At 56.6% G+C, this 214,404-nt stretch overlaps 12 protein-coding genes and 1 long non-coding RNA gene across 22 annotated transcripts; 8 read left to right on the forward strand and 5 right to left on the reverse strand.

Moving 5' to 3' along the window:
• The first annotated feature begins 12,104 nt into the window (after positions 1-12,104).
• Positions 12,105-56,025, forward strand: Adgrl1 (adhesion G protein-coupled receptor L1). Its single transcript, XM_027955237.3, has 23 exons — positions 12,105-12,614; positions 27,728-27,892; positions 30,554-30,767; positions 34,347-34,456; positions 41,304-42,104; positions 42,949-43,263; positions 43,783-43,886; positions 44,181-44,366; positions 44,681-44,719; positions 44,823-45,006; positions 45,192-45,314; positions 45,839-46,053; positions 46,314-46,484; positions 46,914-47,123; positions 47,194-47,414; positions 47,607-47,673; positions 48,125-48,216; positions 48,833-49,001; positions 50,900-51,028; positions 51,218-51,314; positions 51,410-51,538; positions 51,705-51,722; positions 52,173-56,025. Exons 2-23 carry the CDS (start codon positions 27,823-27,825, stop codon positions 52,913-52,915), a joined length of 4,407 nt encoding a protein of 1,468 aa, XP_027811038.1. The 5' UTR covers positions 12,105-12,614; positions 27,728-27,822; the 3' UTR covers positions 52,916-56,025.
• An 11,345-nt stretch (positions 56,026-67,370) lies between these two features.
• Positions 67,371-77,707, forward strand: Asf1b (anti-silencing function 1B histone chaperone). Its single transcript, XM_027955218.2, has 4 exons — positions 67,371-67,769; positions 73,696-73,811; positions 75,993-76,169; positions 76,539-77,707. The coding sequence occupies exons 1-4, from the start codon at positions 67,661-67,663 to the stop codon at positions 76,743-76,745; spliced, it is 609 nt and encodes a 202-aa protein (XP_027811019.1). The 5' UTR covers positions 67,371-67,660; the 3' UTR covers positions 76,746-77,707.
• A 1,881-nt stretch (positions 77,708-79,588) lies between these two features.
• Positions 79,589-100,775, forward strand: Prkaca (protein kinase cAMP-activated catalytic subunit alpha). 3 transcript variants are annotated; one of them, XM_027955262.3, is made up of 10 exons: positions 79,589-79,885; positions 88,968-89,029; positions 89,480-89,608; positions 93,190-93,288; positions 94,616-94,698; positions 96,254-96,380; positions 96,469-96,564; positions 96,657-96,779; positions 98,677-98,841; positions 99,252-100,775. In XM_027955262.3, the coding sequence occupies exons 1-10, from the start codon at positions 79,840-79,842 to the stop codon at positions 99,375-99,377; spliced, it is 1,056 nt and encodes a 351-aa protein (XP_027811063.1). In that variant the 5' UTR covers positions 79,589-79,839; the 3' UTR covers positions 99,378-100,775. The 3 variants fall into 3 exon arrangements, with proteins under 3 accessions (XP_027811063.1, XP_027811064.1, XP_071458094.1); XM_027955263.2 differs by lacking the exon at positions 79,589-79,885 and adding an exon at positions 84,191-84,235; XM_071601993.1 differs by lacking the exon at positions 79,589-79,885 and adding an exon at positions 86,009-86,125.
• Positions 85,730-86,036, forward strand: Smim46 (small integral membrane protein 46). Its single transcript, XM_071601994.1, has one exon. The coding sequence runs from the start codon at positions 85,752-85,754 to the stop codon at positions 86,034-86,036; it is 285 nt and encodes a 94-aa protein (XP_071458095.1). The 5' UTR covers positions 85,730-85,751.
• Positions 100,776-101,935: 1,160 nt separating the features above from the next.
• Positions 101,936-104,896, forward strand: Samd1 (sterile alpha motif domain containing 1). The gene is made up of 5 exons (XM_027923435.2): positions 101,936-102,983; positions 103,403-103,697; positions 103,785-103,881; positions 103,978-104,089; positions 104,180-104,896. Exons 1-5 carry the CDS (start codon positions 102,036-102,038, stop codon positions 104,336-104,338), a joined length of 1,611 nt encoding a protein of 536 aa, XP_027779236.2. The 5' UTR covers positions 101,936-102,035; the 3' UTR covers positions 104,339-104,896.
• A 1,440-nt stretch (positions 104,897-106,336) lies between these two features.
• C1H19orf67 (chromosome 1 C19orf67 homolog) lies at positions 106,337-109,075 on the forward strand. Of its 2 annotated transcripts, none has more exons than XM_071609914.1 (6): positions 106,337-106,697; positions 107,352-107,496; positions 107,618-107,718; positions 107,795-107,980; positions 108,347-108,481; positions 108,900-109,075. In XM_071609914.1, exons 1-6 carry the CDS (start codon positions 106,363-106,365, stop codon positions 109,072-109,074), a joined length of 1,077 nt encoding a protein of 358 aa, XP_071466015.1. In that variant the 5' UTR covers positions 106,337-106,362; the 3' UTR covers position 109,075. The 2 variants fall into 2 exon arrangements, with proteins under 2 accessions (XP_071466015.1, XP_071466021.1); XM_071609920.1 differs by having other exon boundaries at positions 107,355-107,496.
• A 4,451-nt stretch (positions 109,076-113,526) lies between these two features.
• Misp3 (MISP family member 3) lies at positions 113,527-116,607 on the reverse strand. 3 transcript variants are annotated; one of them, XM_027955275.2, is made up of 3 exons: positions 114,748-116,600; positions 114,182-114,255; positions 113,527-113,908 (listed from the first exon to the last, which is right to left on the reverse strand). In XM_027955275.2, the coding sequence occupies exons 1-3, from the start codon at positions 115,313-115,315 to the stop codon at positions 113,891-113,893; spliced, it is 660 nt and encodes a 219-aa protein (XP_027811076.2). In that variant the 5' UTR covers positions 115,316-116,600; the 3' UTR covers positions 113,527-113,890. The 3 variants fall into 3 exon arrangements, 2 of the variants coding, with proteins under 2 accessions (XP_027811076.2, XP_071466031.1); XR_011707085.1 differs by having other exon boundaries at positions 113,883-113,908; positions 114,182-115,386; positions 115,499-116,607; XM_071609930.1 differs by having other exon boundaries at positions 113,527-114,255; positions 114,748-116,603.
• Positions 116,608-120,653: 4,046 nt separating this feature from the next.
• On the forward strand, positions 120,654-129,074 carry Palm3 (paralemmin 3). Its single transcript, XM_071601997.1, has 7 exons — positions 120,654-120,694; positions 123,056-123,104; positions 124,196-124,276; positions 124,875-125,017; positions 125,131-125,215; positions 127,019-127,064; positions 127,160-129,074. Exons 1-7 carry the CDS (start codon positions 120,654-120,656, stop codon positions 128,788-128,790), a joined length of 2,076 nt encoding a protein of 691 aa, XP_071458098.1. The 3' UTR covers positions 128,791-129,074.
• Positions 129,075-129,120: 46 nt separating this feature from the next.
• On the reverse strand, positions 129,121-144,401 carry Il27ra (interleukin 27 receptor subunit alpha). Its single transcript, XM_027955100.2, has 14 exons — positions 144,253-144,401; positions 143,747-143,864; positions 140,900-141,057; positions 140,657-140,814; positions 138,706-138,865; positions 138,532-138,605; positions 135,881-136,064; positions 135,604-135,792; positions 132,765-132,866; positions 132,533-132,691; positions 130,937-131,062; positions 130,429-130,522; positions 130,170-130,263; positions 129,121-129,877 (listed from the first exon to the last, which is right to left on the reverse strand). Exons 1-14 carry the CDS (start codon positions 144,344-144,346, stop codon positions 129,692-129,694), a joined length of 1,896 nt encoding a protein of 631 aa, XP_027810901.2. The 5' UTR covers positions 144,347-144,401; the 3' UTR covers positions 129,121-129,691.
• Positions 144,402-144,650: 249 nt separating this feature from the next.
• Positions 144,651-147,010, reverse strand: Rln3 (relaxin 3). Its single transcript, XM_027955270.3, has 2 exons — positions 146,642-147,010; positions 144,651-145,453 (listed from the first exon to the last, which is right to left on the reverse strand). The coding sequence occupies exons 1-2, from the start codon at positions 146,829-146,831 to the stop codon at positions 145,215-145,217; spliced, it is 429 nt and encodes a 142-aa protein (XP_027811071.1). The 5' UTR covers positions 146,832-147,010; the 3' UTR covers positions 144,651-145,214.
• Positions 147,011-157,923: 10,913 nt separating this feature from the next.
• On the forward strand, positions 157,924-186,195 carry Rfx1 (regulatory factor X1). 5 transcript variants are annotated; one of them, XM_027955380.3, is made up of 21 exons: positions 157,924-158,136; positions 165,354-165,713; positions 170,739-170,848; positions 171,075-171,158; positions 171,934-172,041; positions 173,351-173,467; positions 174,708-174,803; positions 176,263-176,357; positions 178,300-178,750; positions 179,674-179,855; positions 180,306-180,425; positions 180,505-180,620; positions 181,297-181,415; positions 181,497-181,606; positions 181,941-182,092; positions 182,169-182,266; positions 183,643-183,792; positions 183,883-184,091; positions 184,458-184,611; positions 184,692-184,737; positions 184,861-186,195. In XM_027955380.3, exons 2-21 carry the CDS (start codon positions 165,404-165,406, stop codon positions 185,028-185,030), a joined length of 2,997 nt encoding a protein of 998 aa, XP_027811181.1. In that variant the 5' UTR covers positions 157,924-158,136; positions 165,354-165,403; the 3' UTR covers positions 185,031-186,195. The 5 variants fall into 5 exon arrangements, with proteins under 5 accessions (XP_027811181.1, XP_027811182.1, XP_027811183.1 ...); XM_027955381.3 differs by having other exon boundaries at positions 178,369-178,750; XM_027955382.3 differs by lacking the exon at positions 171,075-171,158.
• On the reverse strand, positions 165,707-168,930 carry LOC139702051 (uncharacterized). Its single transcript, XR_011704616.1, has 3 exons — positions 168,647-168,930; positions 166,752-167,878; positions 165,707-166,247 (listed from the first exon to the last, which is right to left on the reverse strand). It is a non-coding gene; the product is annotated as an uncharacterized lncRNA (long non-coding RNA).
• Positions 186,196-186,289: 94 nt separating the features above from the next.
• Positions 186,290-193,931, reverse strand: Dcaf15 (DDB1 and CUL4 associated factor 15). The gene is made up of 13 exons (XM_027955383.2): positions 193,790-193,931; positions 191,935-192,032; positions 191,704-191,839; positions 191,017-191,123; positions 190,802-190,941; positions 190,547-190,717; positions 188,115-188,549; positions 187,936-188,027; positions 187,712-187,840; positions 187,542-187,627; positions 187,145-187,249; positions 186,952-187,067; positions 186,290-186,767 (listed from the first exon to the last, which is right to left on the reverse strand). The coding sequence occupies exons 1-13, from the start codon at positions 193,919-193,921 to the stop codon at positions 186,712-186,714; spliced, it is 1,803 nt and encodes a 600-aa protein (XP_027811184.1). The 5' UTR covers positions 193,922-193,931; the 3' UTR covers positions 186,290-186,711.
• Between the last annotated feature and the right edge of the window lie 20,473 nt (positions 193,932-214,404).

Raw genomic sequence — 214,404 nt, forward strand, 5'->3', positions numbered from 1 at the left:
AGGGCCTGCTCCCTGCAGGGGCTGCTCATGAGGGCTGCTCCCCCCGGCAGAGGGAGCTGGGTTGGCTGCTTCCCTGCAGAAAGGGGTTAAGGAGACCCTGGGCCTAGATGCTTGCTTTGGAGTCATCCCACCTTCTTCTTCTGGAACCTTCCATCTGCCCATCTGGAGTGATTCTCTTCACTTCTGTACCTAGCCTACTGGCCAGCGAGCTGTTTGGACCCACCCGTGGGCTCTGGGTCCTCTGGGTCAGGCAGGGGTTAGCGAGGAGGACCCCCAGAGAGACAGAAGAGAGAGGGTGGGGTCTTTATTTCCTAGTTTTGTCCTTCACCTTCTGTCCCCCAGGGCCATTGATCACGTTGGGCAGACCTCTCCATCCACAGAGCCTGCCCTGCCGGCAGGTTCTGGTAATTTCTTCCTCCCTGGCCTCAAAACCCAGGGGTGCTAAGAGCTCTGGCCTTTGCTAGCCCAGGACACAGCATGACTTCCTGTGTTTCCCTACGACCGCCCACACTTTTGTAAAGATGGCTCTTCATTAAACTCTGCCCATGTTAACCCCGGGCTGAAGAGGCCGGCGTTTTCCTGCCAGGGCACTGATATAGCTCCTCCGTGGGCCTCAGTTAACCCACTGGTTAAATGGGGACAGTGGCGAGCACCTGCCCCTGGAGTTGGTTTCTGGATTAAATGAGTTGATAGTACATGAGGAAAAGACCTCATGAGTACGGGTGGACGTCGGCAGTCACCTCCTTAGCCACCACAATCCCCGCCGCGCCCTACTGCCTCCCTGAGGCTGGAGTTGAACCACCGCCAGTGCTCGCAGTCTTCTTAACGCACTGCGTGGAGGATTTCAATCACCTCCTGTCCCCTACAGGTTGTGACCTGCTGCAGGGCCCCTTTGTGATGTCACTTTTGCTGTAAGGAGGTTCCCGTCAGCCCTGAACCCCACAGCCCATGTGACGGTGCCCATGGGTAGGCCCCTGCTCTTCCTCATTCCTCTCCCTACCATCAGCCCTTCAGGGCTGTGGCCGTGGCCAGCGGGGCCTGTGGCCGTTCCTAGGGCTGCTGGGACGCAAACCGTGTGGCTGAGAGCAAGGGAGGCTTATCCCCCCATTCGGAGGCCAGAGGTTGAAATTAGGGGTGAGCAGGCGGCGCCCCACCTCGGCTGCTCAGGGGAGAAGGCTTCCTGCCTCTGCCAGCTCCCGGTGGCTCCTTGGCTCGTGGTCCCCTGGCTCCAGACTCTGCCGCATCTTCACGTAGGTTTTTTCTCCCCCTTCGCCCCTTCTCCTATAAGGACGCTCGTCACTGGATTTGGGGGCCATCTTAATACAGAGGGAGTTCATTGCAAAATCCCACCTGCACAAAGACCCTCTGTCCACGTGAGGTCCCGGCTACGGCATGCATGTCTGCGTCCCTCCAAAGTCTGCATGTTGGAACGCGGTGGATGGGATGCTGCTCCAAGGAGGGACCCTTCGGAGGTGGTTGGACCCCGAGGTCTCCTTCCTCCTGAGAGGGATTAATGCCTTTAGAAGAGGGCCTGAGCAGGAACGCTAGTTCCTCTGCACCCTTCTGTCTCTTCTGCCATGTGAGGACAGAAGGACGCAGAACAAGACACCATCTTGGAATCTGAGAGGGATTCCCCACCAGACCCCAAATCCGCTGGTGCCTTGACCTTGGACTTTCCAGCCTCCAGTAAGTGCTGAGCAGTAAATTCATATGTGTAAAATCTCCCCAGTTCTGGGATTAAGCCCAGGAGCACTGTACCACTGAGCTATATTCCCCAGCTCTCTCTCTTTTTTTTTTTTTTTGCTAAGTTGCTGAGGCTGGCCTCAAACTTGTGATCCTTCGGCCTCAGCCTCCCCAGTAGCTGCAATTACAGGTGAGTGTCCCGGTGCCCAGTTCCCAGTTCAAATTTCTATTCTTCATAAATGACCCAGTTTGAGGCACTTTGTTACAGCAGCAGGGATGGATGCAGACACTCACGGGTCTTGTTTTGTGGACAGGGCCACCATTCAGTCAACTCCAGGCCTCTCAGTGTCTCTCTTGGCTCTTTCAGTGTTTTGAAGCCAGAGGAGATTCAGGCCCGGGCGCCCGCACTGCCCCGGAAGCCTGCTGGATGGAGCTGAGCGGTTGTCATTTCTCTTCCACACGTCAGAGCCCGCGTTCCTGTCAACAGCTTGCCTCTGGCCTCTGACCTGCCCAGCCGACATCTCTGCAGGGCTGACAGGTGGGTTAAGAGGGAGCGCTCCCCGGAGCCAAGACACACTTTTTGCCTCCAAGCTGCCTCAGCCCTCTGCACGCCGAGATCCGGAAAGCCTGCGGGCCCCTCCGCCTTGCTCCCAGAGGGCCCGGCCTCGGCCTCCTGTCCTCTCCCTCCATTTCCAAATGGCCGCGGCTCCAGGGCCACGCTGCGCCCAAGGTGGGTTTATTTGTCGAGTGTGGGTTAACGTTTTCCTGTTTTCTTTTGGAGGTAAAATCCACACAAGATTAACCCCACGTACAACCCAGGGTCTGGGCGGTGGCTGAGCGGGGAGCACACACTCAGGTGGTGAGGCCCCGGGTGCCATCCCCAGCACCCAAGTTAAAACGAAGTGCCACTCAATGGGTTTTGTGCATTTAAGAATTGGGCACCTATCACCTCTGATTCCAGAACATTCTCATCACCTCAAAAGCAGTCCTTTCCTGTTTCCCCTCCCCTCAGGCCCTTGCAAACCGTGATCTGCTTTCTGGATCTATGGATTTTCCTATCCTGAACAATTCACAGAGAGGGAATCAGGCAGTTTTGAGACCTTTGGTGTCTGGCTTCTGTTACTCAGCGTCATGTCTTCAAGCGCCACCCATGGGGTAGGGTGACTCTGTTATTGGGATGCCTGGAAAGCTTGAAAGGAAAGGCCTGATGTAGGCCTGTCATCCCAATGGCTTGGGAGGCTGAGGCAGGAGGATCGCAAGTTTGAAGCCAGCCTCAGCAAAAGTGAGGTGCTAAGCAACTCAGTGAGACCTTGTCTCTAGATAAATACAAAATAGGGCTGGGATGTGGCTCAGTGGGTGAGTGCCCCTGAGTTCAATCCTTAGTACCAAAAAAAAAAAAAGAAAAGAAAAAAAGTCTGTGGCCCTTGTCCCCACTCACCAGCTGCAAGATATGGACCAGAAAGCTGCTGTCCCCAAGAGTCCCTCTCCCAGTGCCTCTGATTCAGGGCAAGTATGCCTCCAACCCCAAGGGACATTTATCAAACTGGGATCTGGTGGGTAGTGACGATAATGTCCTATAATGCCCAGGACATACCACCAAGAAACAACCAGCCGCAAACATCATGGGTGACGTAGTTAGGACACCCTGTGCTCTGAACTCTCTATAGATTACTTCTGTCTGTCCTGGAACATCACAAAAGGATTCACACAGTGTCTTTTGTTTGTATCTTGCTTCTTTTGCTGAGATTCACTCACGCTGCATGTATCAATAGCCCTTCTTTTTCGCTGCTGCATTGTATTCCGTCTTATGAATACAGTATCCCAAGTTATTTTCCATTTGCCAGTTGATGACCACTTGAGCAGTGTCCAGTGTCTGGCGATCATGAACGAAGCTGCCAGGAACATCGGTGTTTGTGTCTTTTGAGGGACATAAGCTCCTGTTCCCATTGGGAATCAACCCAGGAACAGAATTCCTGAGTTGTAGCAATAAAACATTTGCAGATTCCTGGGTGAAGTTCACACTCAAGAGAATTTTGCGTGATGCTGAGGTGTGGATCTTAAATGTCCTCCAAAAGCTCAACACACTGGTACAGGTTCGATCCCCAGCTGGGCGCTATTGGGTGGTGGAGCAACCTTTACGATGTGGGACCTAGAGAGGGATTTTAGGTCACTGGGGGTATGCCCTCTGAAAGGCCTGTGGGACCCTCAACTTTTCATCTCTTTTCTTTCTCTTTCCCACCACGAGGTGAGTGAGCCTGTTCCCATACGTGCTTCCTCCATGAGGCGCTGCCTCACCACGGGCCCAGAAGCAACAGGGCCAACTGATCTTGCACGGGAACCGTGCTCAGGTATTTTGCCACAGTAACGTAAAGCTTACTAACACACAGCCACCCTAATTTCCAGCTTCCCAGATCCCACATGGTATCTGGAGTACGACTTAAGCCTTCACAGCTGCTGCCCTCCCCTGCCCCCCACCTCCCACGTCCCCCCTGATGTATTTTCATTCCATCGTCAGCATTTGGCTCTTCAAATCCTACAGGGCCCAGGCAAGGCTGGGAATCACCTCTGTCTTCCCGTGGCCACAGACTCAACTTCATGGCACCCATTGACATCCCTCATGCCCCTTTCCAACCCCCTTCCCGACCTCTCCATCCTGCAGTCCTGACATCCACTTTGACCCCAAACTCAGAACCCTGTAGACTCTGCATTGCCTCAGGCCCCACGGCTCCCTATTGCCCTATTGCAGTCTGGACCCTGATGGCATTTTTTCTTCACAACCTTCTCAGGACCTTTCAATTCACGGTTCTCAATGCTTAGACCGCAGGGGTCTTCTGTCTTGAGCCAGCAGCCTTCGACACCGCTCCCCAACACAGCCTTCCCGGGTCCCAAGCCAAAGAAGGCCTCTGTGCCCTCCCTCAGTCCCTGCCTGTCTGCCACCTCCCACACCTGCCTTGTCCAGGTGGAGCCGCGTGTGTCGCATTCACTGCTGATTTCCTCCAGCCCAGCTCACCACACAGGGAATCCCGGCTGTGACAAATGCCTGCAGGAAGTCGGGTGTGGTGGCACACGCTGGTAATCCCAGTGACTTGGGAGGCTGAAGCAGGAGGATCACAAGTCAGCAAGGTTCTGTCTCAGAATAAAAACTAAAAAGGGCTGCAGATGTCGCTCAGGTGGAGAGCACTTGCCTGTCATGTGGGAGGCCTGGGTTCAATCCCCCCCCCAACACACACACACAGGAAGGGAGATGAAACCAAGGCACAGAGGAGAAAGTGAGCAAGTGTGGCCCCACCTTCTGGGCTTCTAAGATGACCTTGGCAGGCACCTGAGAAGTCACATCCACTCCTGCCCCCACCAACGACATAAATGGCCAGGCCTGAAGAAGTCTGAGCTCCTTCTCTGGGATTCTCTAACCCACAGATCAGTCCACCCCTAATCGCCCCAGCGCTGCCCAAGCACTGTCCAGTCTCCCCCTCGAGCAGTCAGGGCAGGTCCCGGCGCTCTCCCTGCCTCCTCACCTGCTCCCCTGTCTTCTGGTCTCCCCAACTTTGCTCCATGCCCTGGGTGGCTTCCTCCCACCCCACCTGCACCTCTCTGCCCCTCACATCTCCTCCACCCCAAGCCCTGGTCACACCCCAGGCCCAGGTTCCTGAACTCGAGGCTGGCTCTCTCGGCCCCTGGCCTCCCCCTGCCCCCCTCTGGGCCTCACACCTGCTGGGAAAGCGCTCCCCCTTCTCACCACCCACCCTCCCAGGCATTTTCCACTCGGCCGACCCCACTTCAGACACTTTCAGTTCTCTCCCTTCACCCGCACTTCGCCCTCTCACACCCCAACTCTTCTCCCAGCTCTGCCTTCTTCACCGACCTTCCACCCGCGCTCGGGGCTGCCTTGCCTCCCGCGCACCTGGGGGGAGGGCGGGGCCTCCTCACCTGCGGCCGCAGAGCAGCGGAGCAGCGGCCTCTAGTGGCCGGGGAGGGAAGCGCCACCTAACTGGCTCCCGGGTGCCTAACCTGGACCCCCCGCCACTCACACCTGTCTGTGGCTCCGACCCGAACCAGGGCCACTCCTTCACCTTCTCCTGGACGCTCACTGTGTGCCCGGGGTCGTTCTGGGGTTGGGCACAAGCAGTGAACAAGAAGCAAGCATCCCTGGCCTCAAGAAGCTGATATTCGGTGGTGGGACAAATCAATAAACGCTCGAGTGGGTGAGGAGATCGCGGGTCAGTTTCCCGTCCTTATAACAAATACCCGAGGGCTGGGGACATAGCTCCGATGGTAGAGCGCTTGCCTTGCACGCACAAGGCCCTCGGTTCAACCCCAGCACCAAAAAAAAAAAAAAAAAAAAAAAGACATAAATCAACTTATAAAGAGGCAAATGGTTTACTTTAGCCCACAGTTTTGGAGGTTTCAGCGCATGATTGGTTGGCCCTATGGCTTTTGGATCCGTGGTGTTGTGACAGATCGTTGGCAGGGGACAAGGCATCCCTTTGTCCCATCTCTTTAAGGGCACACCCCCATGACCTAGAGACCTTCCAACAGGCCCCTCCCCTTACAAGGGCCCTTGGGGGACACGGAGAGTACAAACTCAGCAGATACGGTCTGTTCCAAGATGGAAATACTATGGGGGGTTGTGGATAAAAGGAGAGGGCAGTTGTGGAGCAGGGAGGATGACATTTGCAGTTCTCAATGGAGGGGTCAGGAGCGGATACCTGGGCAGAGTCCAGGGGATGCAAAGGCCAGGGGACACCATCCACTCTGCCTCTAAGGTGTGCCCCAAACCCCACCTTCCTCCCCAGCAGGCTGATCCAGGTCTCAGTCACCTGCCTCTCACTGGGTGACCATGGGGGCCCTATCCTAATCTCCCTACTCCCTCTCAAGTCACTCCTATAATTTTTTTTCTTGGTACAGGGATTGAACTCAGGGCACTCAATTACTGAGCCACGTTTCCAGCTCTATTTTTTTTGTATTTTTATTTAGAGACAGGGTCTCACTGAGTTGCTTAGCACCTCACTGTTGCTGAGGCTGGATTTGAACTGGTGGTCCTCCTGCCTCAGCCTCCTGAGCTGCTGGGATTATGGCATGTGCCACCATGCCTGGTGTACCCCTACATGTTTTTAAGCTGAGGTAAAATAACCATAACATAGAATTAACCACTACCCATTTCAAAGTGGACAATTCATGCTGTCTAGTTCCAAATCATTTTCTTTTTTTCTTTCTTCCCCTGGCTACTGGGGATTGGCACCTAACACTGAGCTACACATCCCCCCCAGCTCTCTTCTAATTTTTATTTTGGGACAGAGTCTTGCTAAATTGCTGAGCTGGCCTTGAACTTGCGATCCTCCTGCCTCAGCCTCCCAAGTGGCTACAACTGCAGGTACTCCTGCTTGCCACTGTATTTGGCTTTGGACTTTTAAAATTTACCTCATTTTCTTTTTCCATTCATCCACTGATGGACATTGGGTTGTTTCCACCTTTTGACAATTGAGAATACTGCTGCCACGGACATTCACATACAAGCATCTGCTTCTGCAACTGTTTTCTGTTCTTTAGATTCTATATCTAGAAGTGAAACCGATAGATCATATGGTAATTTTTGTGTTGCTCTTCTTGAAGAACTGTCCTATAATCTTTTAAATACATGAATAAGATCATGATATCCACCTGCTCAAAGTTCTCTCTAGGTTCTCAATGTCACTAAAAATACAATCTAGGCCTTTTCCATGAGCTTTGAGGCTGAGCTGTTTCAACCACAGGACTTTTGCACTTGCCATTCTCACATGACAGGTTCCTTTCTGGCTTTCAGGCCCCTGGCTCAAATGTCTCTTCCTCAGAGAGGCCCTCTGTGGCCCTCAGCCTAAAATCATGCTCACCCACTCCCTGCCTCGTGATTCCCCAGTATTTTCATGGCACAGATATCAACCTTTGAAGCTCTTTTCTTTCTTAAAGTTGCTTCTAGCTGGGGGCTGAACCTTATCCTCTCTCATCAAGTGCATGTCCTGGGAAGAGCCCTGTCCATTTTATTCAACCTCACACTCTGCTCAGGATAGGGTGAGCCGAATAAAGCAAAAAAAAAAAAAAAAAAAAAAAAAAAACAACTCAGCTATCAAGATAAATCATTCGTTTTCACAATATTTTAAAGAAATCAACATTCGTGCAGAAAAAAAAAAGACTATGATGATCAGGATATCAAAATCTTCAATTAAAAAACAAAAAACTGGCTTCAGTATTGTTTGTTGACTGTTCCCATGGGTTTTGTGTTTATATCACCCACTACAAGAGACGACCCTGAGAAGGCTCCCTGTCCTATTTGCCTTGTGCTAGGGCATCCTCCATGTCCCCCGCGGCATTTGGCACCTAAGAACAGTAAGGGGTGCTTTGTGTTTGAGGAATAACTGGAGGGAACGAATTCATGAATGGAAGGATCCAATGTCCATCCTGCACCCAGTGAACTCTAGGAAAAGCCGGGTTGGGGGCACCTCCTGGTGGGCAGGGCAGGCCTAGGCATTGCCATGATTCCCCGAGTCCAGAGGTGTACTTCAGCCCCACACCTGGTCTGCCCTCCAGTAAGTCGCAGGGCCCGGCCACAGATGCTCTTAGGACCTGAGAATCCTGGGGAAGAGGACAGGGTTCCAGGGTGCTAGGCCTGAGGCAAAGGGGTGCTGAGCCCTGGGGACAAGCAGGACAGCCAGTATGCAAAACACTGAAGGCACAGACCCCAGCAGAGGGCCCAGGGAGCCATGAGGTTTGGCTATCCAGAGGGCTAAGAGTTCAGAATATGGGGGTCCCCAAAATGCAGGGGAAGGGGAACAGTGAAGGCGTACAGTTCCTCTGGCACAGGGTGCACATAAGGTAGGATGCCCAGGCAAAGGGTTCACAGAACATGAGTGTACCCCAAATCAGGACACTCTGGGCATACGAGTCCATTGAGACCAGATGTACAGAATATTAAGTGTCCTAGCCGTGGCGCGCGTGGGGGGGGGGGGCTCAGCGTGGCGGTGCCAAGGCACAAGGTAGGCAGCGAGAGGCGCCCTGGGAGTAGGACATCAGAAGTGCGGGTACCCACCCAAGCAGTGCAGGGCACTGGGTGCCCGCGGGGGCTAGTCTGCGCGCGTGCGGACGCGTTGGTTCCCCGGAGCCCGGCGGCTGGTGCGACCTCCACTGCGACTGCGCAGCCAGAGGATCTGGTGGGTACCAGGGCTCTTTCGCGCCCTAAACCTTTCTTCATCTTTTGCCTCTTGAGCCCTCTGCCCACCAGTTCAGGAGGCGGCGTGGATGGGATGGAGGCTGGCGAGCCAATCCCGGCCACCACCAGGGGCGCTCGGCCGATCACCAGCATTGGGAGAAAGGAGGGGGTGGGGGGGGAGTGTTGGGGAGCGGTCCTGCTGGGATTTTTCCAAACTGAGCCCGGGGTCCCTTAAAGAACGCCACCGCTTCCCCTCATATAGATAAAGTCCACCTTTTCTCGAAGCCTCTCCGGAGCGCAAGTTAGAACCTCCTCTTACTCTCACTGTGCAGGCGGAGGTGGGTGGGCTGCTCCCGGGGCTGCCGGGGCTGGAGAGAGCAGGCTTGCAGCCAGGCGACTGCCCCGCGTTTCCTGGCCTCCGTGTTCCGCCTGCTTTCAATTCTATTGGGTTTTGTTTGTTTGTTTTGTTTTCCAGGGCTGAGGATGGAATTCAGGGCCTCACATAGGCTAGGCAAGCTCTACAACTGAGCTACACCCCAGTTCCAGTCCTGTTGGGTTTACAAAAAGCTGGCTGCCTGGGTGTGTGGGAGCCCTGTCCTGGTTGTCCCCCACTCTTCAGCACCTTGAAGCCCTCCATGGTTCTGTGGATATTTCAAAGTTGGAAACTGAGGCACAGAGAGGTGGGATCCCCTCCCCATCCCCAACCCATCCATAGTCAACCACAAATGGATGAAATCATCTCTGCACTCAACAACCTCTTCTGTGATACCCCTCTGGTCTCCCAGATCCATTCGTCAGGGCACGATCATTTACATTCAAGGTTCAACCTCTGCAGCCAAGAAGTCCTTGGGCACCAAGGGGAAATCATAGTGACCCACCAATGCATCTTGCCCTGAAGTTTTGGGGTTAGATTTGGCTAAGGTTCTGGGCTATGGGAATCCCTGCCCAGTGGAGGAAGGAAGGCTATGGTAGAGGTGGTCTCTGGTCACCCAGCCAGCCTCGAAGACTGGTGTCCCTGTCTCTCTTTCAGCCACCAGGACATGTTTCTTAGAAAGGATTCTTGGAGACCTGGTTAACTGTCCCACAAACACTCCATGGAGGCTTTTAGATACTCATTGTTCCCATCCAAGTCTGACCCAAGTGTTCTGTATTGCTCACCCCAGCTCTTTCCCCACTTAACCTCGAACCTTTCCCTATTCCCCAGCCATTCTGCAGACACCCTGGATAGCAGTACATTCTCTTTCCTGGACACAGAAAGCTTTTTCACTCCTGCCCTATCTTCAGAAATTCCTCTTCCTCTAAACTTCACATCAGGGTTTATGGGTCCTGCCGACTGGCCATCCCCTCCCCCAATACTTCCAGTGTGTTAAGATTCAGCCAGACTTTTAACTTTGCAGGAGCTGCCAGCTTCAATACTTAGGCCTCATTTGGAGGGACTCCCTTCCCTGAGGATCCAAAGCCTGGGTTTTGTTCCTTCCCAGCCATCAGTCTTAGAGTGGCACCCATCTTTCATAAAAAGGAGCCAGCAGTCTGGCTTCCAGGTCCTGTCTCCGGAGATCCTAACCGGATCTTACCTCTCTGGACTTTCCCCCACCCTCTCCCCTCCAAGTCTCAGCCTCCCCCTACTCCCTGCACTGAGTTGCCGGTGCTGCCCAAGTGCCTATTTTTGGCCTGGGGCCCGGTTTTATAGCCCCCACTGTGGGTCTTGGCAGTCAAGCTCTGGCTCCGGGGATCCAAGCCAGGTCGACAGCCTTCCCACCCCGGAGAGGGGATAGGAGCCTCCCTCTGCAGCCTCCGTCCGAAATCTGCCCCCGCCCCACTCAGCCGATGCTTGGGAACCCATGTTCCTTGCCCTACTTCTTTAAGTCTTCCAGCTTTAGTGCTATCTCGTGAAGTTCCATACCGGGTTTTTTCTCTTGCTGAGAACCTAAAATTCAATTTTCAACCCCCCACCTCCAAAGCCAGACGTTTGAGGCGTTTATAGATACTAACCTCCCCCTAACACTGCCCTCCGCTCGTGCTGCCCGGTCAGCTCCAAACCCCTGTGCGACTGCCAGGGATCTTCTGCTGGGGGTGGGGGTGGGAGTGGGGGTGTCTCATCCCACCCCGCAGGCTCCAGTCCTGGCTTTTCGTCCTTCCCTCGCCTTTTATTGTAGGTCTGGTCTCCCAGGGTAGCGATGCCTCCTCATCTCACTCCCTTCCCTTTGCTTCGCTCCTGTATCCAGAAACCGCTTTTATCTGCCCGCTCGGGTGCAGCCAGCGCGCCGGATCCCTTCATACAGAATCCAGCCCTCCTTTTGCCCCTCCCCCTTGCACGTCGCTGCCAGGAAGACAGGGGCAGCCCACGCCGCCTCAGTCACTAAGCAGCCCCCTTCTCGACGCCTCCCCCCCCAGCCCAGGTCTGAGGAACTCTAGGCCGGGTCTTGCCTGTTCCCACTGCATTAGGCCTGACGCATTACTCCGTCTCCCGAGGAAGAATCCGGCCCGAAATTTGCGTGCCCCGAGTGCATTTGGCCGTGTCGCAGCTCCCTCCCCCCACCCGATTCCTCCCCGCTCTATCTAATCCAACCCGGGTTTTGCATAACCCTTCCAAATCTCCCCATTTCCCCCCTTGCCTGGCTAGGCTCCTTTCCTTAGTACACTGCTGGAAAATCCGCTCCGGGTCGTCCTTACTCCTTTTCTCCCCTCCCCCACTGCCCGTTCCAACTGAGGGGTCTAGCACGTCGCTTTCCCTCTCCCCACTTTTGGGGGAGAGGGACGGGGGAGTGGAAGCGAAGAGAAGGAAAATCCAGCCCGGGTTTTGGGGACGGCTCCCGGTGCTCCCCGTCAGATTGCCGCAGCCAGTCCCGGGCGGGGAATCCAGGCCGGGTTTTGCGCGCGCCGGCCGCCCCCCTCCCGGAGCGGGTGCGCCGGGGAGCGGGGCGAGCAGGCGGCTTGTCATTGCTGGTGCCCGGCGCCGGCTCGGTCCGCGCGTCCTGCGGTGCCCACGGGCCCGGCCCGGCGCCCCCGCTCCGGCCGCCCCGGGGGCGCGACGCTGCCGCGCCCGCCTCCAGCCGCGCCCCCTCACCGAAGCTCCCTGCCGCCAGCCCCCCACCGAGCCCCTCGCGGCCACTGCGGGGAGCAGGAACCGTCGGCGCGGGAGCTGTCGGCGCTGCGGCGCCCCCATCGCGCCGTCTGCCGAGGAGGCCCCGGCGGATGGGGCCGCGCGGGCCCCGGAGCGGCGCCGCTGGGCGGCGGGGGCCTGCAGGGGCGCCCCGGCTGCCCCGTTAACCCCTCGGCCGCCGCCGCCGTCGGAGGGGGCTGGGAAGTCGCCTGGGCGCACACGTGCCGCCTCCGTCGGGGCCGCGGAGCTGCGGGGGAGATGCGGGCCGCTGCTGGCGCCGCCTCGGGGGGCTGCGCCTCGCCCCAGCCCCCGGAGCTCTGACGCCGCCCCCGCCCCGCCGCCTTCACTGCCTCCCACCCCGGGAGGGGCGCAGACCCACTCGCCCCCAGCCCCGAGCCTCCGTCGCCGCGAGGGGGCCGCCTTTGGAGCTGTGAAATCCGCTTTTTTTTTTTTTTTTTTTTTAATTTTTGGTCGGTGGCGGCGGTGCTGGGCCAGAGGAAAGAAGGGACACGGAGGCCGCCCTCGCCCCGCCACCCTCCACCCGCTTTCCCCCCGCCCCGGCTCCGGGAGATGTGCCGGGCGGGGGGCCCGGGTTCGCCGAGCTGCAGGAGAAACGCGCAGGCCCGATCCCAGAGAAGCTCTGGACAGGTGAGAGTCTGCGGGGCTAAGGCGAGGGGGACGCCGCACCTGGGCCAGGTGTGCGGGGCGGGAGGGGGGCGAAGGGATGGGAGCCAGGCCCTGTCCTGGCCGCGAGGGGGGAGGGGATGCTGGAGCCGCGGGTCGCCGCACCTGAGTCGCAGGGGCATTTGGGTTGGCACGCACCCCACCCTCACTGGTAGGGGCCTTAGAGGGGCTGCCCCCGCGGAGCGCCCGGGGCGCTGGGGTACGGATGGGCGGCCGCAGGGTGCCTGGCGGGGGGAGGGGGCCGCGAGTGTGCCCGCGCGTGGCTGCGTGTGCCCGCGCGCGCGCCAGCCTTTGTGGGGAAGTGGCGCGGCGGTGCCTGCGTGTCCCCGGTGCGTGTGCGCGCGGGTGCTTGGCGCCCTGTTTGTGTAGGTGTCTGGGTGTGAGCGGAGAGGGTGCGTGTGCGCGCCGCGCGCGGGCCGCGGCCCCCGGAGGAGCCGTGTCCGGGGGCTGGCACCGCAGGATGCTGGGCTGGGGGCTGGTTTTCTCTTGGAGGCAGTGGCGCGGGGGATGGGGAGGGGTCTGTCTGGGTGTCGAGCCGGTGGCAGCCCGGGGCCGCCGCTGTCAGGGGGCGAGGGTGCTGCCCAGCAGCATCTTCTGTCCGTGGTACCTGGCTAAGCACCGGAGGCTGTCAGGTTTGATCCTCTGGGATTCGGGTTTTGAGGGCGAGCCCTCTTCCTCCCCCCCGAGGTACGTTAGGTAAGAGCTGTGTGGGTTTAGTTGCCATCGTCCCATTTGAGGGTCCCGGGACTGAAGTGCGGGCCGAAGTGGGGGCGATGTTGTGTGTGCTCCAGCTATGGGGAGAGAATGCCCTCGCAAGGCACCGCTCCGGCGCGCCCCTGGCACCGCTCTGAAGACGGCACCCCTCTTGCACACAGCCCCCCACATCCCTGACCCTACACTTCCAGTCTAGGTCAGCTCACAGCCCCATCCCCGCACAGCACCTCAGAGTACCTTCCTGGTCCCTTTCCCCAGCCATCCCACCCCACCCCCAGCCTTGGCCGCTGCCGTGGGCGTCTCTCCCCCTGCGTCCGGGTTCCAGGCGGAGACCCCTGGCCAGCTCGGTAGGACCCCAGCCCAGTCTGTCTTCCCACATCCAAACATGTGGTGTGCTCCGGGTGGGGGAGGGGTTCAAAATGGCCGCCAAGATGGCTGGCCGCCTCGCTTTCTCTCTGGCTGTCTCCCCCTCTCTCCGTTTGCCCTGCTGCCTTAGCTGCGGTGGGAATCACCATGGAGAGGAAGTTGGACGGCGTGGAGGCGGGTGTGGAGGACACCTGAGGGTGGATGTCCGTTCTGGGCCTGTTGACCTCCAGTCTGCTTGGGGAGAGGCTCTTGGTTTCTGCTCCTCTCAAACACCCCAAGGACAGGCACGGATCCATAACCTGACCCTAGACCCAACTCCAGCCCGGCCCGTGCCTGGGGTTCCCTGCCCTTCATCTGCCATCCTGCGTCTGGCATCCTGAATTGATCACTGGGTTGTCAGGGTGCTCGGTGGAGGGTCCCCACCTCTCCTCCTCTTCTCCATCTGTCCCACAGCCAGGGGCCAGGACTCTGCTGGGACCTGGGTCAGATCCCAGCTGTCAGGGCAGGTGACTTCTTTCTCCCCACACCCTTCCCACTAATGCCGAATTTATTACTTAAAAGTAGGATGAAAACAGGGAGAATAAGAGAAGGAATACAACCTTCATTATCATATCGAGAAAATTATCCATGATTTTCCTAACTAGCAATTTGCCTGCCACGCCGTTCAGAACTGACTAGCCCATTAATTACAGAGATGAAAAATCATCTGGAAAGCGGAAAAGGGAACTGATTCCATGGCTGGCGGTGAGGGTACCCATGTTCCCAAGTCACCAGCCACCGACGTGTGCTCACATGCAGGTGCTGGCCCTTCTGCTGCCTGGCCACTATCTTCCTCCTCCCATGGTGACCTCCCACGGGGGCTCACTGGCCCTGCTGTGCCCATTGTTCCGGCCTGCCCGTCTCCCTCCCTCCTTCCTTCCTTCCACGGGGCACCTGTGTCGGCCGGCCCCCTCTCAGGGGGTCTTGGTACCCCATGACCACCTGCGCTGCTGCCTGCCCTTGAGTCTGGAGACAGGGTTGGGGAGGGAGGGGACGGGGATTGGTGCACCTGGGCCTGAGCCTGCAGGGAGGAGCTGGAAGGCGGGAGACTGAAGCCAGGCTTCTATTCCCAGCCTGCCCAGGGGAGCCCCTTCTCCTGGGGAGCCCGGGAGGACCCAGCAGACCGTGGGGGAGGGCCCGCAGGCGCCTGGCTGAGCCCAGTGTTTGTGTCCAGCGGCTGGCCCCCTGTGGTGGCCTCGCTACCTGCGCAGGGTGCTGTTGCCTGCTTCCAGGTGGCCTGTCCCCCTGCCCCGCCAGCAGGAGAGCCCGTGGCTGGGTTCGGGGGGGGGGGGCGGGCATCTCCCGGGAGCCCCTGGAGCAGGTGCCCTGAGACAAGCAGGAGGAGCAGGATCCCGGCCATCCCTGCCCAGTGGCCCGGGGACCTGGAGCTCCTGGGCTCTGCCCCCGCCCGCTGCCGGCCTCCCCAGCCAGACGGGTGGCCAAGGACGCGGGAGGCTCTGGTTTCTGTGTGGGCTCCTCTCATGCGGATCCCATTTCCAGACGCCAGACACTTCCCCTCCTCCAGCCCCTCCAGGGGAGGACAGGGAGGGGCTCCTGAGGTGGGGGTTCCCTGGTGACCCTGGAGGTGCCTGAGGTGCGACCTCCCCAGCTGAGGCAAAGTGCCTGCTGTTGGAGGGAGAGGGGGGTCTTTGGGGGAAGGCGGGGGGCTAGGCACCTGACCCTGGAGCACAGTTCTGTCAGATGTCTGTCTGTCTGCATCTGCGTGTACCCATCCAGCGTGTCTGAGTGGCTTGTCAGGCATGCGTGTGGCCGGGTGTCCACCGGGCTCATCCTGTGTTCAGAGGGGTCCCCTGTGCGCGGGTGCTGGCGAGTGGTGTGGAGGGGGTGACTGTCCGTGTGGCTCCCTGGACTCAGCTCTCTGCATGCACACCTGCAGGTGTGTGCTCAGGTGTGCCAGGACCCTGGAGCAAGGCTGGGCACACCTCTTTGTGCAGTCTGCAAACACTTGCCAAGCGCTTTTTCTACCAGGTGCCATTCTGGGGGCACTGTGGGGACAGTGGCCACATCCTGTCCCCACAGAGCTTGCAGTCTAGCAACACATAACCAACCCTACTCAATCAGGGACTCCTGTCACTGGAGTTGGGGAAAAGGCTTGTGTCTCCCCCTGCAGGTCCAGCAGGGGGTGGGACCCCAGATCCTAAGTGCATCCTCCCCATGTCTCAGTCCAGGTGTAGGACTGGATGTAGTGCGTGGTCTTCTTGGTCACCTCCTCTCCCGTGCCCTATGCCGCCTCACTGCTCCTCCACCAATCTAAAAGATTCCACCCCAGGGCCTTTGCATGTGTTCTTCCATCCACCTGCAAGCCTCTTCTTCCCTTGCCCCCTGCCCTTGTCGCCCCTGCAGTCACTTTTACCCCGTGCACCCTGCTGCCCTGCTGAGAAGTGCACCCTGCTGAGAACTGCGGCTGCCCCGCTGGCTTCCCCCCGAGCTGATGGCTTGCTTTCGCTGTGTTTCCTGATTTATTGTGTCTGTCTGTTTACTGTCTGTCTCCCTGACTGGAATCCAGGTGCTCCTGGATGTTGCTGCTTGTTTTGCTTTGGGATCCCAGGTGCTCAGAATTTTACCTGGTGCACAGGAGCTGTTCAAGAAGCCTTACCTGGCCAGGCGTGGTGGTGCACACCTGTATTCCTTGGAGGCTAAAGCAGGACGTCAAGTTCGAGGCCAGCCTGGGCAATGTAGGGAAGCCCCGCCTCAGAGATTAAGAGGGGCTGGGATGCGGCTCAGTGCGAGCAGGGCAGGCCCCGGGTTCCATCCTAGCACTGCAAGGAGGAAAAGGGGCAAAAGAAAAGAAAAAAGAAACCTCACCCACCTGAACGGGGACCTGAACAGGGCAGAGCCCCCTGCTGTGACTGCCTTCTGACCCCGCAGCCCCACGGCACTGAACTAGACCGCTTGGCCCCGCCCACGGGCACACACCTCTTAGGGACCCTGAGGTGTCTTCTCAACGCGGTGCCCAGGGCTATGGGGGCATCTTCGTGGGCAGATGGCTCCCCTGAGTGGCTGTGTGCACCCCAGGATTTAGAGACTGGAGAGGGAACTTGGGGACCTAGGAGCTCCTGGGTCAAGGCCTGAATAGCCCCTCCCCTTTCCTCCTGGGCCACGGACCCCAGCCTCTCCTGGGATGGGACCCTCACCCTGAGACCTACCCAGGCCCTAGGGGACTAGCTAAACCAGCCCCCAGCCTTTCCCACTTGAAAACTGGGGGAGACAAACATTCAGAAGGTAGGCTAAAACACCCCCAGCCAAAACCAGCCAGCGCCCCTCCCTCAGTCAGGATGGGCAGGCTGGGGAGCCCAGTATCTCCCTGTGTCCCCAGGAGTGCAGACAGGGAGGGCCCGGGTGGCTGGGCCCTCCTGACATGGGCCATCCGGGGTGCTGAAGGGTGCTCAGCAGCACCGCAGGTGGCTGCCCCCTGGGGCAGGGGGCTAGGGGTACAGATGGGCAGACTTCTGTGGCAAGGTGCTGATCTGATCTGCAGATCATTGAGGACTCTCTGGTCTGCTTGGGGCTGCCATGCCCGTTTGTCTTTCTCTTTTCAACACTTTAAAAATGTAAAAGCCATTCCCAGCTCACTAGTGGGACAAGCCGCAGTTGGTGACCCTTGCTGTACCCCTGGTGGTGAAGGGTGGGGCACTGCTGGATTCCCCCTCAACAGAAGGGCAGCTCGTTTGGGGAACATTGGTGCACGTAGGGTATGGTGAGTCCAGCAGCCTGCCCTGTCGCCTCCCTGCCCTCACCTCCTCCCAGTCTTCCCTTGAGCCCCACCTGGCCATCACACTGCCTTCCGGGCTTTTTCAAACCTGCAAGCACCAGCTAGCCCCAGGGCCTTTGCACTGGCCATGCCCCTGCCTAGACCATTTTCTCTTTCCCTGGTGGATTCTCCACCTTTGCAGGGCTTTGCTGAAGTATCACCTTCTCCTCTAAGGTGGCTTTTCTCCATCACCCTGTTTTAAATTGTGCCCCCCAGCTTTATCTTCCTCTACAGCTCTAATGTCTCATGGCACCCCCTGTGTGTGCAAGCACTTTACCACAGAGCCAACCCAGCCCTCGCCAAATATTGTTTCTGAACCCTCCAACCAAGCCACGCGGTGAGGGTCACTCGCTTCTCTCTGTGTGGGGACAGAATTCTGAGGAGGGACCCTGGCATGTGGCCCACAGCCTGGGCACACTGGCCTTGAACCTGGAGTGTGGGAGCAGAGCTGGCCCTGCCCCTCTTGCTCCACCAGACGCCTGCCATGCCTCCCTCCTCACTGTCCTCCACACTCTACCCCTTCTCTGCCAGTGTTTGGTGGCATCAGAGGGACCATTGTCCTGTGGACCCTCTGCCTGGAGCCCAGGCTTCTGGAGTTCTGGGCTTGCGCCTAGGGTTGGGGAGGAGCAGGGAGGAGGAGCCAGGCTGTGTGAGAGGAGGAGCCAAGGCCTGTGAGAGGAGGAGCCAAGGTCTGTGAGAGGAGGAGCCAAGGCCTGTGAGAGGAGGAGCCAAGGCCTGTGAGAGGAGGAGCCAAGGCCTGTGAGAGGAGGAGCCAGGCTGTGTGAGAGGAGGAGCCAAGGCCTGTGAGAGGAGGAGCCAGGCTGTGAGAGGAGGAGCCAGGCTGTGAGAGAGGAGGAGCCAGGCTGTGTGAGAGGAGGAGCCAGGCTGTGTGAGAGGAGGAGCCAAGGCCTGTGAGAGGAGGAGCCAAGGCCTGTGAGAGGAGGAGCCAGGCTGTGAGAGAGGAGGAGCCAAGGTCTGTGAGAGGAGGAGCCAGGCTGTGTGAGAGGAGGAGCCAAGGCCTGTGAGGGGAGGAGCCAAGGTCTGTGAGAGGAGGAGCCAGGCTCCTGGAGGAGGGGCTTCCCCTGCAAGGGAGGGGGCGCCCTGAGGTCAGAGAGAAGGCCTGGAGGGGCGGAGAGGGAAGGCCAGGTGTTCAGAGCAGCGTGGACAGAGGCTGCTGGCCTCAGTGTGAGTGTCCCCACACACCTGGGGGCTGCCAAGGCCTACAGAGGGGTCAGGGTCCTGTGCCAGGTCAGGACGTTTAGCTGGCCTCCCTCTGGCTGCAGCCTGGGAGAGCTGGGAGGAGAGAGGCCAGGAGGCTGAAGGCAGGGGTGGCCATCCAGGTGAGGACCGGAAACATGGGCTGCCTGGGGCCGTTGGCTTCAGAGCCACGCTGGCCCTGGCTCTGGAGGTCACTTCAGGATTGGTGGATGGGAGGGTGGAGATGGGGAGGAGAGCGGGGGAAAGTTCTAGTTTCTGGCTGACAGCCCAGTGGACTGGAGAAAATGGGTGGATAGGGTGGGGAGCACCCCCCACGCCTGGCACCCCCCCACGCAGTCTAACCTCCCTCTCTAGCCTGTGAACACAAGTCAGAACCCTCCTTCTGCTGCTCAGAACTCCCCATGGCTCCCATCTCACTTGGAGCAAAATCCAACACTCTCCCCAAGGCCCGGGGCCCACACGACTGGCCTGAGACCCTTCCACCCTCCTCACCGCCTTTCCCTCTCCTGGTCACTCCCCAGGTGCCAACCATGCTTCAGCACCTCTCTACCTTAGGGCCTTTGCACATGCTGTCCCCTCTGCCTGGGATGTTCTTTCCCCAGGTGAACCTAGCTCCTTGAGACCCCCTGCTAAAATGTCCCTTCCTGGTGAGGCTTCCCCTCGCCACCCTGGCCACCACACCGGTATCCTTTCCACGCTTCTGGCGTCTTTTCCTCTGTGTACTTGTGGAAACCATCACTGAATGGACGACTGGCTCTTTGGGTCTGTTTCATTTTCATTCACTAAACAAAGTAATAAGCGCCTACTCCCTGCCCAGAGCTGGGCATGCGGTGACAGCCAGACTGATCCACAGTGGGACTTCCCTTTAGTGGCCCTAGCTGGTCGGGAAAGACATGTCACAGCTGAGCCCAAATCGCACTCCGGGAGCAAAGTATGAAGGTCCAGGGTATCGTGAGAGTGGCTCTGACAGATGCCAACATGGTGCCAGTGGGCAGAGCCTGTGGAGGGAGACAGGAGTAGGTGCCAAGGCCCTGGAGCTGCAGTGGGAGAGAGAGGGTGGAACAGGCATCCTGGGGAGGAAGGCCACAAGAAGGTGAAGGCAGGTGGTAGAAGAGCAGGGCCTGAGAGGCCATGTTAGGGTGCCAGAGGCAATTGGGAGCCATGGAGGATTGTGGGCAGGGAGGGGTGCAGTTGAGGTTTCCTTTTGCAAAGGCCATTCTGGTTGCAGGGCAGCGGCTGGATGGGGCAGAGGTGGTAGATGGACGGGGGAGATCGGGAGGAGGCAGCCAGGGGAAAAGGATGCTCTGAACAGCTCCCACCCCCTGCAGTCCAGGGCTACTTGATGTCCAGGGTGACATTTTAAAGCTTCTTCACTGAACAGTTACCTATCAAGTTCCTCCTTGTGGTTGGTGCTGTGCTGGGCACTGGGGATGCCGCCGGACCAACACCACCCAGCCCTGCGCGGCACCTGGTGGGCAGAGGAAGTGAGCAAATGCATAAATGCACGGGTGCTGCGCCGGTGCTGGTGCCAGGGAGAAAGGAAGAAATGAAGCCCGGGTCGGGGCAGGGGCGCTGGAGCTGGCCGGGCCTCAAGTAGGGGCCGCGTTAGTAAAGACCAGGAGCAGAGGGTGGAGCACGCGGGTGTCTGGGGAAGAGGGAGCAGCGGAGGCCCCGCGGTGGGGCTGCTGGGGGTTCCCAGGGTGCAGGCCGCAGGGCTGGGGAGCCCGCAGGGTTCCGAGCAGGGGATGGGCTGTGACTTGTGCTCACCGGCGCCCTCTGGCTGCCATGGAGGGAACGTACTGTGGAGAGAGCGGGAGCCAGGGGTCCAGAGGGGAGATGATGATGGGGTGGGAGCCGGGAGGGACCCAGGAGCAGTGAGAAGTGAGCGGACTCTGAGGGGGGAGCCCCGGGTCCTGCTGGGGAGGGTATGGATGGGGGCAAGGAGGGGGAGCCCGTGTCTCTGTATGGTTCCTGACACCTGGGGGTTCAAGGCTGCCATCTGCTGAGATGGGGCGCGGGGCGGAAGGTGCAGCCGCCATCCTGGCTTCCCTGAGCGACAGGACCCTTCCTGGGGGGAAATCATGTGGCAGGCACTATCCAGGTACCTGTCCATCACTGCAAGGTGGACTTGTAAGTTCCTGATGGGGAAATGGGCTCAGAGAGGCCAAGCACCTAGTCAGAGGCCACACAGAAGATTCAGACCCAGAGCTCACGACTCCCAGCTGGCCCTGGTGCCTGCCACAGGGCAGCCACTTCCCCAAGTCACGCAGGGCTGCCAGAGGGCTTCCTGGAGGAGGTGGGCTCCAGGTGGCTGGGTCTGGGGAGTGGGCTGGAGGCAGGAGGCAGGTACAGGTGGCTGGTTGCTGCTGGAAGGGGAGGGGGAGGCGGTGAGGGGCCCAGAGCCCCCTTCTCAGTTCCTGCCCCCCCAGACATTCAGACTCCCACCCACTCAAGCACAGGGTTGCCATGGCAACCACAGGCTAGGGCAGGCTCAGGCGCCGCCTCTCCCCCGACAGCTGGCTCTCCTCCTGTCACCCATCCCTTCCATCCCAGGGCACGCAAGGACAGACCCTGCTGCGCCACCTTTGAGTTGAGACAGTCGCGGGACTCAGACACAGAACAGGCAGGTGTGTGGCCCATGGGGTGGTGCAAGGGGGACATCCGACCTGGGGGTAGGACACACCTGGGGTCCAGTTCCCGTCACAGCGGGAGGGCGCTGAGCCTCATTTCCCCCACTGAGATGGGGTCACGGCGACCTGAGGTGTGCGTTGGGGCAGACACAGGTGTAGGCAACCTGGTCTCATGGCTGCAGAATCCCCAGTGTCACCTGGAGGCACCCAGGTCCCCCGCTCCCTGGGCCTGGCCTGAGCCTGCCGGGGCTCAAGGCCCCTTGCCAGTTGGGTGCCCAGGTATAGATTTTCAACTCTGGAATGTTCTTCCTCTAACATGGGGGCAGAGGCAGCTGCCCTGTGGAGTTGTTAGGAGGGTAAGTGACATCAGGCACAAGGGCTCAACAGGCAGGCAGCATCAGCACTGTCCCTGTATCCAGGGACCTGTCCCCAGGATCAGGCTCTCCAAGCCACAGAAGGCCAGGGCCCTGCCTCTCTCTGCCTCCTGTCCCCTCGCCCCCAGGTGTCCTCACCCACATAGGAGCTGCTGAGGCTGCTGTGACCACAGAAAGCCCTCTCGCAGTGCTGGGGACCAGGGTCCACCGTGGCGGTATGGGCAGGGTGGGCTCCTTCTAAGGGTGTGGAAGGGAATCTGGTCCCAGCCTCTCTCCCGGCTGCTGGGGTCACTGTTGGTCTTCGGCCTCCCTTGGCTTCTAGAGGAATCACCGCGGTCTCTGCCCCATGGTCACGGGGCCTGCTCTCTGTTGCCTGTGTGTCCAGGGTCCCCTTCATGAAGACACAGTCCTGTTGGGTCAGCCCCTGCAGCAGTGACTTCACTTTAACTTGATCCCTCTAGACTTGCTCTCCATATATGGTCACATTCTGAGACACTGGGGGTGAGGCATCAACCTGTTTTCCCGGGGGACACAGTTCAATCCGTTACACCCCCTACACCCCAAGGCCTGGGGATGGTCAGGCCCAGACCTCCCAGAGGGTGTGGCCGCCTCCGTCCGGCCTTGCCATGCTGCCTCGGTGGCCCAGGGTGCAGGTTGAACTCCCCAGGACGAGGTGGGCATGGCCACTGGTAAAAAAACTGCGGCCCCCACTTCAGCCCCCAGAACTGGGCTGGTCCCTCGGGTGCCCAGTGCTTCCTGGGGGAACGCTCTGGGAGTGGGCTTCAGGTGTGGCTCCCGGGGCACAGGCAGGTACCCACCCCAGCGGCCCCCCATGCAGCACAATGTCTGGGGGACCTATTGTGTGTCCTAGGGCCTGGGAGACAGCAGTCAGGGAAACTGAGTCACGGCCTGTGGTGCTTCCATCCTTCTGAGGGTAGGTTACAGTGACCGCAGCCAGTGACGGACAGTGTTAGGGACTGCACTGTGTCCCCTCCATGCCCAGGAGATGAAGCCTGGTTCCCAGCGTGACTGTGACAGGTTGGGTCCTCACAGACTTTCGGGAGGTCATGAAGGTTAAATGAGGCCGTGGGTGGGGCCCGCCCTGGAGGACTGTGTCCCAGGAGAGGCGGGAAGGCAGAGGCCACGCGAGGACAGGAGAGGGCGGCTGTCTGCGCCGGGAGGAGCCTCCACAGAAACCGAATTTGTCAGCACCTTGAGCTTGGATTTCTGGCCTCCAGAACTGTGAGAAAGGAAATTCTGTTGTTGAAGTTGCCCAATCTGCGCTCCAGTTGGTGACGGCGGGGACGGTTCCAGGACCCCCGCGACGCCCGCCCTCCCGGCGCTCCACAGAGCAGCGCAGCCTTGCGGAGAACCCGCGCTCTCTGCATCCCGGTGGCCTCTGATGGCTTGGCACACCTGACCACGGAAGCGCCCACCTGGGGCTCGGACAGTGGGCGGAAGGAGCCCGCGCGTCAGTGCCAGCAGCCGGGTCGAGGGGTCGCTCAACCCGAGGACTCAGAGCGCCTACCGTCCTTGGTCACTGCAGTGAAGCTGACTGATATGTGGTGACTGTGATAAGGGATGCTGGGCCCCCTGTGTGCCAGGTGGTGCTGAGCGACTCCCGTGTAGGAGCTCATCCTGTCCCCAGGCTGCCCAAGAGGGGCCCTGTGTTGCCAGCCAGACCCGGTGGACAGTGACTGCTGGGCGCTGAGATGGTGGTGGACACTCACCTTGTCTCTAAGTAGGGCATGTCTGAGGCAGGACCAAGGGACACAGAGATGGCAGCACAGGGAGGCTGGAGCAGAGGGGCAGAGAGCGGCGATAGCGTGGCTCTGACGTGTCACCATCACCTAGAAGACCCCGCCAAGCCCGTCAAGGTGGCTCCTGCCTAGAGTCCAAGCTACTTAGGAGGCTGAGGCAGGAAGATGGCAGGTTCAGGGACAGCCTCAGCCATGCGGCAAGACCCTGCCTCAAAATGAGAAATAGAAAGGGCTGGATTGGGGCTCCCGGGCTGAGCGCCCCCTCCCCCATCCTTCAGTCCCCCTCCTGTGGGGTGGGAGGGGCCTCTGGTGGTGAGGCTGGAGGATGGAGGCTGCTGACCCTGCTCAGCCTCAGCCTCAGCCCGGAATCTGAACCAGTAGAACTCAGAAGGAGCAGGTGCAATGGTGGCCACTGGCTGGTGGGGTGGGCAGGGCAACACGTGTCCCTTAGACCACCGACTTGGTTCGAGGGTCAAGCTCAGCCGTGGAGCACTTGCCTGCCATGTGCAAGGCCTGGCTCCATCCCTGGCGCCAAAAATGCAATAAACCAACCAATGGTCCGACTCACCTGGCACCGCGGCACCTGCCTGCTGCCCCAGTTACGCGGGAGGCTGAGATGGGAGGATCGCTTGAGCCCAGGAGTTGAAGGCCACCTGGGCAACAGAGCAAGAGACCCTGTTAAAAAAAAAATAGACTTTCATAAAATGAGTCAGTTCTGGGGCTGGGGACATAGCTCGGTCGGTGGAGGGCTTGCCTCGCCTGCACAAGGCCCTGGGTTCCACCCCCAGCACCACACACACACACACACACACACACACTCTAAACGAGTAAGTTCTGGAGACGAGTACGCAGCGTGGTGACTGTCCTTAATAATGACGTATCGTATCCTTGAAATTTGCTGAGGATTCATGAGTCCCTCCCGTGGGCTCGCGCAAAGTGGTGAGGAGGGGCTGGATCTGAGGGTAGCCTGATTTCAGAGGTCACGTACAGTGTGCACGTATATCAACATCATGCCGTACACCCGAAACCTACAGATTTTATTTGTTTACCTGTCACATCTCAGTAAAGCTACGAGGGGAAAAGGAGGCCCCCTGGAGTCGACCGAGGGCCATCAGCCATGAACAGGTAGACCCGCATGTCCATCATACGGTGGAATATTATTCAGCCATAAAAGAAATGAAGTTTTGGAAATTTGAAGCTGAGGGAAAGAGGCCCAACCCAGAGGGCCCCAGAGTGTATGATCCCATTGATACGAAGTGTCCAGGCAAGTCCAGGGAGACAGGCGAAGGTCGGTGTCACCAGCGGCTGAGGCAGGGGAAGGGAGTGCTTGGGGGCAGAGCTCGGGCGGCCTGGGGTGGTGGGATGCCTTGGAACTGGGTAGAGGTGACGGCCGAGAACCAAGGCCAGTGTCATTAATGCCGCTGGGTCATTCACTTGAAAGAGGTGAAAATGTCTGTAAATGCCACCTACGGTGCGCTGAGGAGCGGTCTAGGGCTGGCGGTGCCACTCGGGCAGATCACACGCTTAGCCTATGGGAGACCCTGGTTCCCGCCCAGCGCTCCCCGCAAAGTAGTTTAAATGGTTAAAATTATATATTTTTTTAAAATGAAAGGGCCCCTCGGGCTGCCAGGGGAGCTGGAATTTGGAGGCAGGTGGGCAGTTGGGAAGCCGTAGGGGCCCTGACCAGAGGGGTAGTTGGCGAGGACAGATGGATGGGTGGATGGACGCTGGGGTTCTGGGGTGTAGACCTGGACTAATCAGGGCTGAGAGAGGAGTCCACGTTTGGACCCCTAGACCAGGGCCTGTGGGGCTGGGGCACGTGGGCGGAGCCCCCAGGGCTGGACCAAAGGTGCCCTGAGACCCAGATGGAGGCACAGACGTGGCGGGGGGGCTGCTCCAGAGCACAGGAGGCTGGGTGGGGAGGGGCCGTGGGGACCCCATGGGGGCTCTTCTCTGGGTGCAGTCAGGGAGGGGGAGAGGAGCCACCCCAAATGCCACCCTCTGATGGGCCCAATGCCAGCCCCGTGTTTGTGTAAACTGCTGGACGCACCAGAGCCCTGTAGATTAGCCACATGGGAGAACCAGCCCCGAGCCAGGGTCACTTCCTCCTGCCTCAGACACCTAGTGCAGCCGGAAAGAAAGAGCCAAGTCGGAGAGCACCCCTCAGCCGGGGCCAGGCTCCTCCTCGGACCAGACCAGGGCCAGGGGTGGGGGAAGTATAGACCTGCCCGGGGCACCGTGCTCTAGAGTGACCTGAGAGTGCTCCAGGCAGCGTCCGGCTGGAGATGTCAAGGGGAGATTCCTGGGGTGGGGTGCAGAGGGACGGGCAGAGAGCACCATGGACAGATGGCGGGGGTCTTCAGGGAGACCGTGGTCAGAGCTCGCATGTGAAAGGTGATTTGGGGCAGTGGGGAACTGAGTTACAACAGGGGAGGGGACTGTGTGGTTGGGGGGCTGGAGCAGGTCACTCTGCGGGGGTGACCTTGGAGTTGAGCTCTGAATGATGATCAGAAGCCGCCGCTAAAGTGCAGGGATCCTGGGGGAGCATCCAGGCTGAGGGAAGAGCCGAAAGACTCAGGTTCTGGAAGGTTCCAAGAGCAAGAGGGAAGAGGAAGCAGGGATTAGCAAGCCAGTGGCGCCAGATCACCTGCAGCCTCGAGCGCCCAGGGGAAGGTTAGTGCTCGGATCTACGTCACCACATGATCCCCCAGCTCCGAGTGGCAGTGGGTATGGGGCAGGCAGGGAGACCAGGAGCTGGACGGGGACAGGATCCAGGTCTAGCAGGATGGTGCCCTAGTCCTGGGTGTGGTGCTGGGGGGCCGGAAGTGGACAGGTGGGCCAGAGGCTTTGGAGACAGAGCCCACAGGACATGCGGGTGGAATTGGTAAGGGAGACGGCAGAGGGTGAGGAACCGAGGTTTGGGATTCATTCGACAAGTAATCCATCGCTGTGCGCTGGGTCTCTTCTAAAATATGGGGATACGGTCATGAAGAAAATAATCCAGCGATCCCTGCCCCGCGGGGGAGTTCATCCACCGCTGGACAGTTACGTTTGACAAAGACCTGAAGCAGCTGGCCATGGGGTAGCTTGGCAAAAGCTGTGTGTGAACAAGAAAGAGCAAAGGCCCTGGGGCAAGGCCTGCTCAGAGAGAAATGGGGTCCGGAGCCGACAGGGCCGTGGCAGGGGCCTCGAATATGGGGTAAAAACAACAGCTAGATCCTGGATGGAAGTGAGAGATCTGGGATATATCAGCATGGAGCCCCCAAGGGACAGGCTGGGATAAGGGTGGGCTCTCGAGGAAGGAGCCAGGGTTCCCACCCTGGAGGGCCCTTTCCAGAGAATTCGGGTTTCTAGCAAGTTCTTGGCAAGACCGATGGCACTGAGGGGGGGGCCGCCCCTGGAGAACTGGGCTGTCACTAGAGCAGGGAGCTGAGGGGGGATCTGGGTGCGCGTCTGGAGAGCGTCCACTGGGGTCGGAGCAGCGGGAGAGGTGAGACCACGGAGTGGTCACGGGGAGCAAGAATGGGTCAGAACCAAGCCTGCCTGGGGTGGGAGCGGCCACACCACACTCACCCCTCCCCGGTCCCTCAGGGAGCAGCACCCGCCTCCCGCCCGCCTGCCTGTCTCCAGCTTACCCCGAGGGTCCCCCAGAAGGAAAGAGGGGACTCGGGTGTCCCTGGTCCCTGATCTGTGGCGCCAGCCAGCTGGATTCTAATTAGCTACCAGAGCAGGAGAGACAGGAAGCTGGGGGCTGGGGAGGGGCCTGGATCCCTGCCAAGGCCAGGAGGCTGCGGGGCCCCCACCCGGAGGACACCCATTGCTCCCTCCTCGTGGTGAGGCTGCCTCCTGGCAGAGATGGGCTGGGAGGGTCTGGGAATGCAGAAGGGGCTCCCGGGTAGGAAGCGCTTAGCACCTGTGACGAACCCATGAGCCACCGAGAAGCTTCCAGAGGGGAAGAGGGGAAGTCCATCTGGCCAGAGGCGCTGAGACCTGGTGGGGGCTGGAGGCAGGGACTGGGCAGCCTCCCACCCGGGGGCAGCCTCTGTCGGATACAGAAGGTCCAGGCAGGAGCTGGACCTGGCCTCTCTGGGCTGTGGGAGGGAAGCCCTCAGCCGACGGCAGGAGAGAAGGGGAGTGGCCCCAATACCCACTTCCTCTGGGGGACACCCCTGTCCCCTGTCTCACTCCCCCTGTCCTCCCCTAGGCTGGTGGGCCAGGCCGTGGTGCCCACCGGGTGATGCGGGGCGAGGTCCTTCACACAGGCCACTGAGAGCCCAGGACGTACCCCTGAACGCCGCCATGGCCCGCCTGGCTGCTGTGCTCTGGAGTCTCTGTGTCACCGCCGTCCTGGTCACCTCGGCCACCCAAGGTAGGTGCTGCTGGAGCCAGAAAGGGGTCGTGTCTCTCTCCAGCCAGGAAGGCAGATGGCATTTGGAAACCTCTTCTGGCCACCTGGTAAAGAACCACAGCCCCACCCTGTGCCCAGGCCCCCCCCCAGCCTGGCCAGTGAAGATGGGTGACTTCATACCTTCCCCAGCTCCTCTGGGGGGTCCCCAGATCCCGCCGCATGCCCAGTCAGTCAGCCAGGCCAGGGCAACAGGGGCTGCCCCGCGGGGCCCCCTGGGATCGGGACACCCTTCCTGGGGGCGGCTGCTCGCCTCTCCCCCTCCCCCTCCCTCCCTCTGATTACATCGCCGAGACTCTCCCAGGGAGGAAGGCTTAATTAAAGCGTGCCCGCTGACGTTTATTTAAAAACAACTAATTACCCAGCTCGGCCCTGTGCCGGCCAGGGATCCTGCACATGCCACAATTAGTGCCCCGAGCCTGCCCGCCCACCCTCGCCATTACTCAATTACTGTCCCCGTGGTGGCCCCGCAGGAGCAAGGGGCAAGGCCAGGAGGGAGGCCCAGGAAATGGGTGTCTGGCCTTGCCTTGTGCCCCTGCTTGCCCACCAGCCCTGTCTAAAGGGCACTGGCTGGAATCTGCTCCCCTGGACCCTCTGCCTAGTGGCCCTGTCCTTTGGAAAGCCACAGAGGTGGAAGGGACAGTGTCCAGTTGTGCCCCAGGGCCTGGACCCTGGGCTGGCCAGCTCCCCGGCACCCGCGTTCTCTGCCCATCTGGGTTCTGCCCGGCAGTCCCAGCTGGGCCAGGAGGGGCCGCCTCCACCCCCAGACCCATCTGAGCCAGCCCTCCACCCCCAGCCTCCCTCCCAGGGAGCTAAAATTAGACGAGGAAGCAGATGGTGCTCGAGGGGCACATGTAGAGCTTTCTCCCAAGGGGACTTAACTCACCCCAAAAAACCCCAGGGCCCAGCCCTCGCAACCCCTTGGAGGCCCCGCTGCCTCTCTGCAGGGGGCGCTCCTGGCTCCACTGCCCGATGCACAGACTTTGAGAAGCCCCTCGCTGCACCCACAGACGACGTCCCCATCAGCATCTGGGTCACCCCGTGCATTCACTTCCCTCTGCACCCTCAAACCCTGGGCGGGACCAGTGTCCAGGAAGGTGGCTGTCCCAGGCTGGCCGTGCTGTGTCCTCTGGCCCGCACAGTCTGAACCCTTCCCCTCCCCCCCCACACGCTGCTTGCACACACAGCACCCTGGTCCCTCTGAAGGTCCTGGGGAGGGGAATTGTTTCCACTGCTCCTGGTGGGGGAGGGCAGAGGCCCAGAGACTTGGGTGGCACGGGGCCACCGGCCAGGCAGCCAGGCAGCCGCTAAGCTAGGATTTCAAGACAGGCTGTTTGGATCCTGAGTCCAAGCTCTTGATCCCAGACCCAGCAGGATGTCACCCCACCTGCCCAAGGTGTGCTCCTGTTCCCTCATCATCATGGTGACTGGGAGGGTTCCCAGGAAAACGGGCCCGTGGAGGACCAGCAGTGGCTGTCCAAACTTCAGCATGCATCAGAACGACCTGGTGGGCACGGTGCCCCAAAGGCTCCTGCTCTCAAATTTTGAGACCCGCCCAGGGTGGGACTCCTGGGCCACAGCGTTCCTGGTTGGGAAGTGGCAAAGCCAGTCTCTGTGGTTCTTCCAGAAACCTGAGCACAGGCCTGTTCCCCCTGCTCTTCCTGAGACCCCGTCTGACACCAGCTGCAAGTCTGGGGACCCCCATACCACACTTAGGTCTGGTAGTTCACTAGAAGGGCTCACGGAACTCACCGGAAGCCCATATTGCAGACAGAGTCAGACCAGCCTAGGAAGAGGCCAGGAAAGTTCCATGCTTGGAGCTTGCAGTGCCCCTCCCAGGGGACTGTGGACAGCACTGATTCCCCGGTCACAGTGCGTGACAGTGTGCACAGTGTACTGCCGACCAGGGCAGCTTGGTGGAGCTTGGTGCTGGGTCTTTATTGGGGCTCCGTCATGTAGACGTGGCCAGCCGACACCGTGCCACCTGACCCCCAGCCCGAGTGGCATCGCAGTGGGCTCGTTTGCTAGGGCTGCTGGAACATGGCACCACATCCGCGTGGTCAGCAGCAGAAAGGCACGCTCGTAGCTCTGGAGGCCAGGATGAAGGGGTGGGCAGGGCTGGTTCCTCCCGAGGCCCCTGGCCCTGGCTTACGATGGCTGCCCTGTCCTGGGTCCTCACACAGTCTGCCTTGGGTCTCTGTGCCCAGATTCTCCTTTTTTATAAGGACCCCAGTAGTATCGGTTGGGCATGGGCCCACCCCAGTGGCCTCATTTTAACCTGATTACCACTGTAAAGACAGTCACGTTCTGTCACATTCTGAGGTCCTGGGGATTGGGACTTCAGCGTGTGAATATGGGAGGTGGGGGACACAAATCAGCCCATAACAGCAAAACTCACCCCCTGGCCCCCGGCCCCAGGACAACTGGTGCTTCCTATCCATCTGGGTAGGCTCCAGGGACCTGGAGGGCATGGCCATGGCTTTGGGGCCAGGTTCTCCCCCCGGGGCCGGCCCGCGAGGAGCACCTTCCCAGTGCCATCTCCAGGACACAGCAGAACCGGAGGTGGTGCCTCCCGGGGACGGGGACCGCAGGCCCCAGTGTGACGCAGCCCTGCCCCCCCCACAGGCCTGAGCCGGGCCGGGCTCCCGTTCGGGCTGATGCGCCGGGAGCTGGCGTGCGAAGGCTACCCCATCGAGCTGCGGTGCCCGGGCAGCGACGTCATCATGGTGGAGAACGCCAACTACGGGCGCACCGATGATAAGATCTGCGATGCCGACCCTTTCCAGATGGAGAACGTGCAGTGCTACCTGCCGGACGCCTTCAAGATCATGTCGCAGAGGTGAGCGTCCCGCGTCCCCACCACCACCCGCTGGGCACCGCAGTGGCCTCTTGCACTCACACCCTGTCTCCTGAGCACCTGCTAGGTGCTGGCCCTCCACAGACAGCCAGTGAGACCTGCCCTGGCTCCGCGCGTTGGCCTGTCCCCCCCCCCCACGGGCCTACGCCCACGAACACGGGCTCGGGCCCCCCACCACCTGCCGCCATCTCCAGAAGCTCCAGTTGCTGGGCAGATGGGAGCTAGCACAGGAAGCGCCAGGGCAGGACAGGCTGGGACGTCCACGGAGCGGGGAGAGCCACGGGGCAGACCCCAGGGCAGGCAGGCTTCCCGGGGTGGACACCTGAGGCCCGCGTCGGGAGTGTGCGCGAGGGTGACTGCAGCAGGGTGCGGCCCTGTGTCTCCGAGCCTCTGTGTCTGTCACCTTGACGTGTGTCTGTGCATGCTCGTGATCGTGTGAGTGTGCGTCTGGGGGTGACGGGGCCTGTGAGCAGGTGTGTGTGACTGTGCCCTGTGTCTGGGCTCACGTGTTTCAGCGCGTCTGTGCTGAGCCTGCCGGATCGTGCCTGTCGGCAGGTGGACATGTGTCTGAACTGAATCCGTGTGACCGTGAGGGACCGTGTGTATGTGTGTGTGTGTGTGTGTGTGGCGAGTGCATTCGTGTGTGGCTGGCGGGGTTTCTTTGAGTGTACATTTTTGTGACTGGGGGTGTCCCAGGCGGGGGCACCATGTGAGCAAGACTGCACAAGCCACCCGGACCCATGCCAGTCCACCGTGGGCCAGAAGCTTTTCCTGTGACTCACACCAGAACCTCCCGCGACTCCCAGGCCACCTCTTCCCCGCGCCCCGGGAGCGCCCGCTCTCCTCACCGCCCTCGGGCTGCTGGTCACGGCGGCCGGCAGCCCCGGAGATCAGTCAGACCCCATCCCTCCCTGCCCAGCCCGCAGAGCCCCACCTCCCCTGCTGCCCCTCGCTGCTCCCCACTGGCCACCGTCCCTGGCTACGGCCATGCCGCCCTGCTCCCCACGAGCACCAGGCAGCTTCCGACTCGGGGTCCCTCTGGGCTTTGCACTTGCTGTGCCCTCTGCCTGGAATGCTGTTCCCTGACACCCAAACAGCCCTCGCTGTCCCTGACTGTGGCTTCCTTACCTAATGCCCTCAGCGAGGCTTGCTGAACCCCTCACCTGCAGTGCCCGCAGCCTCCCGCCCGGCCCTGGCCCCTGGCTCTGCCCGCCGTCCTGGCTTCCTCTGATATGTTGCCTCTGTGTGGCGTTTCTGCTGCCTTCACTGGCTCTCCCCTGGGGACAGGAGAGTTTTTTTTGTCCATCGCTGCTGAGCCCATGGCCAGGTATACAGCAGGCACTCACTAAATGTTTGCCAAATGCCCGAGAGAATCCAGGGTCCACTCCAGGTCCTGTAGTCTAGGAGAACAGGGAGGGAGGGCCGGGCCAGCTCACTGGGGAAGGAGTGTCAGGAGGTGACAGGTGCAGTCAGGGGACTGGGGCAGATGGGCTGGCTGGAGCTGCCTCCATCCTTGCCACCACTCTGACCCTTCAGTCCTGCGCCTCCTCCCTTCCCGTGTCCTGACGCTGCCCGTCCAGCCTCCGGCCTTTGCTCCTCCTGGGGGTCCTCTCCCCCGCCCTCCAGTTCTCCCCACTGACCTCATCCACACAGCACCAGCTTCGGGTCTGGTGGCCTCCGCCGTCTCCACTCCTGGCACAGTGCCTGCCTTGGTCACAGCCCCTGGGGTCACTGGGGCCCAGGGAGCGTGGTGGGCCTCCTGAGCCACGTGTGGGGGATGCGGCGCCATCTCTGCATCTTACCTCAGCCCCCGGCCGGCTGCTCTGCTGTCAGAATCCACAAGCTCGTTGCATTAGTTAGGGTGACGGGTGGAGCTGCGCAGCTCTGGGAGACACCCCAGGACAGCTGACCTGAACGGTTCCTTGTTGGGAAGACCCCGCGCACCTGCTTCCCCCGTCCCGTGCCTCTGCGCCCGGAGCCCAGCTCTGTACGGCACCCCTGCCCAGCCTCTCCTGGTCGCTTAGAACTTGGTCACGGGTCCCTCCGGTTCTAGAGGGGCCGGGGTAGGGAATCTTAGCTGGAAGTGCCAGGAGCACTTTGGTTTTTATCCTTTTAAGTAAGGCAGCGTGAGATTAACTATTTTATGCATTTATTTGCTTAGTTTATTTTGGGGGTGGGAATTGAACCCAGGATATCGCATATGCCAGGCAGGCGCTCCAACACTGAACTACACCCCCAGCTCTCTTTATTTTTAGCTGATCAAAATCAACCATTTTGAGTGAACATATTCAATGACATTTAGTACATTCGCAGTGTTTGTATTTATCATAAGACTCTTAGCCCTTTCTCTACTTAGTTCCAGAACATTCCATCACCCCAAAAGGGACGTTCTATCACCTACACATTACTGTCACTCCCCTTCCCTCTTACCTTCCGCTCCTGACAGTGGAGCAGCTTCCTCTCCCCGTGGATTGGCCTTGTTCTGGACGGTCCATGTAAACAGGGTCACAGACTGTGTGGCCCTGGTGTCTGGCTTCTTTCACTCAGTATCGCTGCCGAATTTCCTCCTGGTCACAGCAGGAATCAGCATTTCCTTCCTTTGAATGGCTGAATAATATTCCGTTGCCTGGATGGGCCACCTTTCATGCCTTGGTCCCTTGGTGGACGTTGAGTTGTCTCCCTCTTTTGGTGGATGTGGGTAGTGTAGCTGTGAGCGTGTCTCTAGGATTTGCTTGAACACCTGCTTTAGGCCCCCTGGGGTGCACACCTAGCAGGGGATTGCTGGGTGACAGGGAAACTCACCACTTTTGAGGCCAGTGTGATTGGACCCTCCCATTCCCTGTTCCTGCCCAGCCTCCCACCAAGACACTTAGCTCTTCCCGGTCACTGGTTAGGGACAGGACTACAGGGAGAAACAGGGCTCCGTCTGCTCCACATTATCATGAAGCCTCTCGATTCCTTCCTGCCCAGCCTAGACCTGGCCTTCTCTACGGAATGGGGACTTTCTCTCTTAGGAAAGGGTGCAGACGACAGTGAGAAACATCTTTGGTTGCTGTTGAACAGGTTTCCCTGAGAAGCCGCAGGGCGGGGGCTGAGCGTCTCTGCTGGCTGTCACTGAGCCTCAGTTTCCTCGTCCCAGGAGCACTGCCCGAGGGTGGGACGTGTTCATGAGGTGTGCTCGGCTACACAGCCACACACCGGGGCCCTTGGACGGCGAGCGTGCTTGCAGACCCGCTTCACGTGTGTTTCCCTTCCGTGAACGGCGCAGGGACTTTAACAGTTAACCTAGAGAAAAACTCCAAGGACGGAACAGAGCCAGAGCCAGGACGAGAGAGCTGAGGAGTGGCTCTGGGGTGACCCCTCCACCCCAGCCCTGAGCATGATGCTGAGGCTGAGAGGAGGCGCAGCGGGCGTGCTGGGGGCAGGCAGCGCTCGCGGGGGCCTCCAGGCCTGGCCTCATTCCCCTGCACCTTCCTGACGTGAAGGTGTCCGTTCCTCTCCCGACCGGACCCCCACCCCAGGTCTGGCTGCTCCCCCCAGCTCCTCCTCTCTCCTCCGCAGGTGCAACAACCGCACCCAGTGTGTGGTGGTCGCTGGTTCCGACGCCTTTCCTGACCCCTGTCCTGGGACCTACAAGTACCTGGAGGTGCAGTACGACTGTGTGCCCTACAGTGAGTCATCTTGTTCCTCACGCGAACGAACGTGGGCCCTTCCCCACGGAGCAGCAGCAAGGAGGTGCCCTCTCCAGCACACGTGTGCACATCTGGGAGGGGTCAGGCACAGGGTGACAGCCAGCCTGCCCCTCCCTTCCCGCACATGCGCACCTCTCCTCGACACGCTCATCCACACTGTGCCTGCTCCCCCGCCCCACAGACCGCTCCTTTTTCAACCGTTACCCTGCCCCCTCACCCCACTGCTTCCTTGTCCCTCGCCTGTTGAAGCGCTCCTGTGCCTTCCTGGCACACTCTGTCCCTCCTTTAATTTCTTGCCTCCCTCTTCACATCGCTTCCCTTTCCGACCTCCCTTATACACCTGCTCTTCCCTCTCACTCACCTCCCTTCCTCTTTCAACTTCCTGTCCTTTCTCATGTTCCCCCACATGCCCCAAGTCCTGCCCCTTCCCAGTCATGGAAGCTGGACTCTATCCCTAGAGACAGATTACCCTCTGAGACCTAGTGACAGAGCTGGTGTGAAGGGTGGGAGACCACTTTGACAGATTCCTATCTCCTGGTTGGTTTGCCCATTACAATGATAGCATTTCCTGTCTGCAAAGGAAGTGCTGCCATGTTGGATTGAGAGCTGCTCTCAGGAAGCCTGAGGAAGGGATCTGGGAAGCCAGGAGCCTGGCTATCTTGCACCTGGATAAGGGGAGCAGACAAAGACAGGGTCTCTCCTCCTCAGCACCCCACCCTTAACATAACCCTCCTTTCCTGCCCTCTCTCTTCCCTCCCTCCTCCCCATCACCCTTCCTCTCTTCCTCCTCACCTGGCTTCACAGAGCCAACCTGGAGATAGGGTCTCCAGGCAGAGGGGGGAGGAGGCAGGGCCACCAGGGTGTCTGAGTGAGGGAGGGCAGGGGAGCAGGAGACCCTGTGACTCTCCCTCCTCTCCCCTCCCACCCTGGCCTTCCTACCCCCAAACCTTTGATTTCTCCTCGCAGGTGACACACGCCGCTGAGGGAAAACTGGATCACTTATGTGCTTCCGTAACTTTCTTCTTTTAGTTCTCGCCCTTTCCTTTCAGCGCCAGAGGCCTTCAGCCACGTCTGAGGGGGATGTCCATCTGCTCCCTGAAGCCTCCCCACAGCACTGGGGACACCACCCACCCCCGAGGCTGGGGCAGCAGGGTGGGACGGGGGAGGCAGCAAGCGTAGAACAGGGGGGTGTCAGGTGGGCTCGAGGCTCAGCTGGGCTCTAGACTTTTCTGGCTCTGAAACCTGGAGCAAATGACTTAATTTCTCTGGGCCTCTACAGAAGGAGGCGTGAGTCCGGGAGATCGTGTGAGAAGCTCCTGGCCCCAGGCCGGCCACACGGTCCGCTCCCAGGAGCAGAGTTTTGAGTGCCGAGTGTAAGCTCCCCGAAGGCAGAGGCTTCGTCTTCACCCCCCAGCGCCCAGCCCTGTGCCTGGCTCCAGATGTGCTCAGTAATGGTACGACGCTCCCCCGCCAGCTGAGCCTCCTCATTCACCTATGACTCTGGGGGAGGGGGTCAACAGCTTCCCCAGTGCTTTGAGGAGTAGAGAGAATGTGGGAGTGAAGCCTCTGTGTGACCCAGGGCTACTGCTGACAGCTGTGTGGCCTGGACCCTGGGGTTTCACGTCACTAAGCCTCAGTTTCCTCATCTGTAGACAGGGTTTGTGAAGGACTGCCTGTGAGGCCCCCCCACCGCATACTTCCTAGCACCTGACACGTGCTGGACACCGAGGCATAGTTTTGTTGTGACTCCTCATGACCTCGTACCAGTCACTCTTACTGCTATGGCAATACAAATAGGAATAGCATCAGACGGTGAGCTCCTCCCGGAGCAGGCAAGATACAGGGCAGGGAGAGCTCCCCGGTCCAGGCAGAGTCCAAAGCAAGAAGAGGCCACTCAGGTACTGAGAAAAAGGGAGACCGCTACAGGGCCTGGTGAAAAGTGGGCTTAGAGATGTCCTGGAGCTCAGTGCCCGTGAGTGCGGTCCTGGGACACCACCCCCAGAGACCGGGATCCAGTGACAAGACACAGGGCAGGGGCAGCTGCCAGCCTGATGGGACCCCCTGGGTGTCCCGGGCAGGGCTGGCCACACGTGCTCTGGGCAAGCAGAGCTGGTGGGCTGAGCTGAGCTAGCTGCCGGCCCCAGAAGAAGGGGGCTGGAGTTTAGGGGCACCAAGGCTAAGTGAGAAGCCAGGGGGGCTGGGAACTTGTCCCCAATCCTTCCCTGAGCACGTCCTGAGTGCCAGGCTCTGGGTGAGGCGCTGGGAAGGGAGTCCAACTCCACTCCTGCTCAGGCCTTCAGAGGGGGCCAGGGACGCCGAGCCTGGCGGGGAGCAGCCTGGGCGCCTCGCGGCCCTGGGCGTCAGAGGCTGGGTGACTCCAGTGCTGGTGAGGGTGGGTCAGGGCTGGGTGGTAGGGGCTTCCACGGGGAGGGCACGCTGGATGTGTGAGGACCCCAGGCCACTGGACTAACGCTTGTTTTGCTTTGCAGCTGAGCACAGTCTAACCGTGCCCCTTCCTCCCCCAGGTGCCGCCCGCCCACCGAGGGCAGCGGGCAGGCGCGGAGTTCTGGGCTCCCGGGCCCTGGGTGGGCTGGGCAGAGAAGCTGAGCCTGGGGCTTGCCCCCAGGGGAGTGTGGGAGCGTGTCTGCCCCCCATGTCCTGCCCAGTCTGTGTCCTTCACCCCCAATTCTCTGCCCCTGTCTTGCCCACCCGGCCTCAGAGGCCTGGAGGCATCTGCCTGTCTGCCTCTCTGTCCTTCTGTGTCTGGCTCGGCCGCCCTCTCTCCGTGTTTGTTTCTGAGCTGTGAGGGTTGCGGGGAAGGCAGCTGGACTTGGGCGAGGCCTGTACTAAAGGGAAGGAGTTCAGCCTGTTCTCTTGGCTGGGAGGGGGTGCCCAGGCCCCAGGAAACACTGAACCCCTTACCCCACCGGGCCCCTGGTTCTAGCAGGAGGGCAGCAGGTGGGGTGGGAGGGGAGCCTCCTGGCCCCTCCACTCCCCAGTGCCCCCCAACCAGAGCCCACCTCCCAGCTGGGACTGTCCCCCCTGCCGCCTGCACTGGGTGCCTGCACTAGGTGCACTAGCTCTCTCCTCCGGCCTGCCTACACCCTGCCCTGTGTCTCTCTGTCTCTCCCCTCCCTGTGTCCTCCCGTCCTCTCTGACTGTCTCCCCAGCACCCTCTGGCCCCACTCTACCCCAGAGGAAGGGACTGGGGGGCGGGGGCTGAACTGGTGCTACTGAAGGGGTTGGGGAAGCAGGAGCGAGGAAGGACAGGAAAAGGGGGCGTGTGGCCAGAAAAGAAACAAAAGCAATTTAATCTCTTTTTTTTTTCTCTTTTTTCTTGCACATTTTTTTTTCAATTTGTTTTCTCTCTCTCTTCCGATGCTTAAAGTAGAAGTGGAGCAGAAAGGTAAACGCACTGTTGCCAATGCTAACCCCTAACTCACACTTTGTTCCACCCGTACCATACTCATGTGACCCGCCCCCTCCCGGCCCTTTCTTCTCCCCACCCCTACTCCGTCCAGTTGCTACCCCCTCCCCAGGGGGTCCTCCCGGTGGGGCCAGCCCTGGCCATCTCCACCCTCCAGATACCCGCGGCAGCTCCTCTCTGAGCTCGGGCAGGATCCTCTCTGCCTCCCTCTCTCTCTCTCTCCTGTCCCTCCTTCCTGGTCCCTGGCCTTTGCGGGGACCTGGCCTCTCTCACTTCTTTTGCCTCCCTCAGGAGAAGTGTGTAAGCATCCAGGGTGGGGGGGAGGGCTCCCTTCCCCAGCCCCCCACTGGGCACCGGGTGAACTCTCCCTCTCCAGTCTCTCTCTCCTTCTCTCCCCCTCCCCCTGGCACCTTCTGCAATGTGTTCCTGGTTCAGGGAGGTGGGCTGGGGGGGACACCTTGTTTTCCTCCTCTTTCTTGGGCTCCTGTGGCTTAAGATCTTCTGGTTGGCGTCTCGAGGCCCAGAGCTGTTGTGGAGCACGGAGCACCAGTCCTCCCGCCCCGTCCCACTCCCTGGCCAGCTGGGGTCCTGTCCCGGGGAGGGCTGTCCACTGTCCGCAGTCCCCGGCCCCGGGAGGGGGCAGCCTGCCAACACCGGGGAGGGGCGGGGGCGGGCCTCCTGGGGAGGGAGTGCGGGCGGGTGTTCTGTTTCTCTCACACTTGCAAAGCTGCAGTCAGGGTTTCTTCTGGGCTGTTGTGGTCAGAGGACCAGGGAGGGGGCGGGTGGGGGGCACAGTCGTGCACCGGGGACTTCCACAGGCACCGTAATTTCTTGCAGAGAGCTCCAGGTGGTCGGGGCTGTCTGTTGGGGGGGGGGGTGCTATGGCTGCAGGGTTTCCAGGGTGGCATATTGGAGATGATCATTTCCTCCCCAGGAAGTTTCTAGAAATTGAAGTTCTAAGGTGGATGGCAGAGGCAGGAATGAGAGGGCTTTTTAGGACCCTTTTGGCCTTGAAATTACGGTGGTCTGTGGAGCATCCCCTGTGAGGGAGGTGGGGGTCCCTCTGAGCTGCTCCCCTCCCCATCCCACGCCTCCCCCATCTCAGGCCTGGGCTGCAGCCGGGCTACCCCCTGCCCTCCCCCTCCTGCTCTCTCCTGGAGGCTCCGCCCACTGCACCGGCCACTCTTCTTGCAGGCCCTTGGCTTGGAAACCGCAGCACTGGATCTCTCCTCTTGCGGGGTGGGCTGGGATGGGGAGGGGAGAGCAGGTGTTGGGAGCTTGGTGCTGGGAGGGGTCCTTGCTGTCCAAGGCCCCAGGCAGACCCTTCCTCGTCTCTCCCCCTTCCCCGGGGATGACCTCTAACTGTTTTTCCTCCCCTGACCCCCTCTGACCGCTCAGGCTCTGAGACCTCCCAGCATCCCCTTCACACACACAAATACGTGGGCCTGGTTGCCACACACCTGGCAGGAGGGCTGGCAGGGGTCCCAGTCGGGCAGAGGGGAGACCCTGGGGCACAGAGGAAGAGGGTGAAGGCCAGGTGTGCTGGACAAAGGGTGCAGGTCCACCTGCCAGGACCTCAGGAATAGGAGGTGGCTGGGCCCCAGGACCCAAGCCAGGGTTGGTCTGGCTTCAGCCGGCTCTGGGCCCCAGGCTCCACTCCTCCACAGAGGGGATGTGCTCCTGGCAGCTCTGTGCCTGGGGACTCCAGAGCCAAGTGTCCCCATGCTGTGAAGGGAGGGCTGCACACGCCCCACCCTCGCTGAAGAGCCAGGGTGGAGGTGGACACCAAGGAACAGCTCCAGCCCCAGCCCCTCTGGTCACTGGGGTTGTCCCACAGGATGTTGCCAAGTCCTAGCCCTCCCTGTCCCCCTTGGGGCCAGCTGCTTTGGTGACAGGCCAAGCAGGAGCAGAGAATTCACTGCAGACCCCATCCCAACCCTGAGCCCCGATCAGCCTGTTCTGCTAGCAGGGGAGAGGCGGGCGCCAGCCTTCCTGGACGGAGGGCCATCTGGCCCCGCTGGACTCTGGGAGGAGGAGGAGGAGGGGCTTGGCCTCACTGACCCGCTGGATCAGTAAGGGATAGGCTAGCAGCAGGTGGTGCTGGGATGTGAGGGGCAGGGCGGGCAGGCCAGCGGTGGCCAACGAGATGCAGTTGAGGTTTTCCTCTTTTCAGGGAATGGGGGGGTGGGGCGGGGCCCCCCACCTTTCTGACATCAGCGCTGCCTTGGTCCCTCCTCCCGAGCCGGGGATGGTCGCAGGTAAATCGGGGTCCGGGCAGGGGAGGCGGTGGGGCTGGCGGGGGTGGGCTGGGTCTTTATCCTAGCACCTGGTTCCCTCCCTTGCCCCCTCCAAGCTGGACCTGGGACTGCCCCCCGAAGGGACCCTCAGTCGGGCCTGGGCCTTGGAGTGAATTCTCTGCTCACCCCTCTCTCCTCCGCCAGCGCTAACCCTTTCTTCCCAGGTGGTCTCCGCGCGCCTCCCTCGGAGCCAGGACTTCATGGAGCCCCCCTTGTCTCTCTTCCCTCCGCGCAGCTCTCCTCACCCCTCCCCTCCCCAACTCTCCCGGGAGTCCCGTCACTCTCCATGTCCCCACCCACCCCCACACCCTGTGCACCAGTGTCAGTGTCTGCTGCTGAGCCCAATCCCAAGAGAGACCCTGCCGGCTGGGGGCAGGGCTGGGCACCCTGAGGGAGGGGCTGGACTCCTCCCTAGCCTAGCCGGGACTGCCTTGGCTACCAACTTCCGGGGTACTGGGTGGGTGGGGAGCACAAGATGCATCAGGAGCTCCAGGACAGTTGGCGCCCCATGCCTCCCCAACCCTGGAGTGGGGGATGCTCCTGACGCCCACAGTGGTTATGGAAACACCCATCTACCTTGCAGCTTTTGCAGGAGGAAGAAGGTGTAAAACCAAGTAGTCTGTCCTGGTGTGGTTGGTGAAGGATGGGACCCCAGAGCCCAGCTCTTCCATGGGGGCAGGGAGGAGGGACAATGGCCAGGGGCTGACCCCTGGAACCGCAAGGCCATGAGCCACTGCCATAGGGAGAATCCCCCTCCCCTTCAATCACACCAGAACCAGCTCTGGGAGGGGTCTTGCCAACCCCCTCATCCCCAGCCTGTGGGGTCTCTAGCAGCCAGGAAGGGAAGAGGGCACTGCCTCCCCGCACTAACCCTGCTCTTGATGGCCTCCAGGGTGACAGCTCCAGGGACAGGGGCAGCTGGGCAGGGCGGGGATCCCAGCCCAGAAACCCCCTTCCCATCACCAGCCCTACCAAGCAACCATGACTGCAGCAGCAGGAGGGGACAGCCTGCCCCCCCAGCCCTGTGACCAACTTGCCTCTCTCTCCTCTCTCCCCCCTCTCGCCTCTGCTCCTCCATCTCGCCCCCACCTGCCCGACCCAGTCTTCGTGTGCCCAGGGACGCTGCAGAAGGTGCTGGAGCCCACCTCTACACATGAGTCGGAGCACCAGTCAGGCGCGTGGTGCAAGGACCCTCTGCAGGCTGGTGACCGCATCTATGTCATGCCCTGGATCCCCTACCGCACGGACACACTGACCGAGTACGCCTCGTGGGAGGACTATGTGGCCGCGCGCCACACCACCACCTACCGGCTGCCCAACCGAGTGGACGGCACGGGCTTCGTGGTCTACGACGGCGCCGTCTTCTACAACAAGGAGCGCACGCGCAACATCGTCAAGTACGACCTGCGGACGCGCATCAAGAGCGGGGAGACGGTCATCAACACCGCCAACTACCACGACACCTCGCCCTACCGCTGGGGCGGCAAGACGGACATCGACCTGGCTGTGGACGAGAACGGGCTGTGGGTCATCTACGCCACCGAGGGCAACAACGGGCGGATGGTGGTGAGCCAGCTCAACCCCTACACGCTGCGCTTCGAGGGCACGTGGGAGACGGGCTACGACAAGCGCTCGGCGTCCAACGCCTTCATGGTGTGCGGCGTGCTCTACGTGCTGCGCTCCGTGTACGTGGACGACGACAGCGAGGCGGCCGGCAACCGCGTGGACTACGCCTTCAACACCAACGCCAACCGCGAGGAGCCCGTCAGCCTCGCCTTCCCCAACCCCTACCAGTTCGTCTCCTCTGTCGACTACAACCCTCGGGACAACCAGCTCTACGTCTGGAACAACTATTTTGTGGTGCGCTACAGCCTGGAGTTTGGGCCACCGGACCCCAGTGCTGGTGAGGATGGCTCACTTCTAGGCCAAAAGCCTTGGTCCCAGGGTATGGGGGGCCCTGAGGTCTTGGGGGTCTGGAGGTGGGCTCAAACGGGAACCATGGAGATAAAACAAAGAAAGCACTTCACAGTTGTTAACTTATGTGATGCTCATGGTAGAGAACACAGGGATTGTTGCCCCCATTTTACAGACAAGGAAACTGAGGCACTGGGAGGTTAGGGGACTTGCTGACCTGAGGGTTCGAATCCAGGAGTCTGGGCTCCTAACCACTGAACTGCACTGCCTACGCCAGGGAGCTTGGGCACATTTTGCCTGGAGCCCTTGGGTCCCCAGTATCTATAAAGCGGGACGGAGTGGAGCTGCTGATGGTCAGTAGGGCCAAGGTCCATCTGCAGGTTCATTTCACCCCCCAGCTGTCCTGCTCCAGCCCTGAGCAGCCCTGGGGCTTCAGGGAGCCTTACCTAATCCAATTTCTTTTGCAAAAGGGCGGGGACTCAGGCCCCCAGAGGGAAAGGGGTGTCACCAGGTAACAGACCAGAGCCGGCTAGAACATGGAGGGGCATTGGCTGTGTTCAGCCCCTGGTGCCCCTCCTCCTGCACTCCTGTCTGACTGGAGCTTCCTCAGACCCAGAGCACATGCGTGCATGTTTGGTGCCTTTTGATGCTTGACACAGTCCCATGAATACAGGGGACCTCTGTGAGCACAGAGGCCAGGGGAGGTGGGCTCCCAGACCAGGTGGGCAAGACCTCCCACCTTATCAAGTGAGGAAGGTACTGGGATGGCTGGGGACGATGGGCCTGGGACCTGAGTCTGGGCTGACCCTGTCTTGTACCCCTCTGCCTTCCAGGCCCAGCCACTTCCCCGCCCCTCAGCACCACCACTGCAGCTCGGCCCACGCCCCTCACCAGCACAGCCTCACCCGCGGCCACTACCCCGCTCCGCCGGGCTCCCCTCACCACACACCCGGTGGGCGCCATTAACCAGCTGGGACCAGACCTGCCTCCAGCCACAGCCCCCGCCCCCAGTACCCGGCGACCCCCAGCACCCAATCTGCACGTGTCCCCTGAGCTCTTCTGCGAACCCCGAGAGGTACGGCGGGTCCAGTGGCCGGCTACCCAGCAGGGCATGCTGGTGGAGAGGCCTTGCCCCAAGGGGACTCGAGGTGAGTGTCGGGGCTGCAGCCACCTGCTAAGGCTGGCCAGGGAGGAAGGGGACTTGCAGCTTAGCACAGATGCACTTGCCTGTCTTCCCTCTGGAGTGGGCCTCTAAGGACAGGGCCCAGTCCCCCGACCCTGCGGGCACAGTAGCAGCTCAGTCAGGTGCCCTGGCGTCACCTGCAGGCCTGCGGCTCCTGGCCTCAGCTGAGGTGGAGTGGCCAGTGGCAGGACAAGCAGATGAGCATCCGAAGTGCCCAAGGCGGCAAGGACACATGCTCTTGGGACTAAGTGGGGGAGAGGCTTCATGGAGCCGTAGTAGGCTTTGCTGGAGGTTCTAACTCTGGTAGGCAAAGGCAGAAGAGGTGCTAAGGGAGGGGGGGGGGCTCGCGTCGCCGTCCGGCCTGCCTCACGCCTCTGTCCTTGCCCCTCACCTTCTCCTCACCTACCCACGCCCCACTGTCTCCTCCTCTCCCCATCCCCTTCCCTTTGGCTCCCCTGTCTGTCCTGTCCTTCTGTCCCTACAGGAATTGCCTCCTTCCAGTGTCTGCCAGCCCTGGGGCTCTGGAACCCCCGGGGCCCTGACCTCAGCAACTGCACCTCCCCCTGGGTCAACCAGGTGGCCCAGAAGGTACCAGCAACCGCTGCCCCTCAAAGGCAGGCACATTTACTCAGTTCCTGGGCCCTGGACAGTTGGATCCAGGGCCCAGCAGGGGTAGAGGGAGCCACTGGGGAGACAGAAGGGACGGCAGCCCTGGAAGGCAGGACTGAGGGCTTCCCTCCTGGACTAGAGATGGGCAGGGAGGGGCTGGCAGAGAGGAGGACCAGAGGGAGGGAGGAGGGGCGGAGCGTGTGGAGAGGGGATGTGGGGGCGTGGACAGCTCCTGACAGACCTGGGGTCCCTCTTCCTCCCCACCTCACGCAGATTAAGAGCGGAGAAAATGCAGCCAACATTGCCAGCGAGCTGGCCCGCCACACCCGGGGCTCCATCTATGCCGGGGACGTCTCCTCCTCTGTGAAGCTGATGGAGCAGCTGCTGGACATCCTGGATGCCCAGCTGCAGGCCCTGCGGCCCATCGAGCGCGAGTCAGCGGGCAAGAACTATAACAAGGTGGGGCCCCTGGCAGGGCTGAAGGAGCATGTCCCCAGGGGCTCCCGAAGTGGCTGAGCTGGTACCTCCAAGTGGGGCAGCAGCCACTCAGCACCTTGTCAGAGAGGAAGGACCCCAGGGGCCCTGGGTATCATTCCTGGGCTGCCCGGAGTGGTCCTAGGGGTTGTGGGTCTCTGGGGAATGTCTCTTACTGATGACCTGGTCCCAGGTTCGTGGTAGGGACAGAAAAGTGGGCTGCCTGGGCCCTAGTGGAAGAGGGTGGGGTCAGGGCAGTGGTGCCCGGGGCTGGCCTGACCCGCCTCCATCTCTCCTAGATGCACAAGAGAGAAAGAACCTGCAAGGACTATATCAAGGTGAGACACGTGGGCTCACACCGTGAGGACCAGAGGCTCAAGCTGAAGGGAAAGGGGATGGACGCAGAGAGGAGGTGACTCAGTGCTGTCCTCGCCCATGCAGGCTGTGGTGGAGACGGTGGACAACTTGCTCCGGCCAGAGGCACTCGAGTCCTGGAAGGATATGAACGCCACGGAGCAGGTCCACACGGCCACCATGCTCCTGGACGTCCTGGAGGAGGGCGCCTTCCTGCTCGCAGACAACGTCAGGGAGCCTGCCCGCTTCCTGGCTGCCAAGCAGAATGTGGGTGAGTGTTGCTGTCACCCCAAGGGCCAGCTTGCCTGTGAATCTTGTACCCTGGGGCCTGCCCAGCCCAGAGCCATGGGAAGAGGCTGGTCTCCCTGGCCCTCGACTTTGGGTCTCATGCAACAGCCTGAGCCTGTCTGGGGACAGACCTTAACAGTGTGCTCCCTGCCACCTCCATCCCCACAGTCCTGGAGGTCACTGTCCTGAACACAGAAGGTCAAGTACAGGAGCTGGTGTTCCCCCAGGAGTACCCCAGCGAGAACTCCATCCAGCTGTCAGCCAACACCATCAAGCAGAACAGCCGCAATGGTCAGTGTCCCTGACGGGGGTTCAGGTGGGGGGACCGCGCGTACCACTCGGCCCTCCAGCCCTGCGTTAGCTCTGTCAGTCTAAGAAGGGCGTAGGTCTGGAACGTCCATCAGGCCTTACGTGCTCAAACTGGCGTAGAAGCTCAGGGAATCTGTGGGCCCTTAAAGCCCTGTGGAGCCCTGGGTCTGCAGGGCTGCCTCCTGGGCAGCAGCCCACCTGGCCCTCAGAGCTCAGAGAGGACTGTGCCATTGGGGACTAAGACTCAGAGAGGATAGGGGCTCGCCCCAGGTCATACGGGGAGTAGGAGTGGGCCAGAGAACTGGCCCTGTGTGTCCTGGCCACCATACTGCTGCCAGACTGCCTAGAGCCGATCAGTGGTCTCGTGGAGAGGGCTCCCTGAACCCGCCTGCCTGCGCCGTGGCCTGCCTCAGCGCTCCCGTGGCCAGATTGGCCGAGGGCTGTGGAGCCAGTCGGGGTGCCGGCCGAGGCCTGCCATCCCGTCCCACTGTGCCTGTGCTCCCCAGGGGTGGTCAAAGTTGTCTTCATCCTCTACAACAACCTGGGCCTCTTCCTGTCCACGGAGAATGCCACGGTGAAGCTGGCGGGCGAAGCAGGCACAGGTGGCCCCGGGGGCGCCTCCCTGGTGGTGAACTCCCAGGTCATTGCGGCCTCCATCAACAAGGAGTCCAGCCGCGTCTTCCTCATGGACCCCGTCATCTTCACCGTGGCCCACCTGGAGGTGAGTGAGGCATACCCTCCCTCCCTGGACTGCACGTCCCTCCTACCGTGCTCACGGCCCCCCTAGGAACAAGCTGTAGCCCCCCTTGAACCGCCTTTAGACCTCCACCTTAGCAGCTTGGACCATTTCTCCTCCGAGGTCTGACCATCATCCAGGGCCCCACGTCCCAGGCACTTCTTCCTTCCTGGTCCCGTCCAGTGGCCGGGTGTGGGGGCTGGAACAGGACTCCCAGTCTGACCCCCGCCCTCACCACACCACAGGCCAAGAACCACTTCAACGCTAACTGCTCCTTCTGGAACTACTCGGAGCGGTCCATGCTGGGCTACTGGTCGACCCAGGGCTGCCGCCTGGTGGAGTCCAACAAGACACACACCACGTGTGCCTGCAGCCACCTCACCAACTTCGCTGTGCTCATGGCTCACCGAGAGATCGTAAGCTGGCCGGCGCTCTGCCTGGGGCTGGCCCGGCTTTGCATGGCATCCTAGAGCGCGCAGCATGGGCGGTGCTGGGAAGGCCGGCCTCGTAGGCGTGGGGGGCCGCCAGTCCTGCCTGGGGCGTGAGGCCAAGCATCTGGTTTTCTCTGGTCATGGTCCCACCTTCTCCCAAGACACTCTGGAGAAGCAAGTTGGTGTCACCTTTGTCATCTCTCCACAAGCCTTCCAGAGCATGAGGAAGTGAGCGCGCCGCCTGCAGAGGGGTGGGGCTTGCAAGGTGGCTGGGTGGACGGCATTGCAAGTCCCTTTGACCCACGACCTTGCCGGGACCTTGCCCACAGCTGGTGCCTGGCTGAGCCCTGAGCATGCCCCGTGGCGTGTGCAAAGCCAGAAGCCCTGAGCATGCCCCCTGCTCCTGTCCCCCAGTACCAGGGCCGCATCAACGAGCTGCTGCTGTCGGTCATCACTTGGGTGGGCATCGTGATCTCCCTGGTCTGCCTGGCCATCTGCATCTCCACCTTCTGCTTCCTGCGGGGCCTGCAGACCGACCGCAACACCATCCACAAGAACCTGTGCATCAACCTGTTCCTGGCCGAGCTGCTCTTCCTGGTCGGGATAGACAAGACTCAGTATGAGGTGGGCTGGGCCCGGGCCGGGGCGCGGGGGGGCACCGCTGGCACGCCCTCACCTGTGGTCCTCCCCGCAGATCGCCTGCCCCATCTTCGCCGGCCTGCTGCACTACTTCTTCCTGGCCGCCTTCTCCTGGCTGTGCCTGGAGGGCGTGCACCTCTACCTGCTGCTGGTGGAGGTGTTTGAGAGCGAGTATTCCCGCACCAAGTACTACTACCTGGGGGGCTACTGCTTCCCAGCCCTGGTGGTGGGCATCGCCGCGGCCATCGACTACCGCAGCTATGGCACCGAGAAGGCGTGAGTGTCCCACTGTCATTCCCTGGGTTTCCCCCGCCTGGCTCTCTGCTCAGCAGCACCTCTGGGCTAGGTCTCTTGGGCCACTGGCCTCTCTCCTGATGCTAGATGCTGCAGCCAGCAGAGTCTGGCCTCCCAGGGTCGGGGGGAAGTGCCTCTTGAATTCTCTCCACTCTGGTCTTATTTCCTTCACAGCTGCTGGCTGCGAGTGGACAATTATTTCATCTGGAGCTTCATCGGACCCGTCTCCTTTGTCATCGTGGTAAGTTGGACGGTAGCACTGCAAGCACTGGGGCTCCTTCCTTCATCCAGGCTAGCCTTGACCCCCGCCCTGAGAGGTGCTAGTTTGAAAGCCATGTCAGAATTGAGCAGCCAGGGGCTGGGGACATAGCTCCACTGGTAGAGGGCTTGCCTTATCCTGCACAAGGCCCTGGGTTCAATCCCCAGCACCACAAAAAAAAAAAAAAAAATTGAGCAGCCAGCCAAGAGCACAAGGCAGACTGGCAATTGTGATCTAAGCCCCTGGTGCGTGGCAGGCTGTGTCCTGTCCTCTCAGCGCCTAGGCAGTCAGCTAACTGCAGTACAGCAAGCACTTTGGGGTTCTCCAGCAGGAGGCCCTGAAGAAGAGGGGTTGAAGCTAAGGCTTGAAGGCCTCAGCTCAGTAGGGGAGGTGGGGAACCCTCACCAGCCCCTTCCCCTTGCACTGCCCCCAGGTGAACCTGGTGTTCCTCATGGTGACCCTGCACAAGATGATTCGAAGCTCGTCTGTGCTCAAGCCCGACTCCAGTCGCCTGGACAACATTAAGTGAGTCTCCTTTCCTCACACCCCTGCCCTGGGGCCCCACCACGGGCCTAACCTCTCCCAGGGTTTCCTGAGATGTGATTTTAAATATCAAGACGGATGGGTTCACTTTGTACCCATTTAATGAGAAAGCACAGTGATAGCCCTTCCAGCCCTTGCCATCGGGGGCGTAACTGCCAAGGCTGAGGCCAGGTTCAGAACATGAGTCCACTTGAAGGCAATTGAAAGAAAAATAGAGAGAGGGTGTAGCTCAGTGGTAAAGTGCTTGCCTGGCATGCTCAAGGTCCGGGTTCCATCCCCAGTACTGGGGAAAAAAAGAAAAGAAAAATGGGCTATAAAATATAGTTTAAGTGGTTTGGAAAAATGACAAATGATTCAACCATCCAGGGAGTGACTGAGGTCTGCACACTCCGACTTGGATCAGTGCTTCCCCACCAGGCCCGGCTGGGTTAGGAGCATGGAGGCCTATTCAGCCCCAAGCTGGATCTTTGCAAATAATGCCCAGCCCACCCCAAAGCCCCTCACACCACATGGGGGCATCAGGGCTCTGGGGGAGGCCTGGGCTACAGCTGTCTCTCCTGGAGGGTACTTTGACCTGTCTGTCCCCCCGCACCCCCAGATCCTGGGCCCTGGGGGCCATTGCGCTGCTCTTCCTGTTGGGTCTTACCTGGGCTTTTGGCCTCCTCTTCATCAACAAGGAGTCAGTGGTCATGGCCTATCTCTTTACTACCTTCAACGCCTTCCAGGGGGTCTTCATCTTCGTCTTTCACTGCGCCTTACAGAAAAAGGTGAGATCGGGGCCCTGGGGTGGAGCTCCTCAGACTTTTCCGGTCGCAGGCGAGGCAGGCAAGGGCGAAGGGAACTCAGGCACTTCTTTGAGCCTCCAGTGTGTATCACAGGTGCAACAGCTTAGGAGCGAGAAGGCAGGACAGACAGCTGGCGGGCTCGCTCCCACTAGTGTGGGGCCCACGGTGGGAGACCACTGGGCACCTTCCAAACGGAACGTCCCCTCTTCAGTAGTTCTAGAAAGAGCTGTGAATTCTGTGGTGATAGAAAGGTCCGTTTTTAAATAAATGTGTTAAAATCTGGATCTTAAAAAAACATATATGGAGGAGAGAAGAGCAGCGAGGGAGTTTGGAGATGGGCTTGTAGGCGGCAACTTCTCTCTGTTCATTCGAGGTGCTGAGCCGAGGTGCTTAGGCTGCACCCTGTAGGCAGTGAGGGGACATGGTCAGGTGGTTGTTGGGCTGCGGTGGGGGACAGCAAGGTCGTTGGGATAGTGGAAGCAAGACCCCAGAATCCCTGTACAAGGGAGGTTGACCCTCTCTCCGCTCTGCTCAAAGCCATCCCATGGGCTGGGGGCGGGGCTCAGTGCTAGAGCCCTGGCCCAGCATGCACGAGGCCCTGGGTTCCACCCCAGCCCACTAAAACACACACACACACACATACAGAAGCCTGTCGGATGGCTCGCCCAGACAATCATCCTGGAGTCCTTGCATGGCAAGGTCCTTACAGGGACCCCAGGCCCATACGTTGGGCCACCCCGTTGGCTCCCTCCCCCTCTGCCCTCACTCCCTTCTGCTCTCCTGGTCACCTAGATAGGACCCTCCTCCAGACATGGCCCTCTTCCTCCCTTGGCCTGATGTCCTTCCCCAGGTATCTGAGGGTCTGCTACTTATTTCTTGGCCAAGACATCTGATTCGTAATGAGGCCTCCGCAGTCTATTTCCACGCACACTAATACACGTGCCAGCACTGCCCAACCCCCTTCCCAGCTGCAGTTCTCTCCATGGCACCTGTCGCTGTCCGACACGCTGCACGGCATTCAGGTGCCCCTCTGTATCCCCAGGTTCTGCATCTGCAGATGTGACCAGCTGCCCATGAAAAATACTCGAGAAAAAGAAACTGCTCAACATGTACAAACTTTTTGTTGTTATGCCCTAAACAATACACTATAACGGCTATTTACATAGCACTCACATTGTATCCCAGTGTTATAAGTAATCTAGGGATGACTTAAATATATGTGAGAGGGCTTGGGGATGTAGTTCAGCGGTAGATGGCTCGCCTAACCTGCCTGAGGCCCTGGGTTCAATGTGTGTACATATATGAATGCATACGTGTGTGTGTGTGTGTGTATGGGAGGATGTGCATAGGTTATGCAAATACTATGCCATTTTATATAAGGGATTTAAGTATCTGCTGATTTTGGTATCTAAGGAAGGTCCTGGAACCAATCCTCCAAAGATACCAAGGAACAACTGGTGTTTATATTTTTATCCACATTCTGTCTCTGTCTGCTAAGATATAAGCACTGAGAGGTAGGGATTTGTTCCCACTGTGTGCTTTACTTTTCCAGGGGCCAAAACTCTGCCTGGCACATAGCAGATGCTCATTAAAGAGCTGCTGAGTTTGTGAATGAATGAATGAGAAATGGTTAGTGGAGGTGGAGAAAAGAAGATAGGCCCAAGTGAGAAGAGAGTGAGAGAAAGTGCGAACGGTTGGCTTTTGGGGGACAGATGACAGCAAGTTTTCTGTGGCCTGCCAGGCACTGAAACAGGGAACATACCCTCTGGGAGTTCAGTCTCTAGACTCCCAGGGCAGCCTGTTCTCCAGCCACCCTGTGGTGTCTGGATGACAAAGGAGGTTGGCATCTCCTGACAGCTGACTGTCCCCTCGTCCCCCAGGTGCACAAGGAGTACAGCAAGTGCCTGCGTCACTCCTACTGCTGCATCCGTTCCCCACCAGGGGGTACTCATGGCTCCCTTAAGACCTCAGCCATGCGAAGCAACACCCGCTACTACACAGGGACCCAGGTACTGGGGCAGGGCAGGGCAGGTCACCAAGCAGGACTCCCTGGGACTGAGTATTGGAACTTAGAACCCAAAGGGCAGGGGAGTGCCCGGCCTGGGTCTTCGATGGCATTCATCTGGAAAGCAGTCTCAAGAGTGATGCTGGAGGGTGGGTGGCCCTAGGACCCCCTCATGTCTGGGCTATGTTCCCAGAGCCGAATTCGGAGGATGTGGAATGACACCGTGAGAAAACAGACGGAGTCCTCCTTCATGGCAGGCGACATCAACAGCACCCCCACCCTCAATCGAGGTGAGAAAGCAGCCTTCTGTCCTGGTTCCTGTCCCTCAAAGGCTCTTAGCCCCAATGTCTTGGGGCTGCCTTGTGACCTCTGAACCCTTGGGCAGGTACCATGGGGAACCACCTACTGACCAACCCTGTGCTGCAGCCACGTGGGGGCACCAGCCCCTACAACACCCTCATCGCCGAGTCAGTGGGCTTCAATCCCTCGTCACCCCCTGTCTTCAACTCCCCAGGTGAGGGTGCTCTGAGGCCGAGCGCTGTGGGAAGGCAACAGCCCAGGGGGGCAGGCCGCCTGGGGTTTGGTCCAGAGGGGTCCAGTTCAGGCCCCTGGACTTGGGTTTAGACTCTGCATTCTAACTCACTCTCACCTCCTCCTTCTCTCCTGGTTGGCACCTGCAGGAAGCTACCGGGAACCTAGTAAGTATGACTCTTTATGGTAACTTTTCCAAAGCGGGCAGAGGAACAATTAGTGGCCTTCTCAGAGGGTCTCCCTTAGGGACGAGGAGAACTCACAATGCACCCCTGCCCAGCACAGTCTGTGGCGTGGCCGCCGAGTGGATGTGGTCATGGTTTGGGCCTTCCGGTGGGGAATAAAGGTGATCAGGTTCTGAGCACAGTTAACCAGGCCTCCTCATACTGCAGATTCTGAACCTCCAGTTGGGAGGGGCCCCCCAACTTACTGCCAGGCTGTTGTCCCTGTAGCAGGTGAGGAAGAGAGGCAGTGTGAAACCGAAGTCCCCAGGGGACAGGGGCGAGCCAGGGAAGACCCAGTCCAACCAAACTTCCCCTTCTCCAATGACTGCACCCTTCTCCCTGCCAAGGCAACCAGGCCCCTCGTCCTCCTGACCTGCCCCTTCTGCCCTGCAGAGCACCCCCTGGGAGGCCGGGAAGCCTGCGGCATGGACACCCTGCCCCTTAATGGCAATTTCAACAACAGTTACTCCTTGCGAAGTGGGGATTTCCCTCCAGGGGACGGGGGCCCAGAGCCACCCCGAGGCCGGAACCTGGCCGATGCTGCCGCCTTTGAGAAGATGATCATCTCGGAGCTGGTGCACAACAACCTGCGAGGCAGCAGCAGCGGGGCCAAGGGCCCTCCGCCACCCGAGCCCCCTGTGCCACCTGTGCCAGGGGGTGGTGGCGAGGAGGAGGCTGGTGGGCCCGGGGGTGCTGACCGGGCGGAGATCGAACTTCTCTATAAGGCCCTCGAGGAGCCACTGCTGCTGCCCCGGGCCCAGTCGGTGCTGTACCAGAGTGACCTGGATGAGTCGGAGAGCTGCACAGCGGAGGATGGCGCCACCAGCCGGCCCCTCTCCTCCCCTCCGGGCCGGGACTCCCTCTATGCCAGCGGGGCCAACCTGCGGGACTCGCCCTCCTACCCGGACAGCAGCCCCGAGGGACCCAGTGAGGCCCTGCCCCCACCCCCACCCGCACCTCCTGGTCCCCCCGAAATCTATTACACCTCGCGCCCACCGGCCCTGGTGGCCCGGAACCCCCTGCAGGGCTACTACCAGGTGCGGAGGCCTAGCCACGAGGGCTACCTGGCAGCCCCAGGCCTCGAGGGGCCAGGGCCTGATGGGGATGGGCAGATGCAGCTCGTCACTAGTCTCTGAGGGGACCTCATGGACCAGGGGCTGGTGGCCCAGGCCAGGGAAGGAACCTGGGCGGGGCTCTGGTGGGAGAGGAGATTGATGGAGGCAGTGGCTGGTGGGCCACTCTCTCCACGCACCCCTCGGCCATGGGCCCCACAGTCCCCTCAGTGGGCTCTGATGTGGAGGCCCAAGGTGCCAGGGTTACAGACAGGGTTTCCCACCAGCCACGCGCACCAGCTCTATTTGGGGGAAGTGCAGTGAGGAGGAGCCCAGAGTCCCCCAGGGAGTGGGGAGGGAGATTAGCAGGGTGCAGCCCACTTCTCCTCCCTTCCCCCTGCTCCTCCTGTCCCCTGGAGGGAGTGAGGTTGGTTTCCTGGGTGTGGAGGGCAGCTTCTGAGGTTGCCAGAAGCCCCACTGGGTCCAGCCCGCCAGCTGCTCTTCTCTGGCTGCACCAGAAGGGAGCAGAGGGGCAGAAGGACAGACAGGCTCCTCCTGCACGGTGGTTCCCTGCTCCCTGGATGTGGGCCTCTGGCCCAGGGGAGAACCCCGGCCGAGGAGACGGGCAGTGGCCGCTGGTGGTTTAAAGGTTGAACTTTCTCCGAAGCTCCTTTCCCCTTGCTGTTTGTCCCCGCCTCCCAGCAAGCCTGCCCCCTCAGCCCTCCAAGAGTGCACCCAATGACCCCCTCCCTTGGGGTGACTCCTGATGAAGCACAACTCCCCGCAGGGCCCCTAGCCCACAGGGGTGGCCATATTTGGGCAGTTCCCAGTCCTGTGGGCTCAGCTATCTGGGGAGCAGATTTTGGGTCTGGATCTCCCTGGGGAGTGGGTCCTGGGCTTGGATCTTTCCCTAGGGGGCCCTCTTACCCGTTCCTCTCCTCCTCCTCCTCCCCCATTGCTGTAAATATTTCAACGAAATGGAAAAGAAAAAAAAGACAAAAAAAAAAAAAACACAAAAAACAAAAACAGAAAGAAAGAAAATCTCATCACTTGAAGCCACCGGGCACCTGCGGCCCAGGCCAGCCCGGACTTTCTCCGGAGCAGAGCAGCACCGCGGCCCGGCAGCCAGGACTTCTCCGTGTATGTGCATCCCAGCCGGGTGGGCGGGCCGCCAGAGCAGCTTTTTACAATCCAGAGACAGAATTCTAACAAAATCGAGAAGCAACAGCGAAACAAAGAACCCGTTTCCTTCCCGGCACCCGTCCTGTCACCTCCTTTCCTGCTCTGTCTGCCCCTGGCATCAGTCAGCCCTCCTGGGGCGTGTACCTCACTGCCTGCCCCAGGCCAGAGGCCTGTCTCCCCTCCCCTCCCCACTGGCCCGGGGGAGACACCCTCACACCCAAAGATGCTTTTGCCAAGATGGCTGCGCTACCCCTTTGAGTTCCTGCTTCGTGTCTGTTGCTTCTGGGACTCAGGCAGGCGGGGAAGAGGAGGCTGACTCACCATCTGGAGAGGTGGATGCGGGAAGAGCCGGGGGAGTAGAGGACAGAGGGTTTGATGGCGGAGGTGTGGCTGAGGAGGGAGGGTTGGTGTGAGGTGGTTTTCTCTCCGGGGGAGGAGGGGACAGGTGAGCCATCACATTCCCTTCCCCCTGCAGGGGAGGCAAACCAGGGACCAAGCCTGGGGTCAGGACGCCCCTGTCCTGAGACCTCTACTGCACACTCCTAGCACCCGGACGCTCCAGGCTTGGGATACGTCCTGAGTACCTGCCCCGTCCTCTCCAGCCCGTCAGCCTGGCCTCCCCAGACCCCTGCCCCAACTCTTTGGGGGTAGCGCAGCCCCATTGCCACACTAGCGCAGCCCCTCATTGCCATTTCCCCAGAGGTGGCCCCCACCTCTGCTCTGACCTCTCTTGCCCCTCCCTCTTTTCTCACAAGTGCCATGAGTCTTCAAACATCTTTGGGTCTCAGCCTGCTGCTGCCATGAACTTCTTTGGGTTAAGGGGGAGGGGCTCTAGGAAGGAACTGGAGGGAGGGGGACAGGTAGGTGGCTGGAGGGACCCTTTTTGCTGCTAGAAAGCCCCCTTCCCTCTCCTGGGGAGCTGGGGCTGGCTTGTCCCCATCAATTAGGGGAGAAGGGGTCAGACCAAAGATGGTGGTTTGTCCCATGTAGGGGAAGAGATGAGGGGAGAAGGTGGGGTCGAGTTCCATCTCTGGCTTTTTCCAGTAAAAAGTCTTAACCCATTTCACCAGAAGAGCATGGGTGAGGGCTAGATGGGGACCGAGAGGGAAGACGGGGACAGCGCTGTCAGGCAACTCCAGGAGGAGGTGGGTGGACGGCTCCCTGGCCCTCGCTTGACTTCACCCGGGCCTGGGGCTCACTCTGGAGGGCAGCTAGCGTCCGTGAAGGGCCGGCCTAGGGGAGACGGAGTTGGCCCAGACCAGGCCTGAGACTGCCTCCACCCAATGCCAGTGAGAGGGCTGGGAGGCCAGGCGGCGAGGTCGAGAGCGCCCAGAGGGGCTGGGAAAGCATAGGAGTCCTGCTTCCTCTCCCCTGGCCAGCCCTCCCCATCTCTCCAGATGACAATCACAGGGAGAGAGGGTGTAGCTGGGCCCTTGGTCCCCCATCCCAGCTGGAATCAGTCACCAAGGTGGATAACGAGGCCTCAGAGCTGTGTGGCAGGGCCCCCTGGTGGGGCTGGACACCACTGCAGTCCAGCGCAAAGCCACCCAGACAGCCTAGGTGTCCCCCCACCCCAACCAGACCTGGTGCCTTGACGCCCCCACGGTATAGAGAAGGGTCTTGGTCTCCTCTCCTCCCTTCCTTGAGCTCCTGAATTCATTTGCTCCTAAATCTTATCAATTCTTTCTCTCTGGATTTTCCTTTTGGGTTTCCAGCCCTCCCTCTCTTGTCTCTGCCTCTCTCCCGTGTCTCTCTCGCTGTCTCTGTGTTCCTCTTTCTACTCTCATCCTCAACTTCTCTCTGTTCATTCGGGCCTCCTCCCCCTCCCACACCCCCCAGTCCTTCCCTCTTTGGTCTCCTTTTCGATATGCCAAACCAATTTTGGGTCGAGTGCATTTAACGAGAACAAAACAAAAGGCTCATAACAAGAACGTTTCAGAAAAAAACAAAAAGTTTAAAAAAAATTGTTGAGTCAAAAAGTCAAACAATAAAGAAATTAAGATTTCTTGGAATGACAAGAGTGGTGTGATTCATTGACGAGGGTGAGGAATGGATCCAGGGGACAGGTGTGCACAGGGGCATCCTCCAGGGCTCCGAGCCCCAGAGCCTGCACTTCAGCACTCCGCACCCAAGGCAGGGGCCTGGCCCTTCAGAGTCCCCAGTTCCCGGTCCGGCTGAGCATCTCCTGTGTTTTCCCTTGGAATCCTCACAAGTGCTCCGAGGAGTGCGTGGCTGTGAGAGCCCCTTGTATAGGCCTTTCTTGGCCTGGATGTGTCTGTCCCGACTCCAAGTGCCCGTCCTGGACTCCCACAAGCTACTGGGTCAGTGAATTTTCCCACCTGACAACATGGTGGCACTGCACACCTGCATTTCATAGTGTCCAAGCACACCTGCCGGTGCTCAGAAAGAAATGGCTGCTCCAGCAGCGAGGGGGTGTCTCTGCCCCTCAGCTTGACACACCTGAGTCCAGGTCGCCTCACTCCCCTGACTCTTCCCAGCCCAGCCCTCGGCTACTCCTTACCTGCCTCCAGGGCTGGCTCCTTCCCCACTCCTGGCCCCCTAACCCTGGCTAGCCCAGGGCCCAAGCCTTTGGACCTTTCTCTGCTAATACTCGCTCCCTGGAAGAACTCACCCCACCTCCTGCTTTTAAATGTTACCTATGTCCTGTTGATCCCCCAGTAACCTCCAGCCTGAACTTACACCTCCAGGTTTAGACCACCCCCCGCCTGCTCCTCACCTCCCCCCAGTGTCTGCAGATCTCAACCCACGCCACACCTAGCTCCCCCCAACCCAGCCCCCGCAGCTCCTCCCAAGCCTTCCCCACCTCAGCGGTGAGTTCAGCCACCCTCCACTCAAGCTAAGACCTGGGCGCGTGTCTGAATTCACCGTTTCATATCCCACGTCCAATGACAGGAAGTGCACTGCGGCCTCTGATTTCTAAACAGCCAGAATTAATCAGTTCCCACCACTTTGGTCCAAACCTCCGCCGAGCACAAGGAACACTCCGACAGTCCCCTGGCATCTAGCTCCCTCACCCTCCTCCAGGCTCTTCTCAACACTCAAGCCAGAGTGATCCTGGTCCTCTCCTGGGGGTTCTCAGAGGAAAGGCCACCGTCAGCACGATGGCGGACGAGGCCCTTCACATCCAACCTCATTCCCATGACTCCGACAGCTTCCTTCCCTCCAGCCTCACGGGGCTCCTTAAGGTCCTCAAACATGCAGGCACCTCCTGCTGGCCTCAGGGACTCCGCACTAGCTGATCTCTCTGCTGGCTCACACCCCCGCTTCTGCCCCAGTATCCACTTCGGCAGGACTTGTGAAGATCACAGCTTCCCAGCAGACCTTTCCAGTCCACCCCATTTAAATTGCAACTGTCCACTCCAGAACTTTCTAACGCTTGCCTTGTTTTGTCTCCAATACTCCATAGAACAAACTAGTTTTTACTTATTTATTTATTGTTTGCCTCCCCCATAGAATTAAGATTCCATGAGGGCAGGGGTTTGGGTCTGTTTTTTTTTCAGTATTGTTCCCAGCGCCTAAGAGTCTGTTACTTAGTAGATACTCAATAAATATCTGTTAGAGGAATAAGGGCTGAACTGAGTACAAGACCAGGATGAGCATGGCATAAGAGTGATGGGAGGTGTGACTCTGCCTTCCCTCCAGTCTCCTGTCCACTGAAGTCCAGGAAAGTCAGAGAATGGCCCCACATTCACTCCTGCCCTATGGGGTTAAGAGATTAATTCAGCAAGGCCCCAAAACCTCAGTTCAATATTTCAGCTGATACTCAACCAAAAGGAGGGAAATCTATTCCTATGCCGGAGGATAAACTGTTTCTACTGAACTGAGAGATGCTCTATGGACAAGTTCAGAAATTTTCTAGTTTTTAGTGGCAGGGGGTGTTGCTGGGGCTGTACCCGGGTCTTTGCATATGTAAGCTACACCCTCACTCCCTAAATTAAGGGTAGCCCATTTTAACTATTTATGATTAGACCTCGTGCTCTGTTTTGAAATCTAATCCTAGCATAAAATGACGTTCTACAGTAGCCAGTTCTGCCTTTGTGACCCGTACTCTCCTCTTCACTACACACAGTCTAAATTTGCTGTGCCTGACAATGTCAGACCCTCAGGTGGCTGTCAGTAGCACCTGCACATACCTGGGGCAACGTGCCCAGCAACATAAATATATGAAGACATTTATCCCTCTATTTAACATCTTATCTTTCCTACATTTTGTCATTTAATACTCAGAAGTTACATATTATTATCCCTATTTATCACAGGAGGATATTGAAGTTGGAAAACTTAAATGACACTCAGAAGAGATTACTAGGAAGTTCCATATGTCCTACACCCTGCAGATGCTTACACATGCTGCCCAAATTAATCCTTTCAATGATCCAGTGAAGCAGTGCTACCCAGCCCCATTTTATAGTTACAGAGGCTGAAGTCCAGGAAAGTTGGAGAAGGTCCCCACATCCACTCAGCTAATAAGGGACAGCTGAGCAAGGCCTCCACCTTGGTCTTCCATCCCAGGGCTGTTTCCATGGCTGCCTGCACTGCTGCAGTTGCCCACTGCCCACCAACTCCACAGGCACATGATAAAGAAAGCTGACAAGCTGGCTGTCAAATGTCATAAAAGGTGGCACACTCTGATAGTCCCCGCCCACCTACTATTTTAGGCCATCCACAGTCGACAAACAAGTCAAGCCAGGGGGAGGCCTTAAAGGCAGAGAAATGGCGGATCTACAGTATATATTTCCCTCTTCAGATCACGCAGGAGTGGAAGCACTGGGACTCTCAGTCCTTGAGGAAACCATTTTTCAGTGACCCTTGGCTACCCTGGGCAGTGGGTGAGGCAGGTCCTCCATCTCCACCACCACACAGGCTTATTCCCCTCCTCCTGCCCCTGCCCTAGAGCGTCAGTCATGAAAACTGGCGGTGATGCCAGGACTCTGCGCCTCGAGGACTCTCCCTGACTGAAACCCTCGTACTGACTGCTCGCTCCTCTCTCCTGTCCAGCTGTCGGCCACAACCCTTACCCCGTTCAAGTGGTCCCAGCCCTCACTTTGGGCCTCCTAGGAACTGATCCTAAGGAATCCCACATGAGCATGAAGACTCAGCCGCAAGGAAGTTCCTTATTTTTGGTCCTGGGGACTGAGCCCACCATTGAGCTGTATCCCCAAGTCCCCCTTCTTCTTCTTTTTTTTTTGAGATAAGGTCTTACTAAGATACTGAAGCTGGCCTCGAACTTGTGACCTTCCTGCCTCAGCCTGTAAATCGAGGGGATTACAGCATGGGCCACTGCACCTAGCTAGCTGGAAATCACTTTTAAGTCAGGCTACTAAGAGTGAAAAATGGAACAATCCAAAATTTCAATGTAGAAAATGATCTCATAAATCAGGTACAACCACATAAACAGAATATCATGAAGACACTAAAACTGATGATACAGAAGAACATGAAGAAGCTGGAAAGATATAATAATACTGAATATAAAACAATAGATACAAAAGACAAGGTAAAGTAAGACCCTATTTTTCTTTGTTTTCTTTAATGACACATATATGCAAAAAAGTATGTATACATATATATTGTATGTGTATACATGAGTGCATGTATGCAAATATGAATTGTAAATATAGCATATAGAGAAGGTAAAACTGAACACCAGAATATTAACAGTTTATCTCTAGTGGGTAATTTTTTACTTTCTTCTAACTCTGTCCTATTAAAAATTTTTTTGCATTGAACATATATTACTTTTGTATTATGTTGTTTGATTATGATGTGGGAACAGGTAAGACAATATGGTGCTGGCCCAGGAAGACACGCAACCCTGTAGGTGCTTGTGAATAGACGGCAGCTTGCTCTGTGACAAAGGCAGCACGAGGAATCACGAGGGAAAGGACAAACTAGCCCAGAAGGTCTCTGGGATGGGGTGCAGCTCAGGGTGGAGCTACACATGCCTAGTATGTGCAAAGCCCTGGCTCCATTTCCAGCACTGTGGGGCGGGGGGGGAAGTTCAGAAGGTCTCAATTTTTTTTGCCTTTGTACTTATTTGTCCTCTTAAAACTCAGTGAGGATGCTTAAGTGCTATTATTTATGAGGATTATACCTACTGATATTTACTACATTAGAAATTAAATTAAAATTTAAAAGTACATTAGCTTAAAATAAATAGCTGGGCACAGTGGCTCACATATTATCCCAGGGGCTTGGGAGGCTGAGGCAGGAGGATCTCGAGTTTTAAGCCAGCCTCAGCAACTCAGTGAGACCCTATCTCTAAATAAAATATGAAAAGGGGCTGAGGATGTGGCTCAGTGGTTAAATGCCCCTGGGTTCAATCCCCGTACCAAATAAATAAATAAATAAGTTCATTAAAAATTTTAACATACATACCTATTTCATGAAAAATAATAATTTTTGTGAAGTTTCTCACTGTCTGCCTTAATGGAAGATAGCTGGATTTTTTTTCCCCTCCAGTACTAGGGATTAATCCCAGGGGTACTCTATCACTGAGCTACATCCCTAGCCCTTTTTATTTTTATTTTGAGCCAGGGTCTCACCAAGCTGCCCAGGCTGACCTGGCAACTTGGTAAAAGGTCAGCCTGGGCAAAACTCAAACCTGTGATCCTCCTGCCTCAGCCTTCTGAGTCAGAGATTATAAGCATGCACTACTGCGCACCACAAGATCACAGAATTCCTACTTATGCTGCAATCAATCTGTTGCAATAGGCTGTTCTGGGTTTGTTTTAGATAGTTTTTAGTTGTAGATGGACACAAGGCCTTTATTTATTTTTATGTGGTGCTGAAGATGAAACCCTCACACCTGCTAGGCAAGCGCTCTACCACTGAGCCACGCCTCCAGCCCTATTTGTTTGTTTTTTAATAATACATAGTTGGAAAAAGTCAGAATGTTTTCATAACCTTTTCGGATAACGGGATATAGTGCTTTGTTACTGCACTTAACAACCAGCAGCAAGTAGTTGCAATGTGGACTCTGACACTGTATCAAAAAACTTTCATACTGTTACATTGAAACTTATTGTCCATCTTGGTTTTCTGGGGAAAAAAATAAAAAGTTATTATGTTTTGCTATATCATCACTGATATGATCAGAAAAGTATTTAAACACTGAATAGTTGTTAAGCTCATGGTAGTAAGATTTCTAAATTTCTAAGTTTTGCTTGAAAGCTCAAATTTTGTCGTTGGCAACAACTATCAGTGTTGGCCTGAAAGTGACCACCTCACTTCATTCTTTTCTGAGAACATATCTGTCAAAGAGTCTAATCTGAATAACCACAGCCTACCAGTCATTCTTTCACATAAAAATGATGTTTCATGAAAAAAATCCACTAGTTCTGCCTCAACTCAAACAACTAGGTAAGTGCTCTGAGACCTTCCCATCTCACCATGCAGAATATTAAAAAGATCTGCTCACAGGGCTGAACTTCGTTATAATTAATATTAATTAATAGTCTTCACTGCTTCTTCAAGGACATTCCTAAGTGAAGTGTTTTGGCACTGAATGTGTAGCAATAAGGAATATAATGACACCAGTAACTACAGCTTAGTGACAGCACCTTGATTCTTCTAAGGTGCCAGCAGGTTTGCCCAGCCTGACTTCTGTAGTGATAATACAAACTCAGCGCAAATGAAAAAGGCAAAGGCTCTGTAGTGGGCCCCAAAGCTTCCTGTCCCCTCTCAGGGAGTCGCACTTTGAGAATCACTGAATTACCAGTAAATGGAACTGGGAAAATGGTTAATCACATCAAAAAAATTTATAACAGCCTTATCTCACATCATATACAAAAATAAATTCCAGGTGGATTTTTGTTTTGTTTTTATTTTTTTTAAGGTACAGATGGACACAATATGTTTATTTATTTGTTGTTGATGGACCTTTATTTTATTTACTTATTTACATGTGGTGGTGAGAATTGAACCCAGTGCCTCACACATGCTAGGCAAGTGCTCTACCACTGAGCCCCAGCCCCAGTCCCTTATTTATTTATTTTTATGTCGCGCTGAGAGTCAAATCCAGTACCTCACAGGTGCTAGGCAAGCGCTCTACCATTGAGCTCCAACTCCAACTCGCTCCAGGTGGATTTTTAAAAGCCAAATATGAAAAGTAAAACTTACAGAAGAAAACACAGTGTGATTTCATACTGACCTCAGGGTAGGCAAGACCGAAACCCACACACTGTAATAGATTAATTCTGATGACATTAAACTACAATAATTCTTAAAAACTCTGAACATCAAGATACCATAAGAATGTAAAGGCAAGTTGAGGACAATCCAGAAGAAAACTGGGCAAAGATACACAAAAGTAATTCAGAGAAGAAAGGCAAATGGTCCACATACATGAAAATAGTGCAGCCTCACTAGTAAACAAGGAATAATGCAACTAAAACCACTAATCCACACCTATCAAGACAAAAATTTGAAACTCTTACAGTACCAAGGGTTGGTAAGGACACTGAAGGATAGGACACAATCAATGGGAGTGAGAGCTGGAGATTATTTTGAAAATCATAACTGGCAATATCTAGAAAGGGGATATTCTCATAGCCTATTGTCTTGCAATTCAATTTCAATTTATATATAAATCCAAGAGAAATTCTTGCACATGTACATGAAGAGATATACACAACAATGTACATTGCCCACTGTTTTGTTTTTTTGGTACATTTTTTGAACCCAAGAGTGCTTACGCATTGAGCTACTTCCCCAGCCCTTTTTATTTTTTGAGACAGGATCTCACTAATTTGCTCAGGGCCTTGCTAAGCTGCTGAGGCTGGCTTTGAACTTGTGATCCTCCTGCCTCAGCCTCCTAAAATGCTGGAATTATAGGTGTGCACCACCATGCCCAGCTGTACACTGTTAGTAACAGAAAACTGAAAGCATCCTAAATTTCAACTAAGAGGTGAAGGGATAACAAAAGTTTCTGTGACCATGGAAATGCTCTCTAGCTGTACTGTCCCATAACCAGTAGCCACAGATATCCACTGGACACGTGGACAGGGACTAGTGTGATTGGGGAATTTAATTTTTCATTTTGTTTAATTTGAGTCTAAAAAGGCACATGTGGCTACCTTATCAGACAGCATAGCTAGGAAACAGTCAAAATAAAAGAACTAGAGCTACATACATTTTTCAACACAGATAAATTTCACAAACATAATGTCGGATTAAAAAATGAAAAGTTTCAACTAGGAAGGCTGGGACTAGGAGGGAGGGTGAAACAAGAGAAGTGACCAGGGTGGAGTTGGAGGCACTCTCAGGCTGGGGGTTGTGCCAGCTGCGGGCTGGGTGCTGCATGGCCATGAGAATACGCAGCTCCTTAAATTTTAAGCCCCAGGGGCCTTTGCTTGCCTCATCACAGCACTGGCTCTGCCAGAGAAAGCCCAATATGGTACTACCCCAGGGATCCAAGACCACCAGGAGCTGGAATGACTCACCAGGACTCACAGGGCTGAGCACAGTGGACTTCGCACAGCCACGACCTAGAACAGTGAAAGGACCCAAAGCACAAAGGGAAGGTGCATGGGGTGAAGTACAAAGGAAGCCAGGCGGACTCCTCTTTGAGTACACAACACACTTAATTCCCATAGCAGATTCATGACTGCATGCGTGACACGCTGCCTGTCAGGGAAGCTCACTGGAGTCTCAGGGACCAGGGTATTTTTGAGGGCTGATCATGTACCAAAATTCCAGACTCCAGAAGGAAAGCAAGTATTATTAACATAAGGCACATGGTTTGACCAACAGCTGAGGCCACCGTTATAGAAAGGTGGGAGCCTTCCTGAGATCTAGGTTCCCAGGTATCAGCCAAGGGCCCAACTTACAAAGAGGCCTTTCTAAGGACAGCCAGCTCAGGCCTGCTAATTAAGTGTTCTATGCATAGACTTGACTTATATAAAACTGTAGAAATCACAAACAGTACCATATATTGTTCAAAGACACACACACACAAACATATATGAATATGTACAAAACAAACAATGGGTGAGGACAAGGGAAGAGGAACGCATTTGAGATAAGGGTATACAAAGCCCTATAATTGCATCTCTAATGTTTTATGAAGCTAGCAATGAGGGGGTATTTTGTTATATTTTTTTTTCTTGTACTTCTCTGTGTGTGTACTTGAGGTGTTAAGAAGACTAATGAAGACTTACTGCTTATTACTATGGACTACTGCAACTTGTATTTGGAAGGGTACTTTTCACACTGCACAATGCTGAGCCCTTTATACATCTCTTAAAAAGTCTACTGAGACTTTCTTCGTGCCAGGTCCTGTGCTGAACTCTGGAGATAAATCACTGAGAGGTGCAAGTGAGCCAGGTTAAGATCTCTGTTCTCAACCATCTTCCTGACCACTGAGGGCTGATGAGATGATGAGCACAATTATTGAAAAACCAACATAAATGCGGATTCTGACATGTGCTTCTAAGATAATAAAACAGGGTGAGTGGCGAAAAGGTGGACTGGAAAGGCTTCTTTGAGAGGGACATTGAGCTGAATCCTACCTGACAACGTGGCAGCATACAATCATGTGGGGGAAACACATTCCAGGTACAGGGAACAGCAAGTGCAAAGCCTGGCAGCAGGAATGAGCTTGGTGTGTTGAAAGACAGGAAATAAAGCCAGCAGGGCTTTGAGTGGTGACAAGAAGGAGGCTGGGAGACGAGGCCCAAGAGTTAGCTGAGGCCACTGTGCAGGGCCTCCTAAGCCATAGTAAAGATCTTAGGTTTCATTCTAAGTCGGATAAGGCTTTGAAGGTTTTAAGCAGGGTAATGACATGATAGGTTTACAACTGAACATCAACTAGCTAGCTGTATTAAGAATGCATTATGAACAGGGACATTTTCTTCATTAGCACCACAGACATAATGCTTATGGCTGATAAGCTTTCCTGGGGGTATAAAAAGTTTGAGGCCAAGGATAAAGGAAAAACATTCCACAATGTAAAAGGAAAACTACAAAGTTGCAATGAATAAATGTTTAATTAAACGTCTAGAAAACATCATGGCAGCTTCGTTCACCATTCAATCTAGTACTCAGAAACAAATGAGGAAATAATTTTTAAATGAGATAGTATGTCCAAGATTACCAAGAAATCAAGGCAATTAGAAATGTGAGTTTTCTTTCAGCCAAAGTATTTCAAAAGAAAAAAAAAAATGTCTAAGAATTCAAAACATTTTAACTTAAAATGAGATGTAGATTTGAAAAAGAAAAAATGCCTAGCACCATGAGGCCTTACACCCTAGGGAGACCACACGAGTCCAGAGAAGAGATGACAGTGGCTGGGATCGGTGCTGCTGAGGTTTACACCCTGTAAGGAGACAAGGTTTAGGGGGTACTCTGGGAAGTGGACCTCTGATCAGAGAGGCCTAAATGAAAAGGCTAACAGCTGGGAGAAGAGGTTCTGGGTAGAGGCTCTGCATTGGGAGTGGTCTGTCCGATTTGTAACTATTTATTTTATGGTCTACCACTGAGATATGCCCCTGGCCCTGCCTTGTCAGATTTTTAACAAAAAGGTTAGTTTGGCTGATTTGAAGTTGGGGCCAGGTGGTGAATGGGAAGCAAGGTCCTGAAGACCATGTCTCATCCCAGGAGTGACTCAGATCAGCACTGTCCACTCCTCAAAGGGGCTCATGAGCACCCAACTGGGGCTAGTGAAACTGTAAAATGAAACTTTCAACTACACTTAGAATTCTAACTAATTGAAATTTAAATTATAAAAACCTACATTCAATTTGAGCTCACAGAAGACTTTCTAAGTTATGTTGGGAACAGCTGGGGCACATTACATTTTCAACTGTAAATTTTATGAAACCTAAAAAGCCACTATTTCCAATGAAAATGGAGATTCACATGCCTGATTACAGTTTTGATATAAAAGACACACGGAACTGGGGAGTGGTTGTGACGCTACGAGTTGGAGGCCAGCTTCAGCAATGTAGCAAAGGCCCTAAGCTATGTAGTGATAGGCCCTGTCTCAAAATAAAAAATAAAAATAAAAAGGGCTGGGGATCTAGCTCAGTGGTTGAATTCCAAAAAAAAAAAAAAAAAAAGAGGACACATGGGATCTCAAAGACTTCCCCTTGAGTAAAAGGATGCAAGACATCTTCATCAATATTGTTTAATATTGATCACACGCTGAAATCACATTTTGGTGATATTGGATTAAATAAAGTACGAATTTCACCTGACCCTTTTCTTTCCTTGTACACATATGTGATTACTGGGGCTGAGGGGGTGGCTCCGTGGTGCAGCGCTTGCCTTGCACGTGGGAGGCCCGGGGCTCCACTCTCAGCACCGGGTAGAAGCAAAATAAAGGTCTATCAACAACATATTTATGTGTATATATAAATATCAAGAATATTTTTTAAAATAAAAATATGTGATTACTAAAAAAAAATGTAATATTGGCGTTACTTGGCCACTGGTCACCCGTGGGGAGCCTGGCAGGGGGCGGCGGTCCGCCCAGGCCAGCGAGGTGCAGCCCCGTTTCTGGTCGCATTATGCAGTCATGAAGCCTGCGGTGAATTTTCACTGTCGCCCCTTCCCTGGGCAAGGAAACGTCACCTCGGGAGCGGACTGGCAGAGCCCAGTCTCGAACACTGGTGTCCCCGAACTCGAACTCCAATTTTCAGTACTGTCCACCTGAAACCTCCCAACTGCCCTCGAGGGGGATTCGAACCCGGCCCGACTCCCGACGCCCCGGGCACCAGCGCGCTGCGTTACCCCCGCTCCATCTCCCCCGAGGGGTGCGTCAAACGTTCACAACGTTCACAACGGACTCCCAAGCAGCTGGGCCTCCGGGCAGGAGACTCAACGAGCAGACCCCAGCTGCCATCACCTGCAGACAAGTGCCGAGGCCGCCGATATTCCTCCCTTTTCACACCGCGCTCAACTTCGCCGGCGCCCAACTTCCGCTCCCCTCCGGCGAATCCCTAACCAAGCTTTCCTCTATTCCCGCCCCCCTCAGCCAATCGAGCCAATCAGCTCCCAAAAACCTGCTTTATGCTCCCTCCCACTCTCCTTTGCCAATCACCGCGAGCGCGAGAACCGCCCTTCCCGCCTTCTTTAGCGAGCGCCGCGCGCCACCGCTCGGCGGTTGGCGGCTCTGCTCTGCACTGACTGCGTCTTCCGGAAAGGCGGGGCGAAGGGCGGACCACTCTACGCCGGTGCGGGAACCCTCGGGATTGGCCGAGAGAAGTTCCGCACTCTGACTCCACCCACCCCTGCGCTTGACAGCCGAATCCCAAACACTAAGGATTGGTTCCCGGCGGAGACTCTTAGAAGTCTAGAGTTGGTCCCGCCTCCCTAGCCCGACGCGAAGAGGGAGCTTCTCTCATTGGTGTGGGGAGTCTGGGCGCGCGCCGTCCCGCGCTCCAGAATTGGCTGACGGTGTGCTCGCGCCGCCGGGGAGCGTTGACGCTGATTGGTCGGAGGGTGGGGCCGGCTGTTTGAAGGCAGCGCGCGGACGAGGTGCGCTCTTCAGTCGGCGGAGAGGGGCGGCGGGAGCGGTGGCTTGTGACTCTGCTGACTGCCTCCCGTCTACCACCCCCCCGCCCCCGCTCAAACCGGACGCAGACGCGAGCTCCGCTGCAGCCGCAGACGCGGCCCGGCGAGGTAATGGCCAAGGTGTCGGTACTGAACGTGGCGGTGCTGGAGAACCCAAGCCCTTTCCACAGCCCCTTCCGGTTCGAGATCAGCTTCGAGTGCAATGAGGCCTTGGCGGACGGTGAGGCTGGGCCTTGCGGAGACCCCCCCACTCCCCATCCCCGGGCCGACCCCGACCTCCCGTGAAGAACCGCCCTAATGGCCAACCCTATCGCCCCTTGAACTTCCCCCCGCCCCCACAGCCAGCCCCACCTCTCCTGGGAGACCACACCCCCACTCCCACAAATTCTCACCTCCCGGTGACCACCTCTTACCCCATTGTCCACCCCCGCCACGGTTACCCCTCATGTGGAGACCTCATCTCCCACCCCACCCCATGGCGCTCCTCCGAGGCACCAATCCGTTGTCTCCGTGGGGACCTCAGCCTCCGTTTGTTAATCCGGAGACACTCAGCCACCCCATCATCCCTATGGCAAACCCCATTTCTCACCCAACTTCACTTTTTCCCCAAGTGAGACCCTCCCCTCCTGTCACCCCTTTTTTCCTGTGAAGACCCCTCTTTCCCATGGCAAGACCTTGTTCATCCCAGAGATTCCTTAACCAACCTGCTAATATTTATAAACAACTCCACCTCTTTCCCCAGATAAGTACTGCTTGTTGTCTACCCCAGTGTGTATATCCCAGTGCATACACCCAAGAACTAGGCTTGTCTCGTTAGTCTGGTCCGATCCCCCATACACAAGCTTCTCCTGGGGAGGGATGATGGGGTCTCTAACTCCAGTCTTTTAATGCCTTGGTCTCCCCAGCTTGGGTGCTTTCTGGGCTCCTCTCTACCTATGGGCTTGGATGAACACCCTCAAATCTGAAGGGTGGCATAGCCAGGCAGGCAGGCATTAGGCAGAAATTAGCCAGTTCCCAGAGGTTTCCCCCCCAGGTTCCAGCTGACTTACTGCAAGCAATTCTTCATAGTTTTTGATGGTCTGACCTAGTCTGGGCAGTGGGTGGACTGGACCAAGCCAATGTGATTTAGCTTCAAACAGTCAGCTGGCAGGTCACACCCTTTTGTGCATCTTTCCCAAGGTGCTTTCACAGAATGACTTATTCATCTATGCCACATAAAGGTGGACATGGTTCTCATCTCACAGATGAGAAGAAAGGAGCCACAAAGAGCAAAAGATCTTTGAAATAGAGGTCTATGCACATCCAAAATCTAAGGTCACCTAGGGAGCCTTGGCACCACTATAAGGCAAGTCCTGCTTTCAGGAGGAAGGACTCCATTAGACCATCTCACTACTGGTGGCTAAAGAGGTAGCAGGTGAAGAGGTGGAGATCTGTGAGGTTGCAGTGTACTAACTAGCACCTCTCTGTGGCAGGTGGTTGGTTTGTCAGAAAAACTGAGCACTTGGATTAACTTGGAGCTGGTATAGTAAAATGTGTGTGCCCTTGGGTAGGCCAGTTGGTAAGCTTCTCCCTGGTTTCTTTCACTCCTTTTTAAATTAAGGAGTCTGCTTGTGACTAACTATAGAATAAGCCCAGTTAAATCCTTTCTGGAACAAGGCAGGGTGTAAATAAATAAATAAAGTGTAGAATGACACTGTGGAGTAAGATTTAATTTAAAAGCCAGGAGGAGATGTAAGGAGCTAATAGGTTAAGGGATTCACAGTTCCCAGATGGCAGGAGATCAGGTTTCAATCAGCCTGTTTGTGCTTCTTGCTTTTAAAATTGGTTGCATGGTCATTACATAGTACTTTTATTCCTTATTTATAGAATCAGAGCAGGGAAGACTACAGTCAACCTGCTGATCATTTTTTAATAGAAACAGAGTGACTTCAAGTCACCCAGTCTGTTTGGAGATGTGTTGACACTAGAGCTTGCTGTGAGTTTTGAGTCCAGATTCTTTCTGTTTAATCCTGGAAAAGGAAGAAAACATTCATTTCTGGGAGGGGGGTACTGAAAATCAAATCCAGGGTGCTCTACTAGATACTGAGTTATATCCCCAGCTCTTTTTATTTTGAGATTTAGTTGCCGAGGCTGACCTAAAATTTGTGATCCTCCTGCCTCAGTCTCCTGAGTCACTGGAATTACAAGTGTGCACCACCACACCCAGTTTCTTTTCTTTCTTTCTTCTTTTTTTTTTTTTTTTTTTTTTTTTTTTTTTGGTGTTAGGGAATTGGACCCAGGGCCACATGCATATTAAATATTAAGCACATGCTCTATGGCTGAACTGTATCACCAACCCAACATTGCCTATTTTAGAGGTGAGGCATAAGTAAAAATGACCATAAAATTTCTTGCCAAATCAAGACTCTCAAAAGACATAATAAAATGGGGTGTTATTACTAATTAAACTTGGGCAAGAAAGCTTTTCCTGGGAACTTCCAAGTGGGAATCCAGACTCTCTAGTTCCAGCTCTCCATGACTGACCTACTGGCTTGTTTTTTTCCTCCTCACAGTCTTCTTTCCATGGAGTATAGAGAACCCATTTCTTTCCTTCCTCTCAGTGCTATTAACTGAACTCTTAAAAAAAACTCATCCCCAGTTGGGGAAGGTGGCACAGAACACCCAGTGAATCAAGAGGATTGTGAGTTCCAAGCCAAACTTTGCAGCTTAGCAAAACCCTGTTTCAAAAAGTTAAAAAATGACTGGGGATGTGACTCAGTGGTAGAATACCCCTGGGTTCAATCCTCAGTACTGCAGAAAACCCTCCAGCCCCTAGTCAGGTGACTCTCATTTCCCAAGAGCTCTAAGCCTCTTATGCTCTCCTCTCAACATCTGGAAATGGATGGCTTCAAGGCATATGTCTATGTTTAATACATTAGGTATGCTTTGTCCCCCTTTTGAGAAATTCAATAGGCACTAGCTGAATAAGTCATAGAAACCAGATGTTCTGACCCAGAGCTTATACTCTGTGGTAAGACATAGTTTCATCTGTGTGATTAGGAACAAAGACAAAATGATAAACAGAAAAAGGTTCTACTAGATAACATTAAAAAAAGAAATAAAGCCAGGTATGGTGACACATACATGTAATCCCAGATACTCGGGAGACTGAGGCAGGAGAATCACAAGTTTGAGACCAACCTGGGCAATTTAGGAGCCCTGTTTCAAAATAAAAAGGAGTGGGAAGGTAGTTCAGTAGTAGAGTGCTTGCCTATCGTGTGAGGCCCTGGGTTTAATCCCCGGCACCACAAAAGAAAAAAGTAAGAAATGAGAGTCTCCAACTAGTTTAGCCACAGTCATTTTTTTCCATATTGTTGTTTATATTGTCAACACTGGTTTTGTCTTCATACGTAGAGGAGGTGTATCTTGTGCAGTAGTCAGCTCGAAAAGTTAGAACATTGAGACAAAAGGTAATCCTGCAAAGTTACCCTTCAGCATTGTTCTGAAGCTTAGGTATACACGATACATGTCTGTGGTTGTATCCTATATTTTAACAAGTATGAGTTGATGTTACGTGAGGAATTCATATCCCATATCTAATTCTGAAGAGAGTTTATGTAATCTTCCCTAAGGGTTGTTTCTAGGACCCACTCAGTTACCAAAATCCACACATGCTCAAGTCTCTTACATAAAATAGTGTAATATTTGCATAGAACATCCTCCATATACTTTAAATAATCTCTAAAGGATTTATAATACCTAATACGTTATACATAATATGGAAATAACTGTTAATGCTGTATTGTTTAGGGAATCATAGCAAGAAAGAACAGTCTGTATATATTCAATACAAACGTTTTTGGGGTGTGTGTATTTGTGGTGCTGGGGATGGAACCCAGGGTCTTGTGAATACTAGGCAAGTGCTCTACCACTGAGCTACACTCCCAGACCTCAATTTTTTTTCTCCAATACTTTCCATTTGTGGTTGGTTGAATCCATGAATGGTGAGGGCTAGTTGTATTCAGAAATGAAGTCCGTTAAGTATGCCCTTGCTTAAATCACAACAGTGAAGGTAAGACAGTTCCATTCAGAGCCTCTCATGGCAGTCATCTCCTGCCTTCCATAGTTGGTTTTATCAGCGCATCTCACTTGGAGTTGGTATTTCTCTGTGGCCTTCAGTTCATTCTCCTGTTTCTCTCTGGCTTGTGTCATTTGCCTCTGGCCCACCATACATTCTTTAGATCGGCTTCCACTTTTTTTTTTTTTTTTTTTGGTACTGGGGATTGAACTCAGGGGCACACGACCACTGAGCCACATCCCCAACCCTTATTTTGTATTTTATTTAGAGACAGGGTCTCACTGAGTTGTTTAGTGCCTTGTTTTTTGCTGAGGCTGGCTTTGAACTTATGATCCTCCTGTCTCAGCCTCCCAAGCCGCTGGGATTACAGGCGTGGGGCACCTGATCTGGCAGCATCCACGCATTCTTTGTTTAGGTTTTGCTAACACGTATTGATTTGGATTCAACATCAAGTACCTTCAGTGCGTTGGAGGCTTCTCTATTTCAGGCTCCTTTTTGCCTAATCCTTGCCCCAGCACATTAAATAAATGCATACATATATGTGACTCCACTAGTAATGGGGAAAACGCTTGAAAGAAACCAAAATAAGGGGCTGGGGCTGTAACTCAGTGGTAGAGCACTCGCCTAGCATGTATGAGGCACTGGGTTCGATCCTCAGCACCACATAAAAATAAATAAAATAAAGGTGTTGTGTCCATCTACAACTAAAAAAAAAAAAAATAAAAGAAGCCAAAATAATAGTGTTAGAGTGAGAGAGCACTAGCTTGTTTTTCTGTCCTTATAACAAATTTTATTCCATTCATACTGCTACACAACAAAAATAAATCCTGGGGATGGAGTTCAGTGGTAGAGCACTTGCCTGCATGTGCAAGGTCCTGGGCTCAATCCTCAGCACTGCAGAAAGTAAATAAATATAAGTCCATAAGCTTAACTTCCTCCCTGCAAATAATAAGAGGCTGACCTTTGAACCCCAGGAAGCCAAATGGTCACCCATATTACACAGACCTAGGGTTCCTGAGTAGAAGGGACTGGGTGAAACTGCAAAGGGACAGGAAGTGGGTGTATCGAGGAAGGAGTTGGGGCTCAAGTGACAAATCTCTGTAGTCATGGCTTCCAAAGTTGGATGTTTGTGTGATGCTGGACCAAGGGACAGGGCAGCTTCCAAGAGTTTGCTTCCTGTGAAAATCACAGCTTGTGAAACTTCCCCCAGCTGCTGGAGCTGTGGGTTGTGTAATTTCAAAGAACCTAAAATAAGTTTCACGTCTCCTGCCAAGCTTCCCTGTACTAGCATGACCTTGCCCCTGATACACTTGGACCTCCTGCAAAAGGCAATGGTCACTGGGACTTGATTGACAGGCAGGGTCTCCTTAAGTGTTTTTCTTTAAACTCTTCTGATCATACTTGGGCATCAGATCCTCCTACAGGATGGGATGCAGAGAGTTAGGACTGGAGGTTAGTCCTGTGATGCCACATTTACTGACTGAACCCTGTCACCCAAATATCCATAAGTAAGCATGACTTGACGCCCAGTCTGGAAGACCTGTAGATGGGCTGGCTCCCCTAGCAGCTTCACCTTGCCCCTCCTGCCTCTTGGCTGTCCTGCCAGATTGGAATCTGCTGCCCTGTCCCAGTTGTCGAGGGATCCACTCTGTTCAGTGGCACCGGTCCCTGTGTGTGAAAGAGGATGCTCCTTCCTATCTCAGCACCCAGTGGGCAGGGCCCTGAAATGGCCCAGCTCCCTGCTATTCCCTTCTCAGCACGCCTGGGTCATGTGGCTCTTAATTCAGCCTCTGCCATACGGGTTCACTCGCAGGCTCTAAGAGACCCAAGTTCCCCCAAAGGTCCAAAGTCAAGGTCATCTGGCAAAGCTAGACCCACAGGAGAAATGTCCCCACTGGAAGTAGAGTTTCAGTCTGTCCCAGCATTCAGTACTGTAGTGCCTGCACTTAGTACCCAGTGTATACCAGTTCTTAGAATCTTTGAATATGTAAGAATCTTTCCAAAACTAACATGAGAAGACCCTTTTCCTGCCTTCTTGTTGTTGAGCTATATCAGTTCCTTAACCCTTGTTTCCGCCATGTCCTTGTAGACCTGGAATGGAAGATCATTTATGTTGGCTCAGCTGAGAGTGAGGAGTTTGATCAGATCCTAGACTCGGTACTGGTTGGCCCTGTCCCCGCAGGAAGACACATGTTTGTCTTTCAGGTAAGAAAGATAACAGCTTAGCCCTTGACTTTTCGAGACATGGCGGTAGGGGGTGCACTGATGGAACCCAAGGCCCTACACATTAGGCAGGCACTCAACCACTAAGGTCTACCCTCAGTTTAGAAACATCTTTTACCTACCTGAAAGCACACAGTGTGATTCAGCAGTCAGAAGTTCACATCCAGATCCTCACTCAGCTCTTAGAATCTGTCTGACCTCTCAGATGTCCTACAGACAACTCCTTCCTACCCACCTGTGTGTCTCACTTGTCACCATGAGCCACTAATTTATAGTCAGTTCTTTTTATTCACAGCAGTCATGAATAAAGTCACCAGGAATGCTAAATCAGTGAATACCAAACTCTTAACCCTAAGGGGAAATACAGACTTAGGTTCAAATCGCATTTCATCAACTTGTCAATATGTAACCTTGTTTCATGTGTTTTTGTTTTATCATACCTTATTTAATATATATTGTTGATTCGTTCATATGTAACTCAAACACTACTATAACTCATGCCTGAGTGACATTTAATACAAATTATCTTCATAAGACCTTCTTACACCCTAGGGGGCATTTCAACACTGTATTTCAGGGTTCCAACCCCCCTCTGGTATTAGGGATTAACCGCAGGGCCCTGTGCGTCCCCAGCTCTTTTTTAAAAAAATTTAAGACAGGATCTTGCTAAGGCTGGCCTCAAACCTGTGATCCTCCTGCCTAAGCCTCCCAAGTAGCTGGATTACAAGAATGCACCACCATACTCACTTTGGGGGTCATTTTAAAACAGCAAACTCACACACAAAAATATGCAGAAAACATGGCACCAAAAGGGCTTCCATAGGGCTGGGGATATAACTCAGTGGTAGAATGCCTGCCTAGCATGCATGAAGTTCAATCTACTGTAAAATAAGGGCCCTCATTCTCAGTAAGAGAACTAAAACAAGAAAGCAAGAGTGTTATCTCATTTGGCCTCAGGTTGGAACATGGACATTGGGTGACTCCAGTTTTTCCCTGTTCTGTGTGTGTCTGCAAATGACTGTGAAAGCACCACAAATGTTGGTTTTGGGGTTACAAATAACTTAACAAGTAGGCAAATTAGCAAATACAGAGTCTGTGAATATGAGGATGAATGGTAACTCCCAAGTAGCCCTCTAATACAGCATCATCTAACTTGTCAGCCATGCAGATTCTAAGCTCTCCATATGATTCTTAGGAACACTAACGTTTGAGAATCCATTCACTTACCTCCCTTTCAGCTATTACCCCCTAATCCAAACTGCCACATCCCTTAACCCTCTCATACACCTCTACTAAATCAACCAACAAACTCATCTGTTCTACCCCAAACCAGGGCCAGCTTCCTGGGCATGTGTCCTGGGCAGTTGCACAGGGACCCATGCTTGTAATGTTCTGTCCCCATCTGAAACTTGAATAGTTTTTGTGTAAGGGGCCCCTGTTTTTTCCTTTGCACCAGGTATAGCCCGTCCTGTCCACAGCAGCATACCCTGAATCTGTGTGCTCCTATCCTTCTCCATAGCTGGGTCTAAGCCTGCTGCCTTTCTCTCTCAGGATGACTCCAGCCTGGCCTCCCTGCTTCTAGTACAGCCCTCTACCTATTCCACATCCCACACCACCAGTCTTCTGTTCAAACCCAGTGTAGTGATGTCGCCCTTACCTCTTGCTGAACAGTGCTCTTTTCTAGGCTCCCAGTTGGTCCTGCAGGCACTGGGTGGCCTGGTGTCTTCTGATCTCCTCCTGCCACTCTCCCCTGGCTCATCACTCTCCTTCTGGGCACTCCTTTCTCTCCCTATCACAGTCACTGTTATTTAAATTGGTTTATTTTTGCAGTGCTGGGGATGGAAACCAGGTCCTCATGCAGGCGAGCAAGTGCTCTACCACTGAGCTACATCCCTATTCCAGAGTCATCAATTCATTGTCATTTCTATGATCAGTTCTGTCTAATCCCATTCTAGTGAAAGCCCCTAAGGGCAGAGCGCTTACTTTTCTGCTCAGTAAATACAGGTCACTTGAGGGTTGGGTATATAACTCAGTGACAGAGTGCCTAACCTGCATGAGTCCCTGGGTTTAGTCCCTATCACCACAAATAAAATAAATATAGGTCACTTAGGAATCTTCCTATTATGACTATGGAAGTGCTAAGACACAGAATGTCTCCCTCAGGCTGATGCCCCCAACCCCTCCCTCATCCCTGAGACTGATGCTGTGGGCGTTACTGTTGTCCTCATCACCTGCACCTACCACGGACAGGAGTTCATCCGTGTGGGCTACTACGTCAACAATGAGTACCTCAACCCAGAGCTGCGGGAAAACCCACCCCTGAAGCCAGACTTTTCTCAGGTGGGGCCTCCACACTTCTTGCTGCAAGCACACCAGTTCCCTTGCACTGGAGGGGAGTTGAGTCATTAGAATTGGGAGCCAAAGTTCACTTAAGTCTTTGTGCTTTGTTCTGCAGTGCTGAGTTGGGGGAGAGAGAAAGGTCTTTGCAGCTCAGAGGCATGCCCTACAGAATTAGGACCAGATGGGTCCCACACCTAAGCACTGGTGTGCAGGTAGTCCCTGGAGTTTGACACAGGGTCACTGGAGGGGATGGAAGAAGTAAAGTCCGCTTCTTCTGGGCTCAAGGCAGAAGTTTAGAGGGTGTCCTGGCTCTGTGGGAGGAATGAGGGGGCATGATGACAAGGATTGACATTCTTCTTCCTGCCCCAGCTCCAGCGGAATATCTTGGCCTCGAACCCCCGGGTGACTCGTTTCCACATCAACTGGGACAACAATGCAGACAGGCTGGAGACCATAGAGAACCAGGACCCTGTTCTGAGCTGTGGTCTTCCCCTCAGCTGCACCCCTGTCAAAGGCCTCGGCCTCCCTGGCTGTATCCCTGGCCTTCTCCCTGAGAACTCCATGGACTGCATCTAACTGTGGGAAGCCAGGCCCTGGCTGCACTCAGCCAGGACCACAGCCAGTCACCTGGCATACCTGGAGGGGGCCCCCAGGCCTCCCAGAGTGTCGTGTGGGGTCATCTCAAGGACTTTGGAGCCAACCACTGCATCCAGGCCTGTCAAACTTGGCTCCAAAGAAAGAATGGGCATCAGGTCTTTCCAGCCTCTGCCCAGAAGGATCATCTCACCTCCACCGCACAGGCCTGTAAGAAGCAGGTACTTCGTTGTTCATTCTTACTGACTCGTGTTTTTCCTCTTCCACACACACTATAAATTCCACCTGCAGGCCATTGTGCCACTAGCTCCCATGAGTGCTTTTGATCCAAAGCTCTTCCTGCCTTGAGGCTCTCGGTCAATCCCTGGCAAGGCTGTGGCCCTGTTGGGCTAAGGGTGCTGTCATTTCTTTCCCTCTCCAACATCTGAGCAGATCAGCTTTCTGGTGTCACAGGCAAGGAATCCTGGTTAGGGGATTCAGATAACAATTTCTGTCCTTCTCCTGGGAGTATTTTTAGTCTTTAAAACCCAGCAGCCCCTAGAAAACTCGTTTCCCACCGGTGTGATCATCAGGATGCTGAGGAACAATGGGTCTCTCTCTAAATCACAGCCACCTTCCTGTCATCTCCTAACTTGTCTGGCTTGTCTTGGAGGCTGCCCTAGGAGGATGTGTGCATTGGAGGGCTTGCTGTCTGGCGCAGGGTTGCTCTGTAGACCTTCGCCCCTGGTTGCCTTGGTCTTCTCTCTGCTAAGACTCATGCTTTCATAAGCCATAGAGTGATTTTGGGCAAGAGAAACCTTCAGCATCCTGAAAACATTCCCTCCCTGACCTATGTCTCTGTCCCTCGCTGCTATGTGGATGCTGTTGTGATTACAGTTTGTATATTAAAGGGTTTTTATATTAAAAGTGTTTGGTTGCTCTAAAAATAAAAAGCACTTCATCTAGACTGCCTCTTCTGCTTTTGACTCAGGTGGGCTGAGGCAGCTTCATTTCCCTCCTCATGTGCTCTGATGGGGCCTCTTGTTCTGTCCTATGGGGTGGCTGGCCCTTCTCCCTTTGCTCAGTGTCCTAATGTCAGTCTTGGAGTTGTATCCCAGACTGAAGGTCCAGGAGGGGTTTTTCTTTGTCAAAACTTAAGCAAACCAGCTGTTCTGTACATAGGTCATAACCAGTGATTTTTCAGACTTAGATGTTGACTGGCAAAAAGAACAACATTGGGATCCAAGGATATACACACAGACCCATTTTTTTACTTAGCCTCACTGTGTAACAGAAGTGAAGCAGTTTGGTTGGTTAGCCATCGCCCTGTAATTCCCAGAAGAGCCCCTACTTTTCCCTCCCTGGACAGTGGTTGACCTGGGGACACGGGTGCAGTCCGTGCTGGGTAGAGTGCAGGTTGTGCAATGCTAAGCGGGGCAGTGCATCAGCTTGTAGTTGGGACCAGCTGCACTGAGTCCGCGAGACCAGGCTCAAAGTCTGTGCTTAACTGGGTGCGGTGGGGGCACCCTTAGAATCCCAGCAGCTTGGGAGGCTGAGCCAAAGGGATCCCAAGTTCAAAACCAGCCTTAGCAAAAGCAAGGTGCTAAGAAACTCAGTGAAACCCTGTCTCTAAACAAAATACAAAATTATTGTATTGAGTTCCCTGGTACCCCCTGCCCCTGTCAAAAAAAAAGGTCTGTTCTTAGCTTGTCCTGTTCCTCCCTCTGTTCCAGCCTCCCTCTGCTAAAGTGGTTCTCCACGGGGGCGGGGTCAATGATTTTGCCACACACCCCCTTTTATAGCAGAGTCTGGAGGTGGTTTGGGTTGCGGCGGCTAGAAGGAAGATAGAAGTGCTACTGACATCTGGTGGGTGGAAGTTGGGGGGACTGCTGAACTTTACTGTGCCGCTGAGAAACCCGACAGTCCTCAGGTAATGTGTATATTAAGGAGCTGTGTCTTTTCTTTGCTCCTCTAGGGCAGGTTCCTTTTGCATTGTCCAGACAGGGATTAATTAAGAGCAGGGAATCACCCTCGCTATCTTCTGAGTCCTCGTCTGTAAAACGGGCACGATGATCCCTGGTAGAGGTGTGATGCCAAGTCACGTACTAAACGAGCGAGGATTCTTAACTACTAGCATCAGGCCAGGGTTGGGACCCAGCAAAGGAGTGGACACTGAGCGCCTCCTACAGCCTCCACTCCTGAGGCCCAGCATCCCCCGAAGCTCCCGCAGTGGCTAGGGGAATCCTAGTAGGGAGCCCCAGCCTGGACCCCAAGCTGCGCAGTGCCAAGCCTTATGAATGACGACGGTCAGCGGCCGGGCGACCTATGACCCGCGGCGCCGGCTGCGCCCCTCCCCCGCTGGCAGGTGGACAGCGGCTGCGCCGGGAGGGCAGTGGCGTCAACCTCGGCTGGCAGGCGGCCGCTGCCGCACTGGGCGGGGGCGGGGGACTGCGGCGCACACGGGGCCTGCCGGGCGCCCGCCGGGGCCGCCTCTCGGGCTTCGGAGCGCGGCGCGGCCGCCCGCCAGCCTCAGCCGCCCCGCCCGGCCAGCCCGGGCCGCAGTCTGCGCCTCCGCCCCGCCCTCTCACCCCGGGATTGACACTGAACGTTCTGCCGGGGGCTTGCCTGACAGCGCGCCTCGGCCAATGCGCGGCCTCTCAGAGCGAGCCCCGGACCCCGGCCGGCGCCTGGGCAAATCACGGGCGCCTGCCCGCCCAGCTGAGACCTCACGAGCCTGTGAATGGCCAGGCGTCCTCGGCGCGCGTCACGGGGCCAAGGAGCCTATGGCGGCGCGGGAGGGTGTCGGAGGGCCAATGGACAGCGCCGAGGCGCCGTCAGTCAGAAAGGCCTAGGCCAATGATCGGCGGGTTGCGGGGGCGTCACGGACGCAGCGGACTTGGACTGAGGATCCCGGGCGGGCGGGCGCGCGCGGAGAGACGCGGGAAGCAGGGGCTGGGCGGGGGTCGCGGCGCCGCAGCCAGCGCAGCCAGCCCGAGGGGCCGCTGCCTCCGCCGCCCAGCGCGCTCCGGGGCCGCTGGCCGCCTGTAGCACCCGCCACACCGCAGCTCCAGGACCGGCCCCGGCCGCCGCCGCCGCGATGGGCAACGCCGCCGCCGCCAAGAAGGGCAGCGAGCAGGAGAGCGGTGAGTGCCCGGGCCGTGACCCTGATTTCGGCCCCGCGATGCCAGCCCGCGCCCTGTCCATCACTGCATGGCCCCTCCCCCCCATCGGGCCCCCCCCTTTCCTCTCTGCTCACCCCCAGCTCCCCTTCCCCCTGCCTGTCCGAGCCTGGGGCCTGAAAGCCTGCATAGGGGCCCTACCTCCACCTCCGTAGAAGCCCTTTTGCAATGGCCGGCCGCCCCCCACTGCAAAGTCTGTGCCCCCCCCCCACCCAGCTGTCACTGCCAACCATGGCACGTATGACCGCTGGGGCCCCACATGGGTCCCTGTCATCACCCCACCCCCTCCTTTCCTGACCCCTCTCCCCAGATTCTAATCCCCCCGACTTCCTCACTCACCTCCCTCACATATGGGAGCCACTGCCTGACCCTTACCCAGGCCTCTACCAGTGCGGGAGTGCTGTGGGGTCTGCCTCCACCCCGCAGGGGCCTTGGCCACTTGATGACCACACCCCTCCCCCTTCCAGCCCCCGCCATCTTTCTCCTGCCCTTCCCCTCTTCACCTTATCCACAGTCCCCCCTAGGCCCACCCTACCCCCCCCCCCCCCCCCCCCCCCGCCTTTGAGCATTTCCCAGAGCCACCTCCAGCATTGTTTTTCCCTTCTGTGTCACTTGGCATGGGGGACAAGATCTTTCTGGGTCCCTCTGTCCCTCTTGCATCCTGTCACTTAGACTCTGCTTGTACTCCCTCCTCCAAGCAAGCGTCTGTCCCTGGCTGGGGTAGCAGACTGTTTATGAACCTAGAGAATGTCTTTTGGGAGCGCCAATGCTTCCAAAGCCAAGTTTGAGCTGCTCTTGCTAGGATCCATTGCTCCTCTTTCCTGGATTGGGGGTGGGGGGTGTCCGCATAGCCCCCTCCCATCTCCTACCCTGCTGTGGGCTGTATGCTCCTTGGTGGGCCTCTCAATAAATGGTGTTTCACAACCGAGGCTCCTCATTCACCTAGTCCCCGGGGCTTCTTCACCTGTTCCTGGCTCCTGACTGGGAATGAAGTGTCGGGTTGGTGAGGCTCACTCGCCTTGAACTGGGATGATCAGAAAGAGGACTTGGGGAGGTGGGGAGGTAGTCAAGGAGAGTAATGAGTGACATCTAGTGATTTGCTTTGCCAAGGGACAAATGGATTCTCTATAGACCAGGGCTCAGAGGAGGCTTTTCCTACTCCCTAGACCTCAGCTATGTTGGCCTTTCCCATCTTGAGAGACAGAAAGATTTCTGTGTTTGAAAATGCCATCAGAAATGGCCTTGAACCCCCTCCCCAATTTCCCCCAGCTCTTAATTGTTGTCACTGAAGCCCTAAAAGTGGGCCTCAGCTGGGAATCCCCTTCCAGTCACCCAGAAATATTCCAAACTGAAAAGGAAGCCACATCCAACTATGCCCTTCCCAGTTCTTGGTCTCAAACCTGAGTGTCGGAGTCCCAGAATGCCCCCCCCCCCCCGAAAAATATGAAAAAGCTACGAAGGCCTGGGAATTTCTGCCTGCACACAGTCAGACGGCAGGATTCTGAGTGGTGGAGCCTTGAAGAGGCCCGGTATGTTACCAATGGGCGGGGGACAGGAGCACAAATGCCCGTAGTTGAGTGCTTGATGACAGAGGAGCAGGTGGGCAGTGTCCAAAAACAGCCTGGGCATGAGCTTGGAGGGGACTAGGCAGAGGGGACAGCCAGGCCCCCAGCAGGTGAGGCAGGCTGGGAGGTGGAAGGTAGACGCAGGCAGCTATCTATTGCAATGGCTGGGTTGAAAGTTGGGGAGATGACATAGTCCTGGAAGACCTTCAAGGCATTCCAAATGCATGCGGTGGGGGGCGGATAGGGAGCCACATAGGGGAAAAGATCCCCAGAAAAAGATCAGAGGCTCCGGAAGGAACTGCTAATTCTCTCAGCACGCAGGCCAGACACTCAGGAGTGAATGATCACAATGAGATAGAGCCACTCTATGGGGCAGCTAGGCAGGCTGGAGGCTCCATAGACATATCTGCTCTGGTAATTTTCCTAGTGGGCTCTTATTCGAATTTCCCAAATGAGCCATCTGAGTTTGACGTGGACTACATCATGGGGACAGGATTCACATCCAGATCTATCTACCAGCAATCTTCCTGGACCCCAGAATTTTCCCATTTTTTAAAAAATATTTTTTTTAGTTGTTGATAAACCTTTATTTATTTATATGTGGTGTTGAGAATCGAACCCAGTGCCTCACATATGCCAGGCAAATGCGCTACTGCTGAGCCACAGCCCCAGCCCCTCATTTGTTTTTTAATTTTAAAAAATTGTCTTTTATGAGACAGGGTCTCATTAAGTTGCCTAGGCTGGCCTTGAACTTGCTATCCTCCTGCCTCAGTTTCTGAGTTGCTGGGATTATAGGAATGTGCCACCATGCCTGGCTCTTCTTTTTTGGTGCTAGAGATTGATCCCAAGGGTGCTTAACCACTGAGCCACATCCCCTGCCCCCCTTTTTTTTGTGGTGCTGGGGATTGAACCCAGGGCTTTGTGCATGCAAGACAAGCACTCTACCAACTGAGCTATACCCCCAGCAGTTCCTGCCTTTTTTTAAATATTTATTTTTTAGTTAGAGGTGGGCACAATGTCTTTATTTTACTCTGTATGGTGCTGAGGATCGAACCCAGTGCCTCATGCATGCTAGGCGCATGCTCTATCTCTGAGCCTCAGCCCCAGCCCTCCTCTGCCCTTTTTAAATTTTTTTTTTATTTTGAGATAGGGTCTCACTAAGTTGCTTAGGGCTTCACTTAGTAGTTGCTAAGGTTGGCCTCAAACTTGTGATCCTCCTGCCTCAGCTTTCCGAGTTGTGGGATTACAGGTATATGCCGTACACCCAGGTGCCAACTGACATTCTTAAACTGACCCCCCAGATTTTTATTCTATTTGCATACTGTATATACTTTTTTTAAACAAGATGTACTTTTAATCTTTATTTTTTATTTATTTGTTTTTATGTGGTACTGAGGATCGAACCCAGGGCCTCATGCGTGCGAAGCAAGCGCTCTACCACTGAGCCACAACCCCAGCCCCCCCTGTGTATATTTTCTTAATCTAAAATAATAAAAGCCAGGCATAGGGGCACCCACCTGTAGTCCCAGCTACTAAGGACACTGAGGTGAGAGAATCACTTGAGTTGAGGAGTTCAGACCAGCCTGGGCAACATAGCAAGACCCCATCTCAAATAAAATAAAATAAAACATTTACTCATTTCTGCTCAGAGGTAAGCTATGGTCCTATCCTAGGGAATAATATAAATGAAATCATAGAATTGCTATGCCAGTTACATTCTCTTTGATACACATTAAAAAGCAATGTAACTAGATAAATGAAACATCTCTAAAATAATTTCATGTTCTGCCAGTGGGACCATGGCACGCTTTGGAAAACAGGCTGAAGCCGTGTATCCTCCCAGAGAAGGAACTCAATGAGGAAGCAAGCTCCTCTCTGCTTCAAGACACTTTGATTCTGAAAGGATGGAGTTACACAAAATTTGCCCTCTTATAACCAGGGTGGGGCTGGGGCGGGGGCAGTAGCCAAGCCATTCTGCAGAGGGCACCTGCATTTCATCTGGCAGATGCCAGCCCAGCTTGGGTTAGGAAGATGCCCAGCCTTAGTAGGTACTAATTAGGCATCCTGTGCCCCCTGTGTGCCATCTCTGTGCCAAGACAAGAGGGTAAAGCTGTAGAATGGCATCAGGTGGAGTGGGATGGGGGAAATCTGCACCCAAAGATGACGAAGTCATTGGCAGGGGCCAGGGTGAAAAGCTGAGGGCTGAAGGAATTGAGAGGGCAGAACCCCAGGAGGCTTCCAGGACAGACAGCCAAGTGGGGCTCAGGTCTGAGCTGACACTGGCTGGAAGACACCCCTGGGAGTTGGCCTACAGGGAAGGAGAAGCTTCCCAGACCTCCAGAGACAAGGGAATCCAGGCACTGAAAGAAAGATACACACAGGAGGTCCCTGGATGGGAAGAACTGTTGCCCTCTAACATCCTACAGAGGCTCAAGAGGGTCAGAAATCTTTTGTGCATTGGCAGTTGTATGGGTGCCAAGGAGGTTCTGCCAAGACAGCTTTGCCTTTAGCCCAATTGGGCCAATAGCAATTCAGAGGGTTCTATCTACCCTTTCCCTGTACCCACTGGCCTCCAGATTGGGTTTCTTCCTGCTCCTATCCCCACCCCCAACTCCTTGTCTCCCTCTCCAGGCAGGGCTCTAGGGATGGGCAGCCAAGCTGGTAAGGCAGGTCTCCTGAGCCTTCCCAGCCACCGTAGTCCTAGTGCCCTGAGAGGAAGACTGAGTGATGGCTTCCAACTCCAACGATGGTGAGGCTGAGTCTGTTGCTATAGCAACTTCCTAAGCGCTCTGCCCCAAGTCAAGGAGGGGATGCAGTTGGGTTTGGGGGCGCAGGTGGAAAGCAGTGTGTAGACCCTGGCTGTCCTGGAAACCCCTCCCTTACTAACCTCCTTGGGCTGTGGGGCTTGGGGAAGAGCAGGGGGTATGAATGGCCCAATTCAGAAGAGGGGATGGTCCCCCCAGAGTGGGGGTCCAACTCAGACTGAGACAGTGGGGCAGCCAGCCGAGTGTTGGGATTCGGTTCAGGTGAAGATTGGTCCAGCTCAATGTTGGGGTCCAACAGAGACTCGGGGATCATCTAGTCCAGGATGGAGGGTCCAGCTCAGAATGGGGCTAGGTCCAGTCCAGAGTAGAAGGTGGTACAGCCCAGAGCAGGGGATCCAGGAGGATTAGGCCTGTATTGGGGCTCCCAGCCCAGGTTGGGCACCTGCCCCAGAGACCCCAGGACTGCCAGGTATCGAAGTGGAGAAGGGCGGAGGTTACTGTCTTGGGGAGAGAGGGCCCCAAGGTGGGCTCCTTCCGCGGGATCCCTGCTCCCTTGCTCAGTTTGATGTTCTGCTGTTGTAACTGCCCAGGACAGATTCAAACCCAGGACAGATTTCTAGATTTCTGCCTCTTGCTGTGGCCCTGGCTTTTCAAGGGGTACCTGGGTTTTTCTCTGTGAGTCCAAAGCAAATCCCGACCAGAGCGGATGCGGTGGCACCCACCACTGCCCCCAGTGTGGGAGGGGTGGGCGAGGCAGCAGCCAGCTAGGTTACCCACCTAAGCCACTTCCTGTCACCAGCAGGGAACAGAGTGTGGGGTACCCGCAGGGAGCCTGCCACTGACCCTCCGCTGCTTTGGGGATCTGGAAAGGAGGGGGAAGATGGTCAAGGCTGCTTCCCCTCCCCCACCCCGGGGTTTAGCCATTCATTTCCGGTTTGGACTTTCATGGCCCTGAGCAGAGCCAAGCACAGGGCAAGGTTTGACAGAGGCCAAGGACATCCCGGGACGCTGTTCCCCTCTCCGCCCCCACATAGGAACAAGACAAAGAACCAGATGTGCCCATTTCTTTCTTGGGGGGTAGCAGGACTTGGGGGCTTCACATTGAAAGGGAACTCGGGAGGAGATAGGGTGACTCCTGCCTCCCTCCACCTTTCTCTCCAGCTGTTCTTCCAGCTAGTTAACAAGCTCCGGGGCTCCTTCAGCCCCCAGGGAGTCTCTGCCCGTTGCTTAAGCCAGGGCCTTAACTCCTTCCCCTCTGCCCAGTGGGCACTGCTCTGGGCACATTGATTGCCTGCTTCCAGTCAGTCTCGTACCCACCCGGGGAGGCAGGGCCTGGCATCTTGGGAGCAGTGAAAGTCCCTAGAAGGGGAAGTTAGCTTTAACACCCCGCCCCAGGACAGGCAGGCCGGCCAGAGGGACACCCTCGGGAGAATCTTCCCACCTCCTCCTGCCAAGGAGAGCCTCTGCAGACCTCGGCCAGCCTGGAGCAGGTACCTTTAAATGCCTCCGTGGCAACCAGCTCCTCCTCCCTGGTCCCCTGAGGCCTTCCCAAGGAAGCCAGCTCAGAGGCTCTGCATTTTCCTGGTTCCCCAGCAAAGGGAGGATTCCAAGGAGAGACCAGGGAAGCCTAGGATGGATCTGGGGTCCAGCAGCAGCCAGGGTGGGGGCTCAGAGATCACCTTCCAGTTGTGGCTGCAGCTGCTCCTCTGGGCCCACCTGGTTCTCCGTTTCCTGGGCTACCTGCGTCACAGCTTCCAAGGACCTAAGCCGCAGCCAGCACCCTGAGCCTCCCTGACCAGGCCCGATGGGCCCCAGGTCACCCTATCCCATCCAGCCCCTATGCCATCCTGTGCCAGGAAAAACAGGAAGCAGAGGTGAGTGTGGGGGCTTCTGTCTGAGGCCCAGCTCCATGAACCCTCTTATCTCCCTGCTCCTCCTGGCATTGACCCCTCATACCTGTCCCCAAGCCTGACGAGCCAACAGGGCCCGGTGGCACAGAGAGGAAACAGCCCAGGCCCTCCCAGGCTTCAGGATGCCAAAGAAGGTGGGCCAAGCAGCTCATGGAGCCCCACAGCAGGACACTAGCAGCAGCCAGAGCCACCGAGTTGGGGAAGCCCAGGGATGGCTGGGAGCAGGAAGCAGGACCCCAGCCCAGCCCTTCTCTCTCTTGTGCAGGCCCAATACAGCACCCTCTGCCCGCCTCCAATCCAGAATTCTTTGTGGGTTGTTGAGAGGTCTCCAGGGAAGGCATGATGTCTCTGAAAGGTTGTGCTGGTGAAAGCACCAGATGTGTGCAGCCCCCAGGCTCAGAGAGGTCTCTTGGGTCTGTAGCCCCATCAGGCAGAGCCTAGGGGCTACAGCCATTCACTGCCCGCCCATCTCGGCCCACTCGCCTTTTGCAGGGTCTTCCTAGCTGGCAGGCTCCACTCTAGCCACCATTCTTCTAGTCCCATGAAGGGCTTTTCTCTCTGAATACTGTTGGAGAGTCTTGGGGACAGTGGGGAATGGTGGCTACTCAGCAGGCCATGTGCTAGGAGGCAGATGACAAGCAAGGTCAAAGAGCAGGACTGTAGGGCCCCTTAGGTTGAGGACACCTCTGTACCCAGTAATCCAGTGTCTGAGTTGGTAGTAAAGCAGATAGTCTCATGGGCAGTGGGTCAGACAGATGATCTCAGGACTGATCGATCTTCTCATCTGTACAGTGGGAAGAAGAGCAACTTTGACCTGGCAAAGTCAGATTTTTAGCATCAAAAACACTTAGCCAGGGCTGGGGTGTAGCTCACCAGAAAAGCACTAGCCTCCCATTCACAAAGCCCTGGGTTTGATCCCCAGTTCCAAAAAAAGAAAACTACTTAGCCAGGTGTGGTGGCACATATCTGTAATCCTAGCGACTTGGGAGGCTGAGGCAGGAGGATCACCGGTTTGGGACCAGCCTCAACAGCTTAGTAAGACCCTGGGGATGTAACTCAGTGGTAAAGCACCCCTGAGGTCAATCCCCCATGCCAAAAAATTTTAAAATATTTTTTAAAAAAAGAAAGAAAAACATTCAGTTCAAGTCTGGCACATAGAGAACAGTGCCGGGCCCTGCACAGTGGTCCCAGGGTGAATCTATAAGGTCAGAATCCATCAAGCTGTGCAGTGGGGATCTGAGCACTCAGCCAGGTCTGGTGGCATGTGCCTGGAATCCCAGCTATTTGGGAGGATGAGGCAGGAAGATCACGTGAGCCCAAGAGTTCGAAACCAGCCTGGGCAACACAGCCAGACATCATTTCTTTATTTTTCCAGTTGGGGTGGGGGATTTAGCCCAGAGGCACTTCACCACTAAGCCACATCCCCAGCCCTTTTGACTTTTTATTTTGAGACAGGTTCTCGCTGAGTTGCTTAGGTCTTCGCTGAGTTCTGAGGCTGGCCACGAACTTGCGATACTCCTGCCTCAGCCTCCCAAATTGCATACACCGCCTCTGGCAGACATCATTTCTTTAAAAGATTTGAACTTTCAATGAATCTCCCTGTATTTTCTACCCACATTTCAAAAATACTTCAAAAAATTGTAGGTGACATTTTCCTGGCATGAACCGCCCCCCAATGCTGGCCACTGCGCAGTCGCCACTCTTCACAGCCATCCTGCGGGCTCATGGCTCTTGTTATTCCAATTGTTTTTTTTTAATTTTAGTTGTAGATGGACACAATACCTTTATCTTATTTGTTTATTTATTTTTATGTGGTGCTGAGGGTCGACCCAGTGCCTCACATGTGCCAGGCAAGGGCTCTACCACTGAGCCACCTCCCCAGCCCCTTATTATTCCCACTTTACAGATGGGGAAGACTGAGGCCTAGAGAAGTGAAGTAGTTGTCCAAAATCACACAGCTCTTCAGGGACCAGGCAGGCATCTGGACCCAGTCTCATCCACAAGTCCTGGCCCTTAACCGCTTGGCTGGGTTGCCTCTCGGTCATTAGGGGAGCAGTTCAAGCCTCAGTGTCCTAGGCCGTTAAGTGGGAAAATGGATAAAAGAAGGATTGTGGAGTGAGTCGAATGAGAGAGTAAGACAAGACAGCCGGCGCAGGGGTCCACCAGGGAGGTGTCTGTTGGGCGGATGTGACGTTGGCCTCAGGGTACTATGGACCATTGCGGGGGCATCCAGTAAGCCTTCCTCTGAACCAGCACTGGACTAAGGCCCCACGATTGGCAAAGACAGGTACAGGGCCAGCTGGGGGCCAAGGTGACAGCTGAGCCCCCCAAGGACGCCTGCTACCCGAGCCTCAGAGGCCTCCACCCCAGGCCCGGCCTCCCCAGAGAAGGGGCCAGAGGAGCAGCCAGACCCAAAGGCTATAAATACCTCGGCTGGCTGGCGTCGTCCCTGGCCAAGGAATGCTGGTCAGAACTGGGGCAGGCAGGGGTGAGCTGGCCCTGGCGTTTCTCCCTGTCCCCTAGGTGCAACCCCTGAGTCTCCCTGTGCCCATTTTGGATGGACTGGAAGCAGGTTCCCACTTCTCTGTGGTAGGGGGTACCCAGGCCCCAGCCCATTTCAGGATCCCCAAAAGTTGCCTTGGAGCTCAGACCCGGGTGCTCAGAGGTCCTGGGACAAGGTCAGGCTCTGGCTTTAAGAAGGTGCACCTCACTTTCCACAAACGGACATATCCCAAAGGTAACCCGATCCGCCCCCCCCCCCCCCAGGCCGGAGTCTCCATCTAACCCTCCCCTCTCTTCCTTTCAGTGAAAGAGTTCTTAGCCAAAGCCAAAGAAGATTTTCTTAAAAAATGGGAAAATCCCGCTCAGGTAAGCCCTTCCAGGTACAGAGCCCCGCGAGAGTGGGCCGCGGCCGCCCCCACCATCCCTGCCACATCCTTGGAAGTTTAGGACCCTGGGGGCGCGGGGCGGGGGGCTCCAGACCTGCCCCCCTCCTTCCGCACATGCCCATGGTTCTACCTGATTCCCCCCAGGCTCCCCACCCCACCCACCCTTTCCACTGGCAGCCCTGCTCCCCCACCCCCACGCAGCTGCCAGCAGCTCCTGGGCCCCAGGCCAGGGCCGGATCTGGCCCCTGCCACCGCCTGGAGGAATGTGCCCGCCACCATCTTGCTGTCCAGCCCCCTGTCTTCACCCCCCTCACTCCACCAGCTCCCAGGGCCCCCTCTGCCGGCAGCACAGGGGACACCCCAGACCCTGGTCCAACAGGCCGCAGGGAAGAAGTGTCCCTGACCCCCGGCTCAACCCTTCTACCCACAGAACACAGCCCATTTGGATCAGTTTGAGAGAATCAAGACCCTTGGAACGGGCTCCTTTGGGCGGGTGATGCTGGTGAAGCACAAGGAGACCGGGAATCACTATGCCATGAAAATCCTCGACAAACAGAAGGTAAGCCCCCTGCCTGCACCCACCCCACCCCCAGGCTGGGCCCGTTGGGGTCTTTTTTGTTGTTGTTTGTTTGTTTGGTACCAGGGATTGAACCCAGGGATGTTTAACCACTGAGCCACATCCCAGACCTTTTTCTTTTTCTTTTTTTTAAATTTACTTAGAGACAGGGTCTCACTGAGTTGGTAAGTGCCTTGCTAAATTCTGAGGCTGGCTTTGAACTCTTGGTCCTCCTGCCTCAGCCTCCCGAGCCGCTGGGATTATAGGTGTGCGCCGCCGCGCCTGGTTCTGGCTGTTCACATTCTGAGCCCACTACCTGAGTGCTTTTCTTGCCCATTCATTCACCCACTCACCAGCTAGCCTCTGCAGGTTCTACACGCATGGATTCCGACAATCACAAATTGCAAATGTCCCCCCTATAAAATTTCTAGAAAGTTCCAAAAGGCAAAACTTTTTTTTTTTTTTATATTTATTTCTTAGTTGTAGTTGGATACAATACCTTTATTTTATTTATTTTTATGTGGTGCTGAGGATCGAACCCAGGGCTTCACATGTGCTAGGTGCGTGCTCCACCGCTGAGCCACAACCATAGCCCTTATCTTTATTTTAATGTGGTGCCAGGGATTGAACCCAGTGCCTCACACATGCTAGGCAAGCGCTCTACCACTGAGCCACAACCCCGACCCCTTTTGTGAGTCTGTGTGTCCTGCTGGGGATTGAACCCAGAGCCTTGTGCATGCGAGGCAAGCCCTCTACCAACTGAGCTATCTCCACAGCCCCAGAACTTTTAACTTCCCCCATGCAAAGTGCTACCCTGAATCCCCATGAATGAAGTGACACTTAGACATTTTATTAGGTATTGTAAGTAATCTAAAGATGATTTAAAAGTCTGCAGGTTGAGGGTGGAGCTCAGTAGTAAAGCATTTGCCCAACATGCTCCAGGCCCTGGGTTCCATCCCCAGGATCATGGAAAAATAAGTCTATGGGGAGAAGTGCCAAAGTTCTGTGCAAATACTGTGCCATTTTATGCAAGGGACTTGAACATTTGCAGATTTTGGTATCTGTAGAGGATCCTGGAACTACCCCCCTGTGGACACAGGGGTGACTGTTCTCCCTGAGCCCCCTTGCCATGCGAGGCCTAAGGACTAGGAGAGCTCTGCACGGCTTTCACCAGGCCAGCCCCCAAGACTGGCCACCAGTGACAAAGGATATACCAGGTTGTGTAGAGGAGAGCACTCTTCCTGGAGGGTGTAGTTTTGTTTTGTTTTTGTTGGATATCAGGGATTGAACCCAGGGACACTCGATCACTGAGCCACACCCCAGCCCTACTTGGCATTTTATTTAGAGACAAGGCCTCACTTACTTGTTTAGTGCCTCACCACTTAGTAGTGCCATTGTTGAGGCTGGCTATGAACCCGAGATCCTCCTGTCTCAGCCTCCCGAGCTGCTGAGATTACAGGCGTGCGCCCCTGCACCCAGCAAGAAAGTGTCTTTCCATAAGATCTTTGAGATGCTACTTGATGTAAGGCACTACTGTCACACAGCACACTATGTAACAGAAATGTAATAAAAAGCACAGAGGAGATTTTGTCTTTTCTAGTTGCCCATCAAAAAAAGTACAAAGGAACAGGTGATGTGGGGTGGGGGAGCGATACAAGGGTGTTGAGCCCTGGGAAGCTTTACCACTGAGCCACATTCCCAGCCCTTTCAATTTTTTATTTTGAGATAGGGTCTCACTGAGTTGCTTAGGGCCTTGCTAAATTGTTGAGGCTGGCCTCAAACTTGCAATCCTTCTGCCTCGCCTCCAGGGTTGTGGGATTCCAGGCGCGGGCTACTAGGCCCTGCGGTTTGTTTTCCTTTCAGTAGTGGAACTCAGTGTCCCAGTCTAGGGCTCTACTGAGCCACACCCCTCGCCCCTCAGATTCATTTTGGCCACATGTTGTAATTAAGCCAGTAGGTCTACAGTATTATCATTTCCATATTTTTTAATATTTATTTTTTAGTATAGGTGAACACAATATCTTTATTTTTATGTGGTGCTCAGGATCGAACCCAGTGCCTCACGCATGCCGGGCGAGCGCTCTACCACTGAGCCACAACCCCAGCCCATTCCGTATGTTATCCATGTAAAATATTAATGAGACACTTTACATTTTCTTTCCCTCAGTAAAGTGTCTTCAGATCCACTGTATATTTTACACTTACAGCAGGTCTTCATTCAGATGGTCCGTTTTCCCTGGAAAGACGAGATTCTCAGGCCCACGTTGTTCAGAACATCCGTAAAGGTCCTCCCGGGGGCTGGAGTGGAGCTCAGCGGTCGTAGGCTTGTCTCGCATGCATGAGGCCCTGGGTTCTGTCCCAGGGCTGCAAAAGGGGAAAATCATCCAGTATCTACACCGAGTGTCAGTGTTTAAGTTTTCATTTTAGATACTCAAAATTTTAAATTGGGTTCCCTGGTCAGCTGACCACATTTCGAGGGCTCATCAGCCCTCCATGGCCAGCGGCAGCTGCACTGGACAGCACAGGTGTGGACCCTGAGGACGCGGCTGTGTGGGCAAAGAGGGGGACACCTCAGCAAAGCCCTTCCCAGCTCACCCAGGAGCCCCGCTGCCTGAATGTCACACTGGCCTAACAGTGACCGACTGTGACGTTGAACAAGTCCCTTCCCCTGTCTGGGCTTCCAAACTGCCCTGCTCCCAGCACGACCTTCTCCGGGCTTCTGTCATGATTTAACAAGAAACTGTGGGGCTGGATGTGTGGCTAGCATGTGCAAGACCCTGGGGTCCATCCCCAGCACCACAAAAAAAGAAAAAAAAATTAAAAAGAGAGGGAGAGAGAAACTGTTCTTGAGACGGCTGCTCATGGCTGCTCATGGTGTGTGCTGTTAGGGAACAGCTGAAGGCGAGGAGGATCAGCCCAAGGTCCTGGTTGATGTGCAGTGGCGTTCTCAACCAAGAGAGGGCCATTTCTAAACTCCCCACCCCTGCAGCCATACCTGCCTGTCTTTCCAGTTCCAGCCAAGCTGCCCCTTCCTCCAGGAAGCCCTCTCTGATTCACCCTCTCCTCAGACTGTACCAGAGGCCTTATCTGGGTATCCACAGCCCAAGCTTCCACACACAGTGGAGCCCCCTAGGCCATGGGGCTGTGACTCCTGTGTTCTTTGCTCTGGTCTGTGTGCAGCCTCTGGCCTCCTCCTCGCTGTGTCCTCAGTACCCAGCCTGGGGCCTAGCAGGCCACGGGCACTCCAGTGGTCCTGGCTGAAGGAAGCAGCCCAGCTCTGGCTTCCCTAGTCCCAGGCACAGGTGCCTGGGCACGAGGCTCCTTTCTCTCTGTTTGTTTTTGGTACCAGGGATTGAACTCAGAGGCACTCGACCACTGAGCCACCTCCCCAGCCCTATTATGTATTTTATTTAGAGACAGGGGCTCACTGAGTTGCTTAGGGCCTCGCTAAGTTGCTGAGGCTGGCTTTGAACTCGTGATCCTCCTGCTCAGCCTCCAGAGCCTCTGGGACGACAGGTGTGCGCCATCGTGCCCGGCAACCAGGCCCCTCTCATGGCTCCTCCACCCACCTCTTCTGCCCGCAGGTGGTGAAGCTGAAACAGATCGAACACACCCTGAATGAGAAGCGCATCTTGCAAGCAGTCACCTTCCCGTTCCTGGTCAAACTCGAGTTCTCCTTCAAGGTGGGCCCCCAGCCAGGTTCTTGTACTGGTCCCAGCCACTGAGTACAGCCCCCAGGGCCAGGGAGCAGGACATCTAACGGCGGCCCACTTCTGGGGAAGATGGATTTCTGGAGGAGGGACAGACACAGGGACAGGACCAGGCCAGGTCTCTGGTAGGCCCAAGCTCAGCTCCTGGGCTCGCCGACTGTAGTTCAGTGACCTTGGGCAAGTCACCCACCCAGTGCACAGTCAGGAGCACAGACCTACCCTCGGCCGCCCGGGACCAACTCCCAGCCCTGTCCTTCCTCAACTGTGACCCACACAAGGGACCTCATGCCCCTGAGCCTCATTTTTCTCAGCTAAAAAATAGGAACTGCAACAGTCCCCACCCGCTGGGGTTGTCATGGCAGTTTTGAGCCCAGAATGAGGCCCTTGGTGCATTACTCTGGGAGCCATCAGAAGCTGTGGCTGCAGGACTCTGGAAGGGGTACTCAGCACCATCTTCGTGGTCCTGAACCACAAGCCAGCAGTGACAAGAGCTTGCCATATAACACAGTCCACGCTCGGAGGGGCCTGGGTGACCCTGTGTTGCTGTCCTCTTGAAATTTGCAATAATATTTTTTAAACAAGGATTATCACTTTTTGTTTTTTAAGAGATGGTTCCTTGCTATTTTAAGAGATGGTTCCTTGCTATGTTGACCAGCCTGGTCTCAAACTTAGGTGATCCTCCTGTCTTGGCCTCCTTAGGGGCTGGGACGGCAGGTGCACACCACTGTGCTCAGCTCATTTTCATTGGGAGGAAATTCTGTAGCCTGTCCTTTGTCTGTTTTCCCCAGTAGTGGGGGATGAACCCAGGGGCGCTTTGCCACTGAGCTACAGCCCCAGCCCCTTTTTTTTTTGGAGACAGTCTCATTTAGTTGCTAAGACTGTTCTCAAACTTGCCGTCCTCCTGCCTCAACCTCCTGAGTAGCTGGGATGACAGGCAGGCATTTCTGCGCCTGGTTTAGTCCAACTTTACAGATGACAAAACCGTAGCCCTGGAAGTTACTCAAGCTCCCAGTTAAGTCCTCTCCCTCAAGCGGGGGCACACTGCCCAGGTCCCTTACACCCATGAGCTGGCCGCATGTCCACCCTCTGTAAGGCGGGTAATGGCCGTCCATTCTTCCTCACCGGCAGGATGAGTGGCAAGGCGTGGTTCAGCAGAGAGGGCACCTGGGATTGGAATGTTCTTCCCCGGGAGCCCGAGTTGTCCTTTTATGTCTTTAACACCTGTCCTATAAGGCCACTGAGGCGTTAGAGGGGCCCAGGGCTCTGGAAATGGGGTCTTGATCTGCTCTGCCTCCCGCAGGACAATTCAAACTTGTACATGGTCATGGAGTACGTGCCTGGAGGGGAGATGTTCTCCCACCTACGGCGGATCGGGAGGTTCAGGTGAGCAGCTGCTCCCACAGCCCCGTCCACCAAACCATCTGGGGACACGGAGGACTCCTGCATGCTGGGACATGGAAGGGGTGTCTGGCGCCCATGGGGATTTGTTTCCAATGTGCTGAGGAATCTGTGATGTTTCGGCTCCCACAGAGCAAGACGAGCAAGTGGTTATGGCAACTAGGGGTCAAAATGTAGGCCGGCCGGGTGCAGCCCAGGGGCAAGGGCAGCCCAGGGGTGAGGGCACAGGCTTCCCTGTGTGAAGCCCCCAGCACCAAAAAAACAGTTTTTTGGTTATGATTTTGAGACAGGGCCTCTCTCTGTTGCCCTGACTAGTCTGAAACACCTGGGTACAAATGATCCTCCTGCCTCAGCCTTTCAAGTAACTGGGACCACAGGCATGGGCCACCAAGCCCAGCAAGAAAAAAAAAAAATGTTGGCAATTTCATGGATTCTTAAGATTTATACTATTATTTTATTTGATGAATAAATATAGATACATTTCACATACAATAATGTGCATATAGGTTGTTAGTGTTCCATTCCATAAGTTTTGACAATTATATACATTTTGGTAATCTCCACCTAAAACACTATCAAATACTTTTGTTACCCCTGAAAACTGGGGGTGGAACCCAGGGCCTTGGAAACTGTCCACCACTGAGTCACACCTCTAGCTCTTATATCCTTTTTTTTGTACCAGGGATTGAACCCAGGGTCACTTAACCACTGAGCCACATCCCCAGCCCTTTCTTAAATTTTTTTTTTTTTTTTTTTTTTTTGAGACTGGGTCATGCTAAGTTGCTTAGGGTCTCACTAAATTGCTGAGGCTGGCTTTGAACTCTCGATCCTCCTGCCTCAGCCTCCCAAGCCACTGGGATTACAGGCAGGTGCCCCCACACCCAGCACTCATATCCCTTTCTTGATAAATCACCTCCCGTGACAGACAGTTGTCCTTTCTGGTTTCGAGTCCCCATGAATTAGTCTTGTCTGGGTCTGGACCCTCTGGGCATGCACCCTGCAGTTTGGGTTCTGTGCGTCCCTGTCTTCTGCGTTAGTTACATTTGTAACCAGCCAAGCTGTGGAGGTCATTCCCGGCTGGTCCTGATGGGTCGGGTGGGCGCACTCTTCCATAGGATTCCATCCCAGTGTGTGATCCTGTGGGATTCTGTGGTTCCTTCTCCTGTTGCTCGTGTGTGGTGTGTGTGTGTGTGTGTGTGTGTGTGTGTGTGTGTGTGTTTGTGTGTGTCTGGAAATGGCCTCTCACTTGCTAGGCAAGCCCTCCACCACTGAGCTGCACCCCGGCCCTTTTCAGGTGAGCTGTGGTCTCCCTCCATATTGCCCAGGCTCGCCCCAAGTTCCTGGGCTCCAGGGATCTTTGCGCCTCAGCCTCCCACGTAGGTTGGACCCAGCGCTGCTCTGTGCTGGCCTTGCATGTGCAATTGGATAGCTGAACTGGGGGTGTCCTCCTCTGCAGGTGGCTCTGCAGACCCAATGGTGGACAATGTAGGGGCGTGGCCATCATGCTCACCCTCCCCTCTCCTTCCTCTTGTCCCCTCAGTGAGCCCCATGCCCGATTCTACGCGGCGCAGATCGTCCTGACGTTCGAGTACTTACACTCTCTGGACCTCATCTACCGGGACCTGAAGCCCGAGAACCTCCTCATTGACCAGCAGGGCTACATTCAGGTGACCACCAGGCTGGGCCAGGGGCAGCCTCAGGGGGCCATGACTTGGACCCTCCCTCCCAGCCAACCGCTCGTTCTTGTGCCCACAGGTGACAGACTTCGGTTTTGCCAAACGCGTGAAGGGCCGCACCTGGACCTTGTGTGGGACCCCCGAGTACCTGGCCCCCGAGATTATCCTGAGCAAAGTAGGCGCTCCCTCCCCCTCCCCCAGACCCACTCAGCCCTCACCCCGTCCCCGCCCTCTCCCCTCACCCCTGCCCCCTCCCTCTTGCTCCAGGGTTACAATAAGGCTGTGGACTGGTGGGCCCTCGGGGTTCTCATCTATGAGATGGCCGCTGGCTACCCGCCCTTCTTCGCTGACCAGCCCATCCAGATCTACGAGAAAATCGTCTCTGGGAAGGTGAGGCCAGGCATGGGGGCTTAACCTCGTAAGAAACAGGAAGGCCCCCCGACCCGCGTGCTGGTCCCTGCTTGTTGTCAGAGTAAGCTAGAAGCTCACCGAGTCAGGCCGGCGGGTGAAGCTGGTACCCCGGCCACACGGAGGCCAGCACCTGGAGCAGCCTGACTGTCCTGCTCACCACAGCAGATCCCCAAGGGCTTCCAGAACCCTGAGCCCCACGTCCTCCAGCCACAGAGAGCGTGCCACCCGGACACAGGCTCTTCCTGCCTCTAGTTGTGTCCCTCAGTGTGAATTTTCACAAGTTTCAAAGCAGAAGAACAACTGTGTTTGGTTCCCAGGGAGTGCCCGTGACCCCTCCAGGGTGCCCCATCCTATGACGTAGGCAGAGAGCCCCTGAGCTCCTTCCCAAGTCCTTGTGACCCGAGGCTCAGGTAAGAGATGCTGGAGCTGTCTGACTCAGGTCGACAGAGCAGGTGAAGCACCCGTCGTCCCCGTGGGAGAGATGCAGAAACTGAGGCTCAGGAGGAGGGTACGTGTGGCCTGAGATCACACCTCCCGGAGTGATGGGGGCAAGGTGGTGGGTGCTGAGGGACTGAGGGTTTAGGGACTCCACCTGACTGCTGCCCTCCGCTCACCCCTGGCCACCTCTGGCCTGGCCACCTCTGGCCTGGCCCAGCGTCTCCCACCAGAGAGCTCCTGGCTGCCTCGGAGTTCCCGCGCTGTTTGGCCTGGCGGTGGTGGCCTGGTGGCCTGCCACCTATGGGCTCTGAGGCTTTGAGCAGTCAGTCTGCCCCTCTGAGCCTCATCTTACCTCTCTGTGGACTGGGGAACCCACCATCTCCCTCTCCTGGAGGTTGGAAGGAGTCCCGGCCGCAGCCCGGGCTCCTCTGGGCCAGCAGCATATTCAGCATCTCTCAGAGGGAAGGACAGGACCAGGCAGAACAGCAAGTGCTAAGATGGTGGCCCAGAGTGGAAAAAAGAAAAGTCCAAAGAGATTCCAAGGGGGGACGAGGGGGAAATGAGCATAATTCCCTTCTTTGTAATGGTTTGCAGTTCCCACGCACCCTCAGTGGTGTTATCTCCTCCACATAATCCTGGGATGTGTGCCCCATATCAGAGAGGCAGGCGTTGGCCCAGAGAGGTTAAGGGTCATGGCCAAGGTCACACAGCATGAGAGAGGCAGAGCAGGGACTAGAAGTCAGGTTTGGTTTGGTTTTGTTGCCCAGTACTGGAAATTGAACCCAGGCCTTACCTCACATATGCTAGACAAGCATTCTACCACTGAGCTGTATCTCCAGCCCTAGGTGGAGCTAATAGAAGTCAGTTCTATGGCTGTAAAAGCAGTGACTGCATACAAGGCTGTGGGGTTCAGAGAATTGGGGGGAATGCTTCCAGAAGAATTGATCTGAGCCTTAAAAAACAGAAAAGTTGTAGCTGTGTTTTGCTCATAAGCATGAGTTTCCCAGAAGTCCCAAGAGCCCCACAGAGACGGCTCAGAAGCAGCAGCTAAGCATATAACCCCAATGGGCCTGTAATGAATCACCCTTCCCACTGCTCCCTGTGACCTTGGGGTCACTATTTAACCCTTCCAAGTCTCAGTTTCCTCTTCTCTGAAATGGAAACCCTCATGGCCCTAGCCTAAGAGCAGAGGTTCTGGAAGAGGTCCCCGCTCCAGCAGCACCAGCATGGCCAGGGAATTTGTTAGCGATGCAGATTCTCAGCTTCACCCAGATCTAAGTCAGAAACCCCAGAGTGGACCCAGAGCTGTTTTCACCAGATTCCAGCAGGCACTCAAGTTTGGGGGCCTCTGCCTACCATGACTGCTGAATGGAGAAAGCAGCTTTCCGGACCTCTCAGGCTCCACCTCAACACCCCATTCTGTCTGTCCCCCCTCCAGGTACGGTTCCCGTCCCACTTCAGCTCTGACTTGAAGGACCTGCTTCGGAACCTTCTGCAGGTGGATCTCACCAAGCGCTTCGGGAACCTCAAGAATGGGGTCAACGACATCAAGAACCACAAGTGGTTTGCCACGACTGACTGGATCGCCATCTACCAGAGAAAGGTGAGCCCCTCCCGGGCATGCCAAGGGTTCTGGAGGAAGCCAAGAGCCAGGGATGACTGCAGTGGAGAGACAGAAAAGGAAGGGGGTCTTGAAAATCGTCCCCAGGTTCAGCATCAGTATACACTAGGCAGCTTTGAGCCAGGGAAGACTAGAGATACAATTCTGGGGTCCTGGGGTTATTTGGCCACCCTGTGGCCTTGGGCAAGAGATGCTGCTCTGGGAAGTAATTTCCCCTTTGGTGAGTTGGCCATAATTCTAGACTTGGGTTGCTAAGAAGAATTCATACCATAAAGCTAAGAACAGACCTGAGTCAAAGTAAATATCTCATGAATGTTAGGCCGTTCGCATTTATTGTTGTAATGATGACAGTGATGGCTGCTGAGGTCTGGGTGGTTCTGATCCCTCTCCAGGTGGAAGCTCCCTTCATACCAAAGTTTAAAGGCCCTGGGGACACGAGTAACTTTGACGACTATGAGGAGGAAGAGATCCGGGTTTCCATCAATGAGAAGTGTGGCAAGGAGTTTGCTGAGTTTTAGGGGTGTGCCTGTGCCCCCATGGGTTTTCTTGTCTTTCTTTTCTTTTTTTTTTTCTTTTGTGGGGGGTGGGAGGGTTGGATTGAACAGCCAGAGGGCCCCAGAGTTCCTTGCATCTACTTTCACCCCCCACCCCACCCACCAGGGAAGGGGGAACAGGAAGCCCAGATATTTGGAGGAATGGAAACACCAGCTGCTCCCCCACTCCCTTTGCCTTCTTGCCCCTCCCCCACAGGTCCAACTCCACCCCAGCCCACTCTGCCAGTTTTAAATGAGTTTCTCAGCTCCGGGCAGACCAGGTCTTACTGGTGTGTCCAGGCACCGGGTGAGGAAAGAGGGGTCCAAACTTAACTCCAGTCCCCCAGCCCCACCCTGCCTCTGGCACTGGGCACCAAGGGCAAATGAATGAAGAGCTGGCCTTCTCTGTGGGGCCCTCCTGCCTGGGAAGGACAGTTTTTTGTGACATGTCATTGGGCTGCTTGCTAGAATTTTTCTAAAATATGATTTAAAATCTTATTTAAGTTCCACCAGTGCCTCCCTTCCTCCTTCCTCTGTCCCCACTCTTCTTGTGTCCCCCTCCCACTCCCCAAAACCATTTTAACGAGGCTGGGAAGCAGACTGACTGAACAGGAAGGACCTGGGGTTTGAACTTCTGCCCTGAGCTGCTAACATCCCCACCCCCTTCCCCAGGGGGGCGGGGAGGGGGGCTTCTGCCAACCTTCCTTACTGGGGTCCCAGCCTCTGTAGCAAGCCCTCCCCCTCTTCCCCAACAACACATCTTTCTTCACCCTGGAGCTTTGGGAGCCAGACGAAGCAGCTGCCCCTCTCCCTGCCAAAGAGGAATCGTCCCCCAAAAAGATAGAGGGGGAACCCCAAGCCCAGGGTCTCTCCTTCCAGCAGCAGCCCCCACCCCAAGCTCCTTAATTTTACTCTCAGCTAGATTTTAATGCCCAGCCTCCTTCCAGCCCAGCTGGGAAGGCAACCCTACAAAAGGACATGGAAAAGTCCCCCACCACACACAAGGCCCAGAGTTCAAGGCCAGGGTTGCTGGGGAGAGGCTGCCTGTCTTATCCACCCAGCAGCTTCAGCGCCCCCCATCTTGGGTGCCCCTCCTCTAGCTTAGCTGTCAGCTGTCCATCACCACTTCTCCCCGCCCTCTGTCTGATTTGTGCTTTTCTCTCTCAATAGAAAGATGGGGAGCCACCCCGTTTATCTCCGTATTTGTCCCTCTCAAAACTTCTCCCTGAACCCAGAGGAGCTCTCAGGCCTGGGGTGGGGCCCCAGGTGGGCGTGGGGGCCATTCAACCTGTGTGCTGCGAAGGACGAGACTTCCTCTTGAACAGTGTGCTGTTGTAAACATATTTGAAAACTATTACCAATAAAGTTTTGTTTAAAAAAAAAGTGTCGCTGGTGTTCCTGACTTCGGTCACCCACCCACACACCCCCAGGGGGTTGGAAAGCAAATTTCGGACTTGGGCATCCAGGCTAATCAGGCCCTGGCCTGGACGCCTTGTAAAACCAGGTTTCCCTGGAATTCCACCACTTCTTCCGCCCCGCTAGAGAAGGGGGAGCTAACTGCCCTTTGACCCCGAATTCGGGGTCCCCAAATCTGTGGCGCGCCCCTCTTCGTCCGGCCCAGGACGGAGAGGGCGCTCTAGGGAGACGCTGGGGCTGGCGCGCCGGGAGGCCGAGCAGCGGCGGGGGCGGCTCTGGCAGGAAGAGTAAAGGGGGGAGCCCGCGCGCGCCCCCCACCCCGCATCTTCTGCGCGGGGCCAGACGCACCAGAGGGGCGCAAGGGCGGCGGCGGCCCGAGGGTCCTCGCAGCGCTCCAGGAGCGCAGCAGCCCAGACCCGCGGGCGGCGAGTTCCCGGTAAGTGCGGTCCCGAGAGCGGAGCGCGCCGGGGAGGCGTGGAGAGGGGGGCTGGGCGCCGGGGACGTCTGGGTCCCGCGCCCAATGGCTGGAGGGCGGCCGAGCGCCGCCCGCCCGCCCTGCCCGCCCCCTCTCCCCTCCCCCCGGCGCTCCCCTCCCCCTCCCCCGCCCGCCGCTTTCCCCCGCCCCCGCCCCGGCGCCAACTCCGCGGCGCCTCCTTAAAAAGCGCGCGGGAGTTGTAAGGGGGGGCCGGAGCGAGCCGGAGTGAACGAGAGCGCAGGGTAAAGGGGGCGGGCGGGGGGCCCGGGCTCCACCTTAAAAGCGGGCGCGTGGGGGTGGGAGGGAGGAAGGCGGGCGGCGGGGAGGAGGGAGGGAGGGAAGGAAGGGGGGCCGGAGTGTCCCGGGCGCAGGGCGCGCGTGCGGCGGCGGCGGCGGCGGGGAGGGGCCGGCCGCGCCGCGCTCCCCTCCTCCCTCCTCGCATCCCCGGCCCCGCGCGCGCCCAGCAGAAGCGGGTCTGTGTGTGCGTGCGTGCGAGTGAGTGAGTGTGTGCATATTTTTTTCTCTTTTCTTTCTCTCACTGTTTTTTCTCTCTCGCTCCCTCGCTCTTTTTTTTTTTTTTTTTTTTTTTTTGCAAAGAAACAGCAGCGCCGCCGCCGCTCCGCCGAGGCGCTGCGCCCCCCGGGGGGGGAGGCGGAGGAGGCGGGCAGCGGCGGAGGGAGGAGAGCCGGGGAGGGGGGCGCCGCGCTGGGAGGGAGGCAGCGCGCACGGTGCAGCCGGGCCGGGCGGGAGGCATGGCGGGGCCCCCGGCCCTACCCCCGCCAGAGACGGCGGCGGCCGCCACCACGGCGGCCGCCGCCTCGTCGTCCGCCGCTTCCCCGCACTACCAAGAGTGGATTCTGGACACCATCGACTCGCTGCGCTCGCGCAAGGCGCGGCCGGACCTGGAGCGCATCTGCCGGATGGTGCGGCGGCGGCACGGCCCGGAGCCGGAGCGCACGCGCGCCGAGCTCGAGAAACTGATCCAGCAGCGCGCCGTGCTCCGGGTCAGCTACAAGGGGAGCATCTCGTACCGCAACGCGGCGCGCGTCCAGCCGCCCCGGCGCGGAGCCACCCCGCCGGCCCCGCCGCGCGCCCCCCGCGGGGGCCCCGCCGCCGCCGCCGCCGCGCCGCCGCCCACACCCGCCCCGCCGCCACCGCCCGCGCCCGTCGCTGCCGCCGCCCCGGCCCGGGCGCCCCGCGCGGCCGCCGCCGCCACAGCGCCCCCCTCGCCCGGCCCCGCGCAGCCGGGCCCCCGCGCGCAGCGGGCCGCGCCCCTGGCCGCGCCGCCGCCCGCGCCCGCCGCTCCCCCGGCAGTGGCGCCCCCGGCCGGCCCGCGCCGCGCCCCCCCGCCCGCCGTCGCCGCCCGGGAGCCGCCGCTGCCGCCGCCGCCACAGCCGCCGGCGCCGCCACAGCAGCAGCAGCCGCCGCCGCCGCAGCCACAGCCGCCGCCGGAGGGGGGCGCGGCGCGGGCCGGCGGCCCGGCGCGGCCCGTGAGCCTGCGGGAAGTCGTGCGCTACCTCGGGGGCAGCGGTGGTGCCGGCGGCCGCCTGACCCGTGGCCGCGTGCAGGGGCTGCTGGAGGAGGAGGCGGCGGCGCGGGGCCGCCTGGAGCGCACTCGCCTCGGAGCACTTGCATTGCCCCGCGGGGACAGGCCCGGACGGGCACCGCCGTCCGCCAGCGCCCGCGCGTCGCGGAGCAAGGTGAGCGCGCGGAGGAGCCGGGACGCTGCGCGGTGGGCAGGTGCGGGCGAAGTTGGTGGAGGGGGCGGGAGTCCCGGGTGGAACTGGGCGCCGGTGGCCGGGGGTTTTACGCGCTTTGCGCGCGTTCCCTGCGGGCTCCGCGCGTGGTGACCTTGGCAAGTGGTTTAATCTTGCCGAGCCTCAGTTTCCTCGGATGTGAATGCCACTTGATCACAGTAGCGACCCCTTGGGGTTGTTGAGCGACTTTAGTGAGATTTGGCTAGTGAAGGCTTTATTAACACAAAGCCTGGCACGGAGTGACTGCGTAAAAGTTATCCGTATTGTTATTAAAGGTGGCATTGGGTACACGACTCGGCCTGGGATCCCAGGATCTGGGTCCAGGATTAGAACAGCTGCTATGCTTCTCTCCCTGGCCCCAGAGAGGTGGAGAAGAACGAGTGCTTGAGAAAGAAGAGGAAGAGGAAGATGAAGAAGAAGATGATGATGATGATGATGTGTCTGAGGGCTCAGAAGTGCCCGAGAGTGACCGTCCTGCGGGTGCCCAGCACCACCAGGTTAATGGCGAGAGGGGCCCTCAGACTGCCAAGGAGAGGGTCAAGGAGTGGACGCCCTGTGGACCCCATCAGGGCCAGGATGAAGTGCGGGGATCTGTACCTGGCAGTGGCAGCCGCCAGGTGTTCTCCATGGCCGCCATGAATAAGGAAGGGGGATCAGGTAAGGACTGCTGGGAGGGTGTTCACTGGTCAGAGAGGAACCCCAGTCCCAAGACAATGCCACAGGCCCGTCCTTTTTCTTTCCTAGCCTCTGTTGCCACCGGGCCAGATTCCCCATCCCCTGTGCCTTTGCCCCCAGGAAAACCAGCCCTACCTGGGGCCGACGGGACCCCCTTTGGCTGTCCGTAAGTTGGGGCACTTGAGACATGGGGGTAGTGCCCAGGTGTATGTAACAACTAGAGGGGCATCAGTGTTTACTGGTACCCTCTGTTTTGATGCAGTCCCGGACGCAAGGAGAAGCCGACTGACCCCGTGGAGTGGACGGTGATGGACGTGGTGGAGTACTTCACGGAGGCAGGCTTCCCGGAGCAGGCCACAGCTTTCCAAGAACAGGTGAGTTCCCAGCCCAGGACTTTATACACATATGCACAGAGGACCATGGCAGGGATAGGCTCTGAACCTCCCTCTCTCTGTCCCTCCCAGGAAATCGACGGCAAGTCTTTGTTGCTCATGCAACGCACAGACGTGCTCACCGGTCTGTCTATCCGCTTGGGCCCCGCCCTGAAAATCTATGAGCATCATATCAAGGTGCTTCAGCAAGGCCACTTTGAGGATGATGACCCGGATGGCTTTTTGGGCTGAGCACCCAGCCTTGCCCTACCCCCACCCACTCCAACCCCCATCTTGCCCAAGACCCCCAGAGTCCATGAGCTGGATTGGATGGGGACACCCTCAGCCCTCATAACAGACTCCAGTGAGGGGTGTGCCCTTCTCTGCTCTCTCTCCCCTTTGTCTCAAACACACCTGCTCCCCAACACATGCCCTGCTCTACAGTAGTAGAGTATGGGGGGGACTGGGCCTGCTCATTCACCCCAAAAGGCCAACCCTCCCCTCAACCCAGGACATTTTTGAAAAAAAATAGGGGGGCCTCCCATCTCCCCAAGATTCAGTTCAGCCAGATGTTTCTTATATAAATGTTTTGTTCTGCCTGTTCATTTTGGTGGGTGGTCTTTCCTTCCTCCCCCACCACCCATGCCTGCTCCCAGCCTGCTGCCCCTGGCCTCCAGCCCCTGGGGAGCATCTGGGGTGGGTCCCTGGGTCTTCTCTCCTCTCCCTTCTGTCAATCATTGCTCCAGCTGGCTGTATTGCTTTTTAATATTGCACCGAAGGTTTTTTAAATAAAATTTTAAAAAAAGAAAAGGGGAAAAAAAAAAGAGTCCATTTTATGAATGGAGTGGGGGAGGGGTGTTGAAGAGCCTCCTAGGTACACTTAAGCAGTTTGAGGAGGAGAAAAAGTAGTGATCTGGCTGTCTGGACCGTGCTCTAGTCATTGCTCAGGGATAGCTATGTTCACCTAGCACACTGGACTCTGGGTTTGATTCCTTAGCACTGCAGAAAGAAGGGAGGAGGAGTAATCGCTGTAGGAGAATGGGAATATTTGCTTTATCTTCTGTCATTTCCCCATTCTCAGAACCTCCCGGCATACACAGTAGGTGCTCAAATATTTGTAGAGTGACTGTTAACTCCATGTTTTATGAGCATTTTCTTGATTGTCCCCTCAGCAGTCCCATGAGGCAGAGAGCTCATAAAAACCCACTTTATAGGTGAGCCGTCTAGCTCAGCACAGCAAAAGATGCTCATGGTCACATGGGGGAGATCTGACACCTGTTGACTTTTTTTTAGTGGGGGTGCTGTACTTGGGATTGAGTCCAGGGGTGCTTTACCACCGAGCTACATCCCCTGCCCTTTTTTTATTTTTAATTTTTTGATTTTTTATTTATTTATGTTTTGAGGCAGGGTCTCGTTTAAGTTGCCCAAGCTGGCTTTGAACTTGCAATCCTCCTGCTTCAGCCTTCCCAGTCACTGGGATTACAGGGGTGCACCACCTCACCCAACTACCTGTTGCCTTCTTTACCTAGAACCTTGAAATGTAATTGATGTACGTGGCTTCATAGCTAATGTTCTATACTGCCGGCCTTTGCATGCGGTAAATAATCCAGTCTACAAGTGTTAGGGGCAGAGATCTGTGCTGGGAGCAGGGTATGAACAGAAGCCACCGGCCATCAGATGAGGTGATGGAATAGGGAAAATCTTCCAAGCAAAGATTTTTTTATTGTTAGTAGGGACTTGTGATGTAGTAGTTGTCACTACCACTAAGTTCATGTGCTGTTTCTCAACTCCATTCGTTTAAAAATAAAAGCCAGGAAGCCACAGGGGTGGAGCCTGAGCATCCCTCTCTGCTTTGGGACACGCGTTAGAGGCCCCTCCTGCCTAGGAAACCAGCTGGGAGAGAAAAAGGTGCTGATCCTTGGCCACACCCCCAGGATGTAGCCGCCCCAGCGGGGCCTGGGTCTCCGCCCTCGGCGGGTCCCTCCTCCCCAGTGCCAGGTGCCGGGAGCGCGCGGATGCGCGGGGGCCCAGCGGGTGCGCAGCGCGGAGCGGGCGGAGCAGCGCGCCTCTCCCGCGTGTTGAAATTCAAACGAGGCGAACTCCGCCCGCCCGGCGCGGAGCCGGCCGAGAGGTCGAGGCAGGGCCGAGTTGGAGGCGGCCGCGCTCCCGGTCCAGGCAAGTCCCAGGCTTCCTGGGCTCCTGGGGCGGGATTGAGCCCGCGGCCAACGTGAGCTGCGGAGACTTTTAAAGAGTGCGGACCCCGCCCCCGGCCCCTGATGGCGTCGGAGCAGTGGTTCGTGGGGCCGCTCCCCCTGGGCCCTGGAGAAACGCCGCCCTTGGACGACTTGGAACCCCGGACGCAGCCCTGCAGAGATCCCTCGTGGTCAACGCCGCCCGGCAGGCCTGAGGACCCAACCGAGCTGGAGCCAGAGGATGCCCAGGGGCAGTTGCTGGAGGTCCCTGCCTCCATGCCTTCCCCCGAGCCTCCAGCCCCTGACCGGAGGCCGACCCCAGCTCGCCTACCCCTGGACGCTATGTTCAGCCCCATCATGGAACAGCTCCGCTACCTGCTTAAGAAGGCAGATGACTTCCAAAGCTACTTGCTCTACAGGTGATCTTGGATGGGGTCCTAGGTCCCCAGGCTTAGGGAGATGGGAGATGGTAGATGCTCCAAATCAAAGACAGGGTAGGCAGCCCCCACCAGGGCCACAAACTCAAAAGCATCAGGAGCCAGATGGAGAAAGTCAGTGAAGCTGGTTGATCAGGCATACATTTCTGAGAGTGAAGAGGACCGTAGGACTGGGGCTGGCGACTGTTAAGACCGCCCAGAGGTTGCCAAGTCCCTGGAACTTTTTCTCCCTAATTTTAAATGAACCCCGGGGCAGCTAAACAAAACCCAACTTAGGCAGATTTGGCCCCTGGGCTACCAGTTTGAGACCCTAGAGGACAATGTGATTCCCAGACCAGGGGAAAAGGGACTCTGATTGTGTCATTGCCCACTGGAATCCCCTGGGAGTCTTGTTGAAACCCTAAATCTCTGAGCTTCATCCTACAGGGAGTTTTGAGCAAAAGTCAGTTTGTGGGACTCAGGTGTCAGCATTTAGCAAGTGCTCCAAATCAAAGATTCCCTGAGAAAGGCCTGGCCCTGGGGGGGGGGGGGGGGGATAACAAGGGTGGAGGCCAGGGATACAGGTGGGGAGTGAATAGGATGGCAGAAACTGGGGGCAGGGTGTGAGGGGTCCTAAAGGCCCCCTTCTCCCTTTAGCAGGGACCGAGTGCAGAAGGAACAGCTGGCAAAGGCCATGCCCACCTTCTTAAAGATGTGTGAGCCTTACTTCTTATACCTGGAGGCTGCAGCGAGGAGCATGCCCCCCATCTATGGAGCCCTGCAGGAGCTGGTTCGAAAGGGGGTGTGTGGGGCCGTTTTCCCAGTCCCTGTGCCCCTTTCTTCTGGAGGCCCCACACAGGCCTGGGGGTGAAGGGGTTGCTTCTGGCGGGCCCTCTCATTATGCCCATCCCCCCTCCGTGCAGCTGTTGGAGATCTCCCAACAGCTGACTCTACGCCTGGAACAGCTGGTCCTCATGTATGCCTCCTTTGGGTTCGTGGACCTGGAGGAGACTGACCCCCTGAGGTAAAAGAGGAGACAAGGGATGGGGACAGTGGTGGAGTCAGGGTCCAGCCTCATGTGCCTTCCCGTGTCCTGCCAGCATCTCCTGCTTCTTCTGTGGAAGGTTCTCCATCAGCCCTTCCCACGAAGTGTCCATCTTCAGATACTGTACCCCAGCCGCCTACACCGCCAGCCACTTCCCCCGGTACCTCTATAAGAAAATGCGCTGGAACCTGGAAAGCACCCCAGAGCCCAGCAACCGAGGACAAGATCCCCATGTGGATTAGTGAGTCCCTTAATCAAAGTCCTCCTCTTCCTATGCTGAATGCCATATTGGGCCTTTGAGCCAGTACCAAAGAGTGAAAACCCAGAAAACCAAGTAGCTTTGAAAGACCTCCCCACCCCACACTGGGGATGGAATCCAGGGCCCAGCACACGCTAGGTTCTACCCCTGAGCTGCACCCCCAGCACCCCCCCCCTTTTTTTAGCCCCATCCTCCCATCAAAATAAAAGTAGAATTTTAAAGAGAGCCACATCCCTGAGAATTTCAGGGCAACTTTGATAAGTTTCAATCTCATCCTCAACATTAAAGCCCTCCACAGAAAAGCTGGGAAATCATCACACTTAACTGTTGCTGTCTCTCCCCTCCCAGCTACTTCCTATGCTATCGAGATACATGGGAGGACACAGGCCAGAATCCAGCCAACTCGTGTCCCCAGATCCAGAAGCTGTGGTCCATCGGTCGATGGGTGCCCCTAGGGCCAGCTGAAGATGACCTTTATTCATGGTAGGAGCCAGGGCAGTGGCAAGGTGGAATTGGGGGGGAAGACAGGATCCCATCATCTAGGGAAGCCTCGACACTTTACTTCCCTTGGTAAACCGATAACATTTTATTGTGTCCCCAAAAGTGCTTTATGCAGACTCGTGTAACAGCCCACTGAGATCTAAAGTAGTGGCCCCATTTACAAGGAAGAAAACAGGTGTTCAGAGAGGTTAAGTTACCTGCCCAAGGACATACAGCAAGTAGAGTGATTGGCGGTCACCCCAGGGGAACCACTGCTCTAAGTTTCTCATCAACAAGGAAACAACTTCCGTCAGGATTCCCACCCCCCCCCCCCATACACCCGCAGCTGAAACAAAGCGAAAAGTGCTCCCAAGGGGCAGGGGGCGCTCACGTCCAGGCCTGTCTGTCCCCTGCCCCCTAGGATTTTGTGCCCGCAGCCTCCTGGGGACTACCAACAGCTGCTGACCATCGGCTTCGAGGAGCCATCGCACATGCTGGCCACCGACCTGCTGGTGCAGATTCTCATGGGTCAGGCAGGCCCGGCCCGGCCCCCGAGCGCTGTCGGGCCTCCGGCGTGGACTGCGCAGGGGCCTTGAACCTGGGGAAGAAGGTGGGGGCTGGAGCTTGACAGTTCCAAACTCCCAGAGAGGGGCCAGGGGAGGGGCTCACTCGTTCTCCTAGCGCAGCCTGGCCTCGCCTTCCAAGGGGCCAGGCCGAGCTGGCCAGTCTGCACTAAGTCCAGCCCGGTCCGGCTGGCCGGCCGCGGAGCCGGGAGTGCAGACACACCAGTTTTGTGTTAAATAAAAGAAAGAAAGAGGTCACAGGCTCAGCGTCCGCTCCGAGCGCCGCGCCCCTCCCCTTGGGGCGGGTAACCCCGCCCACTAGCGCCGCCTTCTGGGAAACGTAGTTTTTGGAAATAAAACTCTAGTCGACCCGTAGGCAAGGGGAGAATTTGGCGCATGCGCAGAGGTGCACGTGAAGCAAACCGGGAAGTAGTGGTGCCTGTCAACAACCGGAACCCAGAAAACCGCAAGTTTCGAGAGCCGGGAAATTCAACGCCCACTGGAGGAAGAGCCATAGGGCCACGCCCACCCACCCGTTTTGACCCGGAAAAGGTTTTGTTCTGGAGTAAAAGACTACATTTCCCGACGTACCCTAGGAAAAGGGCTGGCGCTCTGTTTCCGAAGGGCCCTGACAGACTTTTTCTCCGCCAGATTTTGGTTCTAGGAACCTGGCAGCTGACTGTTATTCGCGGAGTGTCTGGGGCGCTCACAGAGTGTGACAGTCTCAGGGAATCCCAGCGTGGAATCTCTAAGCCCCACCCCATCCTTGGACTGGAAAAAAGATCCTGGGCTGAGAAAAGTGAAACTCACCTGTCCAGTGCAAGCGAGTGGCGGAGCCTGGACTCAGTCGCGTTCCTCCGATCGTAGCTGCTCCCCTGGGGACAGCTTTTGGATCCCTCAGCATTTTCAGAGTGGAGACCCGGATTTTGTGCTTTTGAGCAAAACCCTGGTTTTCCTAATAATTCTTGGCACATGGTATGATCATCAACCCTCATTTACAAATGAGGAAAACGGACATGAGAGGTAAACTGAGTCGGGATTGGACACCAAGACCCTTGCTCTTCTAGAGACCATTTCTGGCTCCATCAAGGATTTTTTTAGTCCACAGTCTAGGTCTGAAGGACTTCGAGGGGGTTCTAAAGCTCCCCGATACTGATTTGAGTTAGCTCCTCTGAGTTTTCGTGCAGTTGTAAGATTTTTTATAGACTATCCCGGCCCAATAAAAAAATATAAAGTGAGCCACATGTGTCATTTTAAGTTTTCTCAGAGACACATTTTAAAAATAACAAGGGCATCCTCACATTGCATGAGGACCCAGGTTCCAGTCCCAGCACCACGAAAATAAAAACAAGAGGTCAGATTCATGTTAGTGATATTTTTATTTAACCAAATATATCAAAAATAGCATCTCTTGGGCTGGGGTTGTGGCTCAGGGGTAGAGCACACGCCTAGCATGTGTGAGGCACTGGGTTCGATCCTCAGCACCATATTAAAAATAAATAAATTAAGCTATTTTAAAAACCTTTAAAAAATAGCATCTCGACATGTAATCCATGTAGGAAAATTAATGTTTCCTTCTGGGTGTGGGTGCTAAGTCTTTGAAATCTGATTTGTATTTAACACAGCACATCTCAATGCAGACAAGCCACGATCAGCTGTAGACCATCTCCAAGCCAAATTCACAGTATACTTACAAACTAAAGGTTTCTGCTGGGTGGCAGCAGTACTGGGAGAGGAAGGAAACAAGCTTGATTTTCTGGGTCCTGTTGCTCAGGAACTGTCTACACTCATGATCCTCAAAGTTTAGCATGCATCAAAGCCGTGTGGAATGTTTCATCACTACGTCTGGCTGGGACCCAAGGATGTGCATTCTTTTTTAGTTTTCTGGTGCTGGGGATGGAACCCAGAGCCCTGCACATGCTAGGTAAGCACTTGATCACTGAGTGAATGGAATGCGCATTTCTAACACATCATTTAAGCATCAATGATCCAGCTGGACCAGACGCCACACTTTGAGAACTACTGATCTATATCTGCATTATAGTTCTCAAACAGAGTTGCACCTAGAAATAATATTGAGAGCTTTAAGAATTTCTGATGTCACCTGGCTGCAGTTACACATGCCTGTAATCCTAGAGATTCAATAGGCTGAGGCAGGAGGATCACAATTGCCAGACTGGGCGATTTTTTTAATATTTATTTTTTAGCTTTAGGTGGACACAGTATCTTTATTTTATTTTTATGTGGTGCTGAGGATCAAACCAGTGCCTCACGCATGCCAGGCGAGCGCGCTACTACTTGAGCCATATCCCCAGCCCCCAGACTGAGCAATTTAGCAAGACACCATCTCAAATTTTTAAAAAACTTAGAAATGAAAGAAGTGTTGGGATTGTAGTTCAGTGGTAGAGTACCCTGAGTTCAATCCCCAACACCAAAAAAAGCAAAAAACTGATGTCATCCTTGGGAGTGTGTAACTCTGTGATAGAACACTTGCCTGTATGTGCAAGGCCCTGGGTTCCATCCCCAACACTGAAGAAAACAAACAAAAGCCCTGACATCAACAAGCCCCACCCATTCCTATTAACTAGGCATAGGCCTCAGTTGGATTTAATGTACAGGAAGTTACAGAACTTTCAGTCTACACATAAGCAGTCCTGTCCACTCTTTCCATGCTCAGTTCTTAGGAGGAGTGGTCCCAGAAGTTGAAAACAGGTTCTGAGTGTTTCCATTTCCCATCTTGGCAGCTCTGGGTCTCTGCTGCCTTCCTCTCCACATTTCCCAGAGTCGTGGTCAAGCATGTAGTCAGTGGGTGCATGATGGGCACTAGAGGCCAGCCTTTCCTGGACTACTCTTGGGTGCCAATGCCTGTAAACCTTTTCCATCTATCCATCCCAGCCCTGCCACATGTGTGTGCACATGCACGTGTATGAGAGAGAGAGTGTGTGTGTGTGTGTGTGTGTGTGTATGGGCTTGTACTGAGGATTGAACCCAGGGGCTCTCTACCACTGAACTACAGCCCAGCCTTTTTTTTTTTTTTTTTTCACATTGAGACAGGGTCTAGTTGACCTTGAACTTGAGATCCTCCTGCCTCAATTTCCTGAGTACCTGGAATTCTAGGTTGTGCCACTGGGCCTGGCTCAACCATTTTATTTATCCATATTTTACTAGATATTTGCTGTCCCTATGCATGGGATAGAGTTGGGCAGATCCAAGAGTTTAAATCAATTCTAAAATATTCCCAAGCCTCACCTTCCCTGATCTCAGCACACCTCTCTCTCTTTTTCCTTTGTGGTGCTGGGGCTTGAACCCAGGGCCTTGTGCATGTGAGGCAAGCACTCTATCAACTGAGCTATATCCCCAGCCCTCAGCACACTTCTGAGAAGCTATAAAACTATGGCAAAAAAAAAAAAATATTAACTGCATAGATACAGTGGTGCAGACATCTTGGGGAGTTCACTAACACTCCTGAACTGCACTAGGGGAAAGAAATTAATCAGGGCTTGCAAATGGACAGCCACAGGCCTTATTGCAAACAGGTATTGTTGCCACTCTTCTCCCTTCTGCACTCTTTTAAGAGCTTTTCTAAATAGTCACAATTCTTAAAAGTTCAATAGATTTTTTTTTTTTAATGTGATGCTGGGGCTCAAATCCAAGGCATCCCACATGCTAGGTAAATGCTCTACCACTGAACTGCACTCTCAGTCCCTAGATTTCTTTTTAAATTACTGGGTTCCAGTTGCTTTTGTTTATCACTTTGTTTGAGACTGGGTCTCCCTCTCTTGCCTGGGCTGGTCTTGAACTCCTGGACTCAAGTGATCCTCCCTCCTGAGCCTCTGGAGTAACTGGGCCGATGGGAGTGGGCCACTGCGTCTGGCTTCCGGTTGCTTTCCTAAAACAGCAATTCTGACCCCACTCACTGACTTGCTCATTCATCAGAGACCCAGGGCTGCCAAGATGGAAAGTGGAAACACTCAGAACGTGTTTTTAACTCCTGGGACCACTCCTCCTAAGGACTGAAGGATGATTACCAGGAACTGCTGAAGTCAAGGAAGAGCTTGGACCCTCATCGCTACTTTTTTTTTCCAGTTACCGTTTACATCCTTAGAACAGGAACAGCCTCATACCATCTCCTCTGTCTAGCTGGCGCCCAGATCACAGCACGCCGAAGTCACCAATAAAAGTTGAAGTCTATAACCGCCCCTCCCCCCATGAGCTAGTCAGAGTGCCACATTTTCAGCCTGCGCCGCCAGGGGGCAGTAGGACCCCGGCCGGGTGGGTTTGGCCCAGGGAGGCGGAGAGGCTGGGAGGCAGGGAGGCTGGGAGGCGGACAGCTGGGCAGCCAAGTGGCCGGGCAGCAGGGAGATAAGTGTGCATTCCGCATTCCGGCATTCCGGCAGACGCCTCCTGCGGCTTTCTCTGGCCTCTCTCCGACCGCTCCCGCCCCACCCCAGACGAAGAGAACTGAAAAGAAACCAGCTTGCACAGCCCAGGAAAAACGGGGCTTTATTGCGGGGGCGGGGGGGGGGGGGTGACCCCGGCCGTCTAACAATCGAAAGGTTAGAAGGTTAGTTCAGTTAGACTAAGAAGGGTTGAACAGTCACTGTTTGTGGATGGTGGTCAGTTTCCTAGTGGAGACTAAACCATTTTACTGGTCAGTTTCACAAATTCTGAAAACAGAATGGGTGGTTGATTTCAAGTTCACCAGTACAGAGGGCTGACCCCTCTTAAGGCCTTCTGCTGAAGGGGGGGCGGGTCGGGAGGGTGGGCAGGGAAGTCCTGCTGGGCGTCGCTAACCCGGTCCTCCCACCAATATGTTAATTCAAGCCAGGGGTCCCAGCCTATTCAAACTTCAAGGTTTGCGCTCCTCCTGAGAAGAGAGGGACACACGAAGGCCACCCTTAGGGGACCCATGCACCGCATCCAGGCGTGGGGTGGGGCAGTTGGAGCTCCAAGACCACCTCCTCCCTTTAACCCACCCACCCCACCCCCGCCTGGGCTGGGCTAGGATTTCAGGTCTTGGACAGAGTAGTGTCCTAGGGGGAGGGGACAGGGGCGGGGATGCTCTTTTTCCCTCCCAGAGTCCGAGCGCCACAGGCAGTGGTGGGAGGTGCGACAAGCACTTGGGGAAAGGGGTTCCCACCTGCTCCAGGCCGTTCTCCGAAGCCTTCCTGCGGGGGGGCCAGATCACTGCCAACTTTCCATCGCCCCTGCTCGCTGCGGGGGAAGGGACGCTCAGCCTGCTTGGCCCCTCCTTTCACCAGCTGGAGGCGGCCAGGACGAAGGAGGCCGGCCGCACCCCTTAAACACATACAGGTGTTCACCCCCCCCCCTCCTCCCCTGGGAGGCCTCCACCCAGTTCTAGGGAATCCAGAAACTTGAGGAAGGCGAACCCAGAGTGGACGCAGGAACCCGAAAACACAGAGGGCGGATCCAAGAGCCCTAGAGGGCAGTCAGGGTTTCCTGAAACGAGCCCCCACCGCCAAAACCAAAGTCGTGTGGATCTGGGAGTCGTTCCCGGTGGGGGTGGAGCACAGGGAGTCGACAGCCCAGAGGAGTGGCCAGGGGACGGAGACTTGAGAAGGGTCCCAGGAATCTGGGAGCCTGAAAGGCGGAACCCCGAGAATCGGAGGGCCAGAGAAAGGGTCACAGGAGTGGGCGATTGTTGGGAGCCGCTGGAGCTGTGGGATCCCACGCGTCGCGGCTTACCCGTGAGGCTCGGCGCGGGTTCCTTGAACTCAGTGGTACCGTAGACGCTGCGCCTCTGGCGCTGCCACTCCCGCTCGCTCTCGCGCACTTCGCGCACCTCTTGCTCCAGCAGTGACGGTGCGATGGGCGGCGGGGCGCGGGCCAGCACTGGGCACCTGCCCTGCACGGCCGAGCGCTGCGGGCCTCCAGGCTCCGGCAGCCGCTGTGAGCCCGCGCTGCCCTCCGCGGCCGCCGAGGAGCTGTTCTCTGCGGCGGCCTCAAAGAAGCGCTTGAGCTCGCCCAGCGGCTGCGAGGGCGAACCGGCGCTCGGCTCGGGGGCCGCGGGGCGAGCCAGCGCCGCCTGCCGGTGAGCCTCCCGCTCGATGTCTCGTTGCATCTTTGCGCCCGCCCGCGCGCGCCCCAAGGCGCGCGGGAGCGCGGGGCCGGGACCTGGCCGACTGAGCACCGGCCGCACGCGCAGCTCGACCAGTTCCTGGCCTGCGCGGCTGGAGCTCAGGCCCCGGCTCCGTCGCAGGCTCTCCTCGCGTTCGCAGCTGCGGCGGATTTCGCGCTCGATGGGCGTCTCCATGAGCAGCTCCGCGGCGAGCCGTTGGGGTGCCTCAGGACTCAGTGGAAATCGCAACTGGGGGACTTCCGGGCCTGACCCGGAGGAGGAGGAGGTCTCAGGGCCAGGAGCTGAACACTGCCCTGCGACCTCCGCGCTCTGCACTGCAGGCAGCCCAGGGTCGGCGCTACCTGGCCCCGGACTCACAGAGCCTGCAGCTGCGGACCGCCCGGGGCGCTCTGCGACCCGCTCGGCTGTGGTTGCAGAACTTCGCTCTCTTGCTCTGGAGCCCCAACGTCCTGCGCTGATGAGGGAAGGAGATCCTCGCCGCCCAGCCTGAAGACCTCAGTGTCCTGCTCTTCAGCAGGCTCCGGGGCTTCGCTGTCTGGCCCGGGGGGGCTCGTGGCTTTGCTCTTCAGACGACCCCAGGGCTCTGCTCTCCCTCCCGGGGACCTCGGTGTCCAGGGTTAGGTGCAGCTTGGGAGCCTAAGTTCCCAGACTCTGGGTTTTGATGCCCAGAGCCAGGATACCCTGCCCTATGAGGCACCTGTGGCCGCAGTCTCCGCCCGTGGTTCTAAGGCGTCGCCCGCGCCCGCAGCTTTGCGGACCCGCCTCTGGCCTCCGAGAACGGCCCCTGGGGGCGGGGCTGGGCACCGCCCCCGGCACCTGCCTGAAGGACTCCAGCTCCGCCCCGGCCCCGCCCTCGGGGCGGGGGCGTCTTGCCGGGGGACTGGATTTCTTGCCCTGGTCCTCTGGGGTCAGCTTAGGGCACAGAACTCCTCTAAAAAGCGTTACCTGGACCCCGCCGCTACCCAGGGGAGTCGCTCTGTGTGCCGGGTTCTCTCGCTGCCCGCACGTTGGCACCTTTTTCGTTCAATGTCCCTGGCAGAAAGCCGGGTTGGGCCTCTAAAACAGGAGTCTTCTTGTGGGGGTGTCCCCCTGATGGTCATCCTTGTCCAGAAGGTGTCTGCCGGCGGCCAGCGACGCCCCTGGCCTCTGGGCCAGCCCCTTACTTTCCACCCTTGCGGCGCGCAGCTCTGGCCCGAGGGGGCGCCAGGATCCGCCTAAAGGCGCGCGGGGTCCGCCGGCTCCCTCCCAGCTCCTGGCCTCAGCAAGGTTCGGAATGGTGCGCTGCTGCCCTCACCAAGCCCAGCAGCGGCTTCCCTTTCCCGCCCTGGAGAGTCCGCGCGGTGTAGGCGCCAAGAGCACTCCTACACTCAGAAAATAAGGAGAGCGCTCCCAGGGAGCCACGAGCTGTGGCGGTTGAAAGACGGTCACCTTGGGCTCTGGCGGCGTTCAGTCTAGCGCCAGGGAGCAGCTCCCTTTGGAGCAAATTCTGTCATTCTAGGGCAGGATCACAGACTCCGCGCGTGTGCCACCCACCTGCAGGGACATTTTCCATTCTTCCCGCTGATCGAAGAAGGCTTTCAACAGAACCCTATCCCCCACCCCACCCGCAACACACTATTCCAGGGTGATCCAGGAGAAAGACACTTACCTAAAGAAAACGGGGGGGGGGCTTTCTGGCCTCAGAAACCCCCAATAATCCAACTATTTTATCACCCCTTCCTGCCTACGCTTCCTCTTTTCCACCCTTTTCCTCTTCCCTCTCCTTGATCCCAACCTCCTCCCTCTGACCGTCTGACCCTGCTGGCCTAATTAGAGTCAGCCAACCTGGCTTCTCTCCCTCCCATAACCTGAGCAAGGTGTGAACCTTCTCCAATGCTCAGTTTTCCTATCTGTAAAATGGGGACGGGACGACTGTGCCTAACTCGGTTGGGAGATTGTTGAAGGTTCAAGCTTTATGTTTCCAGGGGCTGGGGTTGTGGCTCAGTGGTAGAGAGCACTTGTCTAGCATGTGGGAGGCCCTGGGTTCCATCCTTAGCACTACATATAAATAAATAAAAAGTTCCACTGACAACTAAAAAATATATATATTAAAAAAAAAAAAAAAACTGGGCTGGGGTTGTGGCTCAGTGGTGGAGCGCTCGCCTAGCATGCACGAGGCACTGGGTTCCATCCTCAGCACCACATCAATGTCCAATAAAGATATTGTGTCCACCTAAAACTAAAAAGTAAATATGAAAAAGAAAAGGAAAAAATCTGTTTCCAAAAGAAATTGTCTCCATGGTGCCCTCTTCGCCTGTCACCTCAGGACCCCTCCTCTGGCCATGCTAAGCTGGCTCTGGGCCTGCAGCCCTATGACCTCTGTTGAAGACCTGGTTGCTGGCTCTGTCCCCCACCGTCCTTCATCCTAAGGGTCACCAGCCTCTCCTGCTTCCTCCTGCCTGACAGGCAACCCTTCTCAGGCTTCAGATCCACATGTGCCGACAAGTTTCTTTCCCTCTGGCTTCAGCAGAAGGGCGAAAGAAGAGCAAGCCCAGGATTTTAATTCCATGTCCTCTCCCTCCAAGCCTCTTTGGGGACATCCCAGTAGCAGCTCCACATGGCTCTCCTTGGGGGTCAAGAGGGTACACAATCTACTGGGCCTCCACGGGTGACCTTTGTAAATGGTTGCTTCATTAAGTTCTCATCGGTTACTGTTTTTGAACACATGATCTCTTCCTGCTACGACACAGACCCTGAAAAATTCCAATCTCATGCTTTAAGCACCATCTCTGTGCTGGTGGCTCCCAAATTTATGTCCCCAGCCCTGGGTTTCCCCTGGGCTTTGGACTCACGTCCAACAGCGTCAGTCTGATGGATTTCCCCAAACACTTCCAAGACTGAATTCTAGATCCCCCCACCCTGCTCCTCCCCACCAAGAGTCACAACTGCACCTGTTCATGCCACACTCTAGGAGGCAGCCCCGATTTCTCTCTTTCCCCTCCAATCTCAGCGAACCCCTGTGGCTCTGCCTCCAGATATATTCTGAATTCATCCACTTCTCTCACCCTTGTCCCAGCCGTCACCTCTCCCTCCAAATGCTCCCACCAAACAGAATAAAAACCCAATTTCCCTACGGTGGGCCAGAAAGCCCTGCCCTCTTCTCAGATCTCATCTTGTGCCGTCCCTTGGGTCACGTCATCCCAGCCCTCATGCTTCCCTCCAACCTCTCCATTGGAATTCCCACCGTAGAGTCTGGGCATTCTTTCCCTCCGCAGGGAATGATTCATCCCATGACTGACTCCTGCTATTCAGCTCAAATGTCACCTCTTCAGAGAAGGGGTCCCCGATTGCCCAACCTGCAACAGCAGTCCCTCTTTAACCCCATCCCCATTTTTTCTCAAGAACCCACCCTTGAGGCCGGGCTGTAACTCAGCATAAGGCCTTTGAGTTCATCCCCAGCACCAGGAAAACCAAGACCAAACAAAACAACAACAGAACACCTCCTCCTCCCCCTCAACTGCAGGTGTCACCCATCATCTTTATTTCTTTGTATATCTGTGAGTTTTCTGTCTCCCTCCCCACACCAGGAAGTGAGCAGCATTACAGAATTTTCTGTTTGTTCTACTCACCTCCATACCCAACTCTTCCACACCTGGAATGCCATCTGGTACATGAGTTGTTTAAAAAATCAGTATTTAGCCGGGCACTGTGTCGCACGCCTGTCAGCCCAGCAGCTTGGGAGGCTGAGGCAGGAGGATTTCGAGTTTGAAGCCAGCCTCAACAAAAGTGAGGTGCTAACTCAGTGAGACCCTGTCTCTAAATAAAATACAAAATAGGGCTGGGGATGTGGCTCAGTGGGCGAGTGCCCCTGAGTTCAATCCCTGGTTACCCCCACCAAAAAAAAAAAAAAAAAAGCCACAGAGTGTACGACTCCATTCACACAAAATGTCCAGAGCAGACCAATCCATAGAGATAAAACCAATGGGTGGTTGTCAAGGCTGGAGGGAGGGGAGATGAGGTTTCCTTTTGGGATGATGAGAAGGTTCTGGAATCAGGTAGAAGCAATGGTTGCATACCATCATGAATGTGCTAAAGGCCCCTAATGGTAAGTGTTGTCATGTATGATTTACCATGACTAAAAAATAATTTAGCCACTTGGGGTGGTGAGCAACCTGTTATCTCAGCTACTTGGGAGACTCAGGCGAAGGCAACACAGGGAGACCCTGTCTCAAAAAAACAAACAAAAATAATTAATGAAGTCAGCCCGACCGAGTGGCAGTGGCACGTGCCTGTTGTCCTGGCTACTTGGGAGGCTGAGGCAGGATAATCACGTTAAGCCCAGGAGTTCCAGAGCTTTGTACTAGAATGTGGGACACAGGAGATCTCAGCCCTCAACCAGCCCCCCTCTTTCCCAACCCCCATCTCTCCAGAAGCAGGGAGCTGGGTGCGTGCTCTAGGGACACTTCATCTCGTACCCAAGCTCTTCTTCACCCCTCTGCTCACAGCTGACCCTGGGCCCCCTAAGTAGGGTCCAGTAGAGGAAGATCAAGATTTAGAAAGCACATTTGTTTGCTCTGTGCTCTTTGCTCCATGGGACGAGTCCCTAGTGGAATGTCCTCTAATGTGTGGGGCCCACATCAGGCAAGAGCTTCTTATCAGGGTTAAGGTCAGAATCCTAAAGTCTGACCGGGGCTGGGATGGGGGAAGCACTGAGGGCCGCAGGAGAGCAGAGGGACCCCTGCCCCATCCTGGAAATTACTTCCACAGGAGCAGGGCTACATGAAATGTGCAGTCAGCTGAGAGAGAGGGTGCTGGCCCTTTAAGAATGCAATGGTACAAAATAGGGGACCCTCAAGGTTTGGGTAGGAAGTTCTCCAGACCTTGCTGGTCACCACTCGCTCCTGTAACTTTACCTAAGGAGTATCTGGGGCTCTGGAGGCCACCTGGACTGAATCTCCCATATCACAGATGGGTAAACCGAGGCCTAGAAACCTGAGGCAAGATGTCCACAGTTACCCAGGCTTGCTCCAGCCTCCTGGGTCCCCTGGTGCTGAGCCTCTGGCCTCCAGAATTCCCTGGCTGGAGCAGAGGTCCCTTCCTCCCCCGGTGGAGCCAGGTCTTGAAGGGAGTCCTGCGGCTTCTTAGTGTGCATGCCATGAATGACATTCACGTGCCCTGACAGAGGACCAAAGGACGGGGAATGCCCTGGAGGGTGGAGGTCAGCAACTGCCATCTCGCCCACCTGCTTGACCGCACATGTGAGAGCATTTGCCGGAGGCAGCCCGGTGCAGCAAGAAGGCCAGCGGCTGGTAAATAATTTATCCAGATAGCTGATAGTGCCTCCCAGAACGGCCGCCAGCCCCCAGCCCCCCTCCGTGCACCTCCAGCCTCGGCCCAAACCAGCTGGACCAGCTCTCCGGGTGCCGCCCTGCAGCCCCCCTCCCACCAGCCCAGTCCCGGCCTCCAGGGCACCTTCAGGCAAGCGGGTAGTGGGTCTCGAACTCAGAGACTGGGAAGTGGGCTTCTGGGCAAGATGGCCCTGCAGAGCCAGGCCTGGTCTCCAGCCACACCCATGTAAGTGTCTGGGGTCACCGGGGCTGGAGGGCCGAGGGCCGGGCTTGGAAGGGGCTTGGGGGGGATGCTGGCCTTGCCTGGGAGCCCAGAGCCCCATCTGGACTTTCCTAAGGAAACCCAAGAGAGTGGACAGGGCAGGGGCCAGCCGCATGGGCTCCTCAGTGGCCCCTGCCCCGGAGACTATGGTGGGGGCTGTGAACTCCCCGACACCTTCTTCTCCAGGGATTTTCTGCTGGCAGACCAAGAGCCCAAAGTCCAGCCTGGGGGTGGGGCTACTGCCGGGTTCAGGGGGGCGGGGAATGCTGGGGTCCCCTGCTTCCACACTTGGCCCCTGGAATCATCCCCCATCAAATGGCCAGAGTGCCTGACATCCGACAGGAGAAATGAAGAGCTCCCCAGCTCAGAGAGACAATGACAAAATCGAAAAGATGACCTGCTTCATGAAATGGCCACCAACTAACTACTCCTGGTGGCAACAGGCAGGCTAGGGCCACCACAGGGATCTCATCTCATGGTTAGAGATAAACAGAACCAAAGGGTGTGGGGGGAGTATTTTAATATGTGAGATGGGAAGGCCTTCTAATTTAGAGAGTAGAGGGGTTCTAGGGTTTGTGAAGAGTTCTAGAAAGGGGGCTCCCCCAGTGGGGTCCCCAATTCGGTTCCTCACCCTTCTGGGTCTTCCACTACATTATTCACCAACTACAAACCTGGTTGCCTAGCAACGGGAACCCAATCCCCCCCCAGCGAGAGAGAGGAGAGGAGGGAGATTACATCTTGGGGAGAGGACGGCAGAGAAGGGACTTCAGCCCTCCCCCAGGGACAAACCTATAAGCAGGGAGTCTGGGCTTCCTTAGGGATGCCCTGCAAACATGACGACGGTCCCCAGTGGAAATCAGGATCCCAGGCTTACCTCCAGCCTCCTGGGTGCCAAATGGAAGGTTCCTGGACCCCACGCCCAGGGTCTGCTATTTGGGGCATGAGTGCCTCCAGTTCTCCTGACTCCGTGACCTTGAACAAGTGTTTCTGCCACTTCTCAGAGCCTCAGGTTCCCCATCTGTGTAGTATGGGGACAATGGTACTATCACCTCCAGGGAGCACTGGGAGGCTTAAAGAGGGTGCCGTGTGGGAGGCATTAAGACAGCGCCTGGCACGGGGACGAGCTCCCTGACGGTCGGCTGCTTCTGTTCGTGGTTGGAAGGTCAGCCGGCTGGTGGACTAGAGCCAGAGAATCCTGGTCGGGGCAGGAGAGGCGGGCGGAGGTGGCTGTGGGAGCCCAGCGGAAGCCCCACAGGGCACTTAGGACACTATATATAGCAAGTGCCATTATGCTTTCATGGTGTGGCCAGTAGAGGTCTGGGAAGTCCCAGCTGGAGCTTGAAGGTGAGGCTATAATGGTCCCTAGTAAGGTTAGCATCCAAATTAATAAACCTCTGAGGATTTCTCTGCACCCAGCCCTGGCTGGTGGGGACAACAACAGACAGCTCGATGTCACTTTCTAGATATGGAAGTGCGGCCGGTGTAGCAAGAGAGTCAGCACTCAGCACACGTCCATGACGATGAAGGGCCAAAGTGACAATGACAGGTTCCTAATGGCGTTGAGCACCGGTCAGCTTCCAGCGTCCAGGGAAAACCAGGAAGGAGGCTGGGAGGCAGGTGCTCTGAGCAGGACGGTGATGGGGAGGCTCGGGTTAAACCTTAAACCACAAGTCCCGCTCCTTGAAGCTCAGAGTCCAGTACTAGGGAGCGTGACCCAGGGACCCTTGTCCCAGGAGGGGGTTGGCAGGAGGAGGAGGCAGCTCAGGAGTTACCATGGCAACGGTGGGATGGCCATTTCTCTCCCCAGATTTCCTCACCTCCCAGCAGGTAAGGGATCCTGGATAGGAGGAGAGGTCCACAGAAGGTGTGGCAGGATTTGAGGATTTCTGGTAGGACAGACTTGGAATAGTTATCATGATTAGTCATCAATAGAATCGCTCATGGGTATTATTTAAATTATGATGAATAACAAACAATGTACTATTTTTTGGAGCACTACGTCCTTATGCTTTTCCCTGTATGGATACACGAGAAGGGGAGGCGGTTCAGCTATTCACACCCATTTTACAGATCAGGTTACTGAGGCCAAGGGAGGCAATCTCGGACTAGGAGACCCGCCTGGTCTCTGTTTGTATCCCCTCACAAGACCCTCCCTTGTCCTCTGCCCTGGCTTCTCCCAGGTGCAAAGGGGAAATAGAGGCAAACCCTGGGCTCTCCTGTCGGCTACGCCAAGTTCTTGGCCAAGAGGGGAGTGTCAGAGGTCTGCTCGCTGAGGAATTGGGGGCCCTGAAAGCCCCATCCGCAGTCCCTGCCCTCTCCCCACAGGCCCATGGCCGAGAGCTCCCTCTATCGGCAGCGGCTGGAGGTCATTGCGGTAAGTGACACCCTCCCAGAGCGCTTGGTCCTGCGCCCTGGGGAACGCCCCCCAACCCCAGGCTTCTTGGTCTCCCCCAACCCCGGGAGCAAGTCTGTCACTGTGAAGAGGGGAGCAGAGTCCTAAGCTCCGGCCCTGCCCAGGGCTCTAAGCCCTCAGCCCCCTCCCCTCCCCGGCTCCTTTGTCTAGTCAATGCCACCCCAGGATGGCGGGGCTGTGGACCCGGCACTCCCAGAACCTGCCTCATCGGAGCCTCCTCCCTGAGTCGGGCTTCCCGGACAGCCCCATCTCTTGCACCCTGTCTCGGAGGAGCCTCTCCTTATGGACCTCCATCTCTCAGGGTTCCTCCTGTCCCGCTCCTCTGGACCTCCATCACACTGATCCTATCTGGGTCTCTCATCCTTCCACTCCATTTCTCTCTCCTCCCTCTTTGAACCCCATCTCCTAGAGCCCCAACTTTATGTAGCCCCCTCTGCATCCCCACCTCTGTACCATGTCTGACCACCCCTCTGTACCCCCATCCTCTGACCCCACCTTTGCACCCCATCTCTGATCCCCACCTCTGCGCTCCTATAGCTTTGATCCCTGACTCTGCCACCCATCTCCCTATCCTCCCCACGTACCCACCCCCATCTCTCTGGACCCCACCTCTCCAGCCCAGTGTCTCTGACGGACGCCCCCATTTCGGACCCCATGTCAGTAGCACCCTCCCTTGGATCCAGTATTTGGACCCCCTCCCATCCCTATGGACCCGGTAGCCGACCGCAAGGCTCTCAACCGCCTCGGACGCCCACCCCAAGGCCCCGCCCCCGGGCCCCCCCATCCACCGACCCCCATTGGGCGCGGCGAGGCTTCCGCAGCATCCCGGGCGCGGCCGGCCCCGCCCCCGCCCCGCCCTCCCCCCGCCCCTCGGCCGGCTGCTGAGTCAGCGCCTCCGCAGCCCCCTCCCCGCCGGGTGCCCACCGCGCTGGGCCGCCCCGTGGGGCCGGGAGCCCCGGAGCCGGGGGAGCCCCCGGGGAGGAGGGCGGAGGGGGCGGAGGCTCCGCGGGCCCCGCCCGGGCGGCGGGCAGCTCCGGGTCCTCTGTGCGCAGGAAAAGCGGCGGCTGCAGGAGCAGATCCGCGCGGCGCGCCGGGAACTGGAGGAGGAGAAACTCCGCGTGGAGCGGCTCAAGGTTGGGGCGCTGGCCGGGCCTGGGGCATGAGGCGGAGGTGTCTGCGCGGGTCGGTTTGCGGGGCGACAGGAACCTCTGCCCAATTTGGGGGGGTGGGCAATAGGGAGGCGTCGGTCGCAGCTTGGGGGGCGTCTTTCCCAGCCCGAGAGGGCATGGGGCGGGGTGGTCATGGGGACAGCAGTCCCACTCTGGGAAGAGCATGGGAACCCAGGAGGTCTTTGTCCTAGTTTGGGGGACACCAGGGGAGCCATAGGGCAGCTTAGGGGTAGGGAGGGGCCGTAGGGAAGGACGTTGGTTTCACCTCTGGGAGCCTCTGTCTTGTTTTGGAGGAGTTGTGGGGGCCCCGAGGTCTCTGCCCATTCTGGGCGGGTTGCGGGGACAGAGGGGTGTGTGTCCCAGCCTGGGAAAGCCATCGCTGGCTGGCAGTAGGGTGTTTATTCCATCTGGAGGTGTTGGAGATCAACGTATCCCAGCCCGATGTGTGTCCCCTCTGGGTGATTGTGGGGCAGTAAGGAATCTACTGAGGTGAGGTCAGGAGGAGACCCACCTGGGGTAGGGTAGTCTGTATGTCCAGCCCAGGGTTCCCTTCCATGCCCAGAGGAAATCTCTCCGGGAGCGTTGGCTAATGGATGGGGCCGCTGAAGGGCCACAGCAGCCCGAGGACCCCGGCTCCAAGGACCCCCAGTCGCCGGAAGGCCAGGCTCAGGCTCGCATCAGAAACCTAGAAGACAGCTTGTTCACGTGAGTGTCCGCCACCCTCCCACCCGGGTGCCCAGCCAGACCTCTGGATCACTGGGGAAGGGGGCAAATTGAGTTGAGGACCCAGCACCCAGCAGCCTGCTTCTCTCCCTCAGACTCCAGAGTGAGCTGCAGCTGTTGCAAAGTGCGTCCACAGGTGCCCAGCACAAACCCTTGGGTAGGCTCACCTGGCGCAGACAGGTGAGGAACTAAGAAGTGGTGGGTAGGGGAGGGGGTGTGGCCTTCTCCAAGAGCCCTTCAGCGCGATACATTGAACCCCCCTCTTGCTACTTCTTTGCTTGGAGGGGGTCGGCAAGTAGGTTTCCCTGCCTCAGTTTCCCCATCTCTAAAGTGGGAATAGCAACAGCACACCGTGGAAGCGCCCCTGGGAGCGTCCAGGAGATCATAGCACTGGTAGCAGGCACAGGGAAGTTTTGGATTTGGGTTGTTAGTATGGTCCTGTTGAGGAATGTCGGCAGAAAATGTGGGCAGATGTCCCTGGGATCCGGCCTTGGAAGTCAGAAAGGGTCACCAGAGATATAGTGATTGTCTAAAAATGAAATAAAAAGGGTTGGGGGTGTGACGCAATAGCAGTAACAATAGCAATAACAATACTCTGGCTCTCTAGGTTTTCCTTGAAGTCCAAAAGATTCAGCAAGGTTCACACCCGTCCGCAGAGGGCTGGGTCTTCCACAGTGCCACCCCTCCTGTCTTCCCTTAGCCCCAGGAGCTTGCTGGGTGCTGGGTTGGGGGAAAGCTCTTGTTGGGGTTGGGGTCGGCCGGCTGTTCCTGGCTGGAGATGGGCAAGGTTTGGTCTGGGCCTCGGGGAGCTCACGGTCTAGGGGAGGAGACAGGTACAAAAAAAAGAGCTGTGAGGGGGGGAGCCTGAGTGTGGAGGGTCACCCAGGGGAGGCCGACCTGTGGAACTGGGGGTGGAGCCCAGCCACAGAAGGCTTGCCTGGCATGTGTGAGGCCCTGGGGGTCCCAAGAGCATCAGTAAGTTAAAAGGAGAAGTGACATCTAGGTTGAATTCGCAAAGAGTGGAAAGGACAGTCCTGACAAAGGCCCGACGGCTGGAAAGAGGAAGATGGAGTCAGAGACTGAGGCCATCCTTGGAGCCGGGCCTAGGTCGCCTGCAGAGCTGTTGCCTGCTGCCCTGCCTGAGCCCATCTTTCTCCTCTTAATCCTTTGTTTCATTCCAGCCACAATGACCCTCTCTTCTATTCCTCTAACTTGCCTAGCTCATGGTGGCCTCAGGACCTTTGTACTTGCTATTTCCTCTGCCTGGAATGCCTTTCCCCACCTCTTGACTCCCGACTGCTTCATCACACCCTTTGGGTCTCTGTTCCATCACCTCTATCGGGAGGCCCTCTGCATTTAATACCTACAGGAGGCCCCTTCTCGCCTCCCAGCCACTCCCTAGCTCCTCTTCCTGACTTTGTGCCTCTCCATAACCCTTCTCACTGCCTGGCATGATCTATTTCTTTATGTTTATGTTTCTTTGTTCTTGTTTTTATGTTGTTGTTGTTCCGGTGCCAGGGATTGAACACAGGGCCACTCGACCCCTGAGCCACCTCCACAGCCCTATTTTGTGTTTTATTTAGAGACAGGGTCTCACTGAGTTGCGTAGCGCCTTGCTTTTGCTGAGGCTGGCTTTGAACTCGCGATCCTCCTGTCTCAGCCTCCCGAGCCGCTGGGATGACAGGCGTGTGCCCCCCGCGCCCTGCTTATGCCTGTTTGTCACCTCCTTCCTTCACGGAAATGAGTCCAATAACAATAGTCTTGAGCGTCATCGTTGTGTGCCCTGACCCAGTAGCTGGCAGAGGAGGCTCCTAACACAGGGATCATCTCTGTGAGCACAGCCTTGTCGAAGCACCTGTCGTGTGTGACCTGCAGCAGTGGGAGACACACAGGCTCGGGAGGCTGAGGGGAGGGGCACTGGCCCGCAGGGAGGCTGGAGGAGGGGACAGGGCCCACCTGACCTGGTCTCTGCCCTCCCTGCAGAGTCACCGTCCTGTCTCCCAACCCACCATGGAGGCGGGTCTTGCAGGTGGGTGTTGGAGCCCCAAGGGATGAGGAGGAGGGTCCCTTGGTCCTTCCTTGCCCTGACCTGCCCTTTCCTCTCCTCTCCTGACCTACGCCCAGGCCAGTCTGAGCCGGACAAGAGAGCTTCCCTGCCCACTGGACTGGTGGGCGCATCCCCAGAGGTCCCCTCTGAGCCCCAGGAGGAGGCTGCGGGGGTTCTGCCACCACAGAGGCAGGTCCCTGGGGCCGTGGGGACCTCCCCAGAAGCCAACGGCCCCTGCCCTGGACCCAGCCCTGGCAGGGAGCAGGAGCTGAGCCTGGGGGCGGCGGCAGAGCAGGGTGTAGTGGAGGCCAAAGCAGCGGGCGTGCTGGAGGTGGTGTGGGAGGGCCTGCGGGCCCCGGAGGACTGTGCCACGGGGACGGGCCTGGAGCTGGAGGCTAGGGTGGAGGAGGTGGTGCTGGAAGCCATTGGGGACAGGCAGGGGGCTGGCAGCACCGAGCTCCCAGCCTGGGTGAAGGAGGACAGGGGTGTGGCGGAGGTGGTCTGGGAGGGGCTGGGGGGCACCGAGTCGCAGGCCGGCGGGGAGGTGGGCCCAGCGGCCACACTGACCAGCTCGCCAGGGCTCCGGCCGCGACTGCAGGGAGATGCTTCCCAGGAGGGAGAAGGTGCTCCCCGGGGCAGCCCCGAGGGCGAGGGGCAGGGGGGCTCTGGAGGAGAGGAGGGGTCCTTCATCTGGGTGGAAAGAGCGACTCTCAGCGAGGACTGGGAGGAGCTGCTGATGGAGGGGCTGGAGGGGCCCGTGGTGACAGAGGGGGGAGGCCAGGAAGCCTGGGAGGGGGGGAGGAGGCGAGCAGAGGGATCCCCGGGGGCCGGAGGTGAGGAAAGTGAGGCAAAGCCAGGGACAGGGAGGGCCACAGCTGTGAATGCAAGTGAGGGGCCACAGCAGCCCGAGGGAGGAGGAGGTGAGGGAGGGGGCGCGGCTGAGGAGCCCTTGGGCACCGAGATGAAAGATGGTGAAGGACCCTTGAGGGCACAGGAGGAAAGGGGCCAGGAGAAGCCAGAGGCAGAGGAAAGAGCTGGGGACCCGTCCAGGGTGGAGAGAAAAGAAGTTGGGGGGCCTTTGGGGACAGAGAAGGAAAGAAGGGAAGAAAAGCAAGCAGCAGAGAAAGACGAGGAGGAAGCTCTGGGAGTGGAGGGAAAAGGAGGTGAGCAAATGCCAGGGGCAACTGAAGAGCCATCAGAGGCAGAGGGGGAAGGAGGTGAGGAAGCCTCGGGGGCAGAGGGGGAAGGAGGTGAGGAAGCCTCAGGGGCACAGAAGACCCAGGGGTCTGAGGAAGAGCTGAGCTCAGGAGGGCAGAGAGAGTCTGGGGAAAGGACCGAGTCCCAGGGGGAGGTGAGCGAGGCCGGGGCCACCCTTGGGGTCAAGCAGGAGCCAGGGCCAGGGGAGGGACCGCGGCCCCTGGAGAAGCAAGGAGCAACCCTGGAGGAGGAAGCCGGGCAGCTCCGAACCCCCGCGGAGAGCCAGGGGCCCCCGGGGGACACCATGCCCCTCCTGAGAGCCAGCCCGGCCCCACAGCAGCCCACCGAGAGGCAGCCTCTGCTCCAGCGGGGGAGGCCCAGAGCCAACCCCAGTGCCCACCCCGCGCCCACCTATGCACCCGCCCGGCAGCCTGAGCCGGCCGCCCCGGCCGAGGGCGAGGAGGCAAGGGGCCCCAAGCAGAAGACGTGCCAGTGCTGCGCCCTGATGTGAGCCCGCGCCCCCAGCCCCCGCCCGGCTCCGCCCACAGCTACCTCACCTCTTGGCACCCGGCAGGGGGTTCCAGGCACAGACGGGCCCCACCAGACCAGCTGGCCTGCACGTCCACCTGGCCCACTGCCTGTGACCCTGGCTCCCGTCTGTGACAAAAGCCTTTATACTTGAAAATAAAACCTTAAAGCACTCGGACAGCTTGACTGTGTGCGTGGTGTTAGCAAAGAATCATTCATCGTCTCCTGGGGGGAAACTGAGGACGCGCTTCCCCTCGGAGCCAGCGAGAGGCCAGAGTCAGTCCGCAGCAAAAACACCTCAGGCTGCAGTAGCTATTAGGACACAAGCGTTTATTGTGGCTCCGCTCCACGCGGTCCCTCAGGGATTCAGGCTCGGATCCACGCAGTTACCTCCCATGTCCCCTGGGGTGTGGCCCCAGCGAGCGCCTGTGCCAGCTCACAGGAAAGGGAGCAGGTGTAGAGAAGAGCCTCCACCAGGGTTTTAAGGCTGCCCACGTGATGTTGGCACAGGGCACTTCTGCTCAGGTTCCGTCTGCCCCCACCCTGTTGTCAAGAAGACCTCAGTCCACGACTGACCTAGCTGCAAAGGACCGTGCCCAAGTGCAGTTCTGTTCTGGCAGGACAGACTTCCGGAGGCAGCGGCGGCGGCTCTCGGATTGCATACATTTTCTTTCACTTCCTCGTCCATTCCCTGCTGGGGCTGGGCCCTTCTCTGAAGGGGTCCTTCAACCTCAGCGCTTCCTGGCTGGGTGTCCTCAGACAAGTGACTCAGCCTCTCTGAGCCTCAGTGTCTTCATCTGTCAAGAGGTTTAACCCGGGGCTGGGGAGCAGCATCCATGAGCACCCTTCTGGCTTGTCCTGCAGCCCCCAGCTTGGGGCAAGGTTCAGACCAGATCTTGAAACTTGGGGGGCCTCAGGAGGCCCAGTTCCTCTGGTGTGGGCAGGAAATGTTTCTCATACCCAGAGTGAAGTGGGGCGGGGGACTGGGGGGGCTCCTTAGGTGCTGGTGGCTCCATCTCCTCTACCTTCAGGACAGGCGAGTCAGTCAGAGGGGGGGCCTGGCACACCTCCTGGGAAGAGATGAGACTGAGACCCTCTCCTCCTGTCCCCCCACTTCCTCACACCCCCTGTCCGGGACCCCTAACTCCCCAGAGGGCTCTCCCAGCTGACCTGTTTGGGGTGTTCAGCATCAGGGACGGAGCCCAGGCCGCTGGACCACGGAGCCACGCGCCAGCCCTTCTCTTGACCCAGAGTCTGGCTAAGGTGCCAAGGCTGGCTTTGAACCCGCGACCCCCGCTCCGCCCCAGGAGTACCTGGGATTCCGGAGCCCCCTGGCGCCTGGCACAGTGGGCGGGCGCTTACCTCCACGTGGGTCTGCCCGGCGCTGCTGTTGGCGGGGTCAGGAACCTTCTCCCACACCCAGTGGGGCAGCACCTTCTGTCGCAGGTGGAGGCACCTGTGAGCAGGGAGGAGTCAGAGCAGCTGTCCCTGTGGCCAGAGGCGGGCCCAGGGGCAGAAACCGGGCTGTCACAGACCGCAGGCCTCCTCCCAACCCCCACGGGAGCTCAGCTGGTGCCCGCGCCAGGCACCAGGGCAGAGACCCGCGGGCCTGACCCCTCACCTTCGAGCCATGACAAGGCTCAGGCCGCAGCCCACCAGGAGCAGCCCCCACAGGGCCAGGACACCCGGCAGAACTCTCCATGGCACCGTGTTATCTGGAAGGTGGGAGGAGAGACCGTGTGGACACCAAGGAGGGACAGGCCCACGCCGAGGCAGGGCCTGGGGAGGGGAGCGGGCAGGGCCCCATGGGAAGGGCCTAGGGAGGCACAATCCCGGGGCGGGGGTGCGGCCTCGAGGAGGGCAGGTCAGGGTCAGGTGTGGGGTGAAGCTGCAGGTCACACGCCTGCCTGAGTGTCACCACAGCATTCAGCAGACTCGAAAGGCCTCCAAGGACTTGGGGTGCTCCGTGGCAGAGCACCCACCTGGCATGCACCGGGGTCTGGGTTCAGCACCCCTAAAAAATAATCCTCCCCATCAAGCAGAAGGTTGTCCACCCACTGCGGTCTGTGTAACGTCTCTACTGTCCCCTACCCTCCAATGGAGCCTGCAGTTCCACCCCAGGCCCCTACCTGGTAGGTGAAGCCAGAGGCTGGGGCCAGGTGGGCCCTGTCCTGCAATGGTGGAGGCAGTCACCCACAGCTCACAGGGACCCCAGTGAAGGTTGGGCAGAGTGGCGATCCGGGTGCTGCTGCTCACTGAAGAACACAACCAGAGAGGTTGGGGAGGTGGCAGTTCTGCCTCAGGACCTTGGTACGTGCTCCTTGTTCTGTTGGTGACACTGTCCCCCAGATACCCAGGTGGTTCCCTCCTTCTCTCTCTCAAATGTCACTCCTCAGGGAGCTCTTCCCTGAATACCCCTTTAAAACTGTGCCCCTGCACCCCCGCCACCTTCCCTGCTTTCTTCTCAGCCCAGAGCTCATCACCATCTGGCCCACGTGCAGACAGTATTTGGCTTGTCTGTCGGTGGGTCACCCGTTAGAAAGTCAGGTCCCAGGCTCAGGCTGTAGCTCAGCGGAACAGTGGTGCCCAGCCCGCTGGGGACCCCGGGTTTAGTCCCCAGTACAAATGGAAAAAGAAAACAGAAATGATCAAGGGCACGCGTGTGGTCCAGCTACTGGGATGAGGTGTTGGGCCCCGCAGCCCAGGGTCAGCTTGGGCAACGTAGTGAGGCCCTGGACTGAAAACAAAAGTGACTCCTTAAAGGCCACATTCCCAGGGGCTCTGTCAGCGCCTAGCACACACAGTGACACATCCCTCCCCTGTCTGGAACCCGGTGGGAGTTGGCAGAGGCATTTAGACCTCCCAGAATGACTCTTATTTACTTTTTTAACAAAATGAATTGAGGCTGGACACGGTGGCACATGCCTGTCATCCTATTGGCTTAGGAGGCTGAGACAGGAGGCTTGCAAGTTAGAGGGCAGCCTCAGCCATTTAAGGAGGCCCTAAGCAACTTAATGAGACCCTGTCTCAAAAAATAAAAGGGTTGGGGCTGGGGCTCAGTGGAAGAGCGCTTGCCTAGCGTGTGCGAGGCACTGGGTTCGATCCTCAGCACCGCATATAAGTAAATGAATAAAATAAAAGTCCATATACAACTAAAAAATATAAAAATATAAATAAATAAAAAGGGCTGGGGATGTGGCTCAGTGGTTAAGCACCCTGGGTTCAATCTCTAGTACAAAGTAAATAAATAAAAACCTCCTTTTTTTATTTGCTGGGGACTGAACCCAGGGATGCTCTAACCCGAGCCACACACACCCCCCCAGCCCTTTTTATTTTTCATTTTGAGACAGGGTCTCACTGAGCGGCCCAGGCTGGCCTCCAACTTGTGATCCTCCTGCCTCAGCCTCCCGAGTCTTTGGGATTACAGCCATGCACTACCACGCCTGGCTTCAATACCGGTTTATTTTACCAAAAAAGGAATCATATCAGAGTTTCGTAATCCTTTTATCTTTTCCACTTAATAAAATATGTCAGGCATCTTTCATTGTCAATAAATATAGATTGGAGTCTTCATTTTTAATGGCCCAATGAGAGGCCATTTCACTGATAGCCAAGAGGGTTATTGTCCCTTAAGGAACTAATGACATCATGTCCCCATGGGAGGAGGGGGAGCACAAGGGGCCCGTGTGGGCCGGGGGACATGGGGCAGGAGGCAGCAGGCTCACCATTGGTGCAGTCGGAGGGGTTCGTCCCACTTCTTGAACACAACGTGTAGTGAGTAAGGTGGCCCTGGAGCTGGTGTCTTGGGACCTCCTCCCACGCCACCGTGGGAGTCCCTGGGGGGTCATCCTGGAGTCTCCAAAGGGTCGGCCCTGCCAGGGGTGCTGGGGAGAAGTCCGGTAGGTGGAAGCTTGCTGGGGTCCCAGGACCCCCCAGCCCTCCAGCCTCATTTCCTACCTCGTTCCTCCAGGAAAGCCCAGACCGAGGAGGCGGGGGCCAAGCCCCCAGGAAAGACCGCTGTCACTGTGATCCGATAGGGCACCCCTCCTTGGAAAGTCCCTGGGAGGCAAAGGGACAAAAAGCGATTTAAAGCCGGCTTTCCCTCCCTGCCCACTTCCCACTTGGGAGTGTCTTCACTGGGTCCCCAGAGGACACCCTGGGATGGGGACTGGGGTGTGGTCTATCTGGAAGGCCACCCAGAAAAACCAGGAGGGCCGTGAGAAGGGACGAGGAGAGGGAGAGGGAGAGGGAAGGGCCAGCAGACCCTGGTGAGGGGCCGCTCTCCGTCCCTGGGCCTGACCCCCAGCAGCCCCAGAGGGGAAAGGAGGAGTCCGGTCCCCAGGGGGACCACCGCGCTCAGTGCCGCTGGGAACCTGTGGGGGCAGCAGAGAGCAGCCGGGTTCTCCCCACCGCGGATGACCATGACCGTCCGCGGATGACGATGACCGTCCCTGGCTGCGCCGAGGGTCCCCTTCCCCAGCACTTCCTGCCCCTGACCAGAGAGCGGCCTCGGCCAGGAAGAGGCTGCAGGCAGCCGGGAGGCGCGGACTGGGCGCTGGCAGGGGAGACCTGGGCGGGCTGGGCAGCGCCCCGTGGTCGGGGTGCCCTCGAGGTCCCGTCGAAACCCGCGGCTTCTGCACAGCGTCCCCGAGCCGGGGGTCTCAGGGCCGGGGTCCTTCCCCGTGGCTCAGGGGTACTCGTGGGCCATGGGACTGTCCCAGCTTTCTCACTCGCGGCCCTACTGTCCCCCCAGGTGCTGCATCCCACAGACGGCTCCCAGGACCCGCTCAGACCCCAGGACCCGGCAGACCCAGGACAGGCTCCCGTGGGGGGCCGCGGACGGACAGGCGTCTCAGATGCAACACACAGAAGCCCCGCCAACCAGGACCCCCTAACCTGAGCCTGCTTGCTTCTCCCCCAACCCGGGTCCCCACCTGATCCTGTCCCACCGTTTCCCTCCCCAACCTTCAGCTCCTGCCCTTCCCGGCCCCACGGTCCCTTCCCCCCAGAGCAGCCAGAGGGCACCTGTGAGCACTTGGGTGAGGGCACTTCCCTCCTCCGTTCAGAATCCTCTATGGCTCCCACCTCACTCTGCCCCAAAGCAAAGTCTTCCCCAAAGTCCCTGCATAATCTACCCCATGACCTCCTCCATTGTCCCCCTTCACTCCACTCTAGGCACACCACCCCCCTGCTGTCCCTCCAACCCACTGGGCATATTCCTGCCCCAGTGCCTTTGTACGGGCTGTTCCCTCACCCTAGAATGCTTTTCCCTCAAATATCCTCAGGTCTCCCTTTTTCTTTCCTCAGCTTAAATGTCACTTCCCCAGAGGATCATCTTCTAATTTTTCTTTCCAAAATAACCTCTGCTTTCCTTTTTCCTTGATTATGTTAAAGAAATGCCTGGGTTGTTTCTTTATTTTGTTTTGTGGGAGAGCTGCCCACCCCACAAGAATGTCAGTTGCATGAGGGTAGGGACGAGGCTGAGAGGAAAATGCTTCGGCATGATGGCTCAGGGCTTGGCTTCAGGAGCCTGACTATCTGGTTCACACAGTGGCTGTTCCACTGACGTGCTGTGTAGACTTAGGCAAGTTACCTAACCTCCCTGGGCCTGTTTCTTCATCTATAAATTGAGCATGATAATAAGAGAAACCTACTTTGTAAGGAAGTTTGAATGATTTAATGCTTAAAGTACATGCCACTGTTCATCAGCTGTGTCGCGGAGTCCCAGTGCCTGTATTAGAGCCTCGCCTGTGGCTGGTGGCCAGTGAGTATTTCTTGCATGAATTACTAACTCTAACCCTCTCTCTCTGTCTCTCTCTCGCCCACCCATCAGTCAACTCTCCTTTAATGGCTGGAGTGGGGCTATGGTTTGGATATGATTTGAGTGTGACTCCCCCAAGGGTTCGTATATTGGAAGCGTGGTTCTTAGTATGGAGGTACTGTGTATGGAGACGTGGGACCCCCAGAGGTGGGGTCTGGCGGGAGATAGTTAGGTCTCTAGGGGGGCTACCCTTGGAAAAGATCAAGGTTCTCATGAGAGCCTTGTCACTCCCCATGAGAGTAAGTTATAAAAGCGTAAGTCTGGGCTGGGGGTGTAGTTCAGTGGTAGACCATTGGCCTACATTCACAAGGCCCTGGGTTCCATCCCCATCCCGGGGGAAAAAAAGAAAAGAGTGAGCCTGACCATTCTCTGTCGAGAGGAAATTACCGAGAATGGTGTGTTAAAATCTCCCACAATGGGGCTGGGGTTGTGGCTCAGTGGCAGGGTGCTTGCCTCGCACATGTGAGGCACTGGGTTCAATCCTCAGCACCACATAAAAATAAATAAACAAAATAAAGATATCGTGTTCATCTATAACTAAATTTTTTTTTTAAAAAAATCCAACAATGGTTGCAGATGCATACATGTCTCCTGTAGCTCTGTCAAGTTTTGCTTTATGTATTTCAAAGTCATGTTATGAGGTACTTACAGATGAACTACTTTTACATCATCCTGGTAAACTAAATATTTTTTCCATTATGTAACAACCTTATTTCCTCTTTATTCTTTGCTTAATTTGAACCCTCTCTGGCTTCCTGTGGTCTCTTCCTCCTACACACTCCCATCATGATGCCATCCGCCATGTTGTACTGCAGCCATGAAGGCCCTCACTAGAAGCAGCAGATGCTTACCATGCTCAGGGCCCCCCAAACTGTGAGATGGACCCCTCTTCTTTATAAGTACCCTCAGGTATTGTGTTAAAATAACAGAAAATGGACTAATACAGATAGGAACCAACTTGTCCTGAGGCCTCACCTGGCAACAGAGCACTAAGGTTCCCAGGGGGAAGCCGGACCCAGTTGAGGTCTTCTAGAGTGTCCCCATCTTGAGCCCAGTCCACCACGTATTCCAGTGGTTCCCTGTCCCCTGGTTGCCAGGTCACCAGCAGCTGCGTGCTCCCGGGGATGCCGCTGACCACCACATCATGGGGGGCAGAGTCTGGAGCTAGAGGGTGGGGCAGAGAAGTCTCGCTGCTGACTCAGGAAGCCCCTCCCCTGCCTCCAAGGCTCTGAGGAAGTCCATCACCTCTTACCCAAGCAGACCAAAGAGAAGTTCGTGCGTGGCTCCCAGCTGGTGGTGTTGACAGCAGACACCCCTGCCCACTCTGCCCAGGGGGGGACGGAGCACTTGCAACAGGGGACCCCTTCCTGAGTCAGACTCTTCTCTCCAACCCAGAACCACACTCTGTAGCTCACCTGCACGCAGGGCCCGGGGGCCTGTGGGGGGGGGAGAAGGGTTAATGCGCCTCGCTTTTCAAGCACCCACCCTGCATCGGGGTGAGGTTACCTGTCAGTGAGGCACGATGTCCCCTCCACGTCGCAGTGGAGGGGACTGAGCCTCAGAGGGACTCACGGCAGAGGTGGGGTATGGATGAGGGCCAGGACGAGGGGAGGTGAGAGAGATACTCTCTTTGGGTATAAAATTTAAGTTGTGGGGGATACCAAAAATCCAGTAACCAACTTAAACAACACCGGACGGTGGTATTTTAATAAATCAAAATTAATGCAGAAATTTATGACCAACAAAATATCAAGATTTTACATAAAGCCAGGATCTAGGCTGGGAAGGTGGCTTGGTGGTAGAGCACTTGCAGGAACTTTGTTTTGGGTTCAATCCCAGCTCTACAAACATTAATAAATAAAGACAAGATCCAGTCCTCCACTGGTGTGACCTGCCCTGATCTCCTCACCCTATTCTTGGCTCCAGTGACCATCAAACTATATTTGCAAAGAGAGATACCTGGTCCTGGGACTCTAGTTTGCTGATGTGATTTTTAAAATTATTGCATTAATGTATTATTTATCTCAAATAGTGAGTTCTTGGGTATCCCTTTAAATTTTGTTCCTGAGTCCTTCTTCTCTGTCCTGTGCATTTCTAAGGGATTTCAAATTTCCCCACTATTGGTCCTCAGGGATAGGTATAGCAAAGGGGATGGGGCCTTCCAGGGGGCTTTGGGCAAATAAGTGGAAATTTTTGGTAGCTTCCATGTTTAATATTTGATGGGCGATAATCAGAGATGCTACACTGTCCTGAAAAACAAAAACCAAAATTGTCCCATGCCCCTTGAGAAATTTTAATATCATCCCCACTGGAAACTAACTTAGACAGAAGACCTGCATAATAATTCAACTGATTCAAAAAACAGACTTGTTTTTTTCAGGCCTGAGGATCCAATCCATGCTTTCAACCACCTTGCCCATCTAAGGTACCTGGAAATTGGTCTATGGCCTGGCACGTGGTTGATTTGGGTAAATATTCTGTGTGTATATGAAAAGAATGCGTGTTCTGATGCTTCATAGATAAGTCCATGAGGTTAAGTTTGTAATCATATGTTCAAATCTTCTAGATCTTAGCTTGTTTTCAATCTGCTTATTATGTAAATTACTGAATGTAAAAATGTATTAAAATCTCTCACAATGATCATGGACCCATACATGTCTCCTATATTTCTGCCAATATTTGCTTTATGTATTTTGAAGCCATGTTATTAGGTACATACAGATTAAGTCTTCTTATGTAATCCTGGTGAACTGAATCTTTTGCCATTTATGTAGTAGCCTTATTTCTTCTTCATTTTCTGCTTAATGCTCCAATTTAAGATTTTCTTGTGTGTGTGTGTTCACATATTCACATATACATACATACATACTGGATATTGAACTGGGGATTGAGCCCAGGATGCTTTATCACTGAGCCACATCCTTAACCTTTTTTTTTTTTTTAATATTAATTTTTCAGGGCTGGGGCTGGGGCTCAGCGGTAGCGCATTTGCCTGGCATGTGTGAGGCACTGGATTCGATTCTCAGCACCACATATAAATAAATAAAATAAAAAGGTCTATCAACAACTAAAAAAATATTAATTTTGAGACAGGGTCTCACTAAGTTGCTTAAGGCCCTCCTAAGTTACTGAGGCTGGCTTTGAACTTGCAATCCTCCTACCTCAGCCTCGTGAGTCACTGGGAATACAGGCATGCATCACTGAACCGGGCCTCATGTGTATATTTTAAAACATATGAATACATGAATTATGTTATCTACATATTTCATTTTGGCATAGTACATGGATATTATAAAATATCATAAAATGAAGACACTGGAGCTGATAACCACTGTTTGAAAGCCAGTGAATCTCAGCTCTGCTCCTTGTCGCTGTGTGGCTGGTGCAAACTCTGAGTCTCATTCTTTTCATCTGTAAAGTTGGTTAATATAGTAACTAGGGGTGGCCTGGGGCCGTGGCTCATAGTAGAGCACTTGTCTGGCATGTGTGAGGCACTGCCTTCGATCTTCAGCACCTCATATAAATAAATGAATAAAATAAAAACATTGTGTCTATCTACAACTAAAAAAAACCTTTTTTTCAAAGTGTGGGGCTGGGGGTGTAGCTCAGTAGTAGAGTGCTGGCCAGGCATGCACGAGACCTGGGGTTCAGTCCCTAACACTGCATTCATTAAATAAATAAATATGAAGGTAGGGCATACCTGCCGCCCCTCTGTACCTGGGCCAGGTGTCAGGTCTCTCAGGCGGCTGACACAGGTGGAGGTGTGCTCCTGGCCCTGGGTGGGCCAGGCCCCCGGAGCATCTCGCCCTGAATCCCTGAAGCAACCTCCAGGGGGCAGCAGAGTCCCCTGTCTTGCCGGTGCCCTCGGGTTTTGGAGAGAAACGACCCACCCCCAGGGCTTACCTTCCACAGAAGCAGCAGCTCCTGTCTGCTCGGGGGCCCACACCGGTTCCCAGACACCCACACGTCTTTTGGAGCTGGCAAAGATGAGGAAACGGGGGGCAAATGAAAGGGACAGGATCGGCCAGATTTTCCGAGAAAAGGGGCCCAGGTCCTGGGCAAGCCTGGACTCCTCACCAGAGGGCAGCGTCTGGAAGGACAGCACCGGGCTGCTCTCGCCCCACAGCTCGGCCTCTGTGTCCACCCGGCAGCGGCCGGACACCTCGTAGCGGGTGGCCAGCTCCAGGTCTGGGATCTCGATGGGGGTCAGCGGTGCCGTCTTCAGCTCGGGCTCCAGCTGGAAGGAGGGCGGGGGAGAGAGACGGGCGGCTCTGAGCTGAGGGTGCTCTGGAACCCATGTGTCACCGGGCGACCGACCCTCCCGGTGTGCCCAGGGCTGAGCGGGTTCCAGAACACGTCCCTCCCGAGAGAGAGAGAGAGAAGCTGCTCATCCTACACGCTCCGTAGAGAGGCAGGTGGGAGGTTCCAGCATCGGCCCTATTTTACAGGTGAGGAGATTGAGGCCCCGCTGGGGAAAGTGACTTGCGCAAGGTCACAGAGCCATTGAGAGTAGTTCGTAACAGGGAGCCAGGGTCCAGAGCCCCCTCGTCCTGCTCTAAATTGCCAGACGATCACAATGAAGGCAGCTCTGCTCTTTATGGGGTCGGTCGTCTTGTTCCGTTTGTTGGAGGAGGCGGGGTCTCGCTATGCTTCCCAGCTGCCTGGAGCTTCTGGCTCAAGTGAGCCTCCTGCCTCAGCCTCCTGAGAGGCTGGGACTCCACGTGCACACCAGCTAGGCCACCATGCCCGGCCGTCCTGGCGTTCTGTGTCTAAGGCCGTGGCTACGGCACTTGAATATTCCCAACGTCTAGTCTCCCCTTCTTCCTTTGGGAAGAGAACCCCGGAGTGTTATTTGGGAACATGGCTGCCAAGAATAAGGACATTTCCTGGACTCCTTTGCAATCAGATGCCACCATGTGACAGTGTTCTCAGCCACTGAAATATGAAAGGAAATACCTATACAACTTCCAGGTGGTGCTCTTCAACTGCCTGCCTGGGTCCCTCTACTCCTTTTGGGGTCCCCTATGCTCTGGACTTGTTTTCCACTTTCCTGCTGTGTGATCTTGGGGAAGTTGCCTAACTTCTCTGTATAAAGAGAAGTATAAAATGGATATCTACCTTTTTTTTTTTTTCTCTTGAGATGGGGTTCTACTATGTTGCCCAGGCTGGCCTTGAACTCCTGGACTCAAGTCATCCTCCAACTTCAGCTCCCAAGTAGCTGGGACCACAGGCACCATGCCAGGCTCAGTGGCTTTGATCACCTGTTTCTGACTGTCGCTGAGAGCCAGGCTGCACTGTTTCTCCGTACAATGGGAAGGAGTCAAAGCCAGCAACCTCCACAAGTTCATGGAAGGATTCAATACACTCGTGTTTGCAGAGAACCCAGAGCAGGGCAGGCGCACGCGGGTGTTCTCTGAACGTCGCCATGTTATTATTTCAAGGTTAACTCAAGCCACTCCAGGACTTTTACTGATTCCCAGAAAAGGAGAAAGATGTTTTGAGCTTCTGAAATATTCTAAGTGTATCTGATCGATGCCTGTGTGAGACCTACACCGCCAGCCCTGGGCACCCTCAGGGGACCAGTTTCAGGACCCTGCAGATACGAAAATCCCAAGATGCCCAAGTGCCTTCGATAAAACAGCCCAGCCCTGGGACAGGACTCAGCATGTCGTCCCGCAGGCTGGCCACCCTCTCAGGACGACTTGTAAAACCTAACACAACGTCAAGGCTGCTTGTCTATTTGTTACGCTGCATTGCTTAGGGGACAATGACAAGAAAAACAGTCCACACATACCCCGACCGATGCCCCCCGTGTTTCCCATCTGGATAAACTGGGGGCGCAGCGCCCCTGGAAGTGGGGGGGCTGGCTGTAGATGACTGTGGGAGGAAGACGTGGGGCAGGCATCGGGCACAGGACGCACGAGACTGGGGCAGGTGCAGAGCGAGCCCAGGGCTGGGCTCCGACCTGGAGACGATGCCCCGGGACTTGCTGGGGACGGGGCAGGGAAAGAGGGTCCCTGGGACTCACCAGAGTCCAGGCCACCTCTGGGCATCTTCGATAGTAGAACTGGCAGATCAGGACCTTATGAGGTGGCCAGGTAGGTGGCTCCCACTGCACCGTGGCCTCCAGGGGCTCGTCCTCTGAAAAGTCCACCTCGGGACGCAGCCGGGGGGCTCTGGGCTTCACTGGGGAGGGAGGCCGGGGCGCAGTGAGCCGGGGCCCCCAGAACCACCCACCCCAGCCAGAGATCCCCACCCCCCGCCACGTTACTTCGGGTTTCCAGGTTGATGAGGACGGGGGGCCAGAGGACCTGGCCTGCCTTGGTCCCCCAGACGAGCAGCGTGTCAGACACGGTGAATTGCTCCCGAGGAACCGTCACCCAGCTCTGCCCCGAGGGCACCGCCACGGTCCGGGTTCTGTTGGAATGGCTGTGAGGAGAGATGTGAGCATGAGACGGCTCCAGCTTGGAGCCAGGGCCACGGGACAACGGCCCTTGGAACAGCTGGCCTTCGCCTGGGTTCAAAGCCCGGCGCTGGTGCTTCGGAGCTGTGTATACTGGAGGAAAGAGCTTGACTTCTCTGTGCCTCCATTTCTCACCCACGAGATGAGGGCAATAACCATCCAGCTGAAAAGACGGAGCGGGGAGGGGGATAAACACCAAAGGAGAATAAACAGCTCTGGGGACCTGATCCAGAGGGTCGCCCATGGTGGCAGCTCCACTGGAGATTTTCAACTTTACGGTGGTGCAGGTGGAGCGTTCGGTGGAAACCGTGTTCCGGGTCTGGAGCTCTGGGTGGGGCTCCGTGGTGCAGCCCTTGGCCCGGGCAAGGCCCTGGGCCCCATCCCAGCACCACACGCAGTTATTTTGTTGTAAATTCTGATCTTTTCCTGGGCCGGCGATTCAGGACGACTCTCGTTTTTCCATTTCAATGAAGTGTTCGATAAATTTCACGAGAGGCTGGACACTTAGTCATAAAAGAGGCTTTTCATTAGATGCTCTTGCCCATGCGCAGGCCCAGGGAGGCCCTCTGAGCTGGAGATTGAACCTGGGGCCTGGGCGGGCTGGGCACGCACTCTACCACTGACTGCGCCCCCCGCCCAGCGCGATTCATTTGTGACTCACACTATTTTTAACTTACAATAGGTTGACTATACAATAGGAGGAACATCTGTGCATGTTATGATATTTATTGAGCACCTACTGTACATATGCACATTCAGGTCCATGCAACCATTCAGCCAACAAACAGCCAAGTTCTAGAAGCAGAGACTAGAACGAAAACCCAAACAAAGGCCTGCCCTCTGGAGCTGTTCCAGGGGCAGAAAAGGAAGCGAAGCCTACAGTCAAAGCCATGCCAGGTGGTGGGATATGACGAGCAATCAGACCAGGTGTAGACTGTGGCTGGTGTTTGAGAAACAGTAGAAAGGCCCACGTGGCTGGGGGGGAGCCAGCAATGGCAGGAGTGGGGGGAGGAGAGGTGGAGAAGTGATGGGGCATATTGTACAGGGCTTCAGGGGCTGAAGGGAGAACTTGGTCTTTTGCTCTGAATGAGGTGGGAGCCATGGAATGTTCTTGAGCAGAGGAGGGGTGTGCGCTGGCCCAGGTGTTAAGAGTGTGGGGTTTGACCTGGAAACCAGGGACCAGAAGATACCCGACAGCACAGCCCTGGCCAGTGGCAATGGTGGGTCAGGGTAGGTGCTGGGGACCTGGGAGGAACGGCAGGGTCGCGGGTCACATGGAAGGGGGAGCCGCTAGGGCTTGCTGATGGAGGATGAGATGTGTGTGTGGAAGGGGGAGAGGCTGAGGAGAGCCCCAAAGCTTGGATTTCACGCCTCAGTCACGAAAACAAGACAAAAAAGAAGACTCCCCCAAAACCAAGTATTGGTGAGGATGTGGGGAAACGAGGCCGGTGGGAATGCGAAAGGCAAGGCGCAGGTACTGTTTCAACGTTAAACACAGAGCGGACTCTCAGCCAGCAACGCCACCCCCGGCCCCAGGCCCCAGGGAAGGGAACAGGGACCGGAACAGGAACTCGCAGGCCCAGGCACAGGGCAGCCCTACACCCCAACAGCCAGACAACCCGCGTCTCTAGGGGGAATGGAGCAAACTGGGAAGACACACGCGGGGCATGTTGTCCCCACGCAGGACAATGGAGACACCACATGCCACATCACAGACGGGACCCGGGACACGCGAGGTAGAGGGAGGGGAGGGGAGGCAGCCCCGAAGGCCACGTGTCGCGTGACTCCAAAGCTTCAGGCATGAAATCCAGACATGGAAGTCCATGGAGGCTGCCAGGGACCAGACGGAGGGGGACAGGCGTGCCTGGGTTTGCCCTGGGTTCGGGGCTGGTGGCCAACACCGCAAAGGGACTCGATGCCTCTGAACTGTGCACTTCAGAACAGTTCTGTTACGGGAATTTCATCTCACTCACACAGGAGAGGGGACGTCCCCCACTCTCCGCGTTCTACCAGCTAAAACGCGCACTTGCGGGGATGGGCAGTGGTGGCCGCATGACATTGTGAGTGTACTTGAGGCTGCTGAATGGAATACTTAGAAGTGGTTGCTAACGGTAACCACTAATGGTAAATTTTGCCTTGTGTGTATTTAAACCACCATTAAAAAGAAGAAGAAGAAAAAAGTACCCACGATGTGGCTTATGGTGAAGGAACTCGGGTCTCTGCCTTGAACTCTGGACCCCACGAGGGCTGGGCTTTTAATCTACCTCTTTCACAGCTGCAATCCAGAGCAACAGATTGATCTGTCTGTATGCTCAGAGAGGTCAAACTACTTGCCTGAGGTTAAACAGCGATAATAAAACAGCTTCAAAAGTATTAAGCGTTTTCTCGTTGCCATGTGCCTCATTGAACCCTCAGACTCAACCCTGGGAGCAGGTTCCATTTTTACTACCACTTTAAAAGGGGAGGAAAGGGAGGCTCAGAGAAGGAAAGGTCAGGCAGAAGAATATAAGGGATCTGGAATTAGGTGGGCTGCAGAGTTGGGGAGGACTGGGGCTGCGGGGGGCCGAACTCCTGAATCTCCTCGCCCAGAGCAAGCTGGGACCTGAGTGGCCACCTTCAATGCCTCAGTTTCCCCAGACTCCCCCGGATACTCACTATTTCTGGCTCTGGAGGTGCAGCATAGAGGGGGCTCCCAGGTCCCCAAGAGGTTCCCATGAGCAGTTCAAGTTCCCCAAAGGTCCAACTCCGTGGCACTGCAGTGGCCCAGGGCCGCCTGGAGAGGGAGGCAGAGGGTCCCGAGGAAGGGGGTCAAATAGCCCTGTCGCCTGAACATCCCTCAAACTGGACTTTCCGGGGCTTCTAACAACGGCCAGAGGGCGTTCGGGGGTCGCTAACAGAAGTGGGTGAAGGTGGGGGCGCTGGGCACCCCTGCCCGGGCTCTGGGCAAAGCGTCTCCTCCTCCTCTCTGTCAGCCACATCCTGTTGTCACACACCCGGGCGCTCCCACCCCCGCGCGGCGCTCCCTTCCCACCGCGCGGCCGCCCGCTCCCCGGCTTCTCCCGCCGGCCCTCGCCCCTCTGGGCGCCGCGCTCTGGAGACGGGGCGCTCCGCGGCGAGCGCAGCGGCCGACAGCGCAGGGCGCGATCCCGCCCGCCACTCACCCAGGGGACGCGCTCGGGGGACCAGCAGGAACAACGGAAGCAGCAGCTGGAGCTTTGGCCCAGGCCAGAAGCGGGCAGCCCCGCGCCCCCGCATGACTCCCCGGGACCCCCGGTGCCGCCCAGCCCTGCGGGGCCCCGCGCGGCCGCTCGCTCTGCGCCTCCGGCACGGCCGGGGGCGGGGTCGCCCCGCCCCGCCCCGCCCCCGCACCTTGACTGGGTCCCTCCCCGTCCCCGTCCCCTGCCCCGCGGAAAGTCCCCGGCTCCGCGGGCTGGGGCTGGGCGGGGGATGTGGGGGTGGCCCGGGGCGTCCGGGGGACTCGGTGGCGGGGTGGCGGTGCCGGGCTCCGCGGAAACCTGCCCCCGCTTCCCGCCCCCAGCAGCGCCACGCACACGCCCTGCAGGGCTTCCGAACTTTTATTATTGGGGTCGTGGAAGGTTCTGATGCTCATTCTGCGCCTCCCATCCCAGGTTGTAAGGGAACCTGGGGTACAACCCTGCACCATCTCCGGGGTCCGCAGCCATGGAGCACTGGCAGGGACACGGGGTGCGAGGCAGGGAAAAGGAAGCTGCAAAGTTTGCATGCGGGCGTGTGGGTCGGCCAGGGATCAGCCACCACAGTTGGGGCCATGCGACGAGCAGAGGTCTTCCTGGGACCAGTTTGGGTAGAGTAGGAACAAGGGACTGTGTGGGCCAGGCTGAGACATGGCTGATGTTGGGGCGAGGTCAGAAGTCAAGATGGAGGGTCCCCATGTGGCTAGGGAGGGACAGAGCTGGCCTAGGGCCCCAGGTCAAGGTGTTTAGTTGGATGGGTGGGAGCGAGGGGACTGGCTGAGCTCAAGGCACCTGGCCTCTGGGGCTTGAAGATGAATGAGTGTGAGAAAGACAGGTGCCGGTCAGACAGGCCAGTGGCTAGCTGCGCTGGGGCACCACCTTTGGTGTCCTCTGGCTGCTCAGCTGCTGGCCTAGCAGAGGCTGCTGATTTCGCTTTTGCTGCACCCCCACTTGCAGCAGTTGCTGGAGAGGCCGGCTAGGACATCTCGGCTGCCCCTAAGAGCCCCAGAGGTCCCCTGCCAGCTGGGTTGACCACCATAGAAGGCCTGGGGAGATTTGGTGAGGGCCAGCCACTCATTGGAGCCCACAGCTTCGTTCAGCTCGCCTGCCAGGCTGTCTGCATCAGTGTCTGCATCCCGGAAGACGTCCCCTGTAAAAGATGGAGAGAGTTGTGGCTTGGGACTCGGCTGCTACTCTGACCAGAATGTTGGCCACTGACTGTCTCAGCTTCTTCTCTGCTCTTGTGATTCTGCCTTGTGACTCAACATGTGGATTCCACTTAGTCCTGGGCTGGTGTTCTGGCTCTGCCAGCAGTTTCAGTGGGCAGATCGTTCAACCTGACTTAAGCTTGGTTTCCCCGTCATTTATTTCCTCCTACTCTTGAGGCCATGATGTTTAAGAGCATGCTTTGGGAGATAGCCTCTCCGAGTTATAGTTGTCACCAGGTGAACTTACTTTTCTCAGTCTGTTTCCTTATCAACATTGTGGAGGAAATAACTCCTATTTTCTCGAATTTTATATGGAGTAGAAGACTTAATACCCATAAAAACTTACAACAATATTGGGCACATGATAAGCACCCAAAATAGCACCGATTGTTTACTGAGCACTTAGCTGTGTGCCAGACACCGTTGTAAGTGCGTTTATGGGTTTTTTCCTCTCAATGGCAACCACATGAGGTGGGTGCGCTGTCATTGTCACCCCCACTTTTCAGAGGCAATGAGAAATGACTTGCACGAGAACACACAGCTATTAAGTCATAAAACTACTAAGTGAGCACAGTCAGTCCCTGTGCCTTCTGGGTCCACACACATATCTGTCCATCCGTCCATCATCCGTGCGTCCATCCACGCCCCTCCTCCCCATCACCTCCACCCTTCACTCTTATCTGCCTTGACAGAATCGCACCATTTAACCACTCTGCAAGATTCCCGGATCTCTGGAGGGGAATCAGGATGCTGGGAGGGGTCACCTGCTGGTCAGCAGAATCCAGCCACCTACACACCCATGGCTCACCCTACCTGCCCGAGTGGACCGGAAAGTGCCTCGATCTTCAGGACTTGATGGCCCCCCTCACAGCCTTGCTGAGCGTGGGCTGGGCACTCGGAAGGAACTCGGGAAATAGCCTCTGGGGAGGCTGGCTGCCCCCTTCCCTGCCTGGTGGCTCTGCCAATCCCTGATCCCTGGCCACTGCTTCAAGGCTGGGCAGGGCGCCCAGATGAACGTGGTGGGAAAGGGGTCTAACTCCTGGGGGCTCTCGTCCCAGCATCTCGCTCCCGGGCTCCCTGGACGCATCGGGCCCTCTGTTCCCTCCTCCTCCTGTCCCTCCCGGCCTCACCCATAGCTTCGGGGGCCAGGAGTCCTGACCGCCTCCACCGGGAGCCTCCGCAGGTGAAGATGACCGCCCGGATGAATTCACGGCCACAAAGCTTCACCCCGTAGGGCGCTGCCCTGGCCTCGGCCACCAGCCACAGCTGCCCGGCCAGCACCGCCAGGGCCAGCAGCAGCGGCAGCGTGAACTTGGCCATGCTGAGCAGACGACGCCTCGGATGCCCGCGTGGGCCAGCGCCTCCGCTGCTTCCTGGCCCCCATTTATACACCACGGCTCCCCCCTCCCTGCCTGGAGGAAGCTGGGTGACCTCCTTTATCTCCCCCAGCAGAGGGAAGGCAGCACGGCCCCCCAAGGCGACCTTTCCCGTTTGCCCCACCGAGTGATAACCTTTTGCCAGGGACAGTGTGATGTGGCTGTCATCTTCAACAGAGAGACAAGAGCTTTTTTTTTTTTTTTTTTTTTTTTGTGGTGCTGGAGACGGAGCCCAGGGTATCTGTGTGCCAGGCGAGTGCTGTACCACAAAGCTATGTCCCCAGCCCTGTAATGACATCTTTGAACTTGAGCAAACCTCAGCACATGGGGCTGGGGCACACCTCGGGGGCAGAGCGCCTGCCTAGCGTGCACAGGGCCCTGGGTTCTACCCTCAGCCCTGCAAAACAAAAAACCAAAAGCAACCAGAGATCACCGAGTCCCAGTGACATCCAGCCACCATGCGCCAAATACACAGAACACCCACTTTACCATAGGAACCCACTGTCAGTGTGCAGCGCAGTGGCACCGAGTGTATCCACACCACTGTGCATGTCACCACAAAACCGAAACTCCACATCCAAATCGTGGCACCCGACAAGGGGATTTATTCAGCCACATAAAAAAATAGTTGTCCCTCTGGACCCCTGAATTCAGCCAACTGCGGGAAAATACTCTTAGAAAACATTGCATCGGGTGGGCACACAGCCATACCCCCGCTACTCAGGGAGCTAGGCTGAGGCAAGAGGATCACAAGTTTGAGGCCAACCTCAGCAACCCAATGAGACCTTGTCTCAAAATAATAAAACAGAGGACTGGGGTGCAGCTCAATGGTAAAGTGTTTACCTAGTGGGCTCTGGGATTTTTTTTCGGGAGGGTGGTTCTGGGGATTGAACTTGGGGACACTCGACCACTGAGCCCCATCCCCAGCCCTATTTTGTATTTTATTTAGAGACAGAGTCTCACTGAGATGCTTAGCGCCTCACTGTTGCTGAGGCTGGCTCTGAACTCACGATCCTCCTGCCTCAGCCTCCAGAGCTGCTGGGATGAAAGGCCTGTGCCACCGCGCCCAGCTGGGCCCTGGGTTCCATCCCAACCACACACACACACACACACACACACACACACCCCTGCATTTGTACTGAACAACAGACTTTTTCTTGTCATTAGCTCTAAAGAGTGCAGTACAACAATTATGCGCATAGCATTCACATGGTATTGGGCATCCTAAGTAATTTAGGAGGTTTTTAAATCTGCGGGAGGATGTGTATGGGTTACAGGGGAACCCTGCACCCTTTTAGAGCAGGGACTTGAATGCCTGTGGGTTGTGGTATCTGCAGACGTCCCTCAGGGACCTCTGTTCTGAGCCGAGCTACATGGACGGTCCTCAAAAACGACGCTGAGCGAGAGACGCTGGACACAAAGGGCCACACATAGCATGAGTCCATTTATAGAAATGACCAGAACAGGCCAAGCCAGGGACAGAAAGAGGGCCAGGGTGGGGGGACTAGGGAGTGACCGCTAACGGCTCTGGGGCCTCCTTAGGGGACGATGACAATGTTTGGGAGCTAGACAGAGGGGTGGCTAAAGAACCCCGTGCGAGGGCTGAGGACAGCTGAGCTGCACAGGGAGGTGGCCATCCTGGGCCAGGGGTGGGACTCGGTGGTAGAACATGTGCGTAGCCTGTGCAAGGATCGACCCCCAGCTCTCTACACACAGAGTTTATTTTATGTCACATCAGTTTTATCTCAATCTAAAATCTGAGGACAAAAAGAGGAGTTCTGGTGACAGGCAGGCCTGAGTGGACTCCCTGCTCTGCCCCTTTCCTGCTGTGTGAGCTTGGGAATGTCAGTTTACCTCTCTGTGCCTTGGGTTCCTCATCTATATAATAGGAAAGGCTCGCTGGGAGCATCAGATTCTTCCAACACTCCTCAGCATCGGTCCCTCTGGGTAGAACTTTCTCCCCGAGTCCTTTCTCCATGACCAGTTCCTGGCCTGGGTTGCCCTGTGTGGGTGTTGAGGGCCAAGGGCCACGTTCTGATTGTTCTGCTTCTAAAGGGCTGATGAATAATCCGCTCTTATCCTCTGCCTTTCCTCATGGTGACTCCTTGGGGACGTGCCCTTGGGCCCTTTCCTCAGAGCTGATGACTGGCCCCGAGGCTGGGGAGGGACACACTGGGGAGATATTTGCTGAATGACTTAACTGATGAAGCCAGACATCTCCTTGGTGCCTCACAAAGAATCAGAAATTTGGGCTCCGGGGCTGGTTTTGAATCCTCCTTCCTGTGTGACCTTGGACAAAGCCATACACCTCTCTGAGTTCAGGGGAAGACGGAAATAAGAAGTGCACCCAACAGGCTGTTGGGTAAGTTTGTGAAATTGTATGAAGTGCGCAGCACCCTACCCAGCTCCAGGGAGGTGTGGTGGGTTGAATGGGGAATCGGTCCCCACCCTCCCTCCAGGCCGGTCACCTGCAAGGCCAGGGCTCTACCACCAGCAATATCCCAGCCCCAGTGTGACCTCATTGGAGAAAAGAATCCTTGCAGATGAATCATGACCTTAAGATGGGTCATCCTGGATTGCCAGGTGGGTCCTAAATCCAATGACAAGTGTCCTTGAAGAGACAGAGAGGAGCTGGGTGTGGTGACACAAGCCAGTAATCTCAGTGACTCAGGAGGCTGAGGCTGGAGGATCATGAATTCAAAGCCAGCCTCAGCAATTTTGCAAGACGCTGTCTCTAAATAAAACACAAAAAAAGGGCTGGTGATGTTGCTCAGTGGTTAAGCACCCCTGGGTTCAATTCCTGGTATGGGGTGTGTGGGGGGGTGCACAAGGCCTGGGTTTCATCCCAGCACTGAAAACAAAAATGATACAAATAAATAAATAAAATAAAATGATTTTGTTTTAAGTTCAGGAGCTGGATAGTCGAGATGTTTACACCAATGATGGGAATACCCTTAATGCCTCTTGATTGTATGCTTAAGAATATTTAAAATGATAAATTCTATGTATATTTTATTTACCACAATAAAAAACTGTTAAACATCTTCAAAATTGTTAAACATGTTACTTTGTGTGTGTACGATCCTGGGGATCATATCCAGAAGCACTATTCTTCTGAGCTCCCCAACCTCCTGCCAGCCCTTTTTATTTTGTTTGGAGACAAATTTCCTCTAAGTTGCTGAGGCTGGCCTCAAACTCTTAGTCCTCCTGCCTCAGCCTCCTGAGTACCTGGGATTACAGGCATGTACCCCCCTCCCCCAACTGATGTTACTTTTGACTTAAAAAGTAGAGGGGAGGGGAATAAAGTCCTGTATTCACATTTTTAAAATATTTTTTAGATGTTGATGAACCTTTATTTCATTCACTTATATGTGGTGCTGAGAATGGAACCCAGTGCCTCACACATGCCAGGCAAGTGCTCTGCCACTGAGCCCCAGCCCCAGCTGCAGAGTTTCCATTTAAAATGATAAATAAATAAATAAGGGCTGAGGGTGTGGTGAGCACTGGGTCCTGTGTCTGACTCCTCCCTGAGCACAGTGTTGTTAGAATTCATCTGTGGGAGCCGGGAGCAGTGGCGCACGCCTGTCATCCCAGTGGCTCAGGAGGCTGAGGCAGGAGGATCGCGAGTTCAAAGCCAGCCTCAGCAATTTAGTGAGGCCCTGTCTCTAAATAAAATACAAAAAAAAAAATCGTCCGTGTGGTGGCTTATGCCAGGAATTCAGTGAAAGGCAGCCTTCTTCACAAGTCCCCCGCACCCCGCTGCCCCATCCGGACTATCTTCGTGCATCCTCGCTGATTTCTTTTGCAGTGGCAGTCATCCTCCACGCGGATGCCCATAGTTGATGTCACTCTGGGAGACATTTTTCCCCACCCATTTCCGCAATCAGGAGTTTGTACAAACTTCATTTCACACATATGCATGTGGATCTGTGCATAAATTCTCCAAAGTGGGATTTCTGAGTCAGAGATTGTGCCCATGTACGATTTTTTGCATATATTGTCAAAATTGATTCACATTTGTCCCAGAAATGGGTAAGAGTTCTTCCTTCTGCCCTTACTGGGTTTGTATCAAACTTTGGATTTTCACCAACATGCAGGTGAAAAATAGGATCTCAGAGGAGAGAAAATTTGCATTTCTCTTATCAAGAGCTGGGCAGAGCAGAGCTCCATGTGTTTAGAGCTATTTATGGCTTTCTCTTTACTCTCTAGGTACCTTTCCTGGCCATGATTCTTTTGGGTGGTAGATCTTTTTCTTCTTGATTCCTAGGAGTTCTTTGCATATTAAGGAAACTTGTCATCTGATGATGAAATGGGTTAGAAATATATATATATATTTTTCAGTTTGTCATTTCTCCAAACTTCTTTTAAAATGGCCATTAACATTCATTGAGGACTTATACATGCTCAATTTTGAGCCAGGTGATTTATGCAAATGCTATATCATTGCAGCCTCATTAGCAGGAGTGTCAAAATACATGCATCGTGGAAAAATAAGGACATCTTCCTACATAATTCAATGCCATTATCTTAACAAATTGTGCCTCTCATACCAAGTACACGCTCACATTTCCCTGGGTCTCTGAAATTCTTTTTCTTCTTTCCTGTTTTCTGGCCTGTACTGGGGATGGATCCCAGGGCCTTACCCATGGGCCTTACCCATGGGTAAGGTACCATTCTGTATGTGTATTCTGTATGTTTGCAGGAGTTCCCTTCCCTGTAATTAGCACAACAGCCTCAGGGAACTAGACCTTGTCTGCATCCTTTTAGCTCAGCGCCACATTGTTGTCGTTGTGTGTGTGTGTGTGTGTGTGTGTGTGGTGATTTAGTTGTTCTTGCTGCTTTTGAGACAAAGCGGTTATTACTTCCTTTAACTTCCTCTTGGCAAAAAGTTGCCTCTCAGGCGGGGGCTGGGGTTCGGTGGTGGAGCACTTGCCTTGCACATGGGAGGCCCTGGGTTCCGTCCTCAGCACCACATAAAAATAAGTAAATAAAATAAAGGTATTGTGGGCTGGGGACATAGCTCAGTTGGTTGAGTGCTTGCCTTGCATGCACAAGGCCCTGGGTTCTAATCCCTAATGCCCCCCCACACACACAGAGACACACACACACAAAGGTATTGTGATCATCTACAACTAAAAATATATTTTTTTAAAAAGTTGCTCCTCCTAGGGGCTGGGTTGTGGCTCAGCAGTAGAGCGCTCACCTTGCATGTGTGGGACCCTGGGTTCATCCTCAGCACCACATAAAAATAAGTGAAATAAAGGTATTGTGTCCAGCTACAACTAAGAAATAAATATATACTTTTAAGAAGTTGTTCCTCTGCAAAAAGGCAGAAATAGAACAGGCTGATACATGTTCCTGGAGATATGCATCAAGCTTCTTCCCTCAACTCCATCTACTTAGGAAATGCCTCTCGGGTTCTGTTTTGGTTTTAGATCTCTGTCTATCCCTTTCTGCTCCAACTCTTCCTTTAGGTAAAATGAAGAAGGACCTCCAATAGGGTTTTTTTTTTTTTAAATTTTTTTTTGTCTTTTTTTTTTTTTTTTTGAGATGCGGTCTTCCCATGTTGCCCATGCCAGCCTCAAACTCCCGGCCTCAAGGGATCCTCCTGCCTCAGCCTCCCAAGTAGCTGGAACACACCTGATGCCCAACTCCAAGACGGGCTGCACCCACCAACACTCCGCCTGCCGCCGTGTCTGGGTGGCACCCTCTGACCCCAGGCTCCACAACAGGGATCTCTGTGTACAGCATTGGTCATGAACATAATGTGGAAAGTGTGTTAGAACCAGCTTGATCATTGTCCCCTGCACTTCACGATAATGAGCAGAAACGTCCTGGCTTCCCTGACGATGCTCACTGGGAGACAAGGCTGTGTGATCGCGTGTCAGTCACCAGTGTCACATTCTCACTTTTCGACTCACCTGAACGTGGTGGTCGACTTTCAAGGACCTTCCTTTTCCTCCTCCCTCAGCCTTAGTAGACGGAGCCCCTTCCCTCTTGCCATTTGCTGTGGAAACCAGGCTGCCTCTGTTGTGACGAGCTGTGTGCCCGGGTGAGGTTCACTTGTCTGTCCCACGACTCTTTTTCCCAGTTCTGAGGATGGACCCAGAGCCTTCTGCGTGCTGGGCAAGGGTTCTACCTCGAGCTACATCCCCGGCCCCTGCCCTGGGCTCAATTTTTGGTTTGTTTTTGAGACGGGGCCACACTATGTTGCCCAGGCTGGCCTGCAACCTGTGACCCTCCTGTCCCCCCTCAGGAGCTGTGCAAATTTTAGTTTTATTTTTGGTGCCAGGGATTGAACCCACGGGCACTGAACCACTGGGCCACATCCTCAGCCCTTCTTGAGGTTTTCTTTAGGGACAGGGGGGTCTCCCTGAGTTGCTCATGGCCTCGCTGAACTGCTGAGGCTGGCTTTGAACTTGTGACCTTCCTGCCTCGGCCTCCTGAGCCGCTGGGATTACAGATATGGGCCTCCGCTCCCAATTAGGGCAGCGGTTCTTGGCTGGAGAGGATGTTCACCTCCGGGACATTTGGCCAAGGTGAGGACAGACATCTTTGTCACAGCTGGGGTGGGTGGGGGAGACCAGTGGCATGTAGCAGGCAGAGCCGGGGGAACTTGTCAACGTGGACCGGGGTGCAGGTCAGCCCTGCTACAAAGAGTGCTTTGACCCCCAAATATCAATGGTGTCACCTGCCCTAGAATTGTCCCCGCTTTTTTTCAGTGACTTATTGAAAAGACTGGCATAGTCCTGGGTGTCCCCACCCTTCTGGGTTGTCCATTGCTTCCTGATATCATTTAACGGATTCCCCTACCCCCTCCATTTCCGGTAAACTGGGTGTCAAAGTGACAGAGGAGCAGTGGGGTCTAACCTCTGGACAGATGTGTCCTAGGGGAAGCTGGGCGCTTCCTCTGGATCTCAGCAGGAGGCCCACCAGGCTGGCCAGTCCTCCTAGTGTGACGCGGAGACTCGCCTCAGGGAAGGCTGGTGAGGACCGTCTGGCTTCTTTGGCGAATCTGCGCCCTGTACCCAGCCTTCCTGCAGGCTACCCTCCGGTGCCTGAGCATAGTTCTTCCTTGTCGTCCCCAGCACCTTACCTAATATCTGATGGCTCACCAACGATCATTGCTAAAATCAATGATCTCACTGATTTTGCAACCATGTTGATTCTCTAATTCTCTCTTTCCTTCCACATTTTTTTTTTTTTTTTTAAGTGGGCACTCTCCTTAGACTTTCTGGTCTCTTTGGACTTTTTTTTCGAGTGTGTTTGTTTATGGTGCTGGGGATTGAACCTAGAGACACTTTAGCACGGAGCCACATCCTCAGTCCTTTGTATTTTTTATTGTGAGACAGAGCCTCACTAAGTTGCTTAGGGCCTCAGGCAGTTGCTGAGGCTGGCCTTGAACTTGCAAACCTCCTGCCTCAGCCTCCCAAGTTGGTGGGATTACCACCATGCCCAGTGCAAGTGCATTTTTAAACTTGTTATTTATTTAGTTATTGATTTCAAGGTGATCTTGCTTATGTGGTTGGGGCTGGTTTTCAACTTGTGAACTTAAATGATCCTTCTGCCTCAACCTCCTGAGCAAGCTGGGATGACAGGTGCCTGTCACCACACCTGTTGTTTTGTTTTAACCCAGAGGTGCTTTACCTGAGTTCCATCCCCAGCTTTTTTTTTTTTTTTTTTTCAATTTTGAGAAAGGATCTTTTAAGTTGCTTGGACCTGGCTAAGTTGCGGAGGCTGGCTTTGAACTTGTGATCCTCCTGCCTCAGCCTCCTGCGTTGATGTGTGGGCCACGGTGTCCATGCATGTCTGGAGTTTTGACTCTGGAATGGAGGTACAACATGCACACAGATCAAGGATTCAGAATTCAGTGATTTTAAAACCTCTGTACTTAGGCCACCATCAGATAGAAACAAAGATTGTTTGTAGCTCCCACCTAGCATTCCCTACCATGGGACTTATCAGGAATCTTTTTTCCTCCCTGTCCCCCAGGGCCTTGCTAGGAAAGCGCTCTACCACTGAGCCACATCCCCAGCCCTTTTAATTTTTTACTTTGAGCTGGGGATCTTGCTAAGTTGCCCAGGCCCCGCAGCAGCTGGGATCATAGGCATGGGCCACTCTGGCAGGAAGAAATCTTTTTGTTGGAGGAAATGCTCTTGGGGCCTGGCTGTGCCCATCTTGGGGTTCGGGGACTTCTGCAGGTGGGATGGGATGTAAAAACAGGGCTTCTAAGTTCCCTCCCTGACAACGAAGCCCCGTGGCTGGTCCAGGGACCCTGAACCCTCTCACAGAAGCAGCTGCCGGGGCTGAGGGAATCCTTTTGCCTCCTGGGGTTACTCCTGGGCACCTCCTTCCTGGAAGAGTTGCCAATTCTTGGGGGAACTGTCGGGGCGAAGGCTCAGCTGGCATTTCCAGGCAGACTGGGGCTGCTGCTTTTCCCCTCCTATTTGGGGTCACACCCAGGGCACAGGAAAGTCCCTAGAAGGGAGACAGGCTGCCTGGGCGCTGGGCCTCCAGCGGAAGGATCCTGGGGAGAGCTCCCCTCCTCCCCAGCCTCTATTCGCTCACCTGTCAAGTGGGGGGAAGGCTGCATTTTGCTGGGCTGCCGGAGGCGTTCGCCAGACCTTCCCACCCAGAGCCTTGCTTCCGCAGCTCCATCCAGCTGGTCTCGTGGGTTTGCTCTTCCTGACCACTCAGGCTAACTCTGGAGCACTGCTCAGAGGTCATCGGCTGTGACATCTTTTTTTTTTCTCTCCACCTTCTTATGTTGCTCTTGAAGCCTGTGTGGACCTGTCTTAGTAATTAATCTCATTGTTTATTGTGTCTCTCTTATTAGAATGCAAAGCAACAGACTTCTCTGTTTTCTTCACTTTTACAGCCCAGGGCCTTGCACAGAGCACGTATAATGTCGGTTGACCTAGCAAACAGACACTCCGAGAGGTGGAGCCACTTTCTCAATGTCACACAGCAGAGCTGGACTTAAAATCTCCAAGCTCTTAGCATTTTCCTCCCTCCTCTACCTTCAGGGGGATGAGGGTATAAAATTCAAGGAGGTGCCAAAAAACTGAGTCATCAAGATAATCGATATTAAGAGAACAAAAATATATGCAAAACTAAAAATTATGATGATCAAAATAGATCGAAAATGATCTGGCTTGGGAGTGCAGTGTAGTTTAGTGGTAGAACAGTAGTGTGTGAGGTCTTGGGTTCAATTTCCAACACCCCAAAATAAGAATTAAAATATTATAAAAAAATTTTTATTGTGTATTTGTAATCACAACATGATGCTATAAGATACACTAATCAATCCACCTACTCAGGAAGTTGAGGAAGGGGGATTGCAAGTTCGAGGCTGGCCTGGGTAACTTAGTGACACCCTGTCTCAAAATAAAATACAAAGGGGGTGTAATTAACAAAGAGTGTTGTAGTTAGACAGTAGAGCAACCCTGGGCTGCTACAAAAACAAAACAAAAACAGACACCTCCCCAGCAAGAAAACCAAGCCAAAAAAACTGCATGAGATTCATAGATCGTATATTAAAATGGTTACTATACAGGAACAAATTAACATATTCATTATATCATAAATTAACATATTCATTACTCATTTTTCACTCCTGTGGTAAGAGCAGCTATAATCTACTCATTTAGAAAAATCGTGAAAAACACACACACACACACACACAGAGACTCACACAGACAGGGCTGGGGGTAGATAACTCAGTGGTGGAGAGCCTGCCTAGGCGAGTCAGGATGTGGGTTAAATCCCCAGCAACCAGGTTAAAAAAAAAAAAAAAAAAAAGTCAAAGACAAGATCTGATCCTGTGCTTGCAAGACTCACCTCTGGCCTACTCCCAGGGCCGAGGGGTCCTGCCTTTCTTTAACATTTTGGTATTTGGCTCAACGTGGATTAATTTCCATTAATTTTGATATTTAAAACATACTGCATTAGAATATTATTTACCCTCCGACTAAGTTTTTGCAGCGGAGGCGCTCACCCTGGCCCGGGCTCTGCCTGTCTCAACTTCTCCTCCCGCCAGTCTCCTGGGGAAAGCGAGGCACCGCGTCCAGGCGGTGCGGGGACACTGTGTGGAGCCCTTGCGGGCGGCGCGAGCTTCTCGGGGAGAGGCTGGGCGCTGACCTTTGCTTATCGCCCGCGGTAGGAACAGCTAATCAAGTCCCCCGCCTTCGGGAGACCTTTCCCGGGGCGGCCGCGCCGCCTGAGTGGCGGAGATAGCCGCGGTCGCCCGGCCAGCGGTGGTGACCTTTCCCGGCCCGATGGGGCGGGGAGGCCGGAGAGGGCGCGGCGGTTGCTCCCAAGGGCCGACCCGGGCGGAGGAGTGGGTCGCTCGGAGTCTGGGACCCGAGATCGAACCCCACCTGTGCTGTGCACTTCCACGCCACCCTCTCAGGGCAAGGGACAGTGGGGAAGAGCGCCCGTGACGTCATCGAACCCCGAGCCCAGCCTCCGCCGCTGACGTCACAGAGGGCAGCGTGCGTCACCGCATTCCTCTCGTGACGTCAGTGCGAGAGGCTAGAAACTCGCCCACAGTGAAAGCGAGAAGTACGAAGGAAATCTTTCCTTTTTCGCCTTTTTGATTTGGGAAGTCATTTGAAGTTCGTAAGAGAGGACTACAACTCCCAACTGGCCTTGCGTGTTGCGCACGCGCACGTCTTCCAACCAGAGAGCGCGGCAAACCTTTGGGCTAGATCGACATCCCTTTAGTCGAACCAGAAGGCAAGTTTTATAGCCTCAACCCAATCCCGTCTTCACAGATCCCACCCCTTTATTCTTATCCCGCTGCTTCCTTGCGGGAGTGACGGGCTCCGCTGCCTTTAAGGGTTCAGTTTCCTTTGAGGGACATTCATACTGATAAATCAGAGCGCCGGGAAGTCAAGAGGGCGTTGAATAGCGTGGCTAGGGGCCAATAGCGTATCTTAAGGGCCTGGCGCCGTCCAATCACTTCTCCCGGCACCGCCAATCACTCTGGGCCCCGCCCCTACGCGTGACGTAAGTAGGGTGGGTAGCAACAGTTGCCCCGGTGAGGGAAACGGAGGCGCCATAGCCACGGTAGTCGTGGCGACCAAGCAACCCGGCAACGCGAGTCAACAACAACAACCGCCCGGTCGACCCCCACCCCCGCCCCCCCGGCGCGGCCTGGGGACCCTGGCACGTTCCGTCTCCCTCCCAACATCGCCTCTGAGACCTCCGAAAAGCCTTTCCGCGGACAGAAGTGGGGAGAAGCCGAGGTAACCGGGACAGCCCTGGGTGGCTGGCCGGGCCAGGGCAGGCGGTGGGGCCCGGGCAGCGGGTGTCGCTGTAATCACAGTCCAGGGGGAAGGGGCGGGCGGTCAAAATGGCGGCGGCGACTGTCAGGACCGTGGGGGAGGGGGCCGGGGCCCGGCTGGGGCGACACCACCCGCCCCCCAACCCCGCGGCCCGTCCCCCACGAGGGGCGGGCGCTCGCAGGCCCGCGGCGAGTGGAGGTCGAGCGGCCCGGGCGGGGGGCTTTTATATGTCGGGAGCTGCGAAGGGGCGGGCCTGGAGAAGTTGGGCCAATCGGAGCAAGAGAGGAACAAGGCGGGGCCAAGGTGGGTGGGCGGGGTCGTGCGGCCCCCCCACCCTCGGGAACCGGGTGGGGCAGCCACCGCCCGGGCTGTCGCGCTCCCAGAAGCTGTGTGCAGCAGCCTGTGCTACGTCCCTTTAGAGCCCCGTGTACTTGTCCCCAGGATTCAGAACTTGGACAAGTGCCTGGCCCATCTGCGGTCTCAGTTTTACATCCTGTAAAATGGGGAGAATCGTCGCTCTCTCCCCTTTTCTACATCACAGGGACCCCCAGTTCCTTCCAGGAATTTCTTTACAGCTCATTCTTGAACCTTTTACCTCTGTCTGCTGTTTCCGAATATGGCTTGACAGATTAACTGTTAGCTTGTCTTGATTTCAACACTGTCCTACACTCCTACACCTGCCTTTTTTCTCTCTGGGAGGAGTGGAGAGTGACACTTTCTCCGAGAAGCTGTGGGCTAGGAGTACACTTGGCTTCAATCTGGAGGATTTGGTTTGCAGAAATCGAAGCCCGTGGCAGGGAAGAGTGATTGTGGGAGACAGCTTTAGAGGAAATGAAACTCGGTTGCTCTTCTCTGGGCTGCTGTCTTAGTTCTGGGTGGCCCCTGGTCTGGGGGGCTCCTTCCTGGAGATGGGACTTCTCCTGGTCTGTTCCCTTCTGAAATGGGAGTCTAATGGCGGCAGAGGAAGTTTCTTAGATTCCTTAAGCCACTTGGCCAGACACATGTTTTTGTGTCAAGTTTGTATCAACAGGGTCACATGTTATGAGGAGGTACCAGCCTCCAGAGCCACGTGGCTGGGAGCGGGTGCAGCGGTCAGAGGGAAGGGGAAGCAGTCCACGTTTTTCAGAGGAGAACCTTTGCAAGGCTTTTTGGGGCAAGAAGATCTGCCAACTTGGGAAAGATTTTTTCTTTAAGTAGCAGCCAGGCCCAGTCTATTTTGCTGATTCTCTGTCTTGCTTTTGAACTGGGCGTCGGTGTGCAAATTGCAGTTCTTTCCTTTTAAATCAGTCAGTACACTCCAAGGAAAAGCACTCCCCCAAGAACTCGAGATCCTGCTGGGGGGGTAGGGGTCTCACTTCTCCAGGGGCCTTATCTGGCTCAGACCCTTGGAGAGGAGAGGCCAGACTGCTTGAAAGTTAAGACATTGTGTAGCCCTAAGTGTCCACCTCTGTTGCCATTAAAGAAGCTTAATTTCCTTAAGAAAGAGAGAAAGAGACAGGTGGAGATCGGTTGCTAAGAAAGGTTGTGAGCACCTCCTGGGAACCCTGCCTTTGCCCAGTGATGGTGCCGGGCATGTCTCAGCCTTGCAGCCTTCTCCATACCAGGGATTCTGTCTGGGAAAGACCTGAGCCTAGAGGGTCATTTGACGAGGGAAGGGACACTGGCTTGGTTTACTTGTCCCTGAGCCGGTCAGTCGTTTCCTAGCTGTGTGCTCTTGGTGACTCTACTTCGCGTCTCTGGGCCTCGGTTTCCCTCATCTGAGCTGGCCGCGATCTTTCGACCTCAGATCACTGGCTGTGATCCCATGATATGATACCGTTGAGCATGGACTAGGGAGTGATGGCCCAGGCTGAGCTGGCCTCGGCCTTCATTACGATGATTGTCACTTCCTGCCCAGCCCTCAGAATTAACCGTTGGTATTTATTTTTATCACTTTGAATTCGGGAGAGTGTAGTGGCTTTAAAGTGTGGCTGGCTCGCTGGGCTGTGTGCGGCAGCGACGAGGAGCCAGGAGCTGGAGACTTGGACTTGACTTCTAGTAGGAAAGTGTCATTCCCTTGCTGTTCGGTGGCCTTTTTCTGGCCTTGGAAGAGTAGCCAGAAGGGAACCTTATGCCTGGACCTGGACCGGGCTCAGACTCAGTCTCGGGCTTCCCGGGCTGGGTGACCGGGGCTGTGGGCAGCGTGGCCGGGGGGCCCTGGGCATGGAGGGGTGTCTGGGAGAGCTGCTCACTCTTTCCCCATCACATACTGTGCACTGTGGGCAGCGGTGGCCACACAGACCCTCCCAGGGCCAGCCTTCAGCGAGCAGCTGCACAGGGCGTGGTCTTGGTGGTGGAACCTCGGGTGCTCCCTGGGCTGAGGTGCCCGGGCGGGATCTCGCTCACCCCCAGGCACAGGCCTGCTGCGGGCAGGATGCAGGACCCGACTCACAGTGTCACCAGTCGGTGTTTTCAGCTGGCCTTCGACCCCCAGCACTGTTCCCAGCTGGGGCATCTGTACTCACTGGACAGTAAGAGTTGAGCCCCTGGACGCTGGTGGTACAGCTCAGTGGTGGGGACTTCTGGCAGGTGTGAGGCCCTGGGTTCTGTCCTCACCACACACACACAGAGTCGGGTCCCAGTGTGCACCCAGCCGTGCTCCCGGAGCTGGGGAGGAGGATGGGCGAGGCAGACCAGGTCTCCACCCTTGAGGACCTTACCTTTCCAGTTGGGAAGGAAAGAGGAACTGTGAGTAAGGAAATAAATAATCAGGAAATACAGTGCCAGGAAGAAATGGAAATGGAGGCATGTGCTCAGAGTGCTTGGCAGAGTCAAGAGGCTGTTGAGAGCAGAGGAAGTGACATATGAGCTGAGAACAGAATAATAAGAAGGAACCAGTGGGGGAGGGAATTGTGGGAATGCTAGTCAGAAAGAAGAGGTGGTGCAAAGGCCCTGAGGCAGGAAGGAGTCCAGAATATTCCTGGACCAAGAGTCAGTGCGGCTGGAACAACAGGAGTGAAGAAAAACAGGGACAGGAGGGACCAGTCCTGCAGGGCCCTGTAGACCATAGGAAGGACTCTGAATTTTATCTGTTTCCGATGACTTGGAGCCTTGGCAGCTTTTGAGCAGAAGCATGATGTAATAGGACCTGTGCTTTCAAGGGATCCTGTGCACTGTAGAGGCAAGAGCAAGGACAGGAATTTCAGGGTCCAGTCAGAAGATGACAGCAACTCTAGTGTGGACCGGTGTCAGGAGAAACACCCAGCCTTAGGATGGGAGATGACTGACAATGAACTAATTAGAGGGGACAAGGAGACGTGCGTCATTACATTTATCGTGCCATCCTCTGCGGATTCATTGTTGAAGCCGTTCTGTAGAGGTGACCTTGGTGCTTGCCACTTGGTTTCAGAGTCAGTATCTGTAATGGGGCTCGGCCCACCATGACCTGGTGCCTGGTTTCCTATGGCTCATGAGCTAAGATTGATGTTTACATTTAAAAATTTTTATTTATTACTTTTAAAAATTTTATTTATTTATTTATTTTGTGGTGCTGGGGATTCAGTTTTACATTTTTAAATGACTGGGAAAGATCAAAAGAAGAATATTTTGTGAAAAGAATCATATTTCATGACATGAAAATCATATGAAATTTAAATCTCAGAGCTAGAAATAAAGTTTTATTGGCACACAGCCTGCTCATTTGTTTCCTTACTGTTTACGGGTGCTTTCGCCCAGAGTGGCAGAGTTGAGTAGTTGGCAACAGATGCTGTCTGCCTACAGAAGTGAAAATATTCACTGTCTGGCCCTTTATGGAAGTTGGCCAACCTGTGATCTAAAGGAATTGTCCAGATACTCTCCAAAAATCAGCCGTTAGTTTTGAAGCAAGGTGCAGCCACTAGTGCTTTTCTTGGCAGATTCATTGCCCGGGAACAGGTGGTTTAGCCGTTCTGGTGTTCTATGGCCAGGTGTCATAAAGAATGCTCACATGTACGGGGGGTGCCACTGCCATGGAGATGGGTATGACTCTGTAGGGAACACAGGCTCCCGCCCCATCGGTGCCTCCCCAGGGCTGAGGCCTGCATGTCCTCAGGAGGAGGAAGGTCCCATTGGTGTGGAGCTTTTAAAGCTCTTTCCTCTGGGAGTGTGCCAGCTCTCCTAGGACTGCGAAGCCTAGACCAGGGTAAGGGTGACTCCAGGACCACTTGCCCTGGAACCCTCTGGCCAGCTAACACCGACCCCAGCCATCTCAGGCTGGGCAGGGGGGCCCGGGAGTCTGCATCTTAACCAGCTCCCCAGAGGGTACGGGTGCATGTCGAAGCTGCATCACCCCCTGGGCCTCCTTCCAAGACCTCAAGGACTGTCTCCACCTCCTCCTACCTCTGTCCCCACCAGGCCTGGGCAGCGTCTGTCCTGACCTGCGCTCACTGGGGGGCGAACTGGTCTCAGTGGATCTTTACTGCGGCACAGGAATCAGGCATTCTCGTCATCCCCAGGTGACAGATGGACACACTGAGTTCCAGAAGAATGTTAGTGACACGTTGGGAGTTGAGTTCAGTTTGAGTTGAGACTGCTCCAGGGCTCACATCAGGGTGGGTGACACCAGGCAGAAGGGCCTCCTGGGCTACTGGGCAGATTTGGACCCCGCAGTGTGAGGAGTCCCAACAGGCGCGCCACTTAGCACTGGAGGGAGGAGTCGAGGGTCCTCTGCAGGTGGGCAAGTTTCCCTGCTCCGGGGCCCTGGGGGGGTGGGGGGGTGGGGTGCTGGCTGCCCTTTGCCCTGCTGGGCAGGAGAGCCCAAGGCAGTCCAGGGTTCTGCCACCGTGGCCTAGGGTCCTCTGCCCCCCACCATCCCAGCGGGCACACCCAGGGGCAGGCAGAGGCTCTGGCCGCTTTAGGGAGGGAGGGCTGGAGGGTTCCTGTCTTTCTGGAGCCTGATAAAGGGCCCTGGGCCGTGGAGCCGCCTGTAACCCCAGCTGTGTTATGGAGGCTGAGGCAAGAGGATTGCGAGTTCAAGGCCAACCTGTGTCCTAATTAAATGAAAAAGGAAAGTTAGAGCACATCCCCAGCAGCAGAGACCAGACAGGGCCCTGGGCAGCAGAGCCAGTTCCCAAGCCTTTCCCTCCCTCCCTCTCTCCCCCTCTCTCTCTCCCACCCTCACTCCCTCCCTCTCTCCCTTCCTCCCACCCTCCCTCTCTCTCTCTCCCTCCCTCCCTCCCTCCCTCCCTCCCTCTCTCCTTCCCTCCCTCTCTCCCTCCCTCCCTGCCCTCCTGACAGAAGCCAGGGCCCAGCACGGCCAGGTAAGCCTGGACCACTGAGCTGCGTGCCCAGCCACCCCCGCCTCCCCCGGCACACCTGGCGTGCCAGACACTTGGCCAGCTGTTGCCCACATGACGGGGACTGGCCTTTGCAGTAAGGCCCACGGTGTCAGGCCCGCTGTCCTCCCATTTCACAGATGGGGCAGCGGGGCCTTTCCCCAGAGCCATGCAGCCAGGAGGGGGCCGACTTCCAGCTGCGCCTTCGCCCGGTGCGGGGCTTGGTGCGGGGGCTTGGTTCTCCGGCCTCCTTGGACGCTTCCTAAGTCTGGCATGTGCAGAACTGCGGTCCCGGGACAGGGAGGGACAGGGATACAGGAAGAGCAAGGACTGCCTGGCTGGCCCTGGTTCCTCTGCTCCTGCCCGTGCATGGCCCGGGGGTGGTGCTCCGGTGTCTGGGGAGGAGGAGGCGGCAGCGGTGGGTGGGGAGAGGCGCCCCACACCTGTGTGCTGAGCGGGGCTGGGAGTGAGAGCACCTTGGGGCTCAGAGGGGCCTGGTCACCCGCCTCGCTCCGTCCTCCCCTCCCAGGGCTGCCAGCCGGGCGTGCCCCCAGCCCGCGGCCTGGGCTCCAGGACAGTAAGCAGCGGCTCTTGTTTTACTTGTTCTTTCCCCTGGGACATCCCACCCTGGGTCACCCTGCAGCTGGAGGGCCACCTACTGATGCTGCACGGCACACAGGTGCTAGAGGCCACTCAGAAGAGCCATGTGATCCCAGGTCACCATGAGCCCCACGTGGAGTTCGCAGACTCCAGGCAGGGCCTCAGGGTGCGCGGCTTCTCCTGTTGACCATTCAGTTTGCTGTCCCTCAAATGCTCAGAACTGAAGAGGGGGACCCAAACCATCTGGCTTTCCCTACTGAGGTGGGGCTGAGCAGGAGAGGGGCGGGCCTGCCCAGCACCCGAGAAGGGACCCTGCCCAGCACCCGAGAAGGGACCCTGACCTCGAGCAGCCAGAAGAGCGGCCTCTGCTGCCCAGCCAGCTTGCCCCGCCAAGGGCAGTGCGGCTGCTCTGCCCGCTCCTGGCCCAGCTGCCCCCAGCCTCAGAAGGGCACTTGCACCCAACATGAGATCCATAACAGCCCCTGGGCACAGGACCCTAAGGCCTCTGTGGCCACAAGCAGCTCAAGGGGCTCATTTGGGACTCAAACACCTTCCCATGTCTGGCACCAAACTGGGAATGAGACTCAGCCGAGAATCCCAGTCCAGATGGCGGGCACACAGGGTTGGCACCGGCAGCCCCAGAGGCAGCTTGCCCCTTGACTTACCTTTCCAGCCATATGCTGACTAGTCAGTGCCCAGAATGCTCTGCTTCAAACTCAGCTCTGTCACCCCTGCTGTGTGGCCCAGGGCAAGTGCCTTCCCCTCTCTGAACCTCAGCAATTCATCTAGCAGATTGAACCTCAACCCAGTCATAGTGTTCAAAGTGAAACAACATAAGGGAAGCTCCCAGCAGCGTCCAGCTGGCAGGAGGCCCTAAAAGATGCCCAGACCAAGGGGAAGAAGAAAGGGGAAGGGGCAGCCACTGGACTTGCTGGGCCTCCCCAGTGAGAACTGAGCAAGAGCACAGGGCCACCAGATGGGTCTCTTCTCCGTGGCGTAGGGGAGCAGGACCTGAAGTGGACACGTGGGGTCCCCCAGGCACCAGGGGCTGGAGAGCAGGAGTCCTGGCCAGGGGAGTGGAGAAACAGATGGGGTCCAGCCTCTGTGCGTGCCCAGTCTGCCCGCAGTCATGGTCCGGTGTATCTGGCCGCCAGCCTCAGGATTTAATTAAGTTAGGGACGAGCCCAGTGCATCTCTGGGGAGCCAGGAGCTGTCCCTGCTGTGGATTAATTCTTGTTTTTCCTTCTTTTTTCCCCCTCTCTCTTCCCCTCCTTCTTTCTTCCCAAGGAAGAGGAAAAAAAAAAAGCCTTATTTATTCTCATTTCCCCACTGTTGGCATGGCAACCCAGGCGTACGTTACGGAGCTACAGGCAGCCCCGCAAGCATCCCAGCCACCGCAGGCCCAGCCCCAGCCACCACCACCACCACCCCCAGCCGCGCCCCAGCCCCCCCAGACACCCACCGCCTCGGCCACCCCCCAGCCCCAGTATGTCACCGAGCTGCAAAGCCCCCAGCCCCAGGCGCAGCCACCGGGCAGCCAGAAGCAGTACGTGACGGAGCTCCCGGCTGCCCCCACGCCCTCGCAGCAAGCTGGCGCGCCCACCCCGTCCCCCGCGTCCCAGCAGTACATCGTGGTCACCGTCTCTGGTAAGTCTGCATGTGCACCTGAGCCAGGGCGCTCGGGAGTGACTCTGGGAGGGGCGCCTGGGCCCGAGCACCTAGCTCTGGGGTCAGGAGGCACTGGGGGCGGAACTGGCCTCGAACTCCTGGGGGAAGCCAGCCCCTGACCGCTCTGCCTGGGTCGCCTCATCTGTGAAGGGGACGTCGTGGCTTCTCATTCTCAGGGTGCTCTCAGTGGGGCTGGCCCAGAGCAGGTCCTTCCTTGGGGGAGACTGGCGGGAGCCTGCAGTGTCACCTTGCCCCCTGGAGGAGCAGGACCAGGGCTGAGCCAGGGTGTGGGTCCGGCCAGCTCCTGAGTGTGGCCACCCTTGTGGCCTTGGAGGAGATGAGCGGGAACTTGGGCCGTGGTGTCCATAGGGCTCGGGTTCGTCTCCAGCTCTTTCTGGCTTTTGCTTCCATTTTCTCTCACTTGCTCTGCGCTCAGCTTCGGGCTGTAGTCTCCCACGAGCCCGTTGCGCCCACCCGGGTCGTTCTCCCGGGAACGCTGGCAGCGGGGCTGGTCTGGGGGCCGGGAGAGGGCTTGGTGTCCGTCTCTCCCAACTCAGAGACAGGGTCTCCCTGAGCTGCTTAGGGCTTCGCTGAGTTGCTGAGGCTGGCTTTGAACTCAAGACCCTCCTGCCTCAGCCTCCTGAGCGGCTGGGATCACAGCTGTGCACCACGCGTCTGGCCAGGTGCCCTTGGAGAGCTGACCCCTGGTCCTCCAAATCCGCCCCTCCAAAGGACTTTAACAGCTCCACGCGCCCCGCGCTCTCACTAGTGGAGGCCAAGCCCACTGCCTGGCTTGCCAGTCCCCACCCCGCCTATTGCCGCCTGTTCCTGGCACACCTGCCCGGCCCACCGGCCCCTGTAGCTCTGCAGACCCGTAGGCTCAGTCCTGCCTCCTGGCCTGGGCCTGGCGGCGCCTCCCCCTGCAGCACTCGGCCCAGACCTTGGCCTGCGGCCTCCTTCAGGTCACTGGGTGGAAGCCCCGCCCCTCCCCACTCCACCTCCCTCTTGCACTCTCACCCTTGGAAGTGCCAGGACCGTGGTGAGGCTGACATTCCTGACGTCCCTGAGGGCAGGGTCTAGTCCTGAAGTCTTTGTGAAGGACGGGGGAGTGTGGCCTGACCTACAGCAGTGGAGAGCTGGACACCTGGCGTGGCCCCCGGTGGCCAAGAGCAGGCAGGAGACCACGGACTCCGCTGGAGCTCTGCCCAGCCCTTGGGGCCCCTGGCTGGCCTTGGTCCTCCTCCTGGATGAGGGTCCTTCCGGGCAGTTGGGCTCTCCGGGGTGAGGGTCGGGAGGAGGCCTGTGGCCTCGGGCCCCAGAACACCCGTCGTCCTTCCCCTCAGCCTCAGTGTGTCCAGCTTTTCTTGGCAGTCCTCCAGGGAGGCCCCAGTCCCTCAAGGTCAAGGTCACCATGAGGTCTTCCAGTCAGACAGACCCAGGAGAAGGCTGGGGGAGGTGGCATGCTCTGGGTGCTGCGTACCCGCAAGGGCAGAGAGCAGGGAACCAGCCTCCGTGCCAGGCCCCCAGCCTCCTTGGGTCGGGCCGTGAGTGGGGACTCTCGTTTCCTGCGGGTCCAGGTTCCCGCGGGGTGAGCCTGCCCCGGCTAGGTCGCTGGGCAAAGCTTCCTCCATTTGTTCTGAGGAAGAGGAGTTGGCTGGCACCCGGCCCTCAGCCACTCCCCCTCACCAGCTTAGCATCCCGTCTCATCTCAGAGTGGCCTGGGCACGTGAGCCGGCCCCTGGGCAGGAGTGGAAGCCGACACCAGCGAAGGCTGTGGGAAGCGCCGGGCTGCTCTGGAGCCAGGAGCAGTGGAGCTGCCCAGGAACCCGGGAGTCCATGCAGGCGGGGTGCGGAGGTCCCGGGCCAGGCCCGGATGCAGGCCAGAGGCAGCTTGTCCAGCTGGGCCTGGCGTGCTCTGCTCTGAGGTGACTCTGGAGGTGAGGGCAGGAAGCTCGAGTTTCCCTGGTCTGGAGCAACCCTGGCCATAATCCCCTCCTCAGCCACCACGGACATCACCCAAAACCTGAGGCGGGTGCCGTGGCGCACGCCTGCAGCCCAGCTACGCAGGAGGCTGAGGCAGGAGGATCACAAGTTCAAGACCAGCCTCTGCAGCTTTGTGAGACCCTCAGCAACTTAGCAAGACCCTGTGTCAAAAAATAAAAAGTCCCGGGAAGGCAGCTCAGTGGTTCAGTCCCCAGGGCCCAAACCAAGCCAAGCCCTGAGGTGGAAGCAGGATGCTGTGGGCTCTGGACGCTGGCAGGAGGGTGGTGCCAGGCGGCCTGAAGTAGAGATGGGCGGCCTCAGGGAGGGACCAGGCCCGCCTCCCTCCTCTGCTCTCCCACTGGCCTTCCTTGGAGTCCAAGAAGGCACGTCCAGAACAGGGGAATGGAGGGTGCTTGTCCGCATCCCCGAGTACAGATGGGCAGACAGACAGGACACACCCCAGGCCCCTGTGGGAAGTCATTCCCCGGAGCCAAGGAACAGGAGGGACGGGGCCAGCTGGCTTTGGTGCTCGTGGGGAAGGGGGGCTGGGCCAGCAGGGGCACCAGGGGTCCAGCCTGACCCCCGGCCTCTGGATGTGTCTGGTCTGCCCAGGAGCTCACTGCTCCCTCCAACAGGTGAGGAGGGAGGAGGGCCGCACGGGGAGGCGCCGGCCTGGGGAGGGGCAGCCCCTCCTCGGCTCAGAGACAGGAAACCAACGGTGCTTCCCGGCTTGAGACAGCAGGGGCCGCCCCGGCCTCCTAAACATGCCTGGAATGGAGGTCACAGACTCGATGTCCCCCAGCCCCCTTCCCCTCCTGGCTCCCCTCCCCCACACATAGTGAGGGGGAGACTGAGGCAGAGGCTGAGCCCTGGCCACAGGTGGACAGGGACTGCACACAGGGAGCCCCTCAGCTGAGGAGCAGACTCACCCGCCCACATTCCTGCGCAGCCCATCGTGCCTGCTGGCCTGGCCAGCAGAGGGTGGGGGAGGATCCCAGCGTCCCAGCCCTATGGGCCACCCCAGACGCAGGACACAGGCAGGACTGCTTCCTGGGACACATGCCCGATGATCTCAGCAGGTCTCAGGTCTCCAGACACACAGGGTCCTGCTCCAGGATCAGCCCCATGCCCAGCACCCGCTTTGCTGCCCACACCGAGCCAGGCAACGCGCCGTGGCACCTCTCTTGTGCTGGGCTGGCTCCCCGTGCCCCATGGACATCCCAGGTGTGCCAGGCCCTTCACGTGACTCAGGGCCGGCTCGGGTTTCTCCCAAGGGGCCGCTCAGGGAAGCCTCCTGCACAGCGCAGGGAAACGAACGCAGACGTGAGGAAGGTTCCAGCAAAACAGCCGTCCGAGCCACCTGGACTTGGCTGCCCAGGCAGCTGTCCCCGCAGGGTTGGGACTGTCCCAATGCCAGCCCCACGTGTAGCCACAGGGAGGCTCCCCCAACATCTGGCAGCCTTCGCCCCCCACTCACACACTCGTGTTCTCTGCCGTGGCCTTGGCCTTGGGGTCCTTGAGTCCGCGCAGAGGGCCTTCCTGCTCTGCTGGGACATTCTCTTTTGTTCCCCACAGCTGAGGACCAGCCCCCCACTTTGGAGCATGAGCCCCACCTGCCCCACCCTGGGATGCCCTGCACCTGAGGTGTCCCGTGGGTTCCCAGCTCGCCGAGCCCCCGGTCCGCGTCCGCACACCACCACCCCCGGCGCCTCGGCCCAGCAGAACCAGCGACTCTGGGTTCTGCATACGGTGTGAAGTTCCTGTGGGCACAGAGAGGCCTGTGTCCTGGCCTGCTGGTCCCCAGCTGGTGACCTTGAGCAGGCCACTTCCCTCTCTGAGAACAGTGGGGAGAGCGCTGGGCCCCAGCTGCCCCGGGAGCCGGGCATCACCTCCATGGCAGCAGCCTGAGTGTCTGAGGCCGAGGACGCTGCTCCCTCGACTGTGGCCCTCTCGTGTCATGGGGGATGGGTGGCCTCTCTGACTCCCCAGGCGAGTCCCCTAGGAAGGGGGGCTGGGGCCTGACTCCTTCTGGCATCCATGCGTCCTCCCCCATATCATTTCGGCCTCTGGGGCTGCTGGGGGCAGGCCGGGCCACAGAGACGGGCAGCACAGGTGAGGGTCTCCTGGCCAGGGCCCCTCAGGGACGCTGTTCCTCCCTGCCCCCCTGTGGCCCCTGTTAATCACTCAGCAAGATGTGCATGAAATCCGACCTGCGCTTGCCTGATAGCATCTCCGGGTACCAGCCTCCCTCCTGCCCCGACCTGCCCCCGCCCCGCAAAGGCCCTTCTCAGGCAGCCCACGGGGAGGGGAGTGTACCCAAGAGGGCACACGGGAGCCTGCGTCCCTCGGGGGATTAGCTCGCCAAGGTTGTGGGTATAAAGCTGCCTGTGCGCCCTGCTGTTCCTACAGAGGCAGGCCGGGAGGGAGGGCCAGCGGGCGGCCCTGGACAGACAGGCAGGGGGCAGGGAGCGGGCAGGCGGGCACCATGTTCTATGATTGCCTCTTCTTAGCTGCCTGTCAGCGTGAGTACCCTTCATCCAGCTCCAAGCCCTTTGCACCCCTCCTGCCCCTCGAGGTCAGCGAGGCTGGGCGGAGCCCCTGGCTGTGGCCCCTACTGTGGCCAGCTGTCTCCTGGGAAGCCGGGATCGTGCTGGGGAAGGTGGGCCAGCACTTGGTCCTCCTAGAACTGCCAGGAGAAGGGTGGTCAGTTTACTCTCTGCCCGGGTCCTGCCTTTGGGGAACAGGGCCAGCCTCGACTCCTGTGGCCTGGTGGCCCCAGCACCCTGTTTGGTTCCGCTTCTGGATAAGAAGGGTCAAGGGTGGCTTCCAGGTGTTAGAGGTCCCTGGGTGCTGTCTAGCGCCCACCCCACCCCGGAAGGGCACTGCCAGGGCTGGCCAGGGGAGCGGCAGGGCTCTTGGAGAAGCAGGCCTTGTGGGCTGGGCTCCAGCTTGCGTCCTGCCCTCCGGGGGGCTGAGGCTCCCTGTGGGCGCAGAGTTGACCTGGTGCCCCCTCCCCCACAGAGGGTGCCATGCGAGCCAGCGAGACGGTGTCGGAAGCCAGCCCGGGCTCCACAGCCAGCCAGACCGGCGTCCCCACTCAGGTGGTTCAGCAGGTGCAGGGCACCCAGCAGGTAGGATGGGGGACAGGCCTGCAAGGGGACAGTGCAGGTTGGGTTCTCTGGGGCCTTGCCTTCCGTCCATCAGGACATCTGCTCACTGTTCTTATCAAGATGGGCACGTCAGCCGCCCCCCCATGTGCATGTCAGCCCCCCAGGGATGTGCATGTCAGCCGCCCCCCCACAGCGCTGGGCCTCCCAGGGAGCTGGGCGGCTCAGCTCCTCACACTTTGACCCCCAGCGCTTGCTGGTGCAGACCAGTGTGCAGGCCAAGCCGGGCCACGTGTCACCCCTCCAGCTCACCAATATCCAGGTGGCCCAGCAGGTAAGCCTCCCACCGTTAGCCGCCCCCGGGGTGGGAAACCAGCCCCTGTGGCCTGCTTGGCCCAGTCCTTGCCAGGATTGAGGACACCGGCCCCATCCTGAGGCTTCCCCACCTCCTGGCTCTGGGTGGTGGGGTCCCCAGGGTAGGGGCCATCAGGGAGCAGTGCCTGGCCATCTCTAGAGCTGTGAGGGTTAGTGGGGAAGGGTAGCAGGCCAGCAGGGGCCAGCCGCAGCGTCCTAAAGCAGAAAGCCCAAGGCTGTGGAAGTCAGGAGCCCAGGGCAGCAGGGGAGGGCGTCTGTCCTCCGGAAGGCCACATTTGGGATGCCAGGGCTTACCCCCATTTCCAATTGATCAACACAAAATTGGACAAATTGTATTGGATATGTATGTGCGTGAGGTCCTGGGGATGGACTCAGGGCCTTAAACATGCTGGGCAAGCGCTCTAGCCCTGAGCCGCACCCGACCTCCGCGCCCGCACTCCGATACTATCGGAGCTTAAGGATGAGATCACACTTGGCATGGGCTCAGCTGGGCCTCGGGTCCACACTCTACACTGCCACTTCCTGGATCTGCGACCTCAGATGAGCACTCGAACCTTCCTGAACCTCACTGTCACCCCCTTGAAGTGGGGCAATGACTGCTGTGTTGGGGCTGTCAGTGAGTCCATGGGCTGAGAGGCAGAGAGCACTTACGCCACCACCTGGCACCTCTCAGGTGCTCAGGAGAGCCCCAGGCTGTCAAGGGTGATGGGCTTCCCTCTTTCCCCCGGCTCCAGGCTCTCCCCACACAGCGTCTGGTGGTGCAGAGCACAGCGCCAGGCAGCAAGGGTGGCCAGGTGTCCCTGACAGTCCACGGTACCCAGCAGGTGCACTCGCCTCCTGAGGTAGGTGGTAGCCCCTTAGGACTCTGCCCTGTCCTGTCTCCCTGCTTTGGCCCTGTGCCCCCATAGGACACTTGAGGTTCCCTTGCTGTGAGCCTGCTCCTTCCTCTGCCCTCCCCACTCCTTCGCTGGCCCCGTGGCTCTGGGCTGAGTTGCCATGGGGTCTGGCTGTAGGAGGAGGGGTGGCCTCCCGGGGTTGAGGTGGCCTCTGCAGGTCCTGCTCAGGGGATGGCATCACAGGACACAACAGTGGCTTCCTTTTCCATCTGCAGGGTGGGTGGAACCCCTTCTGAGAGTTTGGAACCACGTGGTGGATTCTGGGGACCACACACATCAGTGAGGGCTGGGGACAGTCAGGAGGCCTGGAGCATGGCTCCAGCATCAGGGGCTTGGGGCCAGGGCCTGTCTCAGCTGTTGCTGCTGCTGGGCCTCTAGGCAGGGCTTTGAGCCTCGGGAGCCCAGGGCTGTCTGTGTATGAGAGAAGAGCAGCCAGGCATGAGGGGGCACACCTGTAATTCCAGCGACTGGGAGACAGACAGGAGGATCTCAAGTTCAAGGCCAGACTTAGCAACTTAGTGAGGCCCTGTCTCAAAATAAAAAACAGAAAGGGCTGAGGGTGTAGCTCAGGGGTAGAGGCTCCTGGGTTCAATCCCTAGTACTGGGTGGCAAGGGAAGAGCTGTCCACTGCCCGTCAGCTGCTGTGGGAATGACAGCCCAAGCCTGGCGCAGAGCAAACGGGCTTTGTAGCCAACCCACCTGTGTGGCCCTGGGCCTGTCCTTCCCCCTCTGCCTCCACTAGGAAGCAGGGATGCTGTGGGATCCTGGTGAGTAAACATAAAGCGCTCAGAGCAGCACCTGGTGGGAATCAGCACATTGTCTGTAGCTGCTACTGTCATTACTGTGACTTTTGAGAATTGGCCTCAGGAGAGCCTCAGAGGGCTGATTTAGTGGGTGGCTTCCATGGCCCAGCCAGACTTTCCCAGCCCATAAACTCTGTCGGGTCAGGGCTACAGCTCTTCTGGAGAGAGCAGGTGGCCCCTGACCATGGCTGGGGTCCCAGCCATCTTCCCTAGGGAGGATGGGCCTCAACCAGCACCTCTGAGCTGAACCCTCTCCTGGGGGTGACCAGGACTGACGCAGGCCGGAGCATCTGGATGCACGAGTACAGCCTGTGGTCAGCGCAGATGGTGGGACACGACACCACCACCTGCTGCCCTCTCCACAGAGCCCTCCTGAGAAGGGGGTTGGGGCCCAGGTTTCCCAGAGATGCCCAGAGCCCAACCTGACATCACCGTGTCTCCTTCCCTTGCAGCGGTCGCCGGTGCAAGCCAATAGCTCCGCCAGCAAGACAGCTGGGGCCCCCACGGGCACAGTGCCCCAGCAGCTGCAGGTTCATGGTGTCCAGCAGAGTGTCTCCGTCACCCAAGAGGTGCCTGGCCAAAGCGGGCAGCAGCCAGGGCAAGGGGTCGCAGCCAGCTGGCCTCTGCAGCCACCCATGGCTGTGCCTCTGGCCTGTTAGAGCCAAACACGCAGGGCTCCAGCCCCAGCTGCAATCGGAGTCTCCGACTAGCACCTCCACCTCTCCAGATGCAGTGTCCTGGGGTGGGGGGCTGCGCTGAGGGTGGAATGCAGACCCTGCAGAAGGCGCCGTGGGCGGGGCAGCCTCAGACCAGCTTTAACGGTCCACTTTGGCCTATGGGGATCCGTTTGCCCAGAGGAGGTCCTGAGGCCAAGTCACGTGCATTCACAGGTCTCAGGCAGAGGCCCTAGTTTCCAGATCCAAGCCTTCCAGGGGAGACTGAGCTCTGAGCTACAGCCACAGCAGCGGGGGAGGTTAAGGGGCAAGAGTCATCTGCTGTCTGTTGTGATTGTTCAACTCGGGGGTTCCTGGCCCCTCATAAATCAGATGAAGCTGGGCACAATGGTGTTTACCTGTATATGATGCTTAGAAGGTTGAGGCAGGAGCTCATTCGATCCCAGGGGTTCAAGGCCAGCCTGGGCAACATAGGGAGATCCTGTCTCTTAAAAGCAAAGCAAAACAAAACCAAACCAGGAAAAAAAAAAAAAAAAACACACACACACACACACACAAATGGAAGCCATAAGTTCCCAGAGAAAATCGGAAACCCCATCTAGAGGATTCACAGATTTTTTTCCTGCCCAGTGCCAGAGCCCCTCTAAATCTCCAGACCTGGGTTCAAGTCCCAGCCCCAGCACTTAGCACCAGCCCCCCCTCCCCAGCCACTGTTCCCTAGTAAGGACAGCTTACTATGTCCTTACTGAAGTGAGGGCACCAAAGATAAGCCAGGTCTGTGCACTCCTGAAGGACCTGCAGAGAGGGGAGAAGAGTAGAGACCCCCCCACTGCCTTGGTCCCAGGTCCAATGCCTGCCCATGCCACCTCCTGGCAGTCTTACCCGGCTGGGCCTTGTTTCCCGTGCCTGTAACTGGATGCCCAGAGGCAAGGCAGTGGTGAGCCCGGACGCCCTTGGTGCTGGGCCCGGCAACAGAGTTGCTTTTCTTTGGCTGGAGAATGGCGCGTTTTTTCCTTAGGTGGCTGTGGTGAAGTTTAGGTAGGTTCACGGTATAGAGGACGGGGACTTCTCTAGCCGCCGTCGTGGCCATGGTAACCGCGGCCTCACTTGTCTTCTCTTTCCCTTCCTTTCCCAGAGGTCTGTGGTCCAGGCCACCCCGCAGGCACCCAAAGCGGGCCCCGTGCAACAGTTGACCGTGCAGGGACTTCAGCCAGTCCACGTGGCTCAAGAGGTAGGTGTCCTCCCATCTACCGGGGGCAAAGTGGGGCTGGTCTCCAGTGAGGGATGGGAACGCAGGTCCCTGCCCCGAAGGGGGGGAATGGAACCTCCTGGGGTCCTCAAGGACAGAGGGCTCCAGGTCTGGCTCCAGGCTGCACCCCTGTCTGTGGGCTGCGGATCCGCCCTGAATCAGCCCCCTTTTCGGGCACCTCATGCCCAAGTTTTGCTAAGAGAGACCTGGATTCAAATGCCGCTTCTTTCTAGCCTGGGTCCCTTCCCCCTCTCCTCCCTGAGGCACTGGGCGGGACCGTCGCCTGGGTGTGCGCATTGCAGCCTGGTGGGCAGCGAGGCCCGGAGCCCCGCCCGCGGCCGGACCCAGTGACGCCCCAGTATCTCTGTTTGTCCTCCAGAGCTCAGACAGTCAGTTTCCCGCTAGGAAGGCAGAGCAGCGAGAGCCCCGGCCCACGCCGCAGCCGGAGCCGCCACCCCGGCCGCCCACGCCCGGGCTCCGGCCAGGCGCGCTGGCCCCGGAGCCGCCGCCGCTCCCATCGGTGTGCAGCGGCGAGGCCCCGCAGCTAGGCAGCCCCGAGCCGCAGCTGACCCATTACGAGCCAGGCGTCGAGCAGTGGGTGGAGCTGGTGGGCGTGCTGCCCCCGCACCTGCTCCTGCCGCAGCAGAAAGTGGTCCCCCTGCCCGGGCTCTCAGCCCGAGCCAGCCCCGACCAGAGGGTCAGGATCCAGAGAATCCCCCAGGTGCTAGTGTTCAGCACGGCCGCCACGGCCCTCAAAGTAGGTGGTGGACGCACGGGCGGGGGGCAATGGGGGGCGGGGGCATACCCCGGCTGCCCACCAGGCCCCTCAAGCCCTGTAGACCCCACCTCCGCCCTGCAGGTCGGTCTAAGGGCCCGCCTCCAACATCCCACAGCGGGTTCCAGGTCCTAGGCTCCGTCCCTGCAGATCAGGGTGGGGGTGGAGGTGGGATACTGAAGCCCCGCCCCTATGGCGCTCAAGTCGTCTGAGGGTTCTGTCACAAAATTGGCCCCAGGCTCCGCCCCTAACATCCTGTGCTGGGCTAACAGGCCCCGCCCCTGGGGCCACGTGTAGTCCAAGCTCTGGCTTTAACTACACCTTGTCCCGATTCTTGGCCCAGCCCTAAGGCCTACCCTTCTGGCCCACTGTCTGACCTGCCTGGGCTCCCCTGTTGCCCATCAGCAGGCCCCACCCTTGCCGTCTCCAGCAGAAGCAGAGTGTCTTGGCGGTCCTCCTGATACAGCTCTTCCTGATTCCCAGCCCCAGCTGAGGCTGTAGCCCCTGAGCCTCTGACCTCGGCCCCCATCAGGGTGTGGTGTTTAGAGAACCCAGATGTGCACCTCCTAGTCAGTGACCTGGCCTCAGGGAGAGCTTGAGAACCACCAGCTCCACAAGGCGGAGGCCGGAGCCACCCGCTGACCCTGCCGCCTTCCTCCTGCCCAGGTGCAGCAGCTCCAGCAGGTCCCGGTGCCGCATGTGTACTCCAGCCAGGTCCAGTACGTGGAGGGCGGCGACGCCAGCTACGCAGCCAGCGCCATGTAAGTGGGCGGGGGCACAGGGAGGGCAGGGCACGGGCGTGGGTCTGCTCAGGACTCCAGGCCTCAGGTGACAGTTAGGTGGGTACCACCCAGGGGCAGCCAGCGGCCCCCAGGCATGCCAGAGCAGAGGGAACCTGGCATCCTAGCAAGCGTAGGGCTTTGGGCCTCAACCGGCCTGGCTTTTAGAGGTAAAAAAAAAAAAAAAAAAGTGCCTATATATACACGTGTGCACACGCACATTTTTACAAGATAGAAAGTTTCTGTGTGTTAGGGACATTAACAGTGAAGAGGTGACTTGAATCCTGGCCGCCCCCCCCTGCCCCAGGGTGACCTGTTTCTTTGTTCCTCCCAGAGATTCTCCAAGAATAGAAACTGTTCCTTCCTTTCTTCAGAAATGGAGGCCGGTTCTGTCTCTCACTTCTTCCCCCAGCCTGTCCTTGGCCCTCCCCTGGCTCCCCCCATTTGTGCACATGGGTCCCTCTTGGCTTCTTCAACACTGCCCAGCACTCCTCTGTACAGGTGTCCCTGGTCCCCATGCAGCTGATACACAGGTGTCTCTGCCAGGTACTGCACAGGGGCCAGTGTCGTGTCCCAGAGCAGCCTCCGGGGGCCGACTCCTGATGGAGGCCCTCTCCGGCCTCTCCCTCTCCCATCCTCCAAGCAGTAATGCCGACTAGATTGCTGCTGCTGTTTCAGTTTCTAGAATTTCCATTTGGTTTTCTTTGCATTCGTCTGATTTTTTCTTTCGTCCTTGCCACCTGTCCTTGCGGGCACCGTGCTGGGATTGGATTAGCTCAGAGAGTGACTCTGTCCTTGGGTCATGACGCTCTAACTGACCCTGAGGAGTGTGGTCCTGGCACCTGCATTGCCATCAGTTTGTTTCCGGTGCTGCTAACTGTCTTCATGTGCAGCTGACCCCAGCGGCAGGGGCCAGGGGGGGCCGTTCCCAGGAGGAGGGCTGCCCCCAGGCCCGCCTCGCTGTTAGCCGCAGAGTGGGCCCTGCGCCTGGCCTGGCTCCTTCTGGGGGCACTTTCCTTGGCTTCTGCCTGGACTTCTCCCTCCCCACGGAGCTCACGGCCACTGTCGCATTCTTCTGCCACATGAAGTTCTTGCTTTGGGTGTGTCTTTTGTCTGTCCCTCCTGGCAGACTGTCACCAGGTTCCCAGCCCTCTGCCAGCCTGGATCTCCACACTGGCACAGCCGCGGCCTTTGGGCTTCCATCCCTGGCTTTGGACATTAATTTATCTGTTCATTTAGCAAATATCTACCAGCGCAGCGCTGTGTGCGTGTGGTCCTGGAGCCCTGGGTGCCCATGGATGGAGCCCGGGGTGCCCACGGTCTAGAGCCGCTCTGCACCCACGCTGAGCTGCCTGCCCAGCCCCGCACAGCATTTCTGGAGCATGTGTTGCCTGTGGGGCCCTTGGCTGAGCCGTGGCCCTGGGGAGGAGGCACATGCTCCTGGCATTACTCTGAGGTAGACGTGGGCCTCGGTGATCAAGAGCTGGACCCTGGTGTCCACTGAGCAGACCACTCACCTGGGGTGATGGAGCCGCCCCGCCTCCTACCAACCTCCTCCTCTCACCTCCCTGGCCCTGCCCGCGGGAACTGACCCGAGGGCGTTGCTGGTACAGTCCCCGGCATACAGTAGGCGCTCACTGCATGTATATCAACATGCCGGGAACCAGCCCAAGGTTGCAAATTTCGTTTTGTTTCTTCAGATATTTCTTGGTCAGGGGCCGTGTGTCACAGGTGACCCAGCCCATCTAGCTCAGCTTCCTCGCTTTCCGAGTGGGGGGTGACCCTGGCACTGAGGGCTGCCCAGATGGTTCCGTGAGAACCTGCCCATCAGGCCCGAGGACGCTGCCGTCAGTAGGAGGGAAGGGGCTGCGCTGGGGACTGCTGCGTCCCTGGCCCCCTTCTGGGACCTCCTCCCCTCCCACAGGACCGTGCCCCTCGGCCACCCAGCTCTCCCCGCCCTGGCCCTCACGCCCACCCCCTCTGCCTCTCCCAGCCGCTCCAGCACCTACGCCTACCCCGAGGCCCCGCTGTACACGCAGCCGGCGGGCACCAGCTACTACGAGGCCGCAGGCACGGCCACCCAGGTCAGCTCACCGGCCACCTCCCAGGCGGTGGCCAGCAGCGGCTCCGTGCCCATGTACGTGTCCGGCAGCCAGGTGGTGGCCAGCTCCGCCAGCAGTGGGGGTGGGGCCAGCAACGGCAGCGGAGGTGGCGCAGGCAGCGGCGGGGGAGGCGGCGGCAGCGGGGGTGGCAGCGGCGGCAGCAGCAGCGGCAGCAGCAGCAGCGGCGCAGGCACCTATGTGATCCAAGGCGGCTACATGCTGGGCAGTGCCAGCCAGTCCTACTCCCATACCACCCGTGCCTCGCCAGCAACGGTAAGCGCCCGGCAGGAGGTGGGTACCCGGGCAGAGGTGGTGGGCAGTGGGCATTGGAGCTGGTCCCTGGCAGTGGGGTGGCCACCATTAGTAACCTGGTACGGCAGTGCCTGTGTGCGCTCACCACGGGATGGAATCCCCACTGTGTGACCTCTCACAAGTTACTCAGCCTCTCTGGGCCGTGGCAGATACATGTGAGGCCCTTAGAGTGGTGCCCAAAGAAGTGGGTCACCTCTTCTGAGTGTCACTTGACAATAGAGGATGGATGGTAGTGAAGGGAGAGGCAGGCACCCTCACCCGGGAGCTGTGAGGAGTCCCTGAAGTCCGCCCACAGGGCCCCTCGCCCACCACATGACGGGCGTGCTCCCCGGGTCCCCCTTAGGCACAGGTGCAGCCTGACTTCTGACCCCCTTTTTTCCACGTCTACTTTTTAAAACGCTGGCTGTGACCTGCCCCGTCGATTCTGTGACCACCTGGGGGTGATGCTCTCTCCGGGGCGCCCCTTCCTCACATGCTTAGGTTTGGGGAGGCCACCCTTGGCCAGCGCTGGGGCTGCGGGGGAGCTCCACGGTCGAGCGGGGACGTGAGTCCCTGGGTCCCTCCCCTGCACCGAGGGACCACACAGAGCACCCTGACTGTCCCCTGCACACCTCCCTCCCGGTGTCCCATTCCTCTGCCGCGTTGTCGAGGATACTTTCCAGATGGAGTCACACCTCATGACCATGGGGCCAGCTCATCTCCCGCCACATACATCAGCGTGACTTTGTGTCTCAGTGGCTCTGTGTGGCCCGTGGCACCCGGCCTGGGCGGCGCAGCTCCCTGGGGGGACTGGGGGAGGACGGGGACTGATGTGGAGCTCTCAGCCGCCCCACCTAAGAAGTGGAGGCAACCCTCAGTGGTGTCCCCGTTGCCCCTCCGCCCAGGTCCAGTGGCTGCTGGACAACTATGAGACGGCGGAGGGCGTGAGCCTGCCCCGCAGCACCCTCTACTGCCACTACCTGCTGCACTGCCAGGAGCAGAAGCTGGAGCCCGTCAACGCCGCCTCCTTCGGCAAACTCATCCGCTCCGTCTTCATGGGGCTGCGCACGCGTCGGCTGGGCACCAGGTGGGGTTCCTGTCCCAGCTGTCCTTGGGCTGCGAGGGTACACCTCAGCCACAAGACCAGCCAAGGCGAGGTGCCCGGCCTCGGCGTCCTCGTCTGTGCGCGGGGCAGTGGGGACCACCCTCCCCAGGGCGTGGCGGGTAGGGTGCGCCTATGCGCTTAGGGCATCGCGCGTCGTTAGTACCAGTCGTCAGCAAGCACTTGGCCGGCGCCTGCGGCCCTGTGTCGGGATGGGGGGGTGAGCAGAGAACCAGACCCCGGCCCTGTCCCAAGAGGCCTCAGTCAGCAAGTGGGGGCCTCTGCTGGTACCCACAGCCCTGTGTGTCCCCTGTGCGTCCCCAGGGTGTCGGCCCTGGCTCAGCAGCACACATCTCCACTTAGCCCCCGGGGAGCCAGAGTCAGAGTCTGGCACGGTGCTCCCAGGACCGGCCCTCACCCTCGGCTTCCTCCCAGGGGCAACTCCAAGTACCACTACTACGGCCTGCGCATCAAGGCCAGCTCGCCCCTGCTGCGGCTGATGGAGGACCAGCAGCACATGGCCATGCGGGGCCAGCCCTTCTCCCAGAAGCAGAGGTAGAGGAGGGGACCCAGGAAAGCCACCCCACCCAGCTGCCCGCCCCCACAGCGGGCCCACCTGCCCCCTCTCCCACAGGCTGAAGCCCATCCAGAAGGTGGAGGGGGTGACCAACGGGGTGGCCGTGGGGCCGCAGCAGGCCGTGGGGCTGTCCGACATCAGCGCCCAGGTGCATCAGTACCAGCAGTTCCTGGGTGAGCTCCCGGCAGGGCGGGGCCGTGCTCAGGGGCTCAGGCTGCCTCTGCAGAGGCAGGTGTGCGGCACCCAGGTGTCCAAATATAAAGAAAACCAGCCCCTTAAAGGCGGCTCAGGGATGCTCATGGCACCCAGGAAGCCCAAGAGCTTAGTGCGTGCCTGCCACGCCTCCGTGACAGTGGCATGTGGTGGCTGCTTTCTGGCTGTTACCCATGCAGCCCAGGCACCCGGCCTGGGTGGCGCAGCTCTAGGATGTCCTGTGGCACGCAGTTCCCTGGGGGGACTGGGGGAGGATGGGGACACTGTCGCAGAGGGGTGGGGGCCGAGGGGCGGGAGGCCGCCTCGCAGAGCCGGGGTGTCTGGAGTGATCTCCATGAACAGCCCCACACTAGGGCCCTCGGGCTCTGGGTGGCATCCCTGGAGTCCTGACTAGTCCAGTCCCATGTCCCAGGGGCCGACCCAGGGATGCCCCTGAGCAGACCAGCCAGGGCCAGCAGGAGCCCCTGTTCTGGGGGCTGAGACCCTGGGCAAGGTGCTTGCCCTCCCCGAGCCTTGTCATCCTTTGTACTTGGGGGTCCCCTCTTTGGGGAATTGGTGACAACCCCATAGGATGCCTGGGAAGGCTGGGAGGCGGGAAGGCCAGGGGCACAGGCCTCATTATGTGCACCCCCCCAGATGCCTCTCGGAGTCTCCCTGACTTCACTGAGCTTGACCTCCAGGGCAAAGTCCTGCCCGAGGGCGTCGGGCCGGGGGACATCAAGGCCTTCCAAGTCCTGTACCGGGAACACTGTGAGGTAGGGCAGCTGGAGGAGCCCGTGGGCAGGGGAGGACCGTACTGCCCGCTGCCCCCGAGCATCCCGCCCGCCTCCCCACAGGCCATCGTGGACGTCATGGTGAACCTGCAGTTCACGCTGGTGGAGACGCTGTGGAAGACCTTCTGGAGACACAACCTCAGCCAGCCCAGCGAGGCCCCTGCACTGGCCGTGTGAGTCCTCACGTGAAGGGGGAGGGGTGTGGCCCTTGCGGTTTGTGTGAGTGCCCTGGACCCCCACGGCCCATGTGTGTCTGACACCCAGAGCACGGGAGCTGGGCACCGGGCAGGGCAGCCCCTCCGCCCTGGAGGAGACCCCAGCGTACAGAGCCCAGGAGCCCCATCAGCCCGTGGCCTCGAGGCCCGAACCAGCCTGGCCCTGCGCGTCCGCAGGAGGCAGGAAGTGCCCAGCCAAACCCCAGTCGGCAGTGGCTGGCTGGTGCCTCCGTCGTCCTGGGCACAGGACCATGGAGCACCTGTGTGACCTGGGGTGGACGGGTGCCCACAGGCACGATGAGGCTGAGAAGCGGCTGCCCAAGGCCAGCCTGGTGCTCCTCTCCAAGTTCGAGCCTGTGCTGCAGTGGACCAAGCGCTGCGACCACGCGCTGTACCAGGGCCTGGTGGAGATCCTCATCCCTGACGTGCTGCGGCCCATCCCCAGTGAGTGCGTGGCCTGCCCCATCCCCAGTGAGTGCACGGCCCCCTCCCTGACCACCCCCCCCCCCACTGCCCGCAGGTGCCTTGACCCAAGCGATCCGGAACTTTGCCAAGAGCCTGGAGAGCTGGCTCACCCACGCCATGGTGAACATCCCCGAGGAGATGCTGCGGGTGAAGGTGAGGCCGTGCCGCTCCTCCTGGCTCTGGGGCCGCGGGCTTCGCTCTTCTGGGCTCCACAGGGGCTGAAGACTTGTCCCCACACCTGTCCTGGGGAGGATGGGAGTGCACTTGGGGAACCTGGGGCCTCAGGGAGGACTCAAGTGTCGTCTTATAGAGCAGCTCCCTCCAGTGCCCACTGCTGAGACATGACCCCTCGTAGCAGTGAGGACTTAACATCTTAAAAATATATAAACCAAGCCAGGCCCGGGGCGCACCCTGCAGCCCCAGTGACTGGGGAGACTGAGACGGAGGATCTCTGGCAAGGCCCCTGGGCAACTCATAGTAAGACCCGTCTCAGAAAATAAACAGGCCTGGGGATGTGCTCAGTGATAGAGCACCCTGGGTTCCATCCCTAGGGTAGCAAAAAAATAAAAATAAAAACCAAATATGAATTTGCATTAGTTGTCTTCAGACAGCCTGGTGAGAAAGCACTTCTTGTGTTCAGAATAGAAGAGACTTTTTTAAACAGACAGTGTCTGTAAGGAAAGGGTGAGCGCCTTTCCATCAGTGCTGCAGGTTCATTAACTACTCAGGTGCAAGGGATGAGGCGGGATGTGCTGGCTTTTGGGCAAACAGCATAGAAGCTAAACAAACTCCGTATCTGCTTCCCTCCCTCCGGCCCGGTCCCCAGTGCTGTGTCTCCAACCTAGGATCATGTGCAGGCTGGTCAGGGTGGGGGAGGGTATGCCCGGTAAGTGGGTGGCAGGAGGAAGCCCTTCAGAACTGGCAAGACTCATATGCTTGTTCATTCAACATGCATTTATTGAGCACCTACTGTGTGCCCGGCTTGCTTCTCAGTGCTGGAAGGATAGCACTGAACAAGATGGACAGTCACCCTGCCCTCCTGGAGCTGAAATCAAGGGTACAATAACCAAAAAATTAAAAAGTCTAAGAAGTGTGGTGCCCTTTCTGGGCAGTGCCCTCTATATATTCCATTGTTTTCTTTCCTTAAAAATAACAACAATGGGCTGGCTGGGGACCGCAGCCTGTAATGCCCCGATTCCAGAGGCTGAGGCAGGAGAACCGCAAGTCCAGGCCAGCCTGGCCAACTTAGAAGATTAAAGGGCAGGGGTGGGGGAGGGCGCTGGGGAATCCCGCTTAGTGGTAGCGTGGTAGCCTGGGTTCAGTCTCCAGTACCAAAAGGGAAAAAAAGGTCAGGTCATGGGTGCGGTGGTGCTGATTAGAATGCAGTAAGTTGGTCTTGGGCCCACGTCAGTGCACATCTTTCCTTTTAAAGCAAGGGGACACGGAGGAGGCTCAACCGCTGCAGCGGGTGAGGCGGGGGCTGGAGGGTGGGTTCCGCGGAAGCCACAGCCCCTCTGGCCCGCACGCAGGTGGCCGCGGCCGGCGCCTTCGCGCAGACGCTGAGGCGCTACACTTCGCTCAACCACCTGGCGCAGGCGGCGCGCGCCGTGCTGCAGAACACGGCGCAGATCAACCAGATGCTGAGCGACCTCAACCGCGTGGACTTCGCCAACGTCCAGGTGAGCGCCAGGCGGTGCAGGGGCGCGCGGGGCGGCCCGGCGGGGCGAAGGCTGAGCCTCGGGCGCTGCCCGCTCCCCGCTGTGCTCCAGGAGCAGGCCTCGTGGGTGTGCCGCTGCGAGGACCGCGTGGTGCAGCGTCTGGAGCAGGACTTCAAGGTGACGCTGCAGCAGCAGAACTCGCTGGAGCAATGGGCGGCCTGGCTGGACGGCGTCGTGAGCCAGGTTCTCAAGCCCTACCAGGGCAGCGCCGGCTTCCCCAAGGCCGCCAAGCTCTTCCTCCTCAAGTGGTCCTTCTACAGGTGCGTGCCTGTGCGGGGCTGGGTGGGACCAGCGAGGCCACGCCCCAGGACGCCAGTAGCGGGGCCCTGCTTCCTGGGTCGGGCCAAAGGTGGAGCCCAAAGGTTCCTTCTGTTTGGAGCGGATGGGACCCTAGAGTCCCGCGGCTTGGCGTGGGTGGGACTGGAGAAGCCTCCGCCTCCGAGGAGGGCGAGGCTCAGGTGCTCTTTCAAGAAAGTGGGGGCCTCGGCCCTCAATGAGGGACAACCTAGGAGAACCAGCGTGGTGTCCCGTGTCGTCGCCGGGCTCGCGCGTGCCTGGGTGCATTGAGAGACAAGCGGGGCGAGCGGCTGAGCCGGGCCTGAGGGCCTCTCGGTTGCCACCCCCAGCTCCATGGTGATCCGGGACCTGACCCTGCGCAGCGCCGCCAGCTTCGGCTCCTTCCACCTCATCCGGCTGCTCTACGATGAGTACATGTACTACCTGATCGAGCACCGCGTGGCCCAGGCCAAGGGCGAGACCCCGATCGCCGTCATGGGCGAGGTGCGCACCACGGGGCGCTGAGGGCGTGGGCCCGGCTCCAGGCGGTGGGACCCTCACTCTCTCTTCTCGCCTCTCTCCAGTTCGCCAACCTGGCCACTTCGCTGAACCCCCTGGACCCGGACAAAGGTAGGCAAGGCGTGTCCCCACTCAGGCCCGGGTCCCGGAGGCGGCGGGCAGGGAGGCTGGGGTGGAAGAGCCGGCGGGGCGCCGACACCCTGCGCTGAGCCGGGCCTGGTCCGTGTGCCCCAGACGAAGAGGAGGAAGAGGAGGAGGAGAGCGAGGACGAGCTGCCACAGGACATCTCGCTGGCGGCTGGCGGCGAGTCGCCCGCGCTGGGCCCCGAGGCCCTGGAGCCGCCGGCCAAGCTGGCGCGGACCGACACGCGCGGCCTCTTCGTGCAAGCGCTGCCCTCAAGCTAAGCCCGCAGCCCCGCCCCGCCCGCCCCGCCCGCCCCTCCGTTCCTCCACGCCAGGGTCCCTCACGGCTTCTGTGGCTTCGCTGTCACCCCTCCAGGCCCGGGCCAGGGCAGGAGGGGGCCTCCGAGACAGGGAAGGCAAGGGGGGCCCCGCCCCCCGATGGGGCCGGCACAATCACAGGGCTGGGCGGAGCCGCAGCTGCAAACTCTGACACAAAAGACGTGCCTTAAGGAACCCGCCGCCGTGCCCAGGTGCCCCACAGGGCAGCTCGGCCCCTGCCTCCCACGCCGCCAACCAAGGTCGCAGCGTCTCCCCCACAGGCCCGCCGCCCCAGGGGGCAGGCAGGCAGGCCCCCTCTCCTAGGAACTGTTAACTTATTCTGCTCGCTGGCTTTGCACAGCCTGTCCTGGGCCCAGCCGAGCCCCGGGCAGGCGCAGGTGGGTGGCACCTGGGGACCCCCACTGTCAGCAGCAGCCCCGGGACAACCCCCCACCCCCAGCAACCCCACTGCTTCCCCCTTCTTGGTATAAGTGCAATTAAAGCTGGGGGGTTGCATCTTCTCCAGAGCTGGGCCTCCCTCGCCCTGTGGCCCCACGTCGCCACTGCGACGGCGGCAGGGGCCCGCGGCTTCCAGCTTCCAAAGAAGAGCAGCGGGCTGCTGCAGGGCCGGGAAGTGCCCGCGCCCGCCCGGCCAGTGCTGGGTGCTCCACACATCCGAGGCCCTGCGCCCTCTGCGCCGCTGGTTTGTAATGGAACCTTCTCCTGGAGACTCGCTTCTCCTCCGTGCCGTGGACCCCGCCCCCCATGACTATTGTGCGATTTGTGAGCGCCGCCTGAGCGGAGTTGGTAACTTGTTGGGTTTTTTTCCAACCATCATGGCCTTATCTGTTCCAGTTTTCTCAGTGTTTTCAACCTGTGAGATAGATGTTTATGGCAAAAAAGAAAAAAAAAAAAAAAAAAGGAAAATCTGACCTATTGTATAAGAATCACTATTTTGTGTGCTCCGCGTGCTACAGCTTTTGGGGTGGCCCTGCCACTCCCCCAATGCCCACGGGGCCTCCCCTCTCCCCGGCGGTGAAAGTGTCCACACGTGTGGTAGTTTAGTGTGCCGAGCTGTTTTCTACCTTTTTGTAGTCTTTCTTAAAACACAATAAATTCCGCTGTGATATTTGTCTGCTGCTGACTTGCTGGGCCTTGCTGGGGGCCATGGGATGGGGGCTCCAGCTGGGCCCTGGAGCTGCAGTAACAGGACCTCAGCCAAGTTCAGAAATAAAGCATTTACTACATGAAGAGGAACAGGTGGGGGCGGCTAGCAGGTTCCCGCCTCAGGAGGGGAGCCTTGGGTGGGCAGGTCCACCCCACCTCCCCCAGGGTCTCGTGCAAACCTGCAGCCAAGGAAAGGGGCAGATGCTCAGGAGCCAGGCCCGGGCCCAGCTCGGGGTGAAGGTGGGTCTTGAGGCTGGGGGGCAGGGGGCTCCCTCCCTCTGCCCTTTCCCAACTTAAATAGGCATAAATAAAAAAGCGTCCAGACTCTCAGGCCACCAGGGGCTGCCCCGCCCAGCCCCCTTCCCGCAGCCTAACACTAGTGCCGGTCGGCGGCCGGCCGGGAAGAGGCCAGCCGGGGAAGGCGGCCAGCTCCCAGGCCGCGGAGGTAGTTGGAGTCAGTGTCCAGGGCGGCCGGACCTCACAGCACAATCCACGTGTACCGCTCGCTGTCGGCCAGAACCTTCAGGGAGCAACCTGCAGGAAGAGCGGAGGCAGCTGTGAGCCTGCCTGCCAGCGCCCTTGAGCTAGGCCCAGGCGGCCGCCCTCCCCTGGCCCTGATTCCACGAGGTCCACTGGCGTGTCCAGCTGTACATTCATTCAGCAGGTGCCTCTGAGGGCAGGTGACCGGCCAGCAAGCACATCAGGTCCCGAGCCCCACCTTTGTGCAGAGCCTCATTGGTCATCCTGTTGACATAGCGGCCACTGCTCTCAGGCACCAGCCACTTCATGACCATGTCCACGCAGCTCTTGCGGTAGGAGCTCCAGACGCTGCCGCTGAGGGGGGGAGGGGGTGAGTGGGGCTTGGGACCCTAGCTGTCACCCCCTCCCCCTCCCCACCAGCTCCACCTCACCTGGTCTGCCCTTTGACCTCAGTGAGGTCACCCACACTGACGGTCTCAAAGATGCCCGTATTGAGATCCCATGCCACCTTGAGGCTGGTGTGATAAGTCTTTGGTCTGTAGCGGGGTGGGGGAAAGAGAGAGGACGGGGAGGCGGAGACAGAACAGGGAGGCGGAGTCAGGACGGGGAGGTGGAGACAGGACAGGGAGGCGGAGTCAGGACGGGGAGGCGGAGTCAGGACGGGGAGACGGAGACAGAGGACGAGGAGGCGGGGCCAGGCGGGCCGTGGGTCCCTACGCTGCACCTGTCTTTAGGTCACATGGGCGATCTAGGTTCTGGCCCGCTGAGTGGTCTCCCCACATGCCCAGCCCTGGAGAAGGGCTGGGCAGGGCTCCTCCACCCACTCACCGGAGCTGGCCCTCCTCACTGGGGGAGGGGAAGGCCAGGAGCAGCAGGCCGATGTTGATGAGGACCTGGCTGGTTTCGGGGCAGACCTGGAAAGCGGAGGGGACACTATTCATGGTCACCCCTCAGAGCAGGAAAGGCTTGGGCCCACCCTGCCCCATGCCTGGACCCACCTCCAGAATGACTATGTCATAGTCACTGAAAGAGCAGAACTGGTGGCCCCAGGTGGCATCATGGCGAATGACCTCGTTGATGACGTACTCGAAGTCCAACGTGAGCTGCTCCACTGTCAGATACTGGCCCTGGGGGCAGTGGGTGGAAAGCAGGGGGATGATGGTGCCACCTGCCACCCACAACTCCTGGGCCACCTGTGGCCTGCCCACTGCCCAGCCCCCACCTGGACAGCGGTCCGCTCCCGCATGGGCCGTAGGTTGCGGCCCCGGAGATCGGTCACCACGAAGGGCAAGGAGATCTTGTCATCCTCGAACTCTGGGGAGGCAGGAAGTGGGGTTAAGGGTGCTGGGACACCTGAGGGTCCTCCCCAGCCCGCACCTCGGTGGGTGGCCCCGGGCTCACCATCCTCGGGCTCGGCACCTTCTCCGGACTCCAGCACGTAATACAGCTTGGTGTAGTTGACGTAGCCGGGCTCGGGGGCGGGGGCCTCCGCGGCTGGGGGGCTGTCCCTAGGCACTGCCTCCCCACTTGGGACTGGGGGATCAGAGGCTGGGCGGCAGCGGCTGGCAGAGGGCCCTGGGCAAGGGGGCGGCCGGGTTTCCTCAGAGGTCCCCCCCTTGGCCTCTTTGGCCCTGCGGAAGATGTCAGCCACAAACTCCTTGGCTTTGGCGATGGCAGGCGAGGGCTCAGGGGCCCCGGAGGGCCGGGTCGGGGCCGTCTCCGGACTGAGGCTGGGGAGGGCGGGGGACACCTCTGGGCTCCGGGGCCCAGGGTGGGTGGGCGGGGCCAGGGGGGAGGCGGTGTGATCATACAGGATCTGGCAGAAGTTGCTGTCGCCTGCAAGGAGAGGGAGGGAGGTGGGGGGTCAGGACACTCCTAACCTGACCCCGAGGGCTTCTCAGAAACGCACCTCAGGGAGCCCCTCCTGAACCAGCTCATGCCAAGGGCTCTGAAGCACCAGGGAGCGTCAGCTGCGCAGCAGGCGGCCTCCTTCAGACCCTGCCCTCCCTGCTCCCCTGCATCGTGCCAAGAGGCCACAAGTGACCAAGACTCACAGAGCCCTGTCCTTGGGAGACCAGAGTCCACAGTGAGGATGGACAAAAGCCACACAATAAAGTCAGCTCCCTAGAAAGAGGGGTGCAGGCACAGACTGGCCCCTCCAGGCCTCTGTGGCCACCGGTCCAGAGCCAGGCTCCCGAGGAGTGGGGTGCCCAGCGAGCGTGCCAGCCCACCCCCCACAGCGCCATGGCGGGGCCTGCACAGGGCCTCCTGGGAATCCCCAGAGCCACCTGGGAGAGGGGGCCGTGTCCCCAGAGGGAGGCTCCGAGAGGAGCGTGTCCCAGTCCACACAGTGAGACAACCCAGGTGAGTCCTGTCCACCACAGCCTGGCACGTCGGGGCCACGGGGAGTGAAAGCTGGAAACGGCTGAGCAAAGAGTGCCCGGGAGCAGGCTTCCCGTGAGTGTGGCACTCGTGAGTGGCCCTGCCCTGGGCTGGGCAGAGATCAGGAACCACAGCCATGAGGGCAGAGCCCCCCCCAGGGCTCACGGCCAACGGCTGGGCCTCACCCACGCTGTCTGGGAGATCCCTGAGTGCTTGGGCTCGAGTGCCCCTTCCTGGCGGTGGACTTAGTCACCACAGCTGATCCTGCCTCCCCTGCCCCCAGAACCACCATTCTAATGGGGATTTACAATGGGTGTGAGTGTAGTTGACTGAGTTCTTCCAAAATTAAGACGTATTTTTGGTTGACACCAGGTGGTCAGGGTCAGGCTTCTGCCTCGACCCATGGCCCTGACGTGCTCTGCGGATGGACACGGGGCGCCCATGGTGCCCCTCAGGATGCCCCACACATGCTGGTGAGCATCTCCCAGAGGAAGTGACCTGGGCATGGAGCAGAGCTGCTGGGTCAGTCTATTGCCACAAGGCCCCCAGGACGCCACTGCCAGCCAGTGGCTTCCTCCCACTTCACCAGTGTCACTCTATCAGAGGACATGTTCAGACTTTTCACTGCAATTTCTCTGCTACCCAGAGGTAAGATCAGTGTCCACCAACCAACCATTCCCTGACAGTCATGTGGGGTGCCTGGTCAGTGGACCACGCACGCACGCCACACAGCGCAGAGCCTGGGTGTGCGGCCACCACACCCCCCGGGTTTGTTGAGCGGCTACTATAACGTCCACGTGGCATGAAATCGCCCTACAGCGCACTGCCCAGAATGTACCCCGTCAAGTGACGGGTCACTGTATTTTGTCAACATCTTTTTTAGCAGTGCTGGGAGTGGACCCAGTGCCCTGTACGGCGAGACAGTGCTGAACGACACCCCGAGCCCCCAGCACTGCCCACACCGTAGCTGCCAGACAGATCTGGCTGCTGAAATGTAAAATAGCAAAAATTAAATAAAACTAGAATATCAGGGGCTGGGGTTGTGGTTCAGTGCTAGAGCACTTGCCCAGCACACAGAGGCCCTGGGTTCCATCCTCAGCACCATAAAAATAACTAAATAAAATAAAGGCATTAAAAAAATAATAAAAATTGTTTTAAAAACCCTCAGTTTCAAAAGTTACTGGAGATGACCACAGTGGACAACATAGCCACAGTACATCCTAGCCCTACAGAAAATTCTAGTGAACAGTGCTGGGGGGAGGATGGGCTTGGATCTGAGCATTCCTGCTTCCTGGTGGTGACCTCACAGGAAATACGTCACTTCTCTGAACCTCGGTCTCCTCATTGCACCCTGGGGTAGGAATGAGACCAGCCTCGGGTGCTGCTGGGCAGAGTGAGCAGAAATCATCCCAGGGCCTGGGCATGCCCATCGCTAGACTCTCAGGACCTACCTGCAGAGTGGACGGAGACGGCACAGGCCACCAGGGAGTAGCTGGTGTTGAGCAGCACCACCTGGTCCTTCTTGAGCTGGAAGGCGGGCTGGAAGGTGGGGAAGGGGTAGACCACCTGGTACTTGGTGTGCAGCATGAAGCCGTGCCGCAGGCACTGCGCGCTCGGGTCACCTGCAGTGACACAGACATGGCAGGTCACTAGAGGCCCGGGAGCTGGGAGGGCGACCTGACAGACCCCGGGACCCCCTGCCCCACCTGGGTGGGCCCGGCTGGCGTCCTGGCAGGCAGCGCAGCGGCCCCGCGGCGGCACAGCCACGGTGCTGATGTAGATGTCGCGGTGGTTCTCGTCGCTCATCATCATCATGTTCATGAGCATGCCGTTGGCAGAGCGCGTGCTGGGGACCAACACCCACTCAGCCCCAGCCAAGGCCTCCCCCACCGCGGCCTCCCCAGTCCTCCCAGAATCTCACTTGAAGCCAAAGACGATGACCTTGGAGGCGTCACTGGGCCACTCGCACACAGTTAGGTACAAGTCGCTGTAGATCTCCTCATCCTGGAAGAGTCGCACCTGCCGGACCTGAGTGGCATGTTCAGGATCAGAGGGGGACACAAGGGGCCTGGGCCAGGGTCACGCGCTGCTGGGCTAAAATGAGGGTCCGGGATGAGCTGGCAGGAGTTCCCAAACAGCCCTGGCCTGTGTCCCCCAGGCTTCCCTGAGGACAGCCTGGGACATCTTCCTGTCCACTTTGGGGCAAACAGGGAGGCCAGGCCCAGGGCAGAACGCAGCCAACAGGAGGCCTCCCTGGTGAAGACCCGGCTAGACACACTGGTTCCAAGTCCCAGTCCCCTGGGTGAAGCTCACATGCCAACGGAGGCAGAGGCACCCACCTGGGGTGGGAGAGTCAAGCCACATAACACCCTGTGCGGTCCTAGTAAGCTACCTCCTCCTACCTGGGTGGCTTTACATGCTGAGCCGAGCACAGTGACCTGCCACCACCCACCCAACTCCGAACACGGCAACTTCACAGGGTTCGAGCTGACACACGGCAGTTTCACACACAAGGGCTCTGAGGCTCGGAGGGCGCGTGACCTGCCCAGGTCATGCTCCTTGAAGGGCCAGCCTGCTGCTGGAGCCTGGCGGAGGGGCCTGGCCCTACCAGCTTGAGCTTGCTGTGGACGTTGAACTCCCACCAGTACAGGTGGTAGATGTAGAAGGAGAAGTCGTCGTCCCCGCTGCTGCTGGTGTACGAGAGGACATAGCGGCCACACTTGGAAAAGCCCAAGAAAATGTGCCTGTGGAGGCAGAGGGGACGTGGCGGCCAGGTCAGGGAGCGCCCACTTCCCCTGCCCCGCTGCCTGGCTGCCTCCCGGTCCAGCCCCAGTCTCACCCTGCGTAGAGAAAATCCTCATCCACAATGTTCTTGAGGGACACACAGACCCTGGGTGGCAGCTTCCGGAAAAGGCGAGGGGAGAGCTGCCCGCTGATCTGGGGAAGGGACAGCCAGAGCTCTTCAGCCACCATCCTCTTGTAGCCCCCCAGCCCCCCCATCAAGGCACAGAAGCAAAGCAGCATCTGCAGGGGCCATCCCAGTCCACCCAGCCCCACTCCCCATCCCCTGTAACAGTCAAGGGTGGCCAAGCTCTGGAAGGTGGGGACAGAAAGGAGACACTGAGACCAGGTAGATTTCACCTGCACCTCTCTCTTCACCACAGACCTAGGCACCTCCCGGCCTCAAGGTCCTTCCTGCCCCAAATCCAGTATCACTTCCCGAAGGAAGTTCCTCCAGTCACCCTGGCCCACACTGGGCCACCTGGCTCCCTTCCTGAAAGCTGCCCAGGGGACACACAGGGTTCAAGCCGACACAGTGCAGTTTCACATGCAAGGGTTCTGGGGCTCAGAGAGGTATGCCAGGTCATGCTGTGTGAAGGGCCATCCTGGTGCTAGAGCCTTGGTGAAGGAGGGTATATCCTCTACCAAGGAGGCTGGGATGAGGGCCATGCCCTCACCTGTCCCCAACCCACGAGCTTATGAAGGGATCTCTCAGGACAGTCCTAGCCTATGTTGGGACCCAATAGCGCACCTGGAAGGGTAAGTCTAACGGAGAACACAATCACTGCCTAATGTCCCCTTCTCAATCAACACTTCCCACCAACACCTGCATCCTAAAAACATCACCACGGAGGGTACTTGACAGGACTGACAGCCACCAGTTGGCCAATGGGGGAATCCGAGCACCCTCAGTCTTGCCACCCAGGGGGATGCGGGGAGACACAGCCTCACTTTCAAAAGATTCTGATCTGATGGGAGACAGCTCTATCTGCAGAGCTCCCCGATGGCCCTCAAGGAGATCTCAGTCTGATGGAGGCCCAGACTGATAGGAAAGGCACCATCCCTGCCCAGGGAGCTTCCAGGCTCAGGGTGGAGCCACAGCCCTGCCCAGGGAGCTCCCAGGCTGAAGGCGGAGATTGTCCCTGCTCAAAGCGCTCCCAGTCAAAAGGGGGAGACACAGCCCTGCCCTCACAAGGCTCGCAGCTTCATGGAGAAGGTTGCAGTCCCCGTCCAAGCAGACAGTTTTGTCCCAGTTGCTGTCCACCTGACAGGAGATTCACATTTCTGCGCTCCCAGAACGCCCAACCTGAGGGGGTAATACGCCAAAGCCCTGGGAGCTCCCAGCCTGATGGGGCACAGAGTCGCGATCAAGGAGCTCCCTCTCAGCCGTCAGGGACCTGGCCCTATCCTGAAGCTCCGTCCCATTCAATGTGGGAGGCCCACCCAGGTACCGAAACTCCCAGCTCAGGGATGGTCAGAGCTGGGCAGAGGAACACCAGGAGGAGGGCGCCCAAAGCCGGTGGCAGGGCTCTGCCAAGGGGGCGGGAAAGCTCCTCTACGGAGTGGCCAGGGGAGCAAGGCTTCGGAGGTGGGTCTAAGCCTGGACTATCCCCTTCCTCTGGACTCCTCCCGAGGCCTCTAGGGTGCCCTCGCTTCAAGCCCCCTCCCCAAGGATCGCCTCTAGCCCCCTCCATCCAAGACCCAGTGCAGTGATCCGCCCCAGCCGCCTCCGTCGGAACCCCCACCGCAGCCCCCTCCATCCAAGACCCGGCGCCCCGCCCCCCCTCCCCCAAGACCCCTCCCCGGGGCCCCGCCCCCAACCCCTCACCCCGCGAACGCCCTCCCTCCTTCCCTCCGCCTTCCTCGTCCCTCCTCCACACCCTCCGGCGCACTCCTCAGGTTCCAGGCCTCACCTTCACCCGCTCCAACTGCTTGAGGACGTGCTCCCGCCGCCGCCCCGCTGCCCGCTTTCCTCCGGCTCCCCCGGGGCCGCCGCCGCCGCTCCCGGCCCCGCTGTTCCGCTCCGATTTCGAGCTGGGCGCCATTTTCACCCCCTCCCTCCACTTCCGGAGCAACCGGCCCCTTCGCCCCACCCCCGCCGCCTCCTCATTGGCCCTCTCTCCGGACAGCAGCCCGCCGGTTGGGTGAAAGCCCGCATTCAGGGCCTCTTCCCGCTATGCCTGTCCATCAAAGTCGTCTCGGCTCATGATTGGTAGATGTGATAACAGCCCCCGCTACCCGTCGCCTTTTTCCCGCCCTCCCTCAAGGATGAGCCAATCATAGGTCTGCTCTGTTCTCCTCCCCCAGGAAACTTTAACCCGATAGGTGAAAATTTCTGTCCGTTTCGGCATCGTCACGCCCCCTGTGGCTGATGGGTTTCCATGGAGACCGCAGGCGGTCCAGGTCTGTAGGCGGAGCGAAGGGAAACTGGTTCTGAAGGGCCAGAATCCCTGGCTCAGGTCTGTGCTGCTCCCGCAGTTTGGGTGGGTAGAGACTGACCAGCATCCCCGAGCGGCTAAGCAAGCTCTAGGGAAGGGTTTGAAAAAAAAGATGGCATTCCATTAAAGCACCTTTTAGATGAGCGGGCTGGTGGGATGATGATGATGATGATGATGGTAATGATACATAGCATCAGTCAAGTTTTACAAGGGCCAGACATGGTTCTGAGTTCATAAGGATTCTGTGAGGTAGCCCTCTTTTATGCCTATTATACTGATGATGGTAAAAATATTTTTTGTCTGCTTCATGCATCATCTTCTTGTGAATTAGCTCATTTAATCTTTGCAACAGTCTTGGAAATAGATCCCTTATCTTTATTTTACACATGAAACTGAAGCTTAAAGTGTAACTCTCCCGAATACCCGGCACATATATAGATGCCAGCTGTTATTACAGTTAGAGAGGAAGCAAATGGATCGCTCTCCCTTTTCTTCCAGTCTAGCCCATTCATTTATTCAATAAGTATTTATTGAGCATGTACAATATGCTAAGAAGCTGGGAATATAATGAGAAAGACAGATGATAAACAAGGAAATAAATATTTGTTATTGAATTCCAGGTAGGTGAGAAAGAGCAGAGGGAAGTGGGATATTTGGAAAGGGCAGTTGGAAAGGAGCCCTGTGAAGTTGAGGATGAATATTTAAGCAAAGACAGTTTGGGGGGAGGGGTAAAGGTGATGTGATTGAGAGACCACAGTGAAACCACAGTAGTGCCACTTAACCACAGGGACCAGATCTGAGAAATTTGTCATTAGGTGATTTCATCTTTGTGCAAAGGCCATAGAGTGTACTTATAACCTAAGTTCTCAGTATAATCTTTTGGAACCACTATGAGATGTACAGGTCCGTCTTTGGTTGAATTGTTAGGTGCTTCATGGTTTTACTTGGGTCAGGGCAAGAATGAGCAAGGAGGCTGCGGATGTTGCTCAGAGATCGAGGGCATGCTCAGCATGAGAGGCCCTGGGGTTTCCATCCCCAACACCAGAAGAAGCAGAAAGTCTTAAAAATATAAAGAAAGAAAGCAAGATCTGGGCACAGTGACACAAGCCTGTATGTGGGGAGCCACATTGAGTGACCACGCCTTCCAGTCCTGATGCACCACGGGGATCTGAAAGATCACTGTAGTCTGGCGTGGTAGTGCCATGACTCGTGACTCGGTCTCCCCCCCCCCCGCCCCTGCTCGGATAGCAAGGCCAGTCTTCTGAGTAGGCACACCCCTGGGGTTGAGCTATACTCACCTGTTCTTTTATAATCTTACCCCTTAGCCCTCTTTGGGATAGAATGTTCCATGGAAATGCCCTTTGTGTGTCCCCTTCTCTTGCTCTGCCTTTGGGTGTGGCCTTCTTAGATGTCAGTCAACCTGCCGAGGGCAGATATCACGAAGCTAGACTCAATCCCCCCGAAACCTGACCCCTTGCCTCATTTGAATGGCTTCTCCCCAATAAAAGGGTTCAGCACGTTCTCTCTCTCTCTCTCTCTCTCTCTCTCTCTCTCTCTCTCTTTCCACGGACCCCTGAGGTCAGAGGAGCCATCACAAGACCCAAAGAAAAAGGGATCTTTGTCTCTTGTGTGGTTATTTCACACAGCCCAGTTCATCTAGAGTGACCCTGAGTGTTTTAGTTGTGGAATGCGACACCTGTAATCCCAGCTACTCAGGAAACTGATGCAGAAGGATCACAAGTTTGAGGCCAGCCTAGATAATTTAGTGGGATGCTGTCTCCCAACAAAATAAAAAGGGTTGCGTATGGATATAGCTCAGGGTGGCACATGTAGCTAGCAATGTGCAAGGCCCTGGGTTAAGTCTCCAGTACTAGGGGGAAAATAGATGAAGCGCTAGAGCCAGGGAGTTTAGGTGGCTTGTAGGCATGTAAGGCCTTTAGATTTTCCTCTTGAGCATAAAGGGAAGCCTCTTGGAGGGTTTAGTGGAAGATGATGAAAACCGATATGAGATTGAAAAGATCATTGTGGTCCAAGAACTTAAAATAAATACCCATGAGTTTATACTGATATAAATACTTTTTTTTTTTTTTTTTTTTTTGCGGTGCTGGAGATTGAATCCAGGGCCTTGTGCATGAGAGGCAAGCACGCTACTAGCTGAGCTATGTCCCCAGCCCCCTGATAAAAATACTTGATTGAATAAATAAATAGAAGGAGGAAGGGCCAATTTTTTTTAACTTTTTTTTAAATACTTTTATTTTATTTATTTATTTTTATGTGGTGCTGAAGATTGAACCCAGGGCCTCACACGTGCTAGGTGAGCGCTCTGCCACTGAGCCACAACTTCAGCCCCAGGACCAATCTTAAAGAAGATGTGCAGTTAGTAAATTGACACGGAATGAGGAAAATAGAGAATCATTATTACAGCTTGGCACAGTGTGCGCACCTGTATTCCCAGTGACTCCAGCAGTTTGGGGCCAGCCTGTGTGACACAGCAAGACTCTGTCTCAAAAAATTTAAAAAAGAGGGTTGGGGCTGGGGCTGGGGCTCAGCAGCAGAGCACTTGCCCAGCATGCGTGAGGCCCTGGGTCCGATCCTCAGCATCACATAAAAATAAACAAATAAAATAAAGGCATTCTGTCCATCTACAACTACAATTTTTTTTAATTTAAAAATGAAAGAAAGGAAGAGAGGGAGGGAGGGGGAAAAGGAAATGAAAGAAAATCATCATTAGATAAACACTACAGTAATAATTTTAGCAGGCAAGACCCAGTCACGTGGGGCCGAGGTTGTGGCTCAGCGGTAGAGTGCTTGCCCAGCATGCATGATGCACTGGATTCGATCCCTGGAACCACACAAAAATAAAATAAAGGTATTGTGTCCATCTACAACTAAAAAGACATTTAAAAAAAGACCCAGTCATAGGTGCAAAAAATTAGCAGATGAAACTTTAAGGAAAAACAGCACTTTGCCTACCCTCTCATAGTACCTCTTTCAAAATATTAATTAACATATGTCCACCAATCCTTTTTTTTTTTTTTTTTTTTTTGTGTGTGTGTGTGTGTGTGGTGCTGAGGATCGAACCCAGGGCCTGTGTACATGCAAGGCAAGCACTCTACCAACTGAGCTATGTCCCCAGCCCCCACCAATTTTTTATGAGTTCTCAGTTTGTCCCCTTGTGTATAGACTGGATTTAGTCACCTGCTTCTGAGGAATAACACGTAGAAGGGGGGAAAGTAGCTGGATCGTGGGGAAGCCTGGCAGACGCACCTTAATCAAGTGGTCAAGGTCAAAATCAACAGTGTCATGTTGGTGTCATGAACTCCTGATAACATCACATGAAAGGGACTTTCTTTTCTCTTCTTTCCTTCTCTTTCTTCCTCTCCTTCCCCCCTTTCTTTGTCTTTTTGGAGAGACAAGTTCTCTCTATGTTGCTCAGGCTGTCCCCAAACCCTGGGCTCAAGTGATCCCCCTACCTCGGCCTCTCAAGTCACTGGAACTGTGTAGGCAGGCACCACTGTGCCAGCCTAGGAGGACATTCTACCCGTCTGATAGTGTCTCCAAAATCTATAACATCAATGCAACCATGAGAAAACATCAGATGTTCATCCCAAATTGAGGAACATTCTATAAAATACACAAGCAGTAACTTCCAAGGCGTGAAGGGCATAAGAAATTTTTAAAAAGAGCTAGAAACCATCACCAAATGAAGGACACTAAGGACATGTGATGACTGCATGGTGTTCTGCATGGAATCCTAGACCAGAAAAAAAGGCCGTCAGAGGGAAATTTGGTGACCTTCAGGTTAAGCCTGTAGTTTAGTGAATAGGGTTACACCAACACTTGTTCATCTCTTCGTTGTCACGAATGTGCCATGGTCATGCTGTATGTTCACAAGTGGAGAGATTGGGTCGCTATGTGGGCAGCTTGGCATGACCACAGCCAGCTTGAGCTGTAGCCGCCATGATGCCCCAGAGTAACCCAACGTGGTGTTTCCTGCAGAGTTTCCCGGGAAATTCCAACAGACCAAGCCATCAGTGTGGTGTGCGCAGCTGTACAGCTGGACCTGGCTCCAGGGACACCCTGGACTCTTTAATATCAGCCTAAGATAAGCCAGGCTCACGCCAGCCAGGAGGAAGTCACTTTCATCCTAGCCCATAAACATGCCCCTCTTCCTTTCAGGGAGCCAACGGGTCTTGGTCCCCGACACTTCTGTCAGGTCGTGCTCAGCAAAAGGCACTCTGCCGTCCTGGTTCTGTCTGCCCCCTTCCCTGGTCTCATAGCCCCTTGGGGCAGGTCCTCATGCACTAAGACTGGGCTGTTCTGGAACAGCAAAGAGTTTACCAGAATTCTGCTCTGGCTTTGCAAATATTCTCTACATCGAAAATGATTTCAAAATAAACAGCTTTCAAGAGTGGCAGAGATCTGGGCAGAGTGGCACAAACCGGTAATCGCAGCGACGCAGGAGGCTGAAGCAGGAGGATCACAAGTTTAAGGCCAGCCTGGTAACTTAGTGAGACCCTGTCTCAAAAAAAAAAAAAAAAGTCAGGTGGCACTGGGGATGTACACAGGGGTCAAGTGCTTGCTTGGCCTGGGGGAGACCCCAGGTTCCATCCAGCACTTCAAGAAATCAAAAGGCAGCAAAAGGCAGGTGGTAGCGGTGACTTGGATTTAGGTCCCAGCAGTGGAGATGGAGAAGAGTAGCCACATTCAGAGCCAATGGGTTACGCTCATATACTGCATATGAAGGTAGGGGGAGAGAAAAAGGAGTTAAAGGTGACTTTAGCAACCAGGTGAAATATTTAGCAAAATGACGGTGCCATTTTTAGACCAAAGGAAGACTAGGGAGAAGCCAGTTTGGGCCAAAGCTGTTGGAAATGTATGTGGAAAAAATAAAAATATTTTTCTCTATATACTCACATCGCTGTCAGTACTTTAATTCTAATTTTAAATGTGGTGGGGGGATGAGGTGGTTCTCACATACTGAATTAGTAGTCTGTTTTGCAATACTGTAAGGAAATGTTTGAGGCTTGGTAGCTTTATGAAGAAAAGAGGCTTATTTATTAAGCTCACAGTTCTAGAGATTCAAGAACCCGCACCTGGCAGTGGCCTTCTTGTTGGTAGAGTCTCTGGGCCGTGCTGGACATCACAAAGCATGTGTATGTGTGTTCTAGTATCTCAGTTCTTATGAGGCCACCAGAGTCAATCTTGGTGGTTCCAGTCTAATGAGCAAATCTAATCCTAATCTCCTCCTAAGACCCCAGCTCTAAACACCATAGTCAGATTAAGTTACTGCCCTTTTAATACCTCACAATGGGGATTAAATTTCAACACATGGGGCTTTGGGGGACACTCAAACCACATGCAAACATTGCACAGACCAAGTAATTCTTTGATTCTCTGGACTCAATTCTGATATCATCCACCGGGAGACAGCACTAGATCCCACAGGTGGAGGGCTCAGCCCCAGGAGGCTGCCCCCATCTCAGATGCTAATTGCCAGAATACTTTGTTACCTGTGCTTCTGACCAACCAGCCCATCTTAATAAGTAAAACCCTTTCCTGAGGTCCCCACAGCTCCTTCCTCAGGAAAGGGCTTTCTTATATGATGAGTTTATTATAAGAGGATACAGCCCAGAAACCATCAGATGGAAGACATGCATATGGCAAGTGCCAGGGTTTGTATGTGTTCCCTAAAGTTCATATGTTGGAAACTTAACCCCCAGAACAACAATGTTGAGAGACGGGACCTTTAAGAGGTGATGAGCTCGTAAGGGCTCTGCCCTGGTGAGCGAGGAAATGTTGGTCAGCTTTTCAACATTGCAACCAGAAGACACAACAAGAAAACTTGGAAGAGGAAGATTTATTTTAGCTCATGGCAGCTGGGGAGGAGAGAGGGAAAGGGAGAGGGAGAGAGAAGGTAGGGAGACACACCAGAAAATAAATCCTTCCAGGGAAAGCCCCCAGTGACCCACTTGCTCCAACTAGGTCCTTCAGCTATCAGTGAATGAATTCAGCTACGAGTCTGTCAAACAGATTAAGCTGCTGATGAGGTCGGAGCCCTCAAGGGCTGAATTGCCTCAAAGCCTCACCTCTGGACCCTTCATGTTCAACTTTTCATGCTGAAAGGGATCATTCCAGATCCCAACCATCACTGTTCCTTATGAGGAGAGTGGGTTCTAATAAAAGGATAATTTTGACCTTTTCTTCTCTCTTTTTCCCCTCTACCCCTCCATCCCTTCCCCTCCCTCTTTCCCATGTGATGAATTCTGCCGTGTCATGACATGACAAGGAGGTCATCACAAGGGGTCTTTCTCCATCTTGGATTTCCCAGCATTCCACTGGGTCTGCAATGGATTTCTATTCCTTATAAGCCACCCAGTCTCAGGGTATTCGGTTATAACAGCAAAAATTTAAAAAAAAATGGATGAAAACAGCAAGGGGTGAGGGAAGGGGTACTCCCACGCCTCCTTGGGGCACCTTCCCAGCACCTCTATATACGTCATCTCCGAATTCTGTCCTTACGGGGATTTGCGGAGACTTCGTTGCAGGGCGTGATTGATTAAATTGTTGGCCATCAGGGATCAATTGGATTTCAGCCCTTCTTCTTTCTACCAAAGTTGGGGGCAGAACTGACCAAGTTCCGTTGTCTAGTCACATGTTTGGCTTTTCTGGAAACGAGTCCCCTACCCAGAGGTTGTCCAGGAGTCCCAGCCATCAGTCATCTTCTAAAGGACACTTATCACTTCAAAGATTCCACGGGTTTCGGTTGCCGTGTTTCAGGAAACTTAGAGAGGAGCCACAGTTTCTTATTCAACATCACAGTATGTCTTTAGGAGATTCCCACTCCTCCTGCAGACCCTAGGGGGACATGTATTGGGGAACAAAGCCTTCCCTTGAGCACTTACAACCCATGCCAAGTGACTTCCCAACACTGCAGCCAAGCTGCTTGCCCCTGGGCAGTCTCCAGTCCTCTTGACCAGTGACCTCCTTACCTAGAATGAGGAATCCTCACAGGGGCCTCTCAGGGACCCCCTTCATCCCTTTCCAGAGCCCACCTCCACTCACCCCAGTGGAAGAGACTTCCCATCACCTCATTGCTGGATAACAAACAGCCCCAAATTTACTGTGGGGTAAATTTGTAAAGAGTACAAATGCTCCTTGGGGTTAGGTCCAGATCAACCCATAATAAACTGAATATACGGCAAATGGAAAATGCACGTTGTGTTAGGCAGCTTTCTGTTGCTGTGACAAAATACATGAGATAAATAGCTTAGAAGGAAAAAAGGTTTATGTTGGCTCATAGCTTCAGATGTTTCGGTCGGTCCATGGTCACTTGGCCCTGTATCTTGGGGCCTGTGGCATCCCAGTATGTCATGGGGGGGAAACACGTGTCCAAGGAAACTGCTCATTTTATGATCACTGGAAAGCAAAGATAAAGGAAGGGGTTGGGGTCCCGATATGTCCTTCCAGGACATGAACCTGATGACCTAACTTCCTCCCATCACACCACCACCTCACAGTAGCACCACAGGTTGGCAACCAAGGTCAACACGTGGGCCTTTGAAGGACACTTAAGATGGCTGACCAATGGCCCATCCCAGGTTAGCAGTCAGTACACTGGAGAGTGGGCTGACGGGAAGCTGTGGTCACTGCCACCGCCCAGCGCTACCAGACAGGATTAAATTGCACATTGCTGGCCGAGGAAGAGCTCAGGATTCAGAACTACAAGTAGATCTTCCTACTGAATGCCTATCACTTTCACACCGGCCCCAAGTAGAAAAACCGTACTTCAAACCATCGCAGGTTGAGTTACCTGAGGATCTCCTCTCGCAGGAAGCCAGGGACATCTAGGTTGGCCTTGGGGACTATCCGTGGCTCTCCCACGGCAAGAGATTGCCCAATACATGTGACCTTTATCTCCACTCTGACAGGAAGATCCCTCACGGTGGCTCCAGAGATGGGCGTGACGTGTCGGGACTGGACGACCCAGTTTAACCTTTTTTGGTGAAGAACATCCTATGGAGGCCTTTGATGTTTGCCAGTATAAATAAAGCAGGCGCGGGCTCCATTTTGGCCAGAGGCTAGAAGCTGCCTCTGTCTGCTCGGCCTGCCGTCCTGCCCCCGCTCTTGAAACTACTTTCTGTGTGGTGTGGCTTTTCAGCTTTTATTTCTCAGCCGGCCCATTCCACCGAGGGGGACCCCACTTCCACCACCCGGGCAGGATGCGGGCGAGCGTTGAGGACCTCACGGAGTCGCGTATCCCAATCACCTCTCGTGCTCCCAAGGTTGACCAGGAGCGGAGGGCGCCCTTGGTGGCTGTCACTCTGCATTTGTCACACAGTTACAGCCAGACACTTGCAGTGGCCCGAGTCACTCACCCGCCGGCTTTTTGGCAGGGACTTCAGCTGGGGCTGAGTGGCCTCACTGAAACAGAGTGGCCTCTCCAGTTCTCTTGGGCTCCCTGACAGCATGGCGACTCGGGTCCCCGAGTGAGAACAAGAAGGAATCCATGTCCCCTGCAGGACCTGGGCTCAGACATGCACCTTACGGCAGTCCCCTGGGGCTCCCTCTCGCCCCTGTGACAGCTCTGTTCCTGTCTTTCATGGTTTAATAAATCCTACTCCTTCCAGTGTTGCAAAAAGGAAAAAGAAGAGGAAAGAAAGGAGGGAGGGAGGGAGGGAGGGAGGAAAGGAAGGGGAGTAGGGGAGGGGAGGGAGGAAGAAAGAAATCACATTTTATGTCCAGCAAACTCTATTGAGTGAATTAATCCCAAAGATCCAGGTGGAATGGAACCCGGGGACTTGCACGGGCCAGAGGGATGCTCCACTGCTGAGCTGTGCCCAGCCCACAGAATCTGCTTTCCACTTCTCTCTCCCTCCCTCCCTCTCTCTCTCTCTCTCTCTCACCAGGGATTGAACTCAGGGGCACTCATCCACCAAGCCACATCCCCAGCCCTGTTTTGTATTTTATTTAGAGACAGGGTCTCACCGAGGCTGGCTTTGAACCTAAGATCCTCCTGCCTCAGCCTCCCAAGGCACAGGGATCCCAGGTGTGTGCCACCGCACCCGGCCATAGTCCACTTCTTGATGCAGAAATGGCAAGGCACACTGTGAAAGAACATAGGATACGGGATACTGTTAGATATTGTTATAATATATTGGATATCACAGTCTGTCCCAGGCATTACACAAACCATGAAAAAACCCGTCTAAAACAAAAACATTCCGGTATCTTTGAAGACATGATGTTCTCCAACGCCCCTGAAAGTGCTCACGTTCCTGAATTCTGTTCTGTCGTCTCCAGATGTTCCCATCTCTTACGATCTATTATTTGATCCGCCTGTTCTGTGTTTTTGCATTAAGGGCTTCCGGACAGCCACCCTCTCCTGGGACCTCCTGTCCCCACTGAACCGTACCCTGCGGTGGTCCGTCCACCCCGCGCAGAGCCACAGTTCACCCCCTTTCACGACCGCACAGTCAACGTCAGGGTTGTGCTTACCTGCTGTCCTGCGGAAGGACAGGTGGAGATCCCATGTCTGAAGGCTGGCACAGGGACGGGGAGAAGTCGGTGGTAAAGCTCTGCAGAAGAAAGAGAGGGTGAGGGGGGAGAAAAGAGTAAGAAGGAGAGGCTGGAGGTTCTCGTGATAAACGCTTCTAGAATATTCCATCTCCTATCTCCCAGGGCATCCGAGCACGTTTGTCCCGAGCACATTCATGAAATGGAATGACTGGTAGGTGCCGGAGCGGTCACACCTGTGACGACGTCTGACACTGTGGGTTCCACTGCCCACGTGGCCATCGGTGCTTGACGCTGTCAGACCTCTCCGCACGTGGTCTTCACCCGGCCGGACCCAGCATCTCCACCGGGAGCTTCTCCACAGAGACACACCGTCACGGGCTGGTAAAGTCCCTAGGCAGCCTTCCGGGGGCCCCGCCCCCACCCACCAAGGGGGTCAGTGCCTCATCAGTGCCTTCTCCTCCTCCTCCAGGGCCTGGTGTCTCTACGACAAGCACATGATAGACAGGACACGAACACAGGGGGATGGCCGTGGAGGAGAAGGCGCAGATGGATGTGGGATCTCGGAGCTCAGGCACAAGGGGTGGTCCCCCGGGTTGGCACTACAGGGAGGTGGCGGAAACTGTAAGTGGTGGGGAACGTAAGACTGTGTGACAGCGACTCTGTCCTGTGTAATCAGAATGCATCAAGAAAAAAAAGGAGAAGAGAGGTGGGACCTACGGGGAGGCCCTTAGGTCATTGGGGTTGAGCCCCCAAAGGGCAGACGGGGACCCCAGCCCCTTTCTGCCTTTTGCTTCCTGGATGAGAGGATCAGTTATGTTTCCCACCATGATGCACTGGCTGCCACGGCCCCCAGCAGTGAGGCCAATTAGTTAATTAATTAATTATGGACTGGAAGCTCCTAAATGGTGAGCCAAGACAGACCTTTTCTCTTTATAAGTTGATTATTTCAGGTGTTTTGTTATACTCACAGAAAGCTGACTAACATACCAGAATCTGGGGAAAAGGCATGGAAAGGATTCTTCCCTAGAGTCTCTGCCAACCAAATACCCTGATTTCAGATTTTTGGACTCCAGAACCAAGAGAGAATAAATTTCTATTATTGCAAGCCATGCAGTCTGTGGTGATTGCTGTGGCAGCCATGGGAAAGGAACACAATGACTAAAGAGTCACTGTCGTAGAAGTCAAGCAAACTCTGAGAAAGTGTCATAAACTGGAGGAGACCAGGATGGAGGGAATGCGATGTCCTCAATGAGATCCTCGACCAGAAAAAGGAGCCCCGGCGGCAAACACGGTGACATTTTTTTTTTTTTTTTGAAATTTTTTAAAAGGTGTACACGGTGCCTTCATTTATTTATTTATTTATCCTAATTTGTCATACATGACAGAGGAATGCCTTATAATTCACATTACACACATAGAGCACAGCCTTTACTTATTTATTTTTATGTGGAGCTGAGGATCGAACCCAGGGCCTCACACGTGCCAGGCGAGCGCTCTGCCCCTGAGCCCCAGCCCCAGCCCCAGCCCCGAAAATTAAAACACGCAGAGCAGTTCAGTTAATAGTATTATGTGGCATTTACTTCCTGGTTTTCATAACTGGACACCCCGTGTTTACGCTGGATGCAGAGTACCCACGAAGTCTCTGTATTATTTTTTGCAAGTTTCTGTAAGTCTAAAATTATCTCAAAATTAAAAGTTCAAAAAAATACACGTTGCATCTTTCCTTCCTCCACACACCGTCATTAGGTCCCCGAACACGTTCTAATTTAGAAGGTAGCTGAGCTCCCCGCCAGGGTGAAGGCTCCACCCCACAGTCCTCCTCTCTCCTCTTCCCCTCCTAGTCCACCACCCAGTGTGAGGGACCCGGGGGACCTGGGCATGCTGCTCTGCACACCCCGCACTAGTGTCCGAGCTCCAGCCCCCAATCCCGTGGAGGCTTCATCCTGTGGGACGGTCACACCTAGGAGAGAGCAAGAGCTTGGCTCTTAACTGGGCCTGGTGGCTCACACCTGTAATCCCAGCGACGGGGAGGCTGAGCCAGGAGGACCACAGGTTGGAGGCCAGCCTGGCAACTGAGCAAGACCCTCAGCAACAGATAAATAAGTGAATAAATGGGACCGGGGCGTTTAGCTCAGCGGTAGACCATCTCTGGGCTCAACACCCAGTACAAAAAAACCCCAGCTCTTCCTGTGGGATAAATATTTGTGATCACTCATCCCAAACTTCATCTGATGAAGCCCCAACCCCTGGGGTCGGGCGCAGCTTGGGGTGGAGCACTTGCTCAGCACGTGTAAGGCCGTGGGTTCCATCTCCAGCCAAGAAAGAAAAGGAAAGGAATCCTGCCCCCCAGGGTGAGGAGGCGAGGAGGTGGGCCTTTGGACGCCATCAGAGCCTGCTCAGAGTGAAGATGGCTGATTCCCACCAAAACTCAGGTGGTGAGGCTCCGTCCCCATCGGAGGGGCAGCGACAGGCCGTGGGGCCTCCGAGAGGACGGCGGCTGCACAGGACCCACCTTCCTGAAGGATGAATGTTTTTCTTGCAGGAACAGGTTAGAGGTCGCAGGAGTCTGGTCCCCTTGTTCCCTCTTCTACTCTCAGGGTCCTATCCTTCTACCTTCAACCGTCGATTGGTTTCACGTGTGACCCTCACCAGAACCTGAGCCGATGAAGCTGCCCAGTCTCAGATTTCCCGACTCCAGAACTGTGAGCTAGAATGAACCTTTTTTCTTTATAAACCATCTAGTCTAAGTTATTCTGTTACAGCAACAGAAAATGAACTTTGTCAGGGCACTTATAACAGGAGTTGGAGGGAGCTCATCGGAGCGTTCCACCATGTGAAGATGGGACCATCTAGACATCACGGAGCCAGGCCCTCGCTAGACAGAGAATATACCTGGGATTAACCAGTTCTCCAAGGACCCCCAATTCCTTCCATTGGAGAATGGTAGTTAGAAATCAGGATCTGGGTGCGAGGGGTGCACATGGCCACTGGGACATCTCGACGGAGCACATTTTATTCAATATTTTTTCCTTATTTGGTTTATAGCTTAAAACCTATAAGTCTTTAGATCTCTAGTATAAGGGTCTCTGTACTCGGATGCCAGGGCCAGGCCTGCCACCTATGCTGGCCTCTCAGGCCTTCCTTCTCCTGCAGATGTGGTCCCCTATGCTGAAGGTCACCGTCCCTGGGGAGCCGCTCTCTGTCTCTCATTTCTCTCCCTACTTTTCAGGGACAAAAGAGCACAACTTTGTCACCGATGACCCTCCCCCTTGTTCTGAGCATGCGTCACATTCCAGAAGACAACCCTCAGCGCCCCCGCTGTCAACAAGCACGTGTACAGGTCACACAAGTGCGCGTGTGCGCGTTCAGACCACACTTGACTCACACGAATCACAAGCCATACACAGAAAACAGACTGGAGACGGGACGAGACAAGTAAATGGAACTAGAAATTAAATTTTCTACCGACATCAGAGACCACTGGCTTCCCCCCTGCCGCCATCCATACAGGGGTTTGAACCCAGGGCCTGTGGATGCAGGCCAAGTGCTCTGTCACTGAGCCACATCCCCAGCCTGGAGACTGCTGGCTCTGAACACAAAAAGGCCTGATTCAGTCCTCTTGGTGTCCCCAGCTGCCCATGCTGCCCTGTCCTCCTGTTGGAAAAAAATAGCCACAGGCCAGATGCAGGGGAGCACGCCTGTAATCCCAGTGACTGGGGAGGCTGAGGCAGGAGGATCAAAAGTTTGAGGCCAGCCTCAGCAACTTAGTGAGGCCCTGTCTCGATGTAAAAATCAAAAAGGGCTGGCAATGAAGCTTGGTTCCAGGCTCACTACAGGAAAAAAAAAAGGAAAGAAAAAATCAGTAACGGAACCTCGTCTTCACCTGGCACGCCGTGCCACAGCCTTCCCTTCCTCTACTCTGATGCCCTGGTCTGGGGCCTTCCCCTCCCTTGGGTCGGCCATTGCTCGACAGCACTTCCAGAAACAGCCCAGCTCCTCCGTCCCAACCTGCTACCCTGCCTCACCCGCCCCCTCCTGGGGCCGCAGGGTCCCCTCTCCCTCCGCCCCCGATGCAGGCCACGGAGCTGCCTCCTCGGTGGCCCGTCTTTGGCCTTACTGAACCTGTTTTCCTGTCCCTCACTGTGTCGTAAAACACAGGACTCAGGGGTGATCCGGGTGGAGCCGCAGCCTGGGATCCAGCTGTTCACGAGGCAGAAGCCAGTTCCCGGCCAGCCCGAGCCGCCTCCCAAGACACTGTCCCCAGATACAGTAAACCAGACTGCCAGCGGCTCAGTGGGGGGGCCTGGCCGAGCAGCACAAGGCGCACTATTTATGGTCGTAGGTGGACACGATACCTTTATTTATTTTTACGTGGTGCTGAGGATCGAACCCAGGGCCTCACACGTGCTAGACAAGTGCTTCCCCGCTGAGCCCAGCCCCAGCCCTAGGCCCTGGGTTTGATACCCATTGGGGGGTGGGACGTATCCCAGCAGCTTGGGAGGCTGAGGCAGGAGGATTGCAAGTTCAGAGCCAGCCTCAGCAATTTAGTGAGGCCCTAAGCCACTCAGTGAGACCCCGTCTCTAAGTAAAATACAAAACGGGCTGGGATGTGGCTCCGTGGTTAAGCGCTCCTGGGTTCAATCCCTGGTACAAAAGAAAAGAACCCCCCAAATACCCCAAAGAGCATGTTTGTAAGGGGACGGAGGAGGGAGCGAGGACCTCCCTTCCTGCTGCTTGGAGTGGATCAGGTGGACGGGGAACTCACCTCAGGGACAGCAGCACCCCCAGGGAGAGGGAAGGAGACTAGGTCCCTGAGGGGGTGAGCTACCCAGCGGCCCCCAGGGCTTTCCTGCAAACACCCCCCTCATTTGAGCTGCTATTAATTACTGTGAGCAGAGGAAAGCGATATGCAAAGGAAGTGCACAGAAGAGGAGAGATCCGAATCCCCTGGAGCAAGATGAACTGAAAAACTTCATTGTTTGCCTGTTTCTAGTAAAAATATCTCATCACCTTTTATAAAATGCTTTGTGACCGTACACAACGTTCCGGCCAGCTCTGCACAGTGGCCCCGATTTCTCCACGTCCTTGCCCACACATGTTATTTCTTCTCATTAAAAAAAAAATAGTAATAACAGCAATCATAACGGGTGCAATCTTTTTTTTTTTTTTTTTGGTACCAGGGACTGAATCCTGGGTGCTTAACCACTGAACCACCCACCCCAGCCCTTTTTAATATTTTATTTAGAGACAGGGTCTCACTGAGTTGCTTAGGGCCTCGCTAAGCTGCTGAGGCTGGCTTTGAACTCGCGATCCTCCTGCCTCAGCCTCCCAAGTTTCTGGGATTAAGGTGTGCACCACCACGCCCAGCTCATCATTGACTTTTTACTTAGCGTCGTGTTCATATGGGAAGAGAAGACCTCTAAAAAGCTGATAAACACACGAAAAGATGTTCAGCATTGTTTGTCATCAAGAACATGCAAATAAAGCCACACATGGAGATACCACGGCACACCCGGGAGAATGGTTGAAAGGAAAAAGACCCACAGCCCGTGTTGGCCAGGTGGCCAGGTGGGGCCTTCCGGCTGGGTGGAGAATCAGGGTCCACTTGGAGTTACAGGGAGACTCCCCACGAGATCCAGCCCAAGAAGAATTTTTTTCTTTAAAAAAAAATCATATTTACTCAAAAGATTTGTACACGATTGTTCATGGCCACTGTATTTGTGATAACCCAATGTGGGAGACGCCCTAGAAGTCCATCAACAAGAGATGGACGTGGCCGTCCCTTCACACTCCGAAACAATAAAGAACAATGCACCCGGGGCTGGGGCTGGGGCTGGGCGACAGAGGCCCCCCAGCACGGGCAAGGCCTGGGTTCCATCCTCAGCACCACGGGGAAGTAAGGAAATAAAATAAAGGTGTTTACTGTGTCCAACGACAACTAAAATATAAATCCTAAAGAAAAAAGATGAACCAGTCAATGGATGGAGCTGGAGAATATCATGCTAAGCAGGATCAGCCAGTCCCCCCAAAACAAAAGCGAATGTCTCCCCCGATGTGTGGACGCTGATGCACAGCGCAGGGGGCGCAGAGGGCGCAGGGGGCGCAGAGGGCGCAGGGGGCGCAGGGGGCCCGGGAGAGGCCCAGAGTCACTGTAGGCTGAGGGGAGGGAAGGGAGGGGCTGGGGCAGGAAGGACCCCAGGATGAATCCCCATTAGCACCCTCTATGCATATGGAACTGTGGCGGGGGGCGGGGGTCCACTTCATGTACAGCCAGAAGAATGAGAAACTGTGCTCGGTCCAGGTGTTCTACTGCCATGCATAGCTAACTAGAACAAATAGAGAAAATTAAGGGAAAAAAAAAAAAAAAAGAATGAACTTGGCACCCACAGAGCAACACGGGCGAGCCTCAAAATCGCTCCCCTCAGTGGAAAAATCCAGACACCAAAAATCCCACACTCGGGCTGGGGGTGCCCTGGGTGGTAGAGAGCTGGCCCAGCACCACGAGGCCCTGGGTTTCATCCTCAGCATAAAAAGTGAAACCAGAAAACCACTGTGATTCCATTTATGTGAATGTCTAGAAAATGCAACGTAATCGATAATGACGGGAAGAGACGCGAGGTTGCCTGGGGTTCAGGGCACGGGGAGGGGTGACAAAGGGGTACTGCCAAGCTTTCAGGCTACCCCCAGTGGCAGAGCACCTGCCTGGCACATGTGAGGCCCTGGGTTCAATTCTCCCAGCACCACACGTAAATAAATGAACGCCATAAAGGCCCATCAACATCTAAAAGGTCCAATGACAAGTTAAAAAAACAAAAAAAAAAAGACTTCATCTCACAGCTTGTCATTTATATTTCAATAAAGTTTATTTTAATTCCACAGATATACAAAGACCGTGAGAAACCCCACCTACTTCTGGCTCCAACAGCCATTCCCCCCAGAGAGCCTACCCGTGTATTTTGAGGTTGGTTTGTTTTGTTTTGTTTTTATTTTTGCCTTTTGGAGACAGGATCCCACTAAGTTGCTCAGGCTGGCCTCTATCTTCGAATCCTTGGGCCTCCATCTTCCAATCCTTCATCCTCAGCCTCCCCAGCAGCTGAGACAACTGTAGGTGCAGGCCACCGTACCTGGCTTAACATTTTTGTGTGTGTGTTCTATATTTTTTTTAATGTATGGAAAGGATGAATATTGTCACTTCCACTCTGTAACCAAGATTCACCCTACTCACATCTGTCCATACAGGATTTGAAAGGTGGCCCACCCAAAGGGTAGAAGCCAGGTGTAGTGGTGTGCACCTGTCATCTCCGTCACTCAGGAGGCTCAGGCAGGAGGAGCGCCGGTTTGAGGCCAGCCTCAGCAACTAACTGAGACCTTGTCTCAAAATTTTAAGATTAAAAAAAGAGGGGGCTGGGGATGTGGCTCAAGTAGTAGCGCGCTCGCCTGGCATGCGCGCGGCCTGGGTTCGATCCTCAGCACCACATACAAATAAAATAAAGATATTGTGTCCGCCTAAAGCTAAAAAATAAATATATATTAAAAAATTTAAAAAAAAAGAAGAAGAAGAAAGGATAGGTAGATGTTCTCACCCCCAGAACCTGTGAATGTGACCTTATTTGGAAAAAGGGTGTTTGCAGATGTAATTAGTTAAGGATCTTGAGGTGGGATTATCCTGGATTGACCGGGTGTGTCCTAAATCCAAGCTGAGCGTCTCTGTCCCAGGCAGAGGGGGGGAAACACAGGCGGAGGAGCTGACCCAAAGTGCGTGGGCATCGCTGGGTCGGCTGGGGCAGGATGGACCCGGGGCCGAGGGAGTCCAGATGCACGCTCTCTGCCGGAGCTGGGGCAGGCACCTCTGGGCGAGGTCGGCCTTCTAGATTCTTTCTGGTGCCTTCGATTCCACAGGGGACACTTCTCACTGCCTGCCCCCTCCCACTCTCAGGTCTGGGGACCCCCGTTCACCTGCACCTCCGGCTTTCCTGATCCCCAGTTTGCAGGCAGCCGACTGATCGCGAGGGTTCTCGGGCTCCGCAACCGCGGGATCCAAAGCCCCCATCTCTGTGTCCCCGAGTCTGGAGGCAGCCGCTGGATCCAGGGTGGCGCATCTCCAGGTGCAGCCAACCTCAAGTTGGAAACACTGGGGTCAGGAACTGCCCTGTGCCGGGCCAGGTGGCTCCTGCCCATAGTCCTAGCGACCAGGACGCTTCCAGCACGTGAGCTTCTAGGGGACGCTCCAGATGGGGACCTGGCAGCACCTAGAGGCTCATACCGTGGCCTAAAGGACAGTGGGCCACAGGTCCGCGTGTCACAGTTTGGCCCCAAGCTGCTATATCATCGGAGGCAGCGGAGTCTCCAGGTGCAGGGCTTAGTGGGGGGTCTTAGGCCATCGGGGGACACGTGCCTGAGGGGCCTCTGGACCCTGTCTCTCTGTGCTCCCTGACTCCAGCGTGAGCTGTCCAGTGTGGTGTGCTCTGTGTGGGACGCTGCCCTGGCCAGCGCCCCGCAGTGCAGCCACCAAGCCGGGCCCAGTGGCACACGCCTGTGACCCCAGCAACACAGGAGGCCGAGGAAGGAGGATCACAAGTGTGAGGCCAGCCCGGGCAAGTCAGCGAGACCGTGTCTCAAAATGAAGTAAGAAGGGCTCAGGGTGCAGCTCCGAGGCCGTGGGTGACACGCGATACTCTGTGTGAAGTCATCACACCTTCCCGTGACGTGACGAGGAAGTCTGCGCCCTCGCAGTGCACACACGGTCTCCTGCCCGAGATTTCTGATGCTTGGTTGGTTGAATCCACAGAGGCCCAACAGGCTGCTCCGGAGACTGACGGGAGAGAGAGCATCCGAAACAGGTCGGGGTCCCTGTCTCCCTCACCCCGAGGACTAAGGCTGGCTTAATGAACAGCCCAAAGCTCCATGCCAGCCCCCCCGAGCCCCCCAGCAGGAAAGACTCCATTCTGGCCCCTGCCCCTCTCCGCTGGACCAAGTGGCCTCCCAACTCGTCCTCAACCCAACAGGTTCCACTTTCCCCAACCTGTGAAATTATTTGAACATATCGATGATCCCTTCCTGTAGGAACCAGATTCACCTTGGCCTTTGGTCACTACAGACCCCACAGGCCCTGCTTATCCACTCTCCCGGGTGCGCTCCTGTGGCTTCCTCATGGTGTGTGTGGGGGGGAGGGTCCTCTGAGTATACGTGACTAATAAACTGATGTTGCACTAGTCCAGAGGTGTCCAGGCCTTCTGTGGCACGCAGGACTCAGGCTGCTTCTGCTCTGGGGCCCCGCCATTCCAGGCCTCTCTTCTCAAGGTGGTGTGATGTCAAAATGACTGCTGAGTTCCAGCCATTACATTTACATTCCAATAGCAGAAAGTAGAAAGGCACCCTCTTTTTTTCCTCAAAACATCACTTATGCTTCTACCCTGTTAGCTAGAACTTGGTTGTATGGTGACATTTAGCTATAAAGGAGGCTGGGAAATGTCCTTTATCCCAAGAAGCCACGTGTCCAGTGAACTAGCAGTAATTTGTGGATTAGATCTAGATGAAGGCTGATGAGGGAGCCCGGCCTCATCCTCTCTCTCTCTTGAGGTTGGGTCCACTGTGGGCACATCAGCCTGTGCCTCCCACTTCCTGCGACCAAGCCTGAGATGAGATTGCGACACTAGTGCCCACGGTGTTCCCTCAACTGTCCCTCGTCTCCCTGACCCCACAGCCCTCCCTGACCTAGGGACCAAGCCCGGGCAAACCGTCCCACACACGCAGCCGAACCCTGCGTGTGCTCCCTCATAAGCCCCAGCGTTGATCATGCAGGTGTGTGCTGGACAGTGAGGTGACCGCGGTTGACTGTGCTCCACCAACGTCCCTGTGGAACTGGGCGGGTCAGGGCGGGGCGGGGAGAGGAGAGTTCCGGGCAGGGAGATAAGGCCAGTGTGTGCATTATTTACAGGGGAGGGTTGAGAGTCCTGGCCAGGCCGCACATTCTATCCTTTGTGACGATAGGGAGGTGACAGTGGACATGTGCCCAAAGCTAGGCCAATGAGATTCCAGCTTGGGGCTTCTGCTGAAGCCGCGGTTGTGCACATTTGGCTGCTGGGATAATACGCTGCACAGGTGAGCCTGCTGGTGGAGAGGCGGAGACAGAATCCACCTGGAGGACGTCGTTCGAGCTCCTGGATCCAGCTGAGCCTGAAGGACATATTCCCCCATCTTTCCATTCATGAGGCAATAAAAGCTCTGTTTGCATTAGTTAGTTCAGTTTAGGTCCTCCATCCTTCCCAAGAGTCCCCAGCCACTTCAGAAGCGCAAACAGCTTGGTTCTTGTTGCTGCTTCCCTGGGGTTAAGATAAGGCCACAGGATTTTTGAGTGTTAAAACTAGAAAGTTCCAGGCAAGGTGACAGCCCTACAGGCAACACCCTGTTCATTGATGGCTCCCTCCCTGCCCCAGATCACGCCTGCGTCCCTCCAGGTGCCTCCTCAGAGACAAATGCACCAATCCCCGTCTAGACGGCCCCCCTCCATCATGCCTGGTCCCAGCCTTCCCACCACTCCGCCACTCCCCGGGGGAGCGCGAGGCAGCTGA

This window comes from Marmota flaviventris, chromosome 1 (assembly GCF_047511675.1).
Source record: "Marmota flaviventris isolate mMarFla1 chromosome 1, mMarFla1.hap1, whole genome shotgun sequence".
NCBI lineage: Eukaryota > Metazoa > Chordata > Mammalia > Rodentia > Sciuridae > Marmota > Marmota flaviventris.

Bases quoted from the DNA above. Each gene is read 5' to 3' on its own strand.
- Rln3 (XM_027955270.3), bottom strand. From the start codon at position 146,831: ATGGCCAAGTTCACGCTGCCGCTGCTGCTGGCCCTGGCGGTGCTGGCC. The intron at 145,454-146,641 runs GTGAGGCCGGGA...CATCTTTTACAG, and splicing joins CCTGGCCCCCGAAGCTATGG to GGGACGTCTTCCGGGATGCA.
- Smim46 (XM_071601994.1), top strand. From the start codon at position 85,752: ATGCCTCCGTGGCAACCAGCTCCTCCTCCCTGGTCCCCTGAGGCCTTC.
- Samd1 (XM_027923435.2), top strand. From the start codon at position 102,036: ATGGCGGGGCCCCCGGCCCTACCCCCGCCAGAGACGGCGGCGGCCGCC. The intron at 103,698-103,784 runs GTAAGGACTGCT...TTTCTTTCCTAG, and splicing joins GAATAAGGAAGGGGGATCAG to CCTCTGTTGCCACCGGGCCA. The intron at 103,882-103,977 runs GTAAGTTGGGGC...GTTTTGATGCAG, and splicing joins GGGACCCCCTTTGGCTGTCC to TCCCGGACGCAAGGAGAAGC.
- Palm3 (XM_071601997.1), top strand. From the start codon at position 120,654: ATGGCCCTGCAGAGCCAGGCCTGGTCTCCAGCCACACCCAT. The intron at 120,695-123,055 runs GTAAGTGTCTGG...CTCTCCCCACAG, and splicing joins TGGTCTCCAGCCACACCCAT to GCCCATGGCCGAGAGCTCCC. The intron at 124,277-124,874 runs GTTGGGGCGCTG...TTCCATGCCCAG, and splicing joins TCCGCGTGGAGCGGCTCAAG to AGGAAATCTCTCCGGGAGCG.
- Dcaf15 (XM_027955383.2), bottom strand. From the start codon at position 193,921: ATGGCGCCCAGCTCGAAATCGGAGCGGAACAGCGGGGCCGGGAGCGGC. The intron at 190,942-191,016 runs GTGAGATTCTGG...GTTGGTCCCCAG, and splicing joins GTCATCGTCTTTGGCTTCAA to CACGCGCTCTGCCAACGGCA. The intron at 187,250-187,541 runs GTGAGTGGGTGG...ACCCCGCTACAG, and splicing joins AGTGAGGAGGGCCAGCTCCG to ACCAAAGACTTATCACACCA.
- C1H19orf67 (XM_071609914.1), top strand. From the start codon at position 106,363: ATGGCGTCGGAGCAGTGGTTCGTGGGGCCGCTCCCCCTGGGCCCTGGA. The intron at 107,981-108,346 runs GTGAGTCCCTTA...CTCCCCTCCCAG, and splicing joins CAAGATCCCCATGTGGATTA to CTACTTCCTATGCTATCGAG. The intron at 108,482-108,899 runs GTAGGAGCCAGG...CCTGCCCCCTAG, and splicing joins GAAGATGACCTTTATTCATG to GATTTTGTGCCCGCAGCCTC.
- Prkaca (XM_071601993.1), top strand. From the start codon at position 86,056: ATGGGCCCCAGGTCACCCTATCCCATCCAGCCCCTATGCCATCCTGTG. The intron at 96,780-98,676 runs GTGAGGCCAGGC...TCCCCCCTCCAG, and splicing joins AGAAAATCGTCTCTGGGAAG to GTACGGTTCCCGTCCCACTT. The intron at 98,842-99,251 runs GTGAGCCCCTCC...ATCCCTCTCCAG, and splicing joins TCGCCATCTACCAGAGAAAG to GTGGAAGCTCCCTTCATACC.
- Misp3 (XM_071609930.1), bottom strand. From the start codon at position 115,315: ATGGAGACGCCCATCGAGCGCGAAATCCGCCGCAGCTGCGAACGCGAG. The intron at 114,256-114,747 runs GTAAGCCGCGAC...CTTCCCCCGCAG, and splicing joins ACCCGCGCCGAGCCTCACGG to CGAGCAGGGGCGATGGAAAG.
- Adgrl1 (XM_027955237.3), top strand. From the start codon at position 27,823: ATGGCCCGCCTGGCTGCTGTGCTCTGGAGTCTCTGTGTCACCGCCGTC. The intron at 45,007-45,191 runs GTGAGTGTTGCT...CCATCCCCACAG, and splicing joins GGCTGCCAAGCAGAATGTGG to TCCTGGAGGTCACTGTCCTG. The intron at 51,029-51,217 runs GTACTGGGGCAG...CTATGTTCCCAG, and splicing joins GCTACTACACAGGGACCCAG to AGCCGAATTCGGAGGATGTG.
- Il27ra (XM_027955100.2), bottom strand. From the start codon at position 144,346: ATGCGGGGGCGCGGGGCTGCCCGCTTCTGGCCTGGGCCAAAGCTCCAG. The intron at 131,063-132,532 runs GTGAGCCTGCTG...TGTGTTCTTCAG, and splicing joins CCCCTCCGACTGCACCAATG to TGAGCAGCAGCACCCGGATC. The intron at 130,523-130,936 runs GTAGGGGCCTGG...CCCACCTTCCAG, and splicing joins CCTCTGGCTTCACCTACCAG to ATAACACGGTGCCATGGAGA.
- Asf1b (XM_027955218.2), top strand. From the start codon at position 67,661: ATGGCCAAGGTGTCGGTACTGAACGTGGCGGTGCTGGAGAACCCAAGC. The intron at 67,770-73,695 runs GTGAGGCTGGGC...ATGTCCTTGTAG, and splicing joins CAATGAGGCCTTGGCGGACG to ACCTGGAATGGAAGATCATT. The intron at 76,170-76,538 runs GTGGGGCCTCCA...TTCCTGCCCCAG, and splicing joins TGAAGCCAGACTTTTCTCAG to CTCCAGCGGAATATCTTGGC.
- Rfx1 (XM_027955380.3), top strand. From the start codon at position 165,404: ATGGCAACCCAGGCGTACGTTACGGAGCTACAGGCAGCCCCGCAAGCA. The intron at 179,856-180,305 runs GTGGGGTTCCTG...GCTTCCTCCCAG, and splicing joins ACGCGTCGGCTGGGCACCAG to GGGCAACTCCAAGTACCACT. The intron at 184,738-184,860 runs GTAGGCAAGGCG...CGTGTGCCCCAG, and splicing joins CCCCCTGGACCCGGACAAAG to ACGAAGAGGAGGAAGAGGAG.